The following is a 288,358-nucleotide window of genomic DNA, read 5'->3' as shown; positions in this document are numbered from 1 at the left end:
CACCATGTAAGAGTGATGGAGGTCGCAATGGAATAAAAAGACAATATCAATACCTCGTGGAAGAGACGTGGAAGTCACAGTAGATTAACAAGAGGGATTTAAAGTCCCGTAGAAGAGTGGTGGAGGTCGCAGTAGAATAAAAAGACAATATCAATGCCCCGTGGAAGAGACGTGGAGGTCACAGTAGCTTAACAAGAGATTTTAATGCCCCTTGGAAGAGCTGTGGAGTTCCAAGTGGTTTAACAAGACGATTTTAATGCCCCTTGGAAGAGACATGGAGGTCACAGTAGCTTAACAAGATGGATTTAATGCCCCTTGGAAGAGTGGTGGAGGTTACAGAGGAATAAAAAGACAATATCAATGCCCCGTGGAAGAGACGTGGAGGTCACAGCAGCTTAACAAGACTGTTTTAATGCCCCTTGGTAAAATGGTGGACGTTGCAATGGAATAAAAAGACAATATCAATGCCCATTGCTAGAGTGGTGGATGTCGCAGTGGAATAAAAAGACAATATCAATGCCTCGTGGAAGAGATGTCGATGTCACAGTAGCTTAACAAGACGGTTTTAATACCCCTTGGAAGAGTGGTTGGGGTCGCACTGGAATAAAAAGACAATATCAATGCCACATGGAAGAGACGTGGAGGTCACAGTAGCTTAACAAGACGGTTTTAATGCCCCTTGGAAGAAAGGTGGAGTTTACAGTGGAATAAAAAGACAATATCAATGCCCCTTGGAAAAGATGTGGAGGTCACAGTAGCTTAACAAAATGGTTTTAATGCCCCTTAGAAGAGTGGTGGATGTCGCAGTGGAATAAAAAGACAATATCAATGCCCCTTTGAAGAGTGATGGAGGTCGCAATGGAATAAATAAACAATATCAATGCCCCGTGGAGGAGACGTGAAAGTCAAAGTAGCTTAACAAGATGGATTTAATGCCCCTTGGAAGAGTGGTGGAGGTCGCAGTGGAATAAAAAGACAATATCAATGCACCTTGGAAGAGACGTGGAGGTCACAGTAGCTTAACTAGAGATTTTAATGCCCCTTGGAAGAGCTGTGGAGATTCGAGTGGTTTAACAAGACAATTTTAATGCCCCTTGGAAGAGACGTGGAGATCACAGTTGCTTAACAAGATGTATTTAATGCCCCTTGGAAGAGTGGTGGAGGTTACAGTGGAATAAAAAGACAATATCAATGTCCCGTGGAAGAGACGTGGAGGTCACAGGAGCTTAACAGGACGGTTTTAATTCCCCTTGGTAGAATGGTGGACGTCACAATGGAATAAAAAAAACAATATCAATGCCCCTTGGTAGAGTGTTGAATGTCGCAGTGGAATAAAAAGACAATATCAATGTCCCATGGAAGAGATGTCGAGGTCACAGTAGCTTAACAAGATGGTTCTAATGCCCGTTGGAAAAGCTGTGGAGTTCAGAGAGGTTTAACAAGATGTTTTTAATACCTCTTGGCAGAGACGTGGAGGTCACAGTAGCTTAACAAGACGGTTTTAATGCCCCTTGGAAGAAAGGTGGAGTTTACAGTGGAATAAATAGACAATATCAATGCCCCGTGGAAGAGACGTGGAGGTCACAGTAGCTTAACTAGAGATTTTAATGCCCCTTGGAAGAGCTGTGGCGATTCGAGTGGTTTAACAAGACAATTTTAATGCCCCTTGGAAGAGATGTGGAGATCACAGTTGCTTAACAATATGGATTTAATGCACCTTGGAAGAATGGTGGAGGTCTCACTGGAATAAAAAGACAATATCTATGCCCCGTGGAAGAGATGTGGAGGTCACAGTAGCTTAACAAGATGGTTTTAATGCCCTTGGAAAAGTGGTGGATGTCGCAGTGAAATAAAAAGACAATATCAGTGCACCATGTAAGAGTGATGGAGGTCGCAATGGAATAAAAAGACAATATCAATGCCTCGTGGAAGAGACGTGGAAGTCACAGTAGATTAACAAGAGGGATTTAAAGTCCCGTAGAAGAGTGGTGGAGGTCGCAGTAGAATAAAAAGACAATATCAATGCCCCGTGGAAGAGACGTGGAGGTCACAGTAGCTTAACAAGAGATTTTAATGCCCCTTGGAAGAGCTGTGGAGTTCCAAGTGGTTTAACAAGACAATTTTAATGCCCCTTGGAAGAGACATGGAGGTCACAGTAGCTTAACAAGATGGATTTAATGCCCCTTGGAAGAGTGGTGGAGGTTACAGAGGAATAAAATGACAATATCAATGCCCCGTGGAAGAGACGTGGAGGTCACAGCAGCTTAACAAGACTGTTTTAATGCCCCTTGGTAAAATGGTGGACGTTGCAATGGAATAAAAAGACAATATCAATGCCCTTTGCTAGAGTGGTGGATGTCGCAGTGGAATAAAAAGACAATATCAATGCCTCGTGGAAGAGATGTCGATGTCACAGTAGCTTAACAAGACGGTTTTAATACCCCTTGGAAGAGTGGTTGGGGTCGCACTGGAATAAAAAGACAATATCAATGCCACATGGAAGAGACGTGGAGGTCACAGTAGCTTAACAAGACGGTTTTAATGCCCCTTGGAAGAAAGGTGGAGTTTACAGTGGAATAAAAAAACAATATCAATGCCCCTTGGAAAAGATGTGGAGGTCACAGTAGCTTAACAAAATGGTTTTAATGCCCCTTAGAAGAGTGGTGGATGTCGCAGTGGAATAAAAAGACAATATCAATGCCCCTTTGAAGAGTGATGGAGGTCGCAATGGAATAAATAAACAATATCAATGCCCCGTGGAGGAGACGTGAAAGTCAAAGTAGCTTAACAAGATGGATTTAATGCCCCTTGGAAGAGTGGTGGAGGTCGCAGTGGAATAAAAAGACAATATCAATGCACCTTGGAAGAGACGTGGAGGTCACAGTAGCTTAACTAGAGATTTTAATGCCCCTTGGAAGAGCTGTGGAGATTCGAGTGGTTTAACAAGACAATTTTAATGCCCCTTGGAAGAGACGTGGAGATCACAGTTGCTTAACAAGATGTATTTAATGCCCCTTGGAAGAGTGGTGGAGGTTACAGTGGAATAAAAAGACAATATCAATGTCCCGTGGAAGAGACGTGGAGGTCACAGGAGCTTAACAGGACGGTTTTAATTCCCCTTGGTAGAATGGTGGACGTCACAATGGAATAAAAAAAACAATATCAATGCCCCTTGGTAGAGTGTTGAATGTCGCAGTGGAATAAAAAGACAATATCAATGTCCCATGGAAGAGATGTCGAGGTCACAGTAGCTTAACAAGATGGTTCTAATGCCCGTTGGAAAAGCTGTGGAGTTCAGAGAGGTTTAACAAGATGTTTTTAATACCTCTTGGCAGAGACGTGGAGGTCACAGTAGCTTAACAAGACGGTTTTAATGCCCCTTGGAAGAAAGGTGGAGTTTACAGTGGAATAAATAGACAATATCAATGCCCCGTGGAAGAGACGTGGAGGTCACAGTAGCTTAACTAGAGATTTTAATGCCCCTTGGAGGAGCTGTGGCGATTCGAGTGGTTTAACAAGACAATTTTAATGCCCCTTGGAAGAGATGTGGAGATCACAGTTGCTTAACAATATGGATTTAATGCACCTTGGAACAGGGGTGGAAGTTATAGTGGAATAAAAAGACAATATCAATGCCCCGTGGAAGAGACGAGGAGGTCACAGGAGCTTAACAATACGGTTTTAATGCCCCTTGGTAGAATGGTGGACGTCGCAATGGAATAAAAAAAACAATATCAATGCCCCTTGGTAGAGTGGTGAATGTCGCAGTGGAATAAAAAGACAATATCAATGCCCCGTGGAAGATATGTGGAGATCAAAGTAACTTAGCAAGACGGTTTTAATACCCCTTGGAAGAGTGGTGGGGGTCGCACTAGAATAAAAAGACAATATCAATGCCACGTGGAAGAGACGTGGAGGTCACAGTAGCTTAACAAGACGGTTCTAATGCCCCTTGGAAGAGCTGTGGAGTTCAGAGAGGTATAACAAGACGTTTTTAATGCCTCTAGGAAGAGACGTGGAGGTCACAGTAGGTTAACAAGATTGTTTTAATGCCCCTTGGAAGAAAGGTGTAGTTTACAGTGTAATAAAAAGACAATATCAATGCCCCGTGGAATCGACGTGGAGGTCAGAGTAGCTTAACAAGATGGTTTTAATGCTCCTTGGAAGAGTGGTGGAGGTCGCAGTGGAATAAAAAGATAATATCAATGCTCCGTGGAAGAGACGTGGAGGTTACAGTAGCTTAACAATGCCGTTATAATGCCCCTTGGAAGAGTGGTGGACATCGCAGTGGAATAAAAAGACAATATCAATGCCCTGTGGAAGAGTGGTGGAGGTCGCAGTGGAATAAAAAGACAATATTAATACCCCGTGGAAGAGACGTGGAGGTCACAGTAGCTTAGCAAGACAGATTTAATGCCCCTTGGAAGAGCTGTGGAGTTCAGAGGGGTATTACAAGACGGTTTAAATGCCCCTTGGATGAGACGTGGAGGTCACAGTAGCTTAACAAGACGCTTTTAATGCTCCTTGGAAGAGTGGTGGACGTCGCAGTGGAATAAAAAGACAATATCAATGCCCCGTGGAAGAGACGTGGAGGTCACAGTAGCTTAACAAGACAGTTTTAATGCCCCTTGAATGAGCTGTGGTGTTCAGAGGGGTTTTACAAAACAGTTTTAATTCCCCTTGGATGAGACGTTGAGGTAACAGTAGCTTAAGAAGATGGTTTTAATGCCCCTTGAAAGAGTGGTGGAGGTCGCAGTGGACTAAAAAGACAATATCAATACAGCATGGAATAAACGTGGAGGTCACAGTCGCTTAACAAGACCGTTTTAATGCCCCTTGTAAAGGTGGGGGAGGTAGCAGTGGTATAAAAAGACAATATCAAAGCCCCGTGGAAGAGACATGGAGGTCGCAGTAGCTTTACGAAAAGGTTTTAATGCCGTTTGGAAGATTTGTGGAGTTCAGAGTGGTTTAACAAGACGTTTTAAAGCCCCTTGGTAGAGAGGTGGAGATCACAGTAACTTAACAAGATGGTTTTAATGCCCCTTAGAAGAGTGGTGGAGGTTACAGTGGAATAAATAGAAAATATCAATGCCCCGTGAAAGAGACGTGGAGGTCACAGAAGCTTAACAAGATGGTTTTAACGCCCCTTGGAAGAGTGGTGGAGGTTGCAGTGGAATAAAACGACAATATCAATGCCCCTTGGAAGAGTGGTGGAGGTCGCAGTGGAATAAAAAGACAATATCAACGCCCCATGGAGGAGACGTGGAAGTCACAGTACCTTAAAAAGATGGATTTAATGCCCCTTGGAAGAGTGGAGGAGGTAGCATCGGAATAAAAAGACAATATCAATGCCTCATGGAAGATACGTGGAGGTCACAGTAGCTTAACAAGACGGTTTTAATGCCCCTTGGAAGAGAGATGGAGATCACAGTAGCTTAACAAGACGGTTTTAATGCCCCTTGGAAAAGCTGTGGAGTTCAGAGTGGTTTAACAAGATGGTTTTAATGCCCCTCGGAAGAGAGGATGAGGTGACAATACCTTAACAAGATGGTTTTTAATGCCCCTTGGATGAGTGGTGGAGGTTACAGTGAAATAAATAAACAATATCAATGCCCCGTGAAAGAGACGTGGAGGTCACAGTAGCTTAACAAGACGGTTTTTATGCCCCTTGGAAGAGTGGTGGAGGTCGCAATGGAATAAAAAGACAACATCAATGCCCCTTGGTAGAGTTGTGGATGTAGCAGTGGAATAAAAAGACAATATCAATGCCCCATGGAAGAGACGTTCAGGTCACAGTAGCTTAACAAGACGGTTTTAATGCCCCTTGGAAGAGTGGTGGAGGTTACAGTGGAATAAAAAAACAATATCAATGCCCTGTGGAAGAGACGTGAAGGTCACAGTATCTTAACAAGACGGTTTTAATGCACCATAAAAGAGAGCTATAATTTTTCCAGATTTTGGCAGACAGAGTCATTTGACGGCTTGTTTTTTGCGGGATGAGTTGACGCTGTTGTTGGTGCCATTTTCAGGCACGTGACATTTTTTTATCGCTTTCTATTCCGATTTTTGGGAGGCAGAATAAACAAAAACTAACAATTCAGGAATTGTTTTTTTTTTTTTTTTTTTATTCTGTTCCGCGTGTGGTAAAATTGATAAGGCAGGTTTATTCTTCAGGTTAGTACGTTTACAGCGGTACCACATTTATATCGTTTTTCTATGTTTTGCACTTTTACATAATAAAAGCAATTTTATCGAAAAAATTATTTTTTAGCATCGCTTTATTCTGAGAGCTATAACTTTTTTATTTTTCAGCTGATGGACCTGTATGGCAGCTTCTTTTTTGCGGGACGAGATGCCCTTTTCAGCTGTACCATTTTTATTTATATTTGTCTTTGTGATCGCGTGTTATTCCATTTTTTGTTTGGTGGTATGGTGATAAAGCATTGTTTTTTGCTTCGTTTTTTATTTTTTATTTTTTTACCGTGTTCACTGAAGGGGTTAACTAGTGGGACAGTTTTATAGGTCAGGTTGTTCCGGACGCGGTGATACCAAATATGTGTACGTTTATTGTTTTTTTTTTTATAATAATATTTATTGATGGGTACATTATATTTTTATTTTTGGTGGATTATTTTTTTTATTTTTTTTTTATATTTTTACAATTTTTTTTTTTTATTTCTTTTTTCACTTTATGACACTTTTTTTACTTTTTTACTTTGTCCCACTATGGGACTTTCACTTTTTTTTTCTCTGATCACCTGCATGGCACAGGAATGGAGCACCATCCCTGTGCCATGCAGGCTGTCAGCGCTGGACAGGGAGAAGATAGTTTGAAGATGCACTGCGCATGTCCAAAAAATCTTCCTGCTATCTGGTGACCCCGATGTTGTCATGACGACATTGGGTCGTCATGGCAACATCCTGGAAGCCACGGCAGACAGCGCTGGAGGCCGGAAGACGAGGTGAGTATTCCGATCACCTCCCCTTGCCACCGCAATGCTGCGATCGACTTCGATCGCAGCATTGCGGGGGTTAATGTGCCAGGAGTGGTGCGGGACCACTCCCTGCACATAGCACTGGGTATCAGCTGTGACAATCAGCTGACACCCGGCGTCGATCGCGCCTGCACAGCCTGTGTGTGGGCGAAATCGCCAGGGCGTATAAATACGTATCTGGTCCGTAAGTCCCAGGGCACAGATACGTACTAATACGCCCTATGTCGTAAAGGGGTTAAGAATCATTATTGTTATAGGGGCACTTACAGTATTGTGGCTGTCAACGGTGCACCTGGGGCATTATTACTTTTAGGGGCAAAATGTGGGCACTGTTTTCTAGGGCACTTGCACAGGGCACTAATATTTTAAAGGGGTATTTTTACCATCAAGAGAGCACAAAGGGGGGATTTTACTTTGTAAGAGGCACAGTATTAGCATTATTATGAGGGGGCACAGTGGTGGGCATTATTATTTGGATACTAAGAGGATCAGTAATAGGGACACATACAGCAGCAGCGGCTCAGCATTGGGGTATCAGCAGGATGAGGGGTTTGTGCAGGTTGGAATAGATGGGGTTGGTGCCTGAAATGTGAGAAGTCAAATGTGTCTTTGTTGTGATCTCTGCAGATGAGTCCTGGAGAAGTTGTCGTATCGGTCAGGGACAGAAGGAAAAGACGGGAAAAGTGAATGACTCCAGCAGAAAGGACGTCACCTATAAGGTACTATACAGTGGTGGCTAAAAGTATGGGCACCCCTGCAATTCTGTCAGATAATACTCAGTTTCTTCTTGAAAATGATTGCAATCACAAATTCTTTGGTATTATTATCTTCATTTAATTTGCTTGCAAGGAAAAAAACACAAACGAGAATGAAGCAAAAATCAAATCATTGATCATTTCACACAAAACTCCAAAAATGAGCCAGACAAAAGTATTGGTACCCTCAGCCTAATACTTGGTTGCACAACCTTTAGCCAAAATAACTGCGAACAACCGCTTCCGGTAACCATGAATGAGTTTCTTACAATGCTCTGCTGGAATTGTAGACCATTCTTCTTTGGCAAAGTGCTCCAGGTCCCTGATATTTGAAGGATGCCTTCTCCAAACTGCCATTTTGAGATCTCTCCACAGGTGTTCTATGGGATTCAGGTCTGGACTCATTGCTGGCCACCTTAGAAGTCTCCAGTGCTTTCTCTCAAACCATTTTATAGTGCTTTTGGAAGTGTGTTTTCGGTCATTGTTCCGCTGGAAGACCCATGACCTCTGAGGGAGACCCAGCTTTCTCACACTTATGCTGCAAAATTTGTTGGTAGTCTTCAGACTTCATGCCATGCACACGGTCAAGCAGTCCAGTGCCAGACGCAGAAAAGCAACCTCAAAACATCAGGGAACCTCCGCCATGTTTGACTGTAGGGACCGTGTTCTTTTCTTTGAATGCCTCTTTTTTTTTCCTGTACACTCTATGTTGATGCTTTTTCCCAAAAAGCTCGACTTTTGTCTCATCTGACCAGAGAACATTCTTCCAAAACATTTTAGGCTTTCTCAGGTAAGTTTTGGCAAACTCCAGCCTGGCTTTTTTATGTCTCGGGGTAAGCAGTGGGGTCTTCCTGGGTATTCTACCATACAGTCCCTTTTCATTCAGACGCCGACGGATAGTACGGGTTGACACTGTTGTACCCTCGGACTGCAGGGCAGCTTGAACTTGTTTAGATGTTAGTCGAGGTTCTTTATCCACCATCCGCACAATCTTGCGTTGAAATCTCTCGTCAATTTTTCTTTTCCGTCCACATCTAGGGAGGTAAGCCACAGTGCCATGGGCTTTAAGCTTCTTGATGACACTGCGCACGGAAGACACAGGAACATTCAGGTCTTTGGAGATGGACTTGTAGCCTTGAGATTGCTCATGCTTCCTCACAATTTGGTTTCTCAAGTCCTCAGACAGTTGTTTGGTCTTCTTTCTTTTCTCCATGCTCAATGTGGTACACACAATGACACAGGACAGAGGTTGAGTCAACTTTAATCCATGTTAACTGGCTGCAAGTATGATTTAGTTATTGTCAACTCCTGTTAGGTGCCACAGGTAAGTTACAGGGGCTGTTAATTACACGAATTAGAGAAGCATCACATGATTTTTTAAACAGTGCCAATACTTTTGTCCACCCCCTTTTTTAGGTTTGGTGTGGAATTATATCCAATTTGGCTTTAGGACAATTCTTTTTGTGTTTTTTCATAGAAGACAAATTAAATGAAGATAATAATACCAAATAATTTGTGACTGCAGTCATTTTCAGCAAGAAACTGAGTATTATCTGACAGAATTGCAGGGGTGCCAATACTTTTGGCCACCAATATATATACCTGTACTGTAATCTCTTATAGGCTCTGCAATACTGGTATCTACTACTATATGGTCAACACAGTATGGCGGTAATATCAGTGTTAATCATTGTATAAAGATTTCTGTTAGCAACAGCGTGGTCATCTGCTGAAGTTCTCCTACTTCCACTATTAGGGTGCATCACCATATTTGTAATCAGGGTTATATGGTTAGGGGCCCACTCAGAAGTCCCCCCCCCCTGAACCCAATGGGCCCTATATAATGCTCCATAGAGAATGGGTCCCATATAATGTTCCATAGAGAATGGGCCCCGTATAATGCTCCATAGAGAATGGGCCCCATATAATGCTCCATAGAGAATGGGCCTCATATAATGTTCCATATAGAATGGGCCGCATATAAAACTCCAAACAGTATGGGCCTCATATAATGCTCCATAGAGAATGGGTCCCATATAATGCTCCATAGAGAATGGGCCCCATACAATGCTCCATAGAGAATGGGTCCATATAATGCTCCATAGAGAATGGGCCCCATATAATGCTCCATAGAGAATGGGCTCCATATAATGCTCCATAGATTTAAAAAAATAAATAAATACTCACCTTTCATGGCAGGTCAGGACTCCTCAGTGTCTTCTGGCTCTCTGCACTGTCAGAGCAGAGGTCGCGGTGTACTGACGTCATTGCGCCCTCTGACCCTGACACATCACAGTGTCAGAAGACACGGAAGATACCGGAGCTGCAGAGGATTGAGATGAGGTAAGTATAAGTGCCAGAGCACTGAACAAAGCATGGGGGCTCACTCGCGAGCGCTGGCACCATGCTCCCCCGACTCACTGGCCCCATAGTGCACCAGGGTCCCTGACGGTGAGTGAGCACCCCCGCTTGCCCAAGTGCTGATGCTGGCCCTGCCGATACCCCATATGTGGGGGAAGACTACTCTATGGGCACATGGCAGGGTTCGGAAGGTAAAGAGCTCCGTTTGACTTTTTGAACTCAAAAATGGCTGGAATCGAGAGTGGACGCCATGTTGCATTTGGAAAGCCCCTGATGTGCCTAAACAGTGAAAAAACCCCTATCAGTGACTCTATTTTGTAAACTAGGCCCCTCAAGGAATTTATCTAGATGTGTGGTAAGCACATTGAACCCCCACAATAAACACTATTTTATAGAAAAAATAATTGTTTTTGCATCACTCTATTCTGAGAGCTATAACTTTTTTATGCTTTTTCCTGATGAAGCTGTTTGGTAACTTGCTTTTTGCCGGACAAAATGGCATTTTCAGCCGGTTCCTGACTGTAGGGCATTTTTTGTGAGATAGTAACATAGTAACATCGTTTTTAAGGTTGAAAGAAGATTACGTCCATCTGGTTCAACCCATAGTCTAACATGTTGATCCAGAGGAAGGCAAAAAAAAAAACCCATGTGGCAAACACTAAGCTCCACATTGGGGGAAAAAATTCCTTCCTGACCCCATACGACAATCAGACTAGTTCCCTGGATCAACGCCCTATCAAGGAATCTAGTATATATAACCTGTAATATTATACTTATCAAGAAAGGCATCCATGCCCTTCTTAAATTTTAGTAGTGAATCACTCATTACAACATCATGCGGCAGATGGTGGCACTTGTAAGCTGAAATATGTGCCGAATTCATTAGGTGGCACACACGCTGTTTTACACACTGTATTGTGTGTTGTATATGTGCATGAGGCCTAAGTATGAAGCAGTAAAATGTCTATGTAGAGTAGCAGTAGGGTGGGCCCTGTGGAATCAATCTCCCCTCTGGGCCCGAGGAACTCCAGTCCGACCCTGCTCATAAGTGAGTAGTTCCTTCAGGGGTTTTATCTGAATTGCCTTTTTTTGGGACTTACATGGAAACTCCGACATAAGTGCTCAGCGCAGAACGCAAGATAAATGTGACCTGAGTCTTATTTCGATTTTTGGGAGGTAGAATGAACAAATAGACAGCAGTACAAGAACAGTTCATATTTTTATTTTTGCACCGTTCACTATCCGATAAGTGATAAGGCAGCTTAATTCTTTTGGTCGGTGCGATTACAGTGATACCAGATATATATAGTTTTTTATGTTTTGCTGCTGTCACACAGTAAATATGTTTTTTATTAAAAAATGTTTTTTTTCTTCTCCTTATTCTGAGAGCTATAACTTTTTTATTTTTTGGCAAACAGTTTTATGAAGACTTATTTTTTGCATGACGAATTGCAGATTTTTTTGGTACCATTTTGGGGCACATAGTAATTTTTGATCGCTTTTTAATCAGACTTTTCAGACACAGAATGAACAAAAACCAACAATTCAGTTATTGTCTTTAGATATTTTTTTGCATGGTTCACTGTGCAGTAAAAGTGATAAGACAGATTTGTTTGTCGGGTCGGTATGATTACAGTGATACCAGATGTATATCATTTTTTTTATGCTTCGCTTCGCTAGTTTTACACACTAAAAACTAAATTTGACAAAAAATAATTTATTTTTGCATCATCATATTCTGAGAGCTGTCATTTTTTTATTTTTTTGCCAAATGAGCCATATTAGGGATTGCTTTTTTAGGGACTATTTGACATTTTCATTTATACCATATTTTTTTTATATATGAGTTTTTGATCGCTTTTAATTCAATCTTTTGTGTGTCAGTATGATGAAAAAGCAACAATTTTGGCATGTTTTTTTGTTTTTTTTTACGGCGTTCGCCACACAGAATAAAAAACTTGACAGTTTTATAGATTTATGTTTACATCTTTTGTTTATTTTTGCTTTATTACAAAGGCTGCATTTTTAGTGGTGAATTGGCTTTTTGTGATTTGTCAGCGTTTCTTTTGTTATTTTTTAAAAACTTTTTAACATGCTTTATTTAACTTTTTTTATTTTTTTCACTGTGGGACATGTATAATTGATACTTTGATCTCTGCAGTGAGACCTTTCAGTTTCTCACTGACTCAGCCTGTTAGGCTGGGGTCACACAAGCATATAAAAAAATCAGTCCGATTTTCATCCAGAAAAATGGTTTAATTTTTTCCTCACTTGTCATCCATGTGCAGTCCGTATACAATCCATTTTTTTACTCAGAAGATTTTAATCTTTTACAGGACCATTTACAGCTTGCTATGTTACAGAATTGCAGTGTATCCGTAAAAATCCGATGCCACTCTAATGGTCTGAATGGCATCCAATATTTTTTCTTGCACCCATCCGATTTTGAAGTGAAATCACATCATGCTGCAATTTTTTGCTCACTCTGAATACAGCTCAGAAAAAAAACCTCAGATCTGCACTACCTCATTGAATAACAGCCTCCTCAGGACTGGGAAATTTTTTGTAACAAAATATGTAGTTTTATACTGTGAAAATTATTAACATTGTATACAGTGGGGAAAATAAGTATTTGATACACTGATGATTTTGCAAGTTTTCCTACCTAAAAAGAATGGAGAGGTCTGTAATTTTTATCGCAGGTACACTTCAACTGTGAGAGATTGAATCTAAAAAATATCCAGAAAATCACATTGTATGATTTTTACATAATTAATTTGCTTTTTATTGCATGAAATAAGTATTTGATACAATAGAAAAGCAGAACTTAATATTTGGTACAGGTACAGCTGTGGGGGTCGTGATGACATTCCACTCGTCCTCCAGTCACTCCAAATTAAGGCTATGAGCATGGGTCAACCATTCAAAGAATGAGTCAGACAACAAGCTGGTTCAAACTCAGAGCACGCTCAAAAGACTACTACAGACAATGTTCTCAGCAATGTTCTGTGTTTATTCCTACATACACAAACCTAAATACACTACATAATGGGGAGGGAAAAGGGGTTGTCCGGGGCGGGGTAAGCCATGAAAGTCCAGTGTCTGGCCACTCCTGATTGGTCCACATCTCCTTATCTCAGTCTCTGGGCAGATATTGCAGCCGTCAGCTTATAATCTTGTTTCGTTTCTCTGAAATAAGTCTTGGCAACACTGGAACTGTTTTAGTTTAAGTTTCGATTTAAGTAATACGTAGCAAGGAAAGCTTATTGTTATAAGACACAAAATGGTGGTTAGTACATTAGCAAAAAAGCGTATAAAAGTTACAAAAGTATAAAAGTTACAAAAATATATATTCTCTTTTACCCCGACATTCCCCCCTAAACACTAAGCTTTCCCTTGCTTCGGGGCCTTTGAGACTGTCCATGTGTGGGGAGAGGGGAGGTGGATTTCTTCACCCAATCATCTTAGAAGCTGCCCCCTTATGGGACGCCCCCAGACAATCGAGCCCTATCCTGGATGACACATGGAGTTCTCCCAACTGTCCCTAAACTAAATCTCTCAATTGAACTTTGTCATGGGGGGGCTGGTCAGGCTTGTTCAAAGGAGTGTATTTCTCCATATCTTCTCTTGATTCAGAAAGGTCCCGGAGGTTGGGACAGCATTGGTTATATTTTTCCTGTATAAGGGGACTATGCAGCACAGGACCACCAGGCCCAATACTAGTAGACCTCCCATTACTAGACAAACTTGTTGGAGGAATCCCTTGAGCCCTCCCAACCAACCTGAGAAAAAGGAGGTATCTACCCCTGTGTGGTAGCTGTCCACCCTGGGACAGACAGTAAGCATATGGAAAGGATATAGAAGAAGGTAGTCATCTTTTATAGACTCGTTCTGTCTCTCTTGCAGTGGGAGGCGTGAATCCAGGTGCTCTTGCCCTCAAGCTTCAGAGCCGTCGGGGTGGTGAGAAGCACAGTGTACGGTCCCTCGAACCGCGGCTGGAGGCAGTCTTTCCGGACAAACTTCTTCACATACACTAGATCGCCTGGGATGAAATCATGTACTGCATCACCTATAGATTCTGGGAGAGAGGCAGATACTGGAGAGCGGGTGTTAGTCAATTCTCTAGACAAGGCAATCACAAATTTTACCACTCTATCATGTGTTTCAGACAACTCTTGGGGCCTAATCTCTCCTATCTTGTGTGGGGTCCCAAACAAAATTTTATAGGGAGTCAGCCCATGTTTGGCCTGAGGAGTGTGTGTGATATGATACAATACTATGGGGAGTAGGTCGGGCCAGGGGAGGGGATGATCTTAGGTCATTTTCAAGAGCTGGATCTTGAGTGTGGAATTCATCCTTTCCACTTTGCCTGAACTGGCAGGATGGTATGGAGTGTGGAGGCCCAAATCTGTTCCCAACATGTTCCAGAGTTCTTCGTAGATATTTGCTGTGAAAGCTGGTCCTTGATCCGATTCTATGACTTGGGGAACTCCAAATCTGCAGGCAATTTCGGTGATCAGTTTCTTGGCTGTGACTTTAGCAGTCATGTTGACAACCGGGTAGGCCTCGGGCCAGGCTGAGAACATATCCACGGCTACCAAAACGTACTCCTATTTTCCTGCTTTAGGCATTTGGATATGGTCGACTTGTATTCTCTGCCAAGGGTAGTCTGGTTTAGCCAGGTGTTGGAGAGGGACCCGTGCCGTACACGTTGGGTTGCAGGTAGCGCAGACAGAGCAGGATTTTGAGTATGCAGTCACAGTGGAAGAGATTCCGGGTGCAAAGTACAGTTTCTTGATACATGCCAAGGCTTGATTCTTTCCTCTGTGTGTAGGCCCGTGAGCCCATGCTGCCACAGCTGAGTACATGCGTCTAGGCAAGCAAGGCTTCCCATCCACTTGGTAAAGAGTCGAGTTGACCTTTGAATCTTTGCGACCTGCCAGCACAGCTCCTGCCGCTTTCCATTGCTTGACTTCTTCAGTGGGGGTCTTCCTTTGTTCCTCACACAATTTTTCTTCAGGCATCCTGACCCCCCTGGATTCCACTCGTGTCTCCGCTGGACTTGTATGATCTTCCGCCGGCTGTTCTTTGGCTCTTGCTCTAGTGAGCGCCACAGCTACGGTTTGCAGGGTCTCCCCCATCTCTTCTTCCTTTTCCTGCCACTTTGATGACACATTCTCCACTGCTGCAGTCTTGGCTGCTTGGTCAGCTAGGTGGTTGCCCCTGGCTTCCCTGGAATCTAGTCTTCCATGGGCCTTGACCTTGATAACAGCAACCTGAATGGGTAGCTCCAGGGCCTTCATTAGGGCCTTAATCCATGAGACATGTTTCACTGGTGTACCTGCAGCTGTGATGAATCCTCTAGACTTCCACAAGAGTCCAGAATCATTGCAAATTCCATGTCCATACCTGGAATCGGTATATATATATTCGCCTTTGTTCCTGCTGCCAGGTGGCAGACCTCTGTGAGAGCCACAAGTTCAGCTTCTTGTGCAGACATGTATGGTGGTAGAGCTTCAGCCTTGAGGACTGTTAGGTCTGTTGTGACAGCATATCCCGTGTGGAACTTCCCTTGAGGGTCTGCGAAACGGGATCCATCAGTCCATAGGTGCAAGGCAGGGTCTGCGAGCGGATGTGCCACCATATTCTCTGGAGCAGAAGTCTCTTCCTGCAAAATTTTTATACAATCATGAGGTTCCACCAATGGACCTTCACCCTCTTCACCTTCCCCCCTAGAAGGTGGAAGCAAAGTGGCAGGATTGATAGTCAGACATCTGGTAAATGTTATATTGGAGGGCAACAATAGGGAACACTGCAGCCGCAGGTGTCTTTGGTTGGTTAGATGTTTCGGAGATGTTTGTTGCAGAACAGCTGAGAGATCATGACCGGCCTGTATAACTAGATCATGTCCAAGGACGATATCAGCTGATTTGTCAAGGAGGATGTGAGCAGCGTGGACCGCCTTAAGGCACGTGGGGGCAGTTCGGGCGACAGGGTCCAGGCGGGCTGAGTAGTAGCCCAAAGGCCAATACTTATGATCATAGCGTTGTGCTAGAACTCCAGAGGCATGACCTTCCGATTCCGAGACAAAAAGGTGAAATGGCTGAGTATAGTCTGGTAAGCCCAAGGCCGGGGCAGAGAAAACAGCCTGTTTAAGGCTGTCAAAATATAGTCTGTGTTGAAGAGAAACACGTGGATCTTCAGCATGAAGCCAAACTGAGCCTTCATCCTTGAGACAGTCTGACATCTCTGGCAAATTTGCTTCAGTGCCACAGAGTAAAAGATCATCCACATACTGTAGAAGGGTGACCTGAGGGTTCTCTTGAACCCATGGCTCCAGAATAGACTTCATAGAATGAGTGAATTGGTTAGGAGAGTTCTGGGCTCTGCGGAGTCCTGGTCCATGTAAGCTGTGCTCCTTGAAAGGTGAAGGCAGAAAGAAACCACGAATCTTCATGTAAGGGTATACTGAAGAAGGCGTTGGCCAGATCTAACTCCGTAAACAAGGTGGCCGTTGGAGGCAGCTGAGACAAGAGGGTGTTTGGGTTGGGTACCACTGGAGTTTCTAAAATGGTAGCTGCATTGACGGCTCTGAGATCCTGAACCAACCGGTATCTTGGAGGCTTTCCCGGAGCGGTTTTCTTTTTTACAGGAAAGAGGGGTGTATTGCATGGAGATACACATCTGACAAGGACTCCTGATTCCAGGAGGGAAACGATTTGGGTACCCAAGCTTTGTTCTTGTGCAGCCTTGAGGGGGTATTGTGGCAACCGTGGGTACCTGTGTCCAGGCTTGAGGTGTACTCGGACCGGGGGAACCTGCAGGAGGCCGACGTCCTCCGGCCCACTGGACCACAGAGAGTGAGGGAACTGTGAGGTATCAAGAAAAGTGTGAGGTTGTATGGTCATCATCATGAGAGGGAAGGCTTTAAGAACACAGCGGTCTTCAGTCCCTTGTTCGGAATGAGGGTCCCGCAAAAGAAGCTCCATACCATGGTTTCCGAAGGTAATTGTTGCCTTCATCCGCTCTAAGAGATTGGCTCCCAACAGGTTGACAGGGCAAGTTTCAGAGACCAAGAATCTTGTGAGTACTCCGGTGAACGGTCCTGCAGACACAGGGACTGTGAGTGGAGAGGAAATATGTTGGCCTTCCACCCCAACACAGGTGAGGGTATCCGGCGATAGGGATACAGAAGGAGGGAGCTGTGCAGAGGAAATGACAGATGTGGCCGCCCCAGTGTCCACCAGGAACTCCAGTGGTTGATGGTCCACCTGTAAAGTGACAGTCCCACAGGCGGCCGTGAGATGCGTAGCCGGGAAAGTGGACACTGGTTGACCGAGCTGTCATTGGCGTGGATGAGATGGTTCACGGGAAGGTCCCTGGTTGTGTGGACCGTCACGGAACGACCGGTCATGGTACTGTCTGCGGGTTGGACAGTCTCTGAGGATGTGGTCAAGGCTACCACACTCCCAACACAACATTCGTCCTCCAGAATCACGAGATTGTCTTCTGTTTCTAGATGGTCCCTTGTCATCTCTTCTGTCTTGTTTTCTATATGTGGGAGGAGTATCATCACCTGTGCCTTTAACCATTACCCACTTGATTCCATGTTGGTTGCCAGGAGGTGGGTAGCTTTCTTGAGCTTGATATACCATGGCAGGAGCGGTTTTCTTCTTTGGCTTAGTATCCTTTTCCATTTTTAGCATTGATTTTTGGAAAGCTTTAACGATGTCCACCGAGTCGTTGAAAGAAGAAGAACGAATCTCGGGCCGTACTCTCAGGACTTCATCTCTGAGAGCGTCTTGTAGGCCATCTACTAGGGCCTGAACCAACAGGGCGGCCTGCGTCTTGACGTGAGGACTGTATCCGAGATCCTCAAAATGCATGCTGAGTCTTGCAGCATATCTTTCCACAGATTCATCAGGGTCTTGTTGAACATCTTGTACAGACCCAGCTTGATCTGACAAGCGATCCTGAGCCCAGGTTTTTAACTGTTTCATGTATTCTAGGCCGGATTCATACGTACTAAGAGATCCTGCTTTTGTGGAATCCATGGCCTTTTGAAAGCTCTCCGTTTTCGGCTAAGTGAGCCTGGCATTCTGCAGCCAGAGTAGAACCAGCAGCAAGGGCAATTTTACGAGCCAATCCTCCAACATGGCTCATACGGGTGTTTGCAGGGTTGATTATGGCCCCCACCCGATGTGTAAGGATGTCACCATAGCCTATTGACAGAGTGACGGGGCGTCCTGATGGGTCTACTAGGTTTCGGGAGCGGCAGGGGTCCCAGACTTCTGAGGGGCTGGGGGGGTGGTGCTCTTTCAGCAGTTGCTTGGAGCAAGGGTCGGAGTATGGGCAATGAATGTGGGGTGGAGGATGCCATAGGAGACGTATGGGGTAAAGGAGGGGGGGCTGGAGTATCTTGAGCCCATGCCTCATTTGGCTCCGTATCGTCTTGAGTAACAGTATGTTGGCGGAGGGAGAGCAGTCTGGCCTGAAATTCTGGGGAGTTGAGGAGGATATCCCCAGGGTTGTGGGTGACTCCCATAGGAAACAGGGGAAGCGTCTCAGCATCGTGGACTGGAGCAGAGGGTGTCACATTAACTTCAGATGGGTGCTCTGGGACTGCGGGCTTTTCCACCTGTGCTGGTGGCTGGTAATATGCACCGGACGGATCTAGTAGTGGATATAGGCCGGATTGGGGCTTTCCGGGCCTCCCACAACAAGTAAGAGGTGTAGCAAGATGGCCGTGGGAGGGAGGAGTTAGAGTGGAAGTGGGATTGTTCTTGGGGGCAGGGAAAGGTGTAGTAAGATGGCCGTTGGAGGAAGGAGGGGGGAGTGGGGGTGGGATTGTTCTTGGGGGCAGGGAAAGGTGTAGTGACAGGCATCAACGGGGTTACGGCCAATTTAGGGTCACATAACAAATCACATTCTGCAGCTTTCATGTATCCGAACAAAGGCTCGGCATTCTCTGTTCCCCCCTGCACCATCTACTCTAAGATGTGTCTGAGCCTGGTGCAGAAGTCCTCACCCAGCTTTCCCAATTTCTGTGTAACACATTCTTTCTACACTGAAAACTAAAGCCTGCCTGTACTGGATAAGCTTATCATGTTATACAAATTCCTAACATTCTTCTTGCCTTCTTGCCTTCCCGTAACTCCACTAATTGGCTTAACTCCCACAGCAGCATTCCGCAACTTACGAGATCTTTCAAATTTGAATATACGCAACATTTTCTTATAGAATGCAATGATCTGTCGCGACTCAGATCACTGGTGCAGCCGACAGGTCGCCACCCGTCAGTGTAGAGTACTCCTCAATACACTGATAAGACAGAGAGACCCCTCATCTATCCCTTTTTCCTAACCTTGAATGGCGACTTTACAGTACGACTCACCACGGCACCCTGACTGACAGCAGAACCCCTCCTTATGAGGTTTCTCTGTATAAGACGAAGAGTACACCTCAATTCGTCACAGATCCTGACAGCAGAACCCCTCCTTATGAGGTTTCTCTGTATAAGACGAAGAGTACACCTCAATTCGTCACAGATCCTGACAGCAGAACACCTCCTTATGAGGTTTCTCTGTATAAGACGAAGAGTACACCTCAATTCGTCACAGATCCTGACAGCAGAACACCTCCTTATGAGGTTTCTCTGTATAAGACGAAGAGTACACCTCAATCCGTCATGGACCCTGACAGCAGAACACCTCCTTATGAGGTTTCTCTGTATAAGACGAAGAGTACACCTCAATTCGTCACAGATTCTGACAGCAGAACACCTCCTTATGAGGTTTCTCTGTATAAGACGAAGAGTACACCTCAATTCGTCACAGATTCTTTCTCCCTTACACTACAATTCAGGAATGCTTTGAAACCTCGATTATCAGTCACGGGAGGCAGCTATCTAAGAAAAGTACAGTGACCGGGGGAGGAGGAGGTGGTGTTCACACGAGCACGCGCAGGCATGCGACGTCACTCGTTTTAACACTTGCTGGTTCAGGACGTGGTGCGGGACGCCTGAGGTCTCACCACTCGACCGGTCACCCACCCAGATCCAACCTGACAGCCCCACAGAAACCGCTGCGGCTGACACACAGGCAAGTGAAACACATATATTATATATATCTCAACTTACCATGTTCGATGGAGGTTGATCAGGCCTCAAATTCAGCCACCGCGGTCACCACCAGGGAAGTCAGCAATATGGGTCCGGGAGGGCGGCGTACCGCTAGCCACGCCGCACGTTGAGCGCCATTTGTGGGGGTCATGATGACATTCCACTCGTCCTCCAGTCACTCCAAATTAAGGCTATGAGCATGGGTCAACCATTCAAAGAATGAGTCAGACAACAAGCTGGTTCAAACTCAGAGCACGCTCAAAAGACTACTACAGACAACGCTCTCAGCAATGTTCTGTGTTTATTCCTACATACACAAACCTAAATACACTACATAATGGGGAGGGAAAAGGGGTTGTCCGGGGCGGGGTAAGCCATGAAAGTCCAGTGTCTGGCCACTCCTGATTGGTCCACATCTCCTTATCTCATTCTCTGGGCAGATATTGCAGCCGTCAGCTTATAATCTTGTTTCGTTTCTCTGAAATAAGTCTTGGCAACACTGGAACTGTCTTAGTTTAAGTTTCGATTTAAGTAATACGTAGCAAGGAAAGCTTATTGTTATAAGACACAAAATGGTGGTTAGTACATTAGCAAAAAAGCGTATAAAAGTTACAAAAGTATAAAAGTTACAAAAATATATATTCTCTTTTACCCCGACACAGCAATTACATCTTCAATGCTCTTACTGAGGGAAGGACGTTGTTGGCCAAAATCTCGCAATAATGACCCCATCCATCCTCCCTTCAATACAGTGCAGTTATCCTGTCCTCTTTGCAGAAAAGCACCCTCAAAGTAGGATGTTTCCCCCACCATGCTTCACGGTTGGGCCGGTGTTCCTGGGATTCTACTCATCCTTCTTCTTCCCCAAACACGGCGAATGGAGTTGATACTAAAAAGTTCTATTTTGGTCTCATCTGACCACATGACCTTCTCCAATGCCTCCTCTGGATCATCCACAAGGTCATTAGCGAACTTCAAACGGGCTTGGACATGTGCCTGTGTGAGCAGGGGGACCTTTCATGCCCTGCAGGATTTTAATCTATGATGGCGTAGTGTGTTACTAACGGTAATGTTGGAGACTTTGGTCCAAGCTCTCTTCAGTTCATTGACCAGGTCCTCCCGTGTAGTTCTGGGCTGATTCCTAACCTTTTTCAGTATCATCCTTACCCATGAGGTGAGATCTTGCATGGAGCCCCAGACTGAGGAAGATTGACAGCCATCTTATGTTTCTGACATTTTCTAATAATTGAGCCAACAATTGTTGCCTTCTCAACAAGCTGCTTGCTTATTGTCCTGTAGCCCATCCCAGCCTTTTGTAGGTCTACAATTTTGTCCCTGGTGTCCTTAGACAGCTCTTTGGTCTTTGCCATGGTGGAGAGATTGGAGTGTAATTGATTGAGTGTGTGGATAGGTGTCTTTTATACAGGTAATGAGTTCAAACACATGCAATTAATACAGGTAATGAGTGCAGAGTAGGAGGGCTTCTTAAATAAAAACTAACCGGTCTGTGAGAGCCAGAATTCTTGTTGGTTGGTAGGTAATCAAATACTTATTTCATGCAATAAAATCCAATTTATTTATGTAAAAATCATACAATGTGATTTTCTGGATTTTTTTTAGATTCTTTGTCTCACAGGTGAAGTGTACCTGCGATAAAAATTACAGGCCTCTCCATTTTTTGTAGGTGGGAAAACTTGCAAAATTGACAGTGTATCAAATACTCATTTCCCCCACTGTATATCTAGTAACATACAAAATAGAGGATCAAAACCACCATTAGGATATGTGCATATGATGTCTTTTCGAGGCGGGCGACATTATCAAGTTTGTCAGAAGGAAGATGCTCAAGGGCACGCTGACTTTTTTTCCCTGAACTGTATTTAGAGTCTTTTGGTCACTTCCTGATTGCTTATGAGATGTTTTTGGCCACTAACATTTTTTTTTACTGAGATTTTCTGGCTATTTCTTTTTAACTTCATTCAATAACTGAAAATGCCTGAAGAATGGTGAGCCCACTTCTGTTAACCGCTTGAAGTCTTTGGAAAATTGAAGCTGTATAAAGCACTTAAATACCTGAATATACAGTTAGGTCCATATATATTTGGACAGAGACAACATTTTTCTAATTTTGGTTCTAGACATTACCACAATGAATTTTAATCAAAGCAATTCAGATACAGTTGAAGTTCAGACTTTCAGCTTTCATTTGAGGGTATCCACATTAAAATTGGATGAAAAGTTTAGGCGTTTCAGCTCCTTAACATGTGCCACCCTGTTTTTAAAGGGACCAAAAGTAATTGGACAATTGACTCCAAGGCTATTTCATGGACAGGTGTGGGCAATCCCTTCGTTATGTCATTCTCAATTAAGCAGATAAAAGGCCTGGAGTTGATTTGAGGTGTGGTGCTTGCATTTGGAAGGTTTTGCTGTGACGTAAACATGTGGTCAAAGGAGCTCTCCATGCAGGTGAAACAAGCCATCCTTAAGCTGCAAAAACAGAAAAAACCCATCCGAGAAATTGCTACAATATTAGGAGTGGCAAAATCTACAGTTTGGTACATCCTGAGAAAGAAAGAAAGCACTGGTGAACTCATCAATGCAAAAAGACCTGGGCGCCCACGGAAGACAACAGTGGTGGATGATCGCAGAATAATCTCCATGGTGAAGAGAAACCCCTTCACAATAGCCAACCAAGTGAACAACACTCTCCAGGAGGTAGGCGTATCAATATCCAAATCTACCATAAAGAGAAGACTGCGTGAAAGTAAATACAGAGGGTTCACTGCACGGTGCAAGCCACTCATAAGCATCAAGAATAAAAAGGAGTAACAGGGGAAAATATGGGGAAATAGCAGATATTAGTCTGTAACTGACAGTTTACAGTTTAACTAGATGTAGCAGAGTCAAACCAGTAACAAACGACAGTTTTTTCATTTAGCTGACTTGTATCCTCTACAAGGCAGTTGCCAGCTGGTGCTGGTGACGCTGTCTTCAGGCGTCCCCGCCCAAACAATGCTCCGTCTTCTAGCGGCAGCGGGCGGTCTCCGGTTTTACCCGCTGAGCCCATAGTCCATAACACGGCACCTCACGTGCTCAGCTCCACGGACCCTGCGTCTCTTCTCCCTACAGTTAGATTGACTCCTCCGGTCCACTGCACTCGGATCCCTTGCTCCAAGTCCTGTAGCCAGGAGCCTGGACCCTCTCACACTGCTCTGCTCCGCAGGACTCAGCTCTGCTTTCCCACGCAAACGTCCTCGTCTCTCCCTCTCTCTCGTCACACCAGGAGTCCCTCTGTCACCAGACCTCCCAGCTCTCTTTCTCGACACACCCCCAGCTTCCCTGTCACATGACTCCTCTGCTTGCAGTCTGTCTTCCCCCTGCAACACGAGGTACGGCCCCGGCAGTTCCGGATCCCTTGCTCTGAAAGTACTTACACCCCAGTCTTCCCCCTTACACATACACTATATAAAAAGACACATATGCATGTTTTTCTCAATATCTGACATGAAATCAGAATAAACCTTTCCCATTTTAGGTCCATTAGGATTACCATAATTTTTAATATTTGCCAAATGACAGAATAATGAGAGAGAGAGAATGTTTTAAGGCATTTTTACTACTTGCTGCAAAATCAAAAGTTTACATACATTTCATTAAAATTTGGTACCATTACCCTTAAACTGAATGACTTGGGTCAAACATTTGGGATATCTTTCCACAAGCTCCTCACAATAGTTGGTCGGAATTTGGGCCCATTCCTCCTGACTAGTGATGGGCGAGCACTAAAATGCTCGGGTGCTCGTTGCTCGGGTCGAGCACATTGGAATACTCGGGTGCTCGACCACAGCAACGAGCCCAATGTAAGTCTATGGGAAACTCGAGCATTTTTCAGGCGCCTCCCCCCGGCAGTCTGCAGAGGGCCTAAAAATTGCCCAAATCGATGGGAACAGTGCTCAAATGACATGGGAACAGCATGCGGAAGACCCCTGGAAGCATTTCTGACTCCCAGGTCACTGCTGTCACCAACGTTATCAGAGGTATTACACCACTTTTACAGACTCACAATAAAACATACAAAAACGAAACCAAAATGGATTTTCCTGGGAAATATGTTAAGGAACATGCTTTCCATTGTAATGACTTGTATTGTATATAAAGAAAAATGAATAGCCAAAAACAAAAATACTCCTCCACACCTTGGGCTATGTTCACACTTAGCGTTTTTGATGCGTTTTTGCACTTTTGCATTGCTTTCAACCGTGGCAAATGCATTCACCAGGAAATGTCATTTTAACATTTTACAACCTTATCTGGCCATGTGGTGTGTGAGACATGATCAGACACATCGTGTTTCATTTATGAAGGAGGGACTCTGAAAGTCACAAAGCCTATTTTATAGGGCCATCAGGCGGCCTTTACTATTCTTAAAGGGCCAGCAGTCGGCCCTCATTATTCTTAGAGAGCCATCAGCCGGCTATGTTTTATTGTTCCCATTACTAAAGAGTGGGTCTCTTATACTGTTATTGCGTATGCAGTGAGTGGCAGGGCTGCCCAAAATTTGGACGCACCCCAATACCCCCTTGAAGAGACTTAGAGGAGGACCTCCTGAAAACAATGTTCCCATTATTAGGAAGTAGGTCTCCCATTGTGTTTGCCTATGCAGTGAAAGCAAGGGTTGCCAAAAATTTGGAGGCACTCCAATGCCCCTTGGAAGAGACGTGGAGGTCAGAGGGCCTCCTGAAAACAATGTTCCCATTATTAGGAAGTAGGTCTCCCATTATGTTTGCCTATGTAGTGAATGCAAGGGTTACCAAAAATTTGGAGGCACTCCAATGCCCCTTGGAAGAGACGTAGAGGTGGGCCTCTTGAAAAAAAATGTTCCCATTATTAGAAAGTGGGCCTCCCATTGTGTTTGCCTATGCAGTGAATGCAAGGGCTGCTAAAAACTAGGAGGCACTCCAATACCCCTTGGAAGACACATGGAGGAGGGCCTCATAAAAAATGTCCTCATTAGAAAGGAGCGGGCCTCCTATACTTGTAATGCCCATGCCCTAAGTGTATGGGCTGACAAACATTTACCCCTAGGGGGTATACATGAACATACTGTATAAAAACTACATGCATCATAAACACCCTTTAAAAAAATTACCTGGTGATATGGTGGTGGAGGATGAGGATGAGGAGAAGGAGGAGGACAAGAGCAAATAGACAAAATCAGGAAGCGTATACCCATGTGTGGGTGTGAAGAGGTGCATGGGAATACACCTCCCAAAAAAAGACACTGGATTTGAGTTTATGTTACGCTGCTATCATTGAGAAGTCTTGCCCAATCCAACCCTTGTTCATTTTTATAAGAGTCAGCCTGTCAGCATTTTCAGTTGACAGGCGGATGCACTTATCAGTTATAATTCCACCAGCGGCACTAAAAACCCGCTCTGATAAAACGCTGGCAGCAGGGCAGGCCAGGACCTCCAAGGCATAGAGAGCCAGTTCATTCCACGTATCCAGCTTGGATACCCAATAATTATAAGGCACAGAGGAATCACGGAGGAAGTTGGTACGGTCGGCAAGGTACTCCCTCAGCATCTTCCCAAACTTTGCACTCCTTGTGAGAGTACCCCGCGCCTCAGGGCCTGTGCGATGGGAGGGGCTGAGAAAATTCTCCCAGAACTTTGACAGTGTTCCCCTGCCTCTGCTGGATTGAAGTTGTGTTTCTCTTGCCTGTACTCCTTGGTTGTCCAACGAACTGTGACCTCTGCCACCAGCGTTTTCAGATGGGAATTTTTTTAATAGTTCCGCAGCAAGGGCCTTCTGGTACTGCCCCATTTTTGTAGACCAGTCAGCCTCAGAAATAAGAGATATAAAGTTCTCCTTGTAGCGTGGGTCTAGAAGTGTCACCAACAAGTAATGACTGTCGCCCAAAATTTTGAAAACGCGAGGGTCATGGGAAAGGCAGCGTAACATAAACTTAGCCATACGTGCCAGACTGCTAACAGGCAAGAGGATGACTGACCATGCTCTCCTCTTCCTCCTCCTCTCTGTCCTCTGGCCATCCACACTGAACAGATGGGATGACAGTTATGCAGGTAGTACCGTCTATAGCTCATGAAACTAGCTCCTGTTGTTCCTCCTCCTCTTCCTCATTGTCACCCAATCCACATTGGGATGAGTTGAGGCTTGGCTGTGTGTAATCACCCTGTATGGTTCCTTGCTTCATCTCATCGTGCTCCACCTGCAATGCATCCTCTTTGATTGTGAGAAAAGAGCGTTTCAGAAGACAGAGAAGCGGGATGGTGATGCTAATTGTTATGCACACGCCCGGGCTGACTGGCGTGTGCGTGATTTAGTGATTCCACTGTGCCATGAACCGGAGAGTGCCTGGAGGGGCGTAACTAAGTATCAACCCGATCCGACCAAGGTCGCACGACGGCTACGATGCCATGCGCCAGAGAGGAACCGAGAAGAGGGACCAGGCGTGACTCCAGGTCAGACCCCTGACACGGCTGTTTACGCCCACACCGGGGAATACAGGAACAGGCAGGTTAGGCTGGCATACAGACAGGTGGGTATTGGCAGGCACTGCTGGAGTGCAGACAGGAGGATACTGGCAGGCACGGCTGGTATGCAGACAGGAGGGTACTGACAAGTACAGCTGGCGTACAGACGGGGAGGTACTAGCAGGTTGGAGCACAGGCTGGATAGGGTCCAGTACAGACTGGGATTCAGGAACAGAACTGAAGATGCGGTAGACAAGCAGAGCAGAGAGGAACCGCCGGAGAGGTGGGCAAGGCGGAGCAGAGAGGTACCGCCGAAGCAGTGAGCAAGGCGGAGCAGACAGGAGCCGCCTGAGTGGTGAGCAAGGCAGAGCAGGCAGGAACCGCCGGAGCGGTGAGCAAGACAGAGCAAGGAGAAACTGCCAGAGTGGTGAGCAAGACAGAGCAGGGAGAAACCGCCGGAGCGGTGAGCAAGACAGAGCGGGCAGAAACCGCTGGAGCGGGGAGCAAGACAGAGCGGGCAGAAACCGCCAGAGCGGTGAGCAAGGCAGAGCAGGCAGGAACCGCCGGAGCGGTGAGCAAGGCAGAGCAGGCAGGAACCGCTGGAGCAGTGAGCAAGGCAGAGCAGGCAGGAACCGCCGGAGCGGTAAACAAGACGGAGCAGGCAGGAACCGCCGGAGCGGTGAGCAAGGCAGAGCAGGCAGGAACCGCCGGAGCGGTGAGCAAGGCAGAGTGGGCAGAAACCGCCGGAGCGGTGAGCAAGACAGAGCGGGCAGAAACCGCTGGAGCGGGGAGCAAGACAGAGCGGGCAGAAACCGCCAGAGCGGTGAGCAAGGCAGAGCAGGCAGGAACCGCCGGAGCGGTGAGCAAGGCAGAGCAGGCAGGAACCGCTGGAGCAGTGAGCAAGGCAGAGCAGGCAGGAACCGCCGGAGCGGTAAACAAGACGGAGCAGGCAGGAATCACCGGAGCGGTGAGCAAGGCAGAGCAGGCAGGAACCGCCGGAGCGGTGAGCAAGGCAGAGTGGGCAGAAACCGCCGGAGCGGTGAGCAAGGCAGAGCGGGCAGGAACCACCGGAGCGGTGAACAAGGCACAGCAGAGATAAACCGCTGGAGCGGTGAGCAAAGGCAGAGCAGAGCAGACAGGGCACTGTTCACACGGAACAGACTGGAAGAGAAAGGCAGAACCAGATACACACAAGATACTTGCAATGAAGTAGCGAGTGTACTCTAAACTCACAAACGGAAGTACAGCGACAATGAGTAAGAGTTAGGTGCAGGTTCAGACTCTGCAGAAAAAGGGAAGGTATGAACATAAAGACAGGTAACAGGCTAGGAGAGTGTTTAGACAGGAACTGAGTGTTCAGACAGGAACTGACACTGCAGCGAGATACAGGAGCGAGTCTGGGTATGCGGCCCCCAGAAAAGGCGGAACGAACAGGATAGGAGCGAGTTCAGACTGGCCTGGAAATACAGCCTCCAGGAAGGCGGACAGACAGGCAAGAAAACACAGATAACAGATCTAGGTATGCGGCCCCTAGAAGGCGGGACGAACAGGCTAGGAGCGTGTTCAGACAGGCCTGGAAATACAGCCTCCAGGAAGGCAGACAGACAGGCAAGAGAAACAGAACAGGACCTGGCACATTCAGAGTCAAGGAGCACACTGAATGATAGAGTTGCTCAGGCACCAGCTTCCAGGTGAAGCTGGTTTAAATATCCAGTGACAGACAGCAATAGGCTGAGGACGCATTAGGGGTGTGCCCACAGCAGCTACAAGAAACAGGAAGTAACCGGGCCGCCGCCCTAAGCAGTCAGAACAGAGACAAACAGACAGCATGAATAGAAGCCAGGCTAGCAGACTGGACTGAAGATTGAGTTTGCGATCTTGCACAGTGAGAGATGGTGCAGCATGCAAGCCCACCACCAGGTATGTTACACTAATTATGGCGTCATCGCCGCTCACCATCTTGGTGAAGTTCTCAAAGTTTTGGAGGATGGTACATATGTCTGACATCCATGTCCACTCCTGAGGTCTTATGTGTGGAGTCTGAACTGAATACCGATGGCCTTGTTGATGCTGGTACTCAATATCTGCCCTCTTCTGCTCACAAATCCTTCCCAACATCTGCAGTGTTGAGTTCCAATGCGTGGGGACATCACACAGCAGTCTGTGAGCCGGAAGCTGCAAACGCTGCTGAAGCATGTCAAGTGCAGCGGAAGCTGTAGCTGACTTTCTAAAATGGGCACACAGGTGGCGTATTTTGACAAGCAGATCCGGCAGCTCCGGGTAGGATTTGAGAAATCGCTGAACCACGAGATTAAGCACATGGGCCAGGCATGGTACGTGTGTGAGCTCGCCTCGCCTCAGAGCGCCATCAGGTTCCGGCCATTGTCACAAGACCATGCTTGGCTGTAGGTTCAGTGGTGTGAGCCACAGATCTGCCTGCTCTTTCAGAGCTGTCCACAACTCTTCAGCATTGTGGGGTTTGTCACCTACGCATATTAGCTTTGGCACAGCCTGTTGCCGATTGGCCGAGGCAGTGCTGCAGTGCTTCCAGCTTGTGACTGATGTAGTCATTTCAGAGATGGAGGCTGAAGAGGAGGAGGTGCAGGAGCTGTAGACTGTTGGGGCAACCCTGATTGATCTAGGGCCCGCGATCCTTGACGTCGGGAGGACGTGTTAAATTCCAAGATCCGACTGCGTCCCGGCTTCCACTATGTTTACCCAGTGTGCCATCAGCGAGATATACCGTCCCTGCCCACAAGCACTTGTCCACGTGTCTGTGGTTAGGTGGACTTTCCCAGTAACTGCGTTGTTGAAGGCACGGCTAATGTTTTGGGACACGTGCTTGTGTAATGCGGGGACAGCACACCGGGAGAAATAGTGGCGATTGGGCACCGAGTACCGAGGAATGGCTGCCGCCATCAGGTTGCGGAATGCTTCCATCTCCACGAGCCTAAAAGGCAACATTTCAAGCGCAAGCAGTCGTGAAATGTTGGAATTTACTAGTGTGGCCTGTGGGGCATTGGCTGCATATTTGCGCTTACGTTCCAAGCACTGGGGTATGGACTACTGAATGCTGTGCTTGAACAAGGACGTCGACGTGCTTCCTGATGCTGCTACTTGAGAGTGTGCAACGACAGGTGCAGGGCAGGAGGCATCTTGGCATGCGCCATGGAGAGGGGATTGGGGTGCATGCACAACAGCGGAAGAAGCAGTGGTGTCACCTGCAGACACTGTTTCTAGACCCTGGTGTTCAGCTCACTTAGTGGGGTGCTTTGCTGCCATGTGCCTGAACATGCTGGTGATGGTCAGGCTTCTAGTTATGCTACAAAACCAAAAAGATCTATTTTGGAGAGAGAAATTTGAATGTTAAGGAGAAAAGATTTTTTTCCCCCCTATACAGAGATATTAATATGCCCCCCCCTACCATTCAGGGCTGCTCATGACTGTTGCTTTAGCGCTGATGGACGCCCAGCACTTTGCGACGCAGTGAGGTGGCCACTCTGTGTGTTTGCGTGGTGCTGAGCCTCCCACAGCCTGTTGCCTGCTCATTCAGGCTTTCTGATGCGCCCTCTGAACCTTAACACACCTGTCTCTGTGTGCATATGCCTCCGTCCCGGCGGCGTCTCCGACGGGCCGCGTTGCTGTGTAATGTGGGAGGTACTCCAGCCCCTTCCTGGCCGCGTGTGACGCGCGGGCGTCCGCGTCATCGCCAGGGGCGGGACATTACAACGTACCGAATTCCGATTGGTACATTCTGGTACATAAGGTGTCCCCTCTCCTCATGATAACCACGCCTCCTGACGAAGCCACTTCCGGGAAAAACGCGCGTCGAGGCTGCTTTACACCCCCAGCATTCTCTCCCACGCTGCCTTAGATCCCATTGACATGACTCAAGGTAATGGAAGCTTAATGCCTGTATTCATGATTTACTGACACGTACATTTCATAGCGTAACTATTATGATTTATTGCTCATTTGATTGCATGTAACCGCTCTGGTATCTACCTGTATGTATTTTATATACAGGGCTATCAATCTTATGCTAGATATTTTCTCAGCTTCCCTCATAGGATTTGTAACCATTATCACCAGATATGGTCAGTGTTAGGATTTTCATCCATTGGCAGCATATTTACATTTTGGGGTGTTAGTCTCTTTGCTACATTATCCACCCTACTCCACTACTCTCTAGCTGTCTTCTCCCACCTTCCCTTGTTGCCCTCATTTTGTCCTTCACTATTGTAATTTTTATGATATTAATATTTTTTCAATAAAGTACAGTATATATTTATCATTTAAATCCCTCATGTGTGTCTGTTTGGAGAGTACTTATAAGTAGACTAAAATCATTACCTGTATAGGGGGGAAAAAAATCTTTTCTCTTTCACATTCGAATTTCTCTCTCCAAAATAGATCTTTTTGGTTTTACTTCTACTATAGGGATTTGCTGACCATGTATTATATGTTAGGCAGATAGGCTTACTAGTTTTGCTACCCCTGCTGATGCTGGCCTGGCAGGTGGTGCAAATGGCCTTTTTGGAGTTATCGGCAGAGTGTTTAAAAAACAACCAGACTCAGGAAGACCTAACAGTTGTACTGGCAACTTCCTTCGTGTTGGTGTTACGGGGCACGGTTGCCTGCCTCTGTCTGTGGCCACCACACTGCTTCTTCCTGCCTGTTGGGGTGCTCTGCCTCCCTCCCCCTGTGTGCTGCTGTCCTCGCTCTGCATGTCCTCCTACCAGCTAGGGTCAGTTACTATATCATCCACCACCTCGTGTTCCACTTCTGCACCCTGGTCTTCTTCTTAACTTTCTGTCAGTTGTGTCTCATCATCATCCACCTCTTGCGACACTTTCCCACCATCCCCATGGCTGCTCAAACATTTGGGCATCGCTACATCCGATCTCCTCTTGCCCTGCTTCAAGTGGACCGGGCGAGAGGCCCGAATCTTTAAATGGAAAAGTGAACAGCTCTTCGGAGTCTCCAAGTGTGGGATCAGTTGTCTCTGGGCACTCGGCATGGTGGGAGGAAGGAGGATTAGGGTGAGGAATATGCAGTCCAGACTCACGGCTACTGAGAGTTGGCCGTGTGGAAGACAGGGTGGTGGTGGTGGTGGCAAAGTGACTGGAAGCATTATCCGCTATCCAACAAACAACCTTTTGACACTGCTCTTGGTTCAATAGTGGTGTGCTGCGGTCCCCTAAGAATTGGGACGAGAAGGTCAGGCGAGAAGATGTGGGTGTTTGTTGTGGCACAATTTCAGTTTGCCCACGGCCTCGGCTTCAGCGTCTGCATGCATCATCACCATCATGTCCAGTTCCCTGTCCCTTGCCAAGTGCCTTGTCCATTTTAAATGGAGGACAATATCTTCTGACTCACCCAGGGGGATATGGGGGACTCGGTACCCGGGCCTTTACCTTCTTGGGATGTCACGGCAGTCGACACACAGGCCCGTACACTGGAGTCACTCTTTAAAAAGGGGGTTGTTGCTTGAAGGGATGAATAATAGTTTGGTCTCGTGACGTCACTTGTGGTTCCTGGTAATGAGTACCAGCGCTGCTGCAGACCTCTGGAGCAGATGTTAGGGCAGCTGGGTTGGTGCGGCTCTCCACAGGCAGAGCTCAGCTCCACGGCAGTGTAGGTGCAGATGGTAATGCTGGGCGTTGTAGTGCAGGAGTGATAACATAGCAGCAATAACTGATTGAGACAGTGGGGTGCAGTCGTCCGAGTTTACTCACAGTTATCAAGTTCCTCAGGTTGCCTGTACAGGTGACAGCCTCCCACGTCGCGCTGCGTTCACCAGGCAGGGGTCCAGCACTCCCTCAAGTATCTCAAGGGCACTTAATGGGACCCCTTTCTGTATGTTCCTTTCTTAGCCGACTTCCCGTGCTGGGTCTCTCCCTCCTGCCCTGTTCCCCGCCACACAAAGTACCGATCAGGTACCTTGGGATCCCTCTGGCAACTTGAAGTTCCCGGACCTTACTTGATGCCCTTTTCGGTGGCTTAGGTGCGGATGTGGCAACTGCACCTTGAAAGTGCAGAAGCCTCCGGTTTTCTAGCTGAGACTTAAAGTAACTTGGCTAGCCCAGGGACCGGTTTCCTTCTTGTGGCCTGATCCCTCTACCGCCTGGCAGATTCGGGCATACGGGTGACGGTCCGGCACTCACCGTACCCAGTGGGACCCCTTTTGCTCCTGGAGCCTTTCTCTCTTGCTCCCACTCCTCTCTCAGTCTTGGCCATGACAGGCCAGACCTGCCTCCCGAGTGGAGCTCCTGAAAAGCCTCCGCTCCCGACGTCCTCACACTCCCTCTCTCTTCGTTCAACTCTCTAAAAATATGGCTTCCCTATATATATATGCCTCTTCTTCAAGTGCTCCCCTGATCTGCGTCCTCCACCCACACCCACTACATGGTTCCCCATCAGTTTGGTCCCCCCCACTCCAGCCAGGGGCAGCAGAAAGCAGTGCATATTGCCCTTCCAGATGGTCTGGAGTAGTGTAGTGTTGGGTGCAGGTGTTAGGGTCCCGGGCAGCACTCCATCCTTACCTGAGAGAAGGAGATGCCATACCTCTGGGTGAAGTGCAGTACCGCTGTGGCGACTGAACCCTCAGGGGCGCCACACTTCCACACTCACTACAAATGGCTGAATTTGGAGCGAAGTTTTATGTAATCCGTGTGACGGAGAAACCACAGTTTTAAATACCTGGCCTGTAGGTAACTATTTTTAACAGCAAACTGTTGTAAATTGCTTCACTGACAGACTGAAACAAATTTTTAATGGAGGCCAGAAATGGCAGTATTGTCTGAAAACGTATATGTGATCCGTGTGACGGAGAAAACACAGTTTTAAATACCTGGCATGTAGTTAACTATTTTGAACAGCAAACTGTTGTCAATTTCTTCCCTGACACACTGAAACAAAATTTTAATGGAGGCCAGAAATGGCAGTATTGTCAGCACAATTATATGTGATCCGTGTGACGGACAAACCACAGTTTTAAATAGCTGGATTTTTAGCGCTGTAATATGGAAAGGAACTGGCTGTATTCTGCAGTGCCAACACACAAATGGCGCAGAACAACGGTGTTCTCTGGATTGCTTTTTAAGCAAATAATGAGGATTAAGATGCCCCAAAAAATTATTCCTGGCCCCTGAGACCTGGGCCTATTTCTAGAAATATCTAACAGCAACAGCAGACAAAACTGCCGAGATGCTCGGGCGAGCACCGAGCAGTAGCGAGCATGCTCACTCATCACTGCTCCTGACAAAACTGGTGTAACTGATCAAGGTTTGTAGGTCGCTTTGCCTGCACCTGCCTTTTCAGCTTTGCCCATAAATTTTCCATAGTATTGAGATCAGGGCTTGGGAAGCCTTAAAGCCACAGCTGTGGCAGAACAAATCTGATGGAATCTGCTAGACCCGGCAAAAGGTAAAAGCGGTGCGTTATATGGACATTAATATAGTTACTTTGCTGAAGGCTGTAACTGGAGCCAAGTGGACCTGGCTGCCACTTGAAAGGCTCTTGGTTGTTATGTGTGTAAACATGCCAGTGAGCCACTGAGATGGACTGTGTGATAAGCAGTTATGAAGTGTAATAAACTGCTGGATTTCATGTTACTGGAAAACGTTGCATATGTGCTTTAATTGACCCGCTGAAGCGAGTGTCCCCCAGCGTGATGACTAGCGCTGCCTTACATGTGGTTGGAGAATGCGGCAACTGCAGCCCGGTTGCTAGGGGCAACTGCAGCCCGGTTGCTAGGGGTAACGGCACAGGACGACGAGTGTGGATACAAGCATCTTGTTGTGGCTCGGCTGGGTCACGAAGATTAAAGCATCTTGTTGTAATTCAGCGGGGTTACAAAAATTGTCCTCGCACTCAAACCTGGTTTGCTGTGGCTGGGCGGGGTCACGAAGATTAAAGCATCTGGCTGTAACTCGGCAGGGTTACAAAAATTGTCCTCGCACTCAAACCTGGTTTGCTGTGGCTCAGCAGGACCATGAAAATTTTCCGGGGAGAGCAGTGTGAAGTGTCTAGTGTGAACAGTGTACCGTGATGACCATGAATGGTTCAGTACCTCTAGACGGAATGGAGAAGGGGTTAGATGACCGTCTGCAAATGGTTTGGAGCGAAATGGAGTGTCCTGAAGCAATGCAGGAACAGATAAAGATGGCTGTGAAGGGAGCAGCAAATGAGACTGAAGCTATTGAGCAATTAAAGTGCCTGTTAAAATCGCAGCCGCAGGCATTTGAGAAACGACAGCAGGTCATGGTGCAGGAAGGGCAGGAGCTGTTGGCCCTTTACAGAAAGGCGACAACGGACCATTATGTGAGTTCTTCTGGGGCGCCATTATTGTCCCAGAGTGCCCGGGGAGGTGGTAAGAGATGTTGTGAATTGGGTCCTAAGACTATTGCTGATTTTTTTTGTAAAAATCCCCCTACAGGTGTGGGTGTCCAAAAAGGGGGGGAGTTTCAAAAAGGGGCGGATTTTCAAAAGAGCATGGAGTATAGAAAACTAAAATTTGTTACTGGTTGTGGGTTGGTACCGCCTAAAAATGACAATTTAACCATTGATAACGGGGTAGCTTCAGTAGAAGGGGTTGACGTCAAGGTGGGAGGTGACTTGTTGGCCCACAACTCCATGGGGAGTGACACAGACCCCACAACTGACGGTGACACTATGAAAGTAGAAAGAGAGTTCAGTCAGGAGGGGCTAGATGAGGGGAGAGAGTCCCACTCTCGTCGTCGATGGCACAAAGGCCACAAAAAAGTTGCTCCTGTAGATTTTGCTGAAAGGGCAAATAAAGAAAATGCAAGGCTGTGTGCCTTTATTCCGAGTTTGGATCCTCTTTTAGAAGAAGAGGAGGTGACGTTGCCAGTAGCAACCTCCGATACAGTACTGAGACAGAAGGATCAGGATCCGACAGCCCTGAAAGAGGAGGCGGCCAGTCATGACCAAGAGCTGGAGACTATCAGGCAGCAGTGTCAGCGTGACATGCTGCAACGAAGGGAAAACCTGGAGAACGTGTCCTCAGACCAGCTGAGCCTGGAGTCTGAACAGCAGAAAATAAACAAGGTTGTAAGGAACTTGCAGCGAGAACTGGAAGAAAGCCGCGAGGAAATCAACAAATGGAAAGAAAGGTTTCAGAGAAATAAAGAGGAGGTTTCTCAATTGGAGCTTGACAAAGCGGAGTGTGAAGATGAGTTGTGAGAGGTGAAAGATCGCTTCTCCCTGGTATGGTTAGAGCTGAGGCAAGTGAAGCAAAAGCTGGATTAGGGTCTACACCAGAAGGATAGGGAGCTGTCTGCCCTAAAAGAGGCGCTGCAGGATGAAGTTTCTGGACGTGATCAAAACCTAGAACGACTGCGCGAACAGTTCAACCAGAAGCTGTGTGAATCCAAGAAGGAGTGTAGTGAACTCAGTAAGGAACTGCAACAAATTAAGAGAGACTATGAGGATCTCCTCAAGGTTAAGAAAAAACTAGAGGAGGATAAGGCTGATGCAGAGCACATGCGCCAAGTGGTTGAGACCACTCTACAGGACACCCGTGATGAAAATGATGATCTCCGCAGAAAGACCCTAGGTCTGGTAGCTCAGGTGAAGGAGCTGCAGACGTTCTCTGATAATCTCCAGAGGGCAGAGACGTGCCTTAAGGAAAGAATCAGCAAGATGGAAGCTGAGCGGAAAAAGATGGAGGAGTCCATCGAAGAAGGGAGGTATGAAGCAAATGCCTCTTCAGATAATGCGAGCTTGGGTGATTCGGTGGATGTGAGAGCCAAGATCAAGGAACTCAAGGAGTTGCTACAAGCCCATTGGAAGCAAGAGAAGCTTGAGAGACTGGCTGTCGAGAGCCGAGTGGGCGCATTGGAGACAGAGAGCTCTGAGAAAATTCTGCTGATAAAGGAGCAGTTGAAGCCGGAAGAGCTTCAGAGATTGGTTGCAGAGAGGCGAGTGGCTGAGCTAGAGGAAGAAGAGGTCAAGACGAAAATTCTTGAATTTGTAGCTGTGAGTCAGCTCAGGGGAAGCATACAGGGTGAAGAAGCTGAAAGTCAGTTCCCCCTGAAACCTGAGCCGGTTGATCGACTGAAAACCACTGGTGAAACAGAAATGTCTCGGTACAAGTGCCTCATAGATGTACCCGAGGATTTGAGAGAAGAATGCACCAGTGAGTCCGTGCATGAAGAGTTTAAGAAGGCCATGGGAGCCTGTAAGGTATACTCGACCTCAGAAGCTAAACAGCTGTTGGTCCTGTCCACAACCGAAGTCACAATGAAGAGGGTGGCTATCCTAAGTAACATGCACTGGCGATGTATTCGCACAAAGCGGTTTGTCCGGTTGAAGACGAAACAAGCCATTAGACAACTGGAGCTTATGAGTAAAGCTCAAAGTCTGCATGAAGAGGTCATCCGGGTGCCTCATGCTCTGGTAAGAAAGCTCATTGTGGGAAATGGCCGAGCCATGCAGATGATGGTAAAGAAGTCCGGTGTGATGAAAGTAAGCAGTCCACGTGATCGACAGGACTCGGTACCAGATGAAGACGGCATGGTGTCATTCTCCGCTGTAGGAACAGAAGAAAGTCTTTTATATATTCGCATACTGTTGGAGTACCGAGTGACCTACCTGCGAGAGGTAGAACAGTTGAATCTCGCTAGACTGCGAGTGGAAAGACAGAATCGCCTGAGCAGCAGAAGATGGCAGCCGTCTAGAAATTGTGAGACCAGACAGAGAAAGGACCCTTCAAATAATAGAACGGCTACAGTAGAAGTTAGAGACTTTCCAAGATGTCCTGAGGATAGTGGGCGTGGGTTTAGAGGTAGTGAGACTTCCAGTAACTCAGGTCTGAGTGGCCCATACAAACGACCCAATAGAGTACGGGACAGTAGGGAGTCGAACCGGACCTTAGATACCAGGGTATGTGAGTCACACTGCTGTATTGACCGCTGGGAGCGGGGGAGGTCTGACAAGGTTACGACCGACCGCTGGGAGTGGGGAAGGTCTGACAAGGTTACGACTGACCGCTGGGAGCGGGGGGAGGTCTGACAAGGTTACGACTGACCATTGGGAGTGGGGGAGGTCTGACAAGGTTACGACCCAGAAATTTGACTTGACGAAGGCAGTGACAATGACAGAAGGTAGGTCCCTAAGGAATGGGCTAATGTTGATGATTAGTGTTCCAGGGGCTGAGCAGCGCAATTGTCAAGTACTTGGTCTCTGTGTGAACTGTGGGTTATAATGTGATTGTGTATATTATGTGTTCAACCCCACAAGTTTGAACAGAGGGGGGATATGTAATGCAGCGGCTTGCGGCATTACTGTAATGGTCCAGGGTGTGTTCTGGCTGACCATGTACCTCTCCCTCAGGTGACTGATCACATGACTGTGACATCATCACAGGTCCTGTGCACACAGAAGGACTGATCACATGATTGTGACATCAGCACAGGACCTGTGTGCACTGGAGGATATATAAATCTTGGTGCTTTTGAAACAGGGTGTGAAAGGCATGAGGCCTGTTCCCCGTGTGTGGGACACCATTAGAGTGTGAGGCCTAGTGAAGCCGGGTGAAGCCTGAAAGGCAAAGGCAGGATCCTTGTGTATAAGAGATGCCAGTAGCCTTGGAGGGCAAGAGGCTTGGAAGACAAGAGTCCTGAAAGGCAGAGGCTGGTTTCCTTGTGTGTGCAAAGAGATGCCAGTAGCCTTGGAAGGTAAGAGGGCTGGAGACCCCCATCTGGGAAGCCGTAAAGCCACAGCTGTGGCAGAACAAATCTGATGGAAACCGCTAGACCCGGCAAAAGGTAAAAGTGGTGCGTTATATGGACATTGATATAGTTACTTGGCTGAAGGCTGTAACTGGAGCCAAGTGGGCCTGTCTGCCACTTGAAAGGCTCTTGGATGTTATGTGTGTAAACATGCCAGTGAGCCACTGAGATGGACTGTGTGATAAGCAGTTATGAAGTGTAATAAACTGCTGGATTTCATGTTACTGGAAAACGTTGCATGTGTGCTTTAATTGACCCGGTGAAGCGAGGGTCCCCCAGCGTGATGACTAGCACTGCCTTACAATATATATATGTAAGTATGTGTAGACACTGGTTAGGCTACTACTGTAACGGCTTGAGTATATATGACACTGATCAATTATCATTATGGCCTCTGTCAGGTAATTACATAGATGATGCTCAGTGACAATAGTAAATGGCCCAGTAATACAATATGGGAGAAGAAAGATGACACTCACCATAAGGGTCTTGGTATTTTTGTTGGCTAAAAAATAGCAGCTGACCTGTTACAGGAGAGCGTGGGTGCATGCAGGTGCCGACCATTTCCTGTTATTGTGCTGCTTCGTTTGGTGTGACTAATAAGACAAATAAATATACCAAGATACTTCTTACTTCTGGTGAGCTCTGATTGTCTTCTCCCATATTGTATGAGCTCAGTCTAACCCCACCTGCACCCAGAGCTGTGGAGTCGGAGTCGTGATAAAATGGACCGACTCCGACTCCTAAAATATATAACAAATTGGGTGTAGTAGTTCAATGCAGTTTGTGGAGAATATTATTTCATAAGGATTTGGGAAAGTTATGAAATGTCCTATAAATGTCTGTCCTATTCTTGATCTAAGGGTCTAGACTTTTAGCTGAGATGAATCTGTGCTACAGTAAATTTATCTCTTAAACATGAGCCATGTATGAGGGTGTTGGAGTCAGAGTTGGAGTCGGTGTCATGGAAATTGAGGAGTCGGAGGTTTGGCTTACCGACTCCACAGCCCTGCCTGCACCACTGATTTACAGCTTTCTGTCTACACTGTGCATATGTAGCACCCTGAGGATCCGGCTGCTACAGGAGTATTGCACCTCAGCCAGAGGTGTGATATTCCACTCCCGGGTAAGGATGGAGTGTGGGACTGAGCTCAGTTAGACTGCATGCACTACATACATCCCATTTCCGGGGGGCAGGCCGACGGTACTCCCACTTAGAAATGTGCAGGTACGACCGTGTCTGTCCCTGGCTGGAGTGGGAGGGGGTTGGTATATCCCTGTAGTGTAGGGGCAGATAGGGGGAGCAGTCTGGGTAGAGCTAGGAGCTCATTGGGTGCTGGTCACCTGAGCTCACACATAGAGGGCTATATAAGGAGGGCACCAACTAGAATCAGGGTCAGTTGTAGAGGAGCCTGTCAGTGAGTGACAGAGAACAAGTCGGCAGAGAGGAACAGCTGAAGGAAGAGCAGCCCTGAAGAAAGAAAGAGAGAGAGGAGCAGTGAAGAAGGACCCAGAGGGGGAAAACAGAAGGGACCCAAGAACCCAAATTAGAGCACCGGGTGAGGAGTCAGCACAAGGGTACCGGAACCCAAACTGGTGGGGGCAGAAAACACATCCCTAGCCAGAGACCGGAGGCTGTGGGCAGCATCTGCCACGGCCACCCACTACATCCACCCTGAAGGCATACCACATGGAGGGTCAGGGAACCTAAGGCCAAGGGTTGCCCAACAGAAGGCCCGAGGGAGCTGGACCTAGGTGGATCACTAGTGGGGACGGCGGAAGAAAGGACAGAGGGAGAGCTCAGGGCCACGCTCCGGACTTGCTTGGGGGTTGGCTGGATCCAGGACCTGGTGGACGCAGCACGGCTCGGGTGGTCACTTGAAGCTGGAGTGACCAGGAACAGCAGCAGTGAGTAAAATACCCTAAACTGCATAACCCGACTCTGTCTTCAATTGCCGTCTGCACTGCACCACCACAACCCCCATCCTCTACACCTGTCCCCCTGAGGCTATACCCCTCCCGTTGGGGGTTATCCTACCAAGCTGCACCACACAATAAGCCTCAGCGGACCCTGCTGCAGCGGCGGCCACAGTGACCGCAACACAACGGGTGGCGTAGTCGACATGAAGAACATTACAACATCTGTAGGACTGTCACATAACCCTGAGTTTGACACCCTGGGCACGGGCCGGGTCACAGCCGCTCGGAGACTACAACCCCCATCTGATCCGGTGCCGGGTATTCCCCTCACAAGGAATATGTCCCAGGGGGCGCGTCACATAGACAACGCTGACAGTGGAGAGGGACATGGTTAGCCTGAGCTCATGAATATTAAGGACTGCATAGCAGGAGCTGATCATTGAGAGGACTAGCAGAGCTGCAGCAGATAACACAATTGTAGCACCCCGAGGACTCGGCTGCTACAGGGGTATTGCACCTCGATCCAGAGGTGTGGTATTCCACTCCCGGGTAAGGATGGAGTGTGGAACTGGGCTCAGTTAGCTGCATGCACCACACTCACCCCATTTCCGGGGGACAGACCAACGGTACTCCCACCAGATAGATGTGCAGGTACGACAGCTTCTGTCCCCGGCTGGAGTGGGGAGGGGGGAGGAACATCCTAGTGGTGTAGGAGCAGATAGGGGAGGGACTCTGGGCATAGGTAGGAGCCCATTGGGTGCTTGTCACCTGGGCTCAGGTGTCAGAGGGAGTATATAAGGTGGGCACCATCTTAGGACAAGGTCTTTTTGGTCTGCTCTGTGCAGAGAGGAGCTCAGCCAGAGAGGGCTGACAGGGAGCTGTGGCTCAGTCTGGGCCCAGCTCCAGAGCCAGGCCTGGAGAGGAGGCCTGAAGCAGAGAGAGAGAGAAAGGAGAAGAAGGAGGAACAGAAACACCAGGAGAGGCCCAGAGATGCAAGAGAAGAGGGAACCCTGAGATCCCACGAGTTAACGGGTGAAGGGTTGGCAGAACAGGGTACCGGATCCCAAACTGGTGGAGGCCAATTATCCTCAGCCAGGAACCGGAGGTCGTGGACAAGTTTTGGCGCGACCCCTCGCCATATCCACCAGGAAGGCATACCACGTATAGGGTCAGGGAAGCCGGGAAAGGTTTCACCACCAGAAGGCTCGAGGGAGCTGGACAAAGGTGGATCCCTGGTGGGGACGGCCAGTAGGAAGGAAGAGAGGGGAGCTCAGGACCACGCTCTGGAACTGCCTGGGAGTTGGCCGAGTCCCGCACCTGGTGGACGCAGCACGGCTCGGGTGGTCACTCTTGGCCGAAGTGATCTGAATACCAACTGTGAGTAAAGCTGTGAAAACTGCAATGCACGTCTCTGAGCTTCCTTGTCACACCACTACCACTATCATCATTCCCTGCTTCACCAGCTGCCCTGAGGCTATACCTCTCCCGTTGGGGGTTATACCATCCACGCTGCACAACCACACCACCGGCCTCAGCGGTCTGCCCTGCAGCGGCGGCTTCATAGCTGCAATCAACGGGTGGCGTAGTCGAACTCTATAACATCTTAATGCCGAGCACTGCCTCTTAGTTTGACCACCCTGGGCACGGACCGGGTCACCGCCACGAGGACTACTACCCCTGTCAGATCCGGCTCCGGGTATCCCCCGCATGCGCAACGCAGCACAACATGGCCCAGGGGGCGCGTCACAATGATTTATCAAAACTACAGCAAGGAGCCCAGTAACATCACTGGATTCGGGGTCTCGGCCCCCACATCATGCTGCTCTCAGATGAGGTAGCATAAACCTGGTGACAGATTCCCTTTAGTAACATCAGACACGATCTTCCATCCAACAAGTCAATGGACCCGAATAATTCAGACTCAGGATTTCTGACTATGATGTTGGCCAGGAGAGTGTGTGAAAAGAGTCTCCTTCCTGCAGACGATCATGCCTTTCAGCTTTGGAAGATGAGCTGCTGCAGCAGAGAGTACAGATTGCTGCCATTGTTGCCCTACAACCGTCACAAGCCGCACAGTCTTGTAAGCCATTGTTTTTGTAATCCTTATAAATCACTTAATGGGTTAAACAGGTCAAGCTTTTGCTATGTATTTGGTATGATTTGATCTCGTTTTTGTTTCTCAGATACAGAATCAATGTGCTCATTTAGCTGCCCAGGTAATGCCCTCTCACCCCCATCTTCAGCTTCTCCACCACTTTCCGCACAGTTTTTGCAATTTACAACCCCAGTAGCTCCGCTGCCCCCTCCTCCTCCTCCTCCTCCTCCTCCACCACCCCCAGTCCCATCTTCCCAACTAAAATCTGCACTTGATATTATAAGAGAACGTAAAGCTTCTCACAAATGCAGCCCGACGGAAAGTGAGGCTTCAGAGAAAGGCAGTGTGGATCAGCTCCCCAGTATGATGGATGTGTTAAAAGGCATGAATTCCATCAAGCTTCGGGCGGTCGAAAGGTCATTTTATAGATTTTCTTTAAATATATATTTTTTATTACAGACATGCGTGAAATAGAATGAAGGAGAAAACTGTAAAAAAAAAAAAAATCTGTCACTGAGCCTGCATCTTTCCCTGCACATGACTGCTGATCTCATGAGCTGTCATGTGCCTTTAACAGCCGCAGTCGGATCCGAGATCCACCCGCAGCTGTTAACCAGTTAAATACCGCTGTCAATCACTAGCAGTGGCATTTAATACACACCTGCCAGAAGCTCGTCACAAGACACACCCATAGGCGTCCCTGTCATGTGATTGCGGGGTGCCAATGTGTTGTCATGACAGCCGGGGGTCTGCAGAAGACCCCTGGCTGTCATTGTAGATCCCCTGTGGCCGGCATTCATAGGAGATTGTGATTTCTGCTATACATAGCAGTGCTGAAGCCCTGCTATGTGTAGCACAGGTAATCAGATGATTGCAGCTTCAAGTCTCCTAAGAGGACTATTGCTGCCAGTAAAAAGTAAAAAAAGTTTTAAAAAACATAAAGGTTTAAATCACGCCCTTTTGCCCTATTGAAAATAAAACCATTAAAAAAATATACGCATATTTGGTATCGCTGTATTCAGAAATCTCCGATCTATCAAAATATAAAGTAAATTAATCAGATCGGTAAACGGCGTAACGACAAAAAAAATCTAAACTCCAGAATTATGTTTTTCTTTTTTTGCCTCCGCAAACATAACAGGCGATCAAAACATTGTATCTACCTCAAAATTATATAAATAAAAACGTCCGCTGAGGGCGCAAAAAATAAGCCCTAACCTGGCCCTAGACCCGAAAAATGGAGATGCTACGGGTCTCGGAAAATGGCGACATAAGCGATTTTTTTTAATTTTTTTTTTACAAACTTCTGATTTTTTTTTTCACCACTCACATATAAAAGAACCAATACATGTTTGGTATCTATGAACTCGTACTGACCTGGGAATCATAATGGCTGGTCAGCTTTAGCATTTAGTGAACATGGTAAATAAAAAAAAAAAATTACAATTGTGGAAATGCACTTTTTTGCAATTTCACCGCACTTGGAATTTTTTTCCCGTTTTCCAGTACACGATATGGTAAAATAAATGATGTCAATCAAAAGAACAACTTGTCCCGCAAAAAAAAAAGGTACCGTACAGACCAAAAGTTTGGACACACCTTCTCATTTAAAGATTTTTCTGTATTTTCATGACTATGAAAATTGTACATTCACACTGAAGACATCAAAACTATGAATTAACACATGTGGAATTATATACTTAACAAAAAAGTGTGAAACAACTGAAAATATGTCTTATATTCTAGGTTTTTCAAAGTAGCCACCTTTTGCTTTGATAACTGCTTTGCACACTCTTGGCATTCTCTTGATGAGCTTCAAGAGGTAGTCACCGGAAATGGTCTTCCAACAATCTTGAAGGAATTCCCAGAGATGATTAGCACTTGTTGGCCCTTTTGCCTTCACTCTGCGGTCCAGCTCACCCCAAACCATCTTGATTGGGTTCAAGTCTGGTGACTGTGGAGGCCAGGTCATCTGGTGTAGCACCCCATCACTCTCCTTCTTGGTCAAATAGCCCTTACACAGCCTGGAGGTGTGTTTGGGTTCATCGTCATGTTGAAAAATAAATGATGGTCCAACTAAACGCAAACCAGATGGAATAGCATGCCGCTGTAAGATGCTGTGATAGCCATGCTTGTTCAGTATGCCTTCAATTTTGAATAAATCCCCAACAGTGTCACCAGCAAAGCACCCCCACACCATCACACCTCCTCATCCATGCTTCACGGTGGGAACCAGGCATGTAGAGTCCATTCTTTCACCTTTTCTGCGTCGCACAAAAACACGGTGGTTGGAACCAAAGATCTCAAATTTGGACTCATCAGACCAAAGCTCAGATTTCCACTGGTCTAATGTCCATTCCTTGTGTTCTTTAGCCCAAACAAGTCTCTTCTGCTTGTTGCCTGTCCTTAGCAGTGATTTCCTAGCAGCTATTTTACCATGAAGGCCTGCTGCCCAAAGTCTCCTCTTAACAGTTGTTGAAGAGAAGTGTCTGCTGCTAGAACTCTGTGTGGCATTGACCGGGTCTCTAATCTGAGCTGCTGTTAACCTGTGATTTCTGAGGCTGGTGACTCGGATAAACTTATCCTCAGAAGCAGAGGTGACTCTTGGTCTTCCTTTCCTGGGGAAGTCCTCATGCGAGCCAGTTTCTTTAAACCAGACAATGTGAACTGAGGTCTAAGATGGCAGACATACAAGAAACAGAGGCATGTTCACACTAGCAAAAAAGAAGCAAGACAAAAATATATCTCATACCCTACCATAATTATATATAAATGTAAAGCAAAATTGCATAATAAATATAGGGTACTTAGTGAACTATTTTTGATCAAAAAAAGTATACAAGCCGTCCCACCAGCGGCAAGGTGACCCTAAATTGGGACGGTACCTATACTGCCTATATTAAAAACCTTACTGTATATCAAAGTTGAAGTAATGCATATAAAAGGGTAGACAAATAGGACCGGGTCCCAACTCCAGACCACCTAGGCCCGTGGTAAGCTACATATATACCAATCAGCTCAACAAAGGGCATGCCACACCCTTAAATTGCACAGAATGCAAACAAGTCAAAAAACCAGACAATGTGAACTGAGGTCTAAGATGGCAGACATACAAGAAACAGAGGCATGTTCACACTAGCAAAAAAGAAGCAAGACAAAAATATATCTCATACCCTACCATAATTATATATAAATGTAAAGCAAAATTGCATAATAAATATAGGGTACTTAGTGAACTATTTTTGATCAAAAAAAGTATACAAGCCGTCCCACCAGCGGCAAGGTGACCCTAAATTGGGACGGTACCTATACTGCCTATATTAAAAACCTTACTGTATATCAAAGTTGAAGTAATGCATATAAAAGGGTAGACAAATAGGACCGGGTCCCAACTCCAGACCACCTAGGCCCGTGGTAAGCTACATATATACCAATCAGCTCAACAAAGGGCATGCCACACCCTTAAATTGCACAGAATGCAAACAAGTCAAAAAACCAGACAATGTGAACTGAGGTCTAAGATGGCAGACATACAAGAAACAGAGGCATGTTCACACTAGCAAAAAAGAAGCAAGACAAAAATATATCTCATACCCTACCATAATTATATATAAATGTAAAGCAAAATTGCATAATAAATATAGGGTACTTAGTGAACTATTTTTGATCAAAAAAAGTATACAAGCCGTCCCACCAGCGGCAAGGTGACCCTAAATTGGGACGGTACCTATACTGCCTATATTAAAAACCTTACTGTATATCAAAGTTGAAGTAATGCATATAAAAGGGTAGACAAATAGGACCGGGTCCCAACTCCAGACCACCTAGGCCCGTGGTAAGCTACATATATACCAATCAGCTCAACAAAGGGCATGCCACACCCTTAAATTGCACAGAATGCAAACAAGTCAAAAAACCAGACAATGTGAACTGAGGTCTAAGATGGCAGACATACAAGAAACAGAGGCATGTTCACACTAGCAAAAAAGAAGCAAGACAAAAATATATCTCATACCCTACCATAATTATATATAAATGTAAAGCAAAATTGCATAATAAATATAGGGTACTTAGTGAACTATTTTTGATCAAAAAAAGTATACAAGCCGTCCCACCAGCGGCAAGGTGACCCTAAATTGGGACGGTACCTATACTGCCTATATTAAAAACCTTACTGTATATCAAAGTTGAAGTAATGCATATAAAAGGGTAGACAAATAGGACCGGGTCCCAACTCCAGACCACCTAGGCCCGTGGTAAGCTACATATATACCAATCAGCTCAACAAAGGGCATGCCACACCCTTAAATTGCACAGAATGCAAACAAGTCAAAAAACCAGACAATGTGAACTGAGGTCTAAGATGGCAGACATACAAGAAACAGAGGCATGTTCACATTAGCAAAAAAGAACCTTGCGGCAAGGTTTTTAATATAGGCAGTATAGGTACCGTCCCAATTTAGGGTCACCTTGCCGCTGGTGGGACGGCTTGTATACTTTTTTTGATCAAAAATAGTTCACTAAGTACCCTATATTTATTATGCAATTTTGCTTTACATTTATATATAATTATGGTAGGGTATGAGATATATTTTTGTCTTGCTTCTTTTTTGCTAGTGTGAACATGCCTCTGTTTCTTGTATGTCTGCCATCTTAGACCTCAGTTCACATTGTCTGGTTTTTTGACTTGTTTGCATTCTGTGCAATTTAAGGGTGTGGCATGCCCTTTGTTGAGCTGATTGGTATATATGTAGCTTACCACGGGCCTAGGTGGTCTGGAGTTGGGACCCGGTCCTATTTGTCTACCCTTTTATATGCATTACTTCAACTTTGATATACAGTAAAGTTTTTAATATAGGCAGTATAGGTACCGTCCCAATTTAGGGTCACCTTGCCGCTGGTGGGACGGCTTGTATACTTTTTTTGATCAAAAATAGTTCACTAAGTACCCTATATTTATTATGCAATTTTGCTTTACATTTATATATAATTATGGTAGGGTATGAGATATATTTTTGTCTTGCTTCTTTTTTGCTAGTGTGAACATGCCTCTGTTTCTTGTATGTCTGCCATCTTAGACCTCAGTTCACATTGTCTGGTTTTTTGACTTGTTTGCATTCTGTGCAATTTAAGGGTGTGGCATGCCCTTTGTTGAGCTGATTGGTATATATGTAGCTTACCACGGGCCTAGGTGGTCTGGAGTTGGGACCCGGTCCTATTTGTCTACCCTTTTATATGCATTACTTCAACTTTGATATACAGTAAGGTTTTTAATATAGGCAGTATAGGTACCGTCCCAATTTAGGGTCACCTTGCCGCTGGTGGGACGGCTTGTATACTTTTTTTGATCAAAAATAGTTCACTAAGTACCCTATATTTATTATGCAATTTTGCTTTACATTTATATATAATTATGGTAGGGTATGAGATATATTTTTGTCTTGCTTCTTTTTTGCTAGTGTGAACATGCCTCTGTTTCTTGTATGTCTGCCATCTTAGACCTCAGTTCACATTGTCTGGTTTTTTGACTTGTTTGCATTCTGTGCAATTTAAGGGTGTGGCATGCCCTTTGTTGAGCTGATTGGTATATATGTAGCTTACCACGGGCCTAGGTGGTCTGGAGTTGGGACCCGGTCCTATTTGTCTACCCTTTTATATGCATTACTTCAACTTTGATATACAGTAAGGTTTTTAATATAGGCAGTATAGGTACCGTCCCAATTTAGGGTCACCTTGCCGCTGGTGGGACGGCTTGTATACTTTTTTTGATCAAAAATAGTTCACTAAGTACCCTATATTTATTATGCAATTTTGCTTTACATTTATATATAATTATGGTAGGGTATGAGATATATTTTTGTCTTGCTTCTTTTTTGCTAGTGTGAACATGCCTCTGTTTCTTGTATGTCTGCCATCTTAGACCTCAGTTCACATTGTCTGGTTTTTTGACTTGTTTGCATTCTGTGCAATTTAAGGGTGTGGCATGCCCTTTGTTGAGCTGATTGGTATATATGTAGCTTACCGCGGGCCTAGGTGGTCTGGAGTTGGGACCCGGTCCTATTTGTCTACCCTTTTAGATGCATTACTTCAACTTTGATATACAGTAAGGTTTTTAATATAGGCAGTATAGGTACCGTCCCAATTTAGGGTCACCTTGCCGCTGGTGGGACGGCTTGTATACTTTTTTTGATCAAAAATAGTTCACTAAGTACCCTATATTTATTATGCAATTTTGCTTTACATTTATATATAATTATGGTAGGGTATGAGATATATTTTTGTCTTGCTTCTTTTTTGCTAGTGTGAACATGCCTCTGTTTCTTGTATGTCTGCCATCTTAGACCTCAGTTCACATTGTCTGGTTTTTTGACTTGTTTGCATTCTGTGCAATTTAAGGGTGTGGCATGCCCTTTGTTGAGCTGATTGGTATATATGTAGCTTACCACGGGCCTAGGTGGTCTGGAGTTGGGACCCGGTCCTATTTGTCTACCCTTTTATATGCATTACTTCAACTTTGATATACAGTAAGGTTTTTAATATAGGCAGTATAGGTACCGTCCCAATTTAGGGTCACCTTGCCGCTGGTGGGACGGCTTGTATACTTTTTTTGATCAAAAATAGTTCACTAAGTACCCTATATTTATTATGCAATTTTGCTTTACATTTATATATAATTATGGTAGGGTATGAGATATATTTTTGTCTTGCTTCTTTTTTGCTAGTGTGAACATGCCTCTGTTTCTTGTATGTCTGCCATCTTAGACCTCAGTTCACATTGTCTGGTTTTTTGACTTGTTTGCATTCTGTGCAATTTAAGGGTGTGGCATGCCCTTTGTTGAGCTGATTGGTATATATGTAGCTTACCACGGGCCTAGGTGGTCTGGAGTTGGGACCCGGTCCTATTTGTCTACCCTTTTATATGCATTACTTCAACTTTGATATACAGTAAGGTTTTTAATATAGGCAGTATAGGTACCGTCCCAATTTAGGGTCACCTTGCCGCTGGTGGGACGGCTTGTATACTTTTTTTGATCAAAAATAGTTCACTAAGTACCCTATATTTATTATGCAATTTTGCTTTACATTTATATATAATTATGGTAGGGTATGAGATATATTTTTGTCTTGCTTCTTTTTTGCGAGCCAGTTTCTTTGTAGCGATTGATGGTTTTTGCAACTGCACTTGGGGACACTTTCAAAGTTTGCCCAATTTTTCGGACTGACTGACCTTCATTTCTTAAAGTAATGATGGCCACTCGTTTTTCTTTACTTAGCTGCTTTTTTCTTGCCATAATAAAAATTCTAACAGTCTATTCAGTAGGACTATCAGCTATGTATCCACCAGACTTCTTCACAACACAACTGATGGTCCCAACCCCATTTATAAGGCAAGAAATCCCACTGATTAAACCTGACAGGGCACACCTGTGAAGTGAAAACCATTGACGGTGACTACCTCTTGAAGCTCATCAAGAGAATGCCAAGAGTTTGCAGAGCAGTCATCAAAGCAAAAGGTGGCTACTTTGAAGAACCTAGAATATAAGACATATTTTCAGTTGGTTCACACTTTTTTGTTAGGTATATAATTTCACATGTGTTAATTCATAGTTTTGATGCCTTCAGTGTGAATGTACAATTTTCATAGTCATGAAAAAACAGAAAAATCTTTAAATGAGAAGGTGTGTCAATCTTTTGGTCTGTACTGTATATTGACAAAAAATAAAAAACTTGGCTCTGGGAATAAGAGTAGAAAAAAATGAAAGGGCAAAAACAGAAAATTGCAAGGTCATGAATGGGGTTAACAATGCTGTACCCTTCTCTGGAAGTCCCACATATAATGAATGTAGCAGTGGCGTGAATGCTTGAGAAGGCTCAAATATAATGTGTCTCTTCCAAGCCCCATTCATGGTGGGGGTCTTCCATGCGGACCTCCTGCGATCAGCAGGCTTATCCTGTGGATATGACTAGCCCAGGGGAATGGGGATGACTCGGTACCCGGGCCTTTAGCCTGGCCTTTAGGGATGTCACGGTGGTCGGCTCCCGGGCCCGTACTCTGGGCCTCTCTTTTAAAAGGGTTGGTGTTGTAAAAGAAAGAGTTTGTGACGCCACCTGTGGCTTCTGGTGAGGATCACCAGTGCTGCGCAGTCCACTGAGGCAGGTGATAAGGCAGCTTGATGGTATAGCTCCCCACAGGTAGAGCTGGGCCTCAGGGCAGTATAGGAACGGGGATGCAGGACAAAGAGACTCCGCCGGGCCAGATCAAGAACAGGGATGGACACAATAGTCACTTCAGTACCTTTTACTGGTGGAATTTCAGGCACTCCCAGGAGCACTGTAGGGTGAAGGTTGTATGTCCAGATCCTCCCCAATGAGCAGGTTTTGGGCCTCCTGGTTCTGGCTTCTGCGTAGTAAGTTTCTGACCTGCCTGGAGCTAGGCCTAACTTTGCCTCTGTCCTGCGCTGGCTGACCTTGTGGTAGGGCCTTCTCTTGGAGAGCACGCTCACGACCTACGGGGCCTATGTGTCTCCTGGCTCTGGTACGTATCAGCACTTTAGCGATCCTGGGACCTGTAGTTCTCCAGGGATTCCAGTTTATCTTACTGGGTCGTGGAGATCCCGGCAAGCTTCGGTAACTACTTCTTCTTCGGGGTGAGCTAGTTAAGCTCCTCTGCCCCCTATGAACTAACTCTCTACTCTTCGCCTTCGGCCTACTCGGACCCTCAATAGGCTACTCACACTAACGGCAGCGTGCCGCGTTTCACCGATCTTATGGCGCCGACACACCTACAGCTCACCTCACTGAGCTACACGTGAGTCTAGAACGTGCTCCACTGCAGACTGACCTCTCTCAGGCTTTTGCACTGCAGGAACTCTCACAACAGGTTTGCTTTCTGTCGTCTCCAGTCTAGACTAACTGCTGCCTGGCTCCACCTTCCCTTATATATCTCCCTAAGGAGCTCCCTCTGGTGGTCTGAGGTGGAAGTTGGAGATGTGTGAATGGTTATGGGGGCCTCTTGTGGAGGAATCCTTCAGTACACCCTCCTGGGTCTGTGATACCAAGCACAGCTGGGCTTCACATTCCCCCCTAGTTAAACTCAGCACTCCCGGGCTGAAGTACATTTTATAACAACAGTAACAATAGGAAACATAAGCAATACTAGAACACTCTTCCCTTTATGGGAGGCACGGATCTTAAACGTTGCAGAAACAATACAAATACAGAGTGTCCTCAGAATCCAAGTCTCCTATGGTGAGGTTCCCATACAGGATGTCCATCTCACAAGGTAGAGTACTTTGGTAGTTTTGAGGGACCTGTCCTAAACCCTCTACGCAGGCCCTGGGGTGGCTGCAGGGCATGAAGATCCGAGTTGGACCTCCAAAAGAGCCACTCCAGATAGGTTTTCCTTCTGAGGTCACCTGAAAGGGGCACTCCAGGGAGCGCAATTATATACAATAAGAGTTTTTGGGCTGCACACAGTCCTCAGCCATGCAGTTCATTATGCAAATAAAGAATTAATAGGAAAAAGCACAAATTGATAAGCATGCATGAAAACAAACAGTTACGCAATACATTACAATTTAATACTCAATACCCCAGGGGTAACTATCTACATTCTCTGAAATTTTGCTACTTTACTCAGTGTACCTAGCAGGAGGTTTACCTCTTGTGCTGCGTACTGATCTGCATAGTGCTGTGGTTAGTGGAGTGTCAGTATCTGTATCCTCAGTTACCCTACCAGTTTTACATGTAACCATGTTGTAAAATTGCCTTAACCTCTCTCTTGGACTGGCAAGTCTACCATTGGCTGGGCCCTCTTGCTCCGCTCCTGCCGGGGATCCTTCATCCGGGGATACTTCTTGAGCTGGCTCTTCTGCAGCACTTACAGGTTCAACTTGCTGTGGAGGGTTTTCTGGCTGTTCATAGAATTGGAGTACTGGAATGATTACTGCACCTCCTATTTGAGGCCAATCCGCTGGGAAGTCTCCAAGGTCAGTGTGTATCACTGTTTCTTTAGGTTCTTCCTGGGTTGTGAAAGACACTTCTTCCTGAGTCTTTAGTAGATGTAGACACAACTTCAGGTGGTCCCTAGATATTGTCGCAGTTGTTCTTCCTCCATCTTTGCTGATCAAACACGTCTTCCTGTTGTCAAACCTTGAATTCAACACAGTGTAGGGTTCTCTCTCCCACTGGTCATCAAGCTTGTGTTTCCTCCGCTTCCTTTTCAATACCACTTCTCCTGGTGTGAAGGGTTCTGCTGGTGCACTTCTGTTGTATTGTGCCTCTTGTTTATCCCTCACCCGAGTGAGACTGTCTTCGACACAGGCTTGGACTCTCCTGTACTGCTCCTGTCTGGTCGTGTCCCAGTCCTCAGTGGTCACATCAGCTTCAGGTTCTACCACACCAAGCTTCAGGTCCATGGGCAACTTCCCTGGTCTTGCACGCATGAGATATGCCGGAGTGCAATTGGTGGAACTTACTGGTATGTGATTATACAGATCCACTAGGTCAGGTAGTAGGTCTGGCCACTGGCTTCTCTCTTCTAGTGGTATGGTCTTCAGTAGATCGATGATGATGTTATTCATCTTTTCACAGAGACCGTTAGTTTGGGGGTGGTACGGTGTAGTCCTGATCTTTTTATACCCGTACAGATGGCAGAACTCTTTGAACAATTCAGCCTCAAAGGCCGTGCCTTGGTCAGTCAGTACCTGTCCAGGCTATCCATGGGACCTGCAGAAGTACGCTTGGAACGTCTTAGCTGCTGTCTCTGCTGTCAGGTCTTTGATAGGGGAGACCACCAGGACCCTGGAGTAGTGATCCACCATGGTCAGGGCATAGGAGTATCCTGACCGACTGGGTGACAACTTGACATGGTCCAGGGCCACGATCTCCAGAGGGCGAGTCGTCTTGATGGGTTGCAGGGGTGCCTTCTGGCTGCTGTAGTCTTTTCTTCTGAGGCTACAGGGTCCACAGTCTCTGCACCACCTCTCAATGAAGCTGCGCATCCCCACCCAGTAGAATCGACACTTCAACAGGGTCTCTAGCTTTTTCTAGCCAAAGTGCCCCGCCTGATCGTGGTAGGTCTCCAACACCATCTGGATGTCCGTCTTGGGGACCACTATCTGCCACACCATCTCGAGGGTTTTGGGATTGACGTACCTCCGGCACAACTTCTCACGGTAGATAAACAGCCGGCTTCTCTCATTCCACAGCTGCTTTGCTTGGAGAGCCGCATCCTTCTCCAGGGAGGAACCTTCTTGGGTTATCAGCTCCTTGATACGGCTGACAACCGGGTCGCTGTCCTGGGTCTCTTTCCAGCTGTGGTGAGGCAAAGGGTTTAACGTCTTACCGCGTTGCTTCCTGGAGGCTCGTAGCTCGTGGGCCATCCCATTCCGGTGGAAGGCAGGTAGTTCAACCTCTTCCAGGTCATCCACTTCTTCTTCTGTGTCTGACTGGTGAGGCATCCTGGACAGGGCATCGGCGTTGGCGTTCTTGCGGCCCGCCCGGTACTTTATGGTGAATTGGTAGTTTGACAGCCGAGCCATCCATCGCTATTCCATGGCTCCCAGCTTGGCTGTTTGAAGATGAGTTAAGGGGGTATTGTCAGTGTAGGCAGTAAACTTGCTGGAGGCTAGGTAGTGCTTGAACTTTTCTGTGATGGCCCAGACCAAGGCCAGGAACTCCAACTTGAAGCTGCTATAGTTCTCTGGGTTCCTCTCGGTCGGGCGGAGCTTCCTGCTTGCATACGCGATGACTTTCTCCTGGCCATTCTGCTTCTGACTTAAGACAGTGCCCAGGCCTTCATTGCTGGCATCTGTATACAGCAGGAATGTTTGGCTGTAGTCAGCGTAGGCTAGGATCTCATCACCTGTCAGGATCTCCTTCATCTCTTGAAATGATTCAGCCTGTTCTTTACCCCAGTGGAATGGAGGGTTTTTGCTTTTGGGGGACTGCCCTACCAGGAGGTCTTGCAGAGGAGCTGCCTTCTTAGTGTAGTCCTTTACAAACCTCCGGTAGTATCCGACTAGTCCCAAGAACTGACGCACCTCCTTGAGGTTCTTCGGCTCCGGCCACTTCTGGATGGCAGTAACTTTCTCCGGGTCTGGTGCTACCCCTTCCGGACTGACAATGTGCCCCAGGTACTGTACCTTTCTCTTGAGCAGGTGGCACTTTGAGGGCTTCAACTTCATCCCGTACCGGGACAGTGACTCAAATACCTCTGCCAGGTGTTTCAGGTGGTCCTCGTACGTTCTGGAGTACACAATTACGTCATCCAGGTAAAGTAACACAGTCTCGAAGATGCGGTGTCCCAGGCAGCACTCCATCAGTCTCTGGAACGTTCCGGGGGCATTTTAGAGTCAAAACGGCATGCTGTTGAACTCGCAGAGTCCCATCGGGGTGGTGAAGGCCGTCTTCTCCCGATTCTCCTCAGCCACAGCGACCTGCCAGTAACCACTAGTGAGGTCAAGGGTAGAAAAGTAATTTGCAGACTTTAAGGCAGCTAGGGACTCTTCTATGCGTGGTAAAGGGTATGCATCTTTATGTGTAATGCGATTTACTTGACGGTAATCTACACACATTCTCATGCTCCCATCCTTTTTCCTAACCAGCACTAGGGGAGCCGCCCAGGGACTACAACTATCCCTAATTACTCCCGCCTTCCTCATGTCATGCAGCATTTCTTTTGCCTTCTGGTAGTGAGCTGGGGGTATAGGCCTATAACGTTCTTTAATTGGGGAATGGTTGCCTGTGGAGATATGATGTTGAACCCCCTTAACCCTCCCAAAGTCAAGTGGATGTTTACTGAACACCTGCGAGTATTCTTGAACCACCCGGTGTACACCCTGTTTTTGATGGGCAGGAGTGGTGTCTGTCCCAACATGGAGCTGTTGACACCAATCCTCCACCTGGGTTGCAGGGTCATTATCTTCCACTTCTTCTGGTGAAGTTAAGGACTCCGCCACATGGATACAGTTGTTGTTGACAGCATGTAGTTTAGCAACAGTGGCATAACGTGGCAGTTTGACCTCATCTTCCCCTAGGTTAAGAAGACGGACAGGCACCCTCCCATTACGTACATCTACCACCCCCCTGGCGGTTAAGAGCGTGGGTCTGTGCTCAGAGCAAAGGGGTTCTACTACCGCCTGGTAGCTCTGTCCTCTAAGACCTATGGCAGCTCTACACCAGATGAGCATTTCACTCATTGGGGGAACAACAATGGGTATAGGGTCTGTTACCCTCACGTTACCGATTTCACCATCTGTTAATTGTACTTGCTGTTGATACATCAAGACGCGGATTTCTCTCTGCAGCGCCCTCCTCTGTCTCGGTCTGGCAGTGTCAGCGATCTCTTGGAGCAAGAACACAACCTCTCCCAAACAGTTACCAACAACATTAGTGCCTAGTACCATATATGGGTTGCTGTCATCAGGGTTAGTCTCCACTACAATAAGTCCCTGGTCCTTCAGCTCCACTCTCCCCACCTTACAGTCACATTCTTAACCCCGAGTAGGTTAAGGGGGAGTCCATTTGATGCATATACAGACAAATTTGGAGCTGGCGGACGCAGATCGTCCATGGACCAGTACCTCTTGTAGAGGACTTCAGGTATGATGGTTACCTGAGATCCTGTGTCCAGCAGGGCATGCATCGGGATCCCGTCCAATACAATGGACAGGAAAGGTCTTCCTCCGACGAACCTGTTGTACCAGTCTGATGGACCTGGTGAGTCTACTCCTGGGTGGCGGCCTTCGGACCCAGGGTTTTCTCGTTTAAGGGACAATTCAGGGCGATGTGTCCTGTCTTATGGCATCGGTAACAGATCGGTTCCCTTGGTGGACGGCGTTGGTCACTGGTCCTCGGCGAGGGTGGTGTTGGCCTCCTCCTCCTCCGCATCCAGGGGACATCCTCAGGGCTATCAGCTAGCAGGATCTTCCCTCCTCCCTCAGGCTCCGTCCGCAGCTGCAGGGCACTCAGCACGGTGGTCAGGGTTTTACTCAACTGACGCACCTCTGAGCGCAGACTGTCCAGGTCTTTAGGGGACGTTGTTGGAACCTTAGCTTCAGCAGTCACTGGAGAAAAGGTGGGCGTTGCAGGCTCTGGGGTTGCCCCACCCTGGTAACATTGGATGGCATTTGTCTCCAGGGGCTGTAGTCCTTTTATAGCCATGTCCTTTAGATTGTCAAAGGTGGCATCTGGATGATCCAGGGACCACCAACGCACAGTCCTGCTCTCCTCTGGAGACTTCAGTCCCCGGACAAACTGTTCCTTCAGCATTTTGTTCTCATTCTCAAAGCTGGTCGGACTAACCTGGTTCAGAGCCCGCAGGGCCCCTTGAAGATGCCAGGCGTAGTCACGAACATAGTCCTCTGGTTGTTGGGAGCAGCTGTAGAACCTCATCCGGAGGTCCGCCTCAGTAAGGTCCTCAAAGACAGTATGTAGTTTTTGGAATATTGCGGACACTATCCCCGGTCTGCGGCCGACCATGTTTCCACTTCCCGCTCCGCAGCACCGGTCAGCTGTCCTAATACAACGGCAGCTCTTTGTTTGCCGGTCATAGAGTACATGTCCAAAATACCACATATCTTCCGCTTAAATCCAGACAGGGTATCTGGTTTGCCGTTGTACTGGCGGAGCCACTTTTCTCCAGGAATGTACGGTAAAGTCATAGGAATAACAGGTGTTACAGGCGCTGCTGGTGGAGCGGCGGCTTCGGCCTGCCCATTATCGGGGACGTTGACCGGTAGGTCGGCGTTCTGCTGTTCGACGGACATCTTAGCGCCCCCCTAGTTAACCGTGGCCTACCTTCTGGTTTTTCTTCCGGTAGGCCGCAGCTCCGCAGGTGACGGTTGTCTTCAGGACCTTGCGTCGCTTGCATCCTACGTCAGAGCGTTCAGCGACGCTCCGTACAGGACCTGGCGCTTCCTGATTTGACATCAAGGCGTGGGGTGTGTCCGGGACTTCGTGCTCTTTTGCAGGTACGCCCCTTATTTTCCCGCGGTTACGCCCTTCTTCTCGCTCAACGGCCCAACAATGGCGGCTATCTTCACCACAACTTTTCGTACACAGTTCAAAATAAAGGCGCACAGTACCCGGTGGCAACGGGCAAAACACGGTGTCGTTGCAGTGGGCACGTGATCCTGTTTGCGACGCCAGGAAAGAGATGACTAGCCCAGGGGAATGGGGATGACTCGGTACCCGGGCCTTTAGGGATGTCGCGGTGGTCGGCTCCCGGGCCCGTACTCTGAGCCTCTCTTTTAAAAGGGTTGGTCTTGTAAAAGAAAGAGTTCGTGACGCCACCTGTGGCTTCTGGTGAGGATCACCAGCGCTGCGCAGTCCACTGAGGCTGGTGATAAGGCAGCTTGATGGTATAGCTCCCCACAGGTAGAGCTGGGCCTCAGGGCAGTATAGGAACGGGGATGCAGGACAAAGAGACTCCGCCGGGCCAGATCAAGAACAGGGACGGACACAATAGTCACTTCAGTACCTTTTACTGGTGGAATTTCAGGCACTCCCCGGAGCACTGTAGGGTGAAGGGTGTATGTCCGGATCCTCCCCAATGAGCAGGTTTTGGGCCTCCTGGTTCTGGCTTCTGCGTAGTAAGTTTCTGACCTGCCTGGAGCTAGGCCTAACTTTGTCTCTGTCCTGCGCTGGCTGACCTTGTGGTAGGGCCTTCTCTTGGAGTGCACGCTCCCAACCTACGGGGCCTATGTGTCTCCTGGCTCTGGTACATATCAGCACTTTAGCGCTCCTGGGACCTGTAGTTCTCCAGGGATTCCAGTTTATCTTACTGGGTCGTGGAGATCCTGGCAAGCTTCGGACCCGGTGTCCGGTAACTACTTCTTCTTCGGGGTGAGCTAGTTAAGCTCCTCTGCCCCCTATGAACTAACTCTCTACTCTTCGCCTTCGGCCTACTCGGACCCTCAATAGGCTACTCACACTAACGGCAGCGTGCCGCGTTTCACCGATCTTATGGCGCCGGCACACCTAAAGCTCACCTCACTGAGCTACACGTGAGTCTAGAACGTGCTCCACTGCAGACTGACCTCTCTCAGGCTTTTGCACTGCAGGAACTCTCACAACAGGTTTGCTTTCTGTCGTCTCCAGTCTAGACTAACTGCTGCCTGGCTCCACCTTCCCTTATATATCTCCCTAAGGAGCTCCCTCTGGTGGTCTGAGGTGGAAGGTGGAGATGTGTGAATGGTTATGGGGGCCTCTTGTGGAGGAATCCTTCAATACACCCTCCTGGGTCTGTGATACCAAGCACAGCTGGGCTTCACAGATAGGTGATAACTTGCAAAGTTAAAATTAACTTATGCAAACATGATTTCAATAATTATATTAGGTTTAACATTTCAGAGTAGTCTGTCCCTAATCATAAATATGCTGTATTAGCCCCACTAATAGGATCTTAGACAAGTCTTTTCAGAAAATGGATAGCAGGTGATTGATTCATTTTTTTAGAAAAAGTCTGTAAAAAAAAATCTTATTAGACATAGCAGCAATGAACGAAAAGTGGTTTGTATGAAGAGCTAAGTTATAGCCTGTCAGCCCGTCTGTTACAGAATGGCAGTGATGTTTATTTTCACTGCTTTTTCACTTTAGATCCCCTGGTGGGAAACCCTCAACCAGGAAAGACAAGAAGAGATGTTCACTTAATGATCCCACAGACCCTGCAGCCATTATAGCCAAAGCCTTGAAGCAGAAGTTTGAGCACAGAAATGGTGATGACGCTGTCAATAAAGAAAATAGATCTCATGAGGAGTCTCCGTTCTCCAGTCCTGAAGCCCCAATGGTACTGTTTGTAAATCTTACATGACTGACCAACCAAAAATCAGGCTTATGAAAGATCGTGAATGGAAGGTTTGTTGCTGGATCTTTAAACGGTTTATCCAGGACTATTTTATCTTTTTACTATAAGCCTAAAAACTAACAGGCAGGTTGTTACTAACAGTGGCAACTACCTGCCTGTTGTATCCGGTGCCGGCTCGGAGAGGTCACCGACCACTGTCGCCGGCGATTCAGCTGCTCCAAGTCAACAGAGCAGCTCTTCTTCTTCCAGGCTGCTCTGTTGATGGGGCGTGGCTACCGACGTTAGGCAACTTGTGAGTCGGCTGCCAATCAGCATGACGTCAGCAGTCACGATCCATCAAGAGACCAGAGCAGAAGAGAAGCCGCTGCTCTGTAGACATGATATTAGCAGAAGCCGCTGAATTGCTGTGACCGCTCTGTGTCAGCAGAGATCTGTGCAGGGCACAACAGACTGGTAGTTAGCAACTACCTACCTGTTAGTTCTTAGGTCAATAGTTAAAAAAATGTAATAGTCCTAGATAACCCCTTTTAACATTATATACTTGGCAGCAATTATCTATCGTGTGACGTGGCCATAAGACTAAGTCAACTGTATAACATGGTCCTTGACTGTATAACATGGTCTATTACTGACCAGTGATAAGAAAGTATAAAAGCACGGACAACCCCATTTATTTGAAATATGGTTCCTAATGTTGGCGGCACTAGCTACAGATATAGACCCTAATTGCTCTATAGGGGTTGTCCATCAATAAAGACAATTTTTTTAAATACTTAAATGCATGCATTTTTAGCTAAAAATAATTTTTTGGAATTGGATTTGATTAAAAATTTTGCACCGTTTGCCTTTTGTAGTCTCTATCTTGCACTGTCTAAGAATCCATCAGTGAGCTTATTATAACAGTTCAATAGGAGAGAACTGTTATAACAAGAGAAGGAGAGTACCTTTTTTTATGTCTTTTTCTGACATCATCTCAGCTGGTTTAAGACCACTGACCACATCAAAGTTGAATGTGCAGGGAAACAAATAGTCTGTAAAAGCCAAATGGTGCAATATATTTAATGAAACCAAAATGCACAAAATATATCTTTAAGTCCACAAAGATGCAACATGCACCAATTGGCAGAACGGGGAATTTTTATCCCCAATGGAGAACTTTTATCCCTGTTACAAAATATGTGCCGCAGGTCAGATGCATGACCGCTGGGAGTCTACCGGAAAAAGCCGAGCAGCTACCTAGGGAATGAATGGAGCAGCTGTCAAGCATGTGCCTTTGCTGAAGCATTCGTCATCGAAACCAATTTTTTACACTGTTGATACTACATAGTAAAAAAAACATAGTTCTTATAGATGCTATATAACCCTTTTAAGGCAACCCACATACTCTAAAATCTAGACCTTTCGGCTGCGTGCCCACGATGCGTTTTTCATGCGTTTCCACTGCGGAATTTCCGCAGTGGAAACTCATTAAAAACGCTTGGTAATCTGCACCACATGGTCCTCAATGGCATTCCGCAATGTCAATGCACATGCTGCGGATTATTCCGCAGCGTTTCTGCGGCGCTCAAAAATCCGCAGCATGTTCATTAATTTTGCGGAAGCGCAGCGGAATTGCCGCCATTGACTTGCATTGAGACGCATATAATCCGTGTCTATACGTTTGTACATGTGGATTATATGCGTTTCTATGTGCGGATGGTACCCAGTTCTGGAGGAGAGAAGACTCTCATCCAGACCTGGGTACCATTGTACCTGTGAAAAAAAGAATAAAATAATAAATAAAGTTTATATTTACCTTCTCGCGGGCCGGCCGGCAGCGCTTATCTTCCAGGACCTGAGATGACGTCGCGATCATGTGACCGCAGGCTGTCTCGCGATATGCCGGCAACCCGGAAGGACCGCGACAACACACGCGGCAGCACATGCGGCAGGGGATCGGTAAGTATAGCTTTATTTTTTACAGTCACACTATATAAATCCATGCTGTTTGCATGGATTTATATAGTGTGACCTAGTTGTCAAGCACTTTCCAAGTGATGCTATTGGGGCTCAGTTAGCTGCATGCATCACACACACCCCATTTCCGAGGGACAGCTCAACGGTGCTCCCATTAGTACAGTAATGCAGGCACGACAAATCATGTCCCTGGCTGGAGTGGGGAGGGGGAAGCACACCCAGTGATGTAGGAGCAGGGGGGGATGGTTTCTGGGCATAGGTAGGAGCCCATTGGTTGGAAGTCACCTGGGCTCATACACAGAGAGGGAGGTATATAAGGTGTCTTCATCTTAGTCGAGTAGAGTCAGTTCAGTCAGGAGGAGAAGAGAAAAGGAGTTCAACCAGGAGGGCTGACAGGGAGCTGTGGCTCAGTCTGGGCCCAGCTCCACGAGGCAGGCCTAGAGTGAAGGCCAGAGCCAGAAGAAAGGACAGAAACAGAAAGGAACAGAAAGGAAAGTAAGAAGGAACAGAACACCAAGAGAGGCCCAGAGACACGAAGGCAGAAGGAAACCTAAGGACCCAGGAGATTACAGGTGACGGGTTGGCAGAACAGGGTACCGGATCCCAAGTTGGTGGAGGCGACTAATCCTTAACCAAGAACCGGTGGTCGCAATCATTTAGTGGTGCGACCCCTTACTACACCTACTAGAAAGGCACACCACATAGGGTCAGGGAAGTGGGTACCCAGCCCTCCCAGGAGAAGATCAGAGGCAGCTGGACAAAAGTAGTGTCATTGGTGGGGCACGGCTGACGAAAGGATAGAAGGGAGTCCTGTGCCACACTCTGGAATTACCTGGGGGTTGACCGAGCCCCCTGCCTGGTGGAAGCAGCACGGCTCGGGCGGTCCTACCTGTGCACAAGTGAACTGGATGAGAACTGTGAGTAAAAAGCTTGAACTGCAACGCCTTGTCTCTGTGCTTTCTCACCGTATGCAGCACTACTGGTACTGGGACGCCCGTGCACCATAACCCCCACCGTCTACTACACTGCCCTGGGGCTTCACTCTTCCCGTCGGGAGTCACACTACCTCAGCTGCATACACCATCAGCCCCAGCGGTCTGCCTTGCAGCGGCGGTTCGCACTGACCGCAATCCACGGGTGGCGTAGTCGGACATTATCCCATAAAAGCCCCCACAAAAGACCGCCATTGGCCTGACCACACTGAGCCACGGGCCCGGGTCACCGCCACGGAGACTACAACCCCCAGAAGCCCGGTTCCGGGTGTCCCTCGGCCCAGGGGGCGAGTCAAATGCACGATCTGCATGCATTTTTTCTGGCAAGGGAGATGCAGAAACGCTGCAGAAATTTTCTGCTTCATTTCTGCATCGTGGGCACATACCCTTATTGGGTAGAAGTGTTTTAACTAATTGAATCGTTGACTGATCCTTCACGATTTTCCCAGTGTATATATGAATGTATATCTGGTTCTAACTTTTCCTATGTTCTTCACTTGTAGTTTGGGCGCCACCTGCTTAAGCCTATTGGGAAAAGAACACAGAAGGAAATTACAAGAAAGCAAGTTCATGTCTGAGTTGATGTTCATACCCCTGATGAAGCCATAATCACTTGGCGTAACGCGTAGGTTATTTATATCCTTCCTTTTTCTTTGAGCAGCTTTATTCTTGGCTAGTGTTGAGCGATACCTTCCGATATCGGGAAATATCGGATCGGATTGGATCGGACCGATACCGAAAAAGTATCGGATATCGCCGATTCCGATACCGGAAACCAATGCAAGTCAATGGGACAGAAATATCGGAATGAAAATAAACCCTTTCTTTCCTTGTAGGTTAATTCTACATGAAGGAAAACAACTAAGAATAATGTAGAATGTATTGGGGGAGGTGGGGGAGACAATAAAGGCATAGAGGTTTAGCCCTATCAAATGGAATAGCAGGAATTAATTTTTTTTTTTAAGACGTTCTGAGTTACGGAAATATTGACTATGTTAAGTATTTTTATATTTTGTCAGATATTTATGTTTCACTACTTCCATGCTCTTCACCTTCTTTTTTACTTCTCCCACACTTTCTCCTTCATCATCCTCAGCATCTTTTTCATCCACTTCTTCTTCACCTTCTTCATCTTCTTCTTCTTCACCTTCTTCGTATTATTCTTTTTTTTTACATTCATCATATTCTACTTTTTCATCTTCTTCATCTTCTTCTTCTTCATCATATTCTTATTTGTGGCAGGCATTCCTCTAGTTGTTATCTATAAAAGGTTGGACATTACACCTTTCGTTCTGCCCGTCACAAAAGATTTACAACAGGATTTGTCCGCGTTCAGTTTGGCCTGCAGCAGCAGGTCTTTTCCAGGGGCATCACGAGGAGGAACGGACTCACCCCCATACACTGCTTAGTCATCTTCTGCTTATAATTTAGATATTATCTTTTGCTCTGATTTTTAGTCTTATGCTTAATGTTCTTCCGCTTTTTGTTCTGCAGCTTCTTGTATTTCTGCTTCTTGGTTTTCTGTCTCTTGTTCTTCTGTATCTTGGTGCTTGTCTTCTCTTCTTTGTCCTCTTGGTCAACTTCTTCAGGGTCATCTTCTTGGTCTTCTTCGGGGTGGTCTTCAGGGTCGTCGTCTTCGGGGGTCCTCGTCTTCGGGGTCCTCGTCTTCTTCGGGTTGGTCTTCTGGGTCCTCATCTTCGGGGTCCTCGTCTTCTTCGGGGTGGTCTTCAGGGACCTCGTCTTCTTCGGGGTGGTCTTCAGGGCCCTCGTCTTCTTCGGGGTGGTCTTCAGGGTCCTCGTCTTCAGGGTCGTCGTCTTCGGGGTCCTCGTCTTCTTAGGGTTGGTCTTCAGGGTCCTCGTCTTCAGGGTCCTCGTCAGGGAGATCTAGAGTGATTACCAAGAACCATTTCAAAAAGCTTGAACTTGGAAATGTAGCAGAAGGTACAAGAAAGCTGAGGAACTACCGAGGACCAGCTGACGGTACTGGAACCCGGATGGGTAGCAGAAGGTACAAGAGCCAATGAAACTGCCGAAGACCAGCTGACGGTACTGGAACTCGGTTACTAAGCAGGAGGTACCTGTGCCAGAAAGCACTACCAAGGACCAGCAGACGTTGGTGGAACTTGGATACCGAGAAGGAGGCACCTAATCCAAAGGCACTGTCGAGAACCAGTTGACGGTACTGGAACCCGGATGGGTAGTAGAAGGTACAAGAGCAAATGGAACTACCGAGGACCAGCTGACGGTACTGGAACCCGGATGGGTAGCAGAAGGTACAAGAGCCAATGGAACTGCCGAAGACCAGCTGACGGTACTGGAACTCGGTTACTAAGCAGGAGGTACCTGTGCCAGAAAGCACTACCAAGGACCAGCAGACATTGGTGGAACTTGGATACCGAGAAGGAGGCACCTAATCCAAAGGCACTGCCGAGAACCAGCTGACGGTACTGGAACCCGGATGGGTAGCAGAAGGTACCCATGTAAAAAAAAATTCAAGGCCGCGAACCGGCCGCAGTTACCACAACCCACAGTCCTACAGGGGGTGCTTGTCCTATTGGCACTATGGAACCAGCCTTCATTGCCAGATCCCGCAGCCCACATAGGAGTCACCTAAACTGCAGGCACCATAGAGTCGGCTAACCCGACCGCAACACGACAGGACAACGCATTGGAGGCAAAGTGACGTTGACACTACCCGGAAACAGCTGGCGTGCTGGAACCAGGCTGGGCAGGAGGGAGTACCCATGCCAAAGTCACTGCCGATAACCAGCTGACGGTACTGGAACCCGGATGGGTAGCAGAAGGTACAAGAGCCAATGGAACTGCCGAAGACCAGCTGACGGTACTGGAACTCGGTTACTAAGCAGGAGGTACCTGTGCCAGAAAGCACTACCAAGGACCAGCAGACGTTGATGGAACTTGGATACCGAGAAGGAGGCACCTAATCCAAAGGCACTGCCGAGAACCAGCTGACGGTACTGGAACCCGGATGGGTAGCAGAAGGTACCCATGTAAAAAAAAGTTCAAGGCCGCGAGCCGGCCGCAGTTACCAAAACCCACAGTCCTACAGGGGGTGCTTGTCCTATTGGCACTATGGAACCAGCCTTCATTGCCAGATCCCGCAGCCCACATAGGAGTCACCTAAACTGCAGGCACCATAGAGTCGGCTAACCCGACCGCAATACGACAGGACAACGCATTGGAGGCAAAGTGACGTTGACACTACCCGGAAACAGCTGGCGTGCTGGAACCAGGCTGGGCAGGAGGGAGTACCCATGCCAAAGTCACTGCCGAGAACCAGCTGACGGTACTGGAACCCGGATGGGTAGTAGAAGGTACAAGAGCAAATGGAACTACCGAGGACCAGCTGACGGTACTGGAACCCGGATGGGTAGCAGAAGGTACAAGAGCCAATGGAACTGCCGAAGACCAGCTGACGGTACTGGAACTCGGTTACTAAGCAGGAGGTACCTGTGCCAGAAAGCACTACCAAGGACCAGCAGACGTTGGTGGAACTTGGATACAGAGAAGGAGGCACCTAATCCAAAGGCACTGTCGAGAACCAGTTGACGGTACTGGAACCCGGATGGGTAGTAGAAGGTACAAGAGCAAATGGAACTACCGAGGACCAGCTGACGGTACTGGAACCCGGATGGGTAGCAGAAGGTACAAGAGCCAATGGAACTGCCGAAGACCAGCTGACGGTACTGGAACTCGGTTACTAAGCAGGAGGTACCTGTGCCAGAAAGCACTACCAAGGACCAGCAGACATTGGTGGAACTTGGATACCGAGAAGGAGGCACCTAATCCAAAGGCACTGCCGAGAACCAGCTGACGGTACTGGAACCCTGATGGGTAGCAGAAGGTACCCATGTAAAAAAAAATTCAAAGCCGCGAACCGGCCGCAGTTACCACAACCCACAGTCCTACAGGGGGTGCTTGTCCTATTGGCACTATGGAACCAGCCTTCATTGCCAGATCCCGCAGCCCACATAGGAGTCACCTAAACTGCAGGCACCATAGAGTCGGCTAACCCGACCGCAACACGACAGGACAACGCATTGGAGGCAAAGTGACGTTGACACTACCCGGAAACAGCTGGCGTGCTGGAACCAGGCTGGGCAGGAGGGAGTACCCATGCCAAAGTCACTGCCGATAACCAGCTGACGGTACTGGAACCCGGATGGGTAGCAGAAGGTACAAGAGCCAATGGAACTGCCGAAGACCAGCTGACGGTACTGGAACTCGGTTACTAAGCAGGAGGTACCTGTGCCAGAAAGCACTACCAAGGACCAGCAGACGTTGATGGAACTTGGATACCGAGAAGGAGGCACCTAATCCAAAGGCACTGCCGAGAACCAGCTGACGGTACTGGAACCCGGATGGGTAGCAGAAGGTACCCATGTAAAAAAAAGTTCAAGGCCGCGAGCCGGCCGCAGTTACCAAAACCCACAGTCCTACAGGGGGTGCTTGTCCTATTGGCACTATGGAACCAGCCTTCATTGCCAGATCCCGCAGCCCACATAGGAGTCACCTAAACTGCAGGCACCATAGAGTCGGCTAACCCGACCGCAGTACGACAGGACAACGCATTGGAGGCAAAGTGACGTTGACACTACCCGGAAACAGCTGGCGTGCTGGAACCAGGCTGGGCAGGAGGGAGTACCCATGCCAAAGTCACTGCCGAGAACCAGCTGACGGTACTGGAACCCGGATGGGTAGTAGAAGGTACAAGAGCAAATGGAACTACCGAGGACCAGCTGACGGTACTGGAACCCGGATGGGTAGCAGAAGGTACAAGAGCCAATGGAACTGCCGAAGACCAGCTGACGGTACTGGAACTCGGTTACTAAGCAGGAGGTACCTGTGCCAGAAAGCACTACCAAGGACCAGCAGACGTTGGTGGAACTTGGATACCGAGAAGGAGGCACCTAATCCAAAGGCACTGCCGAGAACCAGCTGACGGTACTGGAACCCGGATGGGTAGTAGAAGGTACAAGAGCAAATGGAACTACCGAGGACCAGCTGACGGTACTGGAACCCGGATGGGTAGCAGAAGGTACAAGAGCCAATGGAACTGCCGAAGACCAGCTGACGGTACTGGAACTCGGTTACTAAGCAGGAGGTACCTGTGCCAGAAAGCACTACCAAGGACCAGCAGACGTTGGTGGAACTTGGATACCGAGAAGGAGGCACCTAATCCAAAGGCACTGCCGAGAACCAGCTGACGGTACTGGAACCCGGATGGGTAGTAGAAGGTACAAGAGCAAATGGAACTACCGAGGACCAGCTGACGGTACTGGAACCCGGATGGGTAGCAGAAGGTACAAGAGCCAATGGAACTGCCGAAGACCAGCTGACGGTACTGGAACTCGGTTACTAAGCAGGAGGTACCTGTGCCAGAAAGCACTACCAAGGACCAGCAGACGTTGGTGGAACTTGGATACCGAGAAGGAGGCACCTAATCCAAAGGCACTGCCGAGAACCAGCTGGCGGTGCTGGAACCCAGGGTAAATACTAAAAACAGAGTGGAGCCAGAGGTGTAATTGGAGCAAGTTTTAAATCAGTAGTAAAGTGGATGTGGACAAAGCAGGAGAATTTGCCGGACACACAGCAGGGGAACAGCTGACGTTACTGAACCCCAATAACACTGGAGCAAGCGTTGACTGTGCAGACGGCACTTCTGAGCAGCAACTAGCGGTATTGGAGCCCAGGGTAAATACTAAAAACAGAGGAGCCAGAGGTGTAATTGGAGCAACTTTAAAATCTGTAGTAGTGAGAATGTGGACAGAGCAGGAGAAATTGCCGTCCGCACAGCAGGGGAACAGCTGACGTTACTGAACCTCAATAACACGGCAGCAAGTGTTGACTGTGCAGACGGCACTTCCGAGCGCCAACTGGCGGTGTTGGAGCTCAGGGATAATACTGAAAACAGAGGAGCCAGAGGTGTAATTGGAGCAACTTTAAAATCTGTAGTAGTGAGAATGTGGACAGAGCAGGAGAAATTGCCGTCCGCACAGCAGGGGAACAGCTGACGTTACTGAACCCCAATGACACGGCAGCAAGTGTTGACTGTGCAGACGGCACTTCCGAGCGCCAACTGGCGGTGTTGGAGCTCAGGGATAATACTGAAAACAGAGGAGCCAGAGGTGTAATTGGAGCAACTTTAAAATCTGTAGTAGTGAGAATGTGGACAGAGCAGGAGAAATTGCCGTCCGCACAGCAGGGGAACAGCTGACGTTACTGAACCCCAATAACACGGCAGCAAGTGTTGACTGTGCAGACGGCACTTCCGAGCGCCAACTGGCGGTGTTGGAGCTCAGGGATAATACTGAAAACAGAGGAGCCAGAGGTGTAATTGGAGCAACTTTAAAATCTGTAGTAGTGAGAATGTGGACAGAGCAGGAGAAATTGCCGTCCGCACAGCAGGGGAACAGCTGACGTTACTGAACCCCTATAACATGGCAGCAAGTGTTGACTGTGCAGACGGCACTTCCAAGCGCCAACTGGCGGTGTTGGAGCTCAGGGATAATACTGAAAACAGAGGAGCCAGAGGTGTAATTGGAGCAACTTTAAAATTTGTAGTAGTGAGAATGTGGACAGAGCAGGAGAAATTGCCGTCCGCACAGCAGGGGAACAGCTGACGTTACTGAACCCCTATAACATGGCAGCAAGTGTTGACTGTTCAGACGGCACTTCCGAGCGCCAACTGGCGGTGTTGGAGCTCAGGGATAATACTGAAAACAGAGGAGCCAGAGGTGTATTTGGAGGAGGTTTTAAATCAGTAGTACAGTGGATGTGGACAGAGCAGGAGAAATTGCCGTCCGCACAGCAGGGGAACAGCTGACGTTACTGAACCCCAATAACACGGCAGCAAGTGTTGACTGTGCAGACGGCACTTCCAAGCGCCAACTGGCGGTGTTGGAGCTCAGGGATTACAGTTCAGGTGGTAGAAACATGAACAGAACAGGAGACCTGGATACTGTTGCCAACTAATTATTTATTCTGGAAGAGGACTGGCAAATTCATGAGAGATCCAGGCCTTGTTCATTTTGAGAAAAGTAAGCCGGTCAACGTTATCGGAGGATAGTCGCATGCGACGGTCTGTTAGTACACCACCTGCGGCACTAAAGACGCGTTCCGATAATACACTAGCAGCAGGGCAAGCTAGTACCTCCAATGCATACTGACTAAGCTCTGGCCATGTATCCAGCTTACAGACCCAAAACTTGAAGGGAGAAGAGCCGTCTGGGAGTACACAAAGAGGGCAAGACATGTAGTCTGTCACCATCTGACGGAAACGTTGCCTCCTGCTGACTGGAGCCGTCTGTGATGGTGTAGACATTTGTGGCGGCGGGGACACAAAACTTTGCCACATTTCGGCCTTACTGGTCTTGCCTTGTGCTGAGGCGCTGCTTCTGCTCCCTCTTTGTGCAGAGCTTCCTCCACTGCCTCGACGCACTGAGCTGCTTTGTAAAGCACTAGCAGCACTGCTCTCGGTTGGAATGGAGAACATGATGGAATGCACCAGTGCGACTTGGTACTCCCGCATTTTACGCTCCTGGTTCAACGGTGTTATGAGGCTTTGTAAGTTGTCCCGGTAGCGAGGATCTAGGAGGGTGGACACCCAATAATCAGCCGTGTTGAGAATGTGGGCGATGCGGCGGTCGTTTCTCAGGCACTGCAGCATGAAATCAACCATGTGCTTGTCACGGGTGTGTCGCCACGAAGATCGTCACGATTACACAGCCTGACTTCTCGCAGCTGACTTTTTGGTGCTTTGTGTTTTTCGGCAGTGAGGGAGTTAATTCTCTCTCTCTCTGTGCTAGACGAGGTCCAGCCTCGCCCAGCTGCAATCAATGCTGCTGTAGTGAGACTCCTTCAAATGCCTGCTGGTCTGTTAGGGAAGTGTCGGTGAAAGCATTTCATGCAGACTAACTGAGCGGATCGTGGTTTTTGGAGTTTCAGAGATAAGTGTATTTGGAGTGTTTTTTCCCTTCCTCGCTTTATCATTTATCTCCTTTCCCGTTGGTGTTCCCTCTGTTGTAGTTGTGTAGTTTTTGTATGCAAGGTGGTTTTGGTTTTTCCCTTGTACTGTCTCGTTCGTCTAAGTACTGTGTGTGGGCATATTATTACTTGTCCCCTTTTGTTGTGATCGGGGTCCTTCTCAGGACTAGATTACTTAGGTGCAGGGATCCTCAGGAGGTAGGGGTTACGTTGGCGGCCTGGACCTCTGTACCTTTAACAGTACCTCCAGGTTGAGGGATTAGTCAGGGCCCCAGCTTAGGGTCAGCTTAGGCCCCCTACCTCCAGTATACAGAGACAGCGTGACATTTTCACCGACCCCTTAGTTTTTCTCCAGCTACCATGGATCCAGTAGCCGGTCTAGCTCGGCAGTTGCAGAGTTTGTCCATGGAGCTGGCGGACGTTAGGTCCAAGGTTTTGTATCCTCAGGAGCAAGCCGGACCAGAACCTAAAGTAGCTCTCCCTGACAGGTTCACTGGGGGGCGGGACAAGTTTTATGTTTTCCGGGAGGCATGCAAGTTGTACTTTCGGCTGCGGCCTCGGTCATTGGGGAGTGAAGAACAAAGGGTGGGAATTGTCATCTCGCTCCTACAAGGGGACCCACAATCTTGGGCGTTCTCTCTTCCCCCGGGCTCCCCGACTCTCCAGTCAGTGGATAGGTTTTTCGCTGCTCTGGGACTCGTATATGATGACCCAGATCGGATCTCCCTTGCTGAGTCTAAGTTACGTAGGATCCAGCAGGGAGATCGTCCGGCGGAGGAATTCTGTTCGGAGTTCCGTAGGTGGGCCACGGACACCCAGTGGAATGACCCGGCTCTTAGGAGCCAGTTTTGTCAAGGTTTATCTGACAAATTACAGGATGTGTTGGCACAGTATGACTCTCCCGCGTCACTGGAAGCCGTTATGGCCCTTGCTATTCGCGTTGACAGACGGCTTCGGGAGAGGTGCGGGATAACTCTACCCCCTGTGATGACTCCACCTCCTACAAGGTCCCCTCATATGGTGGTTCCCCTGGTCAGTCCAGAGGAGCCTATGCAATTAGGAGGGACATCATTTCGGGGGAGGGGACCGGTGGTGCGCCATAAGACAGGAAGGTGTTTCTTCTGCGGGAGAAAGGGACATTTTATTGGTGGGTGTCCATCCCGTCCCTTGCAGAGTGAAGAGTCGTCGGAAAACTGTTGATCCCAGGTTGTGTGGTGGACGGCAATCTGGGAGTAGGTATTTCGTCCCTAGGTTCGTCTCAGTTTCTCGTACCGGCGGAGGTGGTGGTGGGTACGAGAACTGAGAGGATATCTGTTCTTCTGGATAGTGGGGCCGGGGCTAATCTGGTTGATGCTCGGTTTGCCCGGGTTCAAGGTATGCGATTGAGTGAGTTGGCTAAACCCATCCCCATATTCTCGATCGATGCCAAGCCTCTCGGTCAGGGAAGTTTTTTGCAAGCTGTTCATGACGTAAAACTTCAAGTGGGGGTGATACATAAAGAACTGTTGTCTTGCTACGTGTTGGAGGGTCTTCCCACTCCTATAGTGTTGGGCCTTCCTTGGTTAACTAAGCATAACCCGGTTATTAATTGGCAAACCAGAGAGATAAGCCAATGGAGTAAATTCTGTAATAAAAACTGCATGAACACGGTCATCGGTGCGGTTACTCCTTGGGTCTTACCTCCATTTCTGGCGGACTTTGAGGATGTATTCTCTGAGAAAGGGTGTCAGGAACTACCTCCTCATCGCGAGTATGACTGTTCTGTAAAACTGCTCCCTGAGGCCAAGTTACCTAAAGCTAGGTTGTATAACCTTTCTGGTCCTGAGAGGCAGGCCATGAAGGATTATATTTCAGAAAGTCTGGCTAAGGGGCATATTAGACCTTCATCTTCACCGGTGGCTGCGGGGTTCTTCTTTGTTAAGAAGAAAGATGGAGGCCTACGCCCTTGCCTGGATTTCCGTGAACTTAATCGGATTGCGGTCCGAGATCCGTATCCGCTCCCACTTATTCCCGATCTCTTTAATCAGATCGTGGGCGCCAAATGGTTCTCTAAGTTGGATCTCAGGGGGGCGTACAATCTGATTAGGATGAAGGAGGGGGATGAGTGGAAGACGGCGTTTAACACTCCGGAGGGGCATTATGAGAACCTTGTCATGCCATTCGGTCTGACTAATGCCCCGGCGGTGTTCCAACACTTTGTTAATGACATTTTTCGCCGCCTGGTGGGACAGTTTGTTGTCATATATCTGGATGATATCTTAATTTACTCGCCGGATCTGGTGTCTCATCAGGAGCACGTTAGGCAGGTGTTACAGATCTTGCGGGATAATAAATTGTATGCCAAATGGGAAAAGTGTGTGTTCGCCGTACAGGAACTCCAGTTTTTAGGCTTCCTGGTTTCAGCGTCCGGTTTTCGTATGGACCCTGGGAAAGTGCGGGCAGTTCTTGAGTGGGATCGGCCAGAGAATCTTAAGGCACTACAACGTTTCTTGGGGTTTGCTAATTATTACCGGAAGTTCATTCGTAATTTCTCGTCCATAGTTAAGCCTCTCACAGACATGACTAAAAAGGGGACGGATTTTTCTAGGTGGTCTGACAAGACTTGTCAAGCATTCTCCTCCTTGAAAAAATGTTTTGCCTCGGCACCCATACTCATTCAACCTGATGCGTCACAGCCATTCATTGTAGAGGTAGACGCTTCCGAGGTAGGGGTGGGAGCAGTATTGTCACAAGGTTCGTCCCCTGGTAAGTGGCATCCATGCGCCTTTTTCTCTAAAAAATTGTCGTCCGCTGAGAGGAATTACGATGTCGGCAATAGGGAACTCTTGGCCATTAAGTTAGCTTTTGAGGAGTGGCGCCATTTTTTGGAGGGGGCAGTCCATCCGGTCACCGTCATCACCGATCACAAGAACCTGCTATATCTGGAGTCCGCGAAACGTCTGAATCCCAGACAAGCTAGGTGGTCATTGTTTTTTACCAGGTTTAATTTTGTCGTTACATATCGTCCTGGGTCAAAAAATGTAAAGGCGGATGCCTTATCTCGTAGTTTCCCTGGGGCCGGGAATACGGACGACCCGGTTCCTATCCTTCAGGAGGGGGTGGTGGTTTCGGCAGTATGCTCTGAGCTGGAGGAGGAGGTATTGGAGGCTCAGGGGGACGCCCCTGTTGGACCTCCGGGGAGACTGTTTGTTCCAGATCAGTTGCGACAAAAGGTGATCGAGGCACACCATAACTCAGTTTTTGCAGGACACTCGGGGAGTAGAGCAACTGTGGATCTCCTCTCGCGTCGGTTTTGGTGGCCTAACTTACATAAGGAGGTGGTAACTTTTGTCGCGTCCTGTGGGGTTTGTGCGCGCTCTAAGACCTCACATACCCGTCCGTCTGGGGCCCTCTTACCTTTGAAGATCCCGGAGCGTCCTTGGACTCATCTGTCTATGGACTTTATTACGGACCTCCCTCCATCTTCGGGTAAAACGGTCATACTCGTTGTAGTGGACAGGTTCAGCAAGATGGCACATTTTATCGCTCTTCCGGCTCTCCCTAATGCTAAAACTCTTGCGCAGGTGTTCATTGGGGAGATTGTGAGGCTTCACGGGGTACCCTCTGATGTGGTGTCTGATCGGGGGTCTCAGTTTGTGTCCAAGTTCTGGAAGGCGTTTTGTGCACGGCGGGGGATGCATTTGTCGTTCTCAGCGGCTTTTCATCCTCAGACCAATGGTCAGACGGAACGTATGAACCAGAGCTTGGAGACATATCTCCGGTGTTTTGTGTCAGAGAACCAGGAGGACTGGGCTTCTTTCTTACCTCTGGCAGAGTTTGCTCTTAATAATAGGCGGAGCGAGTCCACTGGTAAGTCCCCGTTTTTTGGGGCATATGGTTTTCACCCCCAGTTTTGTTCTTTCAGTAGGGGGGGCTCTTCGGGGGTTCCTGAGGAGGAACGATTTTCCTCATCACTCGCTTCAGTATGGAGAGGGGTGCTGAAGAATCTGAATACTATGGGGAACCGATACAAACGTATGGCTGATAGGAGGAGAGTGTCTGGTCCGGACCTAAGTGTGAACGATCGGGTATGGTTGTCTACCAGGAATATAAAACTTAAGGTTCCCTCCTGGAAACTGGGTCCCAGGTCCATCGGGCTGTACAGAATCAGTTCTATTATTAATCCGGTGGCATTCCGTCTTGACCTCCCCCCTACGTTTAAAATTCACAACGTGTTCCACAGATCGTTGCTTAAGAGGTATGTGGCGCCGGTGGTACCGTCACCTTTACCTCCCCCTCCAGTGGTGGTCAAGGGTAACTTGGAGTTCCAGGTATCGAGGGTCATCGATTCACGCTTTAATCGCCGGTCCCTTCAGTACCTGGTTCATTGGAAAGGGTATGGTCCTGAGGAGAGGATGTGGGTTCCTGCATCGGATATTAACGCAGACCGATTAGTTCGGGCCTTCCACACGACTCACCCGGATAAACCTGGCCCTGAGGGTCCGGAGGCCCCTCGTAGAAGGGGGGGTACTGTCACGGGTGTGTCGTCACGAAGATCGTCACGATTACACAGCCTGACTTCTCGCAGCTGACTTTTTGGTGCTTTGTGTTTTTCGGCAGTGAGGGAGTTAATTCTCTCTCTCTCTGTGCTAGACGAGGTCCAGCCTCGCCCAGCTGCAATCAATGCTGCTGTAGTGAGACTCCTTCAAATGCCTGCTGGTCTGTTAGGGAAGTGTCGGTGAAAGCATTTCATGCAGACTAACAGAGCGGATCGTGGTTTTTGGAGTTTCAGAGATAAGTGTATTTGGAGTGTTTTTTCCCTTCCTCGCTTTATCATTTATCTCCTTTCCCGTTGGTGTTCCCTCTGTTGTAGTTGTGTAGTTTTTGTATGCAAGGTGGTTTTGGTTTTTCCCTTGTACTGTCTCGTTCGTCTAAGTACTGTGTGTGGGCATATTATTACTTGTCCCCTTTTGTTGTGATCGGGGTCCTTCTCAGGACTAGATTACTTAGGTGCAGGGATCCTCAGGAGGTAGGGGTTACGTTGGCGGCCTGGACCTCTGTACCTTTAACAGTACCTCCAGGTTGAGGGATTAGTCAGGGCCCCAGCTTAGGGTCAGCTTAGGCCCCCTACCTCCAGTATACAGAGACAGCGTGACAGTGCTGCAGACTGCCAACTGGCCAAGAAACGCTGTCCCCTGCTTGAGGCGTGATCTCTGCCTGCTCTGCATCACCCCACCCTCGCTCTAGATACTGACTACTAGAGCATTGTGTACCTCCCTCCTCTGGACAGATGTCTTCCTCATCCATTGACTCCTCCTCATCCTCCTCACAGAGTGTCCCCTGCCTAGGCCTTTGTGAGGAACCACGTTGCGCAAACTGTAGAGAAGCAGATGGCATTTGTGACTCCTCATCCTCCACCTCTTCCAAAACCTCGTCCCTTAGTGCTTGCAGTGTTTTTTCAAGCAGGCAGATATGGGGGATAGTCATGCTGACTAGTGCATCATCTGCACTCACCATCCGCGTGGAATAATCGAAGGCATGCAAAACGTGGCAAATGTCCTTCATAGAGGCCCACTCAGTGGTGGTGAAGTGTGAACGGCGCGCACTGCGACTTGTTTGCGCCTGCTGCAGCTGGTACTCCATTACTGCTGCCTGCTGCTCACACAACCTCTCCAACATATGTAACGTTGAATTCCACCTGGTGGGTAGGTCACATATGATGCGATGTTCCGGAAGACGTAATCGGCGCTGCAGAGCTGCAATGCGTGATCTTGCATTGCTGGAACGCCGCAAGTGAGCGCACTCTATGCGGACCTTGTGAAGCAGTGCATCAAGATCCGGATAGTCCCTCAAAAAACTCTGCACGACCAAGTTGAGCATATGTGCCAGACATGGGATGTGAGTGAGGTTGCCTAGGCCCAGAGCTGCCACCAGATTTCGGCCATTGTCACACACTACCATGCCTGGCTGGAGATTCGCTGGCACAAACCACACGTCGCTCTGCTGCTTGATGGCATTCCAGAGCTCCTGCGCTGTGTGGCTTCGATTCCCCAAAGAAATTAATTTTAATACGGCCTGTTGACGTTTGGCCACGGCTGTGCTCATATTGGTCACCATAACAGATAACCGTTCACGGGTCGATGTGGAGGTAGACCGTGACGGCTCCTGCAGCGCTGATTCAGAGGAACTGGAGTATGAGGAGGAGTCAATGTGTACAGACTGGATTCCTGTAATCCTTGGAGTTGGCAGAACACGTACAGCGCCACACTCAAGATCTGTACCTGGCTCCACAACATTTACCCAATGGGCAGTGAGGGAAAGGTATCGTCTCTGTCCATGCTTACTGGTCCACGCATCGGTGGTCAGGTGGACCTTGCTACTGACGGCGTTTTGTAGCGCATGTTTAATTTTTCCCTCCACATGATGTTGCAAGGCAGGGACTGCTTGCCTGCTGAAATAAAATCGGCTGGGCACGTTGTATTGTGGGACTGCCAATGCCATAAAGTTACGGAATGTGTCAGTCTCCACCAGCCTGAATGATAGCATTTCAAGGGCCAGTAGTTTAGCAATGCCAGCATTCAGAGCCTGTGCTCGGGGGTGGTTTGCCGAGTATGGGCGCCTTTTCTCCCATGCCTGTGCTAACGATGGCTGCAGACTGGCCTGGGAGTGTGAGGATGACTGGGAAAGTGGTGCTGTGGGTGGAATTACACTGTGTCTCTGTACAACAGTGCCAGAGATTCTTCCATGGCGATCCTGTGAGGAAGCCGAACCAGCTGTGTGTGAGCTGGAGGAAGAGGCTACAACACGAGTTGAAGAGGTGGTAGGTGGCGCTGTAGGTTGGCCTAGGTCTTCAGTGTGTTTTTGTAACTCCACCATGTGCTTGGTCCGCACATGTTTCCACATATTTGTGGTATTGAGGTTGCTGACACTTTTCCCTCTTTTCACCTTCAGATTACACAGCTTGCATTTGACAAAGCAAATGTCATCTGCAACTGTGTCAAAAAAGGACCAGGCACTGCAAGTCTTGGGAGCGCCCGCTTTGGATTTTGGAAGAGCCATGCTCCTAATGGGTGCCGAAGTGGAGGCTACAGGCAACCAAGTCTGCCCCCTCCCTCTCCCTCCTTTTTGGGCTGTTCGGGGAATCTCTTCCTCAGAGCTGCTCCCACCACCTTCCTGTCCCTCACGCCATGATGGGTCAAGGACCTCATCATCTACACCACCCTCTTCAAACAACTGCTTCTCCTGAGTAGTCTCGACAGCACAGTACACACCAGAAAGTGGCACCTGAGTCTCATCATCAGATGCGTACTGAGGTGTGCTGCTGACCATAGGCACTGGCCCACCCGCCTCTTCAGATTCAGAGAGACAAAACGGTTGCGCATCACTGCATACTACCTCTTCTTCAAATTCTCGAATTCTGCTTGGCTGGCCCCCTCTTTCCAAGCCAAGAGATTCAGAGAACAGAAGTAGAGATGGCTCCTGTCCAGGGCTCTCTGACTGCCTGGGCAATTTGGCAGGTGGTGAAGAGACAGATGGGTGCTCTTCAGTGCTCAGGACCTGAGAGGATCTGGAACTAATCCGACAACGGCTTCAATTTGGTCCTCGCGCAGCAGTGGGGTACGGCTAGCTCCCACAAAGCTGCACATAAAGGACTGTTCCCTGGTAAAACTGGGGGATGCTGAGTCACTGGTGCCGGCAGCAGGCACAGAATCCCCACGTCCTCTCCCTGCAGGCACAGAATCCTCACGTCCTCTCCCTGCAGAAACTCCACGCCCACGCCCACGCCCACGACCACATGCCTTACTCCCTGCCTTCTTCATCTTGGTAGACTGATAAAGATAGGCAGAAAAGTACTAAGGGCTTAGTGTGCTTATTCCTGAACAGCTGCTAACAGGTATAAGAAACACTAATTTTATAAAGTGTGGACTAGACTTTAATATGAGCTAATGTGGCCTACACAACTGTAAAGTGGAGTGTTTGGTGAACTTTATTTAGGTTTTTTTGTCACAAAAAGACACTGTATGTGCCTAAAGATGTAATAACGATAGTATCACAAACTTTTTGTAGCTATTACAATGTAGGAAGGTAACCTACAATGCAATAGATGAGGCTGCAAAAAATAGGCTAATACTAATCTGGCTGGGGCTGCAGGGCCCAATGCTGCAGAGAGGCTCCTCTAACTACTCCTATAAAGTGTGTTTGGAACCAATTTAGCTGAATACGGATGGAACCACCACACTAATAGGAGAAATGAGGAAAAATTATGAATTGGCAAAAAAGGACAATGTATGAGGCAGTGACACACACTGAGTGCACTACAACCAGACGTGGTTGAAGCACACACTACAGGGTGAGCTGCACTCACACACCAGACCTTGCAGACAGCGGTGAACAGTACAGATGCAGAGCACTATGCACTAGCGCTGCAAGACCAAAAAAATTTCTCTATCTACTCCTATATAGTGTGTTTGGAACCAATTTAGCTGAATACGGATGGAACCACCACACTAATAGGAGATATCAGGAAAAATTATGAATTGGCAAAAAAGGACAATGTATGAGGCAGTGACACACACTGAGTGCACTACAACCAGACGTGGTTGAAGCACACACTACAGGGTGAGCTGCACTCACACACAGAGACCTTGCAGAAAGCAGTGAACAGCACAGAGAACTGTGCACTAGCACTGCAAGGCACAGCGATTTATAAAGTAGCTTGGGTAAAGCAGAATAGACCAAATAGGTAGCTAAAACTGTCCCTCAGAACAACAGCGTCCTATCCCTAACTGAATTCACAGCAGAGTGAGCTCAAAATGGCGGCGGCGGCTTTTATAGTGCATCATGACATCATTTCAGCAGCCAATCACAGCCATGCCATTAGTTAAGATGCCTACATGCCTAACAGGATGTGCCCACACTTCTTAGGATCCTCATTGGCTGATTAAAATGAAAATGGCTCATTGCATTATGGGAACTTCCGATTCCGGTATACGATATTGCAAAAGTATCGGAATTAAGTATCGGAATTCCGATACCGCGAATATAGGCCGATACCCGATATTTCAGTATCGGAATGCTCAACACTAGCAACCAGCGATCTATATAGTATGCTCCTTCCCCAAAGCAACCTAGTAATCGAACACTATCCGGGTGTACCGGCAGTAGCCTAAACGCCCCTTCAATATCTGTTTTGGCCATCAGCGTACCCTTCCCTAATTTTTTGACCCACTTAAGCGCTTTGTCAAAGGAGGTATAAACCACCGAACTTAATTCTTCGGCGATACCGTCGTTCACTGAACTACACCTTGGGTACGATAGATGGTGTATTAATTTAAATTTATTGGTTTATTGGGTTCTTTTTTGGGGACAACCCCGAGTGGGGACACCACAACATTTTTTCATGTTAACTCCTTGAATGGCTCTGCCATTCTTCCAAACGAAACCTCCTTTTTTACCTTTTCCGCCATTACCACCGGGTACTGGTAGGCTGATTTTAGGATCCTATTGGTAACAGAGACCTCGACTGTGATGGAGGGGATCTGAAAGCACACCTCAAAACCTGCCGCCAGCAGCTCTGCTATTTTCCTGTCTGGGAACCTATTTCGGAAGGTAAGCATTTCTGTTAGTTTCACTGGCGTCACCCCTTTGGGAATAGCTGGTAGTGGCCCCCTCATCTTCCTTTTTTAAAACATTTATCTGCCCGGTGTGATGACCCATTACAGAAGGAGCAAGCATGCCTGTATTTACAGTTGGCGGCGAATTTGCACTGGCTCTCATTGAACTACCAGCATAATCCTGACCTCTGCCCGCTCGCTTGCCCCCCTTCTCCCCTATCTCTTCCTCTACTTCCGTGGTGGCCGGATGACCCGGCCCTGCTTGGAAAGGGCTGCCCGAACCTCGCTTTCTTTTTCTGCCTTTCTTTGACTAAATTGTTTGTCGTATCTCAGCCATGTTTGCCCACCATTCACTCTATACGCTTCCCCAATAGCGTCTTGGTAGCAAAATAGTGCCGAGCAGTTCTCCCGTGCCCTCTCGCCTATGATACTTGCTAGGATAGAGAAAGCCTGCAACCAATTCGAGAATGTTTGTGGGATTAATCGCCACTTCCATTTCTTTTCATCCTCCTTTCTATTATCGTGGTTCTTATTTTTGTCTAAATTAAATTTCTCAGCAGTAGGGAAAAAATTTCGACGTACTCATCCCTTCAAATTTGCTCTTTTACCTCCTTCTTTAAGTGTGCCCCCAGGGAACCCTCGTAGCAGACGTAAACTTCGCCCCATATCATCCAGGTGAATCTTATCCCCTTTCCCTTTCGTAGTCTGCTCTGCTACCGGTGACATACTTGTCGCCGCTGGCTGCTGATCCCCCTCTCCCTGCCCTACCCCTTCGCTCCGCACCACCTCATCACCCAATGGGACCCAGGCTGACGCTGTAGCTGGTGGCAGGTTGTGCGCCTCCAGAGAGGCTATGCAATTTTTAGGATAGTCAGCATGTTCTGCATACCTGCCCCTTCCGGGTTCCCCCCTACCCTTACTACCTGATCTACCTCTCCTGCCCTCTGACTGTGCTCCGTGCCCTCCGACATTAGTATGGGTGTAAACGGACACGACAAAGAGTCATACTCACGGGGCCGCGTGGGCGTTCCCGCCACACCGGCCGGACATCCCGCGTCCAGTCGTCCTCCCTGGTCGCACGGTGTTGTCCTTCCTGGAGTTCCTGACGCTGAGGAGGCATCCCTGGTGATAAATGCGCTAGGCAGGCCCTGGGTGAGTCTAGGGGGTAGATTGGGGCTAGCGGGGGGGTCATTGTGAGGGCTGCCATGACCTGCATATGACTAGCAGGCAAATTGGCCAGCAAAGGGGCAACAGGATCCTGTGCAAACTGCAGGGTGAGGTGGGGATAGCATGAGGAGTGCTTCACATTGTAGGGGGCTCTGCCGGGGAATGGGGCGGGCTGTGATTGTTAGTGGCCGGGAGGTGGAGGCAGAGACAGGCCCATGGTATGGGTTATGGAGGAGCATAGTGGGGGCTGCGCCTTGCCCCCTGCAGAATCCAGTGCTGGCCGCCGGGTCCCATGTGCAGGCACTGGCTGCGGCGCCCTGCCGCCGATATCCCTCTTCCTGCCCGCGGTCACAAGACCGCAGGTCCTAGACGACTCGCTCGTCCGCTTCTGGAAGTAGACTCAGTTTTCTCTGCAGGCTTTATTAAATGGCATAAAGCTCTGCACTCCAGCAAACTAAACACGGCCTTACTGGCAAAACGACAAAACAAAAGAATAAACGATAGCAGAGTCCATATGAGTATGGGATTTGCCCACACAAGTTGTAGTTCAAGCCTTCAGCTCTGTCTTGAGCTGAAGCTCTCCCAGTCTGGAGACCTTGCCTCTCCAAACCACAATACAGAAAAAAAACAGGACTGAACATTTATTGTCAAACTACTGTGTTTTCTCTTTTTAAATCTTAATGACAACCAAAGGCATCCAAATGACCCTGATCAAAAGTTCACATACCCAGGTGATTTTGGCCTGATAACATGCACATAATTTGACACAAATGGGTTTGAATGGCTGCTAAAGGTAACATCCTCACCTGTGACCTGTTTGCTTGTAATCAATGTGTGTGCATAAAAGCTGAGTGAGTTTCTGGGATCCAGACAGACTCTTGCATCTTTCATCCAGTCAGGTGGATCGATGATGTTTTGGGGATGTGTGAGCTACAAAGCAGGGCCGGCTCCAGGTTTTTGTGGGCTCTTGGCAAAAGAGTCTCAGTGGGCCCCTTTAACACATACCACAATTCATGATGCATAGATACCGCAGAGAAATATATATATAGCACAATGCCAAAGATTTCACTTCTTACATTACATGATCGATATCTATTGTAAATTCCACAATAGCTCAATAGCTCAGAAACCGGCGAATCGCTCCATACAGAATACTGGCCCTCATAAAATGCTCCATACAGGATACTGGTCCCCATATAACGCTCCATACAGAATACTGGCCCCCATAAAATGCTCCATACAGGATACTGGCCCCCATATAACGCTCCATAGAGAATACTGACCCCCTTATAACGCTCCATGCAGGATATTGGCCCCCATATAATGCTCCATACAGAATACTGGCCCCCATATAATGCTCCATACAGAATACTGGCCCCCATATAACACTCCATGCAGGATGTCACCCCCCCTTAAAATGCCCCATGCAGGATGTCACTTCCCCCCTTTTAATGCCCTATGCAGGATGTCAACCCCCCATATAATGCCCCATGCAGGATGTCACTCCCCCCCTTTTAATGCCCCATGGAGGATGTCACGTCCCCCCTTTTAACGCCCCATGCAGTATGTCACACCCCACCTCCCTTATAATGCCCCATGCAGGATGTCAATTCCCCCCCTTTTAATGCCCCATGCAGGATGTCACTTCCCCCCCTTTTAATACCCCATGCAGGATGTCACCTCTCCCCCCCTTCCTTATAATGCCCCATGCAGTATGTCACTTTCCCCCCTTATAATGACCCATGCAGGCTGTCACCCTCCCTTATAATGCCCCATGCAGGATAAACTCCCCCCCTTATAATGCCCCACGCAGGATGTCACCCTCCCTTATAATGCCCCATGCAGGATGTCACACCCCCCCTTTATAATGCCCTATGCAGGATGTCACCCCCCCCTTTATAATGCCCCATTCAGGATGTCACTTCCCCCCTTATAATTCCCCATGCAGGATGTCACACACACCTCCCCTCCCTTATAATGCCCCACGCAGGATGTCCCTTCCCCCCTTATAATGCCCCATGCAGGATGTCACACACACCTCCTCTCCCTTATAATGCACCATGCAGGATATCACACCCCCCCTCCCTTATAATGCCCCATGCAGTATGTCACTTTCCCCCCTTATAATGCCCCATGCAGGATGTCACCTTTCCCCCCTTCCTTATAATGCCCCATGCCCCCATACATTAAAAAAAGAAAAATCAAATACTCACCTCACTCTTTACCTGCTGCCGCTGCTCTGGGCTCCAGCATCGCCAACGTCTTCCCGCTCTGCGCTGTGACGGCTCAGGAGAGAGCGCGGTGTAAAGACATCACTGCGCCCTCTGACCTGAGATGTCACAGTCAGAGGACGCGGAAGACACCGGAGCTGCTGCGGAGGCACGGGGAGAGGTAAGTATTGTTTCACTGGCTGCCGGGGCCCTGAGCAAGTTGGGGGGGAGTGGGCGCTGACACTACTCTCCTCCGCTCATGGGTCCCATAGAGTGCCGGGGTGCCCAACGGCGAATGGTCCCCTCCACCTGCTCAGGGCCCCGGCACTTACCGAGGTGCGCCGGGTGCTGACAAAACGGTGCACCAGGTTTATGAATTTGGCATTAAGTAAAAAATGGTCTTTCTCTGTCTTGAACTATGTTTGGTAAATTTTGGCACCAAAAATTGCAAAAATTGCCCCCAATAGTGGCTTATTGAAAAATACAGCAGGGTTGGACTGGAGTAAAGTGGTGTCAAATTTTAAAATGGTTTCAATTGATGAATCAGAATAAAACATCTGGAATTACTAGACTTTGCCCACAAAACGGAAAACAAAATAAAAACAACCAGGCAAGCACATAAAGAATAAACTTAAAAAAAGGCGCAAATAAAATAATTAAATAGGTATAAACAAAAAGGCGCTAAACACACAAAGCTAGACAAAAACACAGGTGCAAAGGCAATCAGGGCATGTGACCTGGAGCCGTTCCCTATGTGTAATAATCAGAGAAGCTAAAAAGTGCATTGGCTGAAAGATGGGGGTGATAAGTGATGGGGATCTGTATATAACTACTATAACCAAACAGAATGACAATTCCAGTTTTCTTCCTCTACATGATGCTAATGTAAATCATGTCCTTTCAGTTCAGTATGAAGATAAACGCTGGCCAAACACCACCATCACTTACCTCATCCTCTGGGATCCTGATGCCATCATCCAGCTTCATGTAGATGATCTGCAATACAACAGATAAGAATTAGTTTGTATTTATTTTTTTTAATATCATAAAGGAGTTGTGTAGCCTTGGTGGAATTTTCATAAAGCATTGTATCCTAACACACTGTCAGGATTCGGCTTTCGCCTGTCGGTTCCAGCAGTTGCCATGTGACCAAAAGTATGCAATTTTCATACAAGTGGTCCTATCAGTAGAACATTACATACTGCTTGTATTCTGTCGAAAATTACATCAGGGCTGAACAACCCCTTTGATTCAGTCATTTAATAAATTCCTCATATTATTGCATACTAGGACTTCTAGCTTAGAGATGCCTGCAGGGCCATAGGTAAGGGAGCACTTATATAGACTATGGTGGCAATGAGGCTCTTACCCTGTCATCATCGTCATACCCACCGCATCCTGATCCTAATAGAAGAAAAGAGGAAAATTACAAATTGTATAGGTAAAATGTTAGTGCACTCTCAGATCTGCACTGTATTATTGGGGTTTTTCTCTGTGTATTTGTGTTTTTTCGATATTCTAGTTTTGATGCAGTTTTATGCTTCATTTAACAAAAATTGTAGACACACAAATATCTATGATTTTGTGCCCTTTTAGTCAGTTGCTTAATACGCTAGTCATACAGTTTTACTTTTTCTGAATATTTCTTTGTGTACATGTCTCACGGAGCAGAGTGACCTCGGTGAACTATAATGATTTAACTCTCATTAACTGACCAAATATGTGATATTTCCGCTGACTAACTGACTTGAACACAGCAGATCTGCCTCCACTCATGGTCCTCACACTGCCTGTGTCACGTGCTGCCTGTGAGCGGCCACCGATAGCGCCGCCCACAGGCAGCATCAGCAGCACAAGGTACTTAGAAAGAAGCTTGTATTTATCATTAAAACACACTGGCATTTTTTTTAAAAGTACCGGACAACCCTTTTAAGGACTTGCTCCGATCTACAGAGTTTCTGCCATTTTGACAGCAAAACTAGCAGAGCACTCTGGCAAAACAGTCTCCGCCTTTGAACGTAAGGCCAAGTTCACACAATTTTATTTTCGGTCTGAGTGCTGTCCATGAAATAACTGACATCACACGGACGGCACGAGGACCAATGCAGTTCAATTAGTTGATAGGAGCATGGGTTTTTTTGTTTTTCATGGACCGAATCTGCATGCAAAAACACATCTTAGCATGCGTTAGTTTCTTCTGTAGGTCAGATGAGACTTGCCTATGTAAGTCTATGTGTGCGCAAAAAAATTGGATCCAATACGGATCATCTGAATAGTGTAAGATTTTTATGGATACAAACAATTCTTTAACATAGGAAATGGTATTCGGTCATGTAAATGCCATACGGATGAAAATGGAGATGAAAATCATCTGTTTTTGTGGATGAAATCAAACATACTGTATCTAATAGATGAAAGAGCCTGGCACTGACACCATCTATAAAGCTGTCCAGCAGGTCAGAAATCATGGACACGTAGCTCTCGGCATCGGCCTGCGGCTCCATCGCGCTATCAGAGGCTGTAGATCCGGACATCGATGGCTCCTGGGCAGAGATTAGAAATATGTTTAAACATGTGAGAATGTCATATTCCAGAGTCACCAATAAAAAGTTACAAAGTGAGACCATAACATAAGACTAGAAAAGTGCTGAGTAAATGAATATAAGAGAGAACACAATATCTGAGTGCCCAATCACATAAGTACAATATACAGGATCAACGCACAAATCTGTATTCCCCTGCGCCATGAAGTCAGAGGTGCGGACTTAGTTCACTTTCTGAAGAAAACCTATTGATTACTCATCTGATCCCAGCATTTTACACCAGTTATGGCCGTTATTCAATAACCACCAAAAAATACACCCCTAAAATAGAACTTTTAATGATTAGGTTAAAAACTCACAAAAACATATATTATAATGTGTATATCCAATTACACATTTAACAGCCAATATATATAAGGGTCCACAATAAATATATAATATATTGACAGGATATGATATATAGGACCCTATTACACCCCTAATCTAAAGTGCAGCACAGGTAGTAGTAATCACAAAATCCTGGATGTGTGTCAATATAACAAAATACACAGCAATTCACTGCCCATGTTTGAAAAGACAAAGATGTTATACATCAAAGTGTGCATCAATTATTAAGTCCCTGACCCTATAAGTATATGCAGAAATGATCAGGAGTCGTCAGGGAAAATATATCAATAGGGAAACACAAAAAATCAAGACACCAAACAGAATAAGCAAATGAGCATAAGTATCTTAATAGATAACCAGTACTGATGAGCGAGCGTGCTCGTTTAACCTATTAATTGAGCACCCTCGGGTGCTCGCCGAGTATTTGCGGCGTGCTTGGCATCTATGTTTGATCTGCCGCGGCTGCATGTGTCACGGCTGTTAGATAGCTGCAGCACATGCAGGGATTGCCTAACAAACAGGGTTAAACAAGCACGCGCGCTCATCACTAATAACCAGCCTTATAAGAAGTCCACATCTGGTGTATTGATTTTTTGTGTTGCCCTATTTGTATACTTTTCAGCAAATCCCAACCGGCATATTTTTTTTATTCAAAGAAAAAGAAATTGGAAATTCATAAAAACATGTGATTATGTCCCCATTTTCCAAGACCTGTTACAGTTTCATTTTTCCGTCAATATTGCTGTGTGAGAGCTTGATTTTTGCATGGCGAGCTGACGTGTTTATTGATGCCATTTGGGGTAGATATCACGTTTTGATCGCTTATTGCATTTTTTTACAGAGTTGCTGTAGCCGAAAAATTACAATTCTGGCTTTTGGATTTTTTTCTCTTTACAGCAGGTGTCCCAACCTGTGGCTCGAGGGCACACATGTGGCTTGCGGACTCATGAAATGTGTCTCACGACCGTCTGCCAGCCCAATGCATTAGCACCAAGCCTAGCAAACAGCTATGAGGAGCAGATCTCCAGATGGTGACTTCTATGATTAGCCCAGTACAAAAGAGCAGATCTGGATGCTCATATACTGGCCTTGGGGGTTTAGAGATAATTTAAGTATTGTAATCTGGAGATAGGATACTTATAGTCATAGGGGATGCTTGAAGCTGGATGTAACAGTGTTGTGGGGGTGGTTGAGGAGACAATACTGAATGAGGGTAAGGTGGAAACCCCTGGATCTAGGTATACTGCTTCAGGCCCCCTTCTCACATCCATTTTCTATGTCCATATGAGGCCCGTTTTTAAAGGACCGCAAATATGTATGACATACACACACCTATTGTATTCAATGGGTGTACACACATGTCAGGTTGCTCACACGGACCTTGAGTCCGTGTCACGCTGTCTCTGTATACTGGAGGTAGGGGGCCTAAGCTGACCCTAAGCTGGGGCCCTGACTAATCCCTCAACCTGGAGGTACTGTTAAAGGTACAGAGGTCCAGGCCGCCAGCGTAACCCCTACCTCCTGAGGATCCCTGCACCTAAGTAATCTAGTCCTGAGAAGGACCCCGATCACAACAAAAGGGGACAAGTAATAATATGCCCACACACAGTACTTAGACGAACGAGACAGTACAAGGGAAAAACCAAAACCACCTTGCATACAAAAACTACACAACTACAACAGAGGGAACACCAACGGGAAAGGAGAAAAATGATAAAGCGAGGAAGGGAAAATACACTCCAAATACACTTATCTCAGAAACTCCAAATACCACGATCCGCTCTGTAAGTCTGTATGAAATACTTTCACCGACACTTCCCTAACAGACCAGCAGGCATTTGAAGGAGTCTCACTACAGCAGCATTGATTGCAGCTGGGCGAGGCTGACCTCGTCTAGCACAGAGAGAGAGAGAATTAACTCCCTCACTGCCGAAAAACACAAAGCACCAAAAAGTCAGCTGCGAGAAGTCAGGCTGTGTAATCGTGACGATCTTCGTGGCAACACACCCGTGACAGTACCCCCCCTTCTACGAGGGGCCTCCGGACCCTCAGGGCCAGGTTTATCCGGGTGAGTCGTGTGGAAGGCCCGAACTAATCGGTCTGCGTTAATATCCGACGCAGGAACCCACATCCTCTCCTCAGGACCATACCCTTTCCAATGAACCAGGTACTGAAGGGACCGGCGATTAAAGCGTGAATCGATGACCCTCGATACCTGGAACTCCAAGTTACCATTGACCACCACAGGCGCCACATACCTCTTAAGCAACGATCTGTGGAACACGTTGTGAATTTTAAACGTAGGGGGGAGGTCAAGACGGAATGCCACCGGATTAATAATAGAACTGATTCTGTACGGCCCGATGAACCTGGGACCCAGTTTCCAGGAGGGAACCTTAAGTTTTATATTCCTGGTAGACAACCATACCCGATCGTTCACACTTAGGTCCGGACCAGACACTCTCCTCCTATCAGCCATACGTTTGTATCGGTTCCCCATAGTATTCAGATTCTTCAGCACCCCTCTCCATACTGAAGCGAGTGATGAGGAAAAACGTTCCTCCTCAGGAACCCCCGAAGAGCCCCCCCTACTGAAAGAACAAAACTGGGGGTGAAAACCATATGCCCCAAAAAACGGGGACTTACCAGTGGACTCGCACCGCCTATTATTAAGAGCAAACTCTGCCAGAGGTAAGAAAGAAGCCCAGTCCTCCTGGTTCTCTGACACAAAACACCGGAGATATGTCTCCAAGCTCTGGTTCATACGTTCCGTCTGACCATTGGTCTGAGGATGAAAAGCCGATGAGAACGACAAATGCATCCCCCGCCGTGCACAAAACGCCTTCCAGAACTTGGACACAAACTGAGACCCCCGATCAGACACCACCTCGGAGGGTACCCCGTGAAGCCTCACAATCTCTCCAATGAACACCTGCGCAAGAGTTTTAGCATTAGGGAGAGCCGGAAGAGCGATAAAATGTGCCATCTTGCTGAACCTGTCCACTACAACGAGTATGACCGTTTTACCCGAAGACTGAGGGAGGTCCGTAATAAAGTCCATAGACAGATGAGTCCAAGGACGCTCCGGGATTTTCAAAGGTAAGAGGGCCCCAGACGGACGGGTATGTGAGGTCTTAGAGCGCGCACAAACCCCACAGGACGCGACAAAAGTTACCACCTCCTTATGTAAGTTAGGCCACCAAAACCGACGCGAGAGGAGATCCACAGTTGCTCTACTCCCCGGGTGTCCTGCAAAAACTGAGTTATGGTGTGCCTCGATCACCTTTTGTCGCAACTGATCTGGAACAAACAGTCTCCCCGGAGGTCCAACAGGGGCGTCCCCCTGAGCCTCCAATACCTCCTCCTCAAGCTCAGAGCATACTGCCGAAACCACCACCCCCTCCTGAAGGATAGGAATCGGGTCGTCCGTATTCACGGCCCCAGGGAAACTACGAGATAAGGCATCCGCCTTTACATTTTTTGACCCAGGACGATATGTAACGACAAAATTAAACCTGGTAAAAAACAATGACCACCTAGCTTGTCTGGGATTCAGACGTTTCGCGGACTCCAGATATAGCAGGTTCTTGTGATCGGTGATGACGGTGACCGGATGGACTGCCCCCTCCAAAAAATGGCGCCACTCCTCAAAAGCTAACTTAATGGCCAAGAGTTCCCTATTGCCGACATCGTAATTACTCTCAGCGGACGACAATTTTTTAGAGAAAAAGGCGCACGGATGCCACTTACCAGGGGACGAACCTTGTGACAATACTGCTCCCACCCCTACCTCGGAAGCGTCTACCTCTACAATGAATGGCTGTGACGCATCAGGTTGAATGAGTATGGGTGCCGAGGCAAAACATTTTTTCAAGGAGGAGAATGCTTGACAAGCCTTGTCAGACCACCTAGAAAAATCCGTCCCCTTTTTAGTCATGTCTGTGAGAGGCTTAACCATGGACGAGAAATTACGAATAAACTTCCGGTAATAATTAGCAAACCCCAGGAAACGTTGTAGTGCCTTAAGATTCTCTGGCCGATCCCACTCAAGAACTGCCCGCACTTTCCCAGGGTCCATACGAAAACCGGACGCTGAAACCAGGAAGCCTAAAAACTGGAGTTCCTGTACGGCGAACACACACTTTTCCCATTTGGCATACAGTTTATTATCCCGCAAGATCTGTAACACCTGCCTAACGTGCTCCTGATGAGACACCAGATCCGGCGAGTAAATTAAGATATCATCCAGATATATGACAACAAACTGTCCCACCAGGCGGCGAAAAATGTCATTAACAAAGTGTTGGAACACCGCCGGGGCATTAGTCAGACCGAATGGCATGACAAGGTTCTCATAATGCCCCTCCGGAGTGTTAAACGCCGTCTTCCACTCATCCCCCTCCTTCATCCTAATCAGATTGTACGCCCCCCTGAGATCCAACTTAGAGAACCATTTGGCGCCCACGATCTGATTAAAGAGATCGGGAATAAGTGGGAGCGGATACGGATCTCGGACCGTAATCCGATTAAGTTCACGGAAATCCAGGCAAGGGCGTAGGCCTCCATCTTTCTTCTTAATAAAGAAGAACCCCGCAGCCACCGGTGAAGATGAAGGTCTAATATGCCCCTTAGCCAGACTTTCTGAAATATAATCCTTCATGGCCTGCCTCTCAGGACCAGAAAGGTTATACAACCTAGCTTTAGGTAACTTGGCCTCAGGGAGCAGTTTTACAGAACAGTCATACTCGCGATGAGGAGGTAGTTCCTGACACCCTTTCTCCGAGAATACATCCTCAAAGTCCGCCAGAAATGGAGGTAAGACCCAAGGAGTAACCGCACCGATGACCGTGTTCATGCAGTTTTTATTACAGAATTTACTCCATTGGCTTATCTCTCTGGTTTGCCAATTAATAACCGGGTTATGCTTAGTTAACCAAGGAAGGCCCAACACTATAGGAGTGGGAAGACCCTCCAACACGTAGCAAGACAACAGTTCTTTATGTATCGCCCCCACTTGAAGTTTTATGTCATGCACAGCTTGCAAAAAACTTCCCTGACCGAGAGGCCTGGCATCGATCGAGAATATGGGGATGGGTTTAGCCAACTCACTCAATCGCATACCTTGAACCCGGGCAAACCGAGCATCAACCAGATTAGCCCCGGCCCCACTATCCAGAAGAACAGATATCCTCTCAGTTCTCGTACCCACCACCACCTCCGCCGGTACGAGAAACTGAGACGAACCTAGGGACGAAATACCTACTCCCAGATTGCCGTCCACCACACAACCTGGGATCAACAGTTTTCCGACGACTCTTCACTCTGCAAGGGACGGGACGGACACCCCCCAATAAAATGTCCCTTTCTCCCGCAGAAGAAACACGTTCCTGTCTTATGGCGCACCACCGGTCCCCTCCCCCGAAATGATGTCCCTCCTGATTGCATAGGCTCCTCTGGACTGACCAGGGGAACCACCATATGAGGGGACCTTGTAGAAGGTGGAGTCATCACAGGGGGCGGAGTTGCCCCGCACCTCTCCCGAAGCCGTCTGTCAACGCGAATAGCAAGGGCCATAGCGGCTTCCAGTGACACGGGAGAGTCATACTGTGCCAACACATCCTGTAATTTGTCGGATAAACCTTGACAAAACTGGCTCCTAAGAGCCGGGTCATTCCACTGGGTGTCCGTGGCCCACCTACGGAACTCCGAACAGAATTCCTCCGCCGGACGATCTCCCTGCTGGATCCTACGTAACTTAGACTCAGCAAGGGAGATCCGATCTGGGTCATCATACACGAGTCCCAGAGCAGCGAAAAACCTATCCACTGACTGAAGAGCCGGGGAGCCCGGGGGAAGAGAGAACGCCCAAGATTGAGGGTCCCCTTGTAGGAGCGAGATGACAATTCCCACCCTTTGATCTTCACTCCCCGATGACCGAGGCCGCAGCCGAAAGTACAACTTGCATGCCTCCCGGAAAACAAAAAACTTGTCCCGCCCCCCAGTGAACCTGTCAGGGAGAGCTACTTTAGGTTCTGGTCCGGCTTGCTCCTGAGGACACAAAACCTTGGACCTAACGTCCGCCAGCTCCATGGACAAACTCTGCAACTGCCGAGCTAGACCGGCTACTGGATCCATGGTAGCTGGAGAAAAACTAAGTGGATCGGTGAAAATGTCACGCTGTCTCTGTATACTGGAGGTAGGGGGCCTAAGCTGACCCTAAGCTGGGGCCCTGACTAATCCCTCAACCTGGAGGTACTGTTAAAGGTACAGAGGTCCAGGCCGCCAGCGTAACCCCTACCTCCTGAGGATCCCTGCACCTAAGTAATCTAGTCCTGAGAAGGACCCCGATCACAACAAAAGGGGACAAGTAATAATATGCCCACACACAGTACTTAGACGAACGAGACAGTACAAGGGAAAAACCAAAACCACCTTGCATACAAAAACTACACAACTACAACAGAGGGAACACCAACGGGAAAGGAGAAAAATGATAAAGCGAGGAAGGGAAAATACACTCCAAATACACTTATCTCAGAAACTCCAAATACCACGATCCGCTCTGTAAGTCTGTATGAAATGCTTTCACCGACACTTCCCTAACAGACCAGCAGGCATTTGAAGGAGTCTCACTACAGCAGCATTGATTGCAGCTGGGCGAGGCTGACCTCGTCTAGCACAGAGAGAGAGAGAATTAACTCCCTCACTGCCGAAAAACACAAAGCACCAAAAAGTCAGCTGCGAGAAGTCAGGCTGTGTAATCGTGACGATCTTCGTGGCAACACACCCGTGACAGTCCGTATAAAAAAAGCCGCAGACTTGTCAGGTATTTTTGCGCAGCACTCACAAAATGCGTTCTGCAAACTGATGACACACGGATGACAACTGTGCATCATCTGCGTGACACGTACCGGCGCCTGGGAATCAGCGGTACAGTTCGCGCTGATCCCCAGCAGCGGCCGCTGCTGGAAGGGGCTCTCATCATTGTCCCCTGCTTGCGCTGAGATCAGCGCGAGCAAGAGACAATGTTAAGAGTTGTAGGCAGCCCCGTCAACAACGAGTGTAAAATGAAGAATAAAATTAAAAAAAACACTTATACTCACCTTACACATTATGCCCTGAAGCCCAAGTCACCTGTAATATAAAAAACAACCATAATACTCACTTGTCCGACAAACTGCCCCACACCGTAATCAACATCTACGATCACTGATTTACAACCTGAATGGTGCCAAGATGCGACCGTGCAGGCTGTAAGTCAGGTCACAATGACCTGCTGAGAGCGCATCTTCAGTGACAAGCGATGAAATCATAGAGGTTTTAAACATTTTAGAGTTTTACGTTTCCAAACTCTCGCATCCGAGCTTGCCTGGAACAACGAGGCCCTGGTGTCCACCTTCTGGGGAGGTCTTTCCGGTCGGATCAAGGATGAGCTAGCCGGTCGTGACATCCCTTCCACCCTGGACGACCTGGTATCATTAACTACCCGGATTGACATCCGTTTTCAGGAACGTGCAAAGGAGACTACCCGGAAGAGAAGATTTCCGCCTCTCGCTCATGTATTCCAAAAGCCTGCCTCTCAACCAGCATTTCCCCGGGCATGTTCGCCTGAGCCCATGCAAATTGACCAAACCAAGATGGTCAAGTCTCGCCAGGAGATGCGCCGTGCCGAGGTGAGTTGCTTCTACTGTGGCAGTAAAGAGCATCTGACCAATCCTGCCCGGTGAGGCCGGGAAACTCCAGTGTCTAGGACCGCTTGGAGAGGTCATCCTAGGCAAGTGTAAATCCTCTCTGTACTTGACTCTGTCCTTTTCTGTTTCCAGTGGTGAGACCCGCTTCTTCGAGATTGCCCATCTGGATTCCGGAGCCGCTGGGAATTTCATTCAACAGGCTGTTGTGGAGCGGTATCAGATTCCTACTGTACGTCTGGCTGAACCGTTGGCGGTTGCCTCCGTGGATGGGAGGCTTCTTCTGGAGACCATATTACTCGTCACAGAGCCTGTAACCCTTCAGGTGGGAATGCTGCACTCAGAGAAGATCTCCTTTCATGTGCTGTCCAGTCTCTCTCACCCCCTCTTGCTTAGTCTTCCCTGGTTACAAAGACATGAGCCCATCCTGAATTGGAGATCTGGTGAAATGCCATGAGTCCTGCTTGGATCCGGTTCGTCCAGCTCGACCCCCGTCTACTCTGGCTAATCTACCTGGTCTGCCGGCACCCTACTGGTCCTATGCTGACGTCTTCGACAAAAAGGAAGCAGAGACTCTACCACCTCATAGGAGGCATGATTGCCCCATCAACCTGGTACCTGGTGCTTCTCCTCCCCGCGGGCGTATCTACCCCTTGTCGCTGGCTGAGACCCGGATTATGTCTGAATACATAGAGGAGAATCTTGCTAGGGGATTTATCCAGAAATCCACCTCTTCGGCTGGAGCAGGATTCTTCTTAGTCAAGAAGAAAGACGGCTCTCTACGTCTCTGTATCGATTACAGGGGTCTTAACCAGATTACCATCAAAAATAAGTACCCCCTGCCTCTCATCTCGGAGCTGTTCAACCGCCTTAAAGGCGTAAAGATCTTCACCAAGCTTGATCATTGTGGGGCATACAATTTAGTCCGGATCCACCAGGGAGACGAGTGGAAGACGATATTCAACATCCGGGATGGTCACTACAAATACCGCGTAATGCCCTTTGGTCTCTGTAATGCTCCAGCCATCATCCAGGAGCTGGTTAACGACATCTTCCGTGATCTCCTGTATTCTTGCATGGTGGTGTACCTGGACGATATCTTGGTCCTCTCTCCGGATCTGCCCTCACACCGGAGGGATGTCCGTCAGGTTCCACTAATGCTCCGGCAGAATCGCCTATACGCTAAATTCGAGAAATGCCTCTTTGAGCAGACCTCTCTACCATTCCTGGGCTATATTATCTCCGAGACTGGTCTGCGGATGGATCCCGAGAAGGTCTCTGCCGTCTTAAAGTGGCCCCGACCGGAGGGGTTGAAAGTGATTCAGCGATTCCTGGGCTTCACAAATTATTACCGCCTCTTCATTCCTCATTTCTCCTCCCAAACTGCTCCTATCTCCGCGCTCACCCGTAAAGGAGCAAATCCCAGGGAATGGACTTCCGAAGCGGAGGAGGCCTTCGTCTCCCTAAAACAAGCCTTCTCCTCCGCTCCTGTGCTACACCGCCAGGATTGCAACAAGCAGTTCTTCCTGGAGGTTGATGCATCCTCCTCCGGAGCCGGAGCGATGCTCACCCAGAAATCCTCGTCCGGGAGAATGGTAACCTGTGGCTTCTTCTCCAAGCTCTTCTCCTCATCTGAGCGCAATTACTCCATAGATCGTGAGCTGCTGGCCATCAAATTAGCGCTGGAGGGTTGCTCTGCACCAGGTGGTCATCTACACTGACCACAAAAACCTCGCTTATTTGCAGAACGCCCAAAGATTAAATCCGCGTCAGAACAGGTGGTCTCTATTCTTTGCCAGATTCTGCTTCACTCTGCATTACCGCCCGGCGGACAAGAACATTAAAGCTGACGCTCTATCCCACTCATTCTTGTCTTCTGACCAAGAGGAGGAGCCTCTACATATTATCAACCCCTCCAAAGTAATGACTGTGGCTCCGTTTGACCTGTCTCATCTTCCACCCGGTAAGACCTTTGTAGCGGTTCCAGTTCGTAAGAAGGTTCTACTCTGGGGCTAGTCATCCAAACTAGTCGGTCATGTTGGCCAGAGGACGATCTTTCTGCTCATCGCCCGACATTACTGGTGGCTTTCCCTGCTCAAGGATATTGCGGACTTCGCGGCTTGTTCCTCCTGTGCCCGTAACAAGGTTCCCAGGCACCTTCCATCCGGCCATCTTCTTCCTCTTCCCGTGCCTTCCACTCCATGGCAACACATTGCAATGGACTTCATTATGGAACTCCCTGTTTCTGCCGGTTGTACGGTCATTTGGGTGGTCGCTGACCGCTTTTCTAAAATGGCCCACTTCATCCCTCTGCCTGGTCTTCCATCTGCATCTGTGCTGGCTAAGGACTTCATCCATCACATTTTTCGTCTCCAGGCCTACCCCTCCACATTGTGTCTGATCGCGGGGTTCAGTTCACTTCGCGCTTCTGGAAAGCTACGTGTAAGCTGCTGGATGTCTCCTTGGATTTCTCCTCTGCTTAGCATCCTCAGTCCAATGGTCAAGTGGAATGTATCAACTAGGTCCTTACCAGCTTTCTTCGGCACTTTGTCAACGCTCACCATAACGATTGGGTTGAGCTCCTGCCCTGGGCCAAGTTCTTTTATAATAACCATGAGAGCGAGTCTTCCTCTAAATCTACGGTCAACATCCCCGGATTCCGTTTCCCGTCTCCTCTTCAGTGGACAATCCTGCCGCGGAGTCTCTGGTCAGCGAATTTTCAGCTATTTGGGAAGACACTAGATCTGCACTTCTTCAGTCCTCCGAGCGGATGAAGAAACATGCTGATAAGAGACGTCTGGATCTGCCTCTATTCCGTCCGGGAGACAAGGTCTGGCTCTCCTCCAAATATGTTCGTCTCAAGATACCTTCTTATAAGTTGGGTCCGCGGTTCATCGGTCCATTCAAGGTTCTGAACCAAATCAAGCCCGTGGCTTGCAAGCTGAAACTCCCAGTCACCTTAAGGATTCCCAACTCCTTTCATGTATCTCTCCTCAAACCTGTTGTCCTTAATTTTTTCTCTGACGATCCAGGTACCGTTCCAGCTCCAGTCTCTGCTGAGGACGTCTTTGAGGTAGAAAACATTTTGGCCACCAAGAGGGTAAGAGGAAAGACTTTCATTCTTGTGGATTGGAAGGGGTTTGGCCCTGAGGAGAGGTCTTGGGAACCCAGGGAGAACATTCATGCCCCTCATCTTCTTAAAAAATTTCTTGCGGGCCTAAAGAAGAGGGGGCGTAAAGGGGGGGGTACTGTAGCATAGGCGTCTCTGCCTCCTCCCGGGCAGGGACGCCGTTCCCCTCACCGCCGCGGTCCAGGTCCGGCGTCCTCCTGCTCCTGTGGCACGCACCGTGCACAGCTTCCCAGGCTCTGTGCTTAGGACGTGCGTGCGAGCGCGCCCTCGCTCTTAAAGGGGCCGCACGCGCCATCCTATAGAGTCCCCGGCCAATGGCCAGAGGACTGCCCCTATATAAGGCACCTCCTCCAAAATGTTATCTGTTGTGCCCGCCAGCCAGCTTACCTGGAGCACCTGCCTGTAACCTGCCGTGCCCGCCAGCCTGCCTACACAGAGCACCCATCTGGCCACCTGCCGAACCAGCCTGCTTAGCTACCCGGACCACCCGTCAGCCTTCCTGCCATGATCATCCACTGTACCGGTCAGTTCTTGCTTTCTGACCCGTGGAAGTCACCTGCTCTCACACAAGGTCGGTCCCAGAGTGGCACCTGGTCCACCTGCCCGGTCCCTCACTGGTTCACGGAGTCGATTGAGCCACCGTGCGACCTTGGTCAGGCCGAGTAGGCACTTAGTCACGACCCTTTGGTCCCTCCTTGCACCGAAGCATAGAGGTTCCACCACCCGGACCCATAACACTCTCTTCCCATTGAAAAAAATAAAGTTGAATCCAAAATGTCTGACTTCAAAATGGCCGCCATGGTCACCACCCATCTGGAAAAGTTTCCCCCCTCCCATATACTAATGTGCCACAAAAAAGAAGTTGATATCACCAAACATTCCCATTTACTTTAGGTGTATCCATATAAATGGCCCATCCTGTATATCACTGCACAATGTTGCTCTACTGTGTCCTGTTTGGTTTTTACACCTTCCACCATTTATTCTAGTTTCAATTTATGTGAGACCCCCTATACTCACTTATTTTCATATACAGGTGCATCTCAGTAAATTAGAATATCATCAAAAAATTAATTTATTTCAGTTCAATACAAAAAGTGAAACTCATATATTACATAGAGTCATTGCAAACTGAGTGATCTATTTCAAGTGTTTATTTCTGTTAATGTTGATGATTATGGCTTACAGCCAATGAAAACACAGAAGTCATTATCTCAGTAAATTAGAATACTTTATAACAACAGCTTGAAAAATGTTTTTAAATCCGAAATGTTGGCCTACTGAAATGTATGTTCAGTAAATGCCCTCAATACTTGGTCTGTGCTCCTTTTGCATCAATTTTTGATGATAATCTAATTTTAATCCATGATGGTGCAGTGTGTTGCTAATGGTAATGTTTGAGACTGTGGTCCCAGCTCTCTTCAGGTCATTGACCAGGTCCTCCTGTGCAGTTCTCGGCTGATTCCTGACCTTTCTCAGAATCATCCTTACCCAATGATGCGAGATCATACATTGTGATTTACTGGTTTTTATTTTCAGATTTTGTCTCTCAGTGAAGTGTACCTACGATAAAATTACAGTCCTCTCCCTTCTTTGTAGGTGGGAAAACTTGCAAAATCTGCAGTGCATCAATTACTTATTTTCCCCACTGTATACCAGGAAGGGGGGCCATATATACCATGATGAGGATCATATATACCAGAATGGGGGCCACATATATACCTGAATGGAAATCATATATATCTGCATTTATAAATGACACACTTTATGATATTCAATGCATTAATTATATTATATTTTTATTGTATTAAATTATTTTCCATTTCATATTGTTTTTCTGTATTTGTCACTATAGATATTATCATTAAAGGGAATCTGTCACCCCCCTGGGACTTTTCAGACCTCTACTATGGGCATACAGGTTATAGAAAAGTAAGTCTATACATACCTGTATGACCCATAGTAGAGGTCTGATTGCAGAGAAAAGTTTTTTATTCAGTTCTGTTTTGCACAGGTTTGGTGTCCGGGGGACGCCAAAAAATCCCTGTCTATCTCTTTTTTATTGCCCTAAATCCCCGCCTATATGCTTAGTTATCATATTCCCCCCTCCCCTGCATGTCACAGGGCCCTGTTACGTGCACTGCACTCCCTGACTTCCCGGGCATGCGCAAAGCGCTGCTCACATAGGGTGCTTTGCTTCCTCCCGGACCCGTCTCTCCATGCACTGCGCTGCACGGTTCTATTGTGCATGCCCCGGGGAGTCACTGTCACTTCCCAGCGCCTGCGCAGTAGAACTGTGTGGCGCAGAGCACACAGACGGGGCGGGGATGAAGCAAAGCGCGCTTTATGTGAGAGGCGCTTTGCGCATGCCCGGGGCGTGCGACGTGCAGGGGAGGTGGGAATATGATAACTAAGCATATAGGCGGGGATTTAGGGCAATAAAAAAGAGATAGACGGGGATTTCTTGGCGTCCCCCGGACACCAAGCCTGTGCAAAACAGAATTGAATAAAAAACTTTTCTCTGCAATCAGACCTCTACTATGGGCCATACAGGTATGTATAGATTTACTTTTCTATAACCTGTATGCCCATAGTAGAGGTCTGAAAAGTCCCAGGGGGGGTGACAGATTCCCTTTAATATGTATTTTATTTATGGCAATATTCAGGGTCGGACCGGCCTGGCGGGATATTGGGGAAATCCCCGGTGGGCCCCGATGAGAGAGTGAGAGAATTAGTTACAGGGGCCCTTTATAAGTGCGGGCCTTTTAAAAGCACGACCGAAGATGTAGCGTCACGTGCACATTACATTCAGCGGTGACAGTAGGCCCGCTGCAGTGACGCGCATACTTACATGATCTGGATAGGAGGAGGACGCAAGTTGCTGTTCTTTGTGGGCGGTGATACGCACCGCTCTCTGCTTTCGCTCTGCCTCAGCTGCCTGTAATGCTACCTGGCAGTGGTGTGGTGTCAGGTGACAAGCCGATGATGCTCTCTGCTCTCCCTGCTCCCAGGCCGGCTTCTGACACCGACCTTGCTCTCCTGTCCCGGCTCCTGCTTTTGGCCTTGTAAGTTGTAACACTGGCGGCGGCATCTGCGCGCCACTTTCTTCTCTTCTGCTCTCGGCCTTGTTGTAACACCGGCTCCAGGCTGGGTATGTGGACACCGGCACCGGCGCACCACCCTCTTCTCTCCTGCTCACGGCCTTGTAAGGGCAGCTCCGGGTATGTGGTGACCCGCACTCTGCGCTTGACTCTAACCAAGGCTGGAAACAAGGTTGCAGGCAGGCCTAGGCTACAGCTCTCCCTGCTTTTCAAGTGCAGTTTTCTGAGTGACTGTTCCCATCCAGCATTGGCCAACAAACAATAATATCATTTATACATTATGCATTGCACTCTAGGCCTCTTATATGAAATATAGATCACCGTCTTGGCCTCTCATATGACATACACAGTCTGTATATGTCATATAGGAGGCCAAGAGTGCGGTATACGACATATATGAGGCCTAGAGTGCGGGCGGCGGGTCTATATGATGTATACAACACACTCAGCCTCCTATATAAAGTATAGACTATAGGAGGCTGAGAGTGCAGTATACGTCATATATGAGGCCTAGAGTGCGGGCGGCGGGTCTATATGATGTATACAACACACTCAGCCTCCCATATGAAGTATATACTATAGGAGGCTGAGAGTGCAGTATACGTCATATATGAGGCCTAGAGTGCGGGCGGCGGGTCTATATGATCTATACAAACACTCAGCCTCCTATATAAAGTATAGACTATAGGAGGCTGAGAGTGTGGTATACGTCATATATGAGGCCTAGAGTGCGGGCGGCGGGTCTACATGATGTATACAACATACTCAGCCTCCTATATAAAGTATAGAGTATAGGAGGCTGAGAGTGCGGTATACGACATATATGAGGCCTAGAGTGCGGGCGGCGGGTCTACATGAAGTATACAACACACTCAGCCTCCTATATAAAGTATAGACTTTAGGAAGCTGAGAGTGCAGTATACGTCATATATGAGGCCTAGAGTGCGGGCGGCAGGTCTACATGATGTATACAAGGCATTCAGTCTCCTATATAAAGTTTAGACTATAGGAGGCTGAGAGTGCAGTATACGTCATATATGAGGCCTAGAGTGCGGGCGGCGGGTCTATATGATGTATACAACACACTCAGCCTCCTATATAAAGTATAGACTATAGGAGGCTGAGAGTGCGGTATATGTCACATATGAGGCCTAGAGTGCGGGCGGCGGGTCTACATGATGTATAGAACACACTCAGCATCCTATATAAAGTTTGGACTATAGGAGGCTGAGAGTGCGGTATACGTCATATATAAGGCTTAGAGTGCGGGCGGCGGGTCTATATTATGTATACAATGCACTCGGCTTTCTATATAAAGTATAGACTATAGGAGGCTGACAGTGCAGTATATGTCATATATGAGGCCTAGAGTCCGGGCGGCGGGTCTACAAGATGTATACAACACACTCAGCCTCCTATATAAAGTATAGACTATAGGAGGCTGAGAGTGCGGTATACGTCATATATGAGGCATAGAGTGCGGGCGGCAGGTCTGTATGATCTATACAACACACTCAGCCTCCTATATAAAGTACAGACTATAGGAGGCTGAGAGTGCGGTATACGTCATATATGAGGCCTAGAGTGCGGGCAGCGGGTCTATATGATGTATACAACACACTCAGCCTCCTATATAAAGTATAGAATACAGGAGGCTGAGAGTGCAGTATACGTCATATATGAGGCCTAGAGTGCGGGCGGCGGGCCTATATGATGTATTCAACACACTCAGCCTTCTATACAAAGTATAGACTATAGGAGGCTGAGAGTGCAGTATACATCAAATAAGAGGCCTACGGTGCAGGCGGCGGGTCTATATGATGTATGCAACACAATCAGCCTCCTATATAAAGTATATACTATAGGAGGCTGAGAGTGCGGTATACGTCATATATGAGGCCTAGAGTGCGGGCGGTGGGTCTACATGATGTATACAACACACTCAGCCTCATATATAAAGTATAAACTATAGGAGGCTGAGAGTGCGGTATACGTCATATATAAGGCTTAGAGTGTGGACGGCGGGTCTATATGATGTATACAACACACTCAGCCTCCTATATAAAGTATAGACTATAGGAGGCTGAGAGAGCGGTATACGTCATATATGAGGCCTAGAGTGCGGGTGGGGGTCTATATGATCTATACAACACACTCAGCCTCCTATATAAAGTATAGACTATAGGAAGCTGAGAGTGCAGTATACGTCATATATGAGGCCTAGAGTGCGGGCGGCAGGTCTATATGATTTATACAACACACTCAGCCTCCTATATAAAGTATATACTATAGGAGGCTGAGCGTGCGGTATATTTCATATATGAGGCCTAGAGTGCGGACGGCGGGTCTATATGATGTATACAACACACTCAGCCTCTTATATAAAGTATAGACTATAGGAGGCTGAGAGTGCGGTATATGTCATGTATGAGGCCTAGAGTGCGGACGGCGGGTCTACATGATGTATCCAACACACTCAGCCTTCTATATAAAGTATAGACTATAGGAAGCTGAGAGTGCAGTATACGTCATATATGAGGCTTAGAGTGTGGACGGGTCTACATGATGTATACAATGCACTCGGCCTCCTATATAAAGTATATACTATAGGAGGCTGAGAGTGCGGTATACATCATATATGAGGCTTAGAGTGCGGACGGGACTACATGATGTATACAATGCACTCGGCCTTCTATATAAAGTATATACTATAGGAGGCTGAGAGTGCGGTATATGTCATGTATGAGGCCTAGAGTGCGGACGGCGGGTCTACATGATGTATCCAACACACTTAGCCTTCTATATAAAGTATAGACTATAGGAAGCTGAGAGTGCAGTATACGTCATATATGAGGCTTAGAGTGTGGACGGGTCTACATGATGTATACAATGCACTCGGCCTCCTATATAAAGTATATACTATAGGAGGCTGAGAGTGCGGTATACATCATATATGAGGCTTAGAGTGCGGACGGGACTACATGATGTATACAACGCACTCGGCCTTCTATATAAAGTATATACTATAGGAGGCTGAGAGTGCGGTAAATGTTATATATGAGGCTTAGAGTGCGGACGGGCCTACATGATGTATATAACGCACTCGGCCTCCTATATAAAGTATAGATTATAGGAGGCTGAGAGTGTGGTAAATGTTACATATGAGGCTTAGAGTGTGGACGGGCCTATATGTTGTATATAACACGCTTGACGCGCCCCCAGGGCCGTGGGGTACTCGGCAGCCGGGCCTATGGATGCCGGTTTGGGGAATATCACGGTGGCTGGCCTGTTCCGTGACCCAGGGCGGTCAGTGAAAAGGGGGGTTTTAATTTATAGGGGATTTGTAAAGTTCGTGACGCCACCTGTGGATTGCGGCTAAAGGGAGCCGCCGCTGTGAAGCAGTCCTCTGGAGATGGTGTTCGGCAGCAGGGATGGTGTGGCTCTCCACAGGTAGAGCTAGCTCCAGGGCAGTGTAGAAAGTGTAAGTTGCGCTGGGCGTTGTAGTGCCGGGAGGGAGAGCTGGCGCAGATGAAAGATTGGACGGAGGCAGTACAGTGCAGTCATCCGAGTTTTTACTCACAGCTCTTATGACAGTTCCACTGGTGCACTGTACGGGTGCTAGCCTCCCACGTCGCGCTGCGTTCACCAGGAAGGGGTTCAGTTCTTCCTCAGGCAGTTAGGAGTACCTGACAGAAACCCACTTTCTTGTGTTCCTAGCTAGACTGTCTTCACGTTGGGTCTTTCTCCCTCCTGCCCTGCGCTTCCCCACTCTGAATCCTGCTCGGGTGCTTTGAAGTCCCTCCTGTTTCGTTGGAGTTCCCAGACCTGCTTGACCCTCACGGGGATTAGAATGAGGCTTCGGCAACTGACTATACAAGCCAGAAGCCTCCGGTTTTCCCAGCCGAGACTTAGAGTAACACGGCTGGACCAGGGGCCGGTCCCCTTCTTGTGGCCTACGATCCCTCTGTCTTCTGACAGATTCGGGGCGTATGGGTGCTGTCCTGCACCCCCTAGGATCCCTTCAACAGATCGGAGCCTACTCCCTGCTCCCCTCCTGGGCCTCTAGGACTAGGCCATACTCGTGGAGCCGAGCTCCTAAAGAGACTCTGCTCCCAGACTGTTCTTCTGAACTGTCCTCTCACTAACTGATCTGCCACCCTAAGATGACTTCCCTTTATATACCTACTTCTCCATGTGCTCCCCCTAACTTCTTCCTCCACCCACACCCAGTACTGGTTCCCCCTACCTTTGGGTTCCCCCCACTCCAGCCAGGGACAGAGCTCAGCAGAAAACACATTGCATTTTGTCCTTCCAGCTGGCATGGAGCGGTGTAGTGTTGAATGTGGGTGCTGGGGTTCCGGGCAGCACTCCCTCCTTACCTGAGAGAAGGGAGACACCACACCTCTGGTTGAGGTGCAGTACCTCTGTGGCGACTGAACCCTCAAGGGCGCCACACACTCAGCCTCCTATATGAAGTATACACTGTGTGCAGAATTATTAGGCAAGTTGTATTTTAGAGGATTATTTTTATTATTGATCAACAACTATGTTTTCAATCAACCGAAAAGACTCATAAATATCCAAGCTTAATATTTTTGGAAGTTGGAGTGGTTTTTTTTTTTAGATTTGGCTATCTTAGGAGGATATCTGTTTGTACAAGTAACTATTACTGTGCAGAATTATTAAGCAACTTAATAAAAACCAAATATAATCCCATCTCACTTGTTTATTTTCACCAGGTAAACCAATATCAGTGCACAAAATTTAGAAATAAACATTTCTGACATGCAAAAACAAAAAACAAAAAAATTAGTGATCAATATAGCCACCTTTCTTTATGATGACACTCAACAGCCTTCCATTTATAGATTCTGTCAGTTGCTTGATCTGTTTTCGATCAACATTGAGTGCAGCAGTCACCACAGCCTCCCAGACACTGTTCCGAGAGGTGTACTGTTTTCCCTCCCTGTAGATCTCACATTTTATGATGGACCACAGGTTCTCTATGGGGTTCAGATCAGGTGAACAAGGCGGCCATGTCATTATTTTTTCTTCTTTTAGATCTTTACTGGCCAGCCACGCTGTGAAGTAGTTGGATGCATGTGATGGTGCATTGTCCTGCATGAAAATCATGTTTTTCTTGAACGATATCGACTTCTTACTTACTATTGCTTGAAGAAGTTGTCTTCCAGAAACTGGCAGTAGGTCTGGGAGATGAGATTCACTCCATCCTCAACCCTAAAAGGTCCCACAAGTTCACCTTTGATGATACCAGCCCATACCAATACCCCGCCTCCACCTTGCTGGTGTCTGAGTCGGAGTGGAGCTCTCTGCCCTTTACTGATCCAGCCTCTGGCCGATCCATCTGGCCCATCAAGAGTCTCTCTCATTTCATCAGTCCATAAAACTTTTGAAAAATGAGTCTTAAGATATTTCTTGACCCATTCTTGACGTTTTATCTTATGTTTCTTGTTCAAAGGTGGTCGTTTTTCAGCCTTCCTTACCTTGGCCATGTCCCTGAGTATCGCACACCTTGTGCTTTTTGATACTCCAGTAATGTTGCAGCTCTGAAATATGGCAAAACTGGTGGCGAATGGCATCTTGGCAGCTTCACGCTTGATTTTCCTCAATTCATGGACAGTTATTTTGCGCCTTTTTTGGCCAACACGCTTCTTACGACCCTGTTGGCTATTTGCCATCAAATACTTGATTGTTTGGTGATCACTAGTGTTGAGCCACCCCCGTAGTGTTCGAGTTCGGTTCGGTTCGTCGAACACCCGTGTGTTCGCCGAACTGTTCGTCGAACTGTTCGTCGAACACCTTCGAACACCGTTAAAACCAATGGCAGGCAAACAAAAACACATAGAAACACATAGAAAACACCTTCAAAGGTGTCCAAAAGCTGACAAACTGCTCAGAAGACACAACTAACACATGGAAAAGTGACAAGTACATATAGTCATGCGAAAAGAAAAGAGGTGGAGGAGTAAAAGGAGGGGGAGACACAGATATAGGCATGTCATGCCCTTCTAAAATCCAAAAAGTGAGAAGCCGACACGGCCAGTCCGCTCCTGCCCGTGCCACCTCCGTGTCGCCGGGTTTGTGCCAGAGCCACGGTGAACCCTGACGGCCAGCCCCCCTCTCCCAATACTGGTGCCTGTCCGCTGGTGGGTCGAGAGAGCCCCCCTGTGGTGGAGGCAGCTCTAAGCTTTTTAATTTAAATTGTCCCTCTAATGAATACACTTTAAATCCATTTACAAGGATCTATTGGAGGGCAAGTCTCATGCCAGCAGCCGCGTAATTCCGGCTCCAGTAGCGTCCACTAAAGCTGCTGCAGTTAAAAAGCTTTTATAAGGATCGAGCTCGGCTGTCCACCGCAAGGCATCCTAGTGCCAGTCCCAGCCCCTATGCCTTGGGGTGCCTCCTGATGCTCTTCACTGAGTATCCCGTGGTCCCGAAGCATTTCCTTTGAAAAAATTAAGTGTCCAAACTACAGGTGGTGTAGCTTGCTTAACAGTCGGGATAATCCGCTGACTAGCAGACACTGCTACTAGGCACAAAGTATTTCCTGGGCTAGATGCAGTTAAAAATTTGTAAGTAGATACTCTCGTTGGATGCTGAGAAAGCATTCCATAGAGTCTCCTGGCACGCCATATATGATTCTCTTAAAAAGCTTGGGGTAGGGGTCTAGGGGACCCTTTTATAGCCAAAATCACGGCCCTGTATCACAATACGTCACCTAGGCTGAAGATAAATGGAACTGTAGCACCCAGGGCTCGGTTGCTACAGACGTATTGCACCTCACCCAGAGGTGTGATATCTCACTCTCAGATAAGGATGGAGTGTGGATCAGGACCCGACACCTGCATGCATTACACCACATTGCCGTGGGGCAGGGCGACCAATATGCCCCTGAGATGGGCACGACAGTCCCTGTCCCTGGCTGGAGTGGGGGGAGGGAACACTGAGGAAGGGGAACCCTGCAGTGCAGGAGCAGGGAGGAAGCAGTTCCTGGGTGCATTGAGAAGGGAGTATAAAAGGTGGGCACCATCTTAGTTCAGTGCAGAGAAGTCTGAGCAGAAGTGGCAGGGAGCAGGGGCTCTGCATGAGCTCTGCTCCGGAGGCGGGCCTAGTAACAGAGGCCCAGGCCTGCAAGAGGGAGAAGGAAGGAAGAGGAGCGGAGAAGGCTCCAGGAACGAGGAATGAAGGGATCCCAGGGGTGCGGACGGGCGAGTCGCCACCGCACGCCCGAATCCACCTGCGTGGAGGGGTCAGGCCAAAGGGGGAGACCGGTCCCCGAACTAGTGGAGGCAGGAAACGACCCTCAGCTAGAAACCGGAGGCTCTGACATTTTATGTGGCGCAGCCCCTTGCTCCACCCGCTAGGAAGGCACCACATAGGGTCAGGGAAACTGGCGCCAAGTTTACCAAGAGGAGGCCCGAGGCAGCCGGACAGAAGTGTTGGTAAGAAAGGCCAGACAAAGGACACACAAAGGGGGTCCTGTGAAGCGCTCCAAAGTTATCTGGGAGTTGTCTGAGCCCCTCACCTGGTGAGCACAGTACGACGTGGGCAGCCGTTACCTGCAGACGTGGTCTGGATAATAAGAACTGTGAGTAAAGGCCCTGAACTGCATCACTGACTCCGTGTCGTTACTGCTGCTGCCCTGCACCATCACCCCCATCCTCCGCATACACTGCCCTGAAGCTATACTCCTCCCGTGGGGAGTTATGCTACGCTCTGCTGCACCCACAACACCAGCCTTAGCGGTCTGCCCTGTAGCGGCGGTTCACTCTGACCGCAATCCACGGGTGGCGTAGTCGGACATTTAAACATCAAAACCACATAAATAGTTCCGCCACTGGTTTGACCGCCCTGAGCCACGGAACCGGATCGCCGCCACGAAGACTACAACCACCAGCATCCACCAAAAAGGGTCCGGCTCCGGGTGTCCCAAGGCCCAGGGGGTGCGTCAGAACATTTTCATCACCTTTCACAATCACCAATGGGACAAGGCAGGGATGTCCTCTGTCCCCTCTCTTATACATCCTAGTGACGGAGCACCTGCTCTCATCAATTCGCCATAACCCCAATATTAGGTGGATTGAGGTGGGAGGCACCGAGTACAAGTGGTCTCTATTTGCTGATGATGTCCTAGTATATATCACTCAATCACATATATCCATCCCTGCTGTTATGGCTGAAATAGATCACTTTGTTACATGGTAAAATTTTAAAATCAATGCAGCGAAGTCTGAGGCCCTCGATGTCTCCCTCCCTAAATCCATATAGGATTCCATCCAGTCCAACTTTCCCTTTGCCTGGCCCTCACAGGGTATCAAATACTTAGGAATTCCTATTCATAGAGACCTCTCCCATCTATGTTATCTTAATTTTGGGCCCTTTATTGAACAATTCCATACAGACCACGGTTGGCAAGTTAGAACTGTAAGATTCACTACGTGAACCACTGGTGTTTTGTGGAAAAGCACATGTACACCGCGTTCCAAATTATTATGCAAAAAGTGTTTAGGAGTGATAAGGGAAGAATTTGTTTGTTTGTCAGTTAAACTCATTGATGGTGATGTGTGTCAGGGCTCTTTATATCACTGTAAGCAATTGCAGACACCTGTGCTAATTAGTTTGGCAGGTGTGTCCAATGAAAGGCAAGACTACTTAAGAAGGCTCTCTCACATTATTAAGCAGCCTACATTTTCTGCCAAAATGGGAAAGAAAAAGGATGTGTTGGCTGCTGAGAAGCAACAAATTGTGGAGTGTTTAGGTCAAGGCATGACTACAATCAACATTGTGCGATGATCAGGATGAAGTGTCTTGGCAATCAAGAAGTATGTAGCTGATTCACAGTACACACGTGTGCGTGCTGATAAGGGCAAATTGAGGACTCTTTCCTACAGGCAATTACGTCAGGTTGAAAGAGCAGCGGCAAAAAAGCCTTGTCATAGCAGCAGACAAGTTTTTGAAGCTGCTTGTGCCTCCAACGTCCCCCGAACAACAAGATGCAGGGTCCTTCAGAGGTTTGCAGCTGTGCATACGCCATCCTGTCGACCTCCTCTATCCACTTCACACAAGCAGAAACGGCTCCAGTGGGCCAAACATTACATGAAGACTGATTTCAAAACTGTTTTGTTCACGGATGAGTGCCGTGCAGCGCTCGATGGTCCAGATGAATGGAGTGGAGGATGGCTGGTTGATGGACACCCCACGCAAACACGGCTACAGCGCCAACAAGGAGGATGTGGAGTAATGTTTTGGGCTGGAATCATGGGGAGAGAGATTGTCGGCCCCTTTAGGATCCCTGAAGGCGCTAAAGATGAACTCCATAATGTATGTGGATTTTCTCAAACAGCACTTCCTGCCATGGTTCAAGAAGAAGAACCGTGTATTTCACAGCAAGATCATTTTTCTGCATGATAATGCACCATCTCATGCTGCACATAAAACATCTGCATCTCTGGCTGATATGGGCATAAAAGGGGACAAACTTATGGTGTGACCCCCATGCTCCCCTGACCTCTACCCCATTCAGAACCTTTGGAGCATCATTAAAAGGAGTGTCTATGATGGCGGGAGGCAGTTCACATCTAAGCAACAGCTCTGGGAGGGTATTCTGTCCTCATGCAAAACAATTGAAGCAGAAACCATCCAAAACCTGACAAATTCAATGGACGAGAGAGTTCAGAAGCTCCTTTCGAACAAGGGGTCCTATGTGAAAATGTAACATCACCTAGAATAAAGTTTTGAGTTGAAAACTGTTTGATTTCAGTTTCTAACAACCTGCTAATGCTTATAATTTCAAAAATGACCATTTTTTTGGTCTTTATTAAAATGAAAAGGTTGATCGAAAAGTTTGGGGGATCTAAGAGTGTGGCAACCCAGTAGTCATGATTACTTCGAATTCTGACAATATGAGGGTCATGCTGCAGGTAGTGCAGCAAGAAGGCACTTATGTGTCTTGCGCATCTCGGAGCCCCAAAATTATTTTCTGGGCTAGATGCAGCTAAAAATTATTTTTAATTTTAAATCTGGTGGACCTTATTATAGATGGCCTAATAGGATCAGTGCTGCACACTGCTACAAAGCCCAAATTATTTTCCAGTCAAGATACAGATAAACATGATTAGTAATTTGAAAGCTTAAAACGTTTGGTAGGGTGATTTTAACCAATCATCAAGCTTTTACTGTCCCCAGGATGACACAGGGGTAGAAAAGTAATTTCGGATCCATGATTTGTTCATCTTTATGAACGTGAGTCTGTCTACATTATCAGTGGAGAGCCGCGTGCGCTTATCTGTCAGCACACCACCAGCAGCGCTGAACACACGTTCAGACAGAACGCTGGCTGCGGGGCATGACAAGATCTCCAAGGCGTAAGTGGCTAGCTCCGGCCATTTATCCAGATTGGAAGCCCAAAAAGAGCAAGGGTCCAGTGACACAGTCGTGGCTTCAATGTTTACTTGGAGATACTCCTGTACCATCGTCTCTAGGCGTTGACTATGTGTCAGACTTCTTGTCTCCTGTGGCCTTGCAAAGGATGGGCTAAAAAAGTGGTGAAATGATTCCGCAAAATTGATGTTACCAGCAGATACTGTGGTTCTGTTACGGTTTGAGTGCTGAACACTTGACGGTCCCACGGTTGGCAAGTTGGAACTGTGAGATTCACTACGTGCACCACTGGTATTTTGTGGAAAAGCACATGTAAGATTCTGCAACAGTCTCTGCTGATACTCCTGCATGCGTGCATCCCTTTCTATGGCAGGAATAATTTCTGCAAATTTACTTTTGTACCGGGGATCTAACAGTGTGGCAACCCAGTAGTCAGGATTATTTCTAATTCTCACAATTCGAGGGTCATGTTGCAGGTAGTGCAGCAAGAAGGCACTCATGTGTGTTGCGCATCCAGGAGCACCAAGTCCCTGTTGTGTTGGTGGCGAGGTAACAATCATGCTTCCTTCCTCTGTCCTCTCCCCCCAACCTCGCACAACAGAAATGTGATCAAGGTCTCCCTCTGATGAGTCTTCCATCAGTTCGTCCTCCACTTCTTCCTGGGCTCCTGCACCTTCCTCACTAGTTTGGCTGCTACCATGCGCACTGGTAAAATCATCTCCCCCACCCTCACATGCCTGCCGCCTTGGTGCTGCCGACCGTCTGGACCTTGCAGATGTTAGCCCTTCCGCATACAACTCCTCCTCCTCTACTTCCTCCACCTCCTCTTGTGCCACCACCTGACTCCGAATTCTGTTTAACATGTGCTCCAGCATGTAAATCACCGGAATAGTCATGCTGATAATGGCATCGTCAGCACTAAACATCTTCGTCGCCATTTCAAAACTGTGCAGAAGGGTGCATAGGTCCCTGATCTGAGACCACTCCTCCAGCGTGATTTGCCCCACCTCTGAATCTCGTTGGCCCAGGCTATACGTCAGAACGTATTGCACCAGGGCTTGTCGGTGCTGCCACAGTCGCTGCAACATGTGCAGAGTTGAATTCCACCGGGTAGGCACATCGCATTTTAGCCGGTGAAGTGGCAGGCCCAACGACTTCTGTAGAGATGTAAGTCGCTGAGCTGCGGGATGCGAACGGCGGAAGTGAGCACACAGCGACCGTGCCCTCTGCAGAAGGCCATCTAGTCTGGGATAGTGGGCTAAAAATTGCTGGACAACCAGGTTCAACACGTGAGCCATACAAGGCACGTGTGTGACATTGCCCCGGCGAAGGGCCGCACCCAGGTTTGCAGCATTGTCGCACACGGCCTTCCCTGGTTTCAGGTCCAGTGGAGACAACCATTCATGAAATTGGTTCTCCAGAGCTGACCACAACTCCTCAGCTGTGTGACTCACATTTCCCAGACATTTCAATGTAAAAACCGCCTGATGACGTTGAGCCCTACTGCCAGCATAGTAAGGAGGTGTGCAGGATCCTTTCTGCGCAGTTAGAAAGCTTGTGGCATGACCAGACAGGCTTTGGGTGCAGGTGGAAGACCGAGAGGAGGTTGAGGAGGCAGAAGCAGTGGAGGAACTTTGACATAAAGAGGATTGACGCACAACTCGTGGGGACGGCAAGACTTGGACAGCAGCCCCTTGTCCTGCTGTCACCATAGTTACCCAGTGCCCAGTCAGCGACATGTAACGCCCCTGTCCATGCCTACTTGTCCAAGTGTCTGTGGTGAAATGCACCCTGTCACACACAGAGTTTCTCAAAGAAGCGGTGATGTTGTGTGCGACATGCTGGTGGAGCGCAGGCACACCTTTCTTTGAGAAGTAGTGCCGACTGGGCATCTGGTACTGGGGCACTGCGACGGACATAAGGTCTCGAAAATCCTCTGTGTCCACCAGGCGGAAAGGCAGCATTTCTGTAGCCAAGAGCTTGCAGATGGTGAAATTCAACCTCTTAGCTTTCTCATGGCTAGGAGGAAATGGTCTTTTACTTGTCCACATCTGAGGGACCGAGGGCTGGCTATTGTGCTTAGACGGGGTTGATAAGGGTGTCCCCGGCAAACTGCCGGTCTGTGAGGAAGATGCAGGCGGACATGTTAGGTTGCCTTGATCCAAAGGTGGTGCTATCGATGTCGGACAGCGCTCAAGACCAGCTGGTGTTACCACCTCCAAAGAAAATGATGACCTGCCAATCACGCTGGCTGTTGCGGGTAAAGAGGTGGCAGGTCTGCGCCCCAAAACAGGTGTGACTGCTGTCCCCCCAGTCACAGAGGATGAAGAGGCCGCGGATGCACAAGATATGGCAGACGGTGGTTGGCCCGGCCGGCTAGGCCGCATTGTAGCACACTGAGCTTCCCACTGCAACTTATGCTTCATGTCCATGTGCCGGTTCATGCATGAAGTACTCAAACTATGTATTTTTTGGCCTCTACTTAGCTTTTGCTGACAAATGTTACAGATAACACGAGTTGGGTCATCTTTATCGATCTGAAAAAATGCCCAGGCTATGCAAGGCTTAGCACCCATGCGACCTGAAGAGCCACCACGACTTGTGGTGAGAGGCAGAGTTGTGTTTGAGGATGCAGTTGTTGACGTGCTTCCAGTACTACGTCTCTGTCCAGGAAGGCGCAACCTGACCTCGTCGTCACTAGCATCTTCCTCCACCTCCTCTGCTGACCTCATCTCTTGGCTGACTGTGGGTTGACAGTAAGTGGGATCTCCGACCTCATCATCATCACCCTGTGCGTTATCACACCCGTCGTCCTCAGAGCCAACCTGTTCCTGCCCTGACAAAAAACTAAAGTTGTCGCTCCAATCAGGTATTTGAGTCTTATCATCGTCTTCCTCATTGTCTCCACCAACAGGAGTTACAGTTTGGGAATGAGGGTCTACATTATGGTCAGAACCTTCTGCGTCTGGTCCTGGATCCGACTCATAAAGATTCTGGGCATCAGTGCAGATCATTTCCTCGTCTGGATTCACAGAAGCGCTGGAGTCGACCTCTGATTCCCAGGCTATAGTATGAGTAAACAGCTCTGCAGACTCAACCATCTGTTCTACCTCATACTCAGACGGGCAGCTGGAGATTTGGGAGCTGTGAGGAAGCAAGTGCGATTTGGGTGACACCTTTGAGGACTGGAGTATTTGTGATGTTGAAGTTGATGTGGAGGAGAGCCCACTTAAAGGAGCACTTGATATCCGTTGAAGCACCTGCTGTTTTTGTGCCTCATCTGGAATTTGTAGCGATTGGCGTGGCCGTAAGAAAGGGATCTTATCACATTGTCCGCTAAAAGAAGTAGACATTTTAGTTTGGCTGGAAGATGGTCTTTCTTCTGCACCTACCCCACGGACACAACCTTTTTTCCCCTTCCCAACACGCCTATTCCCCTTTCCACCAGCAGCAGGCCTTTTTCCACTCATTTTGGTGGTTAACTAATTCACAACTCTGGAGTTGTTTGCACAAAAAAACAATGGATGGTAACCGAGCAGAGCTGAGTGGCCAAACTGTTGTATTAGGCCAAAACTATTGGCTGGGTTAGATGCAGAAAAAAATTATTTTTAATTTGCAACCTGATGGAGGTCAGTATAGATGGACTAATAGACCAAGTCCCACACACCGCTAGAAGCCCAAATATTTTTTCAGAGCTAGATGCAGAAAAAAATTATATTCAATTTGCAACCTGCTGGAGGTCAGTATAGAAGGACTAATAGAACAAGTCCCACACACTGCTAGAAGCCCAAATATTTTTTCAGAGCTAAATGAAGAAAAAAATTATTTTTAATTTGCAACCTGATGGAGGTCAGTATAGATGGACTAATAGACCAAGTCCCACACACTGCTAGAAGCCCAAATATTTTTTCAGAGCTAGATGCAGAAAAAAATTATTTTTAATTTGCAACCTGATGGAGGTCAGTATAGATGGACTAATAGACCAAGTCCCACACACCGCTAGAAGCCCAAATATTTTTTCAGAGCTAGATGCAGAAAAAAATTATATTCAATTTGCAACCTGCTGGAGGTCAGTATAGAAGGACTAATAGAACAAGTCCCACACACTGCTAGAAGCCCAAATATTTTTTCAGAGCTAAATGAAGAAAAAAATTATTTTTAATTTGCAACCTGATGGAGGTCAGTATAGATGGACTAATAGACCAAGTCCCACACACTGCTAGAAGCCCAAATATTTTTTCAGAGCTAGATGCAGAAAATTTTTTTATTCAATTTGCAACCTGATGGAGGTCAGTATAGATGGACTAATAGACCAAGTCCCACACACTGCTAGAAGCCCAAATATTTTTTCAGAGCTAGATGCAGAAAAAAATTATTTTTAATTTGCAACCTGATGGAGGTCAGTATAGATGGACTAATAGACCAAGTCCCACACACCGCTAGAAGCCCAAATATTTTTTCAGAGCTAGATGCAGAAATTTTTTTTATTCAATTTGCAACCTGATGGAGGTCAGTATAGATGGACTAATAGACCAAGTCCCACACACTGCTAGAAGCCCAAATATTTTTTCAGAGCTAGATGCAGAAAAAAATTATTTTTAATTTGCAACCTGATGGAGGTCAGTATAGATGGACTAATAGACCAAGTCCCACACACCGCTAGAAGCCCAAATATTTTTTCAGAGCTAGATGCAGAAAAAAATTATATTCAATTTGCAACCTGCTGGAGGTCAGTATAGAAGGACTAATAGAACAAGTCCCACACACTGCTAGAAGCCCAAATATTTTTTCAGAGCTAAATGAAGAAAAAAATTATTTTTAATTTGCAACCTGATGGAGGTCAGTATAGATGGACTAATAGACCAAGTCCCACACACTGCTAGAAGCCCAAATATTTTTTTCAGAGCTAGATGCAGAAAAAAATTATTTTTAATTTGCAACCTGATGGAGGTCAGTATAGATGGACTAATAGACCAAGTCCCACACACCGCTAGAAGCCCAAATATTTTTTCAGAGCTAGATGCAGAAAAAAATTATATTCAATTTGCAACCTGCTGGAGGTCAGTATAGAAGGACTAATAGAACAAGTCCCACACACTGCTAGAAGCCCAAATATTTTTTCAGAGCTAAATGAAGAAAAAAATTATTTTTAATTTGCAACCTGATGGAGGTCAGTATAGATGGACTAATAGACCAAGTCCCACACACTGCTAGAAGCCCAAATATTTTTTCAGAGCTAGATGCAGAAAAAAATTATATTCAGTTTGCAACCTGATGGAGGTCAGTATAGATGGACTAATAGAATGATGCTATGCCCAAAAGATTTTACTTCACTAGGTGCAGTAAAAAAATTGGTATTCTATACACAGGTGGTATATCTTGCAACACAGATAGGCTACTCCACTGACTAACACACTCTGCAATAGGCCAAAAAGGATTAGCTTTGCTAGATTCAGCCAAATGCTGTGAAAAAAACTTGCACAGCACTGGCACAGACCTGCCTGGCAAAAACTGATAGGAACTCATGTAACCTAGTCCTGAAAAGGACTCCAATTACAATTAGTCTTTACTCCCACAATCTATCTATTTAAGAGCACAGACCTGCTTGATAAAAGTCGTAGGAAATGCTGTAACCTAGTCCTTAAAAGGACTGCAATCACAACTATTCCCTACTCCCAAGCTATCTGTATATTTATGCGAAAATTGGCTTGAAATTAACAAGGTATAGCGCACACAGCAACAGCGGTGCCGTCTAACACGCAGCTGCAGCAGTGAGAAAATGGTGGCGACGGGGAAAATGGCTTGGTCTTATAGGGCAAGGACATGTGACATACACTGCCAATCACACATGCCCTTGCTTGTGTGAAAAAAAGCACTTCCCTCCGTGTGTGCGCTGCTGATAGGCTGACAGATTGCACCTCCCCACTGCAAATGCGGGAAAGAGAAAAAAAAATGGAGATCTTCATTGTTCCTGCAGAGATCCATCCCCTGCCCCTCCCCCCGCCCCGCTGTACACTCAAACTGCGTATTAACATTAATTTTCATCATTACTGAGAAAAAATCCAGTTATGATTTTGGTGCACGAACAGTTATCGAACATAACCTTGAACAGCCGAATTTTTCTCAAATTGTTCGTGTTCGCCGACCGGCTCGAACACCGCCCAAAACAGCTCGAATTTGAGATTGGCGAACAGTTCGAGTAGAACAACGCTCATCTCTAGTGATCACGCTTCAAAAGTTTGGAAATTTCAAGACTGCTGCATCCCTCTGCAAGACATCAAACAATTTTGGACTTTTCAGAGCCCGTCAAATCTCTCTTCTGACCCATTTTGCCAAAGGAAAGGAAGTTGCCTAATAATTATGCACTCCTTATATAGGGTGTTGATGTCAATAGTCAACACACCTCCTCATTACAGAGATGCACATCACCAGATTTACTTAATTGGTAGTTGGCTCTCAAGCCTATGCAGCTTGGAGTAGGACAACATGTGTAAAAAGTATCATGTGATCAAAATACTCATTTGCCTAATAATTCTGCACGCGGTGTAGATTATAGGAGGCTGAGAGTGCGGTAAATGTTATATATGAGGTTAGAGTGCGGAAGGGCCTACATGATGTATATAACGCACTCGGCCTCCTATATAAAGTATAGACTATAGGAGGCTGAGAGTGCGGTATACGTCATATATGAGGCCTAGAGTGCGGGCGACGGGTCTACATGATGTATACAATGCACTCAGCCTCCTATATAAAGTACAGAATATAGGAGGCTGAGAGTGCGGTATACGTCATATATGAGGCCTAGAGTGCGGGCGGCGGGTCTACATGATGTATACAACACCCTCAGCCTCCTATATAAAGTATAGACTATAGGAGGCTGAGAGTGCGGTATACGTCATATATGAGGCTTAGAGTGCGGACGGGCCTACATGATGTATACAACGCACTCGGCCTCCTATATAAAGTATATACTATAGGAGGCTGAGAGTGAGGTAAATGTTATATATGAGGCTTAGAGTGAGGACGGGCCTACATGATGTATATAACTCACTCGGCCTCCTATATAAAGTATAGACTATAGGAGGCTGAGAGTGCAGTATACGTCATATATGAGACCTAGAGTGTGGGCGGCGGGTCTATATGATGTATACAACACACTCAGCCTCCCATATAAAGTATATACTATAGGAGGCTGAGAGTGCGGTATTCGTCATATATGAGGCCTAGAGTGCGGGCGGCGGGTCTATATGATCTATACAAACACTCAGCCTCCTATATAAAGTATAGACTATAGGAGGCTGAGAGTGTGGTATACGTCATATATGAGGCCTAGAGTGCGGGCGGCGGGTCTATATGATGTATACAACACACTCAGCCTCCTATATAAAGTATAGACTATAGGAGGCTGCGAGTGCAGTATACGTCATATATGAGGACTAGAGTGCGGGCAGCGGGTCTATATGATGTATACAACACACTCAGCCTCCTATATAATGTATAGACTATAGGAGGCTGAGAGTGCAGTATACGTTATATATGAGGCCTAGAGTGCGGGCGGCGGGTCTACATGATGTATACAACACACTCAGCCTTCTATATAAAGTATAGACTATAGGAAGCTGAGAGTGCAGTATATGGTCATATATGAGGCTTAGAGTGCGGACGGGTATACATGATGTATACAATGCACTCGGCCTCCTATATAAAGTATATACTATAGGAGGCTGAGAGTGAGGTAAATGTTATATATGAGGCTTAGAGTGAGGACGGGCCTACATGATGTATATAACTCACTCGGCCTCCTATATAAAGTATAGACTATAGGAGGCTGAGAGTGCGGTAAATGTTATATATGAGGCTTAGAGTGCGGACGGGCCTACATGTTGTATATAACACGCTTGACGCGCCCCCAGGGCCGTGGGGTACTCGGCAGCCGGGCCTATGGATGCCGGTTTGGGGAACATCACGGTGGCTGGCCCGGTCCGTGACCCAGTGTAGTCAGTGAAAAGGGGTGTTTTAATTTATAGGGGATTTGTAAAGTTCGTGACGCCACCTGTGGATTGCGGCTAAAGGGAGCCGCCGCTGTGGAGCAGTCCTCTGGAGCTGGTGTTCGTCAGCAGGGATGGTGTGGCTCTCCACAGGTAGAGCTAGCTCCAGGGCAGTGTAGAAAGTGTAAGTTGCGCTGGGCGTTGTAGTGCCGGGACGGAGAGCTGGCGCAGATGAAAGAATTGACGGAGGCAGTACAGTGCAGTCATCCGAGTTTTTACTCACAGTTCTTATGACAGTTCCACTGGTGCACTGTACGGGTGCTAGCCTCCCACGTCGCGCTGTGTTTACCAGGAAGGGGTTCAGTTCTTCCTCAGCAGGTTAGGAGTACCTGACAGAACTCCACTTTCTCGTGTTTCTAGCTAGACCGTCTTCACGCTGGGTCTTTCTCCCTTCTGCCCTGTGCTTCCCCACTCCCAGACCTGCTTGACCCTCATGGGGATTAGAATGAGGCTTCGGCAACTGACTATACAAGCCAAAAGCCTCCGGTTTTCCTAGCCGAGACTTAGAGTAACACAGCTGGACGAGGGGCCGGTCCCCTTCTAGCGGCCTACGATCCCTCTGTCTTCTGACAGATTCGGGGCGTACGGGTGCCATCCTGCACTCGCGATACCCCCTAGGATCCCTTCAACAGATTGGAGCCTACTCCCTGCTCCCCTCCTGGGCCTCTAGGACTAGGCCATACTTGTGGAGCAGAGCTCCTAAAGAGACTCTGCTCCCAGACTGTTCTTCTGAACTGTCCTCTCACTAACTGACCTGCCACCCTAAGATGGCTTCCCATTATATACCTACTTCTCCAAGTGCTCCCCCTAACTACTGTACTTACTCCACCCACACCCACTACTGGTTTCCCCTAACTTTGGATTCCCCCCACTCCAGCCAGGGACAGAGCTCAGCAGAAAACACATTGCATCTTGCCCTTCCAGCCAGCCTGGAGCAGTGTAGTGTTGAATGTGGGTGCTGGGGTTCCGGGCAGCACTCCCTCCTTACCTGAGAGAAGGGAGACACCACACCTCTAGTTGAGGTGCAAGTACCTCTGTGGCGACTGAACCCTCAGGGGCGCCACACACTCATCCTCCTATATGAAGTATAGACTATAGGAGGCTGAGAGTGCGGTAAATGTTATATATGAGGCTTAGAGTGCGGACGGGCCTACATGATGTGTGTCACCCCAGGCCTGGATGCCACAAATATTAAAGGCTGTGTCTGAGAGCAGGAGGGAGGTTAACTGGTCAGGGACCATTAGCATGCAGCACCTCCTGTCCCAGGCCAGTAGGGGGAGCAGGCTGCCCCTATAAAAGCTGGAACTGAGGGCAGGGTTAGGGAGACCAGGACCCACTTCTGAAGCATCCAGAAGGGTTCCCAGAGAAAAGGGACAGGTCAGCAGCAGCTGAGGAGTCCGGGAGGCAGAGGAGGAACAGCAAGCCAGGGACAGAGGCGACGAGAGCCGGTCCTGCCTGAGAGAGAACTACACAACCGGACACTGGGGTCCGAGGCTGTCAGGGTTGCAAGCCCGGCAGCAGATAACCGACCTGAGAGGGATTTTAGGTCCCTTGGCCTGAGAAGCCTGGAGGCTCCGCCACACAGAGGGACCGGTACAGCACGGAGAAGCTACAGGTACCTAAGGCCCGAGTCGCAAGCCATACAGGCGAAGTACAAGGCCAGCTCAGGTACGTGGGCTATCACACCACGAAAAGGGGGATAGTCAGCAAGGGCAGACAGAGAACGGTAGGCCTACCCACTCACCATGATCAGTGGAGCTCCCCGAATGCTCTCAGACACCCAGGCCCATTCCTACCCTGTACTCCTGTTGGGTCATTAGTACTAACTACAATAAAGACCCTGGACTGTTTGAAGCGGACTCTGAACCCTTATTATTGCGGCCTGCACCATCACCCCCAGCATCCTATTACACTACCCTGAGGCTACACTCTTCCCGTGGGGAGTTATCCTATCCCTGTGCTGCATACCAACATCAGCCTCAGCGGTCTGCCATGCAGCGGCGGTCATCCCTGACCGCAATCCACGGGTGGCGTAGTCGGACATTCAAAACCCTACAAATAGACTGCCACAGCATTTGGTCTGACCACCCTGAGCCACAGGATCGGGTTGCCACTACTACCCCCAACATTGCACTGAAGCCCGGTTCCGGGTGCCCCACGGGCAGCTTTGGCGTAGTCGGCAGGATTGTGACCAACCCGCCACAAACGTGTATTGCGCGCCTGAAAAAGATTGTACACGTACCTCAAAAGGAAGTTTCCCGCCATTCGGAGCCGTTTCCCGCCATCTTCAGCCGTTTTCCCGCCATCGGACGCCATCTTCGGGACGCCGCGCGGGAAGGAGAGGGGCGTGGACGTCCAAACCGCGTGAGACCTGAAGCCCCGCCCTACTCACCGACGCTGCGCAAGGTCCTGGAAGGAGAGAGAGCGACGCTGACGTCACCAGGACGCGACGCAAGATCCTCGCCCGGAGCAGCACCAGCGGAGCCACGGCCTATGTAAGAGGATCAACGGAAGGTAGGCCACGGTTAACTAGGGGGGAGGAAGATGTCGGAAGCAGAGGCCCCCTCTACCACCAGCGTGGCTGCAGCCGTTCTCCATGCCCTACATCCCCGGAGCAGCCTGGCTGCCCCAATACTCAGGGGAATCCCATACATTAACTGACTTTAAGGAAAGACTGCACAGTTTATTTAAAGTTTATCCCCTGACAGAAGAACAGAAAGTGAGCATTCTGACGGGGCAGTTAACCGGTACAGCCCAGCGGGAAGTGAAATCATGGTCAGATGAAGAGAAAAGGACAGTAAAGGGCATTCTGACCCGGCTGTGGAGTACCTTTGATACCCGTACCTCAGCAGAAATCAAAATGCGGTTCTATGGTTGTAACAGCGAGCCCAAGATAGTATCAGAGACTATGACTTGAACCTGCAAGAAGCTCTGGGAGCAACTAAACAAGCTGACCCTGGCAGCGTGCAGGACACCGATAAACTGTTGACTGACCAGTTCATAGAAGGTCTGCTGTCCAGCGCCCACAGAACCCAGCTGCGCCTCATGGCTCTACCGAACCCCGATTTGACTTTTGCGCAGTTCAAAGATAGGGCCATCCGGGTGCTCCGAGAACCCGCACCAGGTGGCGCTGTAGTTTCTTGGCGCCCTGCCATCACTTACCACCAGGAGGCGGCGCCCTACCCCGCAGACCTTGTGGGGGCTGATGCGCAGGCCCTAAATCCATCCCAGCCAGCCAACCTGTACCATCAGGTCCAAGAATTAACCAAGAGTGTGGCTGCATTGACCATGACCGTACAGTCGTTGCAGGTGGAATCATCAAGACCAATCAAGCTGGCTTCCAGTCCGGAGGATGTCCCGTGGCGTCGACAGAGCAGGATCCCGTCGTTCAGAGGGAGGCCCGCCGACCATTACACTGAGGATGGACAGCCGTTTTGCCGCCGTTGCAGCCATCCAGGACACATAGCCAGGTACTGTACTTTAAATGGGTCCGACGTGGGGCAGAGGGCCAACCCCCAGGGATAAGGTCATCAGGCCCGTCAAATTGGCGCGATAAGTACGTGGGGGGACGCCCGGTCTTACCCGTAGTGCTGGACGGTATCCCCATGAGCGCCCTGCTGGACACCGGGTCTCAAGTGACTGCCATCCCCTACGTACTTTTCAAGCGGTACTGGAGTGACGCTGACATAACCCGCTATCAAGACAATGTCTTAAGCATCATCGCTAGCAATGGCCAACCCATGCCGCAGGTGGGGTTCAGAGAGATGACTATCAAGATTGGTAAGGTTGAACTGCCGGCACAGGGAGTGATCATTGTGGACATTGACCGTCGTGAAAGTCACCCTAAAATAACCTTGGGTACTAATGTGATTGAAAACTGTCTTTCAGAAGTAATTGTAATTTTGCAGCAGGTGGCGATGAATGCGAGCTCCAGCCAACAGAGGGTCCCCCACAGGTAGAACTATCTGGTGGTGAGATTGGTAGCGTGAGGATGAGCGACCCGTTCCCCATTGCCATGCCTCCCAAAAGCGAAATGATGATCTGGTGTCGGACTGCAATCGGGTTAAGAGGGAGAGACTACCAAGGTAGAACCCCTGAATTCAGACAGCAGGCCCACCATTTTGACAGCCCGGGGGGTGGTTGATGTCCGCCATGGAAGGGTGCTCGTACGGATCTTAAACATCGGGGAAAGGGAAGTACACTTGCCCCGGTACGCTACACTAGCCAAATTGTTTGCCGTCGAGCACAATGCTATCAGGGTCGTGGAACCCTTGCCTCCATCTCCACCGGTGGAGAATAATGGCTCCCAGAAACACACGGAGGACTGGTGCCAGAAACTCCACATGGGTGCTGACTCGACTCCCTCGCACCAAAAACAAGGAGTCTATCGGGTGGTTCAGGAGTACGAGAGAATCTTTGGTAAGCACCCGCTAGACTTCGGCAGAGTGAAAGGGGTAGAACACCACATCCACACGGGGAGCCACCCACCAGTAAAAGAGAGACACAGACCTGTACCCCCTTAACATTATCAGAACGCAAAGGGCATGCTGAGAGAAATGAAGGAAGCTGGGGTCATTAGAGATAGCTGTAGCCCCCGGGGCAGCTCCCTTAGTTTTGGTAAAAAAGAAAGACGGTACAATGAGAATGTGCGTGGACTATAGACAAATCAATCGTATCACCCATAAAGACCCATTACCTAGGATAGAGGAGTCTTTAGCCGCACTAAAATCAGCTAATTTCTTCTCTACTTTGGACCTTACTAGCGGGTACTGGCAGGTTCCTGTGGCAGAGGCTGACAAGGAGAAGACCACCTTCACCACCCCGATGGGATTGAGCGAATTCAACTGTATGCCATTCGGGCTCTGAAATGCACCCGGGACCTTCCAGAGGCTGATGGAATGCTGTCTAGGGCACCGAAACTTCGAGACTGTCCTACTTTACCTGGACGACGTGATCTATTCGAAGACCTCCGAGGACCATCTAAAACACCTGGCAGAGGTGTTCGAAGCCCTGGCAGGCTATGGCATGAAAGTGAAACCCTCCAAGTGCCATCTGTTAAAGCTGAAGGTACAGTACCTGGGGCACGTGGTGAGTGCAGAAGGAGTAGCCCCCGACCTCGACAAGGTCACAGTAATCAAGATCTGGCCAAGCCCATCAAACATTAAAGAAGTGAGGCAGTTCCTCGGGTTGGTAGGCTACTACTGAAGGTTCATCCCCGGGTTCACAAAGATGGCAGCTCCAATGCAGGACCTCCTAATAGGTCAGTCTAAGACCAGAAGCCAAAAGCCACCCTTCAAGTGGGAAAAGCCGGAAGAGGAGTCCTTCTGCCAGTTGAAGTTGGCCCTCACGGGGGATGAGATCCTGGCCTACCCTGATTATGGCCAGCCTTTCATCCTCCACACAGACGCCAGCAATGTGGGGCTGGGAGCCGTACTGTCACAGAACCAACAGGGCCGAGAAAGGGTGATCGCGTAAGCCAGCCGGAAGCTGAGGCCCACTGAAAGAAACCCAGAGAATTACAACTCCTTCAATTCTTGGCAGTGGTGTGGGCCGTCACAGAACGGTTTAAGCATTACCTGGCCTCCGCAAAGTTCACTGTGTACACGGACAACAACCCGCTGACACACCTGGACAATGCAAGGCTAGGTGCCCTAGAACAGTGGTGGATGGCCCGGCTATCCAATTATGACTTCACAATCAAATACCGGGCAGGCAGGACAAACGCCAACGCAGACGCCCTGTCAAGGGTGCCTCACCTACCCGAGGGAGAAGAAGACTCGGAGGAGCTGGAGGAAGTAGAGCTCCCTGAGTTCCACCGGTATGAGGCCACTCAGTATTCTCACCGGGTAAGAGACAAAGACCTAACCACCATCATGTTGAACCCCTTACTCCTCCACGGCTGGGCTGAAACGCAAGATAGTGACCCTGCAGTGAAAGACCTGTTAACCAAGGCAGACGCTAGCCCTGGCCCGGATGCTCCAGAGGAAGCCAAGCAGTTATGGAAGGAGAAAAGCAGGCTATTCCTCTACGAGGGCAAGCTGTGCAGAAGGCTTGTCAACCACCGGACGCACGAGCTGACCTGGCAGGTAGTGGTCCCAAGACGAGATGCAGCAATGGTCCTGGAGGCCTACCATGACAGAGCGGGACACTTTGGGTGGATGAAACTGGAGTTCCTACTGAGAGAGCGGTTCTACTGGGTCAGTATGAGAGGGGCCATAGAGAAGTGGAGCAGGGACTGCGGCCCATGTCACCTCAGAAGGAAGGACCGTACCAGCCAGAAGACACCCTTGAGGCCCATCGTCACCAGGCAGCCTCTTGAGCTGGTAGCTCTGGACCATGTGTAGTTGGCTCCAAGCCGGTCCGGCTACATCTATGCCCTCACGATTGTGGATCATTACTCCCGGTTCCTGGTGGTGGTTCCTGTTAAAGACCTGACAGCCCAAACAGCGGCCAGAGCCTTCCAGCAACACTTCTGCCATCCACACGGGTATCCGGAACAGGTCTTGACAGATCAAGGTCCAGCGTTTGAGGCTGAAGTCTTCCAGGAGTTCTGCAACCTCTACGGCTGTAGGAAGATTCGAACAACGCCTTACCACCCGCAAACCAACGGGCTGTGTGAGAAAATGAACAATATCGTCATTGATCTCCTCAAGACGTTGCCCCTGGAAGAACGCAGCCTGTGGCTGGAGAAAATGCCAGACCTGATTGACTTGTACAATCATATCCCGGTGAATGCTACAAATTGCACCCCGGCTTACCTGATGCGCGCAAGACCAGGTAAGCTGCCGATAGACCTGGAGATGGGAGTCCTGACACCCGAGGACACCACACCAGACGCGGACTGGGATACGGAACGGCGGCTACACTACAAGAAGGTACAGGAGAGTGTGGAGAGGAGTCAGGCTCAAGCGAGAGAAAAGCAAGAGAGGCTCTTCAACCAACACACCCCTGCTGGTCCCCTGGAACCTGGTGAGCAGGTCCTGAAGCGGAAGAGAAGGCTTCACAAGCTGGACGACCAGTGGGAGAGAGACCCGTACACAGTACTGCAGATTACCAAGGATGGAGGAGAAACCACTAGCACCGTCTCCAGAGACCAACTAAAACGGTGCCCCGAGCAACTGCAGAGTCCAAGTGAAGATCAAGATGGCCTTGAACCCGCAGAGGACAAGGAAGAAATGGTCAGCACCGTTCTCGGAGAGTTCCCCCGGACCTGGACTCGGATAAATGATGCCATAGTGGTACCCGCCCTACACTTCCTTCAACCTACCCAGCAGGAGCCTGCAGAAGAACAAGAAGAACAAGCAGCCCCAGAGGCAGAGGAACCCATGCCAGCAGCCCAGGAGAGTCAACCCTCTGCTGACAGTGAGCCTGCCATGCCTGCGTTAAGCCAAATAATCCGCAGACAGCTGCCTGCCCTGCCTGTAAACCCAGCTAGCCTGTCAACCCGGAGCACTAGGGGTCAAATGCCAGCTTGCTGGAAGATCTAAATGTATAATGTATATATTTAATGTGTTATGTTTGTACCCTGGTTATTAATAATGTTTCTCCAGTTTTCTTAGATGCAATGGACTGACAAGTTATGGACAGTGAATAACCGGAACTACCATGTAGATAGTTGCACCTGGTGCCCTCTTTCCAAGTTGGCCACAGAAGAAAAACCTGTCCGGCGTGTCCTCCTTGTGGTCCAAAGTAGTTAGCTCAGCCTTGCCGCCACGCCCAAGGCCAGGAACTTGGGGTTTATAGGGACAGGTCCCCACATCGCTCAAAAACTTCGCCTTGTTGGGTGAAATGGACACCCGGTCACGGATCATACTGTGACTCTCTTCTTTTGTTGGTGATATGGACACCCAGGCACAGACCACACTGTGACCTAAAGAACTCAATATGTGGTGTTGTTTGTTATTTCTTTCCCTGTTGTGTTTATGGTCATGCATTTATACCCTGTATTTGTGTTTATTGTTTAGTCCTGGAGTACTAAAATTTACTAGGGGGGAATGTGTCACCCCAGGCCTGGATGCCACAAATATTAAAGGCTGTGTCCATTAGCATGCAGCACCTCCTGTCCCAGGCCAGTAGGGGGAGCAGGCTGCCCCTATAAAAGCTGGAACTGAGGACAGGGTTAGGGACACCAGGACCCACTTCTGAAGCATCCAGAAGGGTTCCCAGAGGAAAGGGACAGGTCAGCAGCAGCTGAGGAGTCCGGGAGGCAGAGGAGGAACAGCAAGCCAGGGACAGAGGCGAAGAGAGCTGGTCCAGGCTGAGAGAGATCTACACAACAGGACACTGGGGTCCGAGGCTGTCAGGGTTGCAAGCCCGGCAGCAGATAACCGTCCTGCGAGGGATTTTAGGTCCCTTGGCCAGAGAAGCATGGAGGCTCCGCCACACAGATGGACCGGTACAGCACGGAGAAGCTACAGGTACCTAAAGCCCCAGTCGCAAGCCATACAGGCGAAGTACACGGCCAGCTCAGGGACGTGGGCTATCACACCACGAAAAGGGGGATAGTCAGCAAGGGCAGCGAGAGACCGGTAGGCCTACCCACTCACCCTGACCAGTGGGGCTCACCCGAATGCTCTCAGACACCCAGGCCCATTCCTACCCTGTACTCCTGTTGGGTCATTAGCACTAACTACAATAAAGAACCTGGACTGTTTGAAGCGGACTCTGAACCCTTATTATTGCGGCCTGCACCATCACCCCCAGCATCCTATTACACTGCCCTGAGGCTACACTCTTCCCGTAGGGAGTTATCCTATCCCTGTGCTGCATACCAACATCAGCCTCAGCGGTCTGCCCTGCAACGGCGGTCATCCCTGACCGCAATCCACGGGTGGCGTAGTCGGACATTCAAAACCCTACAAATAGACTGCCACAGCATTTGGTCTGACCACCCTGAGCCACAGGATCGGGTTGCCACTACTACCCCCAATATTGCACTGAAGCCCGGTTCCGGGTGCCCCACGGCCCAGGGGGCGAGTCAGATGTATATAACGCACTCGGCCTCCTATATAAAGTATAGACTATAGGAGGCTGAGAGTGCGGTATACGTCATATATGAGGCCTAGAGTGCGGGCGGCGGGTCTACATGATGTATACAACGCACTCGGCCTCCTATATAAAGAATAGACTATAGGAGGCTGAGAGTGCGGTATACGTCATATATGAATGGCCTAGAGTGCGGGCAGCGAGTCTACATGATGTATACAATACACTCAGCCTCCTATACAAAGTATAGACTATAGGAGGCTGCGAGTGCGGTATACGTCATATATGAGACCTAGAGTGCGGGCGGCGTGCCTATATGATATATACAACACACTCAGCCTCCTATATAAAGTATAGACTATAGGAGGCTGAGAGTGCGGTATATGTCATATATGAGGCCTAGAGTGCGGGCGGCGGGTCTACATGATGTATACAACACACTCAGCCTCCTATATAAAGTATAGACTATAGGAGGCTGAGAGTGCGGTATTCGTCATATATGAGGCATAGAGTGCGGGCAGCAGGTCTACCTGATGTATACAATATACTCAGCCTCCTATATAAAGTATAGACTATAGGAGGCTGAGAGTGCGGTATATGTCATATATGAGGCCTAGAGTGCGGGCGGCGGGTCTACATGATGTATACAACACACTCAGCCTCGTATATAAAGTATAGACAATAGGAGGCTGAGAGTGCAGTATACGTCATATATGAGGCCTAGAGTGCGGGCGGCGGGTCTACATGATGTATACAACACACTCAGCCTTCTATATAAAGTATAGACTATAGGAAGCTGAGAGTGCAGTATACGTCATATATGAGGCTTAGAGTGCGGACGGGTCTACATGATGTATACAATGCACTATATACTATAGGAGGCTGAGAGTGCGGTAAATGTTATATATGAGGCTTAGAGTGCGGACGGGCCTACATGATGTACAGTATATAACGCACTTGGCCTCCTATATAAAGTATAGACTATAGGAGGCTAAGAGTGCGGTAAATGTTATATATGAGGCTTAGAGTGTGGACGGGCCTACATGTTGTATATAACACGCTTGACGCGCCCCCAGGGCCGAAGGGTGCTCGGCAGCCGGGCCTATGGATGCCGGTTTGGGGAATATCACGGTGGCTGGCCCGGTCCGTGACCCAGGGCAGTCAGTGAAAAGGGGGGTTTTAATTTATAGAGGATTTGTAAAGTTCGTGACGCCACCTGTGGATTGCGGCTAAAGGGAGCCGCCGCTGTCTAGCAGTCCTCTGGAGCTGGTGTTTGGCAGCAGGGATGGTGTGGCTCTCCACAAGTAGAGCTAGCTCCAGGGCAGTGTAGAAAGTGTAAGTTGCGCTGGGCGTTGTAGTCCCGGGAGGGAGAGCTGGCGCAGATGAAAGAATGGACGGAGGCAGTACAGTGCAGTCATCCGAGTTTTTACTCACAGTTCTTATGACAGTTCCACTGGTGCACTGTACGGGTGCTAGCCTCCCACATCGTGCTGCGTTCTCCAGGAAGGGGTTCAGTTCTTCCTCAGGCAGGTTAGGAGTACCTGACAGAACCCCACTTTCTTGTTTTCCTAGCTAGACCGTCTTCACGTTGGGTCTTTCTCCCTTCTGCCCTGCGCTTCCCCACTCCCGGACCTGCTTGACCCTCACAGGGATTAGAATGAGGCTTCAGCAACTGACTATACAAGCCAAAAGCCTCCGGTTTTCCCAGCCGAGACTTAGAGTAACACAGCTGGACCAGGGGCCGGTCCCCTTCTTGTGGCCTACGATCCCTCTGTCTTCTGACAGATTCGGGGCGTACGGGTGCCGTCCTGCACTCGCCGTATCCCCTAGGATCCCTTCAACAGATTGGAGCCTACTCCCTGCTCCCCTCCTGGGCCTCTAGGACTAGGCCATACTGGTGGAGCAGAGCTCCTAAAGAGACTCTGCTCCCAGACTGTTCTTCTGAACTGTGCTCTCACTAACTGACCTGCCACCCTAAGATGGCTTCTCTTTATATACCTACTTCTCCCAGTGCTCCCCCTAACTACTGTACTTCCTCCACCCACAGCCACTACTGGTTCCCCCTACCTTTGGGTTCGCCCCACTCCAGCCAGGGACAGAGCTCAGCAGAAAACACATTGCATCTTGCCCTTCCAGCCAGCCTGGAGCAGTGTAGTGTTGAATGTGGGTGCTGGGGTTCCAGGCAGCAATCCCTCCTTACCTGAGAGAAGGGAGACACCACACCTCTAGTTGAGATGCAAGTACCTCTGTGGCGACTGAACCCTCAGGGGCGCCACACACTCGTCCTCCTATATGAAGTATAGACTATAGGAGGCTGAGAGTGCGGTATAAGTCATATATGAGGCTTAGATTGCGGACGGGCCTACATGATGTATACAACGCACTCGGCCTTCTATATAAAGTATAGACTATAGGAGGCTGAGAGTGCGGTAAATGTTATATATGAGGCTTAGAGTGCGGACGGGCCTACATGATGTGTGTCGCCCCAGGCCTGGATGCCACAAATATTAAAGGCTGTGTCTGAGAGCAGGAGGGAGGTTCCCTGGTCAGGGACCATTAGCATGCAGCACCTCCTGTCCCAGGCCAGTAAGGGGAGCAGGCTTCCCCTATAAAAGCTGGAACTGAGGGCAGGGTTAGGGAGACCAGGACCCACTTCTGAAGCATCCAGAAGGGTTTCCTAGAGGAAAGGGGCAGGTCAGCAGCAGCTGAGGAGTCCGGGAGTCAGAGGAGGAACAGCAAGCCAGGGACAGAGGCGACGAGAGCCGGTCCTGGCTGATAGAGAACTACACAACCGGACACTGGGGTCTGAGGCTGTCAGGGTTGCAAGCCCGGCAGCAGATAACCGACCTGCGAGGGATTTTAGGTCCCTTGGCCTGAGAAGCCTGGAGGCTCCGCCACACAGAGGGACCGGTACGGCACGGAGAAGCTACAGGTACCTAAGGCCCGAGTCGCAAGCCATACAGGCGAAGTACACGGCCAGCTCAGGGACGTGGGCTATCACACCACGAAAAGGGGGATAGTCAGTAAGGGCAGACAGAGAGCGGTAGGCCTACCCACTCACCATGATCAGTGGAGCTCCCCGAATGCTCTCAGACACCCAGGCCCATTCCTACCCTGTACTCCTGTTGGGTCATTAGTACTAACTACAATAAAGACCTTGGACTGTTTGAAGCGGACTCTGAACCCTTATTATTGCGGCCTGCACCATCACCCCCAGCATCCTAATACACTGCCCTGAGGCTACACTCTTCCCATGGGGAGTTATCCTATCCCTGTGCTGCATACCAACATCAGCCTCAGCGGTCTGCCCTGCAGCGGCGGTCATCCCTGACCGCAATCCACGGGTGGCGTAGTCGGACATTCAAAACCCTACAAATAGACTGCCACAGCATTTGGTCTGACCACCCTGAGCCACGGGATCGGGTTGCCACTACTACCCCCAACATTGCACTGAAGCCCGGTTCCGGGTGCCCCACGGCCGAGTCAGATGGCGAGTCAGATGTATATAACGTACTCGGCCTCCTATATAAAGTATAGACTATAGGAGGCTGAGAGTGCGGTATACGTCATATATGAGGCCTAGAGTGCGGGCGGCGGGTCTACATGATGTATACAACGCACTCGGCCTCCTATATAAAGTATAGACTATAGGAGGCTGAGAGTGCGGTATATGTCATATATGAGGCCTAGAGTGCGGGCGGCGGGTCTATATGATCTATACTTTATATAGGAGGCTGAGTGTGTTGTATAGATCATATAGACCCGCCGCCCGCACTCTAGGCCTCATATATGAAATATACCGCCCTCTCAGCCTCCTATAGTCTATACTTTATATAGGAGGCTGAGTGTGTTGTATACATCATATAGACCCGCCGCCCGCACTCTAGGCCTCATATATGAAATATACCGCACTCTCAGCCTCCTATAGTCTATACTTTATATAGGAGGCTGAGTGTGTTGTATACATCATATAGGCCCGCCGCCCGCACTCTAGGCCTCATATATGACGTATACTGCACTCTCAGCCTCCTATAGTCTATACTTTATATAGGAGGCTGAGTGTGTTGTATAGACTATAGGAGGCTGAGAGTGCAGTATACGTCATATATGAGGCCTAGAGTGCGGGCGGCGGGCCTATATGATGTATACAACACACTCAGCCTGCTATATAAAGTATAGACTATAGGAGGCTGAGAGTGCGGTATATTTCATATATGAGGCCTAGAGTGCGGGCGGCGGGTCTATATGATGTATACAGCACACTCAGCCTCTTATATAAAGTATAGACTATAGGAGGCTGAGAGTGTGGTATACGTCATATATGAGGCCTAGAGTGCGGGCGGTGGGTCTATATGATGTATACAACACACTCAGCCTCTTATATAAAGTATAGACTATAGGAGGCTGAGAGTGCGGTATACGTCATATATGAGGCCTAGAGTGCGGGCGGCGGGTCTATATGATGTATACAACGCACTCAGCCTCTTATATAAAGTATAAACTATAGGAGGCTGAGAGTGCAGTATACATCATATATGAGGCCTAGAGTGCGGGCAGCGGGTCTATATGATGTATACAACACACTCAGCCTCCTATATAAAGTATAGACTATAGGAGGCTGAGAGTGCAGTATACGTAATATATGAGGCCTAGAGTACGGGCGGTGGGTCTATATGATGTATACAACGCACTCAGCCTCTTATATAAAGTATAAACTATAGAAGGCTGAGAGTGCAGTATACATCATATATGAGCCCTAGAGTGCGGGCAGCGGGTCTATATGATGTATGCAACACAATCAGCCTCCTATATAAAGTACAGAATATAGGAGGCTGAGAGTGCGGTATATGTCATATATGAGGCTTAGAGTAGGGACGGGCCTACATGATGTATACAACGCACTCAGCCTCCTATATAAAGTATACACTATAGGAGGCTGAGAGTGCGGTATACGTCATATATGGGGCCGCCGCCTATATGATATATAGATCGCACTCTCTACCTCCTATATGAAATATAGATCACACTCTTGGCCTCTTATACCACATATACAATCTATAAGGCCTCTTTCACACATCAGTGTTTCCAGTATGTGTTGTGACAGTTTCCACACGTATCAGAGACACTGACACACGTAGACACATTCAGATGAATGGGTCTGTGCACATGTCAGTGCGTTTCCACAGACCGTGTGTCTGTGGGAAAAACACGCTGATATGTTTGTTTTTTTACACCATGCACGGGTCGAAAAACGCCTGCACACGTACGCACTGATGACACACTGATGACACACAGATGATTTCCGTGTGACACGTAGCGGCGCCTGGGAATCAGTAGTACAGTTCGTGCTGTTCCCAGGCGCCGGTACGTGTCACAAAGATGCCACACAGACACGGATATCTCCGGTACTGTTTTTTCCAGTATGGGAAATATCCGGACATGTGAAAGAGCCCCATGTCATATAGGAGGCCGAGAGTCTGTATGTCATATAGGAGACCGAGAGTGCGGTATATGTAATATATGGGGCCTACTGTGTATAATGTATAGATCGCACTCTACCTCCTTTATGAAATATAGATCACACTCTTGGCCTCTTATATGACATATACAGAGTATATGTCATATAGGATGCTGAGAGTGCGGGTCTATATTACATATACAACACACTCAGCCTCCTATGTAAAGTATATATTATAGGAGAAGGAAAGTGCGGTCTATATCTCATATAGGAGGCCGAGAGAGTGGTGTATGTCATGTGTGGGGCCTATATGATGTATAGATCGCAGTTTCTGCCTCATATATGACAAACAGACCGCACTCGCGGCCTCCTATATAAAGCATATATTATGGGAGACCGAGCATGCGGTCTGTATGTCATAGAGGAGGCAGAGAGTGCTGTACACGACCTATAAACTCGCACTCTCTGCCTCCTGTATGATGTATAGACCGCAGTCTCGTTGTTCCTTATGTAGTGTATACAGCATAATAAAGTGTATAGTATGGTGCTGTGTTTGTATAATATTATGTAGCGTTGTGTATATAATATATTTTTAGCGCCAACATATTCCGCAGCACTTTACATTACAGAGGGGACATGTACAGAAAATAAAGACAGTACAGGATAACACACAACTCAGATACCAAGAGGAGTGAGGGACCTGCTGCTCGCAAGCTACAATCTATGGAGAAATAGGGAGACACGAAAGGTAAATGATAAAATGTGCTGATATTGTATGATACAACCATTATACACTAAATAGGGTCTGCACCAGCCAGCATGTGTACAGTACCAATACAGGGGACTATTAAGTGCATGGAGGGTGTGTACACAGATGCTACAAGGGTCTATATATGAATATAACAGGAGAAACAGAGTTTATATAGGCATAAAACCAGTATAGCTTTATTAGATACAAGATAGTAAAAAAGCCACAACAGTGGCGACACAAAGTAAATAACAGATTACAAAATACAGTACATGGTAACATATGTAGAGAGTATATGTGGCAAACCACCCCCCCCCCAAAAAAAGGGCTATAGAAGGGCAAGGGGTACTCCCCGCAATCAATTGTTATATTCAACAGCTTCCGCTGGGAAGAAAGACATGGGAAGGATCCGCTACATCTCCACCTTTAATCATGAGTGGGGGGAGATGCGGCGGATCCTCTCCAAGCATTGGGGTGTTCTTGGTGCGGAGCCCTCCCTACGAGAATATGTGGGGGACTATCCACTCATGACACCCAGGAAAGCCAATAACCTGGGTGACATGTTGACACGGAGTCATTATGTTCCCCCACTTACCAACCCTTTTGGGTCCTGAGGACCAAGGATTGGCTTTTTTCCTTGCGGCCACTGTCTGGCATGCGCCAATGCCGTGCGCTCTGTTTCCTTTTCCTCATCCGACGGCTCTCGTGAATACCAAATTTGTAATTATATATCCTGTGGTTTAACCCATGTGATTTATTACGCAACTTGTGCCTGTGATTTAATTTACATCAGTTTGACCACGAGAGAGCTAAGAGTGAGGATACGGGAACACGTGCGCGACATTGGCGCGGCCAGAACGGTGGCCGACCAACGGGAGCCAAAAACTATCCCACGTCACTTTCAATGCAAACATAACTGCGATCCAAAATCTTTGAAGGTGCGTGGAATTGATATTTCACACCTTGGCTCCCGTGGAGGTGACTGGACAAAGGCTCTTGGTCAAAAGGAAGTAAAATGGATCGTATGTCTGAATACCATGTCTCCTCGGGGCCTTAATGAGGCACTTAGCTTTGCCCCCTTCCTGTGACATGGGCCTCGCCTGTTATATCATTCTCCGCCTTAGATGTTATATAACCAATTTTGGCCCTTTTGGCTATTTTTGTTTTTAATATTTATCTGGTATTTTCAATATTTGCTTTTTACCTTTTAATCCCTATTTTTCTTTATTTTTCCTCTTGGCTCCTTTTTTCTTTGGTCCATATATAGCATGAGAACGGAACCACATCCTATTTTATGCGCTGATCAACATCACTGGATTTAATGAGACCGGCCCTGCATACTGTATACATGGACATCTCTACACATTTGATGTTATACTGTCGTGACTTGTATTATCGGCCATTATATATATAATGCATTGCAGGACTAATGATTGCTTGACCCTTTGTTATTTTTTTGGATGCCGGCCTCTGCTATTGGCCATTATGTTGCTAGGTGACACACGATGCGGTGCGCATGCGCTCTGGGCACGCTGCTCTCGGCCCGGGCATGGCCGTCTTTCTCCTGGCCGCGCACTTCCGGTGCACATACCATGTGTTTCCGGCGTGCGCGTTACCAGGTGACGGATTCTGCCCGCACCGACAGTTTCCGGCGCCTAGCGCATGCGCCGACGAGCATCGGTCACTTATTCACTTCCGGTCACGTGACTAGTATCGCGGTCACGTGACCGTGTGAAAAGACTTTAAAAAGGTCCCTGTCCTTTACAAGCTTATGCCTCTTGAGAAAGCCCATAGCATCGGGGCGAAACACGCGTCGAGCCTCCCTTTTGGTCTCTTGGTGCCTTGAGTTTATCCTGTTCCTGGTCTACCTGTCACCTTTCTTCTGCTGGCCCTCCCTTATTAGTGACTGGTAAGCGGTATTTGAATTCTCCTCGACATTTGATGCATACCTGCACACTTGTGCGGATACTCTTTACTTATGGTATATTCAATATGTTCTCTGCTTATCACTCCCCCTTTTTTTGGGGGGGTTTTGCCACATATACTCTCTACATATGTTACCATGTACTGTATTTTGTAATCTGTTATTTACTTTGTGTCGCCACTGTTGTGGCTTTTTTACTATCTTGTATCTAATAAAGCTATACTGGTTTTATGCCTATATAAACTCTGTTTCTCCTGTTATATTCATATTTAATATTGAGTAGGCTTGTGGCCATTAGAAGCTATGTATTTTCTAGTTGTCTTCCCGCCACGACTCTAAAAGATGAAGGCCGTTCTGTGTATAAGGGTCTATATATGCTACTACAGTATACACAGTATATGGTGTACAGATGGTTAGATACTAAGGTACTGCGTATATAGTGTGGAATCCACACTATATACACTGCCATAGCTATACATTATATAGTATATACACTGCTCCACTCTATATTCCTGAACACAGTGTATACAGTGCTGGCCAAAAGTATTGGCACGTCTGCAATTCTGTCAGATAATACTCAGTTTCTTCCTGAAAATGATTGCAATCACAAATTCTTTGGTATTATTCTCTTCATTTAATTTGTCTTCAATGAAAAAAACACAAAAAGAATTGTCCTAAAGCCAAATTGGATATAATTCCACATCAAACCTAAAAAAGGGGGTGGACAAAAGTATTGGCACCCTTTGAAAAATCATGTGATGCTTCTCTTCTCTAATTCGTGTAATTAACAGCACCTGTAACTTACCTGTGGCACCTAACAGGTGTTGGCAATAACTAAATCACACCTGCAGCCAGTTAACATGGATTAAAGCTGACTCAACCTCTGTCCTGTGTCCTTGTGTGCACCACACTGAGCATGGAGAAAAGAAAGAAGACCAAAGAACTGTCTGAGGACTTGAGAAACCAAATTGTGAGGAAGCATGAGCAATCTCAAGGCTACAAGTCCATCTCCAAAGACCTGAATGTTCCTGTGTCTTCCGTGCGCAGTGTCATCAAGAAGTTTAAAGCCCATGGCACTGTGGCTAACCTCCCTAGATGTGGACTGAAAAGAAAAATTGACGAGAGATTTCAACGCAAGATTGTGCGGATGGTAGGATACCCAGGAAGACCCCACTTCTTACCCTGAGACATAAAAAAGCCAGGCTGGAGTTTTCCAAAAAACTTACCTGAGAAAGCCTAAAACGTTTTGGAAGAATTTTCTCTGGTCAGATGAGACAAAAGTAGAGCTTTTTGGGAAAAAGCATCAACATAGAGTGTACAGGAAAAAAAAAGAGGCATTCAAAGAAAAGAACACGGTCCCTACAGTCAAACATGGCGGAGGTTCCCTGATGTTTTGGGGTTGCTTTGCTGCCTCTGGCACTGGACTGCTTGACCGTGTGCATGGCATTATGAAGTCTGAAGACTACCAACAAATTTTGCAGCATAATGTAGGGCCCAGTGTGAGAAAGCTGGGTCTCCCTCAGAGGTCATGGGTCTTCCAGCAGGACAATGACCCAAAACACACTTCCAAAAGCACTATAAAATGGTTTTAGAGAAAGCACTGGAGACTTCTAAGGTGGCCAGCAATGAGTCCAGACCTGAATCCCATAGACAACCTGTGGAGAGATCTCAAAATGGCAGTTTGGAGAAGGCATCCTTCAAATATCAAGGACCTGGAGCAGTTTGCCAAAGAAGAATGGTCTACAATTCCAGCAGAGCATTGTAAGAAACTCATTGATGGTTACCGGAAGCGTTTTTTTGCAGTTATTTTGGCTAAAGATTGTGCAACCAAGTATTAGGCTGAGGGTGCCAATACTTTTGTCTGGCCCTTTTTTGGAGTTTTGTGTGAAATGATCAATGATTTGATTTTTGCTTCATTCTCTTTTGTGTTTTTTCCTTGCAAGCAAATTAAATGAAGATAATAATACCAAAGAATTTGTGATTGCAATCATTTTCAGGAAGAAACTGAGTATTATCTGACAGAATTGCAGGGGTGCCAATACTTTTGGCCAGCACTGTATGTATTGTGGTGCAGCGGCATTGCTATAATGATCTAGTATGTCTGTTTAGGCTATTTCCTCCCCCTCAGCTGACTGGTCACATGACTGTGACATCACACAGGTCCTTTTGCTCACAGAAGGTATGGACACGTGACTGTGAGATAAGCACAGGTCCTGTGGCTGTGTCTACAGGATATATAAAAACCTGGTGAGTTGAGCAGAGTGCAGTGTACCTGTGAGAGAGGCATGAGGCCTGTTCCCCGGGTGGGTGGGACACTGTTTGTCTGAAGCCTAGTGAGGCCGGGTGAAGCCTGGATCCCGTGTGGATGTCAGTAAGCCTTTGGAGGGCCAGAGGCTAGAGACCCCATCTGGGAAACAAATGGACCAAAGCAGCTAAAGCCCGACGTAGGTAATACTATTTGTGTTATGGACATTTTCATGGACATTGTTTTATTATTACCTTGCGGGAGGCTGTAACTAGAGCCAAGTGGGCCGGTCTGCCACTTGGGCTCGTGGACTTTATATCTGTGTCGGTGGGCCACGGAGTTGGACCCGGAAATCAGCAGCTTATGGAGTTAATAAACTGCTGACTTGAGAAATACCGGAAAATATGGCAGGTGTGTTTTAAATTGACGCAGCGAAGCGAGTATCCCCCAGGATAATGACAAGCGCTGCCTTACATGTGGTTTGAGAGCGCGGGCAGCTGCAGTCTGGTTGCTGGGAGCATCTGCAGTCTGGTTGCTGGGAGCAACTGTGAAGGTCGTCGTCGCACTCAAACCTGGTTTGCTGTGGCTCGGCGGGGCTCACGAAGGTCAAAGCATCTGGCTACAACTCGGCGGGGTTGTGAAGGTCGTTGTCACACTCAAACCTGGTTTGCTGTGGCTCGGCGGGGCTCACGAAGTCAAAGCATCTTGCTGCAACTCGGCGGGGTTGCGAAGATTGACATCGCTCTCAAATCCTGTTTTGCGGTGGCTCGGCGGGGCCACGAAGATTTTTTCGGGGGGAGCGGTGAAGTTCAAGTGTGAACAGTGTACCGTGATGGCTGTGTGCAAAGCAACAGAGGTGTCTGGAGCTAATGAGCGTTTGAAGGGACGGTTGGGTCCGGAGCAGGTATTTGAGAAACTGTTACTGGACATGGTGCGGGAACCGCAGGAGCTGTGGGCACCATATAGAATGGTGGCCGTGGACCATTCTATGGACCCTCCGGGGGCGCCCGTGTTGTCCCAGAGTGCCCGGGGAGGTGGTAAGAGGTCTTGTGAACTGAGTCCTAAGACTGTCGCTGATGTTTTTTGTAAAAATTCCCTTACAGGTGTGGTTGTACAAAAGGGGGCGGAGTCTAAAAAGGGGCGGATTTTCACAAGAGCGTAGAGTGTGGAAAACTGGAAATTGTTGATGGTGGGTTGGTACCTCCTAGAAATGACAATTTGACCGTTGAGAACGGTGTGACTCCAGTGGAGGCGGTTGAAGTCAAAGTGGGAGGTGACCTGGTAGTCCACAACATCATGGGGAGTGACACAGACCTGATAGCTGACGGTGACACTACGGAAGTAGGAGAGGTCAGTCAGGAGGGACTAGACGAGGGGAGAGAGTCCACATCTCGACGTAGACGGCGCAAGGGCCACAGAAAGGTTGCTCCTGTAGTCTTGACTAAAAGTGAAAATAAAGAAAATGTAATGGTGTGTGCCGTTGTTACAAGGGTGGATCCTACTTCAGAGGCAGAAGAGGAGGTGACGGACCTGGAGAACGTGTCCTCAGACCAGCAGAGCCTGGAGTCTGAACGGCAGAGGGTATTCCAGGTTGTGAAGGACTTACGGCGAAGTCTAAAGGAAAGCAACGAGGAAGTTGTCCAGTGGAAGGAGATGTTCCACGCAATTAAGGAGGACCGCCGCAAAATTAAGGAGGAGGTTTCGCAGTTGAAACTTGAGAAGGAGACGCGGCAGGATGGAGTTTCTGGACGTCATCCGGAACTAGAACGACTGCGCGAACAGTTCAACCAGGAGCTGTGTGAATCTAAAAAGGAGTATGATGAACTCATGAGGGAGCTGCAGCAGTTCCAGGACCAAGTAAAGCCTCTAATGCAGGAGAAGGAGCGACTGGAGGACTCTGTACCAGCGAGACCAGGAGCTATCCGCCCTGAAAGAAGCAATAAAAGTTGAAGTGTCTGCTCACGACCATGAGGCAGAAAAGAGGCATGAAAGGTTCAGTGAGGAACTGCAACAGATTAGGAGAGATTATGAGGACCTCCTCAAGCTTAAAGGAAAACTAGAGGAGGGTAAGGCGGATGCAGAGCAAGAGCGCCAAGTGGTTGAGACCACTCTGCAAGATATCCGTGAGGAGAATGATGATCTCCGGGGAAAGACCCTAGATCTGGAAGCTCAGGTGAAGGAGCTACAGATGTCCTGTGATACCCTCCAGAAGGCGGAGACGTACCTTAAGGAAACAGTCAGCAAGATGGAAGCTGAGCGAGAGAAGATGGAGGAGTCCATCGGAAAAGCCACAGACCAGAGCCAGGAGTTGACCGCTGGTGATGGGGGGTATGAAGCAGATACCTCCTCGAGTGATGTGAGCTCTGATGATTCGGTGGATGTCGGAGCCGAGATCAAGCAGCTCAAGGAGTTGCTACAAGCCCAGTGGACGCAAGAGAAGCGTGAGAGACTGGCTATTGAGAGCCGAGTGGGCACATTGGAGACGGAGAGGTCTGAGAGAGCTCTCCTGCTGGAAGAACAGTTGAAGCAGGAAGAGCTTCAGAGATGGACTGCTGAGAGGCGAGTAACTGAGCTAAAAGGAGAAGTTTTAGAGCTCTAAGGCCGCCTAGCAAAGTGTCACGCGGTGAACGAGGTCTCCTTGGAGAAGGGAAAAGGCAAACAAGTTGCACTTACTCCCTTAGACCATGAGAAGGTGGACCTGAGGAGAGCTAAGAGTATGGTGTTGAAAGATAATGGTGAAGTGGAGGTGGTCAAGATGAAAAGTTGAGAAGTTGTAGCTGTGAGTCCGCTCAGGGGAAGCATCCAGGGTGAAGAAGCTGGAAGTCAGTTGTCCCTGAAACCTGAGCTGGTTGATCGTCTGGAAACCACTGGTGAGACCGAAACGTCTCGGTACAAGTGCCTCGTAGATGTACCCGAGGACCTGAGGGAAGAATGCACTCGTGAGTTCGTGCATGAGGAGTTTAAGAAGGCCGTGGGAGCCTGGAAGGTGTACTTGACCTCAGAGGCCAAACAGCTGGTGGTCCTGTCCACGACCTGAAGTCACAGTGAAGAGGGTGGCAATCCTGAGTGACATACATTGGCGATGTATTCGCACGAAGCGGTTTCTCCGGTTGAAGACTGAGCAAGCCGCTAGACAACTGGAGCTGATGAGAGAGGCTCACAGTCTGCTAGAAGAGGTCATCCGGGTGCCTCATGTTCTGGTGAGAGAGCTCATTGGGAGAAATGGCCGAGCCATGCAGATGATGGTGAAGAAGTCTGGTGTGGTGAGCAATCCACATGATCGTCAGGACTGGATACCGGATGAAGACGGCATGGTGTCATTCTACGCTATAGGAACGGAGAAAGTCTGGCATATATGAGCATGCTGGTGGAGTACCGAGTGACCTACCTGCGAGAGGTGGAACAATTGAGTCTCGCTAGACTGCGAGTAGATGGACAGCATCATCTGAGCAGTAGAGGATGGCAGCCGTCTGGAAATGGTGGGACCCGACAGAGAAGGGGGCCCCTAAATAACAGAACACCTGAAGTTAGGGACCCTTCAAGGTGTCCTGAGAGTAGTGGGCGTGGGTTTAGAGGTAGTGAGACCTCCAGTAACTCAGGTGTGGGTGGCCCATACAAACGACCCAATAGAGGACTGGACAATATGGAGTCGAACCAGACCTTAGGTACAAGGACATGTGAGTTGCACTGCCGTATTGACCGCTGGGAGCGGGGGAGACCTGACAGGGTTTCGACTGACCGCTGGGAGCGGGGGAGGCCTGACAAGGTTACGACCCGGAAAGGTGACCTGACGAAGTCAGTGACATTGACAGATGGGAGGTCCCTAAGGAATGGGCTAATGTCAATGAATAATGTTCCAGGGGCTGGACAACGTAAGGGTCAAGTGCATGGTCTCTGTGAACTGTGGGTTTTAAACTGTTGTGTATATTATGTGTTCAACCCCACAGGTTTGAACAGAGGGGGGGAATATGTGGTGCAGCGGCATTGCTATAATGATCTAGTATGTCTATTTAGGCTATTTCCTCCCCCTCAGCTGACTGGTCACATGACTGTGACATCACACAGGTCCTTTTGCTCACAGAAGGTATGGACACGTGACTGTGAGATAAGCACAGGTCCTGTGGCTGTGTCTACAGGATATATAAAAACCTGGTGAGTTAAGCAGTGTGCAGTGCACCTGTGAGAGAGGCATGAGGCCTGTTCCCCGGGTGGGTGGGACACTGTTTGTCTGAAGCCTAGTGAGGCCGGGTGAAGCCTGGATCCCGTGTGGATGTCAGTAAGCCTTGGAGGGCCAGAGGCTAGAGACCCCATCTGGGAAACAAATGGACCAAAGCAGCTAAAGCCCGACGTAGGTAATACTATTTGTGTTATGGACATTTTCATGGACATTGTTTTATTATTACCTTGCGGGAGGCTGTAACTAGAGCCAAGTGGGCCGGTCTGCCACTTGGGCTCGTGGACTTTATATCTGTGTCGGTGGGCCACGGAGTTGGACCCGGAAATCAGCAGTTTATGGAGTTAATAAACTGCTGACTTGAGAAATACCGGAAAATATGGCAGGTGTGTTTTAATTTGACGCAGCGAAGCGAGTATCCCCCAGGATAATGACAAGCGCTGCCTTACAGTATATATAATGTGTGTGTATAAATATATATATATTTATATATATTGCAGAGTACCACTTCTGTCCTGTATACTGGGCATAATTCTCTATGTATTATCCTTTATATACACTGGATAGTACCAATTCTCCTGCACTGTATACTGGGTGTAATTCTCAGTATCTGTATATACACACTGCACTGCTAAAATAAAATGTATAATAATAATAATGTGAGTGGTTTCCCCTCTGAAACTTACCACTCCCAGCAGGCCCTGTCAGATTTAACCCTTCAGGGTTTACTGGGAGTTGTAGGTTTGTTACTGCACTGATGATGCGGGGACAGGTATTGCATCCGAGCCCACAGCACCAAGTCATTCACACTGTAAGGCTATTTTCACACTTGCGTTGTGAAATCCGTCCAACTCTTCTGCCTGGAAAGAGTCGGATAGATTTCACAAAATTCCAGCACTTTCCTGATACAGCCTGATGCTCCCTTTGACTATAAAGGGAGGCTGGTCGTGAGCCAGCAAAATAGGCAAGCGCGCTGCTACATTGACTGTGCTCTATACATGCCAGGTGCAGGCTGTATAATACAGCAGGCACCGAACTGCAAAGATCAGGGCTGGCGATGCCACCATACCCGGTTATTTAAACCCTCAGATGCCACGTTCAATAGCAATTGTAGAATCTGTGACGTAAAGCAGAGGGAGGCGACTCATATTGGAGCAGTGAAATCGCCTCTGCCTGGCACATTCCCATGGTAAGCTGTAACAGGTACCTGTGTATAATTTAAGGAAAAAATGCTGGGATGATCTTCATGATTTTTTACCATATTTTTGCATCCTGCTTTTATAAACAGAGGTTTCATACTTGCTCCCTACCGCTGAGGTCCTCCATGCCTCTTGCATGTCAATGCTCTGGGTCTCGCTGTGCTTATATCTGCCACAGCAATGGCCACATGCTCCACTGCAGTCAATGACTGGCTTCACATGTCACCACTGAAACCAGTTATTGGCTCCTGTGCCGGCTGTGATAGATGGAAACACTATGTGGACTGTTCCATGGACATGGAGAAGGTGATGTAGAAGACCGTAGCGGTGCATAGCGGGTAAGGACCTATTCACATTTCAATTTTTCACTGACATGTGTTGTCCACATTTCTCATTTGCAGCACGCATACACATTGATTTTAATGTGTGTTCACATATCAGTGTTGTTTTACGGACCATGGGTCAATGAAAAAAATTCATGAACACATGCACTATTTTTGGTCCGTGATGCGGACCAAACACACACACACTAAATTCTATGGGTCTGTGAAAATCACGGGAATGACATCCATGTTTGGTCCGTTTTTAACAGATAGATGCATTGGAAATTATTTTCTGAGCTGAGCAGTGTCCATGGAATACGGATGACCCATTGAGGGCACACAGACGTGAAACGGACCCTTCATGGATGAAACGTACACATTTTAGACACGGTGTGAACAGTGCCTAGGTACGAATCTTCTGTTTAGACAGGCATGCTGAGGGCACTTGCTAGAAAATAATTTTTCCAGAACATCCCCTTTACAGGTCAAAGTACGCTGCAAACAGTACAATTGCAAAATAAGACAATATACAACAGTTTCCTCTTTACAATGAAAGAACTAATAGTATTACATGTTCTTTTATGTAGGACCAATGTGAATGCTGTGCATTGTGAACAAGCAAGAGCTGAGAATACTGCGTAGACCACCGGATAAGTTGGTAGCCAGTTATAAAGTGATACAGGGTAGGTGATACACGAAATCTAGTATTGATAGCTAGCTTTTTGTTTTACTGGTAGAACATTGACTCAGAAATACAATGAATACTAAATGGAATTTAGGCTAGTTTCACACAAGTGAATCTACTGTGTGAAACACGCTGCTGGTATATCCGCTCTGGAGGAAGATCGTGCCGGCATTACACTTACATATACTCATATACAATGCCCAGCGCTTCCTCCTGTTCTGTAATGTAGTGACAAGCTGCAAATTGCATCTCGTTAGATTACAGAGCTGTAGTGTGGGCGCCTAGAGTCAATTACCCTGGTGGGCCCTAGGCACCCCAGTCCGACCCTGGCAATATTATTATCCTTTTGTCATAATATCATCACATAATTGTGTTATCTTCATTGTGCTTTATACAGATAACACCATGCTGTTTTGCACCATCTTGTGGCCTTTTTTGAGTATTACGCTCCCACTATGCACAGTGTTGATTTCTCTCTATGAACTATGAATGCTACACTACTTTTGCAGATTGCCCCGGTGGCACGCATTCTCATCTGGTGCCCTGCCAGTTCTCTTCCTGTATCTTTTGTTCCCTTCGGCGTCACAATCCAGTTTGTGTCACGGTCGGTCATGTGATGTGGGTCGAGGCAAGCTCCCGGACTTCACCAGTTCACGCATGCGTCACTACACTCTGCGTCCCTCTCCTATTGGCTAGCGCAGCATTTTTATTCTCTCTCTTCCTGTGATGTGTCGGGGTGGGCACATTGTAAGGCAGCTCCTGCTGTGAACAAAGTATGCAGTAAACTCATTTTTTCTCATCCATCCTGAGTGTACGCTATTTGACCGTGCCATGTATGGGAATATATATATACCTTTTACCCCAATCTTGTATACTTGACCATTATTTAGTCCCCATACCCCCGTATATTCTCATAGCATCATCAATAGTATACATGTATTTTTACACATATTTGCTTATATATATTTCAGATGATGGTTATATACAGTATACTGTATTTGTGATTTTATACTAAGCAGTGAGTCTCCTTTACATTTTACTATTTATATGTGTGATCTGCACCATCTTCCTGTTTTTGTATGTCCACTGCACCTTTTTACTTCATCAATAAAGTTAATCTTTTATGACATTTATTTATGAATCGCTATATTGACTTAATTATTATTTTTTTGTCCCTTCTATTAGTCTGTTGGCGCTAATGTCTGAGATATATGTACACACACTTATTATCCTCTAACATCAGAAGCACAGCGCACTTTATCCAGGACCAACAGGAATATACCTCGAGTGTCCTTATTGTTATATATATGACTCGCCCCCAGGGCCATGGGGTACTCGACAGCCGAGCCTTATGGCTGCTTTTGGGGGAGATCACGGTGGCTGGCCCGGTCCGTAACCCAGGGCGGGTCAGTGTAAAAAGGGGGATATTTTGTAGGGGAATTTGCCGTGACGCCACCTGCGGTGTCTGGTGAGGATCACCAGCGCTGCAACAGTCCTCTGAGGCAAATGTTAGGACAGCTTGTGATGGATCGGCTCCCCACAGGTGGAGCAGGCCTCAGGGCAGTGTAGATAAATGGAGGAGGTGTGCTGGGCGTTATAGTGCAGGGAGGGAAATGGCACCGGCGAAATAAAGGAGCGGAGGCAGCTCAGTGCAGTCATCCAAGATTTACTCACAGTTCTTAGACAGTCCACAGGTGCACTGTACCGGCGCAAGCCTCCCGCGTCGCACTGCGTTCACCGGGCAAGGGTTCAGTCCTTCCTCAGGCAGCTCGGGTGTACCTGGCAGAACCCCACTTTCATATGTACCTTCCTAGACCGACTTCACGTTGGGTCTTTACTCCCTCCTGCCCTGCGCTTCCCACTATGAATCCTGTTCGGGTGCTGCGAGCCCCCCCTGTCCGTCGGAGTTGCACAGACCTGCTTGACCTTACTAGGATTGGGGTGGGGGGTTCGACTACTGGCTATAGAAGCCTCCGTTTTTTCCAGCCGAGGCTTGAAGCTGCACGACTGGGCCAGGGGCCGGTCCCCTTCTTGTGGCCTAGATCCTCCTGACACTTGGCAGGTTCGGGGTGTACGGGTGCCGCCTGCACTCGCCGTACCCCCTAGGATCCCTTCTGCAGGACGGAGCTTACTCCCTGCTCCCCTCCTGGGCCTCTGTCCTAGGCCCTTGTAGTGGAGCAGAGCTCCTACAGAGACTCTGCTCCCAGACTGTTCCTCTGAACTGTCCCTAGAACACTGATCTCTTCAGACTTGGGCCTCACTGGCTAGGCCCGCCTCTGGAGCAGAGCTCCTGTAGAGGCTCTGATCCTCTCACTCTCCTCCTCTGACTGAACACACTCTCTCTAAGATGGCTTCCCTATTTATACTCCTATCAAAGTGCTTTCTCTAACTACTTCCTCCACCCACACCCACTACTGGTTCCCCCCATCCAGCCAGGGACAAGGCTCAGCAGCTGCGCTCTGCATGTTGCCCCCCCAGCCGGCCTGGAGTAGGGTAGTGTTGGATGCAGGTGTTTGGGGTTCCGTGCAGCACTCCCACCTTACCTGAGAGAAGGGAGACACCACACCTCGGGGTGAGGTGCAGTACTTCTGTGGCGACTGAACCCTCAGGGGCGCCATATATATACCGTATATAATTAAAAATAAAAAAACAGAATATCCTCCCGCCATTTTTACTTTTTCAGTTCTTTTATTGTACTCTAATGAATTTACATTTTTTAACTACCTGATTCTTGTCATTCCCTTTCTCCTTTTACCCCAGCCCTGTTACAAGCGCAAGTCTGTATATATCAGATATATACCATTTTATCTACTTTACCCATTAGACGACTGTGGTAATCGTCCTTTCTTGCAGCAGGTTTCAAGGGCTCAACTGCAAGCACCACCATCCTTTTTATTACTTAATTTCTGAGTACAGATCACCATAAAAAACACGAATCTGTCAATGAGTTTATGGGAAAAAGCAAACAAGTTATGGACTGTGGAAGAGATATATGTGACCAAAATGAACACTCATTTCCAGCAGATGATACCTATGACCTATCCCTACACTAAATACAGCTAACAGCGGTATTAATAGGGAATAGAATAGATGTTACCTTGATATTTTTTTTAGGTTGCAGCAGCAAGGACTATAAGGCAATAATTCTTGACTAGATGCCTGTAATAGCTATCCCTACTGCGACAGCTCAAACTACATGAACTACAGATAAGAACGGTATTATTAGAGAATATAATCTATTTGAATTAGCCCTGAAAAAAGCTATTAGTTTAACGTAGCAGCACCAAGGACTGTTATTTCATCAACCCTGCTGGGGAATATAGTGGAGCATTTCGTATCTACTCAGCCTAATATGGAGGAGACCAGGATCTTCTATACTTACTGTACAAAGTCTCCTGTCCTGGCTGTGACATCCTGTATGCAGTGTGAGAACTCCCAATGTGACGACCACCTGACAGCCCACAACAAGGCACTGGATCATATACTAATAGAATCCGGCTCTTTTGGTTTCCAAAAATGCTCCCTCAACAAGAAGATGGAGCCTCAGAAAAGCATTTTTTACTATTAATAAGGAGTGGGTGTCCTAGACTGGTAATGCATGCGCTTTAAGGACTGCCAAAAATTAGAAGGAGGCACTCCAATACCTCTTTGAAGAGACGTAGTGGAGGGACTCAGAAAACCTTTTTTTCCCATTATTAATGAGTGGGTATCCTAGACTGATAATGCGCATGCACTAAGTGCATGGGCTGGAAAACATTTAGGCTATGTGCCCACGTTTCGGACCTGAAGCATATTTTTTACGCTTCTCCCTGGCGGGAAAATCGCATGCGGATATTACATGCGGTTTTCCCGCCAGGTAGAAGCGTTTGTGAGGCGTCTTTGCATGCATTTCCGCATGCGGGTTATCAAGCACTTCTCCAAGCATCACTTGGAAAAGTGCTTGACAACTTGTTCAGAATGGTAAAAAATAAACTTTATACTCACCTTCTGATGCATTCTCTGCCCCGTCCGGAGGCTTGAGCGGCTCACGCTGTTGTGTGCAGGACCTGCGGTGACGTCATTGTGTCATGTGGTGGGTCACATGACTCAATGACGTGGCAGGTCCTTCAGACAACAGCGCGACGGAGGGAAAACATCAGAAGATAAGTATAAACTTTATTTTATTCTTTTTTTTTTACAGGTTCTTTGGTACCCAGGTCTGGATGAGAGTCTCCTCTCATCCAGACTTGGGTACCATCCGCACATTGATTCCGCTGCGCTTCCGCAAAATTAATGAACATGCTGCGGATTTTTGACCGCAGCATATACGCTGCGGAAAAATCCGCAGCATGGGCATTGACATTGCGGAATGCCATTGGGGACCATGGGGTGCGGATATACATGCGTTTTTCAAGCGTTTACGCTGCGGAAATTCCGCAGCATATACGCTTGAAAAACGCTACGTGGGCACACAGCCTTACCCCCGGAGGGGGTATACATTTATATCAGAAAATGTTAGCGATAGGCCTCTCAAAATTCTCAATGCGGGTATTATAAACACCCTTAAAAGATTTATAGTAAGGGTAGCATGATCACCCTGTTGATATGGTGGTGGAGGAGAAGGAGGAGGAGGACATAAAAAGGTCAACCTGTCAGCATTTTCAGATGAGAGGCGGATGTGCCTATCAGTTATAATTTTCCCGGCGGCACTAAAAACCCGCTCTGACAAAACGCTAGCAGCAGGGCAGGTCAGGACATCCAAGGTGTAGAGAGACAGTACATGCCATGTGTCCAGCTTTGATACCCAATAGTTGTAAGGCACAGAGGAATCATGAAGGACGCTGGTACAGTCAGCAAGGTACTCAGCATCTTCCAAAACTTTTCCCTCCTTGTCAGAGTACACCAGACATCAGGGCCTGGGCGCTGGGAGGGTTTGAGAAAACTGTCCCAGACCTTTTTTAGTGTTCCCCTGCCTCTGCTCCATCTGGTGTGCGTCTCAATCGTCAGTACTCCTTTGTTGTCTAAGGAACTGTGACCTCTGCTGCCTGCGTTGTCAGATGGAATTTTTTTTTTAATAATTCCTCAACTAGGGCCTTCGAGTACTGCAACATTTTATTAGACCTCTCCGCCACGGGAAGGAGAGATGGAAAGTTCTCATTGTAGCGTAGGTCTAGAAGGGTGACCAACCAGTAATTAGTGTTGGCCAAAATGCATATAACGTGAGGGTCGCAGGAAATGCAGTGGAACATAAACTCAGCCATGTGTGTTAGACTGCCAACAGCCAAGACTTCTGTCCCCACCAAGAGGACACCTGTCCATCTTCTCCACCTCGTCCTTCCTCTACTCCTCCTCTTCAGGCCATCCTCACTGTACTGATTGGATGAAGGTGGTGTGGGTAGTACCGTCTGTAGCTCAGGCAACCAGTGTTATGATCAGCTACAGGGACTAAGGAAAGACAGGATATCTGTCCCTACAATAAAACTAAACTAGATCCCTACGATGTAACGGGGAACCTGATCCTGCGATCAGACCCGCTAAAGTCCTCGGCTAGTCTGTACGAAGACCTATAGATGTGAGGGAGGGATCCCTACAAGAACTAGGGACTGGGATAAGTTGGACACCTCCTAGCAGAAATAGTAGCAGTCAAAGACAAACCCACAACAAAAAGCATAGAGGTCAGAAGACCTAGCAAAACTAACAGAGAACGGCAACAGAGCACCAAGCTAGCTCAAGAGTAGTAAATACAATGAAGTCCAGCAAGGCCAGGAGGGCGGAGCCGGATAAAATAGGCAAAAATGGTCATGTGACCAGCAAACTAAAAAAAAACTAACAGGAGAGCTCTAACAACCAGCTCCTTAACTCCTCCTCCTCCTCATTATGTATATAGTTAGGTCCATATATATTTGGACAGAGACAACATTTTTCTAATTTTGGTTCTAGACATTACCACAATGAATTTTAAACAAAACAATTTAGATGCATTTGAAGTTCAGACTTTCAGCTTTCATTTGAGGGTATCCACATTAAAATTGGATGAAGGGTTTAGGAGTTTCAGCTCCTTAACATGTGCCACCCTGTTTTTAAAGGGACCAAAAGTAATTGGACAATTGACTCCAAGGTTATTTCATGGACAGGTGTGGGCAATCCTTTCGTTATGTCATTCTCAATTAAGCAGATAAAAGGCCTGGAGTTGATTTGAGGTGTGGTGCTTGCATTTGGAAGGTTTTTCTGTGAAGTAAACATGCGGTCAAAGGAGCTCTCCATGCAGGTGAAACAAGCCATCCTTAAGCTGTAAAAAACAGAAAAACCCATCCGAGAAATTGCTACAATATTAGGAGTGGCAAAATCTACAGTTTGGTACATCCTGAGAAAGAAAGAAAGCTCTGGTGAACTCATCAATGCAAAAAGACCTGGGCGCCCACGGAAGACAACAGTGGTGGATGATCGCAGAATAATCTCCATGGTGAAGAGAAACCCCTTCACAACAGCCAACCAAGTGAACAACACTCTCCAGGAGGTAGGCGTATCAATATCCAAATCTACCATAAAGAGAAGACTGCATGAAAGTAAATACAGAGGTTCACTGCACGGTACAAGCCACTCATAAGCATCAAGAATAAAAAGGCTAGACTGGACTTTGCTAAAAAAACATCTAAAAAAGCCAGCACCGTTCTGGAAGAACATTCTTTGGACAGATGAAACCAAGATCAACCTCTACCAGAATGATGGAAAGAGAAAAGTATGGCGAAGGCGTGGTACAGCTCATGATCCAAAGCATACCACATCATCTGTAAAACACGGCGGAGACAGTGTGATGGCTTGGGCATGCATGGCTGCTAGTGGCACTGGGTCACTAGTGTTTATTTATGATGCGACACAGGACAGAAGCAGCTGAATGAATTCTGATGTATTCAGAGCCATACTGTGTGCTCAGATCCAGCCAAATGCAGCCAAACTGATTGGTCGTCGTTTCATACTACAGATGGACAATGACCCAAAGCAACCCAGGAGTTTATTAAAGCAAGGAAGTGGAATATTCTTGAATGGCCAAGTCAATCACCTGATCTCAACCCAATTGAGCATGCATTTCACTTGTTAAAGACTAAACTTCAGACAGAAAGGCCCACAAACAAACAGCAACTGAAAACCACCGCAGTGAAGGCCTGGTAGAGCATCAAAAAGGAGGAAACACAGCATCTGGTGATGTCCATGAGTTCAAGACTTCAGGCAGTCATTGCCAACAAAGGGTTTTCAACCAAGTACTAGAAATGAACATTTTATTTACAATTATTTCATCTGTCCAATTACTTTTGGTCCCTTTAAAAACAGGGTGGCACATGTTAAGGAGCTGAAACTCCTAAACCCTTCATCCAATTTTAATGTGGATACCCTCAAATGAAAGCTGACAGTCTGAACTTCAACTGCATCTGAATTGTTTTGTTTAAAATTCATTGTGGTAATGTCTAGAACCAAAATTAGAAAAATGTTGTCTCTGTCCAAATATATAACTGTATGTCCCTCAATTTTGTTATATGTCACCCATCCTGGTAAACAGTTGAAACCAGAAGTTTACATACACTAAGATTACTATGCCTTTAAACAATTCTGGACTGCCCATATGATGATGTCATGTGTTTGTAAGCTTCTATTTTTTTGGCAACATCTGAGTTAATTAGAGACACACCTGTGGATGTACTTTAATGCACACCTGAAACGCACTGCTTCTTTGTATAGCATCATGGAAATATCTAAAGAAATTAGCCAAGATATCAGGAAGAGAATTGTGGACTTGCACAAGTCTGGCTCATCCTTGAGTACAATTTCAAGATACCTGAAGGTGCCTCATTCATCTGTGCAAACAATTATATGCAAGTACAAACAAAATGGGAATGTCCAGCCATCATACCACTCAGGAAGGAAACGGTTCTGTGTCCCAGAGATGAACATGCTTTAGTCCAACATGTGCATATCAACCCAAGGACAAAAACAAAAGACCTTATGAAGATGATGGTGGAAGCTGGTAAGATTGTGTCAATATCCACAGTGAAACGAGTACTGTATCAATATGGGCTGAAAGGCCACTCTGCCAGGAAGAAGCCATTACTCCAAAAGAAACATAAAAAGCCAGATTAATGTTTGCAACGCACAGGAGCAAAGACCTTAATTTTTGGATACATGTCCTGTGGTCATAATGACCATCATTACGTTTGAAGGAAAAAGGGAGAAGCTTGGAAGCCTAAAAATACCATCCCAAATGTGAAACACGTGGGTGGCAGCATCATGTTGTGCGGTTGTTTTGCTGCAGGAGGGACTGGTGCACTTCACAAAATAGATAGCATCATGAGAAAAGAAGATTATGTGGCAATACTGAAGCAACATCTTAAGACATCAGCCAGGAAGTTAAAGCTTTGGCATAAATTGGTCTTCCAATTGGACAATGACCCGACGCATACTGACAAAATGGTAACAAAGTGGCTTAAGGATATCAAAGTCAATGTTTTGGAGTGACCATTACAAAGCCCTGATCTCAATCCTATAGAAAATTTATGAGCAAAGCTGAAAACGAAGGTGCGAGCAAGGCGACCTACAAACCTGGATCAGTTACACAAGTTTTGTCAGGAGGAATGGGCCCAAATTCCGACCAACTATTGTGAGAAGCTTGTGAGAAACGATTGACCCAAGTCATTCAGTTTAAGGGCAATGGTACCAAATACTAATGAAATGTACAGTATGTAAACTTTTGACTTTGCAGTAAGTAATAAAAATGCTTTAAAACATTCTCTCTCTCATTATTCTGGCATTTGACAAATATTAAAAATGATGGTAATCCTAATTGAACGTGAAAGGTTTATCCTGATGTCATGTTAGATATTGAGAAAAACATGTATATGTGTCTTTTTATATAATGCATGTAAACTTCTGGTTTCATCTGTATATGCCCTCCCATCCTGGTATATATATCCCCCCCATCCTGTTATATATGTTCCCCCTATACTTGTATATATGGCCCTCCCATCCTAGTATATATGGTCATCCAATCCTGGTATATATAGCCCTCTCATCCTGGTATATATGGCCCTCTCGTCCTGGTATTTATGGCCCTTCCATCCTGGTATATATGATCTAAAATACTGGTATATGTGGCCCTCCTTCCTGGTATATATGTCCTCCCCAACCTGGTATTTGGCCCTCCCATCCTGGTGTATATGGCACTCCCATTCTGGTATATATGATCTCCATCCTTGTATATGTGGCCCTCTATCTTTGTATATATGTCGCCATTTCTAGTATATATGATCCCCATCATGCCGCATACTTAAAAAAAATAAACCATTCTGCTCACCTTCCCTTTGCTCCTACACGGTGCGGCACCATCTTCTGAGGCTGGCAACTTACTTCAGTGTATAAACGGCGCAGCGGCCCTCACATGCCGACATCAGCTGCCAGAATATTCACTGCTCCCCACGCCTGGGATTATGGGGGGGGGGCTCGCATAAATTGAAACTAGAATACATGGTGGAAGGTGTAAAAAGCAAACAGGACACAGTAAAGTAACATTGTGTAGATACACAGTAATACTCATCATACATGATTGTGTCAACAAAATGGAATTCTCTCACCCATTCTTTGTTTCTCCGGGATGAAAGTTGCTGTCTGGGGAGTTCCTTCTGGACCAAGTAGTTGTATAAGCTGGCCCTATTAGTCCCTTTAGGCTCAAGCTTAAACTATCCCCACAAAGCTCCCGCTCTGACAAGGGCAGACCACAGCCAGCCCTGTATGGAGGCCCTGCACTTTCCCTTTGACATTTTGTTGACACAATCATGTATGAATTATTATAAATATGTAGGATCTGCACTCAGACCTCATACTTGTGTTTTGAGAAATCTCTGTTTTTCATTTAAGTGTCTGGATTCCTGGAGATAGAAATAAATGCTTAATCCATGGAATAAAGGGAAGAACAGAGATTTTCCCCTAGTTTAATTGATGTATATCTGGATCTGTTAAAAATTGGTGTTTCAGGGGAGGGCGACTTACTGTGTCCCCCGTATACACCCTCTTCCCTCTACAGATTCTATCCAGAGCCTGGTCTTCACACCTGAAGATAGAGTACAAGCTCTTTATGTATTTTTACACATATTTAATATAGAGATGGTCCCCTGACTGTGTTAATGGTAATAATCATTCCAGCATTGAGATCCATCTCTCTTTTTATGGGTGGCATTATCTGTTTATTGTTCTTAACTATTAAATATTAAAAGTTATGTTTTAGATTCTCACTTTAATTGCTGTCTAGTATCTAATCTATAGTGAGAACATATCTCAATATTGGTTGGTGTTACTCTCACTGTTTTGCTTGTTGCTGAAAAGGTGAAAAACCAATTAAAAACAATTTCTGCTTTTGCCCCAAATTAATGGAACGTGTGTATCCATATCATGGATGCCGATACAGTTGAAAACAACAATAGGAAAGGGAGCCATCAGCTGTTGCTCCCTCTCCCATCATTCCCCCTCTCCATCTGAACTCTGTGATGTCTCAGTGTAGAAGGCGCGATGACATCACTACAGCACGCCCTCTGTGCTGAGCAGTGCAGGGGCTGGAGCTGCGAGGGATAAGGGAGAGGTGAGTATTTGTTTATTTATTTTATATGTATAGAGGACTACATGGGGCCCATAATACTGTATGGAGCACTATATGGTGCCCTTAATACTGTATGGAGCACTAAATGGTGCCCATTATACTGTATGAACCACTATATGGGGCCCATTATACTGTTCCAAGGATTATGTGGTGCCAATAATACTGTATGGAGGACTATATGGGGTCCATAATACTGTATGGAGGACTATGTGTTGCCCGTAATACTGTATGGAGCACTATATGGGGAACATTATACTGTATGGAGGACTATGTGGTACCCATAATACTGAATGCCCCCCCCCCAAAATACTCAGGAGCTCATGAATACACAGTGTTTAGAAAATAAATGTCAGACTAAGGGACCAGAAACCACCACATTCCGATATGAGAACTGCCAGTCTTGATGAATCAGGGCTAAATCTTTACTTGAAAGTTTCAAATGTAATAGAAATGTTCTGGCTGCAGTGAGGAGGTCATGTGATTGGCAGTTACTGGTCATTCCTGGCACCTGCAATGAGAGAGCGAGCACAGCGACTTGTCTACAAGGAGCATCCGGAGAGTTTTTAGCCATAAAGGCACAATGTTTTGTCATTTTTTCCTTTTCCTCCCATTTGTACCCTCCCCCATTTCCCCTTTTTTCATTTTTGCAGGATTTACAGGATTCCATCATCCTTTACTGGTCATCGTGTGGCAAGTATCATTCTCTGTAGCCCATATACAGTTCACAGAGCACAATACATTCACATTACACAATGTATACACAGAGGGAGGAATGGAGCTGTTCACATTATTTGATCGGGAAGGAGCTGTGTAACAGATTTATAGTTTTAGAGTCATAAAAGAAACATTAAAAGTGTGCATCATCCGTCAGAGGTATCGGTTTATCTTATATGTCCCAGCGTATACATTAAATGGATGCCTAAATGTGATATAAAAATAGTCTATCACTGGTCATAGAGAGAAAGGGGACAAGAGAGCAGGAGAACTATATATGTATATGACTCACCCCCTGGGCTGTGGGGCACCCGGAACCGGGCTTCTGTACGATGTTGGGGGTAATAGTGGCAACCCGATCCCGTGGCTCAGGGTGGTCAGACCAAATGTTGTGGCAGTCTATTTATAGATTTGTGAATGTCCGACTACGCCACCCGTGGATTGTGGTCAGGGTAACCGCCGCTGCAAGGCAGACAGCTGAGGCTGGTGTTGATGTGCAGCACATGGGTAGGATAACTCCCCACGGGAAGAGTGTAGCCTCATGGCAGTGTAGGTGAATGCTGGGGGTGATAGTGCAGGCCGCAATAGTAAGAGTTCAGAGTCCGCTTCAAACAGTCCAGGGTCTTTATTGTAGGTGTTATTAATGACCCAACAGTAGTACAGGTTAGGAATGGGCCTGGGTGTCTGAGAGCATTCGGGCGAGCCCCACTGGTCAGGGCGAGTGTGTAGGCCTACCGTTCTCTCTATGCTCTTTCTGACTATCCCCCTCTTCGTGGTGTAATAGCCCACGTCCCTGAGCTGGCCGTGTACTTCTCGCCTGTATGGCTTGCGACTCGGGCCTTGGGTACCTTTTGCTTTCTCCTCGCTGTACTGGTCCCTCTGTGTGGCGGAGCCTCCAGGCTTCTTAGGCCAAGGGACCTGCAATCCCTTTCGAGTTGGTTCTCTGCTGCTGGGCTTACAACCCTGACAGCCTCGGACCCCAATGTCCGGTTGTGTGATTCTCTCAGCCAGGACCGACTCTCGTCGCCTCTGTCCCTGGCTTGCAGTTTCTCCTCTGCCTCACGGACTCCTCAGCTACAGCTGAACTGTCCCTCCTTCTCTGGGACTAGTCTCAGTCCTGAGCTAGGTCGTCCAGTTCTCTCTAACCCTGCCCCCAGTTCCAGCTTTTATAGGGGCAGCCAGCTCACCCTACTGGCCTGGGACAGGAGGTGCTGTATGCTAATTGTCCCTAACCAGGGAACCTCCCTCCTGCTCTCAGACACAGCCTTTAATATTTGTGGCATCCAGACCTGGGGTGACACATTCCCCCCTAGTAAAATTTAGTACTCCGGACTAAACAGGAAACACAAATACAGGGTATAAATGACAACATAACATATTTACAAGTACATTTTGTCCTTAAGGCCACGGCGCTTCCGTGACCGGGTGTCCATATCACCCAACAAGGTGAAGTTTTCCACAGTGTGGGGACCTGTCTCCATAAACCCCAAGTTCCTGGCCTTGGGCATGGCGGCAAGGTAAAAGCTAACTACTTTGGACCACAAGGAGGCCACGCCGGACAGGTTTTTCTTCTGTGGCAATCTTCACAAGAGGGCACCAGGTGCAACTATCTACGTGGTAGTTCCGGTTATTCACCGTCCATAACCTGTCAGTCCATTGTATCTAGGAAAACTGGGAAAACGGTATTAGTAACCAGGTAACAAGTATAACACATTAACTACATACTTTACATTTAGATCTTCCAGCGAGCTGGTATTTGACCCCTAGTAATCCGGGTTGACCTGCGTAACCCACTGTCTGGTGGTGGTCTAACCTGGCTTTCCCCACTAGCATTTAGGGTACAGCTACTAGCTGGGTTTACAGGCAGGGCAGGCAGCTGTCTGCAGGTCCTTTGGCTTACCGCAGGCATGGCAGGATCACTGTCAGCATAGGGTTGACTCTCCTGGGCTGCTGGCATGGGTTCTTCTGCCTCCGGGGCTGCTTGTTCCTCTTGTTCTTCCTGCTCTGCTGTAGGCTCCTGCTGGGTTGGCTGAAGGAAGTGTAGGACGGGTACCACTATTGCATCGTTTATCAGAGTCCAGGATACTCTCCAAGAACTGTGTTGATCATTTCTTCTTTGTCCTCTGCGAGTTCAAGGTCATCTCGATCTTCTCCTGCACTCTGTAGTTGCTCGGGGCTCCGTTTTAGGTGGTCTCTGGAGACAGTGCTAGTGGTTTCTCCTCCATCCTTGGTAATTACACATACCTTCGAGTTGTCGTGGTTGGACGGCAGTACTGTTTACGGGTCTCTCTCCCACTGGTCATCCAGCTTGTGAAGCTTTCTCTTCCGCTTCAGGACCTGCTCGCCAGGTTTCAGGGGACCAGCAAGGGCTCTCTTGCTTTTCTCTCGCTTGAGCCAGATTCCTCTCCACACTCTCCTGTACCTTCTTGTACTGCAGCCGCCGTTCCGTATCCCAGTCCGCGTCTGGGGGAGGTGTCCTCGGGTGTCAGGACTCCCATCTCCAGGTCTATCGGCAGCTTACCTGGTCTTGTTCGCATCAGGTAAGCCGGGGTGCAATTGGTAGCATTCACCGGGATATGGTTGTATAAGTCTATCAGGTCCGGCAGTTTTTCCGGCCACAGGCTGCGTTCCTCTAGGGGCAACGTTTTGAGGAGATCAATGACAATATTATTAATTTTCTCACACAGCCCGTTTGTTTGCCGGTTACATAGTTAGTAAAGCCGAATAAAGACTTGCGCCCATCAAGTTCGACCTGTAAGTTCTGTAATTGCTAAAGTTGATCCAGAGGAGGGCAAAAACCCCAAATGATTTAGCCAATCTTCACGTGAGGAAAAATTCCCTCCTGACTCTGAAACCAGGCGTTGTCCGAATCTTCTTACAGTCGTAGAGGTTGCAGAACTCCTGGAAGATTTCCGCCTCGAACGCTGGACCTTGATCTGTCAAGACCTGTTCCGGATACCCGTGTGGACGGCAGAAGTGTTGTTGGAAGGCTCTGGCCGCTGTTTGGGCTGTCAAGTCTTTAACGGGAACCACCACCAGGAACCGGGAATAGTGGTCCACTATTGTCAGGGCATAGACGTAGCCCGACCGGCTTGGAGCCAATTTCACAGGGTCCAGAGCTACCAGCTCAAGAGGCTGCCTGGTGACAATGGGCCTCAAGGGTGTCTTCTGGCTGGTAAGTCCTTCCTTCTGAGGTTACATGGGCCGCAGTCCCTGCACCACTTCTCTATGGCCCCTCTCATACCGACCCAGTAGAACCGCTCTCTCAGTAGGAACTCCAGTTTCTTCCAACCCGAAGTGTCCTGCTCTGTTATGGTAGGCCTCCAGGACCATTGCTGCATCTAGTCTCGGGACCACTACCTGCCAGGTCAGCTCGTGCGTCCGGTGGTTGACAAGCCTTCTGCACAGTTTACCTTTGTAGAGGAATAGCCTGCTTTTTTTCTTCCATAACTGCTTGGCTTCCTCTAGAGTGTCCGGGCCAGGGCTAGCGCCTGCCTGGGTCAACAGGTCTTTCACCAGGCGAATTGCAGGGTCACTATCTTGCGTTTCAGCCCAGCCGTGGTGGGGTAAGGAGTTGAACATGACGGTGGTTAGGTCTTTGTCTCTTACCCGGTGAGAATACTGAGTGGCCCCATACCGGTGGAACGCAGGGAGCTCTACTTCCTCCAGCTCCTCCGAGTCTTCTTCCCCTTCGGGTAGGTGGGGCATTCTCGATAGGGCATCTGCGTTGGCGTTGGTCCTGCCTGCCCGGTATTTGATTGTGAAGTCATAGTTCGATAGCCGGGCCATCCACTGCTGTTCCAGGGCACCAAGTCTTGCATTGTCCAGGTGTGTCAACGGGTTGTTGTCCGTGTACACGGTGAACTTTGCGGAGGCCAGGTAATGTTTAAACCGTTCTGTGACGGCCCACACCACTGCCAAGAATTCTAGCTTGAAGGAGCTGTAATTCTCCGGGTTTCTTTCAGTGGGCCTCAGCTTCCGACTGGCGTACGCGATCACCCTTTCTCTGCCCTGTTGGTTCTGTGACAGTACGGCTCCCAGCCCCACATTACTGTCGTCTGTGTGGAGGATAAAAGGCTGGTCATAATCTGGGTAGGCCAGGATCTCATCCCCCGTGAGGGCCATCTTCAACTGGCGGAAGGACTCCTCTTCCGGCTTGTCCCACTTGAAGGGTGGCTTGTGACTTCTGGATTTAGACTGACCTATCAGGAGGTCCTGCATTGGAGCTGCCATCTTTGTGAACCCGGGGATGAACCTTCGGTAGTAGCCTACCAACCCGAGGAATTGCCTCACTTCTTTGATGTTAGAGGGGCTTGGCCAGCTCTGGATTACTGTAACCTTGTCAGGGTCGGCGGCTACTCCCTCTGCACTCACCACGTGTCCTAGGTACTGTACCTTCGGCTTTAACAGATGGCACTTGGAGGGTTTCACTTTCATGCCAAAGCCTGCCATGGCCTCAAACACCTCAGCCAGGTGCTTTAGATGGTCCTCGTAAGTCTTCGAATAGACAATCACGTCATCCAGGTAGAGTAGGACCGTCTCAAAGTTTTGGTGCCCTAGACAGCATTCCATCAGCCTCTGGAAGGTCCCGGGTGCATTGCAGAGCCTGAATGGCATACAGTTGAATTCACTTAATCCCATCGGGGTGGTGAAGGCGGCATTCTCCTTGTCAGCCTCTGCCACAGGAACCTGCCAGTACCCGCTAGTAAGGTCCTACGTAGAGAAGAAATTAGCTGATTATAGTGCGGCCAAAGACTCCTCTATTCTAGGCCTCGGGTATGCGTCTTTATGGGTGATACGATTGACTTGTCTATAGTCCACGCACATTCTCATGGTACCGTCTTTCTCTTTTTTACCAGAACCAAGTGGGCTGCCCAGGGGTTACAGCTGTCTCTAATGACCCCGGATTCTTTAATTTCTCTCAGCATGCCCTTTGCGTTCTGATAGTGTGCGGGGGGTACAAGTCTGTATCTCTTTTATTGGTGGGTGGCTCCCCGTGGGGATGTGGTGTTCTACCCCTTTCACTCTGCCGAAGTCTAGCGGGTGCTTACTAAAGATTCTCTTGTACTCCTGAACCACCCGGTAGACTCCTTGTTTTTGGTGCAAGGGCTGTGGAGTCAGCACCCACGTGGAGTTTCTGGCACCAGTCCTCCTTGTGTTTCTGGGAGCCATTACCTTCCGCCTGGGGAGATGGAGGCAAGGGTTCCACGGCCCTGACAGCATTGTGTTCAACAGTATACAATTTGGCAAGTGTAGCGTACCGGGGCAAGTGTACTTCCCTTTCCCCGATGTTTAAGATCCGGACGGGCACCCTTCCATGGCGGACATCAACCACCCCCCAGGCTGTCAAAATGGTGGGCCTGCTGTCTGAGTACACTGGTTCTACCATGGCTTGGTAGTCTTTCCCTCTTAACCCGATTGCAGTCCGACACCAGATCATCATTTCACTTTTGGGAGGCATGGCAATGGGGAACGGGTCGCTCATCCTCACACTACCGATCTCACCACCAGACAGTTCTACCTGTTGCTGTCTCATCAGGGCTCTTATCTCCTTCTGGAGGACCCTCTGTTGGCTGGAGCTCACATTCATCGCCACCTGCTGCAAAATTACAATTACTTCTGAAAGAGACAATTTTCAATCACGTTAGTACCCAAGGTTATTTTAGGGTGACTTTCTCGACGATCAATGTCCACAATGATCACTCCCTGTGCCGGCAGTTCAACTTTACCAATCTTAACGGTCATCTCTCTGAACCCCACCTGCGGCACGGGCTGGCCATTGCTGGCGATGATGCTCAAGTCATTGTCTGGGTAGTGGGTTATGTCAGTGTCACTCCAATACTGCTTAAAAAGTACATAGGGGATGGTAGTTACTTGTGACCCGGTATCCAGCGGTACACTCATGGGGATACCGTCCAGCACTATGGGTAAAACTGTGCGTCCCCCCCCATGTATTCATCACGCCAATTAGACGGGCCTAATGACCTTATGCCTGGGGGTTGGCCCTCTGCCCCAGGTCAGACCCATTTAAAGTACAGTACCTGGCTACGTGTCCCGGCTGGCTGCAACGGCGGCAAATCGGCTGTCCATCCTCAGTGTAACAGTCGGTGGGCCTCCCTCTGAACGACAGGATCCTCCTCTGTCGACGCCACTGGACATCCTCCGGACTTGAAGCCAGCTTGATTGGTCCTGACGAGTCCATCTGTAATGACTGTACGGTCCTGGTCAATGCAGCAACACTCTTTGTTAGTTCTTGGACCTGGTGGTGCAGGTTTGCTGGCGGGGATGGGTTTAGAGCCTGCACATCAGCCCCCACAAGGTCTGCGGGGTAGGGCGCCGCCCCCTGGTGGTAAGTGATGGCAGGGCGCCGGGAAACTACAGCGCCACCTGGTGCGGGTTCTCGGAGCACCCGGATGGCCCTATCTTTGAACTGTGCAAAAGTCAAATCGGGGTTCTGTAGGGCCATGAGGCGCAGCTGGGTTCTGTGGGCGCTGGACAGCAGACCTTCTATGAACTGCTCAGTCAATAATTTATCTGTATCCTGCACGCTGCCAGGGTCAGCTTGCTTGATTGCTCCCAAGGCTTCCTGTAAATTTAGGCCATAATCTCTGATGCTATCTTGAGCTCGCTGCTTACATCCATAGAACCACATTTTGATTTCTGCTGAGGTACGGGTATCAAAGGTGTCCCGTAGATGGGTCAGAACCCCCCTTACAGTCCTTTTCTCCTCAGCTGTGCAAGACTTTACCTCCCGCTGGGCCGCACCAGTTAACTGCCCTATCAGTATGCTTACTTTCTGTTCTTCTGTCAGGGGATAAACTTTAAACAGGCTATACAGTCTTTCTTTAAAGTCACCCAAGGTATGCTACTCGCCGGCATACTGTGGCAGCCAGGCTGCTCCGGGGATATAGGGCATGGAAAACGGCATCACAAGCTGCAGCAGCTACGCTGGTGGTAGAGGGTCCCTCCGCGTCCGACATCTTCCTCCCCCCTAGTTAACCGTGGCCTACCTTCCGGCGATCCTCTTCTGTACGCCGTGGCTCCGCTCGCGATGCTCTGGGCGAGGACCTTGCGTCGCACGGTGATGACGCCGGCGTCCGCTGGATCTCTTTCCAGGACCTTGCGCAGCGTCTCAGCGTAGGGCGGGGCTATAGGTCTTGCGCATTTTTGACGTCCATGCCCCTCTTCTTCCCGCGCGGCGTCCCGAAGATGGCGCCCGATGGCGGGAAACTGCAACGGATGGCGGGAAATGGCCCGAATGGCGGGAAACTTCACCCAGGTATGTATAAAGTCTTTTTCAGGCACACAATACCCGTTTGTGGCGGGTTGGTCACAATCCTGCCGACTACGCCAAAAAGCTGACTCACCCCCTGGGCTGTGGGATACCCGGAACCGGGCTTCTGTACGACGCTGGGGGTAGTAGTGGCAACCCGATTCCGTGGCTCAGGATGGTCAGACCAAATGTTGTGGCAGTCTATTTATAGATTTGTGAATGTCCGACTACACCACCCGTGGATTGCGGTCAGGGATAACCGCCGCTGCAAGGCAGACCGCTGAGGCTGGTGTTGGTGTGCAGCACAGGGGTAGGATAACTCCCCACGGGAAGAGTGTAGCCTCAGGGCAGTGTAGGTGAATGCTGGGGGTGATAGTGCAGGCCACAATAGTAAGAGTTCAGAGTCCGCTTCAAACAGTCCAGGGTCTTTATTGTAGGTGTTATTAATGACCCAACAGTAGTACAGGTTAGGAATGGGCCTGGGTGTCTGAGAGCATTCGGGCGAGCCCCACTGGGCAGGGTGAGTGTGTAGGCCTACCGTTCTCTCTATGCTCTTTCTGACTATCCCCCTCTTTGTGGTGTAATAGCCCACGTCCCTGAGCTGGCCGTGTACTTCTCGCCTGTATGGCTTGCGACTCGGGCCTTGGGTACCTTTTGCTTTCTCCTCGCTGTACTGGTCCCTCTGTGTGGCGGAGCCTCCAGGCTTCTTAGGCCAAGGGACCTGCAATCCCTTGCGAGTTGGTTCTCTGCTGCTGGGCTTACAACCCTGACAGCTTCGGACTCCAATGTCCGGTTGTGTGATTCTCTCAGCCAGGAGCGGCTCTCATCGCCTCTGTCCCTGGCTTGCAGTTTCTCCTCTGCCTCACGGACTCCTCAGCTACAGCTGAACTGTCCCTTCTTCTCTGGGACTAGTCTCAGTCCTGAGCTAGGTCGTCCAGTTCTCTCTAACCCTACCCCCAGTTCCAGCTTTTATAGGGGCAGCCAGCTCCCCCTACTGGCCTAGGACAGGAGGTGCTGTATGCTAATTGTCCCTAACCAGGGAACCTCCCTCCTGCTCTCAGACACAGCCTTTAATATTTGTGGCATCCAGACCTGGGGTGACACATATACACACAACAAGCTTTATAGGAAAGTAATGTATATAACTGAAATTACGTGTAGAAGTGGGATTCCACTGATTCTGATCAGAAGGATGAGTGCTTTAATGCGGAAAGAGAGGTTAATTCCCCCACTGACTCAGTAAAAGCACATCCCATACATCGCAGGCGGATCATAGATACCCCTGTAGGTGCACAACAGAGAGATGTGTTGGAGGATTATAGTCAGCAAGAACTTAATGATCTTCATGATTGTTTTTCTCAAAAAGCCAATGAATCATTGATTACTTGGGAGGTAAGACTGTGGGAGATAGGGGCCCATGGAGTACAAGTGGATACAGTAGATGGTCCCAAGTTTGTGCAACTAAGTCATGATCCTGTAGTGAAGGAAGCGTTCTGTACACTGCGGATTCGGTTGCAACATTCGACTTGCAGTATACTGGATGTTGTGGCTATGGCATTACAGCCTAAAAATCCATCTGAAGCAGATTGGCCCCCTAATAAGAAGCCATGGTTTACATTAAAAGATTGTTCCCATAGGTTGAAGGAAGAGGTCATGAAAAAATGCTATTTCTGTAAGGACCTATGATGACTACATGGCAGTCCTAGTTAGTGTGTCTGTCAGAAATCGCATAATCAGGGCTGCTCCCCAGCTTATAAACATATAATGATGACCCTAATGGTAAACCAGACTGGGAAGACCATCTCCAACACCCTAGAGGCAATTCGGCAATTGGGTAATTTGGGAGATTGGGGCCCCAGGACTAGTGGTAATTTTGTTTCCGGAGAGCAGCGTAGAGAATCTAAAAACAATAACAATGGCTCCCGCATATCGCGCAAGGATATGTTTATTGCCTTGTTGAAAGATGAGGTTCCCAAAGAGGAAATTGATGGGATTGGTACTGACTAGTGATGAGCGTGCATGCTCGCTACTGCTCGGTGCTCCCCCGAGCATTTCACTGCTCGAGATGTGTGGCGCCCCTGAGGGTTCAGTCGCCACAGGGGTACTGCACCTCAGCTCGAAGTGTGGTATCTCCTCTTCCAGGTAAGGATGGAGCATTTCTCAGGACCCCACTTTACCACTCAACACTAAACCACTCCTGTCCAGTAGGGGGTCTAAATGCACCAGGGTGCTGCCCCAGCCCGGGATAGAGGAGATGGGGGGGGGAACCAAAGATGGGGGGAACCATGTAGTGGGTGAGGGTGGAGAACATACTTTTAGGAAACACTTATTCTTTCATATTTAATCTACGGCCATCTTAAGTTCAAGGTCTTTGATTGTGATATTCGTCTGTGATTGTGGTATTCGTCTGTGATTGTGGTCTTCTGCCAGAGTCCAGCAAAAGTCTGCAGCTGACTGAAGATACACGGTCCTCGTTCTCTGGCCTTGAGACGAGGAGCGGGTCTGAGTTAACCACTGTCTCTACCCGGTCAAGGTCCTGACCTAAGAAGGCCTGGAGGGGAGCAGGCAAAAGGATCCCAGGGGGGATACGGACGGAGCGGAGTGGCCACCTGTACTCTTTATTCTGGCCTAGTCAGAGGGATTCCTGCTGCAAGAGGGGTGACTGGCCCCCGATATCTGACTTTGTTACTTCACGTCTCAGTCAGAAAAGCCCGGAGGCTTAGTGGATCCCAGGGGGGATACGGACGGAGTGGCTTACGCCACCTGTATCTCTTACACTGCGTTTATCCAGTGGGACCCGGCCTTACACCTCGTTCTAACCACACACAGTCAGGAGAAGACTTAGTGGGAGAACTTACCAAGGAGAGGAACACACACCAGAGGGGTCTCGACAGGTGCTCCTGATCTACCTGGAAAGTGCTGGACCCACCATCCCGGTGGTCGCAGTACGCCGTGAGTAGCAGAGGGAAGCTTTTGCGGCTGAAGTTCATCTGAAAGTGAGTAAAAGCCCTGGATGACTTCACACACCGCCTCAGCCTGTTATTTCCTGCGCGGCACTGCACCCACCATTCCTTCTCACACTGCCCTGAGGCCTGCTCCGCCTGTGGGGAGCTGTCCCATCTTAGCAGCCCGTAACACCAGCCTCAGTGGACTGTAGCAGCGCTGGTGTCCATCACCGGAAACCGCAGGTGGCGTAGTCGAAATATCACTCTTACTTGAAAGGCCAATATTTTTATGTGACGGCCCTGGGCACGGAACGGTCCAGGCCACGACTGCCTCCCCCGCTACCCCTACACTGACCCGGCTCTGAGTAAACCCATATCCCAGGGAGGGCTGGAGCGTCGCAGATGCTCGGCGCTCGCCGAGTATTTCCGGGGGTTGCTTGGCGGGAACTCGGGTCTCCTCCCTGCATGTTTGGTGCTCTTTAGAGCGCCAAGCAACATGCAGGGATGGTCTGCCACACACTGTAATGCCGCAGCCATGTTGGTTGTGGCATTACAGTGATTGGCTGGCCGCACAGCGTCATCAGGTCTATATCAGACCTGGCGCCGCCATGCTCGTCACAGTCACTCCGGAATCAGACAGTGTAGGGAGAGCTGCTGCTAAGCTAGGGAGAGATTTGCTTGTTTCTAGTTAGTGTAGGTATGCCAGACTATATTAGAGACACATATTCATCTCAACTAACAGTCCTTCTGAGGACTAATCCAGCTGCAGAGATATCAGTGCTAGGCAGGCAGGCAGAGTATATAGCAGACTGCAGTGCACATAGCAAGAGGGTCCATTCCAGTTCTGTCTGCTGCTTTTCCAGATATTTCCAGAAAATAGCCCTAGGTATCGGGTCAGGAATATATATATTTTTATTTTAATCCTGATTATATACTTAAAAAGCAATCCAGAGAACACCATTTTTCATCGTCATTTGCTTGTTGGCACTGCAGAGTACAGCCAGGTCCTTTTCATATTACAGCGCTAAAAATGCAGCTATTTAAAACTGGTTTGTCCATCACACGGATCACATATAATTGCGCTCCAATTTGAGCCATTTGTAGTGAGCGTGGAAGATATTGTCGTCCATTTTAAATGGACAAGGCACGTGGCAAGAGACGGGGAACTGGACGTGATGGTGATGGTGCATGCAGAGGCCGAGGCCGTGGGCAAGCTGAAATTGTGCCACAACAAACACCCACTGCTTCTCGCTCGACCTTCCTGTCCCAATTAATAGGGGACCATAGAACACCACTATTGAACACAGAGCAGTGTGAAAAGGTTAGTGGTTGGATAGCAGATAATGCTTCCAGTCACTTAGCCACCACCACCACCACCACCCTGTCTTCCACACAGGTCAAGTCTCAGTAGCCGTGAGTCTGGACTGCATATTCCTCACCCTGATCCTCCCCTTCCTCCCACCATGCCGAGTGCCCAGAGACAACTGATCCCACACTTGGACACTCCGAAGAGCTGTTCACTTTTCCATTTATAGATTCGGGCCTCTTGCCTGGTCTACTTGAAGCGGGGCAAGAGAAGATCGCATTTAGCAATGCCCAAATATTTGAGCAGCCACGGTCATACGAAGGCAATGGTGGGAAAGTGTCACGAGAGGTGGACTATGAGACACAATTGCCAGAAAGTCAGGAGGAGGACCATTGTGCGGAGGTGGAAGACGAGGTGGTGGATGATATAGTAACTAACCCAACCTGGCAGGAGGACATGCAGAATGAGGACAGCAGCACACAGGGGGAGGAAGGAAGAGCACCCCAACAGGCATGAAGATGCACTGTGGTGGTCGCAAACAGAAGGCGAGAAAGAGTTCCCAGTAACACCAACTCGACGGACGTTGCCAGTGCAACTGTTAGGTCTTCTCGAGTCTAATTGATTTTTAAAGACTCTGCCGATAACCCCAAAAAGGCCATTTACACCACCTGCCAGGCCAGCATTAGGCCAGAATGATTAGGCACATGGCAGCAAAGCACCCGACTTTGTGGGCCGAACCCCAGGGTCCAGGAACAGTGTCTGCAGGTGACACCACTGCTTCTTCCGCTGTTTTGTGTGCAAGCCAATCCCCTGTCCATAGTGCATGCAAAGATGCCTCCTGCCCTGCACCTGTCGTTGCACAATCTCAAATAGCATCATCAGCAAGCACGTCCTTGTCCCAGCGCAGCATTCAGTTGTCCATACCCCAGTCCTTGGAACGCAAGCGCAAATACGCAGACAACGCCCCATAGGCCACACTACTAAATTTCCACATTTTGCGACTGCTTGCGCTCGAAATGTTGCCTTCTAGGCTCGTGGAGACGGAAGCTTTCCGCGACCTGATGGCAGCGACCATCCCTCGGTACTCGGTCCCCAGCCGCCACTATTTCTCCTGATGTGCCGTCCCTGCATTACACAACCACGTGTCCCACAACATTAGCCATGCCCTCAACAATGCAGTTACAGGGAAAGTCCACCTAACCAGGGACACGTGTACAAGTGTTTGTGGTTAGGGACGGTACATCTCGCTGACGGCACACTGGGTTAACATAGTGGAAGCCCAGTCGGACCTTGGGACGGAACACATCCTCCCGATGCCGAGGATTGCAGGCCCTAGGTCAATCAGGGTTGCCCCCCACAGTCTACAGCTCCTGCACCTCATCCTTCTCCTCCTTTTCAGCCTCAATCTCCGAAATGACCACATCAGTCACAAGCTGGAAGCACTGCCTCAGCCAAGCGGGCTGTGCTGAAGCTAATATGCTTAGGTGGCAAACCGCACAATGCTGAAAAGTTGTGGACAGCTCTGAAAAAGCAAGCAGATCTGTGTCTGACACTACTGAACCTACAGTCAGGCATGGTCATGTGTGACAATGGCCGGAACCTGGTGGCGGCTCTGAGGTGAGGCGAGCTCACACATGTACCATGCCTGGCCCATGTGTTTAACCTCGTGGTTCATCGGTTTCTCAAAACCTACCCAGAGCTGCCGGATCTGCTCATCAAAGTACGCCGCCTGTGTGCCCATTTTAGAAAGTAAGGTACAGCTTCCGCTGCCCTTACCGTGCTTCAGCAGCGTTTGCAGCTTCCGGCTCATCGACTGGTGTGTGATGTCTCCACGCGTTGGAACTCTACACTGCAGATGTTGGAAAGAATTTGTTAGCAGAAGAGGGCAGTTGTTCACTACCAGCATCAACAAGGCTGTATTCAGTTCAGACTCCACACAAGACCTCAGGGGTGGACATGGATAGCAGACATCTGTACCATCCTCCAAAATTTTGAGGATTCCACCAAGATGGTGAGCGGTGATGACGCCATAATTAGCGTCACCATCCCGCTTCTCTGTCTGCTGAAACGCTCTCTGCTCAGAAGCAAAGAGGATGAATTGCAGGCGGAGCACAATGAGATGGAGCAAGGAACCATACAGGATGATTACACACAGTCCAGCCTCATCTCATCCCAACGGGGATTGGGTGACAATGAGCAAGAGAAGGAGGAGGAAGAACAGGAGCTAGTTTCTTGCGCTATAGACGGTACTACCTGCACAACTGTCATACCGTCAGTTCAGCGTGGATGTCCTGAGGACAGGGAAGAGGAGGAGGAGAGCATGATCAGTCATCCTCTTGGTGAGGACACGGAAGTCTTGCCTGTTAGCAGTCTGGCACGCATGGCTGAGTTTGTGTTACGCTGCCTTTCCCGTGACCCTTGCGTTCTCCAAATTTTGGGTGACAGTCATTACTGGTTGATGACACTTCTAGACCCACGCTACAAGGAAAACATTATATCTCTTATTCCTGAGGCGGACAGGTCTACAAAAATGGGGCAGTACCAGAAGGCCCTTGTTGTGGAACTATTAAAAAAAATTCCCTTTTGAAAACGCTGGCAGCAGAGGTCACAGTTCATTGGACAACCAAGGAGTACAGCCGAGAGAGACACAACTCCAATCCAGCAGAGGCAGGGGAACACTGTCAAAGTTCTGGGAGAGTTTTCTCAGCCCCTCCCATTGCACAGGCCCTGAGGTGCGGGTTACTCTCACAAGGAGTGCAAAGTTTGGGAAGATGCTGAGGGAGTACCTTGCCGACTGTACCAATGTCCTCCATGATTCCTCTGTGCCTTATAATTATTGGATATCCAAGCTGGACACGTGGAATGAACTGACTCTCTACGCCTTGGAGGTCCTGGCCTGCCTGGCCGCTAGCATTTTATCAGAGAGGGTTTTTAGTGCCGCTGGTGAAATTACAACTGATAAGAGCATCCACCTGTCAACTGTAAAAGCTGACAGGCTGACTCTTATAAAAATGAACAAGGGCTGGATTGGGCCAGACTTCTTAACACCACCATGATAGCAGCGTAACATAAACTTAAATCCAGTGTCTTTTTTTGGGAGGTGTATTCCCATGCATCTTTTCACAGCCACACATGGGTATACGCTTCCTGATTTTGGATATTTGCTTCTGGTCTTCAATATGTTCATTTATACCCCCCAGGGGTAAATGTTTGTCAGCCCATACGCTTAGTGCATGGGCATTACAAGTATAGGAGACCCGCTCCTTTCTAATGGGAACATTTTTTTATGAGGCCCTCCTCCACATCTTTTCCAAGGTGCATTGGAGTGCCTCCAAATTTTTGGCGCCCTTGCATTCACTGCATAGGCCAACACAATGGGAGACCCACTTCCTATTAATAGGAACATTGTTTTCAGGAGGCCCTCTAACCTCCACGTCTCTTCCAAGGGACATTGGAGTGCCTCCCAATGTTTGGCAGCCCTTGCATTCACTGCATAGGCAAACAGCATGGGAGACCCACTTTCTAATAATGGGAACATTGTTTTCAGGAGGTCCTCCTCTAAGTCTCTTCAAAGGGGTACTGGGGTGCGTCCAAATTTTGTGCAGCCCTGCCACTCACTGCATACGCAATAATAGTATAGGAGACCCACTCTTTAGTAATGGGAACAACAAAGCACAGCCGGCTGATGGCTCTCTAAGAATGGTGAGGGCTGACTGCTGGCCCTTTAAGAATAGAAAAGGCCGCCTGATAACCCTATAAAAATAGGCTTTGTGACTTTCAGAGTGCCTCCTTCATAAATGAAACAGGATGTGTCTGATGTGTCACACACCACATGGCCAGATAAGGTTGTAAAATATTAAAATTACATCTCCCGGTGAATGCATTTGTCACGGTTGAATGCAAAAAGGCATCAAAAACGCTGGTGTGGAGGAGTATTTTTGGTTTTGGTTATTTATTTTGCCTTATATACAAGTCATTACCCTGTAAAGGATGTTCCTTAACATATTTCCCAGGAAAATCCATTTTGGTTTAGTTTTTGTATGTTTTATTGTGAGTTCGTAAAAGTGGCGTAATACCTCTGACAACGTTGTTCACAGCAGTGACCTGGGAGTCAGAAATGCTTTCAGGGGTCTTCCCCATGCTGTTCCCATGTCATTTGAGCACTGTTCCCATCGATTTGGGCAATTTTTAGGCCTCTGCAGACCTCCGGGGGGAGCCGCCTGAAAAATGTTCGAATTTTTCATAGACTTACATTGGGCTCATTGCTCGGGTCGAGCATTCCAATTTGCTCGACTCGAGCATTTTAGTGCTCGCCCATCACTAGTACTGATGAAATGTGGAAATTATACCAAAAGCGAGGGCTTCATAAGAAATCAGGAAGTTTACAAAATAAAAAGGTGACAGTGGAAGATTCTGGATCCCCACAGCGTGGGCGTAGTTGGACACGGAGAGAGCGGGAGGGCCCACTCCGACTTCGTCCCCAGTGAAACCCACAGCGCCGGGGTTTGAGGATCTTTACGCTGAAGTAAAATTGCTGTTGCAGGAGGTCAAAACACAGCGACAGGAGTTGACTTTTTCTCCCAGAGAGGTTTCCCAGTCAGAGGGAGACACAAGTGATTGACTTCTTGGCCGAGCCCTCCACATAGATAGACGCCCTCATGTAAATTTGGTCATTAATTGGCAAAATAAGAATAGGGGCTCACAACAATAAATGTTATTAATCTTAACCAATCACAGTATATAAACTAAAGGGAAGACATTTTAAAATTATATATTTATTAAGGTATAAAGTTAAAAACATACCAAACAATTGTGCAAAAAAACAAAACAACCCTGACTCACAGGCTAACAGACTAAACATTGTATACTAATTACCAATCAAACAGAAAAAAAACCCAACCAATAACCTAGGTTATAATCATGGTTCAGCTTCCCATCTACTGTTAGTAGTTATATTGTCCGAGGTCAGCCTATACTCTCCTAGGTATACCTAAACAAGTAGTATATTGGTTAGATGATTTCAGTATGACATATCTATAACCATCCACTCAAAGGAAGATGCCTAGTACCCAATTTCAACTATAACCATCCTTTCAGATGAAAAATGCTTAATGCCCGACGCGTTTCACCACCAACTGTCGTAGCGGCTCTTCAGGGGCAACACAAGTTAACAAGCCAATATATGGTTATGTATAACACATTACAGATAACAGTTTCTGTCTACTCCACTGAGAAATCAACAAATAAATCTTCTTCTAGTGTCTCTCTTGCTGTAGCTTTTATTTAGAGATTCATCTAGTATTCCCCATGACCTATAGAGGTTGCTATTCCATCATCATTTATAAACACTCATCAGATCAGAGCCAAATACTCCTTTTGATGATATAGACCTAAGTCTGTCCCACTCCATATGCTGGAAAATATACAGCAAAGATGTGTGGGGGAAAGAACTGTGGCAAGATGTTTGGGCAATTGTGCAAAGAATTAAAGTGACTGTATTTCACGTTGACGTCCATTGTGCTTCAGATAACCTGGAAAGACTCTTCAATTCAATAGCGGATGAACATTCCAAAATATCAGTTGCTGATGCCAGTGAGGAGCCTGACTCAGCTGAAAAGCAACTTGGATTGGCTCAATGGGCACATCAGAAATGTGGGCATCTTGTAGAAAAAGCTACTTATGAATGGGCACAAACCAGAGGAGTGCCCCTCAGGTTACATGTAATTAAGGAAACAATTATGAAATGGCCAGTGTGTCAACATTCACAACAGAGACCTATTCCCCATGTGGTTAGGGGCCATATAGCCCGAGGCAAATTGCCTGGACAAATTTGGCAGGTAGATTATATTGGTCCCCTTCCACAAGATGGAGGATGTGTGTATGTATGCACGGCTGTGGATACATACTCAGGGTACATGATGGCTTGTCCGTGTAAAGCGGCCAATGCCAACAGTACGATCAAAACAATGGAAACCCTAGTATTATACTACGGAATTCCGTAACAAATTCAGAGTGACAATGGTAGTCACTTCAGGAACAAGAAGGTTGCAGAATTTTGCTCAGAACATAACATTGAGTGAATCTTTCATATCCCATATTATCCCCAAGCTGCAGGATTGGTAGAGCAGATGAATGGGTTATTCAAAGAACAATTAAAGAAATTGGGAGATGGAACTTACAAAGGGTGGAGAAAACATTTAAATGAAGCCCTTAACATTCTTAACAGGCCAATTGGAGAACAGGAAACACTATTAATGAGGATGATTACCCCCAATTTACAGATAATGCCCTTAAAAGCTTCTACCACAGAACAGACAGTTCTCTATTGGGAATTGGAGACGGGAGCACTAGGACCCTATAGGGCTACTCCACAAGCTGCAGGATTAGATCTACAATCCCATGAGGAAATCAGATTGGAACAGGAGTTATAAAGGCAATCAGAACTGCTATAGGATTACAAATGCCTCCTGAACATTTTGGTCTTATAGCTCCAAGGTCAGATTTAGCCTTAAAGGGAATTCAGGTGATGGGAGGAGTGATAGATCAGGACTATCAAAGTGAAATTAAGGTACTCCTGCTGAATAGTGGGGATAGTGACTGGTTGATTCAAAAAGGAGACAGGGTAGCTCAATTGTTGATTTTATCCATCCAGAAAATGAAGGTGATCAAGGGAACAGCCCCCACAGTAATAACTGTCAGAGGAGATAAAGATTTTGGTTCCAGTCATTCTTTAAATGATGGTGCAAAAACATGGGTAAAACAAGCTGGGGATAAAGGTCCCCCAGAGCCTGCAGAGGTGATTGCTAGAGGGGCAGGTAATGTGTTAATAGTGATGAAGCCAGGACAGGAAAAATGGGAACATATTCCAGCAGACAGGTGTTATCTCAGAGAATAATAAATCTGCTCTTTCTTTTTAGTGTCCAATTCAAATATGGAGATGGTGGCTGATCGGTGTTACAGGCATGGTCCTTTCGGTCTCTGTCTCTACCCAACCGTAGTATCAACAAAGAGAAGAAGTGCCAGTCAAAGAAAATGTGGCATTGTGTAAAATTAAACAGAACCTATGGAGTTACTTGGCACAATTGATGAACATGAGCCATTTTTGTATGACAAAAACTGCTACCGCTACCAATATACTGGAGAATTGTATGGTAGCTATACCAACTCCCTTACAACTGTGGACAAACTCAATAGGGGGGTTTGTCCAAGATGAGGAGATTGAAGGAGATGTGATCCAAAATGATACATATAACCTGTATTACGCTTGTATAAACTGTACTGGAGAGGACTTCCTTACTGAAGACATGATAACTATAAAGACTCAAAATAATGCATCTGCTGAGTTATGTTATCAAATGACTTGTAATCAAAATAAAATAGGTAAAAATAGAAGGTAACAAAAGGCACAATGAACATAATATCATGTGCGGTTCACGTTCAGATAAAAATTTCAAGAGAATGAGGTAGCGAAAAACATGAAGTGCAACAAAACCGTAATCTCTCTCTCACATATACAACATGTAAAATTGCCCAAGGGGTGGATGTTTTCTTGTGGGAATACAACTTTTAATTATATTTCAGCTAACATAATAGGTGGGCCATGTGTTATTTCTAGATTAGCCCTAATGATGTATCCTTTGTTTCCATCCCATAAAGCTAAACGTCCAAAGAGGGGATTTTCCTGTTTAGCTGAAGATTGTAAGTATAATGTAAAAATATTTAGATTTGAGAGTCCTCAATGGTTGATACCTTTTAATGGCTAACTGAAAAGATGGTAACAAATTGCAAGCTTTCGAGACTACTCAGGCCTCTTCATCAGGCATAGTATACCACAAAATCTGAAGAGTCACATATTTATACACAATAAGACATACAAAAAATGCAATAGGTAAGACAGGTGATGAAAAGCAGAGTTATTATGGAAGAGATAAACAGATCTGGCTATAAATATTTTAGCAGTTAATAGATAAAGAGTGTGAAGGTTTTATTGTCCTGTGATTAGGTCCAGTGTTATGATGGCCTCACAAGTCTGAGGAGTAAATTCCTTAGTTGATGTAGAATGACAAATCCATGCGACACATTCATTCCTGTTCTGAAAGTGTTAAAGGTCACCATCAGTTTATATTCATGAAGGAAGCAAACAGACAACTGATGGACACACGCTACTACAAAAAACTGGAGTCTGACCCTACACAGGACTATAAGGAACTAAACAAGTTGGTATCTTGTTTGCCTGACGAATGACCTGATACCAGAGAGTCCAAGAATAGGGACATTCTATATGCTCCCCAAAATCCACAAATTTGGAAATTCAGGAAGACCAGTTATTTCATGTGTGGGCACCCTTACTGAGCAAGTTTCTGGACTGGTAAAGAGTACACCCAGCTACATTCGGGACATGACAGACCTACTGAATAAACTAGCAGCAATAGGTCCTCTACCAGAAGGAACCATCCTGACCACCATGGATGTGGAATCTTTGTATTCTAATATCCCACACAAGGATGGATTAAATGCCTGCAAAATCTTCATAGAAAATACAGGAATTGTTGCTGATTCTGTGGTCAAACTTACAGAATTCATCCTCACCCACAATTACTTTGAATTTGATAACAACATATATCTACAGGAAATGAAAGGCTAAAGAACCAAATCAATAAACAGGGTTGAAGTACATAAAATCCATATGGACCCATGTTATTGCATGCAGGACTTTAAGTCAGAACGGACCATCATATAAATATACTAGGAGGTCCCTGCTGAGCAGAGAAAAAAAGATGGCCACTAGAGTTCGTACAAATTCATAAAAATATCTTTATTGAAAATATAAATACCACATCAAAACAATTTGTATGTATGCACAAACAGACCACATCATGTGGACACAATGCTGGAGACCAAAACTATTGGATTAAAAGTTACACCATAAAAACCATGTGACACAGCGGCCACAATTGGTGAGCCTACGTATAGTAGATGATTAAGGGGAGGTAATGAAAAAAATAAATGTTGCATGTAAATTTGTCAATAAAATATAGAGTATTTCATCCTCCCAATTTGTTTAAATCTAATTATGACATCCAGAATACTTATAAATTATGGTTATTAAAGAAAATACCCCATATTCAAATGAATGGCATTGCTCAAACATATACCTGGATAGTCACTTGGCCACCAAACGAACCGCTGTTGGCGTCACCCCGACGCACGTTTCGGTAAGAACCTTTTTCAAGGGGTATTCATGCATACTGATCACCCACCCTAATATACCCCGTGACAATTAGTGAAGTGTGCACATGCTATACCGCCATACCGGAAGTATCCAGCGGCGCGCACAGGCCAATCACCTGACTTCCTACAGACGCATCCCAGTCACCATGGAGAGGCGTCACATGATCCAGTCACACGATCGGAAGTACCGCCCCCGTCGTCAGGGACGCCATCCCCGCTACATGCCTGGCCATGGAGTGACGCGGCCCCACCGCCGCAACCGTGGCGCACAGCGGCGTCGGCATCAGCAAGATGTCGAAAGCCGATGAGCGCATCGGAGCAACGGATCGACCGCATACCGGCGAGGCAGCAGCAGTATGTATCAAGAGTGGTCCCAGAGATCATATACTCGGAAACCAAAGTCTGCAATATTTCACAGCTAACAAAATGGCAGTACTGTATATTTATATCTATGTATATAGAGTACACTGAGGAGGTGTACCCACCTAAAACACATATGTACCAATTATATACCATCTCTCATCACATGATTTGACATAAGAAAAAAAGGGGGTACCCTATAACCACCATCGCCTCAGGACGAAGAAAATACCACATAGAGATACCACTAAGAAATATAGCATTATTCTGGACCCACCATTCAATAGCAAAAAATCCTCATTAAGATCACCTCAATCCATAGCCATGTATAACAACATTTCCATATTTACACACATATGGATACATATACAAGAATATAATATTTCATATTTAAGTATTCTTACATATGTATTCTTACTCCGAGACCATCTGGTGCGGAGTCACTATGAGGGTGAACCTCGACAAACCTTCTTAGATGGAGTGGGTGGGGGACGGCGTGGCTGCAGTCCATATGGTCACTGTGTCGCCTGACCCAACATCGACCGTTGTACGGATTTTTGTGATTCGGACGGTACAAGATTTAAGATCAATAAATACATCACTTGTCAAACATGATATGTGATATACCATGCATCTTGTCCGTGTGGGCTTATCTACATAGGTATGACTACACACCAATTTAAAACACGGGTAAGAGAGCATGTGTTGGGGATTGAGGCGGCACTTGGCCATGTGGATGCATCCACGCTTAAAACCATCCCACGCCACTTTAAGTTATATCACAATTGTGATTCTACTGGATTGAGAATAAAAGGCGTTGATAGTATTTTGGTGGGTATTCGTGGTGGACCCGTTTCACAGAAACTGGCTCAATTGGAATCCAAATGGATTTGGGCGTTCAAAACCCTGCACCCCAAGGGGCTTAATGAGAACGTTAGTTTCGTCCCATTTTTGTAATCTCCATACTGTATGTGATGCCCAGGTATATCTTGACCAATATTAATAATATCAGTTTTATTTATTCTTTGTGTGATTATTTGTGTTTTAATTTCATGCATATTGACTTCCCATCAGATTGGTTGCGATACCTCTGATCCACTATCGGCCTGCAATATCTATGATGACAGTACTCATTTGGACTCACCAGTTCCAATTACTTCAACAACTATTACCAAGCAATGATCTGTATGGACCCTAGAGTTTTATAGGTGGAAGAATTGTAGGAGTGATCCGTAAAGAAATAAAGAAGAGTATAATATGTAAATAATATCTATCAAAAAAATATGTAAGAATACTTAAATATGAAATATTATATTCTTGTATATGTATCCATATGTGTGTAAATATGGAAATGTTGTTATACATTGCTATGGATTGATGTGATCTTAATGAGGATTTTTTGCTATTGAATGGTGGGTCCAGAATAATGCTATATTTCTTAGTGGTATCTCTATGTGGTATTTTCTTCGTCCTGAGGCGATGGTGGTTATAGGGTACCCCCTTTTTTTTTTATGTCAAATCATGTGATGAGAGATGGTATATAATTGGTACATATGTTTTATAGGTGGGTACACCTCCTCAGTGTACTCTATATACATAGATATAAATATACAGTACTGCCATTTTGTTAGTTGTGAAATATTGCAGACTTTGGTTTCCGAGTATATGATCTCTGGGACCACCCTTGATACATACCGCTGCTGCATCGCCGGTACGCGGTCGCTCTGTTGCGCTCATTGGCTTTCGACATCTTGCTGATGCCGACGCCGCTGTGCGCCACGGTTGCGGCGGTGGGGCCGCGTCACTCCATGAGCAGGTATGTAGCGGGGATGGCGTCCCTGACGACGAGGCGGTACTTCCGATCGCGTGACTGTGGATCATGTGACGCCTCTCCATGGTGACTGGGATGCGTCTGTAGGAAGTCAGGTGATTGGCCTGTGCGCGCCGCTGGATACTTCCGGTATGGCGGTATAGCATGTGCACACTTCACTAATTGTCACAGGGTATATTAGGGTGGGTGATCAGTATGCATGAATACCCCTTGAAAAAGGTTCTTACCGAAACGTGCGTCGGGGTGACGCCAACAGCGGTTCGTTTGGTGGCCAAGTGACTATCTAGGTATATGTTTGAGCAATGCCATTCATTTGAATATGGGGTATGTTCTTTAATAACCATAATTTATAAGTATTCTGGATGTCATAATTAGATTTAAACAAATTGGGAGGATGAAATACTCTATATTTTATTGACAAATTTACATGCAACATTTATATATTGGAGATAAAATGTATATATTTTTTTCATTACCTCCCCTTAATCATCTACTATACGTAGGCTCACCAATTGTGGCCGCTGTGTCACATGGTTTTTATGGTGTAACTTTTTAATCCAATAGTTTTGGTCTCCAGCATTGTGTCCACATGATGTGGTCTGTTTGTGCATCGATACGAATTGTTTTGATGTGGTATTTATATTTTCAATAAAGATATTTTTATGAATTTGTACGAACTCTAGTGGCCATCTTTTTTTCTCTGCTTAGCAGGGACCTCCTAGTATATATCTACAGGAAACTGGTACAGCGATGGGAAGTAAAATGGCTCCACAGTACGCAAATCTTTTCATGGCCAAGCTTGAAAGTGACTTTTTGTCCTCATGTCCCATCAGGACTCTGGCCTACTATCGTTTCATTGACGATATTTTAATCATCTGGACGGGGTCTGAGCAACAACTGAAGACGTTCCATGAACACTTTAATTAATTTCATCCTACCATCAACCTAACACTCAACTACTCCTGTACTGAAATTAACTTTTTGGACACCACCATCAAGCTAGAGAACAATGAAATAGAGACATCCTTGAACCAATCGACCGTCCTACATACCTTAAATGGGACAGTTTCCATCCAAAACACATAAAAAACTCTATTGTTTACAGCCAAGCCATCAGATACAATCGGATATGTTCCAACCAGATGGATAGAGACAAACACCTTGATGGCCTCAGAAAGACCTTTTTGAAACAGGGCTACCATCAAAGAACAATTGAGAACCAGATTACAAGAGCCACCAGAATATCAAGGAATCATCTCCTACATTACCAAACCAAACAAGAAAGCAGCCGGTTGCCTCTAGTAATCACCTACAATCCAAATCTGGAGGCGCTAAGGAGAGCTGCACGGAAACTATAACCTTTACTACAAAAAGATGCCCGATTACAATCCATATTTCCAGACCCCCCACTTCTGTGTTTCAGGCAACCCCCCAAATCTAAGAAGCATCATTGTCAGAAGCTCCCTGTCATCTCCTCCAGCTACAGGTACCTTTCCTTGCAACCAGAAAAAATATAAAACCTGTCCGTTTATAACGACCACAGACAAGATAAAGATTCCCAATTCACATCAGGACTATAAGATCCCAGGCACGTTCAGCTGTATCACATCTACTTAATTATATGTACCAATTGTCCAGCTGGGGGTCTGAAGAATTTCAGAATATAAACTGATGGTGACCTTTAACACTTTCATAGCAGGAATGAATGTGTCGCATGGATTTATGTCATTCTACATCAACTAAGGAATTTACTCCTCAGACTTGTGAGGCCATCATAACATTGGACCTAATAGCAGGACAATAAAACCTTCACACTCTTTATCTATTAACTGCTAAAATATTTATAGCCAGATCTGTTTATCTCTTCCATAATAACTCTGCTTTTCCTCACCTGTCTTACCTCTTGCAATTTTTGTATGTCTTATTGTGTATAAATATGTGACTCTTCAGATTTTGTGGTATACTATGCCTGATGAAGAGACCTGAGTAGTCTCGAAAGCTTGCAATTTGTTACCATCTTTTCAGTTAGCCATTAAAAGGTATCAACCATTGAGGACTCTCAAATCTAAATATTTTTTTTATCTACTGGCTAACACGGTACAAGAATATATATTTTCCCTATAAGTATAATGTAAACCTTTTAACTGAATCAGAAATTATAGGGTTATCCCTTACGATTGTAGGATCTCCTGCCATAGTCCCATATGCGGCTATGACTGTAGGGAGATTATCTTGTCTTGTAGCTAGATCAATAAATGCTACCAGTAGAGCCTTAGAAGATATATTATTAGATTTACAAATTTACCAGAAAAGCTGTCTTACAGAATAGAGCGACTATAGATTATTTGTTATTAATTCACCACCATGGATGTGAAGAGTTTGAAGGTATGTGTTGTTTTAACTTGTCAGACCATAGTCAGGATTTGCAATTTCAGATAGATCAGTTACATGATGACATTGATCACATCACACAGCGTAATGGTAAATGGTGGGATTGGTTATTTTATTGGTTGCCTGATTTTGGTTATTTACGCTATATTTTAGGAATAATTTTTGCTATAATCTGTGCTTGTATCGCCTTATGCTGTTGTATACAATGTATTCCTTCTTTTATAGCAATGTGTCGTTCATCTGCTGAAGATATTCCCTTGGGATATGGTATTGTATGTAAATGATATATCGCTTCCAGATGACCAAGGGTGGTTTATAGTGCTAAGGTTTTTAATGTCCATCAGGAATCCATATTGGTAGCCTGTCTTTAAAGAACCCTTTAACAGTTCAGCTTATGTTAGCCTTGCAATTTTCCCAACACCTGGACCTCATAGCTCTATTATCAATGTTTAGTTTATAGTATCAAGCAGTCTTTTATTAATGTTTAGTGAGAACGATGCATGTTTATATTCATTAGCAATATTTGGTAAGAATATGCTGTGTTTATAGAATGGTAAAACATCTGGTACCAGGAGCCTTTGGCATGTTTCATCTCCGGTGATATACAGTTATATGAAAAAGTTTGGGCACCCCTATTAACCTTAAGCTTAATGTTTTATAAAAATTGGTGTTTTTGCAACAGCTATTTCAGTTTGATATATGTAATAACTGTTGGACACAGTAATGTTTCTGCCTTAAAATGAGGTTTATTGTACTAACAGAAAATGTACAATCTGCATTCAAACAAAATTTGACAGGTGCATAGGTATGGGCACCCTTATCATTTTCTTGTTTTAAATACTCCTACCTACTTTTTACTGACTTACTAAAGCACTTTTTTTGGTTTTGTAACCTCATTGAGCTTTGAACTTCATAGCCAGGTGTATGCAATCATGAGAAAAGCTACTTAAAGTGGCCACTTGCAAGTTGTTCTCCTGTTTGAATCTCCTCTGAAGAGTGGCATCATGGGCTCCTCAAAACAACTGGCAAATGATCTGAAAACAAAGATTATTCAACATAGTTGTTCAGGGGAAGGATACAAAAAGCTGTCTCAGAGATTTAACCTGTCAGTTTCCACTGTGAGGAACATAGTAAGGAAATGGAAGAACACAGGGACAGTTCTTGTTAAGGCCAGAAGTGGCAGGCCAAGAAAAACATCAGAAAGGCAGAGAAGAAGAATGGTGAGATCAGTCAAGGACAATCCTCAGACCACCTCCAGAGAGCTGCAGCATCAACTTGCTGCAGATGGTGTCACTGTGCATCGGTCAACTATACAACGCACTTTGCACAAGGAGAAGCTGTATGGGAGAGTGATGCGAAAGAAGCCGTTTCTGCAAGCAAGCCACAAACAGAGTCGGCTGAGGTATGCAAAAGCACATTTGGGGAAGCCAATTTATTTTTGGAAGAAGGTCCTGTGGACTGATGAAACCAAGATTGGGTTGTTTGGTCATACAAAAAGGCGTTATGCATGGCGGCAAAAAAACACAGCATTCCAAGAAAAACACTTGCTACCCACAGTAAAATTTGGTGGAGGTTCCATCATGCTTTGGGGCTGTGTGGCCAATGCCGGCACCGGGAATCTTGTTAAAGTTGAGGGACGCATGGATTCCACTCAGTATCAGCAGATTCTTGACAATAATGTTCAAGAATCAGTGATAAAGTTGAAGTTACGCAGGGGATGGATCTTTCACCAATACAATGATCCAAAACACCGCTCCAAATCTACTCAGGCATTCATGCAGAGGAACAATTACAATGTTCCGGAATGGCCATCCCAGTCCCCAGACCTGAATATCATTGAACATCTGTGGGATCATTTGAAGAGGGCGGTCCATGCTCGGCGACCATCAAACTTAACTGAACTGGAATTGTTTTGTAAAGAGGAATGGTCAAAAATACCTTCATCCAGGATCCAGGAACTCATTAAAAGCTACAGGAGGCGACTAGAGGCTGTTATTTTTGCAAAAGGAGGATCTACTAAATATTAATGTCACTTTTCTGGTGAGGTGCACATACTTATACACCTGTCAAATTTTGTTTGAATGCAGATTTCACATTTTCTGTTAATATAATAAACCTCATTTCAAGGCAGAAACATTACTGTGTCCAACAGTTATTACATATATCAAACTGAAATAGCTGTTGCAAAAACACCAATTTTTATAAAACATTAAGCTTAAGATTAATAGGGGTGCCCAAACTTTTTCATATAACTATATTTGATCGGTGTTAAGTGACATCTGAAGAGCTGGTCACTCAGAAGAAAGATACTATATTGAACAAAAAGACTCTTGTCAGAATTTGTGTAACATTTGGTTACGCAAACATTTGTTTTCAAACAAGATATAAGCTAGTGAAGTTTTCAGCTAAGACAGAAGCCTGTTGACCTGTGGACTAAAAGGGGATACACTGACGTCGCAGTGTGGATTCATCCCAGGACTTTTCTCGGTCTTCGCTATTTTTCTTCTCACGGCTGATGTCTCCCAGACAGATGATGTATGTTTCTCCTGGTGAAGTTTTTCCTGTATAGTGTGCGCTGTAAGTACTTTACCTTTGTGATTTATATTATGCAAAGGTGTACGCAATATCACACTATTTCCTATGTTCTGTAATCATTTAATTATAATAAAAATTAATCGCCTTCTTTAAAGCCGCATCCGAGCCCTTTAAATACTTGGCAAAACATAACCCTAACACAACCCTATCCCTAGCACAACCCTAACCCTAGCAAAGACCTAACCCTAGCACAACCTTAATCCCAGCACAATCTTAACCCTAGAGTTTATTTTTTACGGCTTTCCTCGTGCGGTATAAGTGATTAGATGACTTTATTCTTCAGGTCGGTGCGATTCAAGCGATACCAGATTCATATCGGGTTTTTATGATTGACAGCTGTCACACACTAAAAAATTCTTTTTTTTTGCATCGCCATATTTAGAGAGCTATAATTTTTCCATTGGTACCATTTTCGGGCACGTGACATTTTTTGATCGCTTTCTATGCCGATTTTTGGGAGGCAGAATAAACAGAAACCAACAATTCAGGAATTTTTTTTATGCCATTCTGCGTGTGGTAAAATTGATAAGGTAGCTTTATTCTTCGGGTCAGTACGTTTACAGCGGTACCACATTGATATCTTCTTTTTATGTTTTGGCGCTTTTACACAATAGAAAAAATATTTTTTTTTGCATTGCTTTATTCTGAGAGATATAACTTTTTTATTTTTCGGCTGATGAAGCAGTATGGCGGCTTTTTTTTTGGGGGGTGGGGAACAAGATGACCTTTTCAAAGCCACCATATTTATTTACAGTTGTCTTTTTAATCGCATTTTATTCCATTTTTTATTTGGCAGTATGATGATAAAGCATCGTTTTTTGCTTTATTTTTTTTTTTTACCGTGTTAACTAAAGAGATTAACTAGTGGGACAGTTTTATAGGTCAGGTCGTTCCAGATGCGGCAATACCAAATATTGCTGCTGGAGACCCTTAGGACGTCGGCAATGGATCACCCCCCTGGCTGGCTGGATGAGCAAGTGGCCCGGATCGCCGACTGTGGAGCCCGGACGGCACCAGGAGCATCTTCCCTGCAAGAACGGAGCCCAACAAATTTAGGTTAATTCATCATGTCTCTTATCCAAAGGGTAGGTCGGTGAATGATGGAATTGCAACAGAATTATGCTCCGTTGTTTATACCTCTTTTGACGAGGCGGTGGGATGGGTCAGAAAATAAGGAAAAACGTTAGACTGCTGGGTTGTTTCTGGGACGGAGCATATTTCATAGATCGTTGCCTGCCAATAAGCTGTTCCATTTCTTGCTCCTTGTTTGAGGCATTCAGTTGCTTCCTGGAATGGGTTGTCCGAGACGTGTCTGGGGGGGGGGCACCAATCATTCATAATCTGGACGATTTTTTGTGTTTCGGCTTGAAGGATTCACCGCTGTGTGAATCCACATTGCATGCCATGGAATGGATTGCCGAGCTGTTTGGAGTCCGCCTGGCTTCTGAAAAAACCGAGTGCCTGGCGTCTTGTATTTGTTTTCTGGGGATCATTATTGATGCAGAGAAGTGGAAACTCCGATTACAAGAGGAGAAAGTGGTGGCGTTAAGGGCTGAAGTGGCAAGGGCTAGGTGGCTGAAAAAGATTACATTGAGGGAGACACAGTCGCTGCTAGACAAGCAGAATTTTGCACGTAGGGTAATGCCCATGGGGAGGGTCTTCTCCAGAAGCTGGTAAATGCAACGGCGGGGGTAAAGGCTCTTCATCATTAAATTAGATTGTCAAATGAGCATAAGGAAGATTTGTCGGTGTGGGACACTTTCCTCGAAGTGTATAATGGGCGTTTTGATAATGGAAGAGGTAACAGACAAAGTGGACTTAGAGCTGTTCATGGATGCTGCAGAAAGCACAGGTTTTGGCGCTTATTTCAAGGGCCAGTGGTGTGCAGGGGAGTGGCCCCAGAGTTGGAGAGTGGAAGGGCTGTTAAAAAACGTAGCGTTGCTGGAAGTTTTCCCAATAATGTTTGTGGTGACACTGTGGGGTCATCAATTTCAAAACAAATGGATTAGTTTCCGCTGTGATAACATGGGAGTAGTGTTGGCGATCAACAATATTACGGCATCTTCTCCACCAGTAATCAGGGTGTTACGGTAACTGGCATTGGAATGTTTAATAATGTATAACAGCTTCTCACATTCCAGGTGAAAGGAATTCAATTGCTGACGCCCTTTCTCGTTTCCAGTGGGATCGCTTTCGGTTGCTGGCCCCAGATGCAGAGGAGAGGGGGCTCGAGTGCCCGCATCACTTATGGAACTTGGTATTTGTGCAGCCCAACCATTAATTAAATCATCCATATCCCTTAGCACATGGAAGGCCTATCAAGCTGCTTGGGGGCTGTGGGAGGGTCGGCTGAGGGGTATCAAAAATACCTTGTCTGAAGAAGATCAGGTAGGCTTGCTGCACCTACGGTTAGGGGAGGGGGCTCTAGGTTAATCGGTTGATCGCAGGTTTGGCATTCGGCTTTGGGATCAGGGGTGGTAGGGATCTGACAAAGAATTTCCTAGTGAAGCAAGCAGTTAAGGGTATTCGTAGGGGGCGGGCACAGAGGGATGATCAGCACCCAGTTTCGTTTAAGCTCCTGAAATATTTGAGAAAGGAACTGGGAGGTATTTGTAGCTCAGAGTATGAGGTAAGGCTTTTCCTGTTAGTGCCCCAAAAAATGCCCAGGAAAAACCTAAGGGTTAGCGAGCTAGTAGCTCCATCTAAGAAGAAAGGCGGGGGGTACTAGCAGGAGATGTGTTCGCAACAAAACAAGGTGTTGAATTTTGGTTGAGGCTTTCAAAAACAGACCAGTTAGGAAGGGGAAAAAAGGTATGGTTAGGAGAGGTGCAAGGGTCAGGGATGTGTCCTTTAAAAACTTTTGAGTCCTCCAGGGGACTGGGGCAGAATTCGGACGTACCATTGTTGTGTCACGAAGACTGAACATTATTGCAGTATCAATTCACCGTCATTTTTAGGATGTGCTTGAACAAGTTGGGGTTGGATCCGTGTAATTTTGCCCCTCATTCTTTTCGGATAGGGGCCGCTATGGAGGCGGTGGCTTGCGTCCTGAATTCGAATATTGTAAAACGGATAGGGAGATGGGAATCGAGGCGGATTTTGTCTTGCGTGAGACCGGAGTCGACAGTTAACTTGTGAAAAAAATGTGTATTGTTGTGTTCTGATCACATGTTGTTTTCTGGATAGGTTTCCCTCTGTTGATTTGGATAATGGGCCACACCTATGTCCACTGGGCGCGGTGTGGGCAGACATACGACGAGATGGAAAGCAACTCAGTGCTTCAAGGGACAAAGCTGTTACTTGCTGGCTTGGGTTTAGGGGTATAGGGTGGAACAGGTTGTTGCGGGAGGTGAATAATTTTGTCCATTTAGATCGCCCCCCCAGATATACTGTTATTACATGTAGGGGGTAATGACTTAGGGGTTCGGCCGTGTAGGGATCTAATCAGAGACGTGATTTATTACGGCTTTGGGCATCTTTTCCGGGGATGATAACGATCTGCTCCGAGATTGTTCCCCGAAAGAGATGGCAAAATGCCTGGTCCATAAAGAGTTTGAATAGAGCACAGAAGAAGGTGAACAGAGCGTTTTCCAATTTTGTTTCCAGAAATGGGGGGGCGTCAATTCGGCATTTTGATTTGGAGAATTGCTCGGAAGATTTTTGGTTGGCTGACGGAGTTCATTTGAATGACTTCGGAATTGATTTATGGTCATTAGCTTTACAAGGGGGCATCGAGCAGGCGATGTTTATGAAAGGAAAGGGGGTCTCGAGTACTTAAGGTTGTCAATTACTCTTGTGGTGGCGTGCTTTAGGGTCCTTGAAGTTGGTTATAAATTGGTATGGGAGTGTCAACAGGACATGGATCCCTCAGTTATAAGTGGTATTTGGGTCTGGTGATTTATGGGACTTATGACAAAGGAATATCGAGTCCCGGGTGTGGCGGTTTTAACCGTTTCTGAACCCCCTTTCGAGGGGGTTCTTGGAGCTCCTGAGCTTGAGGTTCGCAGCTGGGAGTAAGTGGGGTTTGTGTCATTGGGGTCACCAGACTCTTCTTGGCTTCAAGGACCCTAAGACAATTTGTTTATATAACACGGTTTTAATTGCTACTGCTATAATAAAGGGCGACTGTGGCCAATTGTATCCAAGCCACAATGTCTGTCGTTCTTGGGGTTAGAAGTAAGATGGGGGTGAGGGCCAACTCACCAAGGATTGGCAATACCAACGTTGACTGTTCCTCAGGGACCACCCACTGGGTGGAGGTGCCTTAAGTACCCAGTGCCTCACAGCAATAGGCTGGGGATGCATTAGGAATATTCCTTTAAGAATTAGGAAGTGATGCCGCCGCTCTAGGCATTCTACCAGGAAACATCCACACAGCAAGAAGAGGAACACAGTGCGCAGCCTGGATGGCAGCCTTGCATGGTGAGTGATAGGAAGCCATGGCGACACGCCGCCAGGGATGTTACAAAAAGTCTCATGTTTTTATCATACTCACTTCAGAGTGATGGATTTTTCTTATTACTTTTTATGAATTCTCAATATATATGAAAGTCCCATGATCAAAGATAGACAAAGATATTTATTTATCTATTAACATTTTTTATTATTTATAACAAATATTATATTAAATTAAATAAATTCAATCAATAATAACAGAAAAACTGCACAGGAAATTTTATACATAACAGTAAACAAATAAGGGCTATGTAATGATTGTATTTGCCCTGTCTTTGGTATAAGCAAAGTAAACACCACAAGATATAAATAAATGAACATAAATTAACTATTTGAGCTATTGAAAAGATAACAAGTGGGATTTTTCTTATTACTTTTTATGAATTCTGAATATATCAGAACGTCCCATGATCAAAGATATTTATCTATTATATTTTGTATTATTTCTAACAAATATTATATTAAATTAAATAAATTCAATCAATAATAACAGAAAAACTGCACAGTAAACAAATAAGGGCTATGTAATGATTGTATTTGCCCTGTCTTTGGGAGAAATGTGTTTCAGGCTGCCCTACTGTAAGTGGAAAATTACATATACAGTATATCTATACTTATGTAGTCGGAAAAACTGAATTTCCCCATGCATAATTCAATCGCTCATTCCTAAACGGATGTCCACTGATTCATTCATAAAAAAAATCTTGAATGGCTTTGGTTTGCACTGTACCCTGCAACCGACACTTTAGTTATATTTTATACATAATTTTAAGCAGTCCAAAAAGGAATGATGCTGTTCCTTGCTGAATGAAGAATTCCCATGCAGCCTACATACAGTCCTAGCTAGGTTCTTTCACTTTTATTTGATTAGATGTTTTGAGTCCTTGTCATTGCAATAGCTTGTTTCCTCTGCAGTACATTCCCATTAGAGCAGGGGTGGGGAACCTCGGGCCTGCGATTAACTTTTCTGTGGCCCCCCAGGCAGATTACTGGGGACCACAGTACTCGGGTCGGCACTTATGAGGAAATGACGTCAGAGTATTTTGGCGGATGTCTGTTTGCTGAGGCGGCCGCCCCTCCAGCTGTAAGTTGCCTTAATTAATGAATTATGTGTATATACAGTGTATATATACTGTATATATAAATATATATATACACGCTCTTTCCTTACTGTGTCTACCCCTGATGAAGCCGCACTGGTAGCGGCGATTCGTGTGGGGGACCACCCTTCCTGGTCTTATCCTGTACTGAGTACCTCAGAGTAGTATCCTTCTTAAACAGACACACTTTAAATTGGTGGTTCTGGTACTGGATTACTCCTTTGTACCTATAGTGAGCTCATGCTAATTTACTCTATACTAAACATTCCTCATAAGTGCTGAATACCAAAACTGCAGATTAATATTAGTAATACTGCGGATTGATATAGGTGTCATTCATTTATTTGCTGCTGTGTATACATAAAGCATATTAGCTTCACATTGAACTGTATATTAATGCTATGACTTTTCTATATTCTTGTGTATATTAAATTTATCACGTATATGAGCCCTAACTACTGTGTATGTAATCATATTTTTTGTATAATTATTAAGCCAATTATGTTATGCATAGTTTAAGGTCTAAGGGCACTCCAGGTTGGGTGGACCTAAGTCCTACAGAGACTGGGTCTGTTTTTGTCTCAGCCATTTTGTTTTTTTAAATGTTTTTAATTTGTTTTTGCCCTGTTTTTCATTGTCAATTGTAATAAACTATTTTTGAAGGTGATCACCATTGTATACATTCCTCTTTTTTCTTGCTTTGTTGCATATACTCGATATGTAGAAGTTGTTCCCTTCTTTATATATGGATGCCACGGACTCTATTTGGATGACAAAGCTACGTTTTATTTTACCACATCTTGCTATATCATATTCTCTATTTAGTGGTTCTACCTATTTGACCCATTACTTACTTATCAGAGTAAAGTACTGCAGTGCGCACGTGATGGGAAAGTTCAAAGAGCTCTGGCGCATGTGCACTGCAGTACTTTAGTGTGCCCTCAACAGGGCAGAGATGTACGCCTGTGCAATAGCGCAATGTAAGGGACCCTGTATGGATGACGTAGGGATGTATCATCCACATGAAACACAGAAGAAGGACAGCATTGAAAGTAGGGAGGCGCCGGTCCAGGACCAGCGAAGCCCTCGGACCCGACCGCCCCGCAGATGAGTATAATAAAAGGTGTTTTTCTTTTGTTGGAGTCCTGATCGGGGGCATATACACGGCATATTAGTATGCTGCATATGAGGCCTGAAAGGTTGTGGCCGTATCTCATATGGGGCAAAGCTGGTGACAGGTTCCCTTTAATGCCTATATTTTTCTCCCTTCACTTCACCAACTCATACTACAGTGGTTACGGAAAGTATTCAGACCCCTTTAAATTTTCCACTCTTTGTTTCATTGCAGCCATTTGGTAAATTCTAAAAAGTTCATTTTTTTTCTCATTAAAGTACACTCTGCACCACATCTTGACTGAAAAAAAACAGAAATGTAGAAATATTTGCAAATTTATTAAAAAAGAAAAACTGAAATATCACATGGTCATAAGTATACAGACCCTTTCCTCAGACACTCATATTTAAGTCACATGCTGTCCATCTCCTTGTGATCCTCCTTCAGATGGTTCTACTCCTTCATTGGAGCCCAGCTGTGTTTAATTAAACTCATAGGACTTAATTTGGAAAGGCACACACCTGTCTATATAAGACCTCACATCTCACAGTGCATGTCAGACCAAATGAGAATCATGAGCTCAAAGGAACTGCCCAAGGAGACAGAATTGTGGCAAGGCATAGATCTGGCCAAGGTTACAAAATAATTTCTGCATTACTCAAGGTTCCTAAGAGTACAGTGGCCTCCATAATTCTTAAATGGAAGACGTTTGGGACCACCAGAAGTCTTCCTAGACCTGGCTGTCCAGCCAAACTGAGCAATCGTGGGAGAAGAGCCTTGGTGAGAGAGGTAAAGAAGAACCACAAGATCACTGTGGCTGAGCTTCAGAGATGCAGTAGGGAGATGGGAGAAAGATCCACAATGTCAACTATCACTGAAGCCCTCCACCAGTCGGACATTTATGGCAGAGTGGCCCGACGGAAGCCTCTACTCAGTGCAAGACATATGAAAGCCCGCATACAGTTTGCTCAAAAACACATGAAGGACTCCCAGACTATGAGAAATAAGATTCTCTGGTCTGATGAGACGAAGATAGACCTTTTGGGTGATAATTCTATGCGGTATGTGTGGAGAAAACCAGGCACTGCTCATCACCTGCCCAATAAAATCCCAACAGTGAAACGTGGTGGTAGCATCATGTTATGGGGGTGTTTTTCAGCTGCAGGGACAGGACGACTGCGTGCAGTTGAAGGAAACATGAATGCGGCCGCCAAGTACAGAGATATCCGGGATGAAAACCTCTTCCAGAGTGCTCTGGACCTCAGACTTGGCCAAAGGTGCACCTTCCAACAAGACAATGACCCTAAGCATACAGCCAACAAAGGAGTGGCTTCAGAACAACTCTGTGACCATTCTTGACTGGCAGAGCCAGAGCCCTGACCTAAACCCAATTGAGCATCTCTGGAGAGACCTGAAAATGGCTGTCCACCAAAGTTCACCATCCAACCTGACGAAACTTGAGAAGATCTTCAAGGAAAGATGGCAGAGGATCCACAAATCCAAGTGTGAAAAACTTGTTGCACCATTCCCAAGAAGACTCATGGCTGTACTAGCTCAAAAGGGTGTTTCTACTCAATACTGAGCAAAGGGTCTGAATACTTATGACCATGTGATATTTCAGTTTTTCTTTTTTAATAAATTTGCAAAAATTTCTACATTTCTGTTTTTTTTCGGTCAAGATGGGGTGCAGAGTATACTTTAATGAGAAAAAAAATGAACTTTTTAGAATTTACCAAATGGCTGCAATGAAACAAAGAGTGAAAAATTTAAAGGGGTCTGACTACTTTCTGTACCCACTGTATTTAGTGCTGTTGCATTACACACAAATAGAATTACAAAAATATTTAAACACAGGTTGTAATGTAACAAAATAGGTAAAAATATTTTGCAAGCCACTGTATATGTCTCCCAGCGTTTCCCAGTGATATCTATGTCCCCCAGTCCTCTATTTGCTTCCAGGCTCCCCAGTGGTGTATATGACCCCCAGCCCTCTCCAGTGATATATATGCCCCCCAGTCCTCCCCAGTGATATATAAGGCCCCCAGCTCTCCTAAATCATGTACATGCCTTGCCAGTGATGTATATGACCCCCAGCTCTAACCAGTGATGTCTATGCTTCTAAGTCCTACCCCGTTATATCGTTGTCCCCTTGGTCACCCCAGTGATGTACAGTGGTTTGCAAAAGCATTCACCCATCTTGTTTTTTTACCTATTATTGTAAGTCGATTTGTGTGTGAAGGATCAGCACTAAATAATCTAATTGGTGAAGGGAAGTGAGAAACATACAGGCATAAATTAAATTTATGGGATCAAATGACTAAAAATTTGCATGTGCAAATGTAGACACCCCTTTTGCGATGAAGCCCCTAAAATTTTTTGTCAGTAAAAAGAAGTAATTCCAGCGTCCTGAGCTTCTTAAAAACACTTTTAATGAAAATGCATTAAAAAAATTAAAGTATACAAAAGGTTTTAAGTCACTATGGAAGAGGGGTGTTTACCAGCAAACGTGTTTCGGAAACAGTTCCTTAATCATTGCCTGAATTGAACACTACATGTGTTCAATGCAGGCAATGATTAAGGAACTTGTTTAGCGTATTAAGTCATATACTGGCTAAACACGTGATCAAGCATCACCAATCCTGAGCAGGAATTTTTTTTTAAAAGAAACACTTTTGTTAGCAATAAAAATAATGGTGAAACAAAGTACAATAAAAAAAATATTCGTAATAGTAGATCAAGTTCATACCCAGAGGAAACCTAGTATTTAGTTCATAGATCCACCAGGATTCTCAGGATAAAAAATGCCCATGGTGATCCTGCCCTGGGTTTTTAACCCGTTTAATCCCTGTAACCACAGAACAGGAAATAATCCCATTATGTTCGGTGGAAAATGTTTAGTTTAGCAGATTCAGAGCCCAAACAAATTAGACACAAACTTCAAATAGTTGAAAAATCTCCTTGTTAAAGAATTAAAGTTATGATGGGACAGTACAACCTTAGGTTCATATCTTGAGAAACATATGATCCCAAAAGGACTCGTATAAAAAAAAGTACCTACTACACAGTGTTCAGATGAATTCAACAAAAAATGGTATAGTATCTTGGATCAGTGTTCTAATCAGCTGAAGCAGCTAACAGTTTCATATGAAGGACAATCATTGACTGCGGTGCAGGCAGATATCCAGCAAGTTAAAACAACTATTTTTCCTCATACTGATTCCAAGGAATTTAAAGAGTGGGACTCTGCTCTAAAAACTAAAAATCTATTGTCTTGGAGAACATATAATGGCTACAAAAGAAATAATGGCAAGTGGCAAAACTTTAAACCTATACTCAGAAGGATTTTTTTTTAAAAAAAGTTAGTTTTTCAGACACAGACATCTTTTGAAACCTCAGTTGGCATGACTTCAAAGGATGTTTCCGACACATTTTCGGACAACCAATTTATTAGCACCACTAGGAGGAATACGGTCTATAACAAAGGTTTGATCAAAACTAGTTTTGAAAATATGGACCATTCAAAAAATATAAAAGGTGGAGCAGGAGTGGCAGGAAACACAAGAACCATGAACCAGTTCACAGCACGTCAACGGACTTTTTATTGCAATCAGTGGATCAACCTATCAAGTTATATCCTCAGTGAACCGCAGCTATCTTTATTATCTAAAGACTTATCGTTTTCACCAATGAATTAATTTGATTTATATAGAACAATCCTAGATGTTCATAAATTCGCAAGAATGATAACATTACGGTGTCACTTTGAGGATAATGTTGAACAGCAATATGACCAGAATTTTATTCATCAACCCACTACCTCGCACTTACTAGTACTCACAGATGTGGGAACCTTTCAGGAATCTTGTTCCCTCCTTGATTTAAAAACCTTGGAAAGTGAAGGATCACATGAAACTATAAATTTAAATTCTTTGTTCGCCACAAAGAACCCCCTTTTTTACCCTATTCAATCTCATCCATCTATCCTTGATACCTTCACACATGATGACGGGATTAGATACACCGGTTTAAGGAGTATCGCACATGATGGTATTAGATACACCGGTCTAAGGAGTATCGCATATGATGACGGGATTAGATACACTGGTCTAAGGCGTAATACACCAGTCTGGGGAGTATCGCACATGACAGGGTTAAATACACCGGTCTGGGGAGTAGCGCACATGACGGGAATAGATAAACCAATCTAAGGAGTACCGCACATGATGACAGGATTAGATACACCAGTCTGGGGAGTATCGCACATGTCGGGATTAGATACACCGGTCTAAAGAGTATCGCACATGATGACAGGATTGGATACACCAGTCTAAAGAGTAATACACCTTTCTGTGGAGTATCGCACATGACGAGATTCGATACATCGGTCTAAGGAGTATCGCACATGATGATAGGATTAGATACACCGATCTAAGGAGTATCACACATGATGGGATTAAATATACCGGTCTGGGGAGAAGCGCACATGATGGGATTAGATAAACCAGTCTAAAGGACAGCACATGATGACTGGACTGGATACACCAATCTGAGGAGTATCGCACATAATGACTTTATTAGATACACCAGTCTGGAGAGAATTGCACATGATGACGGGATTAGATACACCGGTCTAAGGCGTAATACATCAGTCTTGGGAGTATCATACTTAACGAGATTAGATACACTGGTCTAAGGAGTGTCACACATGATGGGATTAGATACACCAGTCTAAGGAGTATTGTACATGATGACCGGATTAGATACACCGGTGAAGGTCATAATACAAAAGTCTGGGGAGTATCGCATATGACGGGATTAGATACACCAGCATAAGGAGTATCGCATATGATGACAGGATTAGATACACCAGTCTGAGGAGTATCGCACATGATGACTTTATTAGATACACCAGTCTGGGGAGAATTGCACATGATGACGGGATTAGATACACCGGTCTAAGGCGTAATACATCAGTCTTGGGAGTATCACACTTAACAAGATTAGATACACTGGTGCAAGGAGTGTCACACATGACGGGATTAGATACACCTGTATAAGGAGTATCGCATATGATTAAGGGATTAGATACACCGGTCTAAGGATTATCGCATATGATAACGGGATTAGATACATCGGTCTGTGGAGTATCGGACATGATGATGGAATAAGATACACCATTCTGCGGAGTATAGCATATGACAGGATTAGATACACCGGTCTAAGGAGTATCGCACCTTATGACGGGATTAGGATTAGATACATCGGTGAAAGGCGTAATACACCAGTCTAGAGGTATCGCACAAGACGGGATTAGATACACCAGAATTAGGAGTATCGCACATGATGACGGAATTAGATACACCGGTGTAAGGAGTATTGCATATAATGACGTGATTAGATTCATCGGTCTGGGGAGCATCGCACAAAATGGGATTAGATACACCAGTCTGGGGAGTATCGCACATAATGTGATTAGATACACCAGTCTAAGGAGTATTGCACATGATGGGATCAGATACACTGGTCTGGGGAGTATCTCACATGATAATGGGATTAGATACACCAGTCTTGGGAGTATCAAACATAACTGAATTGATACAGCAGTCTGGGGAGTACTGCACATGATGACGGAATTAGATACATCGGTCTAGGGTGTATCGCAAATGATGATGGGATTACATACACCAGTCTGGGGACTATCGCACAGGATGACTGGATTAGATACACCAGTCTGAGGAGTATCGCACATGATGGGATTAGAAACATCAGTCTAAGGTGTAATACACCAGTCTTGGGAGTATCACACTTGACGAGGTTAGATGCACCAGCCTAAGGAGTATCGCACATGATTACGGGATTAGATACATCAGTCTGGGGAGTATCACACATGATAACTGAATTAGGTACACCAGTCTGGGGAGTATTGCACATGACGACGGGATTAGATACATCGGTCTAGGGTGTATCACAAATGATGATGGGATTAAATACACCAGTCTGGGGAGTATCGCAAATGATGATGGTATTAAATACATCAGTCTGGGGAGTATCGCACAGGATGACGGGATTAGATACACCAGTTTGGGGAGTATCGCACATGATGGGATTAGATACATCAGTCTAAGGAGTATCGCACAGGATGACAGGATTAGATACACCAGTCTGGGGAGTAGCGCACATGACAGGATTAGATACACCAGTCTAAGGAGTATCACACATGATGGGATTAGATACACCAGTCTAAGAAGTATCAGACATGATGATGGAATAAGATACACCAGTCTGGGGAGTATCGCACATGACTGGATTAGGTACACCGGTCTAAGGAGTATTGCACATGATGACAGGATTGGATATACCAGTCTAAAGCATAATACACCATTCTGTGGAGTATCGCATATGACGGGATTAGATACACTGGTATAAGGAGTATCGCACATGAAGACGGGATTTGATACACCCGTCTGGGGAGTATCGCACATAATGATGGCAATAAATACATTGGTCTAAGGAGTAATACACCAGTCTGGGAAGTATAGCACGATTGGATTAGATACAACGGTCTAAGGAATATCGCACATGATGACGGGATTAGATACACCAGTCTGGGGAGTATTGCACATAATGATGGGATTAGATACACCAGTCTAAGGAGTATCGCATATGATGACGGAATTAGATACACCAGTGAAAGGCGTAATACACCAGTCTGGGGGGTATCGCATATGACGGCATTAGATACACCGGTGTAAGGAGTATCGCACATAATGACGGGATTTGATACACCCGTCTGGGGAGTATCGCACATGATGACGGGATTACATACACAAATCTGGGGAGTATCGCACATGATGATGGGATTAGAAACACCAGTCTGGGGAGTATTGCACATAATGATGGGATTAGATACACCAGTCTAAGGAGTATCGCATATGATGACAGAATTAGATACACCAGTGAAAGGTGTAATACACCAGTCTGGGGGGTATCGCACATAATGTGATTAGATACACCAGACTAAGGAGTATCGCACATGATGGGATCAGATACACTGGTCTGGGGAGTATCTCACATGATAATGGGATTAGATATACCAGTCTTGGGAGTATCACACATAACTGAATTGATACAGCAGTCTGGGGAGTATTGCACATGATGACGGGATTAGATACATCGGTCTAGGGTGTATCGCAAATGATGATGGGATTACATACACCAGTCTGGGGACTATCGCACAGGATGACTGGATTAGATACACCAGTCTGGGGAGTATCACACATGATGGGATTAGAAACATCAGTCTAAGGTGTAATACACCAGTCTTGGGAGTATCACACTTGACGAGGTTAGATGCACCAGCCTAAGGAGTATCGCACATGATTACGGGATTAGATACATCAGTCTGGGGCGTATCACACATGATAACTGAATTAGGTACACCAGTCTGGGGAGTATTGCACATGATGACGGGATTAGATACATCGGTCTAGGGTGTATCGCAAATGATGATGGGATTAAATACACCAGTCTGGGGAGTATCGCAAATGATGATGGTATTAAATACATCAGTCTGGGGAGTATCGCACAGGATGACGGGATTAGATACACCAGTTTGGGGAGTATCGCACATGATGGGATTAGATACATCAGTCTAAGGAGTATCGCACAGGATGACAGGATTAGATACACCAGTCTGGGGAGTAGCGCACATGACAGGATTAGATACACCAGTCTAAGGAGTATCACACATGATGGGATTAGATACACCAGTCTAAGAAGTATCAGACATGATGATGGAATAAGATACACCAGTCTGGGGAGTATCGCACATGACTGGATTAGGTACACCGGTCTAAGGAGTATTGCACATGATGACAGGATTGGATATACCAGTCTAAAGCATAATACACCATTCTGTGGAGTATCGCATATGACGGGATTAGATACACTGGTATAAGGAGTATCGCACATGAAGACGGGATTTGATACACCCGTCTGGGGAGTATCGCACATAATGATGGCAATAAATACATTGGTCTAAGGAGTAATACACCAGTCTGGGAAGTATAGCACGATTGGATTAGATACAACGGTCTAAGGAATATCGCACATGATGACGGGATTAGATACACCAGTCTGGGGAGTATTGCACATAATGATGGGATTAGATACACCAGTCTAAGGAGTATCGCATATGATGACGGAATTAGATACACCAGTGAAAGGCGTAATACACCAGTCTGGGGGGTATCGCATATGACGGCATTAGATACACCGGTGTAAGGAGTATCGCACATAATGACGGGATTTGATACACCCGTCTGGGGAGTATCGCACATGATGACGGGATTACATACACAAATCTGGGGAGTATCGCACATGATGATGGGATTAGAAACACCAGTCTGGGGAGTATTGCACATAATGATGGGATTAGATACACCAGTCTAAGGAGTATCGCATATGATGACAGAATTAGATACACCAGTGAAAGGTGTAATACACCAGTCTGGGGGGTATCGCACATAATGTGATTAGATACACCAGACTAAGGAGTATCGCACATGATGGGATCAGATACACTGGTCTGGGGAGTATCTCACATGATAATGGGATTAGATATACCAGTCTTGGGAGTATCACACATAACTGAATTGATACAGCAGTCTGGGGAGTATTGCACATGATGACGGGATTAGATACATCGGTCTAGGGTGTATCGCAAATGATGATGGGATTACATACACCAGTCTGGGGACTATCGCACAGGATGACTGGATTAGATACACCAGTCTGGGGAGTATCACACATGATGGGATTAGAAACATCAGTCTAAGGTGTAATACACCAGTCTTGGGAGTATCACACTTGACGAGGTTAGATGCACCAGCCTAAGGAGTATCGCACATGATTACGGGATTAGATACATCAGTCTGGGGCGTATCACACATGATAACTGAATTAGGTACACCAGTCTGGGGAGTATTGCACATGATGACGGGATTAGATACATCGGTCTAGGGTGTATCGCAAATGATGATGGGATTAAATACACCAGTCTGGGGAGTATCGCAAATGATGATGGTATTAAATACATCAGTCTGGGGAGTATCGCACAGGATGACGGGATTAGATACACCAGTTTGGGGAGTATCGCACATGATGGGATTAGATACATCAGTCTAAGGAGTATCGCACAGGATGACAGGATTAGATACACCAGTCTGGGGAGTAGCGCACATGACAGGATTAGATACACCAGTCTAAGGAGTATCACACACGATGGGATTAGATACACCAGTCTAAGGAGTATCGGACATGATGATGGAATAAGATACACCAGTCTGGGGAGTATCGCACATGACTGGATTAGGTACACCGGTCTAAGGAGTATTGCACATGATGACAGGATTGGATATACCAGTCTAAAGCATAATACACCATTCTGTGGAGTATTGCATATGACGGGATTAGATACACTGGTATAAGGAGTATCGCACATGACGGGATTTGATACACCCGTCTGGGGAGTATCACACATGATGATGGCAATAAATAGACTGGTCTAAGGAGTAATACACCAGTCTGGGAAGTATAGCACGATTGGATTACATACAACGGTCTAAGGAATATCACACATGATGACGGGATTAGATACACCAGTCTGGGGAGTATTGCACATAATGATGGGATTACATACACCAGTCTAAGGAGTATCGCATATGATGACGGAATTAGATACACCAGTGAAAGGCGTAATACACCAGTCTGGGGGGTATCGCATATGACGGCATTGGATACACCGGTGTAAGGAGTATCGCACATAATCACGGGATTTGATACACCCGTCTGGGGAGTATCGCACATGATGACGGGATTACATACACAAGTCTGGGGAGTGTCGCACATGATGATAGGATTAGAAACACCAGTCTGGGGAGTATTACACATAATGATGGGATTAGATACACCAGTCTAAGGAGTATCGCATATGATGACAGAATTAGATACACCAGTGAAAGGTGTAATACACCAGTCTGGGGGGTATCGCATATGACTGGATTAGATACACCGGTCTAAGGCGTAATACACCAGTCTTGGGAGTATCACACTTGACGAGGTTAGATGCACCAGCCTAAGGAGCATCGCCCATGATTACAGGATTAGATACATCAGTCTGGGGAGTATCACACATGATAACTGAATTAGGTACACCAGTCTGGGGAGTATTGCACATGATGATGGGATTAGATACATCGGTCTAGGGTGTATCGCAAATGATGATGGGATTAAATACACCAGTCTGGGGAGTATCGCAAATGATGATGGTATTAAATACATCAGTCTGGGGAGTAATGCACAGGATGACGGGATTAGATACACCAGTTTGGGGAGTATCGCACATGATGGGATTAGATACATCAGTCTAAGGAGTATCGCACAGGATGACAGGATTAGATACACCAGTCTGGGGAGTAGCGCACATGACAGGATTAGATACACCAGTCTAAGGAGTATCACACATGATGGGATTAGATACACCAGTCTAAGGAGTATCGGACATGATGATGGAATACGTTACACCAGTCTGGGGAGTATCGCACATGACTGGATTAGGTACACCGGTCTAAGGAGTATTGCACATGATGACAGGATTGGATATGCCAGTCTAAAGCATAATACACCATTCTGTGGAGTATCGCATATGACGGGATTAGATACACTGGTATAAGGAGTATCGCACATGATGACGGGATTTGATACACTCGTCTGGGGAGTATCGCACATGATGATGGCAATAAATACACTGGTCTAAGGAGTAATACACCAGTCTGGGAAGTATAGCACGATTGGATTAGATACAACGGTCTAAGGAATATCGCACATGATGACGGGATTAGATACACCAGTCTGGGGAGTACTGCACATAATGATGGGCTTCGATACACCAGTCTAAGGAGTATCGCATATGATGACGGAATTAGATACACCAGTGAAAGGCGTAATACACCAGTCTGGGGGGTATCGCATATGACGGCATTAGATACACCGGTGTAAGGAGTATCGCACATAATGACGGGATTTGATACACCCGTCTGGGGAGTATCGCACATGATGACGGGATTACATACACAAGTCTGGGGAGTATCGCACATGATGATGGGATTAGAAACACCAGTCTGGGGAGTATTGCACATAATGATGGGATTAGATACACCAGTCTAAGGAGTATCGCATATGATGACAGAATTAGATACACCAGTGAAAGGTGTAATACACCAGTCTGGGGGGTATCGCACATAATGTGATTAGATATACCAGTCTAAGGAGTATCGCACATGATGGGATCAGATACACTGGTCTGGGGAGTATCTCACATGATAATGGGATTAGATACACCAGTCTTGGGAGTATCACACATAACTGAATTGATACAGCAGTCTGGGGAGTATTGCACATGATGACGGGATTAGATACATCGGTCTAGGGTGTATCGCAAATGATGATGGGATTACATACTCCAGTCTGGGGACTATCGCACAGGATGACTGGATTAGATACACCAGTCTGGGGAGTATCACACATGATGATAGGATTAGATACACCAGTCTGGGGAGTATTGCACATAATGATGGGATTAGATACATCAGTGAAAGGTGTAATACACCACTCTGGGGGGTATAGCATATGACGGGATTAGAAACACTGGTCTAAAAAGTGTCACACATGATGGGATTAGATACACCAGTCTAAGGAGTATCGCACATGATGACGGAATTAGATACACCAGTGAAAGGTGTAATACACCAGTCTGGGGGGTATAGCATATGACGGGATTAGAAACACCGGTCTAAAAAGTGTCACACATGATGGGATTAGATACACCAGTCTAAGGAGTATCGCACATGATGACGGAATTAGATACACCAGTGAAAGGCGTAATACACCAGTCTGGGGGGTATCGCATATGACGGCATTAGATACACCGGTGTAAGGAGTATCGCACATAATCACGGGATTTGATACACCCATCTGGGGAGTATCGCACATGATGACGGGATTACATACACAAGTCTGGGGAGTATAGCACATGATGATGGGATTATAAACACCAGTCTGGGGAGTATTGCACATAATGATGGGATTAGATACACCAGTCTAAGGAGTATCGCACATGATGACCGGAGTAGATACACCAGTGAAAGGCGTAACACACCAGTCTGGGGAATATCGTTTATGACGGAATTAGATACACCAGTATAAGGAGTATGGTACATGATGACGGGATTTGATACACTGGTCTGGGGAGTATCGCACATAATGATGGGATTAGATACACCAGTCTAAGGAGTATCGCATATGATGACAGAATTAGACACACCAGTGAAAGGTGTAATACACCGTTCTGTGGGGTATCGCATATGACGGGATTAGATACACCGGTCTAAGGCGTAATACACCAGTCTTGGGAGTATCACACTTGACGACATTAGATACACTGGTCTAAGGAGTGTCACACATGATCGGATTAGATACACCAGTCTAAGGAGTATCATACATGATGACCGGATTAGATACACCAGTGAAAGGCGTAACACCAGTCTGGGGAATATCGCTTATGACGGAATTAGATACACCAGTATAAGGAGTATGGCACATGATGACGAGATTTCATACACCGGTCTGGGGAGTATGGCACATGATGACGGGGTTACATACACCAGTCTGGGGAGTATCGCACATGATGACGGGAATACATACACCAGTCTGGGGAGTATCACACAAGATGATGGGATTAGATACATCAGTCTGGGGAGTATCGCACATGATGGGATTAGATACATCAGTCTAAGGAGTATCGCACATGATGACGGGATTAGATACATCAGTCTGGGAAGTATCACACATGATGGAATTAGATACACCGGTCTAAGGAGTATCGCACAGGATGACAGGATTAGATACACCAGTCTGGGGAGTAGCGCACATGACAGGATTAGATACACCAGTCTAAGGAGTATCACACATGATGGGATTAGATACACCAGTCTAAGGAGTATCGGACATGATGATGGAATAAGATACACCAGTCTGGGGAGTATCGCACATGACTGGATTAGGTACACCGATCTAAGGAGTATTGCACATGATGACAGGATTGGATATACCAGTCTAAAGCATAATACACCATTCTGTGGAGTATCGCATATGACGTGATTAGATACACTGGTATAAGGAGTATCGCACATGATGACCGGATTTGATATACCCGTCTGGGGAGTATCGCACATGATGATGGCAATAAATACACTGGTCTAAGGAGTAATACACCAGTCTGGGAAGTATAGCACAATTGGATTAGATACAACGGTCTAAGGAGTATCGCACATAATGACGGGATTACATACACAAGTCTGGGGAGTATTGCACATGATGATGGGATTAGAAACACCAGTCTGGGGAGTATTGCACATAATGATGGGATTAGATACACCAGTCTAAGGAGTATCGCATATGATGACAGAATTAGATACACCAGTGAAAGGTGTAATACACCAGTCTGGGGGGTATCGCATATGACGGAATTAGGTACACCGGTCTAAGACGTAATACACCAGTCTTGGGAGAATCACACTTGACAAGATTAGATACACCGGTCTAAGGAGTGTTACACATGATGGGATTAGATACACCAGTCTAAGGAGTATCGCACATGATGACCGGATTAGATACAGCAGTGAAAGGCGTAACACACCAGTCTGGGGAATATCGTTTATGACGGAATTAGATACACCAGTATAAGGAGTATGGTACATGATGACGGGATTTGATACACTGGTCTGGGGAGTATGGCACATGATGACGGGGTTACATACACTAGTCTGGGGAGTATCGCACATGAAGACGGGATTACATACACCAGTCTGGGGAGTATCACACATGATGACGGGATTTGATACATCGGTCTGGGGAGTATCGCACATAATGATGGGATTAGATACACCAGTCGAAGGAGTATCGCATATGATGACAGAATTAGATACACCAGAGAAAGGTGTAATACACCAGTCTGGGGGTATAGCATATGACGGGATTAGATACACCGGTCTAAGGCATAATACACCAGTCTTGGGAGTATCACACTTGACGAGATTAGATACACCGGTCTAAGGAGTGTCACACATGATGGGATTAGATACACCAGTCTAAGGAGTATCGCACATGATGACCGGATTAGATACACCAGTGAAAGGCGTAACACACCAGTCTGGGGAATATCGCTTATGACGGAATTAGATACACCAGTATAAGGAGTATGGCACATGATGACGGGATTTCATACACCGGTCTGGGGAGTATGGCACATGATGACGGGGTTACATACACCAGTCTGGGGAGTATTACACATGACGACGGGATTTGATACATCGGTCTGGGGAGTATCGCACAAGATGATGGGATTAGATACACCAGTCTGGGGAGTATCGCAAATGATGGGATTAGATACACCAGTCTAAGGAGTATCACACATGATGATGGGATTAGATACACCAGTCTGGGAAGTATCACACATGATGGAATTAGATACACCGGTCTAAGGAGTATCGCACAGGATGACAGGATTAGATACACCAGTCTGGGGAGTAGCGCACATGACAGGATTAGAAACACCAGTCTAAGGAGTATCACACATGATGGGATTAGATACACCAGTCTAAGGAGTATCGGACATGATGATGGAATAAGATACACCAGTCTGGGGAGTATCGCACATGACTGGATTAGGTACACCGATCTAAGGAGTATTGCACATGATGACAGGATTGGATATACCAGTCTAAAGCATAATACACCATTCTGTGGAGTATCGCATATGACGTGATTAGATACACTGGTATAAGGAGTATCGCACATGATGACGGGATTTGATACACCCGTCTGGGGAGTATCGCACATGATGATGGCAATAAAAACACTGGTCTAAGGAGTAATACACCAGTCTGGGAAGTATAGCACAATTGGATTAGATACAACGGTCTAAGGAATATCGCACATGATGACGGGATTAGATACACCAGTCTGGGGAGTAATGCACATAATGATGGGATTAGATACACCAGTCTAAGAAGTATCGCATATGATGACGGAATTAGATACACCAGTGAAAGGCGCAATACACCAGTCTGGGGGGTATCGCATATGACGGGATTAGATACACCGGTGTAAGGAGTATCGCACATAACGACGGGATTACATACACAAGTCTGGAGAGTATCGCACATGATGATGAGATTAAATACACCAGTCTGGGGAGTATCACACAGGATGACGGGATTAGATGCACCGGCCTGGGGAGTATCGCACATGATGGGATTAGATACACCAGTCTGGGGAGTATCGCACATGATGGGATTAGATACACCGGTCTAAGGAGTGTCACACATGATGACCGGATTAGATACACCAGTGAAAGGCGTAACACACCAGTCTGGGGAGTATCGCATATCATGGAATTAGATACACCAGTATAAGGAGTATCACACATGATGATAGGATTAGATACACCAGTCTGGGGAGTATTGAACATAATGATGGGATTAGATACACCAGTGAAAGGTGTAATACACCACTCTGGGGGGTATAGCATATGACGGGATTAGAAACACCGGTCTAAAAAGTGTCACACATGATGGGATTAGATACACCAGTCTAAGGAGTATCGCACATGATGACGGAATTAGATACACCAGTGAAAGGTGTAATACACCAGTCTGGGGGGTATAGCATATGACGGGATTAGAAACACCGGTCTAAAAAGTGTCACACATGATGGGATTAGATACACCAGTCTAAGGAGTATCGCACATGATGACGGAATTAGATACACCAGTGAAAGGCGTAATACACCAGTCTGGGGGGTATCGCATATGATGGCATTAGATACACCGGTGTAAGGAGTATCACACATAATCACGGGATTTGATACACCCGTCTGGGGAGTATCGCACATGATGACGGGATTACATACACAAGTCTGGGGAGTATAGCACATGATGATGGGATTAGAAACACCAGTCTGGGGAGTATTGCACATAATGATAGGATTAGATACACCAGTCTAAGGAGTATCGCACATGATGACCGGAGTAGATACACCAGTGAAAGGCGTAACACACCAGTCTGGGGAATATCGTTTATGACGGAATTAGATACACCAGTATAAGGAGTATGGTACATGATGACGGGATTTGATACACTGGTCTGGGGAGTATCGCACATAATGATGGGATTAGATACACCAGTCTAAGGAGTATCGCATATGATGACAGAATTAGACACACCAGTGAAAGGTGTAATACACCAGTCTGTGGGGTATCGCATATGACGGGATTAGATACACCGGTCTAAGGCGTAATACACCAGTCTTGGGAGTATCACACTTGACGAGATTAGATACACTGGTCTAAGGAGTGTCACACATGATGGGATTAGATACACCAGTCTAAGGAGTATCATACATGATGACCGGATTAGATACACCAGTGAAAGGCGTAACACCAGTCTGGGGAATATCGCTTATGACGGAATTAGATACACCAGTATAAGGAGTATGGCACATGATGACGAGATTTCATACACCGGTCTGGGGAGTATGGCACATGATGACGGGGTTACATACACCAGTCTGGGGAGTATCGCACATGATGACGGGAATACATACACCAGTCTGGGGAGTATCACACAAGATGATGGGATTAGATACATCAGTCTGGGAAGAATCGCACATGATGGGATTAGATACATCAGTCTAAGGAGTATCGCACATGATGACGGGATTAGATACATCAGTCTGGGAAGTATCACACATGATGGAATTAGATACACCGGTCTAAGGAGTATCGCACAGGATGACAGGATTAGATACACCAGTCTGGGGAGTAGCGCACATGACAGGATTAGATACACCAGTCTAAGGAGTATCACACATGATGGGATTAGATACACCAGTCTAAGGAGTATCGGACATGATGATGGAATAAGATACACCAGTCTGGGGAGTATCGCACATGACTGGATTAGGTACACCGATCTAAGGAGTATTGCACATGATGACAGGATTGGATATACCAGTCTAAAGCATAATACACCATTCTGTGGAGTATCGCATATGACGTGATTAGATACACTGGTATAAGGAGTATCGCACATGATGACCGGATTTGATATACCCGTCTGGGGAGTATCGCACATGATGATGGCAATAAATACACTGGTCTAAGGAGTAATACACCAGTCTGGGAAGTATAGCACGATTGGATTAGATACAACGGTCTAAGGAGTATCGCACATAATGACGGGATTACATACACAAGTCTGGGGAGTATTGCACATGATGATGGGATTAGAAACACCAGTCTGGGGAGTATTCCACATAATGATGGGATTAGATACACCAGTCTAAGGAGTATCGCATAAGATGACAGAATTAGATACACCAGTGAAAGGTGTAATACACCAGTCTGGGGGGTATCGCATATGACGGGATTAGAAACACCGGTCTAAGGCGTAATACACCAGTCTTGGGAGTATCACACTTGACAAGATTAGATACACCGGTCTAAGGAGTGTCACACATGATGGGATTAGATACACCAGTCTAAGGAGTATCGCATATGATGACCGGATTAGATACACCAGTGAAAGGCGTAACACACCAGTCTGGGGAGTATCGCTTATGACGGAATTAGATACACCAGTATAAGGAGTATGGCACATGATGACGGGATTTGATACACCGGTCTGGGGAGTATGGCACATGATGACGGGGTTACATACACCAGTCTGGGGAGTATCGCACATGATGACGGGATTACATACACCAGTCTGGGGAGTATCACACATGATGACGGGATTTGATACATCGGTCTGGGGAGTATCGCACAAGATGATGGGATTAGATACACCAGTCAGGGGAGTATCGCACATGATGACCGGATTAGATACACCAGTGAAAGGCGTAACACACCAGTCTGGGGAGTATCGCATATGATGGAATTAGATACACCAGTATAAGGAGTATGGCACATGATGATAGGATTAGATACACCAGTCTAAGGAGTATCACACATGATGACCGGATTAGATACACCAGTGAAAGGCGTAACACACCAGTCTGGGGAGTATCGCATATCATGGAATTAGATACACCAGTATAAGGAGTATCACACATGATGATAGGATTAGATACACCAGTCTGGGAAGTATTGCACATAATGATGGGATTAGATACACCAGTGAAAGGTGTAATACACCACTCTGGGGGGTATAGCATATGACGGGATTAGAAACACCGGTCTAAAAAGTGTCACACATGATGGGATTAGATACACCAGTCTAAGGAGTATCGCACATGATGACGGAATTAGATACACCAGTGAAAGGTGTAATACACCAGTCTGGGGGGTATAGCATATGACGGGATTAGAAACACCGGTCTAAAAAGTGTCACACATGATGGGATTAGATACACCAGTCTAAGGAGTATCGCACATGATGACGGAATTAGATACACCAGTGAAAGGCGTAATACACCAGTCTGGGGGGTATCGCATATGACGGCATTAGATACACCGGTGTAAGGAGTATCGCACATAATCACGGGATTTGATACACCCATCTGGGGAGTATCGCACATGATGACGGGATTACATACACAAGTCTGGGGAGTATAGCACATGATGATGGGATTAGAAACACCAGTCTGGGGAGTATTGCACATAATGATGGGATTAGATACACCAGTCTAAGGAGTATCTCACATGATGACCGGAGTAGATACACCAGTGAAAGGCGTAACACACCAGTCTGGGGAATATCGTTTATGATGGAATTAGATACACCAGTATAAGGAGTATGGTACATGATGACGGGATTTGATACACTGGTCTGGGGAGTATCGCACATAATGATGGGATTAGATACACCAGTCTAAGGAGTATCGCATATGATGACAGAATTAGACACACCAGTGAAAGGTGTAATACACCAGTCTGTGGGGTATCGCATATGACGGGATTAGATACACCGGTCTAAGGCGTAATACACCAGTCTTGGGAGTATCACACTTGACGAGATTAGATACACTGGTCTAAGGAGTGTCACACATGATGGGATTAGATACACCAGTCTAAGGAGTATCATACATGATGACCGGATTAGATACACCAGTGAAAGGCGTAACACCAGTCTGGGGAATATCGCTTATGACGGAATTAGATACACCAGTATAAGGAGTATGGCACATGATGACGAGATTTCATACACCGGTCTGGGGAGTATGGCACATGATGACGGGGTTACATACACCAGTCTGGGGAGTATCGCACATGATGACGGGAATACATACACCAGTCTGGGGAGTATCACACAAGATGATGGGATTAGATACATCAGTCTGGGGAGTATCGCACATGATGGGATTAGATACATCAGTCTAAGGAGTATCGCACATGATGACGGGATTAGATACATCAGTCTGGGAAGTATCACACATGATGGAATTAGATACACCGGTCTAAGGAGTATCGCACAGGATGACAGGATTAGATACACCAGTCTGGGGAGTAGCGCACATGACAGGATTAGATACACCAGTCTAAGGAGTATCACACATGATGGGATTAGATACACCAGTCTAAGGAGTATCGGACATGATGATGGAATAAGATACACCAGTCTGGGGAGTATCGCACATGACTGGATTAGGTACACCGATCTAAGGAGTATTGCACATGATGACAGGATTGGATATACCAGTCTAAAGCATAATACACCATTCTGTGGAGTATCGCATATGACATGATTAGATACACTGGTATAAGGAGTATCGCACATGATGACCGGATTTGATATACCCGTCTGGGGAGTATCGCACATGATGATGGCAATAAATACACTGGTCTAAGGAGTAATACACCAGTCTGGGAAGTATAGCACGATTGGATTAGATACAACGGTCTAAGGAGTATCGCACATAATGACGGGATTACATACACAAGTCTGGGGAGTATTGCACATGATGATGGGATTAGAAACACCAGTCTGGGGAGTATTGCACATAATGATGGGATTAGATACACCAGTCTAAGGAGTATCGCATATGATGACAGAATTAGATACACCAGTGAAAGGTGTAATACACCAGTCTGGGGGGTATCGCATATGACGGAATTAGGTACACCGGTCTAAGACGTAATACACCAGTCTTGGGAGTATCACACTTGACAAGATTAGATACACCGGTCTAAGGAGTGTCACACATGATGGGATTAGATACACCAGTCTAAGGAGTATCGCACATGATGACCGGATTAGATACACCAGTGAAAGGCGTAACACACCAGTCTGGGGAGTATCGCTTATGACGGAATTAGATACACCAGTATAAGGAGTATGGCACATGATGACGGGATTTGATACACCGGTCTGGGGAGTATGGCACATGATGACGGGGTTACATACACCAGTCTGGGGAGTATCGCACATGATGACGGGATTACATACACCAGTCTGGGGAGTATCACACATGATGACGGGATTTGATACATCGGTCTGGGGAGTATCGCACAAGATGATGGGATTAGATACACCAGTCAGGGGAGTATCGCACATGATGACCGGATTAGATACACCAGTGAAAGGCGTAACACACCAGTCTGGGGAGTATCTCATATGATGGAATTAGATACACCAGTATAAGGAGTATGGCACATGATGATAGGATTAGATACACCAGTCTAAGGAGTATCACACATGATGACCGGATTAGATACACCAGTGAAAGGCGTAACACACCAGTCTGGGGAGTATCGCATATCATGGAATTAGATACACCAGTATAAGGAGTATCACACATGATGATAGGATTAGATACACCAGTCTGGGAAGTATTGCACATAATGATGGGATTAGATACACCAGTGAAAGGTGTAATACACCACTCTGGGGGGTATAGCATATGACGGGATTAGAAACACCGGTCTAAAAAGTGTCACACATGATGGGATTAGATACACCAGTCTAAGGAGTATCGCACATGATGACGGAATTAGATACACCAGTGAAAGGTGTAATACACCAGTCTGGGGGGTATAGCATATGACGGGATTAGAAACACCGGTCTAAAAAGTGTCACACATGATGGGATTAGATACACCAGTCTAAGGAGTATCGCACATGATGACGGAATTAGATACACCAGTGAAAGGCGTAATACACCAGTCTGGGGGGTATCGCATATGACGGCATTAGATACACCGGTGTAAGGAGTATCGCACATAATCACGGGATTTGATACACCCATCTGGGGAGTATCGCACATGATGACGGGATTACATACACAAGTCTGGGGAGTATAGCACATGATGATGGGATTAGAAACACCAGTCTGGGGAGTATTGCACATAATGATGGGATTAGATACACCAGTCTAAGGAGTATCTCACATGATGACCGGAGTAGATACACCAGTGAAAGGCGTAACACACCAGTCTGGGGAATATCGTTTATGACGGAATTAGATACACCAGTATAAGGAGTATGGTACATGATGACGGGATTTGATACACTGGTCTGGGGAGTATCGCACATAATGATGGGATTAGATACACCAGTCTAAGGAGTATCGCATATGATGACAGAATTAGACACACCAGTGAAAGGTGTAATACACCAGTCTGTGGGGTATCGCATATGACGGGATTAGATACACCGGTCTAAGGCGTAATACACCAGTCTTGGGAGTATCACACTTGACGAGATTAGATACACTGGTCTAAGGAGTGTCACACATGATGGGATTAGATACACCAGTCTAAGGAGTATCATACATGATGACCGGATTAGATACACCAGTGAAAGGCGTAACACCAGTCTGGGGAATATCGCTTATGACGGAATTAGATACACCAGTATAAGGAGTATGGCACATGATGACGAGATTTCATACACCGGTCTGGGGAGTATGGCACATGATGACGGGGTTACATACACCAGTCTGGGGAGTATCGCACATGATGACGGGAATACATACACCAGTCTGGGGAGTATCACACAAGATGATGGGATTAGATACATCAGTCTGGGGAGTATCGCACATGATGGGATTAGATACATCAGTCTAAGGAGTATCGCACATGATGACGGGATTAGATACATCAGTCTGGGAAGTATCACACATGATGGAATTAGATACACCGGTCTAAGGAGTATCGCACAGGATGACAGGATTAGATACACCAGTCTGGGGAGTAGCGCACATGACAGGATTAGATACACCAGTCTAAGGAGTATCACACATGATGGGATTAGATACACCAGTCTAAGGAGTATCGGACATGATGATGGAATAAGATACACCAGTCTGGGGAGTATCGCACATGACTGGATTAGGTACACCGATCTAAGGAGTATTGCACATGATGACAGGATTGGATATACCAGTCTAAAGCATAATACACCATTCTGTGGAGTATCGCATATGACATGATTAGATACACTGGTATAAGGAGTATCGCACATGATGACCGGATTTGATATACCCGTCTGGGGAGTATCGCACATGATGATGGCAATAAATACACTGGTCTAAGGAGTAATACACCAGTCTGGGAAGTATAGCACGATTGGATTAGATACAACGGTCTAAGGAGTATCGCACATAATGACGGGATTACATACACAAGTCTGGGGAGTATTGCACATGATGATGGGATTAGAAACACCAGTCTGGGGAGTATTGCACATAATGATGGGATTAGATACACCAGTCTAAGGAGTATCGCATATGATGACAGAATTAGATACACCAGTGAAAGGTGTAATACACCAGTCTGGGGGGTATCGCATATGACGGAATTAGGTACACCGGTCTAAGACGTAATACACCAGTCTTGGGAGTATCACACTTGACAAGATTAGATACACCGGTCTAAGGAGTGTCACACATGATGGGATTAGATACACCAGTCTAAGGAGTATCGCACATGATGACCGGATTAGATACACCAGTGAAAGGCGTAACACACCAGTCTGGGGAGTATCGCTTATGACGGAATTAGATACACCAGTATAAGGAGTATGGCACATGATGACGGGATTTGATACACCGGTCTGGGGAGTATGGCACATGATGACGGGGTTACATACACCAGTCTGGGGAGTATCGCACATGATGACGGGATTACATACACCAGTCTGGGGAGTATCACACATGATGACGGGATTTGATACATCGGTCTGGGGAGTATCGCACAAGATGATGGGATTAGATACACCAGTCAGGGGAGTATCGCACATGATGACCGGATTAGATACACCAGTGAAAGGCGTAACACACCAGTCTGGGGAGTATCTCATATGATGGAATTAGATACACCAGTATAAGGAGTATGGCACATGATGATAGGATTAGATACACCAGTCTAAGGAGTATCACACATGATGACCGGATTAGATACACCAGTGAAAGGCGTAACACACCAGTCTGGGGAGTATCGCATATCATGGAATTAGATACACCAGTATAAGGAGTATCACACATGATGATAGGATTAGATACACCAGTCTGGGAAGTATTGCACATAATGATGGGATTAGATACACCAGTGAAAGGTGTAATACACCACTCTGGGGGGTATAGCATATGACGGGATTAGAAACACCGGTCTAAAAAGTGTCACACATGATGGGATTAGATACACCAGTCTAAGGAGTATCGCACATGATGACGGAATTAGATACACCAGTGAAAGGTGTAATACACCAGTCTGGGGGGTATAGCATATGACGGGATTAGAAACACCGGTCTAAAAAGTGTCACACATGATGGGATTAGATACACCAGTCTAAGGAGTATCGCACATGATGACGGAATTAGATACACCAGTGAAAGGCGTAATACACCAGTCTGGGGGGTATCGCATATGACGGCATTAGATACACCGGTGTAAGGAGTATCGCACATAATCACGGGATTTGATACACCCATCTGGGGAGTATCGCACATGATGACGGGATTACATACACAAGTCTGGGGAGTATAGCACATGATGATGGGATTAGAAACACCAGTCTGGGGAGTATTGCACATAATGATGGGATTAGATACACCAGTCTAAGGAGTATCTCACATGATGACCGGAGTAGATACACCAGTGAAAGGCGTAACACACCAGTCTGGGGAATATCGTTTATGACGGAATTAGATACACCAGTATAAGGAGTATGGTACATGATGACGGGATTTGATACACTGGTCTGGGGAGTATCGCACATAATGATGGGATTAGATACACCAGTCTAAGGAGTATCGCATATGATGACAGAATTAGACACACCAGTGAAAGGTGTAATACACCAGTCTGTGGGGTATCGCATATGACGGGATTAGATACACCGGTCTAAGGCGTAATACACCAGTCTTGGGAGTATCACACTTGACGAGATTAGATACACTGGTCTAAGGAGTGTCACACATGATGGGATTAGATACACCAGTCTAAGGAGTATCATACATGATGACCGGATTAGATACACCAGTGAAAGGCGTAACACCAGTCTGGGGAATATCGCTTATGACGGAATTAGATACACCAGTATAAGAAGTATGGCACATGATGACGAGATTTCATACACCGGTCTGGGGAGTATGGCACATGATGACGGGGTTACATACACCAGTCTGGGGAGTATCGCACATGATGACGGGAATACATACACCAGTCTGGGGAGTATCACACAAGATGATGGGATTAGATACATCAGTCTGGGGAGTATCGCACATGATGGGATTAGATACATCAGTCTAAGGAGTATCGCACATGATGACGGGATTAGATACATCAGTCTGGGAAGTATCACACATGATGGAATTAGATACACCGGTCTAAGGAGTATCGCACAGGATGACAGGATTAGATACACCAGTCTGGGGAGTAGCGCACATGACAGGATTAGATACACCAGTCTAAGGAGTATCACACATGATGGGATTAGATACACCAGTCTAAGGAGTATCGGACATGATGATGGAATAAGATACACCAGTCTGGGGAGTATCGCACATGACTGGATTAGGTACACCGATCTAAGGAGTATTGCACATGATGACAGGATTGGATATACCAGTCTAAAGCATAATACACCATTCTGTGGAGTATCGCATATGACATGATTAGATACACTGGTATAAGGAGTATCGCACATGATGACCGGATTTGATAAACCCGTCTGGGGAGTATCGCACATGATGATGGCAATAAATACACTGGTCTAAGGAGTAATACACCAGTCTGGGAAGTATAGCACGATTGGATTAGATACAACGGTCTAAGGAGTATCGCACATAATGACGGGATTACATACACAAGTCTGGGGAGTATTGCACATGATGATGGGATTAGAAACACCAGTCTGGGGAGTATTGCACATAATGATGGGATTAGATACACCAGTCTAAGGAGTATCGCATATGATGACAGAATTAGATACACCAGTGAAAGGTGTAATACACCAGTCTGGGGGGTATCGCATATGACGGAATTAGGTACACCGGTCTAAGACGTAATACACCAGTCTTGGGAGTATCACACTTGACAAGATTAGATACACCGGTCTAAGGAGTGTCACACATGATGGGATTAGATACACCAGTCTAAGGAGTATCGCACATGATGACCGGATTAGATACACCAGTGAAAGGCGTAACACACCAGTCTGGGGAGTATCGCTTATGACGGAATTAGATACACCAGTATAAGGAGTATGGCACATGATGACGGGATTTGATACACCGGTCTGGGGAGTATGGCACATGATGACGGGGTTACATACACCAGTCTGGGGAGTATCGCACATGATGACGGGATTACATACACCAGTCTGGGGAGTATCACACATGATGACGGGATTTGATACATCGGTCTGGGGAGTATCGCACAAGATGATGGGATTAGATACACCAGTCAGGGGAGTATCGCACATGATGACCGGATTAGATACACCAGTGAAAGGCGTAACACACCAGTCTGGGGAGTATCTCATATGATGGAATTAGATACACCAGTATAAGGAGTATGGCACATGATGATAGGATTAGATACACCAGTCTAAGGAGTATCACACATGATGACCGGATTAGATACACCAGTGAAAGGCGTAACACACCAGTCTGGGGAGTATCGCATATCATGGAATTAGATACACCAGTATAAGGAGTATCACACATGATGATAGGATTAGATACACCAGTCTGGGGAGTATTGCACATAATGATGGGATTAGATACACCAGTGAAAGGTGTAATACACCACTCTGGGGGGTATAGCATATGACGGGATTAGAAACACCGGTCTAAAAAGTGTCACACATGATGGGATTAGATACACCAGTCTAAGGAGTATCGCACATGATGACGGAATTAGATGCACCAGTGAAAGGTGTAATACACCAGTCTGGGGGGTATAGCATATGACGGGATTAGAAACACCGGTCTAAAAAGTGTCACACATGATGGGATTAGATACACCAGTCTAAGGAGTATCGCACATGATGACGGAATTAGATACACCAGTGAAAGGCGTAATACACCAGTCTGGGGGGTATCGCATATGACGGCATTAGATACACCGGTGTAAGGAATATCGCACATAATCACGGGATTTGATACACCCATCTGGGGAGTATCGCACATGATGACGGGATTACATACACAAGTCTGGGGAGTATAGCACATGATGATGGGATTAGAAACACCAGTCTGAGGAGTATTGCACATAATGATGGGATTAGATACACCAGTCTAAGGAGTATCTCACATGATGACCGGAGTAGATACACCAGTGAAAGGCGTAACACACCAGTCTGGGGAATATCGTTTATGACGGAATTAGATACACCAGTATAAGGAGTATGGTACATGATGACGGGATTTGATACACTGGTCTGGGGAGTATCGCACATAATGATGGGATTAGATACACCAGTCTAAGGAGTATCGCATATGATGACAGAATTAGACACACCAGTGAAAGGTGTAATACACCAGTCTGTGGGGTATCGCACATGACGGGATTAGATACACCGGTCTAAGGCATAATACACCAGTCTTGGGAGTATCACACTTGACGAGATTAGATACACTGGTCTAAGGAGTGTCACACATGATGGGATTAGATACACCAGTCTAAGGAGTATCATACATGATGACCGGATTAGATACACCAGTGAAAGGCGTAACACCAGTCTGGGGAATATCGCTTATGACGGAATTAGATACACCAGTATAAGGAGTATGGCACATGATGACGAGATTTCATACACCGGTCTGGGGAGTATGGCACATGATGACGGGGTTACATACACCAGTCTGGGGAGTATCGCACATGATGACGGGAATACATACACCAGTCTGGGGAGTATCACACAAGATGATGGGATTAGATACATCAGTCTGGGGAGTATCGCACATGATGGGATTAGATACATCAGTCTAAGGAGTATCGCACATGATGACGGGATTAGATACATCAGTCTGGGAAGTATCACACATGATGGAATTAGATACACCGGTCTAAGGAGTATCGCACAGGATGACAGGATTAGATACACCAGTCTGGGGAGTAGCGCACATGACAGGATTAGATACACCAGTCTAAGGAGTATCACACATGATGGGATTAGATACACCAGTCTAAGGAGTATCGGACATGATGATGGAATAAGATACACCAGTCTGGGGAGTATCGCACATGACTGGATTAGGTACACCGATCTAAGGAGTATTGCACATGATGACAGGATTGGATATACCAGTCTAAAGCATAATACACCATTCTGTGGAGTATCGCATATGACGTGATTAGATACACTGGTATAAGGAGTATCGCACATGATGACCGGATTTGATATACCCGTCTGGGGAGTATCGCACATGATGATGGCAATAAATACACTGGTCTAAGGAGTAATACACCAGTCTGGGAAGTATAGCACGATTGGATTAGATACAACGGTCTAAGGAGTATCGCACATAATGACGGGATTACATACACAAGTCTGGGGAGTATTGCACATGATGATGGGATTAGAAACACCAGTCTGGGGAGTATTGCACATAATGATGGGATTAGATACACCAGTCTAAGGAGTATCGCATATGATGACAGAATTAGATACACCAGTGAAAGGTGTAATACACCAGTCTGGGGGGTATCGCATATGACGGAATTAGGTACACCGGTCTAAGACGTAATACACCAGTCTTGGGAGAATCACACTTGACAAGATTAGATACACCGGTCTAAGGAGTGTTACACATGATGGGATTAGATACACCAGTCTAAGGAGTATCGCACATGATGACCGGATTAGATACAGCAGTGAAAGGCGTAACACACCAGTCTGGGGAATATCGTTTATGACGGAATTAGATACACCAGTATAAGGAGTATGGTACATGATGACGGGATTTGATACACTGGTCTGGGGAGTATGGCACATGATGACGGGGTTACATACACTAGTCTGGGGAGTATCGCACATGAAGACGGGATTACATACACCAGTCTGGGGAGTATCACACATGATGACGGGATTTGATACATCGGTCTGGGGAGTATCGCACATAATGATGGGATTAGATACACCAGTCGAAGGAGTATCGCATATGATGACAGAATTAGATACACCAGAGAAAGGTGTAATACACCAGTCTGGGGGTATAGCATATGACGGGATTAGATACACCGGTCTAAGGCATAATACACCAGTCTTGGGAGTATCACACTTGACGAGATTAGATACACCGGTCTAAGGAGTGTCACACATGATGGGATTAGATACACCAGTCTAAGGAGTATCATACATGATGACCGGATTAGATACACCAGTGAAAGGCGTAACACCAGTCTGGGGAATATCGCTTATGACGGAATTAGATACACCAGTATAAGGAGTATGGCACATGATGACGAGATTTCATACACCGGTCTGGGGAGTATGGCACATGATGACGGGATTAGATACATCAGTCTGGGAAGTATCACACATGATGGAATTAGATACACCGGTCTAAGGAGTATCGCACAGGATGACAGGATTAGATACACCAGTCTGGGGAGTAGCGCACATGACAGGATTAGATACACCAGTCTAAGGAGTATCACACATGATGGGATTAGATACACCAGTCTAAGGAGTATCGGACATGATGATGGAATAAGATACACCAGTCTGGGGAGTATCGCACATGACTGGATTAGGTACACCGATCTAAGGAGTATTGCACATGATGACAGGATTGAATATATCAGTCTAAAGCATAATACACCATTCTGTGGAGTATCGCATATGACGTGATTAGCTACACTGGTATAAGGAGTATCGCACATGATGACGGGATTTGATACACCCGTCTGGGGAGTATCGCACATGATGATGGCAATAAAAACACTGGTCTAAGGAGTAATACACCAGTCTGGGAAGTATAGCACAATTGGATTAGATACAACGGTCTAAGGAATATCGCACATGATGACGGGATTAGATACACCAGTCTGGGGAGTAATGCACATAATGATGGGATTAGATACACCAGTCTAAGAAGTATCGCATATGATGACGGAATTAGATACACCAGTGAAAGGCGCAATACACCAGTCTGGGGGGTCTCGCATATGACGGGATTAGATACACCGGTGTAAGGAGTATCGCACATAACGACGGGATTACATACACATATAGTTACATAGTTACATAGTTTATAAGGCCGAAAAAAGACAAGCGTCCATCCAGTTCAGCCTATTTCTTGTGCACTGCAGCTATTCCGCAGCGTTGATCCAGGGGAACGCAAAAAAAAACAAAACAAAACAAAAAAAACATGCGGTATAGGCCAATTGACATCATTGAGGAAAAAATTCACTTCCCGACACCAATCTGGATTAATTAACTATCACTAAGCATAAGATGTAATTTTATTGTTCTCAAGAAAGGCGTCCAGGCCTCTCTTGAACTCATTAAGTGAGTTGGACATCAACTCACAAGTCTGGAGAGTATCGCACATGATGATGGGATTAAATACACCAGTCTGGGGAGTATCACACAGGATGACGGGATTAGATACACCGGCCTGGGGAGTATCGGACATGATGGGATTAGATACACCAGTCTGGGGAGTATCGCACATGATGGGATTAGATACACCGGTCTAAGGAGTGTCACACATGATGACCGGATTAGATACACCAGTGAAAGGCGTAACACACCAGTCTGGGGAGTATCGCATATGATGGAATTAGATACACCAGTATACGGAGTATCACACATGATGATAGGATTAGATACACCAGTCTGGGGAGTATTGCACATAATGATGGGATTAGATACACCAGTGAAAGGTGTAATACACCACTCTGGGGGGTATAGCATATGACGGGATTAGAAACACCGGTCTAAAAAGTGTCACACATGATGGGATTAGATACACCAGTCTAAGGAGTATCGCACATGATGACGGAATTAGATACACCAGTGAAAGGTGTAATACACCAGTCTGGGGGGTATAGCATATGACGGGATTAGAAACACCGGTCTAAAAAGTGTCACACATGATGGGATTAGATACACCAGTCTAAGGAGTATCGCACATGATGACGGAATTAGATACACCAGTGAAAGGCGTAATACACCAGTCTGGGGGGTATCGCATATGACGGCATTAGATACACCGGTGTAAGGAGTATCACACATAATCACGGGATTTGATACACCCGTCTGGGGAGTATCGCACATGATGATGGCAATAAAAACACTGGTCTAAGGAGTAATACACCAGTCTGGGAAGTATAGCACAATTGGATTAGATACAACGGTCTAAGGAATATCGCACATGATGACGGGATTAGATACACCAGTCTGGGGAGTAATGCACATAATGATGGGATTAGATACACCAGTCTAAGGAGTATCGCACATGATGACCGGAGTAGATACACCAGTGAAAGGCGTAACACACCAGTCTGGGGAATATCGTTTATGACGGAATTAGATACACCAGTATAAGGAGTATGGTACATGATGACGGGATTTGATACACTGGTCTGGGGAGTATCGCACATAATGATGGGATTAGATACACCAGTCTAAGGAGTATCGCATATGATGACAGAATTAGACACACCAGTGAAAGGTGTAATACACCAGTCTGTGGGGTATCGCATATGACGGGATTAGATACACCGGTCTAAGGCGTAATACACCAGTCTTGGGAGTATCACACTTGACGAGATTAGATACACTGGTCTAAGGAGTGTCACACATGATGGGATTAGATACACCAGTCTAAGGAGTATCATACATGATGACCGGATTAGATACACCAGTGAAAGGCGTAACACCAGTCTGGGGAATATCGCTTATGACGGAATTAGATACACCAGTATAAGGAGTATGGCACATGATGACGAGATTTCATACACCGGTCTGGGGAGTATGGCACATGATGACGGGGTTACATACACCAGTCTGGGGAGTATCGCACATGATGACGGGAATACATACACCAGTCTGGGGAGTATCACACAAGATGATGGGATTAGATACATCAGTCTGGGGAAAATCGCACATGATGGGATTAGATACATCAGTCTAAGGAGTATCGCACATGATGACGGGATTAGATACATCAGTCTGGGAAGTATCACACATGATGGAATTAGATACACCGGTCTAAGGAGTATCGCACAGGATGACAGGATTAGATACACCAGTCTGGGGAGTAGCGCACATGACAGGATTAGATACACCAGTCTAAGGAGTATCACACATGATGGGATTAGATACACCAGTCTAAGGAGTATCGGACATGATGATGGAATAAGATACACCAGTCTGGGGAGTATCGCACATGACTGGATTAGGTACACCGATCTAAGGAGTATTGCACATGATGACAGGATTGGATATACCAGTCTAAAGCATAATACACCATTCTGTGGAGTATCGCATATGACGTGATTAGATACACTGGTATAAGGAGTATCGCACATGATGACCAGATTTGATATACCCGTCTGGGGAGTATCGCACATGATGATGGCAATAAATACACTGGTCTAAGGAGTAATACACCAGTCTGGGAAGTATAGCACGATTGGATTAGATACAACGGTCTAAGAAGTATCGCACATAATGACGGGATTACATACACAAGTCTGGGGAGTATTGCACATGATGATGGGATTAGAAACACCAGTCTGGGGAGTATTGCACATAATGATGGGATTAGATACACCAGTCTAAGGAGTATCGCATATGATGACAGAATTAGATACACCAGTGAAAGGTGTAATACACCAGTCTGGGGGGTATCGCATATGACGGGATTAGAAACACCGGTCTAAGGCGTAATACACCAGTCTTGGGAGTATCACACTTGACAAGATTAGATACACCGGTCTAAGGAGTGTCACACATGATGGGATTAGATACACCAGTCTAAGGAGTATCGCACATGATGACCGGATAAGATACACCAGTGAAAGGCGTAACACACCAGTCTGGGGAGTATCGCTTATGACGGAATTAGAAACACCAGTATAAGGAGTATGGCACATGATGACGGGATTTGATACACCGGTCTGGGGAGTATGGCACATGATGACGGGGTTACATACACCAGTCTGGGGAGTATCGCACATGATGACGGGATTACATACACCAGTCTGGGGAGTATCACACATGATGACGGGATTTGATACATCGGTCTGGGGAGTATCGCACAAGATGATGGGATTAGATACACCAGTCAGGGGAGTATCGCACATGATGACCGGATTAGATACACCAGTGAAAGGCGTAACACACCAATCTGGGGAGTATCGCATATGATGGAATTAGATACACCAGTATAAGGAGTATGGCACATGATGATAGGATTAGATACACCAGTCTAAGGAGTATCGCATATGATGACGGAATTAGATACACCAGTGAAAGGTGTAATACACCAGTCTGGGGGGTATAGCATATGACGGGATTAGAAACACCGGTCTAAGGAGTGTCACACATGATGGGATTAGATACACCAGTCTAAGGAGTATCACACATGATGACCGGATTAGATACACCAGTGAAAGGCGTAACACACCAGTCTGGGGAGTATCGCTTATGACGGAATTAGATACACCAGTATAAGGAGTATGGCACATGATGACGGGATTTGATAAACCGATCTGGGGAGTATGGCACATGATGACGGGGTTACATACACCAGTCTGGGGATTATCGCACATGATGACGGGATTACATACACCAGTCTGGGGAGTATCACACATGATGATGGGATTTGATACATCGGTCTGGAGAGTATCGCACAAGATGATGGGATTAGATACACCAGTCTCGGGAGTATCGCACATGATGGGATTAGATACACCAGTCTAAGGAGTATCGCACATGATGACGGGAATAGATACATCGGTCTGGGGAGTATCGCACATAATGGGATTAGATACACCAGTCTGGGGAATATCGTACATGATAACTGAATTAGATACACCAGTCTAAGGAGTATCGCACATGATGACGGTATTGGATACACCAGTCTGGGGAGAATTGCACATGATGACGGGATTAGATACACCGGTCTAAGGCATAATACACCAGTCTTGGGAGTATCACACTTGGCGAGATTAGATACACCGGTCTAAGGAGTGTCACACATGATGGGATTAGATACACCAGTCTAAGGAGTATCGCACATGATGACCGGATTAGATACACCAGTGAAAGGCGTAACACACCAGTCTGGGGAGTATTGCATATGATGGAATTAGATACACCAGTATAAGGAGTATCGCACATGATGGCCGGATTTGATACACCGGTCTGGGGAATATCGCACATGATGACGGGATTACATACACCAGTCTGGGGAGTATCGCACATGATGATGGGATTAGATACACCAGTCTGGGGAGTATTGCACATAATGATGGGATTAGATACACCAGTCTAAGGAGTATCGCATATGATGACGGAATTATATACACCAGCGAAAGGTGTAATACACCAGTCTGGGGGGTATCGCATATGACGGGATTAGATACACTGGTGTAAGGAGTATCGCACATAATGACGGGATTTGATACACCCGTCTGGGGAGTATCGCACATGATGATGGAAATAAATACACTGGTCTAAGGAGTAATACACCAGTCTGGAAAGTATAGCACGATTGGATTAGATACAACGGTCTAAGGAATATCACACATGATGACGGGATTAGATACACCAATCTGGGGAGTATCGCACATGATGACGGAATTAGATACATCGGTCTGGGGAGTATCGCACAAGATGATGGGACTAGATACACCAGTCTAAGGAGTATCGCACATGATGACAAGATTAGATACATCGGTCTGGGGAGTATCGTACATGATAATGGGATTAGATACACCAGTCTGGGAAGTATCACACATGATAACTGAAATAGATACACCAGTCTGGGGAGTATTGCACATGATGACGGGATTAGATACATCGGTCTAGGGTGTATCACAAATGATGTTGAGATTAAATACACCAGTATGGGGAGTATAACAAAGGATGACGGGATTAGATACACCTGTCTCGGGAGTATCGCACATTATGGGATTAGATACACCAGTCTAAGGAGTATCGCACATGATGACGGTATTTCTATACACCAGTCTGGGGAGAATTGCACATGATGAAGGGATTAGATACACCGGTCTAAGGCGTAATACACCAGTCTTGTGAGTATCACACTTGACGAGATTAGATACACCGGTCTAAGGAGTGTCACACATGATGGGATTAGATACACCAGTCTAAGGAGTATCGCACATGATGACCGGATTAGATACATCAGTGAAAGGCGTAAGACACCAGTCTGGGGAGTATCGAATATAAAAAATTAGATACACCAGTATAAGGAGTATCGCACATGATGACTGGATTTGATACACCGGTCTGGAGAATATTGCACATGATGATGGGAATAAATACACTGGTCTAAGGAGTAATACACCAGTCTGGGAAGTATAGCACGATTGGATTAGATACAACGGTTTAAGGAATATCGCACATGATGACAAGATTAGATACACTGGTCTGGGGTGTAATACACCAGTCTGGGGAGTATTGCACATGATGACGGAATTAGATACATCGGTCTGGGGAGTATCGCAGAAGATAGGATTAGATACACCAGTATGGGGAGTATCACACATAATGGGAATAGATACACCAGTCTAAGGAGTATCGCACATGATAATGGGATTAGATATCCCAGTCTAAGGCGTAATACACCAGTTTTGGGAGTATCACATTTGACAAGATTAGATACACCGGCCTAAGGAGTATCGCACATGATGATAGGATTAGATACACCGGTCTGGGGAGTATCGCACATGATTACAGGATTAGATACATCAGTCTGGGAAGCATTGCATATGATGACGGGATTAGATACACCGGTTTAAGGCATAATACACCACTCTGGGGAGTATCACACATGATGGGATTAGATACACCAGTCTAAGGTTTATCGCATATGATGACGGGATTAGATACACCAGTCTGAGGAGTATCGCACATGATGACTTTATTAGATACATCAGTCTGGGGAGAATTGCACATGATGACGGGATTAGATACACCGGTCTAAGGCGTAATACACCAGTCTTGGGAGTATCACACTTGATGAGATAAGATACACCAGTCTAAGGAGTATCGCACATGATGACCGGATTAGATACACCAGTGAAAGGCGTAACACACCAGTCTGGGGAGTATTGCATATGACGGAATTAGATACACCAGTATAAGTAGTATCGCACATGATGACGGGATTTGATACACCGGTCTGGGGAGTATCGCACATGATGACGGGATTACATACACCAGTCTGGGGAGTATCGCACATGATGGGATTAGATACACCAGTCTGGGGAGTATTGCACATAATGATGGGATTAGATACACCAGTCTAAGGAGTATCGCATATGATGACGGAATTAGATACACCAGGGAAAGGTGTAATACACCAGTCTGGGGAGTATTGCATATGACGGGATTAGATACACCGGTCTAAGGCGTAATACACCAGTCCTGGGAGTATCACACTTGACAAGATTAGATACACCGGTCTAAGGAGTGTCACACATGATGGGATTAGATACACCAGTCTAAGGAGTATCGCACATGATGACGGGATTAGATACACCAGTGAAAGGCGTAACACACCAGTCTGGGGAGTATTGCATATGACGGAATTAGATACACAAGTATAAGGAGTATCACACATGATGATGGGATTTGATACACCGGTCTGGGGAGTATCGCACATGATGACGGAATTAGATACATTGGTCTGGGGAGTATCGCACAAGATGATGGGATTAGATACACCAGTCTGGGGAGTATCGCACATGATGGGATTAGATACACTAGTCTGGGGAATATTGCACATGATAACTGAATTAGATACACCAGTCTGGGGAGTATGGCACATGACAGCTTTAGATACATCAGTCTAGGGTGTATCGCAAATGATGATGGGATTAAATACACTAGTCTGGGGAGTATCGCACATGATGGGATTAGATACACCAGTATGGGGAGTATCGCACATGATGGGATTAGATACACCAGTCTAAGGAGTATCGTACATGATGACATTATTAGATACACCGGTCTAAGGCGTAATACACCAGTCTTGGGAGTATCACACTTGACGAGATTAGATACACCGGTCTAAGGAGTGTCACACATGATGGGATTAGATACACCAGTCTAAGGAGTATCGCACATGATGACCGGATTAGATACACCAGTGAAAGGAGTAACACACCAGTCTGGGGAGTATCGCATATGATGGAATTAGATACACCAGTATAAGGAGTATCGCACATGATGGCCGGATTTGATACACCCGTCTGGGGAGTATCGCACATGATGACGGGATTACATACACCAGTCTGGGGAGTATCGCACATGATGATGGGATTAGATACACCAGTCTAAGCAGTATCTCATATGATGACGGAATTAGATACACCAGTGAAAGGCGTAATACACCAGTCTGGGGGGTATCGCATATGACGGGATTAGATACACCGGTCTAAGGAGTATCGCACATAATGACGGGATTTGATACACCCGTCTGGGGAGTATCGCACATGATGATGGAAATAAATACACTGGTCAAAGGAGTAATACACCAGTCTGGGAAGTATAGCACGATTGGATTAGATACAACGGTCTAAGGAGTATCGCACATAATGACGGGATTTGATACACCCGTCTGGGGAGTATCGCACATGATGACGGAATTAGATACATCGGTCTGGGGAGTATCGCACAAGATGATGGGATTAGATACACCAGTCTAAGGAGTATCGCACATGATGACAGGATTAGATACATCGGTCTGGGGAGTATCGTACATGATAATGGGATTAGATACACCAGTCTGGGGAGTATCACACATGATAACAATTAGATACACCAGTCTGGGGAGTATTGCACATGATGACGGGATTAGATACATCGGTCTAGGGTGTATCGCAAATGATGTTGAGATTAAATACACCAGTATGGGGAGTATCACACAGGATGACGGGATTAGATACACCTGTCTGGGGAGAATTGCACATGATGAAGGGATTAGATACACCGGTCTAAGGCGTAATACACCAGTCTTGGGAGTATCACACTTGACGAGATTAGATACACCGGTCTAAGGAGTGTCACACATGATGGGATTAGATACACCAGTCTAAGGAGTATCGCACATGATGACCGGATTAGATACATCAGTGAAAGGCGTAACACACCAGTCTGGGGAGTATCAAATATAACGGAATTAGATACACCAGTATAAGGAGTATCGCACATGATGACTGGATTTGATACACCGGTCTGGGGAATATCGCACATGATGATGGGAATAAATACACTGGTCTAAGGAGTAATACACCAGTCTGGGAAGTATAGCACGATTGGATTAGATACAATGGTCTAAGGAATATCGCAGATGATGACAAGATTAGATACACTGGTCTGGGGTGTAATACACCAGTCTGGGGAGTATTGCACATGATGACGGAATTAGATACATCAGTCTGGGGAGTATCGCAGAAGATGATAGGATTAGATACACCAGTATGAGGAGTAGCACACATAATGGGAATAGATACACCAGTCTAAGGAGTATCGCACATGATAATGGGATTAGATACCCCAGTCTAAGGTGTAATACACCAGTTTTGGGAGTATCACATTTGACAAGATTAGATACACCGGCCTAAGGAGTATCGCACATGATAGGATTAGATACACCGGTCTGGGGAGTATCGCACATGATTACGGGATTAGGTACATCAGTCTGGGGAGTATTGCACATGATGGGATTTCATACACCGGTTTAAGGCGTAATACACCAGTCTGGGGAGTATCACACATGATGGGATTAGATAAACCGGTCTAAGGAGTATCGCACAGGATGACAAGATTAGATACACTGGTCTGGGGAGTAGCGCACGTGACAGGATTAGATACACCAGTCTAAGGAGTATCTCACATGATGGGATTAGATACACCATTCTAAGGAGTATCGCATATGATGACGGAATTAGATACATCAGTCTTGGGAGTATCGGACATGACGATGGAATAAGATACACCAGTCTGGGGAGTATCGCACATGACGGGATTAAGTACACCGGTCTAAGGAGTATTGCACATGACGACGGGATTAGATACACCAGTGAAAGGCGTAATACACCAGTCTGGGGGGTATCGCATATGACGGGATTAGATACACCGGTATAAGGAGCATCGCACATGATCACGGAATTAGATACACCGTTTTAAGGTGTATCGCACATGATGACAGGATTGGATACACCAGTCTAAAGCGTAATACACCATTCTGTGCAGTATGACACATGACGGGATTATTTACACTGGTATAAGGAGTTTCGCACATGATGATGGGATTAGATACACCAGTCTGGGGAGTATTGCACATGACGGGATTAGATACACCGGTCTAAGGCGTAATATACCAGTCTTGGGAGTATCACACTTGACGAGATTCGATACACCAGCCTAAGGTGTATCACACATGATGATGGGATTAGATACACCGGTCTGGGGAGTATCGCACATGATTATGGGATTAGATACACCAGTCTGTGGAGTATTGCACATGATGATGGGATTAGATACACCAGTTTAAGGCGTAATACATCAGTCTGGGGAGTATCACACATGATGAGATTAGATACACCGGTCTAAGGAGCATCACACATGATGATGGGATTAGATACACCGGTCTGGGGAGTATCGAACATCATGACGGAATATTTGATCATGTTTAAGACATGTGATTGCCAATATGCGGGTTGTACCTCCAACTCCTTGAAAGTTAGAATTAGATGCTAAATGTTCTGCGGCAACTAATCATTTTTCCACCGAACATAATGGGATTATTTCCTCTTGTGTGGTTACAGGGATAGTATTTCTTAAAAAGTCTCTTAGGGGCCAGAATCACCATAGGAAATTATTACACAGAGAATCCTGGTGGATCTATGAACTAAATACTAGGTTTCCTCTGGGTATGAACTTGAGACATGATCTTATCTAGCATTACGAATATTTTTTTTTTCTTTTATTGTATTTTGCTTCACCATTGTTTTTATTGCTAACACAAGTGTTTCTTTTAAAAAAAAAATCCTGTTCAGGATTGGTGATGCTTGATCACGTATTTAGTCAGTATATGACTTAATACGCCGAACAACACGTTTTCAATGCATTTTCATTAAAAGTGTTTTTAAGAAGCAGGAATTACTTCTTTCTACTGGTATTTCTCCCTGTGACACTGCTTTTTTATGGGCGTGGAACTTCTGAGATGGGTGAGCTGACTTTTTCTATATATTTTTCCTAAAAATTTGGGGTGCAGGCAATTATCTTCTTAAGTCACATGCTAAGTGAAAGGAAGTCCACCTGTGTGCAATCTAAGTGTCATATTGTCTGTCAGTATATACACACCTTTTCTGAAAGGCCACAGAGGCTCCAACAACATCAAGCAAGAAGCATCACTAACCAAACAACACTATGAAGACTATGGAGCTCACACAGAGGCAAAGTTGTTGAGAAGTACAAGTCAGGGTTGAGTTATAAAAGAAATATCCCAATCTCTGATGACCTCTGGAGCACTATCAAATATAGTATCTTCAAAGCGCATGATACAAGATCCTGCCAAGAGGGGGCCGCCCAGCAAAACTCTCAATCCGGGCAAGGAGGGCATTAATCAGAGAGGCAGCACAGAGACCAAAAGTAACTCTGAAGGAGCTGCTGAGTTCCCAAGCAGAGTATCTGCCCATACGACCACTATAAGCTGTATGTGAGGAGCTAGCCTTGTTCTAAAGACTATTAAACCAATGCACATGGAGCAATGTCCACGGCTCTGAGACGTAGACTTTTTCCAGCACGGAGCACCGGTTATGTCGATCTTATTATTGTCTTTTATTAGAGATTTCCTGGCTGTGTTCTATTAATGTTCTGCTTGCTCGTCAGTTTATGCGCACTAATTTCACTTATAAAGTGTCCAACATTCCTTTAATCTCGTTAGTATCTCAGGGGACCTTAAAGGGGTTGTCCACTACTTTATATCGCTCCCACCATGTATCCCCCCGGCGCCCCTAAGACTTATTGTAAATACCTTCTGTTGCTGATAATGCCTGTGAGCGACACTATCACTGGCCGCTCACAGGCTTCACGTGACCCATCTGCTGATATCGCGACAAGTGCTGGCAGCAGCCGGGGGTCTTGAGGCTGAGTTTTGCCTCACTTGTTGTGACGTCAGAGCGGGGTCAAGTGATGCCTGTGAGCGGCCGATAGCGCCGCTCACAGGCATTATCAGCAACAGAAGGTACTTACAACAAGTCTTAGGTGGCCTGGGGGGATACATTGGGGGGGGGATAAAGTACTGGACATCTTCTTTAAGCCATTGTTCTCTCAGCCACTAGGCCCATTGTGTGCATGGGGATAGTAGTCTCAGAGGAGCAGTCATCGCAGGGGGTCTCACATGTAGTCACCAGTGATGGGCTTCTGGAAGATTTTTCATTCTTGCAGCTAAAAAGCAAATGTCTGAAGGGAAGAGGTGGAACACTTCTGCCCATTCAGGGGGCTGATCCCAGGGAGGTAAAAAAGAGAAGCCACATGTTTTAGTCAGAGAGTTGGTAGAATGACATCGAAGGGAGCGGATCTAGGCTAAGATCCTGTATTGAAGGTCTATGGAGTTTTGGAGATCAGTTACCTACTGGACTGCATAAACATGTTACAGTTGTGGGATCTGTCATTTGGATTTAAACTCTTTTAAAGGACTGTTGCCACTGGATACCTGTGCTTCCATCGTTTTATCGGTCTTCTAGAGGATCGTGGAATGTGAATACAGACCATACTGGCTGGGAATACGAAATCTCTGGGACAACCAAAAGTTGGGAGAAAGTGAGTATCGCCTGGAACAAAGGCAATGGAATTACCGTCCCAGTGAGGGGATCTTGTTGACAGAGACATTTGTATTTTGGCCATTTACCTGGAGGAGTTGTAAAACCTTGATGTAAGGAATAAAATAATGTTGCATTGTTAACCTGCCTAGGTGATTATTTACAATCCACAACTTCAGATCTTCACACTGTAAGCTCCATAGACGTGGCGATTATGGAAAAGTGGCCAGAAAAAAAAAGCATTTACTTGCAAACAAAAACTGTAAGGCTCATTTTGAGTTTGACAAAAGACATGTGGAAGAATCCTCAAATGTATGGAGGAAGGTGCTGGTTTAGATGAGACCAAAACTGAACTTTTTGGCCCACAATGTAAATGCTATGTCTAGGGCCAAACCAACACAGCTCATCACCCCTAGAACACCATCCCCACAGTGAAGCATGGTGGTGGCAGCATTATGCTGTGGGGATGTTTTTACGCAGCAGAGAAAGGGCAAATGGTCCGAGTTGAGAAGATGGATGGTGTGAAATATTCTTGAGCAAAAACTGTTTAATTCTGTCAGTGATTTGAGGTTCACAGACAATGACAAGGCAATGGTCCAAAGCTTACTGCTCAAGTAACACTTGAGTGGATTAAGGGAAAATGTGTATGTGTTTTGGGGTGGCCTATTCAAAGCCCACACCTTAATTCAATTGAGAATCTGTAGTCGGACTTGAAGATTCCTGTTCACCAGAGGAAACTATCTATCTAACTTGAAGGAGCTAAAGCAGTTTTTCCTTGAGGAATGTGCAAAAATCCAAGTGGCCAGTTGTGGAAAGCTCATATAGTCTTATCCAAAGCGATTTGCAGCTGTGATTGCCACAAAAGGAGGCTCTACAAAGTACTTTCTTTAGGGAAGTGAATAGTTATGCATATTAAAATTTTTAGTTACTTTGTCCTATTTGTTGTTTGCTTGACAAAACAAAAATCAAATGTTCAGTTGTAGACATATTCCTTAAATGAACTGATGCAAGCCCTCAATAAAGATAAACTGTGAAATTCAAGTTTGTGAAGTAGCAAAACACACGGAAAATGCCAAGAGGGTACTTTTGCAAGCCACTGTATATGCCTCCCAACCTTCCCCAGTGATGTCTATGCCCCTAAGCTTTACTTAGTGATGTATATGTCCCCCAACCCTCCTAGTGATGGTCTATGACCCCTAGCCCTCCCAAGTGATATATATGCCTCCCATCTTTACCCAGTGATGTCTATGCCCACCAGCTCATTCCAGTGATGTATATGCCACCAGCCCTCCTCAGTGATGTACAGTGGATTGCAAATGTATTCAACCCCCTTTGCATTTTTCGTGCTTTGCTACCTCACAGCATGGAATTTCTCTGTTTTTTGAGGGTTTGCATCAGTTCATGTAAAGAACATGCTTACAACTGTGAACATTTATTTTTCTTTTTATTGTGAAGCAAACAACAAATAGGACAAACTTTTTGAAAAACTTCAGTATGCATAACTATTCACCCCCCTAAAGTCAGTACTTTGTAAAGCTACATTTTGCAGCAATTACAGCTGCATGCCACTTTGGATAAGTGCCTATGAGCTTTCCACATCTTGCCACTAGAATTTTTGCCCATTCCTCAAGCATAACTACTTCAGATCCTTCAAGTTAGATAGATTTTCCTTGTGAACAGCAATCTTCAAGGTAGACTACAGATTCTCAATTGGATTAAGATCAAAAACATTTACACATTTTCCCTTAAACCACTCAAATGTTGCTTTAGAAGTATGCTTTGGGTCATTGCCTTGTTCGAAGGGGAACCTCCGTCCCAGTCTCAAATCAGTGACATACAAACAGGTTTTGCTTAAGAATATCTATGTATTTTGCACCATCCATCTTCCCCTTGACTCGGACCATTTTCCCTCTCCCTGCTGCTGAAAAACATCCCCACATCATGCTGCTGCCACCAGCATGTTTCACTGTGGGGGTGATGTTCTTGGGGTGATGAGCTGTGTTAGTTTGGCACCAGACCTAGCGTTTACCTTGTTGGCTACAAAGTTCAATTTTGGCCTCCTCTGACCAAAATACCTCCTTGTATACATTTGGGGAATCTACCACGTCTTTTGGAAAGCTTAAAATGAGTCTGCCCATTGTTCCATAAATGCAAGGCTCATTGTGGTCATATGGCCAGATAGGAAAGGGATATTCAGCAAAATGATCTCCAATAAAAAAACCATATTTATTGCAATGACTAAGGATTAATATCCAAAACGCGTCTGCTACTGAACTGTTCTCCCATGCTTGAGATGGCTGCGACCTAAAACTGCATCTTGGCGATATGGAATATTTTAAATGAATTAATAAATATGGTTTTTATTGGAGATCGTTTTGCTGGATATCCCTTTCCTGCTGATCATTCCTCTACGTGACTCAGTGGATCCGTGCATATGGTCTAATAGAGGATGAGCTGACTTCTTTTTTCTACCTCCTTTCATATGGCCAGATACTCCATTCTCTGTTTGGGAACTCTGCAGCTCCTTCAGGATTGCCTTTGCCCTCTGTGCTGCCTCTCTGATTAATGCCCTCTCCGTCCAGGCTGAGAGTTTTGTCAGGCAGACCTCTCTTGGCAGGTTTGTTCTGATACAAATTTCTTTCCACTTGATGGTAATGGATTTGATGGTGCTCCGGGGTCATCAGAGATAGTGACATATTTTTTTTTTTTTTATAACCCAACCATGACATGTACTTCTCAACAACTTTGTCCCTGACTTACTTGGATATCTATTAGGAGTTTTTCATGGTGTTGTTTGGTTAGTGGTGCCTTTTGCTTAATGGTGTTGCAGCTTCTGTGGCCTTTCAGAAAAGGTGTGCATATATACTGACAGATCATGTGACCCTTAGGCTATGTGCCCACGATGCAGAAATGCTCAGGATTTTTCCTGCCAGGGACATGCGGATGTGAAGCGTTTTCACATGCATTTCTAAATGCGGGTTGACAAGCGCTTTCCAAGCGTTTTTAGCATCACTTGGAAAGTGCTTGTCAACTTGGTCACACTATATAAATCCATGCAAACGGCATGGATTTATATAGTGTGACCGTAAGAATGTTAAAAAATAAATCTATACTTAACTTCTGATGGCCCCCGCAGTCTTGCTTCGCTAAGTCTTGGTTGCGGGCAGATCGCGGTACACTGCACTAGGACCTGCCGTCACATGACTATGACGTCAGCGTAGGTCCTTCAGTCCATCGCGAGCTGCCGGCAAAGGAGGACAAGCACTGCAGGGGCCGTCAGAAGGTAAATAGAATATGTATTTTTTATTTTATTCTTTTTTTTACAGGTACAATGGTACCCAGGTCTGGAGCAGAATCTCCTCTCCTCCAGACCTTGGTACCATCCGCACATTGAACCGCGTGATATCCGCTTGTGCAGATGCAGTGATGCGGATGTCACGCGGTCCAATGCAAGTCAATGTCGGTGATTACGCTGCGTGTCCGCAAAATTAATGGACATGCTGCGGACTTTTGAGCGCAGCACAAACGCTGCGTAAAAATCCGCAGCATGGGCATTGACATTGCGGCTTGTCATTGGGGACCATGGGGGGCGGATTACCAAGCGTTTAAGCTACGTAAATTCCACAGCATAAACGCTTGAAAAACGCATAGTGGGCAAGCAGCCTTAGATTGCTCACTTCCTTTCACTAAGCATGTGACTTATGAAGTTAAAGGGAACCTGTCACTAGTTTTGTCCTATATGAATCTTAAACTATCCCTTTATGCAGCACTTCATAAATGCTTATACAAGCCGCTGACTCCCCCTGTAGACCCGCCAAAACCCTTTTTAAATTCTACTGCGCTGCATGGTAATCCTTTTGGTCGGGTCCGATGGGCGATTTTTTGGGCCTCTCCATCCCTCCTCCCGGCTGCTGCTCGCCATCCTCCTTCTTTAATCGATGTGGACGACGCCTCACGTCATCCATACTGCTGGAAGAAATCTTGCGCCTGCAAATAGAAATCGCGGTTCGCGCCTGCGCAGTATGCTTTGCCCTACTGCGGTCGCATGTGCACTTATGCGTTCAGCTGTGACCACAGTAGGATAAAGCATTGAGCACAGGCGCGAACCACGATTTCTGTGAGTGCAGGCATATACATGAATGTGGAGGCATAGACATCACTGAGGGGCATAGCCATCACTGGTGGGTGCTGGGGGCCTAGACTTCATTGGGGGGCAGAGACATCAATGAGGGGGGGGCTGGGAGTCATATGAATCACTGGGGTATATGTATATGCACACCAGCCCTCCCTAATGATGTCTATGCTCTCCAGGCCCCCTCCCCCCAGTGATGTATTTGCCCCCAGTGATGTATATGCTTCCCAGCCCTCCCCAGTGATTTATATGCCTCCCAGCCCTTAACAGTGATGCCAATGGAGAGGAGATTCTACGGTAATGCAGCACTTTGTCTTGCAACTTTCAAAGTCTCTCTCTACTCCCTCGTGGCTTTTTATTTTTGTAAAACACTTTCTCAACTAGTCTCTTACTTTATTTTCTATAAACCATGCAGGGCCATGTGTGAGTGAAGGAAATATCATACACTTTATTAAGAATCAGATTCTTAATTTTTCACAGTCAAGTTGTAACAGTTGTTCAAACTGCACCCAGTTCCCACGGTCAAATGGTGTACAGGCAATTTAATTTAGTTGCCACAATCAGGTAGTATATAACTAATCGGCAGATAAAAGTTTCGGCAATGGATTTCTTGACACAAGCAGATGTAAGAACTCACAACAACTCATTAAATAACAGTGGATGAACATACTAGTTGCTGTATAAAGTATGTAGACTGCATGGGAATCATTAAAGGGAACCTGTTAACTAATTTGTGCTGTCTAAATCATGGGCAGCATGAATCAGAGCCTGGCAGCACGATAAAAACCACGTGTTTATCTATGGAACTTTGGTGACTCTCCCCGCCGACTTATCACAATGATGCTCCAAGGAATTGAGAGGACTCTTCCTATGTACACACAGGAGAGACCTGCCAATCAGGAAGGTTGCAGGGAACAGTGAAAATAAGAGCCAATCGAGATTTTCTTTATGAGTGAATCAGTGAAAATATATATATATACACACACACACAGACACACACTACTGCTACAGACATTATATAAGACATATTATATATATTACACACACTCACACACATATATATAAAATAGAATATACACGTATTCTATTTTCCCACTTACAGTAGGGCAGTAGGGCAGCCTGATGACCAGTCTTGAATTAAAAATCATGCACACTCTTGAAAAAAAAAATGTTTTTTACAGGACCTGTTGACAGAAAAAGAAAGATGTTTCAATCAATAAATACTCTTGGCTCTTGCAATCAAGTCACGTCTGGTAATTTACACAGATAAAAAAATATAATATTAAGAGAATTAAGTCAGTCTAAAAAGCTTTTCTCACCAATTGCTAATGACGCTAAGAGGTTAAATAGACAGCTTGGTGAACATCAACGACAGGTAAACTCAATGGAACATGGTAAAAAAGGATCCAGCACTTTACACAAGCCCATTCCTTCTGAAATGATGCTCTCTCTACCTGTCTATAATCAGCAATGACATTCCAAACTCAGGCATGTGCCTGATGTACGCCAACACAGTGGGGTGGGGGTGAGGTATTGCTTTACATTTTTTATGTATCATCCTAACAACCCTTTGAACATGTGTAATAAAGGAGAGGACTGGAAATAACATTTTCATAAAAGAGAAGGAATTTGAAATTTCCAATTAATCAAGAGATTTCAAACCAGGACTTAAATTGTAAAAGTCAACTTCTAGATCATTATTACGATAAGAATATATATATATATATATATATATCTTATTGTAGTAATGATCTATACATACATACACAGTGGCTACGGAAAGTATTCAGACCCCTTTACATTTTTCACTCTTTGTTTCATTGCAGCCATTTGGTAAATTCTAAAAAGTTCATTTTTTTCTCATTAAAGTACACTCAGCACCCCATCTTGACTGAATATAAACCAGAAATGTAGAAATTTCTGAAATATCTGAAATATCACATGGTCATAATTATTCAGACCCTTTGCTCAGTATTGAGTAGAAGCACCCTTTTGAGCTAGTAAAGCCAAAATGCCTTTTTGGCAATGATGCAACAAGTTTTTCACACCTGTATTTGGGGATCTTCTGCCATTCTTCCTTGCAGATCCTCTCCAGTTCCGTCAGGTTGGATGGTGAACTTTGGTGGACAGCCATTTTCAGGTCTCTCCAGAGATGCTCAATTGGGTTTAGGTCAGGGCTCTGGCTGGACCAGTCAAGAATGGTTACAGAGTTGTTCTGAAGCCACTCCTTTGTTATTTTAGCTGTGTGATTAGGGTCATTTTCTTGTTGGAATGTGAACCTTCGGCAAAGTCTGAGGTCCAGAGCACTCTGGAAGAGGTTTTCATCCAGGATATATCTGGACTTGGCCGCATTCATGTTTCCTTCAATTGCAAGCAGTCGTCCTGTCTCTGCAGCTGAAAAACACCCCCATAGCATGATGCTTCCACCACCATGTTTCACTATTGGGATTGTATTGGGCAGGTGATGAGCAGTGCCTGGTTTTCTCCACACATACCGCTTAGAATTATCACCAAAAAGTTCTAGCTTCGTCTCATCAGACCAGAGAATCTTACTTCTCATAGTCTGGGAGTCCTTCATGTATTTTTGAGCAAACTGTATGCGGGATTTCATATGTCTTGCACTGAGGAGAGGCTCTGCCATAAAGGCCCGACTGGTGGAGGGCTGCAGTGATAGTTGACTTTGTGGATCTTTCGCCCATCTCCCTACAGCATCTCTGAAGCTCAGCCACAGTGATCTTGGGGTTCTTCTTTACCTCTTTCACAAAGGCTCTTCTCCCATGATTGCTCAGTTTGGCTGGACGGCCAGGTCTAGGAAGACTTCTGGTGGTCCCAAACTTCTTCCATTTAAGGATTATGGAAGCCACTGTGCTCTTGGGAACCTTGAGTAATGCAGAAATTCTTTTGTAACCTTGGCCAGATCTGTGCCTTGCCACAATTCTGTCTTTGAGCTCCTTGGGCAGTTCCTTTGAGCTCATGATTCTCATTTGATCTGACATGCACTGTGAGCTGTGAGGTTTTATATAGACAGGTGTGTGCCTTTCCAAATCAAGTCATATCAGTTTAATTAAACACAGCTGGACTCCAGTGAAGGAGTAGAACCATCTCAAGGAGGATCACAAGGAAATGGACAGCATGTGACTTAAATAGGAGTGTCTGAGCAAAGGGTCTGAATACTTATGACCATGTGATATTTCAGTTTTTCTTTTTTAATAAATTTGCAAACATTTCTACATTTCTGTTTTTTTAAGTCAAGATGGAATGCAGAGTGTACTTTAATGAGAAAAAAAATGAACTTTTTAGAATTTACCAAATGGCTGCAATGAAGCAAAGTGTGAAAAATGTAAAGGGGTCTGAATATTTTCCGTGCCAACTGTATATACAAACGTGGTCAAAATTGTTGGTACCCCTCGTTTAATGAAAGAAACACCCACAATGGTCACAGAAATAACTTGAATTATTGGAGGACACCCTATCAAAGCTAAAGGAAGTGGGAGACAGACTTGGGAGAGATAAACGACGATAGGTGGGAGTCTATTCTAGAATATATACCCAAGTTATCCATGAGTGAGCCTGGGAGAATGTCACAGCTGTATGTGATCCACAGGATGTATAGAACCCCTGGTATGTTATTTAAAGCAGGGTTGAAGTCTAACTCCGACTGCCCAAGGTGCTCGCAAACTCAGGCAGACATACTGCATATGCTTTGGCATTGTCCTAGATTGTCCTCCTTTCGGATCGTAGTGTTGAACCGTATTGGAATGGCGTATAGGTGTATCGTCCCTAGGGACCCACTGACATGTATATTAGGGTACGTTGAGGAAATAAAAATAAACAACTTGACCAAAATAGCAATTGCGAGATTACTGTTTATTGCCAGAAAATTGATTGCAAAATATTGGATTAGAGAGGAGCCCCCGTCCAGACTCAAATTCATTGCCCAAACGAACTATATAATTCAACTTGAAAAAAGTATTTACACCAAGAGGAATAAGCAGGAATACTTCCATAAATTATGGCAGCCATGGTTGGATAGGATTAATTAGAGTACACCTATATATACTACTGTAGAGTAAAACTCTTGGTAAACTGTATGGCGGAGTGGAAAGGGAAGAAGGAAAGAAGAAAAGGGGAAGAGAAGGAAAGGGAGTAGGGGGAGGAAAGAGAAGGAGTAAAGTAGAGAAGAAAAGGAAAGGAAAGAAGGGAGGGATAAAAAAAGAGGTTGAAAGGTCTCCATGGGGGCGGGGTAAGGGAAGGGGGGGACTTACTGTAATATTGTAAAATGAGTATTGTCATGTAATATCTGTTTCAAGTTTTGTTATGTTTAATAAAAATTTATCTGATTAAAAAGAAAAAAGATATGTGGGACTGCCAACCTCCCTGGACGCGGCCGCAGGAGGAAAATTGATGACAAATCAAAGAGACGGATAATACGAATGGTAACAAAAGAGTGCAGGAAAACTTCTAAAGCAATTAAAGGTGAACTTCAAGCTCAAGGAACATCAGATCGCACCATCCGTCGTTGTTTGATCCAAAGTGGATTTCATGGGAGTCGACGAAGCTGAACATCATTGTTGAAAAAACAATCATAAAAAAGCCAGACTGGAATTTTCCAAACTACATGTTGACAAGCCACAAAGCTTCTGGAAGAATGTCCCATGGACAGATGAAACAAAAATGGAAGTTTTTGGTAAGGCACATCAGCTCTATGTTCACAGAGGAAAAAATGAAGCATATCAAGAAAAGACCACTGACCCTACTGTGAAACATGGTGGAGGCTCTGTTATGTTCTGGGGCTGCTTTGCTGCATCAGGCACAAGGTGACTTGAATCTGTGCAGGGTACAATGAAATCTCAAGACTATCAAGGGATTCTAGAGAGATATGTGCTGCCCAGTGTCAGAAAGCTTGGTCTCAGTCGCAGGTCATGGGTCTTGCAACAGGATAATGATCCAGAACACTCAGCTAAAAACACCCAAGAATGGCTAAGAGGAAAACATTGGACTATTCTGAAGTGGCCTTCTATGACTCCTGACCTAAATCCTATCGAGCATATTTGGAAAGAGCTGAAGCATGCCGTCTGGAAAGGGCAACCTTCAAATAGACAACTGGAGCAGTTTGCTCATGAGGAATGGGCCAAAATACCTGCCGAGAGGTGCAGAAGTGTCATTGACAGTTACCGGAATCGTTTGATTGCAGTGATTGCCTCAAAAGGTTGTTCAACAAAATATTAAGTTAAGAGTATCATCATTTCTGTCCAGGCCTATTTCATGAGTTTAAGTGTGTTTATATATATATATATATATATATATATATATATATATATATATAAATTTTTACATGTACAGTATATTCCGTGCTTACCATAAATGAGTAAACACCATTTGAAAAGTAAGAATTTCATCAATGTCATATTGAATACAAGAGCAATTTCCAAAATGTTGACAAGACTGTGTTTCACAGAACATTTTTTAACCGAAAACAAGAAACTAAGGTTAGTAATATAAGTTTCATTACAAAATCTTTAGTTGTACTCAAATTAGTTCATGCAAAAATGAATGCACTCCACATTAAAACTACTACATATATTATTTTATATGACTTTTGTGATTTCTACAGAAAGCACCAAATTTTCTAGGAGTGGAATGAACAAGTGGTCGACATATTGCAAAGGGACTGTCAGGAAAGTTAAAACTAATCACTACAAGACAGTGTTAAGAATCATGGCATGTTAAAGTGCAGTACTTACCTAACCTAAAGTATCAGGTGCATCGCCCTCAGATTTGTCATGTACAGTGGCTTCAAAAGTATTTACCCCCCCTTGACTTTTTATCTATTTTGTTACATTACAATCTGTGTTTAAATATTTATGTAATTCAATTTGTGAGCGATGCATCAGCACTAAATAGTCTAAATTGGTGAAGTTAAGTGAGAAAAATAAAAAATAAATACATTTATGGGATTAAATAACTAAAATTGGCATGTGCATATGTACTCACCCTTTTTGCTATAAAGCCCCTAAAAATTTTGGTGCAAGCAATTACCTTCATAAATCACATTCTTAGTGAAAGGAAGTCCACCTGTATGCAATCTTAAGTGTTCCATGATCTGTCAGAATATACACATCTTTTCTGAAAGGCCACAGAGGCTGAAACACCATTAACCGAACAACACCATGAAGACCAAGGAGATCTCTGTTAAAGAAGTCGAAACCGGTTGTATTTTAGTTTGAAATAAAAATGATCTTTGAATCCGAATATCGAGTTCCATCATCATCCTTCAGGAAGGCATATTGATGGGAAAAATATTTACAAAGTGGTATCGCCCATGAAAGCACTGTCCAGTGCTCTCATTAGCTCCCAGATTTCTGCAGCAAACTGAATGGAAAGAGGAATGTAGTAATCCACTGATTGGATTTACATGCAGTACCTCAAGACATCAAATAGGTGAGTGGATTTATACTGAGTATACACCCTTGGAATCCAACTTCTGCACTGAGAAGCCTGCACTTCCTATTTTCTCTCCCAATAAACCCCTCTTGTTTACTAAAACTTTTGGTGCAAGCAATTAACTTCATAAATCACATTCTTAGTGAAAGGAAGTCCACCTGTATGCAATCTAAGTGTCACATGATCTGTCAGTATATACACATCTTTTCTGAAAGGCCACATAGGCTGAAACACCATTAACCGAACAACACCATGAAGACCAAGGAGATCTCCAAACAAGTCAGGGACAAAGTTGTTAAGAAGTTCAAGCCAGAGTTGGATTATAAAAAAAATATCCTACCCACTGATGATCCCCCCGAGCATCATGAAATCCATTACCATCAAATGGAAAGAACATGGTACCACAACAAACTTGCCAAGAGAGGGCCTCCTACCAAAACTCTCAGCCATGGCAAGGAGGGCATTAATCAGAAAGGCAGAACAGAGACTAAAGGTAACCCTGAAGGAGCTGCAGAGTTTCCAAGCAGAGACTGGAGTATCTGTCCATATGACCACAATAAGTCGAAAACTGAACAGAGGTGGCCTTTATGGAGGAGTGGCCAGGAAAAAAGTCTGTACTTATATAATGGTATTATTAAATGGTTAAACATCTATTTTTGATTACCATTTGCAATCTTTTTTGACTTCATGGTACATTTTACATAGAAAGTCTGTGGCTATGCACTATGTCACTTTATATGTCTCTTATCTTTTGCACAATATTGGATGTATTGAGTATTTTTTAATAATTGTTAAAATAAAAATAATTTTTTATTGTTTATATATAAAACTGCCATCTTCTCTTGTTTTTCATAGCAATAAATCGAGTAAGATTATGGGTTCTCTGGGGGTGAATCTTTGACTGCCCTATTATGTGTGTTTTGAAAGATCTGGGATTACATTCGTTAATGTATAATTTTCCGTAGCTGTATGCCCCTCCAGTGAGTGGTAATGCAAAAGTACCAGATAACAGACTGCAGTTATGTCATACGTGGTCTCTAAAGAAAGGTAAATTCATAATGGAAAATATGGTATCACTTTCAGGCTTCTGCGATCAACCAGTGATAAGTTATTCCAGAAGTTAGAGATTCTAATAAAAATATGAAGGCTGGAGCCCAGCACACATAATGTCAGCACAAGGGGCGTTTGGGCAGGTCCCCCCCTTCGGCATAAAAGACACAGCTGAAGGTGGGTTAGTATTCATTGCCGGAGGGTATAGACTCTATAAGCAAAGGATCCCATTCGATAACGGTCAAATCAAATTAAAGCGCCTCCCCTCCAGCTATACTGAATCGTCCCTGCGATCTTAATAGTAAGTCTTCTTTAATCCCTGTTTATTAGTGTTGAGCGAGCACTAAAATGCTCGGGTGCTCGATGCTCGGGCCGAGCTCACTGTGATACTCGGGTGCCCAATGTTAGTCTATGGGAGACCCGAGCATTTTTGCGGCGGCACCCCTGGCAGTTTGTAGAAAGCCTAAAAAGTGCCCAAAACGATAGTGACAGTGCTCAAATGACATGGGGACAGCATGGGGATAGCCCCAGGAAGCATTTATGACCCCCAGGTCACTGCTGTCAACAACGTGGTCAGAGGTATTAAGGCACTTTTACGGGCTCACAATAAAAAGTTCAAAAACGAAACTGAAACGGTTTTCCTGTTAAGGAACTTCCTTTCCAGGGTAAAGACTTGTGTATAAGGTAAAATAAATAACCAAAAACAAAAATACTCCTCCACACCTTGGGCTATGTTCACAAGTAGCATTTTTTATGCGTTTTTGCCCTTTTGTATTGCTTTCAACCGTGACAATTGCATTCACCGCAAAATGTCATTTTAACATTTTACAATCTTATCTGGCCATGTGCTGTGTGACACATGCATACAGTGCTGAAAAGACATGGGAACAGCATGGGGGAGACCCCTGGAAGCATCTCTGACACCCAGGTCACTGCCTAAAAGTGTGCCCATCAGAAGTGATCCTTGCCGCATCAGAAGCTGCAGACTTGCAACTATCCCCGTGCAAGTCCTTGTCCCAGGGCAGTGTTCAATTGTACCTCCCCCATTCCTTGCAATGCAAGCGCAAGTATGCAGCCTGCCACCCACCCACCCCCAGGCTGCAATACCATACTGCAACACGTCCTCCAGACATAGAGGATTGCGGGTCCTGGGTCAATCAGGCTTCAACACAAAGTTCAGAAGGTAGACAGCAGCAGTGGTCGGCCTCCTACACAACGAGTAAATTATTTATGATCATGATGAGGCCATCCATCTCCTTAGCTTTCTGTTCCTTGGAATGCAAGCGCATGTATGTAGTAGCGGCTAGGCCTGAGGCGGTCAGCGTTTTGGCGCATATCTTACCTCCTCCGAGGATTGCTGGATGTTTTCCTGCTACTATCCCAGTTCTATGACTCCGGTAAAACAAAGCTTCAGGTGATGAATGGTGGATGAGGTGGTGGCAAAGGAGAAAGAGCAGGAGGAACAGGGACCATTCACATTAATATCAGGCCAGTCAACCACACATGTCTTGTAGAATATGTTTCTGTACCAAAATGAGCGGTTCGGTTACACGGTTATAGGGCATACAGTAAGTGCAATGCCTACCAAAAATTTCGAGGCACTCCAATGACCCTTGGAAGTGACATTGAGGTCAGAGGGCCTTAACTAAATCGTTTTTTCCATTTATAGCAACTGGGTCTCCTGTACACTGTTGGCATAAGCAGTGAATGGAAGGCTTTCCAAAAATTATGAGGAACTGCAATGCCCCTTGAAAGAGACGTAGATTACAGCGTACTAAAAACCTTCTACCTATTATTGGGGAGTGGGTCTCCTTGAGTTTTCGCCTATGCATTGAAAATCAAAAGCTGACTAAAATTAGGAGGAAATGCAATGCTCGTTGGAAAAGTCGTGGAGGTTAGAGGTAATTAAAAACAACATTTCAATGCCCCATTGGAAGAGCTGTGGAGTTCAGAGTAGTTAAACAAGACCGTTTTAATGCCCGTTGGTAGAGTGGTGGAGGTCACAGCTGATTAAAAAGACAATATCAGTGCCCCTTGGAAGAGCTGTGGAGCTCAGAGTGGTTTAACAAGATGGTTTTAATGCCCCTTGGAAGAGCTGTGGAGTTCTGAGTGGTTTAACCAGATGGTTTTAATGCCCCTTGGAAGAGTGGTGGAGGTCACAGATGATTAAAAAGACCATATCAATGCCCCTTGGAAGAGCTGTGGAGTTCAGAGTGGTTTAACAAGACGGTTTTAATGCCCCTTGGAAGAGTGGTGGAGGTCGCATCTGATTAAAAAGACAATATCAATGCCCCTTGGAAGAGCTGTGGAGTTCAGAGTGGTTTAACAACACGGTTTTAATGCCCCTTGGGAGAGCTGTGGAGTTCCGAGTGGTTTAACCAGACGGTTTTAATGACCCTTGGAAGAGTGGTGGAGGTCGCAGATGATTAAAAAGACAATATCAATGCTCCTTGGAAGAGCTGTGGAGTTCAGAGTGGTTTAACAAGACGGTTTTAATGCCCCTTGGAAGAGCTGTGGAGTTCAGAGTGGTTTAACCAGACCGTTTTAATGCCCCTTGGAAGAGTGGTGGAGGTCGCAGCTGATTAAAAAGACAATATCAATGCCCCTTGGAAGAGCTGTGGAGTTCAAAGTGGTTTAACAAGACGGTTTTAATGCCCCTTGGAAGAGCTGTGGAGTTTTGAGTGGTTTAACCAGACGGTTTTAATGCCCCTTGGAAGAATGGTGGACGTCGCAGCTGATTAAAAAGACAATATCAATGCCCCTTGGAAGAGCTGTGGAGTTGAGAGTGGTTTAAGATGACGGTTTTAATGCCCCTTGGAAGAGCTGTGGAGTTCCGAGTGGTTTAACCAGACGGTTTTAATGCCCCTTGGTAGAGAGGTGGAGGTCGCAGCTGATTAAAAAGACAATATCAATGCCCCTTGGAAGAGCTGTGGAGTTCAGAGTGGTTTAACCAGACGGTTTTAATGCCCCTTGGAAGAGTGGTGGAGGTCGCAGTGGAATAAAAAGACAATATCAATGCGCCGTGGATGAGACGAGGAGGTCACAGTAGCTTAACAAGATGGTTTTAATGCCCCTTACAAGAGCCATGCAGTACAGCATCTTAAAAACATTATTCCCATTATTGGGGAGTGGGTCTCCCATAGTCTTTGCCTATGCCTTCCAAGCAAAAGCTGCCAAAAATTAGGATGGAGGAACTTGCAATGCTGGCAAACAAGAGCCATGCAGTACAGCATCTTAAAAACATTATTCCCATTATTGGGGAGTGGGTCTCCCATAGTCTTTGCCTATGCCTTCCAAGCAAAAGCTGCCAAAAATTAGGACGGAGGAACTTGCAATGCTGGCAAACAAGAGCCATGCAGTACAGCATTTTAAAAACATTATTTGCATTATTGGGGAGTGCGTCTCCCATAGTCTTTGCCTATACCTTCCAAGCAAAAGCTGCCAAAAATTAGGACGGAGGAACTTGCAATGCTGGCAAACAAGAGCCATGCAGTACAGCATCTTAAAAACATTATTCCCATTATTGGGGAGTGGGTCTCCCATAGTCTTTGCCTATGCCTTCCAAGCAAAAGCTGCCAAAAATTAGGACGGAGGAACTTGCAATGCTGGCAAACAAGAGCCATGCAGTACAGCATCTTAAAAACATTATTCCCATTATTGGGGAGTGGGTCTCCCATAGTCTTTGCCTATACCTTCCAAGCAAAAGCTGCCAAAAATTAGAACGGAGGAACTTGCAATGCTGGCAACACGGACCAAGGTCACCCTGGTGGTATAGTGGTGGTGGAGGCTGAGGATAAGGAGAAGAGCAAAATACAGCCGAAATGAGGAAGCGTATACCCAGGTGTGGGTGTGAAGCGGTGCATGGGAATACACCTCCCGAAATAACACAGTGGATTTGACTTTAAGTTACTCTGCTGTCATTTGGTGGTGATGAGAAGTCTGGCCCAATCCAGCCCTTGTTCATTTTGATAAGGGTCAGCTTGTCAGCATTGTCAATTGATAGGCGAGTGCGCTTATCAGTTATAATTCCCCCAGCGGCACTAAAAACACGCTCCGATAACACGCTAGCGGCAGCGCAGGTAAGGACCTCCAAGGCGTACAGAGTGAGTTCATTCCAAGTGTCCAGCTTGGATACCCAAAAATTAAAAGGCACAGAGGAATCACGGAGGACGCTGGTAGGGTCGGCAAGGTACTCCCTCACCATATTTTGAAACTTTCCACTCCTTGTGAGAGTACCCCGCGCCTCAGGGCCTGTAAGCTGGGCGAGTCTCAGAAAACTGTCCCAGAACGTTGACAGTGTTCCCCTGCCTCTGCTGGATTGGAGTTGCGTCTCTCTCGCCTGTACGCCTTGGTTGGGCAACGAACTGTGATCTCTGCCGCTAGCGTGTTCAAATGGGAATTTTTTTTTAACAGTTCTGCAGCAAGGGCTTTCTGGTACTGCCCCATTTTTGTAGACCTCTCCACCTCAGGAATAAGAGAGTGAAAGTTCTCCTTGTAGCGGGGGTCTAAAAGTGTCACCAACCAGTAATGACTGTCACCCAACATTTTGACAACGCAAAGGGTCACGGTTAAGGCAGCGTAACATAAAGTCAGCCATGCGTGCCAGACTGGTAACGGGCAAGACTTCCGTGTCCTCATCAAGATGACGACTGACTATGCACTCCTCCTCCTCCCCCTGTCCTCAGGCCACCCACGCTGAACCGACGGTATGACAGTTGTACAGGTACTATCGTCTACAGAGCATGATGCCAGCTCCTGTTCTTCCTCTTCCTCCTCTCCCTCATTTTCCCCCAATGCACGTTGGGATGAGATGAGACTGGGCTGTGTGTAAACGCCCGCTACGGCTTCTTGATCCATCTCATCATACTCTGGCTGCAATGCCTCCTCTTTAATTCTCTGCAGACAGTGTTGCAAAAGACAGACAAGTGGGATGCTGACACTAATGATTGCGTCATCGCCACTCACCATCTTGGTGGACTACTCAAAGTTTGTCAAGATGGTACATATGTAAGACATCTAGGTCCACTCCTGAGGTCGTATGTGTGGAGTCTGACCTGAATATCGACGGCCTTGTAGCAGCTGGTACTCCACAACTGCTTCTCTTCTGCTCACAAATCCTTTGCAACATGTGGAGGGTAGAGTTCCAAAGTGTGGGGACATCACACACCAGTCGGTGTGCCGGAAGCTGCAAACGCTGCTGCAACACAGCAAGGGCGGCGGAAGCTGTAGCCGACTTGTGAAAATGAGCTGACAGGCGGCGTACTTTGACGAGCAGATCTGGCAACTCGGGGTACGATTTAAGAAACAGCTGAACCACGAGGTTAAGCACACGAGCCAGGCATGGTACGTGTGTGATCTCGCCTCAGAGCTGCCACCAGGTTACGGCCATTGTCACACATGACCATGCCTGGATGTAGGTTCAGCGGTCTCAGCCACAGATCTGCCTGCTGTTTCACAGCTGTCCACAACTCACAAGCAGTGTGAGGTTTATCACCTAAGCTTATGAGTTTCAGCACAGCCTGTTGCTGCTTGGCGGAGGCAGTACTGCAGTGCTTCCAGCTTGTAAATGATGTGGTGATAGCTGAGATGGAGGCTGAGGAGGATGATGTGCAAGAGCTGTACACTGTGGGGGCAACTCTGACTGACATAGGGCCCGCAATCCTCGGTGTGGGGAGGATGTGTTCCGTCCCAAGGTCCGACTGGGTCCCGGCTTCCACTATGTTTACCCAGTGTGCCGTCAGGGAGCTGTACCGTCCCTGGCCACAAGCACTTGTCCACGTGTCCGTTGTCAGGTGGACTCTCCCAGAAACTGCGCTGTTGAGGGCACAGCAGATGTTTTGGGACACGTGCTTGTTCAGTGCGGGGATGGCACACCGGGCAAAATAGTGTCGGCTGGGGACCGAGTACCGAGGGATGGCCACCGTCATAAGGTTGCGGAAGGATTCCATCTCCACCAGTCTAAAAGGCAGCTTTTCCAACGCAAGCAGTAGGGAAATGTGCGAATATAGGACTGTTGCCTGTGGGGTGTTGGCTGCGAATTTGGGCTTTCGTGCAAAGGTCTGGGATATGGACAATTAAACGCTGCGTTGGGACATGGACGTTGATGCTGTTTCTTGAGAAACTACCATAACAAGTGAAGACTGAGAGGAGGGGGCATCTTTGCATGCAGTATTGACAGGGGATTGCCTTCCGCGCACAGCAGGGGGTTCTCTTACACGCACAACAGCGGAAGAAGCAGTGGTGACACCCGCTGACACTGATCGTGGACCCTGCGGTTCGCCCGACAAAGTCGGGTGCTTTGCTGACATGTGCCTGATCATGCTGGTGGTGGTCAAGCTGGTAGTTTTGTCACCCCTGCTGATGCTGGCATGGAAGGTGGTACAAATGGCCTTTTTGGGGTAATCAGCAGAGTCTTTAAAAAAATTCCAGACTCTGAAAGACCTACCGGTTGTACTGGCAACGTCCCTCGTGTTGGTGTTACGGGGAACGGTTGCCTGCCTTCTGTCTGCAGCCACCACACTGCTTCTTCCTGCCTGTTGGGGTACTTGGCCTCCCTCTCCCTGTGTGCTGCTGGCCTCGCTCTGCGTGTCCTCCTGCCATGTTGGGTCAGTTACTAGATCATCCACCACCTCCTCCTCTTCCGCACCACGATCTTCTTCCTCACTTCGTGGCAACTGTGTTTCATCATCGTCCACCTCTTGTGACAAATTGCCAGTGTCACCTTCCTGTGGCCATGGCTGTTCAAATATTTGGGCATCGCTACATGGGATCTCCTCTTCCACCACTTCAAGACGAGCAGGCGAGTGAAACCAATATGGAAATGGACCAGTGAACAGCTCTTCAGAGTGTCCAACTGTGGGATCAGTTGTTGTCTGACAACACTCGGCATGATGGGAGGAAGGAGCACTCGGCATGATGGGAGGAAGGAGCATCAGGGTGAGGAGGAGTATGCGGTCGAGACTCACGGCTACTAAAACTTGACCGTGTGGAAGACAGACCGGAGGTGGTGGTGCCCAGGTAACTGGAAGTATTATCTGCTATCCAATTAATAACCTGTTCACACTGATCAGTTCGCAATACTGGTGTTGTTGTGTGCTTCACTAGTAATTCGGTCAAGAAGTGGGAACGAGAAGATGTGGCGGTTGGTTGTGGCACATTTTCACCTTGGCCACGGCCCCGTCCTCTGCACGCACCATCACCAGAACGTCCAGTTCCACGTCCCTAGCCACGCGCCTTGCCCATTGTAAATGAAGTAAAATAGCTTACACTCGCACTATCAATGGAAAAGGGTAATAAAAAGGAAATTAGAACTGTGGAAGAGGAAAACCACAGTTCTATTTCTCTGGCCTACACCAGAATCTTTCAAACAGATATATTTGTGTCTGAACAATCACGGAGACATTATTACTGTTTTTCTTTATGGAAAAAATACCAAAAGCTGGATAATACAGAGATTTGAACCGTGGAACTGCAAAACCACAGTTCTAATTTACTGGCGTATACCAGACTTTTTAAAATAGATATATTTGTGGCTGTACAGTGAGCGACACACTCAAACTGTTTTTTTTTATGTAAAAAAGACCCAAAAGTGGATAATACAGAGATTTGAATTGTGGAACTGCAAAACCACAGTTATAGTTATGTGGGGTACACCAGAATCTTTCAAACAGATATATGTGTGTCTGAAAAATCAGGGAGACACTATTACTGTTTTTCTTTACGGAAAAAATACCAAAAGCTGGATAATATAGAGATTTGAACCGTGGAACTGCAAAACCACAGTTGTAATTTACTGGCGTATACCAGATTTTTTAAAATAGATATATTTGTGGCTGTACACTCACAGACGCACTTTTTTTTTTTGGTGGGGGGCACCAAAAGGTTAATAAGACGGGTATTTGTACAGTCTGACAGAGGAAAAAAAAAGAAAGAGGATTTAGATTAAAAAAAAAGGATTTTTCCTGGCCCCCGAGACCTGGAGCTAAGTCTAGCAATTTGAGCAGCAGGAGCACACAGGACTGTAATGCAGCGTTTGCTGGTATAGCCACTGCGTCTTCTATACAGCCTGCCTGCCTGATATCTGGGATAGATATTAGTCCTGAGAAGAACTGTTTTTTTGACTTGGCAGGCTTTAGAGACCCTACACTAACTATTTTGCAGTATATATCTCTCCCTAAATCAGCAGCAGTGACTCTACACTGTCTGATCCCGGCCGTCTGTGTCCAAGATGGCGGCGCCCGGTTTTAAATACTCAAGGTGATGCTGTGCGGCCAGCCAATCAATGTAATGCCCATAACCAACATGGCTGCGGCATTACAGTGACTGGCTGGCAATCCCTGCATGTTCACTGGCTCTATAAAGAGTGTCAAACATGCAGGGCGGAGACCCGAACTCCCGCCCGAGTAACCGGGAAATGCTCGGTGCTCGCCGAACATCCCGAGTAGCGTGATGCTCGGGCGAGTACCGAGCAGTGTCGAGCATCGCTCAACACTACTGTTTATTTTATTTGTGTAACTGTATATTCTGTACTGTAAATGTATCCTTTTGTAAAACCTTTTGTATATTTTTTAAAACATTGCCTACCTTTTGGTTTAAATATATAATTTAATAGTTCTGTTTCTTTTGTTCTGTAATTCTTCCCTTTCCCCAAAGCCATACGCTACCAGAAAGCAGGTGTCCGATCAGGCCTGTATTATATTTCAAAAGCTGGTCGGTGGTGGCAGCGAATAATCATAAGTGGGCTATCGTGAAGTTGGCAGTGACCGTACTGGGGTGTATACACATATTCCATATGTTGGAATCCGGAGGTGTATATGCCATACGTTCACTGTGCGCTTGCCGATACCTACATAGTGAGTAATTAAAATCGTGTGCACGCGAATCCCTGCTCAATAATGACAGAGTGACTGTAGCGGTGAAATATTGTGTGATCTCCCCGATGTCGTTCCTGACAAATTGGTAGCAAGTGGTGGGATATTACAGAACATCAGTGGCTGGATTGAGCAATCACTCCTGTCACTGAAAACTGGCATGGTTCTTGCGAGAATTCTGTGCAGAGTTTTAAGAAATCAAACTCAGTGTTTTATTTTTTTTTTAATTGGGACATTACTGTACGTGTAGAAGTTGCATCCCCTTCCTTCTCTAGTTTTTCTGTCCTTTTATTTGGCAATGATGGCTACATGTGGAGAGCCCTGGTACCACCAGCAGGTCAAAGGCCACTATCACTGTCCTCTGAGGCAGATTGACCCCACGGGCAAAACCAAGGCCCAAATGATTGCTGAACTGTAGCAAGGTGCCACAGAGCCAGTCCGACAGCAGAGCCCTGATAATGGGGAGGCCAGCCGAGGCCCGGATGGCGCTGCTGCAGGGGTCCCACCTGTGATTGCCTGCCATACCCGTAGCCAGGGTAGTGTGGACCCCCCCGGATTCAGAAGGAGCCATTCATCCTGCAGATCCGTGAGTCCAACAATGCCCTGTTCGTAGCATTTTCCTGTAATGGAAAAGGATGGGGACTTGGACACATTTCTGTGAGGATTTGAAAAGATCTACAGACCTGGTACGTGGTAGGTGCCCCATATCTAGCACAGCTCCAGGGATAATGAAAAAGGATGGGGAGAAACACAGGGATCATAGGGAAAACGGTCCCGTGCCGCCGACCGGTGTCATGACTGAATGTGACATGGCCAGTCGTACCTGCCCCATAACTAGCATGGCTCCCCAGGTAACCATGAGGGGTGAATAGGTAGGCCCCACAACCGGGCAAGGTAAAAGAAATGTGTGTCCCACTGTCTGTCAGGAGTATGGGAGGAAGGTACCCATAGCCTGTCACAGTTGTGTGGGAAAAATGTATCCCGAACTGGTCACGGTGATCGGAAAGCAGGATCCCCTGTCGGTCAGAGTGGTGGGCAAGTTGGGTCTACGGCTTGTTGGATCAGCAGGAAGGGTGGGCTGTGAGGTAGGCTTAAAGGGCGATCAGTAAATCGGCCCCTACGCTACCTCAAAGAGGGGCAGAAGTCATAGAAAATATTAATAAATTATTAAGGATTTCTCTCTCTCCCCTGAAATTCCTCCTCGCCTATGCTATTTGTCAAAGGACCAAAAGCTGACACTCTACAGAGCTGTCTGTATGCAAATTAGCACACACATGAGAAATGGCTAAGAGGCAGATGCCAGTACAAATAGAGGTGGCAAATTCAATTAACATGCGAGTGTGTTTTCCAGTGGAACCGACCTGCGATAAATCTACATCTAGGTGATGAGGTTGTATTTCCAGAACTTCAGAAGAATTCAACAGAAATCTTCAGTCTGGCCGTCACCGGTGCAAAATATGGAATATCTGAGATTCTATACATCCGATAATCATGGAACCCATATTTTTAGTGGCACGGTCAGCTAAGGAACAAGATGTATAATTTTCCATAGCTGTATGCCCCTCCAGTGAGCAAAAGTACCAGATAACAGACCACAGCTATGTCATGCGTGACAAAAAGAAAGGTAAATTTGCAATGGAAAATATGGTATCACTTTCGGGCTTCTGCGATCAACCAGCGATAAGTTATCCCAGAAGTTAGAGATTGTAATAAAAATGTGAAGGCTTGAGCCCAGCCCACATGATGTCACCACAAGGGGGCAGGTCTCCATCTTCGGTATAAAAGACACAGCCGAAGGTGGGTCAGTATTCATTGCCGGGGACTATAGATTCTATAAGCAAATGATCACATTCGGTAATGGTCAAATCAAACTGGAATGCCTCCCCTTCAGCTATACTGAATCATCACTGCTATCTTTATAGTAAGTCTTCTTTAATCCCTGTTTATTTTATTTGTGTAACTGTATATTCTGTACTGCAAATGTCTCCTTTTGTATATTTTTTATAAACACTGCCTCCCTTTTAGATTAAATATAAAATTTAATTGTTGTTTCTTTTGTTCTGTAATTGTTCCCTCCCCCAAAGAAATACGCTACCAGAAAGCAGGCGTCCGATCAGGCCTGTATTATATTTCAAAAGCTGGTCGGTGGTGGCAGAGAGTAATCATAAGTAGGCTATCGTAAAGCTGGCAGTGACTGTACTGGTGTGTATACGCATATTCCATACGTTGGAATCCGGAGGTGTGTATTCCATACGCTCACTGTGCCCTTGCTGATACCAACGTAGTGAGTAATCGGAATTGTGTGCGCACAAATCCCTGCTCAATCCTGACCGAGTGACGGTAGCAGTGAGATATTGTGTGATCTAGCCCGTGTCGTCTATGTCATTCCTGACAATCCCCGTCAGAAACGGCCCATCTCACGCATACTTCCTGGTAGCCGTGAATCTCCGATCTGACACCTCCGAAGCTTCTGTGATGTTCTGTCACTGGCGCACACGTCTGAGAACCGTACCGCCGCAACCTGTTCCCGTTCTGTCGAACAACGTCACCTGGGTGATGAACCTTGACTGACGTCGCTCGTGGCTTCAAGGCTTGGCCGTCGACGTCTGGGCTGGCCAGATACACGGCACCTTTCATCATGATTGGAGCTCCGGACGCTGTTGTTGCTCCTCTTGTCTCGCTCTTTGGCGGCAGAATCACCTCAGAACTTGCACATGTGCTGTTTTTCTCCTCAGCTCATTTCCCTGACAACGCTGTCCACAGAAGCCTAATCAAATGCCTCACCTCTGCCATGCCTCCATGCTGTTCTGGTTCCACAGTGTCTTGTCTCCTTACACTCCTCCCTTCTTTTATCTCGCCAGTCCCTGGGCAAGGGAAGTTTACAAATGTGTGTTGCTTCTTTAAGGGTAGTCCAACTTCTGCCAAGAACTGCACACATTCCTGAGCTTTCTGTTGGATTTGCGTCCAGATTAAGTCATCTTTTACGTACCGACTAGGAGGAATGCCTGCATTGGCTCGTTCTGTCCTGCTCGATTCTCGAAATAGAGATTATTCTGAGAGATCGAAGGTTCTAGTCGGTTCACTGGGCGTCGGTCCCGGTAGTTCCGTCGGTACATTGATCCACCCTTCATCAACAGTAACTGTTTCTAGAGGGGTCTTCAGGCGGAGCACCTTTTCCCGTTTTTCCGCCTCAGAAAGGCATGGGCAGATCATATTTCTGTGCAACACTCGCGTCGGGGGAACTCTCTTCACCTTCCGGTCAAATAGGGCTATTTGGGTGGACTCTCCTCACAATTCGATAGGGCACTTCTTCCCACTGGTAATCTAACTTAGGCTATGTGCCCACGATGCAGAAATGCTCAGGATTTTTTCCTGAGAGTTTCTGCATCTCCCTGGCAGAAAAAAACGCATGCGGATTGTACATGCGTTTTCCTGCCAGGGACATGTGGAAGTGAAGCGTTCTTCACTTGCATTTCCGCATGCGGGTTGACAAGCGCTTTCCAAGCGATTTTAGCATCACTTGGAAAGTGCTTTGTCAACTTGGTCACACTATATAAATCCACGCAAACGGCATGGATTTATATACTGTGACCCGAGAGAATGTCAAAAAATAAAAAAATTATGTATACTTCCGATGGCCCCCAGTGTCCTGCTTCCCTCCGTCCCGGCTGCCGGCAGCGGTACACTGAAGGACCTGCCGACGTCAGAGTCGCGTGACCTGTCACGTGACTATGACGTCAGCGCAGGTCCTTCATTCCATCGCGAATTGCTGTCAAGAAAGGAGGAGCGCATCGGGGGCCGCCAGAAGGTAAGTATGTATTTATTTTTTATTTTATTCTTTTTTTACAGTTCTCAATGGTACCCAGGTCCGGAGGAGAGTCTCCTCTTCTCTAGACCTGGGTACCATCCGCACATTAGAACGCATGGAATGAGCATCTACTTATACAGTGATGCGTAATCCATGCGGTCTAATGCAAGTCAATGGCGGCGAAAACGCAGCACTTCCGCAAAATAATTGGTAGTGCTGCGTTTTTTTCCGCAATGATAATCCGCAGCGGAAATTTCCGCAGCATGTGCACAGCACATGCGGATTATCATTGGGGAACATGGCAGGCCTTCTACCATGCAGTTTTTAAGCATTTTTGCAGCGTTTTTGCCGCTGCGGAAACGCTTAAAAACGCATCGTGGGCACACAGCCTTATTCTTGGGTCGCTTGGCTCGTATTAACACCTGCTCTCCTGCCCGAAGGGGTTCTTCCTGTGTTGGACTTTTAACGTGGTATACTATCTCCTTAAGTCTCTTTTCCACCAAGCGTCTCATCATTTGAAGTCAATGAGGATGTCCCTGAACCCAGGTAGTTGGGTGACTTCCCGGATATTCATCTCTAGTCCTAATTCGGTAATTTTTCAACCACCTTGCCCAAACAGTATTGTGTAAGGTGTGTATCCAGTGGTCGCATGAACTTGATTGTTATACACCCACCAGCTCGGAGACAGTCAGGCCACGTCATTTTCTGATCTTCCAGTGTTTATCACACTTGTAACAGAGTTCTATTGAAGCATTCGCAAGCTCCATTTCCCTGTCGGTGGTATGGTGTGGTCCGGTATTTGTCTATACCAAAGAGACGGTGCACTTCCTCCATTGTTTTCCCTTGGAAGCAGACTCCTTGATTTGAATGAATTCTCACCCATACACACGGATGAAATCTCGGTAAATTGCTTTGGCCGCTGTTTCTGCTGTCTGATCTTGAGTCCGAGTGACCACAGCGAACTTTGCGAAGTGGTCGGTCGTTACCAAACAATGCTCATAACCGTTGTAGGATGTTTAGATTATCAAGTAATCCACCATCAATACTTCCAATGGGGCAGACGTCTTTATAGTTTGGACTGGGGCTCTTTGTTCTGGAGACTTGGTTAACTCACACTGACGGCACCTTTGACAGGCTTCTTCCACTGTCTGTCGCAGCCGAGGCCAGTACACTAATCGCTGCAGCCATCGAAAAGTCTTTTCAGTGCTCAAATGGGGCCCCTGTTCATGAGTTTCCTTTGCCAGACTCATCGCCATTTCTTCAGAGATCACCACTTGCCAGGTGATGTCTATCTACCGAGGCAGCTGAATCCTTCGACACAGCAGACCATTCTTCATGACAAGTCGTTCCCATTGGCCTAAGATCTGCAACATACTAGCTGATAGAAACGTTCTTAACTTCCGATCAGGTTTCTGCCCAAAGGTAACCCACTTCCTCAGCTCCGCAAGTTCAGGATTGGACTGCTAGAGATAAATCCACTCATCCCTTGGGCATCCCAGGACCTGGGCGGGTTTACGCCAGGGCTGTGGAGTCGGAGTTAGTTTTGGTTGGAGTCGGAGTCGGTAGAAATGTACCGACTCTGACTCCAGCTTTAAAAAAAATGTATTGATATTTCAGAATTGAACTTTCATATGAATTTTATAAATGTTACTCAAATATATATGTTCTATCAAACTATGAACAACAGTGATAAGCAGTTCTGCTGGAGATAGAGACATTTCTTACTTCTTGTGTGTCACTGTTCTCCGCTGCCCTTATCTAATCTTATACTTGGTTAACCTCATGCTGCCCCAACCCCCCTACTTACAGTGTATGAAACTGAAAGTGAAAATGTGTTGCAAATTCTTAGTAGTAAAGCTCCTCCTCTAGACTAGATGTTTACTAGGTGTGTGTCTTCCAAGCATCTCACAGCTGCTACTCAGAAGAGGAAGACTGTAAGAAGTATTATCCTTTCAACAAACTTTGCATCAGTTAACTGTGAGTACATGAGGAATAACAGTATTACTGACCACTATATCAGTTGTATGACCTGGCAATAATTTTGTACAATTGTTTTTAGGAAAAACAATTGTCGTTTGGATTGTGAATGCAGAATTAAAAACCTGAGAATGTCAAAGAAGCGTCACATTAAATCAGCTGTATTTGAACATTTCACCATCACTCAAGATAGAAAACATTATGTCTGTCAGTGTATGACAAATGATCCAGACGAAAACAAATGCTGTGAAGCCAAGATCAGTGCATATTCAGGCAAAGATAAAAATGCTCCTACCAGAGCTTCTAATCTAAAGAGACATTTACAGCGCTTTCATCCAAAAGTACTGAAAGCAGTGGATGAGAAAGACTGCATCCAAACCAATGAACCAGTGCCCAGCTCTTCCAGCCAAACAAAGGAGCAGAGAACTTTGCAGCCATCAGTTGCAAGATATTTTGTCAGTGACAAAGTTACTGTGACAATGACAGTATATACATTTAAAAAACAGATCATAGAGTTTGTTGTAAAGGATAGTGTGCCTATTTCATTATTTTCATGACCAGCTTTTATGTGTCTGAATGGGGAAATGGCCCGCAAGCTTGGTGTTTCTCTGGAGAGAGTGAGTATTAGAAAATTAGTAATCAAAGAAGCTTTTAAACAAAAGGAAGAACTTAAAAAAACTCTCAAGGGACCCTTTCTGTTTCTTAAAATGGATGCCTGCACACGTCACAGAGTGAACTATTTTGCCATCAATGTCCGATTTGTTTGTGACAAAAATGAAATAGTTACCAAGACATTGGCAGTAAAAGACACCAAAGCTCATCACACCAGTGAGTTTCTCCAGGTCTTGGTGGAAAAGGTTCTGCAAGACTATGAACTTAAACATGAGCAAGTTCTTTCTGTCGTAACTGACAATGCTTCAAATATGATAAGTACTATTAAGCTAATGAATGAGATTAATGATGGTGACCAGCAGCTAGAAGAACATTCTGGGTCCACAGACACAGAAATGTTTGAAATAGAGGAAAACAGTATTGTAACTGAGGAGCAAACTGAAGTTGCTTCAAATGAACAGCAACATGATAGTTTAGATGATCTTGTTGAAACTGTGTCAATACGTTCTTTCATTCATCACATGCGCTGTGTTGTGCATACGCTACAGCTGGCTATAAGAGACAGTCTGCAAGAAGGACATGCTGCTGCACTGATTGGCAAGGTGAGAAAATTGGCTACTGTTGCCAGAACCCCTAAAGTTGACTCAATTTTGAAGAGACGTGCTGGAAGAGGGGCAATTATTGATTAAGCCACATGATGGGGCAGTACTTACTTAATGATTCAGCGCTTGGTTGAACTGAAAACCTTTCTTGTAGACATGGCTAACCCTCAACTGACGCTAAATGAAAGTCAGTGGAATCAGGTGACTGAGCTGGAAAAATTGCTAGAGCACCCATTTACAGTGACTAAAAAATTACAAGCAGAGGACTTAACTCCAGGTATTTTCTTAAAGGAGTGGAAGAATCTGATGTTTCGCCTGTCCCAAAGAGGAGGGTTAATTGCAAGTGGCACTGCTACATCAATGAAACAGAGAGAGGAGCTACTATTACAAAATAACATTCTTTTGGCAGCTGTTTATGTAGACCCAATGCATCGGATTTTTCTAGATGATCAACAGCTAACTAAAGGAAAAGAAGCTCTTTTTAAAATAGCAGGATGAAAGGGTTGCAGGACAGTCAGGAGGAACAAGAAGAATTTGGTCGTCCTGCCACATCTTCACCCTCATCATCAACTGATGAAGAATTTAATTTCGAAAAATATTTGGATCACAAGGAGCGTGCAAAGCGTTCCAGCATAGAAGAAGAGTCATCCCCATCAAAGAACACAGCCAGTACATTTCAGCAGAATTTTTCACGTGCACTAAAAGAAATTGAGAAATTTGACCGTTCATCAAAAATAACAGTGCAACAAGCGATTCCTCTGTATCCTGACCTTGTCAGAGACGTTGCCCGAGTGGTTACTGCTTTGCCACCAACCCAAGTTAGTGTAGAGAGGTTGTTCTCTGCTCTCAAAATAATTAGATCAGATTTGAGGTCATCCATGAAGGAGGATCTGACAGAGGCAATACTTTTTCTGAGGACAAATTTATAGATTTCTTCTTATTAACTGCATAACAGTGTTTATTGCATATTTACTTACAAGAGTTTAGAAAAGTTTATAAAAGTTATTTGCTATATTCTAATTGTATTCTAATAAATATAGTTTTTGCTCTAAGTGGTCTGATTACTTATATGATGGTGAGAAACAGATTAAGCACGATGTTAATATTTTACAACAGTAAATTTATTGTTATGAATTGGCCATTTATGAAGGAGTCGGAGTCGGAGCCGGAGTCGGAGTCGGAACCTGATAAAATCCAGGAGTCGGAGTCGCAACTGTGGCTTACCGACTCCACAGCCCTGGTTTATGCTCCCCTTCTTTTTCTTGAGCAGCCATCACGTCGGCTGCGAAATGAGTGAAATCCGTGTTCTCGTCGCCTTCTAGATCTTCATCTGTGTCTCCCTTTGGACTTATTGAAGTGACTTGAGACAAATATCGGCATGGGTATTCTGAGCTTTTGACCAATACGCGATTCTGCACTGGTACTTGGATATTCTGGCAACCCACCTTTGTTCCAGCGCTCCTAACTTTGCATTTTTGCGATGAGCAAGGGGATTGTTATCGGTTCTCACCTGAACCTCTGACCCTGAGAAATCGTTAACAACCTTTTCAGCTCTAACTTGAATAAACTGTAGTTATCAGGGTTCCTTTCAGTTTCTCTCAGTGACCAACTAGCATATACAGTCACCCGTTCTTTGCCTTCTTGAATTTGCACTAATACTGCTCCTAAGCAGTACAGACTTCCATTGTGTATAGTAAGAAGGGTTGGGAGAAGTCACCATAGGCCGATATGGGAGCATTGGTTAATGCTATATTCAGGGCACAAAAGGCTTCTTGCTGTCGGCGCCCTCACTGAATTGCCCGTTGTCTATGTTCCCCAGCTTATCCTCTCAGAAGCTTGTGGTGAGGGGTCGCTATTTTGGCAAAATCTTTGATGAATCTTCGATAGTAGCCAGCCAGGCCCAGGAACGCTCTTAGCTCTCTTATAATAGTCGGAATGGGCCAGTTCTGTACAGCCAACACTTTTTCTTGGGTGGGGTAGACCCCAGCACAGAAGACTGTGCCCCAGATACTCAATCTCCCTCTGGAACAAGTGAAATTTCAAAGTATTAATCTTCAGCCCAAGCTTTTGAATCCTCTCTAACACTTGTTCTAACCGACGGAGATGTTCCTCGAAGGTGAAAAATAATACAATGTCATCCAGATAGATTAAGGTCACTTTTAAATTGATCTCTCCATCAACCATTGAAAAGTTCCAGGTGTGTTAGTTAGGCCAAAGGGCATCTGGTTGAACTCATATAGACCCATGGGGAGGATGAAGGTAGTCTTCAACCGACCCTTATCGGCTGTCACGGCACAGCTGCCGAGTGCACAGGGTTCAGGGGCTCCTACCCTGACCCTAACACTAGGGGGCGCCCTAGCTTGCCCTATTCCACAGGATACCTCTGAAGATGAGAATGCCGTGGCATCCACCCTCTCCCTAACTCTTGAGTTAGCCCTCCGATTGATCTCCTCCCCCACCTGGGGAAGAGGGGCGCTTCTGTGCACCGAAGTACACCCACCAGACAAACAGGGCAACACAGAAAGGGGTAAACAGAAAACTCCAGGCACACAAAATATTCTCTCACATATAACAGAGGGAATCAGCGGGGTGTGAAGGTAGGGTGAATGAACCAAAATGGAAAAGGAATAACCACACATACGAACCAAACACCAGTCACAAGTAGTTCCTCCAAAACTCCTTTTCATAAACTCCACTCTCCACTAGCCATGCAGCAAGATGCTAGCTCTGACAAAGAACAGAGTCAGAGTCCAGATTATAAAGGGAGAGTGAGTGATTAACCGAGCTCAGCTGTGAACAGGGAAATCCAAGATGGCCGCTTAACCCCTGTTCTGCCAAAAGAAAGCAACACATTTAAAATGAAGGAGAAGTGCTTCTTCTCAAAGCAGCAGTAGGAGCCATCTGACTCTGAGGTCTTCTGGATCCAAACTGTCATGGTAACCCCGTGACGTCGGCCATAGGAACTTGCCAGTAGCCGCTGGCCAGATTGAGGGAGGAGAAATATTAAACCTTTTCCTAAATCAGACAGGGACTCTTCAATCCGTGTCAGGGGATAGGAATCCCACATCGTACAAGCGTTCAACCGTCCCATTCTTCTTCCGAACTAGTACAATGGGTGCAGCCCAAGGGCTCTGACTTTCTCAAATTACTCCATTTCGTAACATATGGGACAAGAGGTCTTTCACTTATTGATACATTCGTGGCGGAATCTGACGGTATCTCTCTCTAATGAGAGCAGTGTCCCCCATAGGTATCTCATGCTGGATAGCCTCAGTGCACCCGAAATAGTCTTCACGACGAGCGAACACCCCGTGATAACGCTGCAGTAGGCCCTCGATTTGTTCTGCTTGCTCTGGGGAAAATTCTGTAAGGTCAGCCTTCATCTGTTCTAGGAGAGAGCAACCAACCCATGCTCCCCTTTCTTTTATTCCCTTAGTGAGAGACACTGATAGGGATCTCCTTCCAGGGGTGTTAAGTCAATAGAGTCTAGTTTGGGAAGATCCTCTGGCATTAAGTTCACCTGGGCGATTTCTTTCTGAGGGTTCAACTATAAATTTATTTCGCTCAAGTTAACGCAGCATACTGGCACATGCCTGTGCCGCACTGGGGTGAGAGTTCAGGTGACCAAGAGCCCAGGTTTTGTCACCTTCTATGGGCTCAATTTGCAACTTCACCCCCTCGATAGGTACACAAGCCCTTACAGGGAGGGTGAGTGTAGTTTGTCCAATGGGTAGAGTCATGTCAGCCTCTGGAGGCATAATCACTTTGCCAAGAAGCTGAGAGGTGTCTGGTAAGTTCTGGACCTGACTCCCTTGGATGAGTTATTGAAAAACACTTTGTCTAACGTGACGCCTGGTTACGCGATTCCAGTTGCCTCTTTATGACTCACCAATCAGGAACTCCCCTACTTCCTTTAGGCTATTCATTTTCAATGTCACTATGGGCCCGGGGATTATTCGGCCTTTCACCAACACAATCCTTTTCTTTCCTAATTTTCATCCACACATACAGACAGTCATCCACATCACCCCAGCCACTGGAATGGGGAGCTGGTTGGCAGCTACTAGTCTAATATTCATCCCCTTATTGGACCAGCTGACTGCAGGGAAGTGAGCGTGGAAGTATTCTTCAGCCACAGTGGTCACCCCATGTCCATTAAACATTGAATGCGTTTCCCATCAAATCCGGCCCAAATCATGGGCCTTTCAGAGACAATGTTTTCGGAGCCTTCCTCCCCTTCTCCTGGGACATGGTACCCCACGGTGTGCTCCTCAACTGTGGGGCTCCTTAGTTTAAAGGATGCCCCCTTCTTCCTTGGCTCCGGCTTGGGCACTCTCAGGATATATGTCCTCAGCCACCACAGTTCCAACATTCAACTCTTTGCTCTTCCTTCCGGTGACGGGTCTAAGACAAGGAATGTGCGGGTATAGCATCCTCTCCTTGGTCCTTCTTTTATATATCTGAGGGGCCATCCCTTGGCAAGTTACTAGAGGCTCCTTTGAGATTGTGTAACTCTCCTCGAATATTTCTAATATCCTGACGAAATTCTCGTGCCCAGTCAGGTTCCCTGTTAGCCTCCGAGGCGGTAGCTACCTGGTGACTCTAGACCATACCCATCAAGGCGGGTGCCTCTTTTTCTCGAACTTGTGCCTCAGCCCCGTTTCCAAGAAAGTCATGTCCGGATTAGTCAGTTACTGCTCCTTCAGAGCCTGTCGCAGGTAGGGTTCCCTTAGTCCGGCAACAAATTGATCCCACAGTACTTCGTCTAAGGATCCCAGCCCTTGAAATTCCTCTTCTTGGCGATATGGGCCGTCACCTCCCGCAGAGCAATTGCCTCACTTTCCCCTTGAATTTATTTAAATAAGCGCATGGGTAAGTTACCAAGGTCAGTAGTGTCACTGTGCATAAGGGCTAGCTCTGCCTGCGTGGCTGGAGTCATAGGGTACATGCTGATCATCATCTGCAGTCTCTCCACCCAATCCCTCAACTCTATATTATTCCCCGCGAATTTTGGGAAGTTACTGAGCAGGGCCCCTAGGGCAATACTTCTCCTGACATGTCCCCCATCACCCTGTCCCGCCATTTCCGCACTGGAATGTTGCATCCTGCCGAATACGCCAAATATAGTGCAGTCAAACAACTAATATAAACTGTAAAATGTTTTATATGGTAACAATTTCTTTACAACATTTGACAGTAAAATTAGCAGCCAATCACATAACAGAATAAATTATCAGAGTACACTAGAATTCAGGGGTTGGTAGTTTCAAATGATCTACTGGAGGAAAGGGGAACTATATTAACTATAGTGGGCAAGAGGCAGTCTTTTAAAGCTTTGGCAATACTCTGTTCCTATCACAACTCGTTGTCCCTTTGCCCCGTAACTTCCTATCCACTTTTGCAATGCCGCTCTGGCGTCTGCTGGTCCTCGAATGACTGTCTTTCCCTCTATCTGTGACTGGTACCATATGTCCCTGTAAGCGGTAATGGCCTGTTTTGTGTATCCTTCTTGGTCGTCGACCTGACCATGAATCTCCAATCTGACAACTCCGAAGCTTTTGCGACGTCTTGTCACTGCCGCACACGTCTGAGAACTGTGCTACCACAACCTGTTCCCGTTCTGTTGACAGACGTCACCCGTATGAAGAATCTTGACTGGCATCGCTCGAGTCTTCACCGTCGACTTCTCGGCTGGGAACCTTTACTGGCATCACTTGGGTCTTCGAGGCTTGAACGTCGACGTCTGTCCTGGGCGGATACGTGGCACCTTTCTTCCTGACAGGAGCTCCGGACGCTACTGTTGCTCCTCCCGTCTCTCTCTTCAGTGTCATAATCACCTCAAAACTTGTACACGTGCTGTTTTTCTCTTCAGCTCATTTTCCTGACAATGCTGTCCCCAGAGACCTGATCAAACTCCTCCCCTCTGCCAAACCTCCATGCTGTTCTGGTACCAGTGTCTTGTCTCTTCACACACAAAAAAAAATTGCATATCATGTGGGAGACTCCTCAAATGTATGGAAGAAGGTGCAGTGGTCAGATGAGACCAAAATAGAACTTTTTGGCCACCAAGGTAAATGCTATGTCTGGCACCAAACCAACACAGCTCATCAACCCAAGAACACCGCACTGAAGAATAGTGGTCGCAACATCATGCTGTGGGGATGTTTTTCAGCAGCAGAGACATTGAAAATGGTCCGAGTCTGGGGTAAGGTGGATGGCGCTAAATACAGGAATATTCTTCAGCAAAACCTGTTTCAGTCTGTCAGTGATTTGAGACTGGGAAGGAGGTTAGCCTTCCAAAAAGACAACGACCCAAAGCATACTGCTAAAGCAACACTCAAGTGGTTTAAGGGGAAATGTGTAAATGTTTTGCAGTGGCCTAGTGAAAGCTCAGACCTTAATCCAATTGAGAATCTGTAGTCAGACTTGAAGATTAGTGTTCATCATAGGAAACCACCTGACTTGAAGGAACTGGAGCACTTTTGCCTTGAGTAATGGGCAAAATTCCCAGTGACAAGATAAAGAAAGCTCAGAGACTTATCCAAAGTGACTTTCAGCTGTAATTGCAGCAAAAGGAGGCTCTACAAAGTAGTCACTTTAGGGGGGTGAATAGTTATGCACACTGAAGTTTTCAGGTATTTTGTCCTATATGTTGTTTTCTTCACAATAAAAAGAAAACCAAATGTTCACATTTGTAGGCATGTTATTTATATAAACTTATGCAAACCCTTAAAAAAAAATCTGTGAAATTCCATGTTAGGTAGCAAAACACGAAGGGGGGTGAATACTTCCAAAAGCCACTGTATATAGTTTTTTTTATGTTTGGCTGCTGTCATGCTGTCACACACTAAAAGACGCATCGTTTTGCAAAATAAAGTTTTTGCATCGCCATATTTTGAGAGCTATCATTTTCACGCCGACAGAGTCATGTGAGGGCTCTATTTTTGCGGGACAAGTTGATGTTTTTATTGGTACCATTTTTTAGCTTATAACATTTTTTGATCGCTTTCTATTATGATTTTTGGGAGGCAGAATTAACAAAAAAGAGTAATTCAGAAATTGTTTTTTGGGCGGTTTTATTTAATGGCGTTCACAGTGTGGTAAAAGTGATAACATTTCTTTATTCTTCTCTTCGGGTCAGTACGATTACAGCGATACCACATTTATATAATTTTTTATGTTTTGTCACTTCTTCACAATAAAAACTATTTTATAGAAAAAATATTGTTTTTGCATCGCTTTATTCTGAGAGCTATAACTTTTTTATTTTTTTCACTGATGAGGCTGTATGTTGGCTTGTTTTTTGAAGGGCAAGGTTGTATTTTCAGCGATACTCTTTTTAGTAACATTGGTCTTTTTGACTGTGTTTTATTCCACTTTTTTTCCACCGGTATGATGAAAAACCATAGTTTTTTGCCACTTTTTTTTTTACAGTGTTCACTGAAAAGGTTAACTAGTGAGACAGTTTTGTAGATCAAATCGTTCCAGACGTGGCAATACTAAATGTGCTTATTTTTTTGTTTTTGCATCATGCATTGCAATGTATGAGACCTGTGTGATTACACAGGCAGAACCACTGTTATAACCAGTCTATGGCTGGGTGTAACAGGCCACTGTACATGGCACACCAGGCGGTTATTGTTTGACATCTGGGTGCCGTGACAACCATCGACTCCCCTTGATTTTGTCACGGGGGTGCCAATGGGATTTAGAGAGGGAGCCGCTTCCCTCTCACAACCTTTCAAATGTTGCGATCGCTCTCAATCGTGGCATCTGGAGGGATAATGAGCCTAGGTCTGTGCTGGCACCGTCCCTGGCTCTCATTGCAGGAGCTCGGTTGTTAGCTGCGTCAAGCTCCTGCGGGGATCATGTGGGAGGTGCTGATATTTTAATACTTCCTGCATGATCATATTGTGATAGGTCAGTCACATTGACTGACCAAACACAGCGCTCTGAGCATGGGGACCACCGGCATAGGTCCCCGCACCTCTTCCCGTGCTGCTCAGCTGTTAGCATGTTACTGTCACAGCATGTTTACACGCATTGACAGTTTTAAATCACAATGGACATAGCACGTCACGATGTGGAAACTGCTCATGACATGCTATGTCTGCCATTGGTCGTAAAGGGGTTAAACAAACCGCCAATACTGTGTTTTGTTGCTCTGGTCCCTGTTGTGTGGATTCAGCAGTGACGCTACGTCGACAGCCCTGCAGCTAATCACTCCGCTCAGCAGGTCTGCGAATGTAAATGGCAGAAGCTGCGGAGTTTAGTATTGTTTGGGTGCAGCGCTGTTGACATTATGCCGATGCTGCAGCTAAACAGAGAGAGGGGTAGTGGGGAAGACTCAGTATATAACCCAGTAAGAGCAAGCAAAGCTAGCGTGCAAAAGATTGCTGAAAGAGGACAATCCCTTCAACCCCTTCATCCCAGGGTGATTTTCCGTTTTCACCTCCACCTTTTCCAAGAGCCATAACTCCTTTCTATTCCAACAAAATAGAAGTATGATGGCTTGTTTTTTGTTTGGTGAGTTGTACTTTTAAATTACATCATTCATTTTATCATGTGATGCACTGGAAAGCAGAGAAAAAAAATGAAAGTGTGCTGAGTTGCAAAAAAATTGCAATACCAAAATTGTTTTTTGGGTTTACCATGTACACTAAAGTATGTAGTAAAACGGACCAGGCAGTATGATTCTCCAAGTCAGTCGGAGTATGCAGATACCACATACAGTGGTGGCCAAAAGTATTGGCACCCCTGCAATTCTGTCAGATAATACTCCGTTTCTTCCTGAAAATGATTGCAATCACAAATTCTTTGGTATTATTATCTTCATTTAATTTGCCTAAAATGAAAAAAACACAAAAAGAATTGTCCTAAAGCCAAATTGGATACAATTCCACACCAAACCTAAAAAAGGGGGTGGACAAAAGTATTGGCACTGTTTGAAAAATCATGAGATGCTTCTCTAATTCGTGTAATTAACAGCACCTGTAACTTACCTGTGGCACCTAACAGGTGTTGGCAATAACTAAATCACACTTGCAGCCAGTTAACATGGATTAAAGTTGACTCAACCTCTGTCCTGTGTCCTTGTGTGTACCACATTGAGCATGGAGAAAAGAAAGAAGACCAAAGAACTGTCTGAGGACTTGAGAAACCAAATTGTGAGGAAGCATGAGCAATCTCAAGGCTACAAGTCCATCTCCAAAGACCTGAATGTTCCTGTGTCTTCTGTGCGCAGTGTCATCAAGAAGTGTAAAGCCCATGGGACTGTGGCTAACCTCCCTAGATGTGGACGGAAAAGAAAAATTGATGAGAGATTTCAACGCAAGATTGTGCGGATGGTGGATAAAGAACCTCGACTAACATCCAAACAAGTTCAAGCTGCCCTGCAGTCCGAGGGTACAACAGTGTCAACCCGTACTATCCGTCGGCGTCTGAATGAAAAGGGACTGTATGGTAGGATACCCAGGAAGACCCCACTTCTTACCCCGAGACATAAAAAAGCCGGGCTGGAGTTTGCCAAAACTTACCTGAGAAAGCCTAAAACGTTTTGGAAGAATGTTCTCTGGTCAGATGAGACAAAAGTAGAGCTTTTTGGGAAAAAGCATCAACATAGAGTGTACAGGAAAAAAAAAGAGCCATTCAAAGAAAAGAACACGGTCTCTACAGTCAAACATGGCAGAGGTTCCCTGATGTTTTGGGGTTGCTTTGCTGCCTCTGGCACTGGACTGCTTGACCGTGTGCATGGCATTATGCAGTCTGAAGACTACCAACAAATTTTGCAGCATAATGTAGGGCCCAGTGTGAGAAAGCTGGGTCTCCCTCAGAGGTCATGGGTCTTACAGCAGGACAATGACCCAAAACACACTTCCAAAAGCACTATAAAATGGTTTGAGAGAAAGCACTGGAGACTTCTAAGGTAGCCAGCAATGAGTCCAGACCTGAATCCCATAGAACACCTGTGGAGAGATCTCAAAATGGCAGTTTGGAGAAGGCACCCTTCAAATATCAGGGACCTGGAGCAGTTTGCCAAAGAAGAATGGTCTGCAATTCCAGCAGAGCATTGTAAGAAACTCATTGATGGTTACCGGAAGCGGTTGTTCGCAGTTATTTTGGCTAAAGGTTGTGCAACCAAGTATTAGGCTGAGGGTGCCAATACTTTTGTCTGGCCCATTTTTGGAGTTTTGTGTGAAATGATCAATGATTTGATTTTTGCTTCATTTTCTATTGTGTTTTTTCCTTGCAAGCAAATTAAATGAAGATAATAATACCAAAGAATTTGTGATTGCAATCATTTTCAGGAAGAAACTGAGTATTATCTGACAGAATTGCAGGGGTGCCAATACTTTTGGCCACCACTGTATGCGGGGCTGGTGCCACCATCCGGCGAACCCAGGAAATGCTGGGGTAATTGGACAAACGGGGAGGCCAACTCGCTGTCGGCATGGAGAATAACTACCGCAGTAGCAGTTGTGATTGCCTGGGCCCAGCTGGTGAGGAGCCCGCCAACATCAGCAAATATTTTAGCTAGATGTGCATCCTTGGACGCACATTCAACTGAAGTGTAGTGTAGCGAACAGACCCATTGGGTCCGTGCGCAGCAAAACACACTGCCAGCCAATCAGAGGTAAGCAGCTGACGTTGGCGTGCACGTGACCGGGGTCGCATGGGGTCAACTTTTATATATTTTCTTAATATTTTTAAAAACTTTTTTTTACACTTTGTTCATGCTTCAATAGTCTTCTGGGGAGACTAGAATCATCACTTGTCAGATCTCCTCTGCTACACATAGGCGATGAGCAGATTTGCTCACTTGCTATGAGCGCCGACCATTGGGAGAGATTGACAGCGGCATTTAACTGGTTAACAGCTGCGGGTGGATCGTGATTTCACCCGTGGCTGTTGTGGGCACATGTCAGTTGTATAGATCAGCTGACATGTGCCTGGAAAAGTGCGGGCTCAGTGTTGGAGCCCGCGCTGAGCAGGGGTTATGATATCAGGCGTACTATTATGTCTGACGTCATAAAGTGGTTAATATATGGAACACTATAGGCTGTTCATTATACTGTATGGGTGACTATGGGTTGCGCATTATACTACATTGATAAAAAAAAATATGAAAATGGGCTGTGAAAATGGGCTGTGCATTATACTATATGGATTACTATTGGTTTCGCATTATACAACAAGGAAGACTATAGGATGAGCATTATACTCCATGGATAACTATGGGATGAGCATTATACTCCATGGTTGACTATGGGATGAGCATTATACTCCATGAATGACTATTGGCTGTGTATTATACTACATACATGGATGACTATGGGCTGTGCATTGCACTGCTATATTGATGACATTTTTTTATTTAAATGGTGAAAAAAAATATGAAATTTTTAAGACAAAATTTTGCTTTTGTCGCCATTTTCCCAAGACCTATAGCATTTTTATTTTTTGTGATATGGAGCTATATGAGGGGCTATCATTTGTGCCTTGAGCTGACATTATATTGATACTATTTTGGGATAGATACAATGTTTTGATCGTTCTTTACAGCATTTTATTGCAATGTTGTGGCGGCCCAAAAAAAAGTAATTCTGGACTTTCAACTTTTTTCTCGTTACGCTATTTACAAATCTGATTAGCTTACTTTATATTTTTTATTTGTTTTATTTTGAATGGAGCAAAAGGGGGTGTTTTGAACTTTTGGTTTTCATTTTTTTATTACTTTTTAAAACAGTTTTTTTTTTTTACTTTTTACTGGCTTCAATAGTCCCCTTAGGAGACTTTGAAGCTGTGATCATCCGATCGCCTGTGCTACACATAGAAGGGCTTTAGCCCTGCTAAGTGTAGTTGAAATCACCATCTCTTATGAATGCCGAATCTTCGGCAGACCCCTGGCTCTCATGACAACCCATCGGCGCCCCGTGATCACGTGACAGGAGTGTTGATGGGTGGGTCTTGTGACACACTTCTAGACATTGTGTGTTAAATGCTGCTGTCAGTGATTAACAGCCGCATGTGGATGTCGCATGAGCAGGGAAAGATGCGGGCTCAGCATCGGAGCCCGTATCAAAGGAAGGGACACGACTTTGGAAGTACCAATATTTCCAAGGTTGTGAGGGGGTTATACCTTCTACTAAATTTAGGTCATTATAATTTAGGACTAATTATGAATATATCTGAAATTTGATGAAAATTTGAAAAAATTGAATTTGTATACCTTTAAAACAGTCAGTTCACATAAAATAGTTAATAGATAACTTTTACAGAATTAAACCTACAGTACATTTAAGACCATGTCCAGCATTTAGTCAGTATTTTACATCAGTAAGCCAAAATCAGGAACGGAACAATAAGGCCACGTGTATTTTTTTTGTGTGCGTTATTTAACATGCGCTTTTGACACTGTCTCTGTGTCTTTAAATTATTCATATACTTAGGTGCGGATTACATGTGTTTTTGATGCGTTTCCGCTCTGTAAATGCACTAAAAACACATGTGCATTTTTTACTTGCGGATTTTCCGAATCTAGCGTTAAGTTTATGAGGAAAATCTGCACAGAAACCTCAGCGTACCCTCAAGAGAAATTGACATGTTGCGCATTTGAAAAATGGACCGCAGGTCAGTTTACACAACGTAAAGAAGAAGCACAGTGGGCGTGTGATTTCTAGAAATCCCATCCACTTTGCTGGAACTGTAAGATGTTGCGTTTAAGATGCAGGGAAAATGCGCAGTGTCAAAAACGCAATAAAAGCTCATCGTGGGAACGTAGCCCGATAGAAACACGCAACACTTCTGCATTTTTCACCCACTCCTGATTTTGGCTTACCAATACTGATGTAAAATACTGAACATGTGAACGTAGCCTAAATCTCCACACACACTACAACAAGACCCCTGTGAGATGAACTAAACACAAAACAAACCAAATGGGACAAGAACCAGTTAAGGCTATTTGCACAAGCGTCTTTTTCAGCTACATTCTGCCCAGAATCCGCTTGAAAAAGTGCCACATAGGCATCCCATAAAATGAGCATTGTGCACAGTAATGTATTGTGATTGCTGGCCACGTTATGCCTTATTTCACTTCTTTTAACTGTTTCAGGGTTCGTAAACCCTGAAGCGGTTAGAAAAAGTAACATGTTCAATCTTTGGGCGGCTTCTTTTGGGAAGCTGCCATGCTCTATATTCAGAGTACAAATTGAAAACCGCCAGTGAAACTGCTTTAGGAAAACAATTGCAGGCGTTATCATGAAGTGGCTTCAATTGGGAATATGTGGCAGCTGCGATGCTGTGTGCACATACCCTAATACTGGATTTGTCAAATAAAAAAAAAAGATTGTAATAATAATATAAGAGGCCAAACTAAAAAGATAAGCATCAGGGGGAAGTTCTGAAAATATGGTAGCAAACAAAGGGGAACAAAAGTCTCCCTGATACAAGAGGCATCCCCCCCCTCCACATTTTGTAGCCATCGGTTTACAATAGTAATGTGGCACTAGCAACACTAGGAAATTAATTAGCATATATTATCAATATAATTGTACATGTCATAAGAAATACTGAAAGTCACACAGTGTAATAATGTTAGATATAACTAAGATAATACCACAATCATGAAACCAAGAGCTCAGAGATGATCCCAGAAATAAAGGACCTTTATATAGATACAATATATTACTTGACAGTTAAACAGCGTAAAGAGCAACAAGCCTACTGTGAGACAGTGAGTGGAATTATATGCGAGGACTGGTATGTATCCCCCAGGATGTGCTTAAAAGCATATTGAATCGCTGGAGAGCATAGTAATCACAGTTACTATACAAAATAAAAGTGTGGACTGGGTCAAGTTATTTGACCAAGTCAGTTTAGGAAAACCTGTATTGGGCTTTTATTTTTGGAGAGATCTGTAGGATGGTAGTGGGACGGATCTCTCCCTCCATTCTGGACCGTACAAATGGCCCATGGTCATGTTTTTTATTTAAACCTGCAGTTAAGTTTTGGATTTCACATGAAGCAGAACTGAAGGCACTGTGGATGTATGACTGGATATGTGAAGCTAGCACAGACCAGAGCCAGCAACGTGGGCATCAATGATGGCACCCGAGAACCTTACGGGGATGCAAGTGCTAGCAGCACTGGGCTTTATTGAAGTGTTCCCAGCTGCTAATCGGACGTGAGCAATTTCATGTGTGCAGTATTTGGACAATAAAGGACATTTTACTTAACTTGCCTAGGTCACTGTCTCACTAAATTTTCTGGTGGAAACACTGCTGCCTTACATATGGTGGAGAATGCGAGCAGTGTGAATTGAGACATACCCCGAAGAAAACTGCGTGTCGGTAATCAAGGCTGCAAAATTACAAATCAGGCCCGTGGAAAATATGTAGTAACTACTAAAGAACTTGGTCCTCCCCCAGCAGCAGCAGCTGCAGTTTAAGTGGCAACAACAGGAGCAGCACCAACAGCAACAGCTGTACCAGTAGAACCAGACGAACAATCTGATTCTGCAACAGACTGTGGCCCTGCGAGAGACTGCCAACCCTGGTTCGTCTTGAGGCCTGGGACATCGTCAGGTCGACACTGAGGAAGATGAGTCCAGAGGACGACATAGAAGCTTTCCTCACCATGTTTGAATGCTCAGCGAAGTGGGAGAGCTTGCCAATTTTCCAGTGGGCTGAAGTGGTGACTCCGTTCCTGATGCGAGACTCCCAGCCAGGAACGGAGGTACTTTAACCTCCGCCAGGAGGATGGCCAGAACTATGGGAAACTCAAAGGTGAGATCCTTGCCCGTATGGAAGTTAATACATATGTATGGGAACACCTTGAGTACCAGTGGTCATTTGTGGAAACCAGCCCAGCTTGGCGTTTGATTTGTTACAGTTACAGTAAAAAATGGCTCCAGCCTGAGACCTTGAGCCCAGCCTAGATGGTAGAGAGGGTAGTAGTCGACCAGTTGGTGCGACCTTCGCCAGTAGCCATACAGCGCTTGGCGTGACAAGGGGACCCATGAAGTCTATATCAGGTGGCCTGATCTAGGGTAAGGTGGCCACACACGACTTTGTACGAGATTCTGCCCCACTGCAAATATCATGCCGGGCCCTACGAGCCCAGAAACATGTGAAAGGGATACGATTCTCTGCTGCGGTTAGTCTGGACCATGCCACAATTGAGGGGGAAGAGTCCAGTATACCCTAAACCGATCTCGCTGACCAGAAGTCCCACTGCTATCAGGTGCTGGCTGTGCCAAGGGCCAGGACATGTGGTGGCTGCCAACTTCTCCCTGACTGCAGAGCCCAATGACTGCGGGTTTACTCAACAGTTATCTATATATGCCTAGACAAGCAATGAGGGGAATGCTGGGGTCATCAGATGGTCTCTGTCCTTGAAAAAATTTAGTTTTTCAGTGGAACATCGAGCTAGGAAGTCACAAAGCAATGTGGATGCCCTGTCACGGGCACCCTGCTCACAGGTGTTCAACCCCACAAGTTACAACAGAGGGGTGGGTGGTAGGATAATGAGGGGAAGCAAATGCGAGGGCCATTATGTATTCACCAAAATGTGCTAAAAAGCATACTGAACCGCTGGAGTACATACTAATCACAGCCACGGCTGTTGTTATCATGCAAAGTAAAAGTAAGTGTGGACTGGGTGAAGTTATTTGACCAAGTCAGTTTAGGAAAACCAGTATTAAAAATACAGTTTAGTCCAATTCCATTCAGCTAAAATATTACTTCAGACACAAATTTTACCCTGCACAATTTATTATGCAATTTATCCTGTAAGCAGCATTGCAAAAATAATAGCAGTCCAATACGACTAACCAGATTAATCACTGTTTTTGGCATAAATTATATTACCACATGTCAAACAATTTACCAGTTGCTGCAGTAGATTCTAAGAAAACCAACAGACTCAGCCTTCATGATCTGCATGTTTTGGAGTCTGTGTATTTGAATAATTAATTGTAGGGGTGTGTGTTCAAAATAATAGCAGATCAATTAGTGAGGTCAATTAGTGAGGTCAATCATTCTGTGAAGAAACAGGTGTGAATCAGATGGCCCTTATTTAAGGGTGAAGCCAGCACATGTTGTACATGCATTTCTCCTTGAAAGTCTGAGAAATATGATTCGTTTAAAGCATTGTTCAGAAGAACAGTGTACTTTGATTAAAAAGTTGATTGGAGAGGGTAAAACTTATAAAGAAGTGCAGACAATGATAAGCTGTTCAGCTAAAATGCTCTCCAATGCTTTAAAATGGAAAGCAAAAACAGAGAGATGTGGAAGAAAGTAGAAGACAACCATTTGCAAGGATCTAAGAATAGCCAGAATGGCAAAGGCACAACCAGTGATCAGCCCCAGGATGATCAAAGACAGTCTCCAGTTAACTGTGAATACTGTGACAGAAGATGCATGTGTGAAACTAATCTCTTAGCAAGAAGTCCTCGAATGTCCCACTGTTAAAAAAAAGACGTACTGAAGAGGATACAATTTGCAAAGAACTCATCAACTGGCCTAAAGAGAAATGGAGAAACATTTTGTGGACTGATGAAAGTAAAATTGTTCTTTTTGGGTCCAAGGGCAGCAGACAGTTCACTTCAGATAGTGAAGCATGGTGGTGCAAACATCATGATATGGGCATGTCTCTCTTACTATGGTGCTGGACCTATTTACCGCATACCAGGGATCATGGACCAGTTTGTAAATATTAAAATACTTGAAGAGGTCATGCTGCCTTACGCTGAAGAGGATATGCCCTTGAAATGGGTGTTTCAACAAGACAACAACCCTCAATACACCAGTAAACAAGCAAAATCTTGGTTCCAGTCCAACAAATTGGAGGTTATGGAGTGGCCAGCCCAATCCCCGGACCTTAATCCGATAGAATACTTGTGGGGTGACATAAAAAATGCAGTTTCTGAGGCAAAGCCAACAAATGCCAAAAAATTGTGGGATGTAGTCAAAGCATCCTGGGCTGGAATAACAGTTGACAGGTCCCAGAAGTTCGTTGACTCTATGCAACATAGATATGAAGCAGTTCCAAAAAAACTGTGGGTATACAACTAAATTTTAGGTCAGTGATCCACAGGAATGCTAAATCTTCAAAAAAGAGTACATATTGTGAGTTTGTAAAGACAAATGTAGACACTGCTATTATTTTGAACAGCCCAATGTTCATTTTTTTTGTTATTTTCTGTAAAGTAGTTAAAAGTTATATACATTTCTCTTCATGTTTTGAATTAGAAAACAGTGTGCAATGTTTCCAATGAATCGAAATAAAAACTAGTATGAAGTTTTTGTGCTTAACTCATGTTTTTGAACTCTGCTATTATTTTGAACACTACTGTATAGGTCATTAAGGGTATACAATTAACTTTCAAAGTTTCATATTTTTCAAAATTTTCTGAAACTTTGAAATATTTTCATGAATAACAACAAAACATACTGATCTAAATTTACCAGTACCAGGTACAATGTGTTACAAAAACAGGATTTTTGGTTACTGACCGTAAAATCTGTTTCTCAGAGCCTTCATTGGGGGACACAGGAAACCATGGGTGTATGTTGCTGCCACTAGAAGGCTGACACTATGCTGGGGAGGAGCTATTTTTTTGTGCATTGTACACCCCACCAACTGCCATTAAGTTAATCAGTTTGTATACAAGCAGTAGGAGAAGCAACATTAAACAGAGAGGAATACAAGAAAAAAATAAACTGTAACATAACAATAAAAGTTAGTAAAGCTGTCAAAATGGGGGGGTGCTATGTCCCCCAATGAAGACTCTGAGAAACAGATTTTACGGTGAGTAACCAAAAATCCTGTTTTCTCTATTGATTCATTGGGGGACACAGGAAACCATGGGATGTCCCAAACCGGTCCCTGGCGAGGGAAACAACAGAAAGAAACTCCATTCAGGTTGGAGAACTAACCACTGTCACCTGCAGGATTCTCCTACCTAGGGTGGCATCTGCTGAAGAATAGGTATGAAACCTGTAAAACTTGGTGAACGTGTGGATGGAGGACCAGGTTGCCGCTTTGCAAAGCTGTTGTCACAGCTGTGTCAGGTTTGACAGACAGTCATTCTGGATCCAGCTATAGAAAGTCTCTGTACTTGCCCTTGCAGACATCTTCTTGATCCTTCCATCATCGGAGGACCCAGCGGTGATCTCCACCTTCTGCTGCTAATTGACACACCTTTGCTGGATCTTTAACCCCTTTCCGACGTGGTCAGTAATAGCACGCACCACATCGGAAAGGCCGGTTCAGCGGGGGCTCCGGCGCTGAGCCCACGCTGAACCGGGCACATGTCAGCTGATTTATACAGCTGACATGTGCCCACAACAGCCGCGGGTGGAATCGCGATCCACCCGCGGCTGTTAACCAGTTAAATGCCGCTGTCAATCTCTGACAGCGGGATTTAACTTGCACTTACAGGAAGCATGTCCTAAGCCCCGCCCATCGGTGACCCCGTCACGTAACCGTGGGTCACCGATGGATTGGCATGTCTCAATTGCTTTGAGCGCCACCCAGTGGTTGGCACTCATAGCAAGTGAGCATTTCTGCTACATAGAGGCGATCTGCTCATGCCAAATTCTTCTGGAAGAGGATAGTAAGTGCAGAGACTTGGCCCTTCAAGGAGCTGACAGCAAGTCGTGCGTCAAGCCCAGCCTGAAGGAAGGCCAAAATTGCCAGAAGGGCGAATGTCATAGGTGCGTTGTGATTAATCTCACAATGGAAAAAGGCCGTCTGATAGTATACTCGAGACGATGATGGCTTCCATACCCAGATCATCGTCTGAACAACTCGTTCTGAAAATCCAGATGCTCTTAGGACCAGGGTTTCAACAGCCAAGCCGTCAAATCGAGCAACCGAGAATTTCCGGTGGGAGATGGGGCCCTAGGAAAGCAGAGGTGATCTGTCCTGGAGCTTCCAAGGGGCATCTGCGAGAAGACTGACGACCTCTACATACAAGGACCTCGTGGGCCAATCCGGAGCGATCATGATGACCGACACCCCTTCTTCTTTGATCTTCAACAGTCTGGGAAGAAGGGAAAGAGGCGGGAACAGATAAGGAAGTGCAAATTGCAACCAGGGTTTCGACAGCACATCGACTCCCACCATGAGGGGGTCGTGGGACCTGGAGATGAACTGCGGCACCTTCGTGTTAAACCAGGACACCATGAGATCTACAACCGAAGTGCCCCTCCTCAGGCAAATCTCAAGGAAGACGTCCTGATGTAGAGACCATACCATCGCGACTGAGAAAATCGGCGGACCAGTTCTCGACGCCGGGGATATGCACTGCGGATATTGCCGGCACCCTGCTATCAGCACAGAGAAGGATCTTGGAGACTTCGGATAATGCCAAAGGACTCAGAGTCTCTCCCTGGTGGTTGACATATGCCACCACCGTGGCATTGTCTGTCTGAACTCGGACTGGTAGGCCTCCGAGAAGGTCCTGCAGTGACGAAGGAACAATGGAATGGCTCTGATCTCTAGAATATTGATCGGCAGAGTGGACTCCTCCTGCGACCAATGTCCCTGGACAGCAATGATGTGGAGTACCGCTCCCCAGTCAAGGAGGCTGGCATCTGTAGTCACCACTTGCCAGTGAACGGGGAGAAAGAATCGACCCTGATTAATAAGAGGGGAACACAGTCACCAGTTCAGAGACATCCTGACCCGGGACGAGATCCGAACTGGACGGTCAAGGGAGAGAAATGATCTGTTCCATTAGGAAAGGATGGCGTGCGGAAGTGGTCTGTTGCGGAACTGCTCAAAAGGAATCGCTACCAACACCTCCACCATCCTCCCCAGGACCGCCATAGCCGAGCAGAGCGATAAAGGTTGAGGGGTCTGAAGAGAGCTACCAATCGGCTGGTGCGCGGTGAATAGGATGCCGAGGAAGATCAGGCGCTGGGTAGGAACAAGACAAGATTTTTTCCTGTTTACAAGTCACCCGAGTCGAGACAGTGTATTAAGAGCAATGGAAAGACTCTCCTGGGCGAGGGAGAAGGATGGAACCTTGACGAGAATGTCTCAAGGTAAGGAATGATCACTAGGCCCCTGACCTGAAGGACCATTACCACTGCCATTATCTTTGTGAAAAGTGTGAGCTGTAGAAAGGCCGAATGGCAGGGTGACGAACTGGAAGTGGTCCTGAAGTACCGCAAAGCGCAGGAATCTCTGATCCACTGGGAAGATAGGGACATGGAGGTAGGTGTCTTGGATGTCTATAGAGCACAGGAACTCTTGCAACTCCATGGAAGCTATTACTGAACGAATGGTGAAGACAAACCCTTCTGTTCAGTAATTTTAAATCCAGGATGGGACAAACTGACCAGTCCTTCTTTGGAACCACAAAGAGTCTCGAATAAAAGCCTGTGAAACGTTCCTGAATTGGAATAGGAATGATGACCCCTGATTTGAGGAGAGAGGCAACGGCTTCCAAAAAAACCAAGGACCAGAGATGGATCCCTTGGGGAGCGGGATTCGAAGTAATCTCAGGGCCACAAAACAAAATCTGTCTTGTATCCTGAAGATACAACTTCTCTGACCCAGGCGTCCTCAATGGAAGCTAGCCAGATGTCCTTGAAATACATGAGACGACCGCCCAACCTGTGGGAATCCCTGGGTGGTAGTGAGTAAAGCGGAGGAGAACATGCCAGGCTGGGCCGTGGAGGATCTGCCTTGAAAGGGGTTGGTTTAAAGGAAACCCTTTTCCTCTCCTGACGTGCCTGCTGCCTCTCCCAGCTTGAGGGCTCATCCGTGGATGAAAGGGCCGAAAAGACCAAAGCTTACGTTTCGGAGGAGGACGTCGGGGTTTGGCCAGAGGAAGGAGAGAGCTTGTCCCTACCATGGCGTCCTTAATAATCTGGTCCAGCTTGGTACTAAATAGCTGCGATCCCTGGAAAGGCAGATTGGTAAGGGACTTCTTAGATGTCAAGTCCACTTGCCACGCCTTTAGCTAAATGGTTCTGCGGATGGCCACTACATTACTGGCCACTTGAGCGGCACATGAAGCGGTGTAAAAGGAGGAAGATACCACGTATTTTCCCACATGAGATATCTGATCCGCCAAATCAGCTAACTCCTCAGCCCGAGCTCCAGTGAGGATGACTTGACGGAGTTGTTTAGCCCATGCAGAGATGGATTTTGAAACCCATGTAGTGGCAAAGGCAGTGCACAACATGGAAGATGCTGCTTCAAAGGCTGATTTGGAAAACTACTCTATGAGCCTGTCATGGGAGTCCTTGAGGGATGCCCCGTCCGTAACGGGAAGACCCATGGGGGATGTGGTCCAGTTTTCAGTAACGTCAGAGGCAAAGGGGTACAGGATGCCGAGACGCTTCCCTCTCTGGAAGCATCTAGTCGGGTAGATTCCTTTTGAGCAGCGAATAAGTTAGGGGTTGGTCTAGACCATCAAAAACAAAACTGGCTGTTCAGCGGCTTCCGTAGCGGTATCCTTAATGTTAAAGGTCTGGTTAACAGCTACAATAAGGCTCTGAACTATGTCCCACTTGTTAGAGGCCTGGTCATAGTCCATGTCAGAGTCAGGTTCGGTAAACGTATCCGAGTCTGGCTCGACAGGTGAGTCAGGGGATGAGGACCGGGAAGAAGCTGCCCGCCGGGAAGGACCAGGGGGAGTGTGGGAGAGAGAGGAGGACCTGGAACGGCTTTCCTGCCTAGATCTCTTACAGCCGAAATTGGTAGGCTTAGCCGGAGGTCCCTGTGATTCATTGGCAGTGGTAGAAGCAGGCGTAGCTAATCTGTATAATACAGATACCAGGGTCTGAGATACAATCTGTCACGGACCTTACCAGGGTAACAGGGAAGTCGCCCACCCATGATAGGGGGAAGACCCACTCCGGACGCAATGGGACCTCTGGGGTAGCAGGAGCGGGAGTAATGTTGCAGTTCTGAAAGAGGAAAGAAAACTGACCCGAAGGGAGACTGCATTTACATAAAGAACAGACAAATTCAGTTACCAGAGTAGTAGAGGCCGGAGGGCGAGAGTGCTCTCCTTTAGACTTAGACATGATAAAAGAGACGGCAGAGTCACTAACTAATGCCAGAGGTCAGGGGACAGGTAAAGATTTGCTGAGGAGAGTGCCAGTTTGCAGAGCAGAGCTTACCCACAGAAGTGATGAGGTCCTGAAGTCTGCTGCTAGTAGTCTGAGGAGAGGATGTACCAGGAAGGAACTGCTGAAGATACTCCTGGAGAAGGGAGGGCTCAGGGCGACCGGAGGAAAGCGCCTGTCACAAGCTGTCTGGATGTCGGCAAATAGGGGCAGCAGGATGAAGCAGGAGAAAGAGGAGGTAAAAAGGCACGCAGATTCCGCGCCACTGGGAAGGGGACTTGACCGAGGCAGACAGAGAAGCCCACTCAATGAGGCCGGATAAGGGCGGAGCTAACCACAGACAGAGAAAAGCCCGCTTGAGGGGACAGGGAAGGGGAGGAGCTAAACACTGCAACTAGGCCACACTGAAGCCAGAGCCTAAATTAGAAAGTGAGGCCGGCGAAGAGGGGGGTTGCGGCATGAAGGCTGTAAAAGACGTTGCAAGGAGCCTAGAGTCCCATTTAACATGCCCAGATACAGCCTGCTGCAGGGGAAACACAAATAAACAGGGCCCCTGTAGAGATAAATGCACAAAGTTCAGACTAACGTGCCCGGGTAGGCACAATGTAACAGTACACAATAACAATAAAATCAGCCCCATGCCTATGGAATCTTCTTTCTTCTTTCTATCGAACTTTGTCTTCTCTTAGCCTCTGGAATGGGAACCTGATGGAGAGCGAAAAAGAAGTACCTCTCCATCCCTGAAGATGTAGAGGGATCAAAAGATGTCCAGGCTTCATTGGGTTGTAGGACGTCCACCGCTCCTGAAACTGTCAAGCTCTGGTAGACAACCGGGCAGGAGAGAGGGGCGAGGAACGACGATTGGATCACCTGAACACATTGTAAGGGGTTGGGGTCCTAGCCGATAGTCATGAGGAAATGGAGTGGCAGTTCACACCATACTCATAGCCTTTAAATGGGAGTACAGTGTGACCGTCGCACACTGTATCCCTCCAGAGCTAATCTAGGAGAAGAGCCTTCTGAAGAAGAGGGAGACACTACTGGAAAACTACGAAACTCGAGGTAAATCTGGGTCTAGTAATATATCAGTGTCCACCTCCTACTGACACTAAACTAAACTGATTAACTTAATGCCAGTCAGTGGGGTGTACATTGCTGGGGAGAAGCTAACTTTTTTGTGCATAGTGTCAGCCTCCTAGTGGCAGCAGCATACACCCATGGTTTCCTGGGTCACCTAATGAAGCGAAAGAGAAAAGAAAATCACAATCTCAGTATCACTGGCAGAAGCATTTTACAGTTATTACCACATAAACTGACGTGTTAGACTTGAATAATGGGGCTGTCAGGAAGGTTAATACTTATTACCACAAGACAAGGTTAGGAGACATGGAATGGTAACGTGCAGTACATACCTGACAAATCAAGAGTCATGCTCTTCTTATGCTAAATAGTAATTAGAGGAAATACTGATTAGTCAGGGTAATACAATAATGTATGTAACATGAAAATAGGTGATATATTTATGCATGTTTAAATGTAATTTTTTTTGCAGTGCTCAGCAAAAAGTGACCACAACCCCTTCAAAAAGTAGGATTTTAACTAATACCTCACTGAACACAAGAACAATTTCCAAAATGCTGACAAGACGGGGTTTCACAGAACATTTTTTTTGACCCATAAAGCATAAAGGTAAGGTTAATATTATAACTTTCATTGCGAACTCTTCAGTTTTCCCACATTAGTTGATGCAAAAATGTATACACCCCACATCAAAACTACTACATCTAGTATTTTGTATGACCTCTATATTGTTAAGGACAGCACCAAGTCTTCTAGACATGGAACGAATAAGTTGGTGACATATTGTAACATCTATCTTTTTCTATTCTTATAGAAGGACCTTTTTAGAGCCTGAATGTAGAGCGATTCTTAACTTGTCTTTTTAGAATTCCCCCACAGCTGTTCAGGTTGGGTTCAGACAGTCACAGGGGTACAGTGGGGCAATCATATTGAATTGGGGGTGTGGAGCCAACACATTTTGTGGGCAGCATTCTGTGCATATGGTGGCTTTGTGAGGAGGGAGCTGTTTGGTATCATACCTTGTGTGTGTCTGGGGGAGAACTTTGAGGAATGATACTGTATGTATGGGGTACCATAAAATGTGTAAGGTGAACAGTAGTCATCCTGCCATGGGGGCATCCTACTATGTGTATGGTGGCTGTGATGGCTATTATACTGTGCGTGGGAGGGAGCTTTGGGGCATGGACGATATAAAAATTAATAAATTATATGGTTTTGATTGGCTGCTCGAAGTAAGAGCACGTTACAATAAGCTCTAATAATAGTGGCAGTTGATCAACATGCTTGTGATCAATAGCAAGCAGTCAAAATTAATATAATAATAACTTTGCTTAATATTTCTACTAATATTCTTAAATTCAGTGTGTTGGTTTAACCCTGCACAACAGTCACAGTCTCTTATGTGAGCCCTTGAGAAAACTAATTGCCGACCCCAGATCCATGCTCTATTGAAGGGAATCTGTCAGCAGGTTTTTACTATGTAATTTGAGGACAGCAGGAGATAGAGGCTGAAACACAGAATTCAAGGATGTGTCACTTGTCAAACTGCATGCAGTTATTTGCTAACTGTGAAGGGTTTATCACTAAGCCATTGTTTATATGTATCCTTTATAAAAGACATAAAAATTTGGAATAAATAAAATAAGGACATACCGCATGAATGATACAAATGTTCCACAATGCTGTAGATTAGAAAAAAGCACATTACTACATGCATGTGCAAAATATTAACTACAATAAAAAAATTAAAAAAGAAAACTGTTATAGAGTAAAACAATAGTACTGAAATTTACATTAAAGGGAAACTTTTAAGTGAAACAACGCAATTAACCTGCACATATGGAGATAATCTGTAGGTTAATACAATTCTGAACCTGCCCTGCGCCGACACTTAGACCCCCCAAATTAAATTTCCCCCGGTAGTGATTAGATTTCAGTCATGGGGGTGGCACCAACATTGGTTCAGTCACTGCTCTGATTAATAAAGTTAATGAATAAAGTTAATTTCCTCCCAGCTGCAGGGGTCTAAATGCCGGCGCCAGGCAGGTTCAGAAAGCAAGGATATTTTATTAGACAGAGGACAGCCCCTTGCTAATATGTTCCAAAGAGAAGAAAAACTAACAGCATCAAAAGGGTTCCCTATAAAGGAATGCTCATATACAGTACCAATAATAAGTTTGAACATAAATAATATTCCTTTATTTTATTGAAATGTGCTCATTGTAGATTCAGACTGAAGGCAGCAAAATCACGAAGGAACACAAATGGAAACTAGGAGTAAAGAAATACACTTAAAACAAACCAGGATATGTGTTAAACCTTTAGGCTATGTGCCAACAATGCAGAACTGATGCAGATTTTTCCTGAGCGTTTCTGCCTCTCCCTGGCAGAAAAAAAGCATGCGGATTTTACTTGTGTTTTTTCTGCCAGGGAGAAGCGTTTTTGCATGCGTTTTTTCAAGCGCTTTTCCAAGCGATTTTGAGCATCACTTGGATAAAATGCTTGACAAGTTGGTTGCACAATATAAATCCATGCAACTGGCATGGATTTATATTGTGTGACCAACTTATGCTGCTTTAAATGCAGCATAAATAGTAAAAAAAATGAATTAAAATGTAAAAAAACAAAACAAAAAAAAAACCATTACACTTACCTCTCTGGTGGCCCCCGGTCTCCTCTCTGGTGGCGCCCTCGGTCATCGGCATCCCACGGTGTTCTCAAAGGACCTGCGTTGACGTCATTTAGTCAGCTGACAGGTCACGCGACCGTCGACGTCAGCGGTCGCGTGACCATCACATGACTAAATGACGTCACCGCAGGTCCTTTGAGAACACTACGGGACGCCGAGGACAGAGCACGCCACCGGAGAGGAGACCGGGGGCCACCGGAGAGGTAAGTATAATGTTTTTTTTTAATTCTCTTTTTACTATTAGTACCCGAGTCTGGAGGAAAGTTTCCTCTTTTCCAGACCCGGGTACCATCCGCGCATTGAACCGCACAACACACCGCAATTACGCACAATAAATGGTTGTGCTGCGGATATTTCCACAATGATAATCCGCATCAGAAATTTCTGCAGCACATGCGGATTATCATTGGGAAACATGGCAGACAACTTAACAAGCGTTTTTAATGCGTTTTTGTGGCGGAAATGCAGCCACGGAAACGCATTAAATCCGCATCGTGGGCACACAGCCTTATACATCCTCGGCATTGTCTCAAGCAGCTTCTAACTCAAAATGGCAGCAGTGGTAAATGAAGCTTGCTTAGACTGAACAATTCAGCCCTTCATAAGCCAGCACATACTTTGGTTTGTTTCACATGTGCTTTTTTACACTTTGTTTCAATATGTGTCCTTTTGTGGATTTGGTGTCTTAGGCTATATGCCCACAATGCTGAATTTTTCCTGAGCGTTTCTGCCTCTCCCTGGTAGAAAAAAAACGCATGCGGATTTTACATGCGTTTTTTCTGCCAGGGAGAAGCGTTTTTGCATGCATTTTATCATGTGTTTTTTCAAGCGCTTTTCCAAGCGATTTTGAGCATCACTTGGAAAAGTGCTTGCAACTGGCATTGATTTATATTGATTTATATTGTGTCACCAACTTATGCTGCTTTAAATGCAGCATCAATAGTAAAAAAAAAAGAATTAAAATATAAATATAAAATATAAAAAATAAAAAAATAACATTATACTTTTTACCTCTCCGTTGCATCCTTTGTCCTCGGCGTCCTGAAATGACCTGTGGTCGTCATTTAGTCAGCTGACAGGTCACGCGACCGCTGACGTCAGAGGTCGCGTGATCATCACATAACTAAATTACGTCACCGCAGGTCCTTTCAGAACACCGCGGGACGCCGAGGACAGAAGACGCCACCGGAGAGGAGACTGGGGACCACCAAAGAGGTAACTTTAATGTTTTTTTTTTATTTATTTTTTACGTTTTAATTCTTTTTTTACTAATGGTACCCGGGTCTGGAGGAGAGTCTCCTTTTCACCAGACCCAGGTACCATCCGCGCATTGAACCGCATAACATCTGCAAGTATGTATGTATGCAGTTCAATGCAAGTCAATGGCGGCGATTTTGCACAATAACTGGTTGTGCTGCGGATTTTTATGCAATGATAATCCGCAGCGGAAATTTCCGCAGCATGTGCACAGCACATGCGGATTATCATTGGGAAACATGGAAGACAACTTAACAAGCGTTTTTAATGTGTTTTCGCGGTGGAAACGCCGTCGCGGAAAAGCTTTGAATCCGCATCTTGGGCACACAGCCTTAAGTCTAAATCTACAATGAGTACTTTCCAATAAAAAAAGGAAAACCATTGCATAAAAAGGATTCTTCAAACTTTTGATTAGTACTGAGCTTAACCCTTTCATGACACGACGTGACGTATAGGGAAGTCGTATGTTGTGTCTCTCCCTTTGATGAGGCTCCGGCGCTGAGCCTTGATCTTTTCAGGCACATGACAGCTGATCTGATCAGCAGTCATGTGTCTCTAACAGAAGCGGGTGTAATCGTGATCCACACGCGGCTGTTAACATGTTAAATGTTGGTGTCAACCTCTGACAGCGGCATTTAACATGCCCGGGCTGGAAGCGCGTCAATGGCTACGGCCATCGGCGCACCTGTCACATGATCGCGGGGCGCCCATGGGTTGGCCTGCCAACACGGGTTTTGTAGAAGACTGCAGGTTGTCTGCTATGAGCGCCACCCAGTGGCCAGCGTTCATAGTATATGAGCATTTCTGCTACACATAGCAAGGCTGAAACCCTAATATGTTCAGCACAAGCAATCGGATAACCGCAGTTGAAGTCTCCCAAGAAAAGTAAAGATTTCCAAAAATATTTAAAAAAATTAAAGCCATATAAAGTTCAAATCGACACCCTTTTGCGCCATTCAAAATAAAACTATATAAAAAAAAACAAAAAACACATATTTGTGATATACGTATCGGCAGGTTCAGAAATGCCCGATCTATCAAAATATAAAAATAATTAATCCGATCGGTAAACGGCATAATGAGTAAAAAATTCAAAACGCCTGAATTAAATTTTTTTGGTCGCCTCAACATTGCAATAAAAGGGGATCAAAACATTGTATGTACCCCAAAATGGTATCGATAAAAACGTCAGCTCAGGCCACAAAAAATAAAGCCCAAAATCCGGAAAAATGGAGACGCTACGGGACTCAGAAATGGCGACATTTTTGTTTTTTTTACCAACTTTGGATTTTTTTTCACCACTTACACAAATAAGAACCTATACATGTTTGGTATCTGTGAACTCGTAAAGACATGTAGAATAATAATGGCAGATCACTTTTAGAATTTAGCTAGCATGGTAAAAAAACCACAATTGTGGAATTGCACTTATTTAAAAAAAAAAAAACTTTGGCACTAGGAATTTTTTCCCTGTTTTCCAGTACACTATATGGTAAATTCAATGATGTTTTTCAAAAGTACAACTTCCTCAAAATACAAGCCCTCACATGGCTATATTGAGGGAAAAATAAAAAAGTTATTGCTCTGGGAAGAAAGGGAACAAAAATCAAAAATGAAAACAAAGCAGAAAATTGCCCGGGAGTGAAGGGGTTAAAGGGAAATGGACACATGCTGCCTAATCCGTGGGCAGCATATCTCCATCACTGACTGAATGAACTCAGCCATGTATATTTTACTCTGAAAAGCTGTGTTCTTAGGTTCCCTTTAAGTACAGTACCAAACAGAGAAAAACAAACTTTTACTAGCCACTCGCATCCCTGACATGACAGGCCTTTGCCTATGAGCGCGTACAGCCCTGAATAAGAGCATATAGCCAAAATAGATAGCACAGCACCTGGCTTAGCCCTAGAATGGTCCAGCTGTGCAAAACAGCATATATA

The sequence above is a fragment of the Phyllobates terribilis genome, unplaced genomic scaffold, assembly GCF_046119375.1.
Source record: "Phyllobates terribilis strain yellow unplaced genomic scaffold, ASM4611937v1 Scaffold_382__1_contigs__length_1840546, whole genome shotgun sequence".
Classification (NCBI taxonomy): Eukaryota; Metazoa; Chordata; class Amphibia; order Anura; family Dendrobatidae; genus Phyllobates; species Phyllobates terribilis.
This window is presented reverse-complemented; position numbering follows the sequence as displayed.